Raw genomic sequence first — 265336 nt, 5'->3', positions numbered from 1 at the left:
TCGTTATATGATATGACATAAAATAAAATTAAGTGCTGTAAGATCTAATTAAAATGTGTATTACTTTATAACGAAAACAGGTAAAATTAGTATACTACGCATTTAAAAAGACAATTTAAAATAATTATCTAATATATTTTTTTTTTTTATTTACATAAAAAATTGTTACGTCGTAGAAAACCATATTTTGAGTCTAACTGATGAAGGATAATACTACAAAAAGGAGATTTGCGTAACTTTAGAGTATAACTGATAGAGGATAACATTTATGAAAATGATTGTATACTAATAAATTAGGGATAATAATTGTTTTTTGTAAAAGAGATGAATATAAATGTAATATTGTTTCCATATATTGTTTTGAGAGTTATTTTCTTAGGCGGTAAAACTTCTAAGAGTTTTTATTCTCTTAGTAGTCGAGGAAATATGTAAAAACAATATACTACGCATTTAAAATAACAATTTATAAATAATTAACTAATATTTTTTTATTTAAATAAAAATTTGCTACGTCATAGAAAACCATATTTTAAGTCTAACTGATGAAGGATAACATTTATGGGAATGATTGTATACTAATAAATTAGGGATAATAATTGTTTTTGTAAAAGAGGTAAATATAAATATAATATTGTTTCCATATATAGTTTTGAGAGTTATTTTCTTAGGCGGGAAAACTACTTAAAGTTTTTATTCTCTTAGTAGTAGGGGGGATTTGACGTAATATAATTTCATAATTTCAGTAGTAGCGGTCTTAATTCTGATGACATAATACGGTTTTTCATCATTAACGTAACTAACCAATATATAACGTACGTATAATTAAAGAAAAAACAATTTTCATCTACGACAATGGTTTTCATCATTAATGTAATTAAAATAATCGATTCAATCTATCAGTCGCTGCTTCAAACCACTATCACGAGGATATCACCCTGGTTGGGGCTCGGGGACATTGCACGTAAGTAGTCTTTTTTTTTCAAAATATGTTTTTCCAAAGTATAAGAGTTTAATATCTCCCTGGCTCACTATCACCGTCACCTCCATGGCTCCATCGTCTCTCCAACTCCCCTCAAATATTAAATAAAAATGAAAATCCGTCCACTCTCAATTTCATCTTATACCCTCATTCTCACTTGGAGGCGTCTTTCTATTCCCTTCAAGTTCCGATTGAAAAATCTCTCACATCAAATCTGCCCTCAAAACTTACTTCACACCTCATATAACGACATTTGCAGTCAATTATCGAAATTATATGTATGATACAAAAAGATCGATCTTTATGTATTTTCGACTATTGATTTCTTTAAAATCGATTTCTTTTTCTTCCATGCAGTATTGTTTTTTTTTTTTTTTTTTTTTTACAGCAGTTCACTGTTTTTCCTTTTTTTGTTTTTTTTTCACTATTCTTCAATTATTATGAATAATTATGATGTCTTTCAGACCTTTTTAAAAAAGTTATTTAAATATTGTTGTCTTTAATTATTTCTGTTTTTTTAAGTATTTTTCCATATGTTCATCTCATTCAAATTTAAAGGATTTGACTTTTAACATTAAAGCTAATTGATATAGGACCATTTTGCACTCTTTTTCCCTCTATTTTCATGCATATTCGACCCCATTTAAGGCGGTTTTGTACCCCCTTTACTCTCGATTGTAGTCCCGATTCCCTTTACTATGACACTTTGGCCCCCTTGCAGAAATTGAGGCGGGAACGGGCGAAATCAAGCTAGAAAGACGGGATTTCCAAGCTATGCATGAAAGATGAAGGAAATTATCTTTCGAGGAGTACCCCCTCAGTAGGGTAAGCCGGCAGTGGCCATTACTGGGAGTACATATTACAAGGAAATGAAGGAAGGAAGTGGAGAAGCATCCCACCGGTGGCCGGCGGTCGGTCGGCCACCTACTGGGAAGACACACATCTTTGAAGAAACGAAGAAATTGGAAGAATGTTACAGAAACTCCCAGGTCAAATGACCGTGGTGGCCGGCTAGTGGGGAGTTCCTCCAAGGCAAAAGTCAAGCTTCAAAGTCAATTTGTCCCAGCCGGTCGGGACCGCGGCCGGTCGACCGGCCGTGCACACCGATGACCTCAAAAATTGTTCACAACTTCCAGAGATCTCCCAGCCGGTCAAATGACCGCGGCCGGATTGACCGGCCGGGAGTGCATATACGTGTTTCAAAGCCCATTTCCAATTTCAGTCCTAATCCTTGTATAACCTATATATACCCCCTCTTAAACCCTTTTGTATACATAACCCTAGATCTGAAAAACTTTCCTTATTAATTGTAATCCTTTCTTAATCAAGCACTAATCTTTCAATAATTATTATTAATATTTAGCAAGAATTAGTTAGTTCTAGTAATAGTCAATTGTTTACACTTGTTTGTTGAAGTTTGTATTGGGGATTTTGAAGGGTTTTCCTTCCTATTAATCAATCAAGCTTCCACCTTTTCTTTTGTTGGTATAATTTCTCTCCTTTCTTTACTTGTTTATCATTTGTTTACATTTTCCTTGTCTTTTGATTTTGTTACAACCTTCATTATGTCTCTTCCTTGTGTTGTTTGCTTTTCTTCTATATTTAGCATAATCTCCCTTAACATGAGTGAGTAGATCCCTTCTAGGGTTTAGGGTGATTCTTTATGGGATTTATGGGGCATGATTCTTTGAATATTTTGGTCCTTGGTGAAATTGTTTAACGTTCCTATGCATTGCACTCAAGGTGTTTGTTGATTTGCTCAAGTGAAAGCTTTGGCCTTTCTTCATTTATTGCTTAATTCTCCCTTAGAATGAAAGTTTTTGGGAGTCTTGATGTATGTTAGGAGAGGAGGGATACTTAATGAAAATTAGTAGCCACCCTTAAGATACCCAAGACATTGGTTCTTCATCTTAGGTTAATCTCTCACCATTGACCCTTTTTGATCTTCATGTTTGCCCCCTAAACCATATTGATGACCCCGAAAGCCCTAGCTTTTAATTAACCGTATTCATTATCATCATCTTGTTTGTCTTTGCTCTAGTGATTATAACCAAAACCTTTACTTTTAATTTTGATTAAACTTGACTCATAATTGAACTTTGTAGCAACCCCCGCCGTCCTTGAGTTCGACCCCGACCAAATACTACGCTTTTTCGGGTTTTATAAATTGTTTTGGTATAGGAAGTAGACGACAAATTTCCTACTATCAAATGGCGCCGTTGCCGGGGATGGCGTTAGGTTATGCTTAGTTTTATTTAGAGTCTTTGCTTTAATCTTGTCTCAATTGTCATTTTTGCTTTAGTAGTTGATTGTTGTTTGTAGAGTGTGTGTGATTTTTGCCTTTCCCTAGTGTGTAAAAACACTAGGAGACTTACGATTTGTCAAGTGTATGCCTAGAAGGAATCACCAAGCTCTCCTATTCAACTCCGACCCCGAAAGGCTTTTTAGGACCTTGAGGACTAGGACTCTTGAAAGAGTGAGGAACAATTCCACCCAAGCAAACATTGATCAACCAAACTCACACATCCCACAAAATTTTGATACAACAACTACGATTCAACCAAATACCACAATTGAGACCTTAGTAGAGAACCCATTTCATAACTTCCTTAATTACAATAGTCCACCTCAAACACCACCACATCAAGAACCGAACCACCCACCACAAATGGCTCTTAGAGATCACAACCGGCCTAACCATAATGATTCATGTAATCCCATCAATTTTGGCACCTTGGCCCCAAACAACTTTGAGATGCATCCCGCCCAAGTCGGGTTAGTTGAGAAGGACTTGTTTGGAGGTCATCTTGAGGAGGATGCCCATGCTCATCTCCGGAAGTTCAAGAGGAAAGTATCAATGATGAAAAAGAATGGGGTGTCCGAAGACACCTTGAGAATGATGTTATTTCCGTTTTCATTGACGGGCAAAGCGGACCGGTGGTTGAACATTCACCCACCGGATACTTTCACTACTTGGGATGACTTAGCCCAAGCATTTATGGCTAAGTACTACCCTTCCTCAAAGACCGCAATGCTCCGCAACGAGATCCATACGTTCCAACAAGAGGATGGAGAGTCCTTAGGTGAGGCTTGGGACCGTTATCAAGATTTGATAGCAAGTTGCCCTCACCATGGAATACCGGAATGGTACATTACTCAAACATTCTTCCAAACTCTACTACCAAGAACTAAGGAGATGGTAAATGCCTCCGCGGGGGGAGGTTTTGACCACTTGAATGATGAAGAGGGCACGGCATTGATCAAAAAAATGGTAGACTCGGAGGCAAACTATGGTTCTAGAGGGAACATGCTACGAAGGAACGGGAAATATCCTAAGGAAAATGCCTCCAACTCCGAGACAAATGCCAAGCTCGACTTGCTCACAAAGCAATTTGAGAAGTTTTCAAAGAATCAAGTGAACCAAGCCGCGACCTCATATGGGCCGCCCATGGAAGAAGTTGCTCAAGTCGCGAGTTGTGAACTTTGTGGAGGAAGTGGCCATACTTATGACTTGTGTGGGAACAATTACAATGGTGCCTATGAAGAGAATACTCAAGAGGTGAACGCTTTTCAAAGCTACAACAACAATCCTAGGCCACCAAGGCCTCCTTACAACAACCCGAACACCTACAATCCAAATACCAATTTCTACCACCCCGGGTTAAGGGTTAAGGAACCACCCCAACTTTAGTTACAAAAGCACCAATGTTCAAAACCCCCAACATCTCCAACCACAAACCCAAACCAATCCACCCGGTTTTTCTCAACCAAGGGGAATTCTCCCAAACCCAAGAAATAATTTTGGAAATCAAAACCAATGGTCAAGCAACAATCCACCCCAAAACTATGGCAACCAACAACAAGGGCACCAAGAGTTTGGAGGAAACCAAAGCAACCAAGGGTTTTACCAAGGGAATCAAGTAAATCAAGCAAATCAAGGATTTGGGCAAGGGTATGTTCAAGGGTCTCAAGAACAAGGTCAAGGATCGAATTTCAACAACTATGGTCCGAGAGGTAACCTCCAAGTGGGGCAAAACAACAACCAAGGTCCCAATGCTAGATATGACTATGGGTTCCCTTTACCCATAGCCAACCAACCTCATCAAGAACCCCAAGGTGAGCTCTCTCAAGTGGAGCTTTTGAAGATGATTAAGAATATGCAACTTCAACATAGCCAAGAGATAGCTAACTTTGCAAAAGCTACTCAACAAGAACAAGCAAACTTGAGAGCTACATTTCTTAAGGACATGAGGGAAATGGAATCTAGGATGGCTTCTCATGCTATGGCTAACCCTCAAAGGCCACCCGGTGGTTTGTTGGCTCAAGGGCAAAGCTCCAAAGATGCCTCAAATAGCCACCATGCTCATGCGGTAGTGCTAAGGAGTGGTTTAGAGCTTGAGGACCCTTACAAAGACCTTGAGTTGGAAGTTGATGAAGATCCCAAGGGGAATGAGGTAGAAATGGATGATGAAGAAGAAAGCTCACCCATTGAGGCTTCGGGTAAAGCTAATGAAGACACCAAAGGAAAGAAAGCTTGTGAAGATTTGACTAGAAAAGGAATTCAAGTGGACAAGGATGTTGATGGATATGTGGAAGACCTCCCTTATGAGGAGGAAGCTATTGAAGAAATACCTTTGCAACATTCTAAAAAGGTAACAAAAAGTTCGGCTCCTCCAAAGGTATCTTCCAATTCCCAACTTGTTTCTAAAATTCCTTACCCTTCAAGAGCCATAAAGAGTAGGGAAAACCTCAAGTATGCAAAATTTTGTGATATGCTTGAGAAACTTGAGGTTACCCTACCCTTTACGGAGGTGATAATGAACATGCCAACCTACTCAAAATTTTTAAAAGACATTTTGACAAAGAAAAGAGTCTTGGGTGACCAAGAAATAGTGGCTATGGAAGAAGCATGTAGTGCTCATATCCTCAACAAATTGCCCACTAAACTTGGTGACCCGGGAAGCTTCTCCATTCCTTGTGTAGTTGGCGGTGTTCCCATCTCTAGAGCTCTTTGTGACTTGGGAGCAAGTGTTAGTGTTATTCCTTTGAAAGTTGCAAAAAGGATTGGCATTCAAAACTTGGCTCCCACTAGCATGACTCTCCAATTGGCGGATAGGTCCGTCAAGCGCCCTATGGGGGTACTTGAGGACGTGCCCGTCAAGGTTGGAAAGTTTTTGATTCCCACCGATTTTGTTGTCCTTGATATTCCGGAGGATAGCCACACTCCCATCATCCTAGGTAGGCCATTTTTGGCTACCGGAGGAGTTCTCATTGATGTGAAGAATGGGCGGCTAACCTTCCAAATTGAGGGCAACAAAATTGAATTTAACTTGCCAAATTTGATGAAAGGTCCAAGTATAGGAAGATTGAGCACAATCGAGGTAATTGATGAAGTAGTGCACGAAGTAGCCCGTGAAGAGGCAGAGATGGAAGAGGTTTTTCAAATCTCTTTGCATGATGAGGCAATGAAGGAGGATCATGAGGTTGATGAAGAGCTATTGAAGAAAGTGGAGGGCTTTCTCCCTCCAAAGGTACAACTCAAACCCTTGCCTCCCTCACTCAAATATGCTTTTCTTGATGAGGGAGAGACCTATCCGGTGATCGTTAATGCTAACCTAAGTGAGTCCCAAGAAAAGAAGCTTTTGGAAATCTTGAAAACTCATAGAGGAGCACTTGGGTATAGCATTGATGACATCAAAGGTTTAAGTCCGAGTTTGTGCATGCATAGAATAGTTTTGGAAGAGGGGAGTCAACCCAAAGTTGATGGTCTTAGGAGGATTAACCCAAAGATGGCCGAGGTGGTGAAAAATGAAGTGTTGAAACTCCTAGAGGCCGGTATCATATACCAAATTACCGATAGCAAATGGGTTAGTCCGGTCCACGTGGTACCCAAAAAGGGGGGGATACAAATGGTTGAACAAGAGGATGGCACCACCCTACCCACTAGACCCGTGACCGGGTGGCGTATGTGTATTGACTACCGCAAGCTCAATGCCGCCACCCTAAAAGACCACTTCCCAATTCCCTTCATTGACCAAATGCTAGAGAGACTCGCGGGCCATGCTTACTATTGCTTTTTAGACGGTTATTCCGGGTTTTTCCAAATTCCCATCCACCCGGATGACCAAGAGAAGACGACCTTCACTTGTCCAATAGGAGTTTATGCCTACCGTAGGATGCCATTCGGGCTTTGTAATGCGCCCGGTACCTTTCAAAGGTGCATGATGGCAATCTTTTCGGACTTTCTAGAGAAAAGCATGGAAGTCTTCATGGACGACTTTAGTGTCCATGGAGACTCATTTGATCATGGTCTAGAGAACTTGACTAGTGTGTTGAAGAGATGTGAGGAGCACAACCTCGTCCTCAATTGGGAAAAATGCCATTTTATGGTAGAGGAAGGGGTTGTACTCGGTCACATTGTCTCTAGTAGGGGTATTGAGGTTGATGGTGCCAAAGTTGCGGTCATAGAGAACTTGTCACCCCCTTCCAACGTCAAGGGAGTGAGAAGTTTTCTAGGCCATGCCGGGTTTTATCGGCGTTTCATTAAGGATTTTTCAAAAATAGCAAAGCCCCTAACCTCATTACTCCTCAAGGATTCCCCCTTTGTGTTTGATGATTCTTGTCTTGAAGCTTTCAATAGGTTGAAGAGAGCATTGGTCACGGCACCGATAATCCGGTCTCCGGATTGGAATCTTCCCTTTGAGATAATGTGTGATGCTTCGGACTTCGCGGTTGGTGCGGTGCTTGGGCAAGTTGTGGATAAGAAGCATCATGTGATATATTACACAAGCAAGACTCTTGATCAAACTCAATGTGGATATGCTACTACCGAAAAGGAAATGTTGGCGATTGTTCATGCCGTAGAGAAATTTCGGCAATACCTTGTTGGGTCTAAGGTGGTGGTCTACTCCGATCACACCGCCTTGAGACAATTGATGGTGAAGAAAGATGCGAAGCCCCGGCTCTTGAGATGGGTCCTTCTTCTTCAAGAATTTGATTTAGAGATTAAGGATAAGGCCGGTTCGGAAAATGTTGTTGCCGACCACTTATCTAGATTGACCGTTGAGGACCATGGGATACAAGACAAGAGTGGACCCATAAATGAGTGGTTGCGGGATGATGGACTCATGGAAGTTACCGCCAAGACCCCTTGGTTTGCGGATCTTGCAAACTACATTGTGAGTGGTTTCTTGCCGGATGAAATGGAACCAAGAGAGAGGCGGAAGTTGAGAAATGATGCTAGGAGATACTTTTGGAATGACCCACATTTGTTTCGCAAGTGTGGGGATGGAATGTTCCGGAGATGTGTTTCGAGAGAGGAGGGCTTAGAGATTGTGGACCGGGTTCACAATTCCGCCTATGGGGGACACTTGGCCACCTCTAGAACTATTGCCAAGATCCTCCAAGGTGGGTTTTATTGGCCCTCCATGTTCAAAGACATTCACTACTTGGTTAAATCTTGCGATGCTTGTCAAAGAGTTGGGAACATTGGGAAGAGAAGTGAGATGCCCTTGACTAACATATTGGAGATTGAGCTTTTTGATTGTTGGGGCATAGACTTCATGGGACCCTTTCCCAACTCTTGTGGAAATGAATACATCTTGGTTGCGGTGGACTATGTATCCAAATGGATTGAAGCGGTTGCCTCCCCCACCAATGATAGCAAGGTTGTAATGAAGCTTTTTAAAGGCACGATTTTTCCAAGGTTCGGAACACCAAGAGTAGTCATAAGTGATGGCGGATCTCATTTCCGCAAAAGTACCTTCAAAGCTCTACTTGAATCACATGGAGTGCGGCACAAAACCGCACTTGCCTACCACCCTCAAACTAGTGGGCAAGTGGAGGTTTCTAACCGCCAAATTAAAGCCATTTTGGAGAAAGTCACCAACAAGAGTCGGAAAGATTGGTCCCAAAAGCTCCCGGATGTCTTATGGGCATTGAGAACCGCCTTCAAGACACCACTTGGCACCACCCCGTATAAACTTGTGTACGGAAAAGCTTGCCATTTGCCGGTGGAGTTGGAGCATAAGGCTTGGTGGGCTCTTAAAGAAATGAATTTTGACTTTGATGCCGCCGGAGAAGTGCGCTTTCTCCAAATGAATGAGCTTGAGGAGTTGAGATTGGAGGCTTATGAGAGCTCCAAAATCTACAAAGACCAAACGAAGAAATGGCATGATGCCAAGATCATGAAGAAAGAGGTAAGTGTTGGAGACCTTGTTCTCCTTTTTAACTCCAAAATCAAGGTGTTTCCGGGCAAGCTCAAATCACGATGGTCCGGACCCTTTAAAGTGATGAAAGTGTTTCCTTATGGTGCTTTCGAGCTATGGAGTGAAGAAGGGGGAACTTTTAGGGTCAATGGGCAAAGAATCAAGCGATACTATGACGGTGATAGCAAAGGTCCTATTGAAGTGCTCTATCTCGGGGAACCCCTCCCCGAGGAGAAGGAAAGTTGAAAATCTCAAGAGTGATTTGGTTTGGTGGTGTTCCACAAGAACCACCATTTGTATATATCATGCATTTAGGTAGAATTCGAGAAATTTTGGATGGATACTACTTGTCAGTTTGATTGTTGTCGGCCATGAGTGTTGAAGACTTGGGGTTTTTGTTTGATGAACAAGCGTTTGACCTTTTATTGGCCTTTATCCGACGTCCCGAGTCGGGTTTGAAAGTTGAAAACGCGGAAAACGAGGCCAATAAATGATGGGAATTGGAATAAGGGGTTTATTGAAGAAATCATGATGAAAAGGAGTCCCAGCCGGGTGACCGGCGGCCGGTCCCCTGACCGGCTGGGAAGTTCCTGTAAGTTTGATGGATTTTTGAAGAAAACACAAGGAAAGTAGTCCCAGCCGGCAGGCCGGCAGCCGGTCCACCGGCTGGGAGTACGTATACAATTGAAATGTGACAAATTGGATTGAAGGAAGTCCCCCGCAGAGGCCCAGCGGTCCACCGGCTGGGAGTACGTATACAATTGAAATGTGACAAATTGGATTGAAGGGAAGTCCCAGCCGGCAGGCCGGCAGCCGGTCCACCGGCTGGGGGTACGCTTAGGAGGGATTTTCAACAAGTTTATCTTAAGAAGGAAGTCCCAGTAAGAGGCCAGCCAATGGTCCACCTACTGGGAATGCACGTATGAAGAAAATGGGCTATGGGTGTTCTCCCGGCCCGGTTGACGTGACGCCCCCCGACCGGCCGGGAGTTTTCTCGATCCTTTTTATGGAATTTCAAAAAAACACCGAACTCCCATGGTTGGGCGGCCGGTCTCCTGACCGGCTGGGAGTACTCTGATCGTGTTTTAACACCAAATTCGCCCAAATTGCCTTATTTCTTTCGACACTTTCTTCCCCTCTCTCTCACTCTAACCCTAACTCCACCTCCCTCATTCCCTTCAACAACCCCTACCACCACTTCCACCATCAACAACCACCCAACCTCCTTCCCAACCTTTAACCACCATCAAAATCACAATCATGGCCCCAAAAAAGAGAGTGAGGAGAGGAGACTTGGCTCTTCAACAGGCGGAGGCGGTAGCGGCGGCGGCGACCGACATGAGCTCCGACCCCGACTTCCCGGACATCCAATTCACCTCAATCACTATGAAAGGTAAGTTTGTCTTGTTCAAGAAACGCCCTATTGTCCCTACCCGATTCATTGATCGTCAATCCATGAGGGAACTAGGATTAGATCAAGTCACTCTTGATTTATTTGATGGGGTGGGCATGAAAATGATGTATGGAATTCATGAACGGACCTATGTTCGTCTTACTTGGGAGTTTTTGAGCTCCCTCCGTCTTGACAAACACCGCCAAACCCAAAAGGTAGCCTTTTTGCACTTTAGATTGATGAACAAGGACTACTCCTTGACCCTTCCGACCTTTGCATCCCATTTTGGGCTTGACACTAGCCCTCCTCACAAGGCACCCGAAACATTTGACCATGGGGCCTTATGGAAGGCTATTACGGGGTTAGATGATGTTAAGGGGGTCAAAAGAGCCGCCAACACAGTCCACAACGCGGCTATCCGGGTTTGGCATAGGTACATGGGTTGGACCATCTTTGGCCGAGAGGAAAATCATAATTTCAGAACGGAGGAATTGGAAATTCTCGGCTCTTACCTTCGCTCCAACCCAACCACTTTCAAAATTGACATTGCCCACCATTTGGCCCTCACATTACAGCGGCTTAGCAATTCTCCGGCCTCTAATACGGCCGTTGTCGTGGGTGGACTCATCACCCATTTGATGAAGAGGCTCAATCGGAGGGTCAACTTGGGTGGGTTGCGTTCTATGATCGGTGATACAATGTTGTTCAAAAATTACATCCACCACAACCTCGGTTGGTTGAAGACCAACCCGAATGATGGCCTAGACTATTGGCAAATTCGGGTTGATGGAGTTGATCGGAATTCTATCCCTCTTCCCAACCCCGATAAAATGAAAGTAGTACCTAACCAAGAATATTACTTGCTTGAGATTGAAAATCTCGAAGATCCCTCCATCCCCCAACAAATTAACCCTAACCTTCGGTATGCTCGTGGCCGACCCATCATCCCCGCAAGGTCTACCTTGCGGTATGCCACACCGACTTCTCCTTTTGTCCCCGGCCCCTTGCAACAAGGAGAGGGGTCCTCCTCTCAACACCAACAACAATCGCCTCCTCTCCATGCCGACCTCGTCTCCTTCATGGCGGAAATGAAGATTAATATGACAAACGCCGCACATGAGCGGCATGGGCTTCAACAAAGGCTTGACCGGATTTACTATGACCATTCTCTTGGTCAATTCCCAGTCTATGATGATTGTATGAGGAACCAATACAAACACCCCTCCGCCTTCACCCTCCTACTATTTATTCCTGGATGGTGGACATCGGAAGATGGGACCTTCAAGTACGGAGATATTAACTGCGGCCCGACTACTTTAGCGCTCCGGTTTTTCCCACCCCGCCTACCTCCCAAGGGGAGGGACATGACGCGAGGTGGTTCGGGGGTGCCCCTTCGATCTTCCAAGAGGGCGGGTCTAGTGGTGCCTTGAGGGCACCCGGAGATGTTTGTTGGTGTGAGCCAAGCCATGGAGGATTTTAGCTCGGATGTCCACTTGAACACTGACGATTTCATTCGTGGCTTGAGTTCGGGGCAATTGATGGTGATGGTGATGGTAATGAAGATGATGAAGATGACGATGACGACATGGGGTCTTAGTCCCCGAGTTGATGGTTTCGTTTATCCTCCCAATCAATCCAAATGACAAGTATGATCTTTCCCCTTTATCCAAATTTCTCATCCATATTTAAATTTTTCGCATGCATTTAGTTAATAATTCATTTAGTTGCATCATATAGGATTGCATTAGATTTCAATTTTGTAATATATTGTCACATTTAATAATTGCATTCACTTAGCGTAATTTGCATTGTCAATTCAATTTAGCATATAGAATAGAGCATGCATTGCATTTTCATACTAAAAACCAACTAAAAATTGAAAAATGACAAAAACCATAAACATGTTAATTTATTTCACTAATTTGCCCTCCCGTGTTTATAAATAAGTGTGGGGAGGGCCTAAAAAAAAAAAAAACAAAAATATGTCTTTTAATTTGTACTCCCTCCACACATTTATTTCCATTTGGAAGTAATGTAAATAAATAAGTGTGGGGAGGGAGTTTTCATATAAAAAAAAAAAAAAAAAACCAAAACCAAAAAATATGTCCTTTTAATTTTTCAAAACAAAAATCACAAAAATATGTTATTTTCTTTTCAAAAAATTGAAAACTCCAAAAATATGTTCTTTTTTTTTTTTTCTCTTATTCACTCCCTATGCTTTTGTCCATTGAGGACAATGTACATCTCAAGTGTGGGGAGGGAAATATCCACTCGTGTGAATATTTGTTTATAATTGTAAATGTTTATAAATTAAAGAAAATGACTAAAAAATTGAAAAAATTCAAAAATTCAAAAAATATTGCATTGTTTATACATGTGTTCGGCTAACAAAGTGGCAAGGTACATTGACTATCCAAGGCAAAAAGGAGACTAGAAGACCGCCTGGTATAGACGTTCTTATCTCTTTCCCTTTTTTTTTCCGTTCTTTCTCTTTTTATATTGTTGTATAATATGGAGGAGGATGGGAATTTTGTTGCTTTGGGTGTCTCCTTGGGAGACCGTTTGGAATTTTGGTGTTGATGTGCTGCTAGGTTTAGCCAATTTGTTGCATGTTTCATTTCATGTTTGTTTAAATTTCCGCATGCATTTGCTCACATGTAAATACTTGTTGCATTTCTTTCGTTTGCATTGAGTTTGTAAATAAGTTTTTAAGGAAGAACGTGGTCAAAGGAAGGGAACCAAGTACCCCCATGATGAACTTATGTGCTCAATTGTGCCTTCCCCCTCCTCGTGACTCGCACCCGTGGCCTCTTAGTTAGCCAAGGAAGGGGGAGCTTGACCAAAGAGTCTAGACCGATCTTGTGACACCTTGGGCCGTAGACTAGGCCTTTGGCTCGACCTAAACTACTCAAAAGTAAGGGTAGAGCCTCCTAGGGCGGGTACATTCATACCCCGCCCTCATCTAGGTTTGAGAGTAGGTCTCCTCGCGAGGCGTGTCACATCATTACGCATAAGTGTGTCGCATCGTCCTTAAACCATGAAATTGCATTACATTTTTGTGCATATGATTTGAAGCAAAAATCAGTTTTATGAACCTCACAAAAGCCAAATTAGCTTAGTCTCGTCCCTTGCGTTGATTTCCTTTTTGATTCACCCTCTCGAGCCTTAGCCTATTCCTTTTGGCATACCCACTAAAAGAGCTACATCCCAAAAACACCCCTCCTTAATCAAGAATGGGTCAAGATTTGTAGAAGTGTCTAGGTGGTGGAGTCGGAATTTGATGATGGACGAAGTACATGTCCATTGGGTCGAAAATTTTGTCTACATTTGGTGTTGTATATAAATAAGAGGTTTTGAAAAAAAAAAAAAAAAAAAAAAAAAAAAAAAAAAAAAAAAAAAAAAAAAAAAAGAAATGAAAAACAAGATAGAAAAGTGAAAAAGTCATGAAAAATCCAAAAAATGAGTTACTTGTGTTGTATATATTTGTTTATTGTCAAAAAAGAAAAAGGCGAGCAACACCCCTACTCATCATTTAAAGGGGTAGAAAAAGCCGTTGCTAAATAAAAAGGGGCAAATTGATGTTTTTCCAAAAATGAGTCGGGTTTGCACATTTTTTTGCATGGCTTGGGAAACCGAGTCGTTGTTACGGTGTAGACGTTACCATTTGTTGAAATAAAAGGAGTTTTATCAAATTTTTCCTACTTGAGTTGGGTTTATGCAATTTTTGCATAGTTTTGGTCATCATTGCTATGTTAGGGCATAGACGTGTCTCATGTGTTGCAATAAGAGATGGGAAGTGATGTGTCGACGATTCTTGATTTGAGCTCCACATATCCAAACGGTGCTTGCACCAATCCCGTTTCGACCTTCTCCTTAGCCCCGTTGTAACCCTTTGCTTCATATTGTATGCATTTTTATCATTGTTTGCATTTCATTGGACATAGGACGGTCTTACACATTAGATTGCGGGCACGTTTTCGCTAGTCGAGTTAGTTGAGTGGTTTTGGTTACTTTTTGTCACAAAAATCACCTTGTTCTTTCATTGAGTGACGAGTGAAAACCGTGAGGATGTCGTTGCCTTGGTCCCCTTAGTCATGGGTCCTTTGGTTGAATCTTGTGTCGGTTTTGTAATTCTCGGCGGACTTGCCCCTTCTTCCCTTTCCCCGCTCTTGAATTGGTTTCTTGAGCATTGGTCACACATGGGTTGCTTTTGTCACATTTAGGGGGTTGGCACCTCATTTGGCACTCCTGAGACGGTACTCCCGACCGAGACCATGTTTTGTTATTTGAAAAATCCGACCACTTAGATGAGGAAAGTGGATCATTTTGTTAGATGCATTCTATTTGTTGATTATGTGCTTTCATGATGAATGTGTCAAAAGTTTTGTAGCAAGACCCAACTTGCCTTGCAATAGGGCACTCTCCCCTCATGGGTGTCAAATTGTGAGTTGAAGGGGCGTTGAGTGCGCTAATACTCGATCGGCTTAAGTAGTAGTTTAGTTGAGTGATGCTTATATTGTGCATCCACTCTCCTTGTCTATCATAATAATGCTTTGTACATTTGGTTTAAGGACTTACTCGGGGACGAGTAAGGATTAAGTGTGGGGAGGTTTGATATAGGACCATTTTGCACTCTTTTTCCCTCTATTTTCATGCATATTCGACCCCATTTAAGGCGGTTTTGTACCCCCTTTACTCTCGATTGTAGTCCCGATTCCCTTTACTATGACACTTTGGCCCCCTTGCAGAAATTGAGGCGGGAACGGGCGAAATCAAGCTAGAAAGACGGGATTTCCAAGCTATGCATGAAAGATGAAGGAAATTATGCTGAGGAGTACCCTCACCAGGAGGTAAGAATGGCACAGCCTACCGGGAGTACATATTACAAGGAAATGAAGGAAGGAAGTCGGAGAAGCATCCCCGGTGGTGTGGCGGCCGGTCCGGCCTGGGAAGACACACCGCTGAAGAAACGAAGAAATTGGAAGAATGTTACAGAAACTCCCACCGGTCAAATGACCGCCACGGCTAGCTTTACTGGGAGTTCCTCCAAGGCAAAAGTCAAGCTTCAAAGTCAAGTTGTCCCCCTGGTCAGGGACCGGCGGCCGGTCGACCGGCCGTGCACACCGATGACCTCAAAAATTGTTCACAACTTCCAGAGATCTCCCACCGGTCAATGACCGGCGGCCGGTTGACCGGCCGGGAGTGCATATACGTGTTTCAAAGCCCATTTCCAATTTCAGTCCTAATCCTTGTATAACCTATATATACCCCCTCTTAAACCCTTTTGTATACATAACCCTAGATCTGAAAAAATTTCCTTATTAATTGTAATCCTTTCTTAATCAAGCACTAATCTTTCAATAATTATTATTAATATTTAGCAAGAATTAGTTAGTTCTAGTAATAGTCAATTGTTTACACTTGTTTGTTGAAGTTTGTATTGGGGATTTTGAAGGGTTTTCCTTCCTATTAATCAATCAAGCTTCCACCTTTTCTTTTGTTGGTATAATTTCTCTCCTTTCTTTACTTGTTTATCATTTGTTTACATTTTCCTTGTCTTTTGATTTTGTTACAACCTTCATTATGTCTCTTCCTTGTGTTGTTTGCTTTTCTTCTATATTTAGCATAATCTCCCTTAACATGAGTGAGTAGATCCCTTCTAGGGTTTAGGGTGATTCTTTATGGGATTTATGGGGCATGATTCTTTGAATATTTTGGTCCTTGGTGAAATTGTTTAACGTTCCTATGCATTGCACTCAAGGTGTTTGTTGATTTGCTAAGTGAAAGCTTTGGCCTTTCTTCATTTATTGCTTAATTCTCCCTTAGAATGAAAGTTTTTGGGAGTCTTGATGTATGTTAGGAGAGGAGGGATACTTAATGAAAATTAGTAGCCACCCTTAAGATACCCAAGACATTGGTTCTTCATCTTAGGTTAATCTCTCACCATTGACCCTTTTTGATCTTCATGTTTGCCCCCTAAACCATATTGATGACCCCGAAAGCCCTAGCTTTTAATTAACCGTATTCATTATCATCATCTTGTTTGTCTTTGCTCTAGTGATTATAACCAAAACCTTTACTTTTAATTTTGATTAAACTTGACTCATAATTGAACTTTGTAGCAACCCCCGCCGTCCTTGAGTTCGACCCCGACCAAATACTACGCTTTTTCGGGTTTTATAAATTGTTTTGGTATAGGAAGTAGACGACAAATTTCCTACTATCACTAATTAAAGTGAATAATCGGAAGAATTTCTTGTAAGTATGATACGAAACTTATATTTCCTCCTTTTTATATTTCTTTGCATTTATTTTAAAGTTTATATTTTTTTTGATTTGGAATGGGAACTTTTTCAAATCTACTTGTATTATTCTGGTTATGTTATATTTAGTTCTTTTTATATTTGCTTTCATTTATTTTAAAGTTTATATATTTTCGATTTGGGTTTTTTTGTCAGAAACTACCTTTTATTTAAGGTCATTTGTGAACAACTATCTTTCATTTTATTTTTGGCTTTCAACTACCTTTCATTTCTTCATTTTGTGAAAGACTACCAAAAATCCACTTCCAGTGAAAAAAAAGTCAACTTTCCGGCATTACTTATCATTTCATGTTGAATCTAACTCTTTAATTCATAACCCAAATAATCGATGATAAAGATTGATTAAACCCGACATTAATCGCCTCAATTTGTCTATCTCTTACCCGAATCAAAGTCCTAATCACCGAAACAAAATCATCATTAATATTAATCTTAACATTGTAAATAATTCTTCAACAACAATGATCTATTATGGCTTTGTTGGCAAAATTAACTCCTAGTGTTAACTATTTGAAAATAATCATGGATTTACTCTTAGGATCACTTATGTACTACTATCTCATTAGCTTTCGTATACCCATCATCTTACCATGAAGAGAGAAAGAAGGTACTTTAATATGACTTAGATGGACAGTAGGTTGATGAATAATGAGTAGCCTATAAGGTTGTTGAAATGTAAGGGCGAAGGTATAAGTGGTAGTAGAGGTGACGACGGAGATGAAGATGGAGATTGAGATGGTCGATGTGTTGATATTACTTGGAACAAACCTTTGATAAGGTGTTGGGCATCGAGAGGAGCTTTTTCGGATTTTGTTGGGTGAACAAAGGGAGAAATATGGGTTATGTATGTGAAAAAGGGAGAAAAGAGCAAGTCAACGCCGGAAAATTGACTTTTTTTCGCCGTAAGTGGATTTTTGGTAGTCTTTCGCAAAATGAAGAAATGAAAGGTAGTTAAAAGCAAAAAATAAAATGAAAGGTAGTTGTTCACAAATGACCCTAAATAAAAGGTAGTTTCTGACAAAAAACCCTTTCGATTTAAAAAAAAAAAAAAAAAAACTCTCTTACGGAGTAATCTATTTTCTACGAATTTTTTTATCTACCTCTACTATATTGTTTATGTACGAAAATTTAAAAAATGACATATCAATATATTTGATTGTTAAAATGTTAAGAAATAATATACTCTGTATTTGTGATGTTGGAATATAATAGTTATACTGATTTTTTTTTTTTACACAATGAATTTAACTACTCATTCCGGATGATTAATCAATATGCATTGTTCACATTTTATTTGTTCAGGTTAGAAGTAGGAGGACGATTATTTGAAAATTTTATTAATTTTTCGTAATTGTAATTTATTAATGTGTAATTGTATAATGTATGATTTTGTGTAAATGTAATCTTAAGTAAATAAAATTAAGATGGTAAAGAAGAGTGTAATTAATTATGTAGAGATCATGACGGTCCCCACGTCAGAAAAAAAAGAAAAAAAAAATTGTAACAGCCAATAGGAATCCTTTAAAGAACCCATCTTTTATACTATGTAGATTAGCTGAAAATGTAGCTAAACTTAAAAAGATATCTGAAAACTAAATATTAGGAGCTGAGAAGTTAACTCATTATATAAAAAAATATTTTGGCAAATTAACTGGAAAGACAGCTTATTTTGGTAAAATGTAAAAGGATATAATATAGCATTTCATTTCAGGTAACTTATTTGGACAAATAAATTACTTGCCAAACACGTGTAAAAATATGAGCTATCTGAAATTTTAGTCAAGTACGCTACTTTGACCAAAATAAGATATCTGAAATGTACTGTCAAACAGAGCCTTAGTGAGAAATTACTTCAAGTGATTTTAGTTATTTTTGGGTTTTTTCAATTAGGCCGAGTAGATTTCGTTTTAATTACATTCTATTTTCAGGATGGTTAAGACACAGTTTGGTTACTTGGTATTAAGTCATTTACGACTGATTAGTTTTGTTAAGTAAAACTAGTGTAGATCCCGCACAAATGCGTGGTAAATATCGGTATTTTAATTTTTAGTGTATTAGTTATAGATTTTAGATTTATATCTCATAAATTTTTATAAAAAATAACTAATATTAAAATTAATCAAAATAATTGGATGATTCCATGAATTGTGTTTTCTTATGAAAATTTTTAATTACATCAAATTATTTTAAAAAAAATCTTTTTTCGTCATGAAGTTAATAATAGGAGATACAGTTTTTATGTATAGATTATTTTAAATGGAAAATTAGTTTAATAAATGAAAATCTAATTTGTTTTCATACATAAGTTTGAGCACTTTGTAGGGAAAATTTTAGAGAAGTTGTATTATCTTAATATATAGGATGATTTATATACTTTTTAAATTTGCACCTCATTAATATTTATGAGTTTACTCAATTGTATTTTGATATGAAACAAAAAAATGAAATGGAAAACTAATAAAAAAAAATTAGTTAACTTGTGAATTTTTTTTAGTGAATATTTTTTGTCACGAAGCTAATAGTAAGCATGTGTCAAGTTATTCTCTACAGTAATAATTATTACATTACTGAAAAATTTAGCAATTTATACTTTATAGTTTAATATCAATTTATTTTATTTTAATGAAAAAATCATAATTACGAATTTATTTAAAAAATTAGAGTTTATTTATAAAAATATATTCATTGAAAAGATAATAATGTAATGGAAGAAAATTTTATTTATTAGATTATTTGGCTAGATGCTTTTTGGAGGAAAAATTAAGAGAATTTTTATTCTCTTAGGCCTCATTTGGTTGCCCGTTGGAATACAATTCTATCGGAATATCGAATTCATGGGATTTAAGTTCCCACATTAAATTCACGTGAATTAGCTAAATCCGTTTGGTTCCTGATGTAGGAGTTCAATTACACGGGAGATTGCAATTACCTAGGGGGGCTAGGTAATCCAACTCCTCCATTATGGAGGAGTTTGAAACTCTTTGGAAAATAGAATTCCTACATCATGGCAAAAAATGAGCAACCAAACAAGTTGCAATTTTCTAATTCATGGGATTTTAGAACTCCCATGATTTAGAAGGGGCAACCAAACGAGGCCTTAGTAGTAGAGGGATGCAATCTAAGAGGGTATATAATAGGAATATAACAATATTATTCCGTTTATATGTATAATAAAGTTAGCCATATTTGTTAAAAGAAGGAAAAAAAATAGTAATACAGAACAAGTCAAACTCAAATTCATAAAAAATGGAGATAATAAGCTTGTAAATCTATATTCAATTGTATCATAATCGGTCTTATTTACAAATTTGTTATTTAAGATATGACTTAAATTTTATTTCTACAGTTGCTCACTTGGTCTTGCTTTAGAGTTCAGACTAACTATTTAGTCTGAAGTAATAAAACAGAATTTTATAACCATTTTACAGTCAAATGTAACCACTATTGAAAAACTAATTACCATAAAACATAACACCTACAACACCATTGTGTTCAAATTTAAATCCCGTCAACATTAAAATCGTCTTTCTAACTTTTTTACATCAAAAGAAAATAAGGGTATGTTTGACTATTTAAAGTCTAAAATAAGACAATGACTTGCCCTAAAACAACAAAGTCTACCCTATGTCATAAGTCAATAAGTCATGAAGTGAAGGGTGGTATGAGAATGGCAATGTGACAAAATGTGGTTGGTCCAAGTTAAAAAGAGTGGCGCATGAGGAACGTTGTTGATGCTGCCAATAGTTTTTCCAGTTTCTACAGTTATTTATCATTTTTCTTTCTTTCTTTCTTTTCAAGTGAGTTTACCTCATAATGTTGATTATAACATTGAAATGACTATTGAGTATCACAAATTGATCCACTAAGGTCTAAGTCACGCGTTAGTCTTGCCATTTACTCAATCATTATCTTCGAACCCGAATAATTTATAGTTCAAAACATAAAATAAAATTAGAAAAACGAGTTATTGCCTTATCAAAAAAAAAAAAAAAAGATGTTAGTACTTAGTAGTGGTACACCTTACCAACGTTTTTTTTTTGTTATTCTATTTGTCTAAGAGCATGCACAAGTGATTGAAGTAAACATTGAATCGAGAAAAAAATGATGAAGTTAAAGTTTATTAGAGTATGGAGTTACTTAAACTCATTATTAATGATCTTTATTATTGTATTACAAGTAATTTAAACTATTAACAACTGTTAATGAACAACATTTGATGAATGGAGTAACCGTCATTTTATCTCATAATCATGGAGAATCTCGATATATCATTATTGTATTGTCTTGGGAGTTGGGGCTGGACTAGTTTGGACCTCCACTCTTAAGTCTTATCTCAAACATAAATAAAATCATATAATCGTATCATCATTTTGCGAGTATTAAGTAATTCTCCCTTCATTTCCTAATTAAAGTAGGTTTTATTTGATTTGTTTTAATCTTAAGACGGATATTACCCTCTGACCAACCATTGAAGAAAACCACTAATGTTTCAATGGAATAGCTATTAACAATGCACATATAAGACTTTTCCTTGGCAATTTCATCACTGGCCGACATTTATCAAAACTTTACCTTGACTCTAACCATTTATCTCAAAATTCCACCACTTAATGTAAAACTCATCAAAGAAAAACGAAAGTAAAGTATTGACCAACGCAAATAAACCAAAAGTGAAAATGAAAGAAAAAGAAAAGTGAAAATGTATATCATTAACTAAAGTTGGCGAAAATATTAAACGTAGGTCTCGAATTTTCATAACGATGATGTGAAAGAAAAACCCGATGAATTAAAGTTTAAAATCTCTGATCAATTGGACTCTTGTTTTTTTTTTTTTTTTGGTCAAAAAGAAGCGGGGTGTAGCGTTGTAGTTTCACGGCATGCAAACCCGAGTTCACCTAACCAAACTGACAGGTAACTTTTCGAACTTGAAGATACGATCATAACCCAACTTCAACTCAATTCATTTATAAAATGGGAATATAGATGTTCAACTATAGGAGATAAGGTGGCTTGCATTTTAAACCAGAAAAACGGTATATTGGCGTCTCCAGCCGCAGATGTACAATCAATCATTTAAATTGCAGAAATTCATGTAAAAGTAAACACGCAAGTACGTAACAGCATGCAAGTTAACAGATAAGGTTGTTCACAAGTCATCGGCCACTGGCTACTGAACCGACCATACACTCCGCAAAAGAAGTAGGCAGTCTAGGCACAAAGGAGCACACTAGACTTACATTCACCAGTATGCAAGTTAACACATAGCGTATGGCTCAAAAGGGTTCTTAAATTGTCAAAAGCATGCATTACAGAATTAATTCTACCAAAAAACACACTTTCTTCGGATGTAATCCCTCATCTGTCACAGCTGTGATATTTACGATACACAAATAGAGTGACGACCAAGAGTATGCCTATGCACAATACTGACACTACTGACTATGCTGAGTATCAAACGATACATTCAAAATGTTTCTGGTAACTAATAGTGCAAGGCTCTAGATATTGTGTTGTGACTTGTGTCCAATCAATACTACATTATACGGCTCGTGTTCAGTGTTTCCACTTCCACATCATAATCAAGACGATGAAAGTGAGAACCATTCCAGTATATTTGATCCATGTATCAACGCGGTTCCGCCTTTCTATCAATCTTAGTACTGAGTTGGAGAGTCCCATTGTATTCAAGACGTCAAGTAATTTCCGATGTGCACTCTGCAAAAATGCCAACATTTAGAGAATCAGCTTCACTATCCCCACCTTATTGTTGGTTACTTGTCAACAAAAGCAAAAGCAGTCAAAATAGTGTCTTTTTGCTTTATTCAACCACACAACCCACACACTTTCATATCTATCCTTGCCTCGTTAATAAACTATAGATGCAGAAAACAGCATTCTTTGTAGCACAAGCACACGTCAAGGATAGATCAGGGCAAACCTAGAAGTCGTGTCTCACTTATTGCTTGAAGTTATTTGCTGAGAAAAAAATTCTGAATTTGTTTCATTTTAGGTCATCCTGGAAATTGCCTAATCGCAAAAGTAAGGCTGCGGTATTTAACCACCCCTTACCCTAACATTCACAGAGCCCTTGAGACACTACGATAATATTGTTGTTGTCTCAAATCTCACAAGTCACAATAAAAAGAAGGCTCCAAAGTACACAACGAACTAAATAAGCAAAACTATCTAACCGTTCTCAAACTGTGTATCACCAGCCACCTTTACAATCTGATCGAGCCACAAGGTAATTATTCACAAAAGAACTACATCTTATGATTTCATTCATTTGTATGGAAAATTTCGGCTCATAAGAACTTCCAATCACAAGGTCTTGGGGGATGCCTTCTACCATGGGGGATGCCTTCTACCATGGGAAATTTACAAGTAGAACATGCTATTTTAACCTTCCTTCAAAAAGCTAAAACAAAGTATTTGACGGAACTTGGAAACGATAATCTGTAAAGCCTATAAATACCAGAGAGGGCCTAACTCCTAAGATCTAAGATGATGAATAAACATTAAACAAAGATTCAAGAGCCTACTAAAACTGAAAGTGGCATCAAACCAGTTCTGTAAAGCCTATAAATACCAGAGAGGGCCTAACTCCTACGATCTAAGATGATGAATAAACATTAAACAAAGATTCAAGAGCCTACTAAAACTGAAAGTGGCATCGAACCAGTTCTATTTAAACCGAAAAACAAAATCTACACAAATCACAGCTGTCCTCAGTTATAACATATGTGATCGATCAATCGTATAGTCGTATCAGTCTCTCGTTGTCCCAAACTGTTTGCAAGCTCTCAGCTTAGTGGGTCACAAAGTTGTGAACCACAATGTTTCAAAGCGTGCAAACAATTGTGGACAGAGAGAGGATATGCTTCATCAATTCAAAATAAGTTCCGAAATTGATACATATATGCTATAAGCTCAACAGTAACTCATGTGCATTAAAGTACAAAAACATTAATAAATGTGAGTCAACCCACCTCAATGCGGCACTTATTGTATGAATTTTATTTGGCATGCACTTAAGGTAAAGTGAACCACAAAGCGCAAGAAACATACCTTCATGCTTTCCCTTTGCTCTGAAAATTTTGAAAGGATGGCCACCCCAGTTGAGTACGCTTCTTCTAGCATTCTGGAAGAATTACGAGCTGCCTGAAGTGCTTGAGTTTCATCATCAAAGATTCTCATAACATGTGAAGATTCCCCGTTCTGGCATATTTTAAACCATGTCATCAGCCATTAAAGAAACCACAATAGAATCAAATGGGTAAAAAATATTAGTGTGAAGCTTCAGTCTACATCATAAAGAGATTACTTACTGCTCTTCCAAGCAGCTCAGATCTCTCTTTAGCTTCCTGCATCCGTCTTTGATTTCGCGTGAAGTATTTCTCTAAACTTTCTTTCAGTGAATCTGCTTCTTCAGCAATTTGCTCAACCTTTCTGCATAAACCATAAAATAGGACAGTTTGTCAGAATATCCGATAAAAGTATACAACCCGTTACTCTTCTCTTACAAACCCTAGGAGAATGACAAAAATGAGAAAGCGTTTTGTTTAAGATCCACATACACTTGAACATTAACTCCTTTCTCCTGCCTGAGTATGCGACAACAACAACTTTATCTACAAAGACAAAATATTGCTATTTTGACAAATTTCTTTAGGATGAACAGGAAAGAAGATCCCAATGACGACGCAATGGTTCACAATGGTTTGGCCTTAAGCTATGGAACATAAATGAAAGAGAATAACAGAATCGAAATGGCATCCCAAACCCCAAAAAAGTTACGTAACAAAGTTCAGGCAAACATCTAGATATGGATTTGAAGTCGATCAAATTCCTATCACACTCGTAAGGAATTCTGCCTACTTAAGCATCCGATGTACACAACATGATCTCCACATGTATCTAACTAGAAATCGACTCAATTAGAATTACACTTACTTTAATACTAGGCTTATAAAGCTATAAAGCTATAAACACCTATTTGAAATGCTAAAATACGAATCTTGTGAACCAGCACTACTTATTCAGCTCAATCTTCTACACCACAATCAACTAATCACAATAGTAGCTATTAGCTAACAACAGCCTATTTCGAAATAACGTGGTCAAAATCCCTAAAATACAACCCATTACACTTCTCTTACAAACCCTAGGAGAATGACAAAAACGAGAAAGCGTTTTGTTTAAGATCCACACACTTGAACATTAACTCCTTTCTCCTGCCTGAGTATGAGACAACAACAACTTTATCTACAAAAACAAAATATTGCTACTTTGACAAATTTCTTTAAGATGAACAGGAAAGAAGATCCCAATGACGCAATGGTTCACAATGGTTTGGCCTTAAGCCATGAAACATAAATGAAAGAGAATAACAGAATCGACATGGCATCCCAAACCCCAAAAAAGTTATGTAACAAAGTTCAGGCAAACATCTAGATATGGATTTGAAGTTGATCAAATTCCTATCACACTCGTAAGGAATTATCCCTACTTAAGCATCCGATGGCTATACAATGTACACAACATGATCTCCAGTAACTAACTATAAATCGACTCATTTTAGAATTACACTTACTTTAATACTAGGCATATAAAGCTATAAACACCTATTCGAAATCCTAAAATACAAATCTTGTCAAGCAGCACTACTTATTCAGCTCAATCTTCTACACCACAATCAACTAATCGCAACAGTAGCTAACAACAGCCTATTTAGAAATAACGCAGTCAAAATCCCTAAAATACCTCAAAAAACAAGATGCAATCGAAATTCCGAATCAAAACTCCAGTATTCTCCATATCACACAGAATTAAATCTCCAGCAACAAGAGCCTTAATCAAACACACACACACAAATCGAAAATCGATACAATCACAACACAGAAATCCTAATATCCAGCATAATCTAAATAATGCAATCACAATCACAGGCCCTAATATAACTCAACAATCAAGATACTATCACAATTCCGTATTAAGTCTCCCGTATCTCTCGTCAACAAGATCCTTAATCAAACAGAAACAAATCTAGAATCAATATATAATCACAACACAAAAAATCATAAAATCAAGCATGATCAAAATAACGCAATCATAATCACAATTGTAAGCCCTAATATTATAACTCAGAAATCAAGACGTAATCACAATTCCGCATTAAAACTCAGATTCTTAATCGAACAGCAACAAATCAAAATTCAAACTACAATCACAACATATAAACCCTAAAATCAACCAAAATCGAGAAAAAACGGATACCTTTTCCAGAGATCACGCTGTGATTTAACCGCAACGGAACGCCAAAGGCGATCCATATCAAGACAAAGAGAATGAAGCTGAGAAATGTCCTTATTAATCTCAAACCCTAATTCCGGCATAGCCGAGGCTCCGGCGGAGGTCGATGATTCAAGTCGCTCTAGTCGTTCGAGTGAGACTCTGATTTTCATTAGTAGTTTCTTCGCATTTTGGTGTAGTTCCGATAACGTCGTTCCCCCACCGCCTACGCCATGAGCGCCACCGCCGCCGCCGATTACGACGCCGTTCATTGTTTGCTGTGTCGATTTCACGAAGCAAGTGCGTGTGTTCGCTCTCTTTCGGACTCTTTTGCGGTTGATGTAGGGGTAACTTTGTCTTCTTACTAGGCGGGGCCGCGGGAGGTGAGCTCCAATATGTTTAGTTGTTATTTTAGTTTGGATTCGAGTCGGTTTAGATTATTGGTTTTATACTTTCGCTCCGTCTGAGTATCGACGATCACTATCCGTCTATATAATATGTGGCTCTCTTATAAAATTAAAGTGGGAGGCCAAGTGGAGTATTCATTTCACACCCACTTGCATACCCATTTTCAGTTGTGAGAGAGACATTATCCGTCTATAGTTATAGACATATAGTGTCCATCTGTAATGAGAATTTGTGTTTTCATTTTTATAAAGTCTTGCTTGTGAGTTGTGACGGTCTCGCGGCCTAACAGATTTTATCCGTCATCAAACTCATCACAAATGAGAGTTTATGTTATACTTGTATGTTTGTTTGGGTGTGTTTTTTCACGTACGAATTTTACTCTTTCACATACGTCTTTTTCAATTATACCCTTATCATATTTCTTTTTTTATCGTATTTCTTATGTTCTTTCAATTAAATTTTTTTTCTCTCTTATCTACCTTCACCACCAACACCACCTCCGTTCAACTGCTCCAATCAATCCAGTCATCAGGGTGACGTTGATCCGTCCGTCCTCTGAGTATTACAGTTAGCCTCTCTCACCCCCCGCACTAATTTATATTCAAAAAAAAAAAAAAAAAAACAACAATTGTTCGACAACCTTTTTCGAACGTTCGAAAAGTAAATTTGTGTTTCAACTTTTAGTATTTGGTGTAGATTATCAATAGATGTGTAGTTTGAATTTAAGTGACAACTGGTGGATTAAGTTCAAGCCACGTTTAATCACAAACCAAATTTTAACTAATAAAATTGTTGTAATTCTATCGTTTTGTCAAACACTAATTAACAATATTTTTTTTTGTGCGAATTAACAATAATAGTTATGCATAAACCTAAACTTTTTAAAAAGATGTATTAATAATTGTTAAAAGCAAAATTACTTCACTAATTGGGAAATTATAATCCATTATTCAAGTTCATTATATTCGATTTTAGGCTAAATGTGTATATATGAGTTAATTTTGATTATGTCAAGGAAGAATATGGATTGTGTTTAAGAGAAGGGTATGATATGAAAACTTTGTGGAAAAAAATGTATGTGAAAAAAGAAAAATTCGTATGTGAAAAAGTAATTTCTTGTTTAATTATTTTGTATTTATGGTTTGATTGAGGTTTTGTTATTTTTCGATGAAAATAGTTGAATTAAAGTGAATCTTATAGAACTAAACTGAATTGAATTAAATGGAACAACAATATAGGCGATATTAAGTCCATAAGAATTGGTATGAGTCGGATTAATTTCATCCTAATAAAGAAAATTAGTCTACAATCCATGAATTATATATCTTATCTACTTCTTTATCTTATGTAAAAATTATTTTTATAACTTTTATCATATAAATTATGGATATATGTTCTTTAATCTTATGTAGATTTTTTTTATAACTTTATCATATAAATTATGGATACATTTTAAAATAGATCCATAACCAAATATAACCATAAAAAAAAATTGGGTTTTTAAAACCGAATTTGGTTTCGATTTTTAAATTATGTATTTTAGGTTGTTTTGCGTCGTTCACTGTCTCATAAAGTATGTGTCAGAAATTCAGATATGATATATGTGGTTTCATGACCATAATCCTAACGCAAAATAGGTTGTCAAAATTCATCTAAACATTTTAAAACTGGCCGAACATGATCTATATATGGTTTCATAACCATAAGATCTTAACGCATATTAGTCTTAAACTTGTGAATTATCAGTTGAGGTTAAAGTCCCTGAAGGTGTTCCTAACCCAAACTAGTTTAAAACTTGTGATCGTCAATTTAAGGCTAGAGGTCAGTGCTACGGCGATGCTTCTCATGAACATTGATCAATCACGTCGTTTGTATAATATACTAGATTAACTGTGATCAACTTAGGGTATCGCGTGATTAGATATACGATTTTAACTACTAGTCACAAAGGTGATATAGTGCACGTTGCTCGAATAACACTTATTTATTCGAAATCCAAGGTCCTTGATACTTTTCAATATGAGGCAAACTTCCCATTGATGTTTGCAATGACGATAAATAAAAGTTGAGGACAATCTTTATCTCAAGTCAGCACCTATCTTTCAAAACCGTTTTTTAGTCGTGGACAACTTTATGTGGCGATTACCCAGTGACAAAGAAACCAGGCTTGAATTTTAGTTGTGATACTGATAGTAATAACTAATAAGAGCATCTCCAATGGTTCTCTATAAGGACCTGCTTGCAATTTTCGCAAAATAATAAGCATGTAGTTTACCATTGGAGATGGAAAAGTGAGATGTAGCTTACAAGCATGGTAGCTCTACCTAAGGGTGTTAATGAGATGAGACAGCTCGCGAGCAACTCGAGATTGGCTCGGCAAAAGCTCGGTCAAAGCTCGGCTCGTGCGAGATCGGCTCGAGTTCGGACTCGGCTCGAGAGCTTAACGAGTCAAGCCGAGCAAACACTGGCTCGGCTCGAAAAGCTCGTGAGCGGCTCGAACTTGTGTGATTATATAAGATATTGCTCATATTTTATAAAAATATTTTATCATGATTATATCTTTGTATCACGTATATCAAATGTCTCACTGATTTGTCAAATATTTTACATTTAACCTTCGAGCCTTGTTATTGAAAATATCGGAAGAAAAAAAATCAAAAAATTAACCATTATATATAGGCTCGATTTGAGCTCGAGTTTGGCTCGAGCTCGCGTTAAAGCTCGCAAGCTTGATATCGAGCACATTTTCTACAAGCTCGGGTAAGCTCGAGATCGGCTCGAAATCGAGTTTTAGTTCTTGAGCACAAGCCGAGCAAGGCCAAGCTCGGGCTCGACTCGGCTCGTTAGCACCCCTAGCTCTACCAAGCTACATGCTTACTTTAGGAAAAAAATAAAAGGTAAATTTTCATTGGATGAAAACAAATATGTGAGACCCATACAAGCTATATATATTGTAGTTTGCCATTAGAGCGGTACGTATTGTAACTGACCGTTGAAGATGCTCTAAGTATTATTTGACTCTAATAAATTTCCGGTTCATTAAAATTTAATAGCGGAATCAGCAAAACGGGCCGGTCCGCAGACCGCACCTGATAAGCTTTGAGGTCCAATAAAGTATACTATCTCGGAGGAAGTAGATGTTTCTGGAAGAAGTTTATAAGACACGCTCTTTGATTTAAATATAAACAGCATCATCGATTGCAATGGCGTTTGCTCTTTCTTCTTTGATTCTTTCCCTTCAGATTTCTCCAAACTTTCTTCTCTTTCCAACGATATACGATAACGTATATCAAATATCAAATTTCCTAATCTCCCACAAGGTACGTTGCTTCCCTCCCCTTTATCTCGCTTCATTTATGTTCAATTTTGTGAGGATAATGTGTTTACCATTGAGTAAACCGTATTTATGATAACGAATTAACGATTTATAAAATTCTTGTAAAATTATCGAAATAATGTTTTCATTAAGTTCAGAAATTTAAAGGTACCAGGAAGAATAAAAAAACACTAGGTATAACAGTAATGTCTCTTTTTGTTAGTAAAACAAAAAAATTTCTTTCAAAAGACCGTCTTATTCTATAATTTGTGTTTTACATTATGTTCACTGTCTTTGTTTTGTATTGTATTCAGAAAACAAAGTTTAGACATGCCTTTGAAAATGGTGTGACACAGTAGTGGGTTAGGTTGCAGAACCAGCGAACGACTCCCTCCGATTCTTAGAAATTGCGTCATTTGATTAAAATAATCCTCACAAATCTTAAAAAATGGGAAAATTCCAAAGAATTGGAGGTAGTAGCATTTTGAGAGTTTACTCTGTTAGAGTATAAAATCGATCATGGAACTTCAACCATAAGTTTAAGCTTTTGGTTGACATGGTTTCTTGACATGGTATCAGAGTCAACTCACTAAAAGAGGTCAGGGGTTCAAATCTCACCGCCCCTAATTTGGAGGCCTAATTTGGAGGCTTGTAGTTGCATCCACACTTCAAGCTCAGTGGACATTCATGTGAGGGGCGTGTTAGAGTATAAAATTGATCTGGGAACTCCAACCATAAGCTTTAAGCTTTTGGTTGAGATGGTTTCTTGACATAAACTGATTGCGTATTACTTTTCTTTTATTGGTGCTGCTATTCGGAAAAATAGGTTAAGGTGCTGAAACTTGAAATGTAAAGGTTTTTACGGTCCTAAACATTTGTCGAATAATTTCACTTGCTGTTCAGTGTGTTGTACTCTAATGTCAGTTCTTGAAAGTTGTAGGATGTCAGATTATGAGAATGTTATTGCTGGAAAGTTGCGGCTAAAGGGTAAAGCTCTTAATGTGAAGGGGAACACTAAGAAAAAGAAATATCGAAAACATTATGAACAATTATTCAACAATAATATGTCTTCAGGTTAGTCGGTTTTATATCTATATCCGCGTTAATGTACTCTTTGTCTTTGTGCTTTGATTTCCGTTTCTAGATCATCTCTTTGTTTGCTACTTATTTGTGACTTATCCTATGCTTTCTGCCTTTCATAGTTACCATTGATTCGATTTTATGTTGTCTTTTCTTTTTTTGCTCTTCATTGTTCATCTTTGTAGGCTGTATGTGTTGTACAAGCGCTGTCGTAGAAGTGTTTATCTTCTACATTGATGAGTATAGAGCAGTTATAACAGATTAACAGATAGAGGCGATTCTTAGCGCAATTTTCAATGTACGTTGTTTGAAAACAGTTTCTTCGTGTTTTTAACACAAAGGAGTAAGGCTGGGAACACCCTATGCCCTTAAACCAGAAGTGAGTCGGGTTCAAGGTGATTGCCATTATTTGAAACAATTCTAAACTGGATGAAACTTCCCATGCGGCCATGCCGTTTGCCCAAAACTAGGAGAAATGGAGATATACCCTTAAATATGTTGTCTTTTACTTGAGACTTAAATAGCGTTACCTCAATGCCTCGCTCCACTGACAGGTAAAACGGTGGACAGTATGCAATCTGAATGGTTACATATATCTAGCAGCAATAGTTAATCAATTGTCTCGTTCCTGAAATCGTTGTTAGTTACAAAGGAAATGAATGAAGGCACAGTAAAAAGTAAAAGAGGTAGGAATTAATTCCACATGCCTTGGGCTGTTGGATTGTAGTATATCACACCACCACTACCAACACGCCCGCCTGGTAAACTTTTTCTAACAATTCAACAGTGGACAGTCGTTCTCAGTTTGTCTACACAATTTGATGTTTGCTGTTTCTAAATTTGTGGAGTCAAGATAATCATTTTAATAGCATTGCTGCTATGTGAATGCCGCCATATAACACAAACACGCCCGTCTGGTAGACTTTTTTTCAATTTTTTTCCCCGCTTTTTTTATGGATATGTCTGTATGGGTTTTCCTGTTATTGCTCTCATATAATCGTGCTTTGAAATTTTGGCCTTTACGTATTTTAGCTGGCTATGTTACCCCGACACTTCACTCAACTGCCGTGTCGAGTTTCCGACACCTACCTATCCGACACCGACACGGCACTTCGACACTTTATTTTAGACCAAAAAACTGAAATTCTCACAAAATAGCGTATCCGACACTCGACACGTGTCAGACACGACACCCGTGTCCGAGAGTCAGGGTTACACAGTTAGCTGGTAAGCTCGACTAAATGCTGGATGCGTACTACTCTTCCAAATATATGTTGAATGTTTTGTTATATAGTTAGCGTTGTTGGTCTTTGCAAGTCTAACTGAACTCACGTGTATAACTTTTTTATTTTCCGACAATGGCAGATTTTATAAAGGAAAGTCATGCTGAGAATAACGTCAAGGATGGAAATGAAATGGGTAGCATCTACGATGAGCGACTCACACCAGCTGAGAGACGGTATTTGGAGCACTGGAAGCGTATAGAAGCCAAAAGGCTGCTCAGGAACTCTTGTGAATCACATCGTGATCGAGTCAACAAATTTAACGAGTATCTAGCGAACCTCAGCGAGCACTATGACATCCCTAAAGTTGGACCGGGTTAGTATGTGCATTTGCACCGTCTAAAGCGTATTGTCTGTTGATCACTGGAAGTCTGATTGTATAACTGAAATGTTTGAACATGAACTCCTGCTATGTCCAAATGGATTAATGTTTACCAATGAGCATTGCAAGTGAACTATTGTTGTTGCAGATCGTGTGATTACTGATCAGAGTAGTTTAGAATGCAAGCCGATTCTCCTTGGTGGTTTCTTTACGTATTTTTGTTGCGTTTTTCCAAATCAAACCGATTCGTAGTTTTGAGGCAAAATTTTTGAAGGTGAAAGCATTGTTTTTTTTGGCACAAGGGCTCAAATTGTTTGAATTCTCTAGTTAATATCCTTATATTTCAATTTTATTGTCTTCTATCTCCCCAAATTTATCCCAAAATTGATGTTTGTGATAAAGATAATTGTTGAGACTAGTGTCTTTCCACTGATGTTGCTGCACTGCATTCTGCAAGACACCTGCATTCTGTTGATCAGTTTCTTCTTCCCCAAGCATCTTCATTCTCCCATCAGGTTCTGGATAGTTCCTCCAGCTCAGCACTGACGATGCATTGACAGTTTGTTACAATGACAGGCTGTCATAAGGTTGTTAGAGGAAAAGTTTGTTACAGACAGTTTGTTACAATGACAGGCTGTCATAAGGTTGTTAGAGGAAAAGTTTGTTACAGATATTTCGTAACCAACACTTGTATATAAACACACAAATGTACAGTTCATAAGTTAAGTTTTTGATGAATAAAAATTCAGAACATTATTTACCTTTGGTGTTCACATTTCAAACAATCAATTGTTTACATCTGATCACATGACACACAATCTGGCTAATTTGCATAATGTTAGGCAATTAGTTAAACCATTGTCAGTCACCTTGCCTGATGGACAGGTTAAGACTGTCACCTCTGTTGATGATGTCCAACTTTCTCCTAAATTGGTCTTGCACAACGTGTTATATTTGCCTGACTTCAAGCACAATTTATTGTCACTTGGTAAATTGTTGACAACCTCTGATTTATGTGCTAATTTTCATCCTGCTGGGTGTTTCATTCAGGACAATACCACTAAAGAAGTTCTATGCTCAGGGCTGAAGTTTGCAGGCATATATCACCTACATAGCATTACTGATAATACTAAGAATAAATGTAAACCTATAATATCTAGCAATGCTCTTCTTTCTGCTCATGTTGCATCTACTGATGTGTACTTGTTACATGCTAGATTAGGACATAGTGCTCTATCAACAATGAAACATGTAAAATCCTTGAATACTTCCATTGATAATGATAAGAGTTTTCATTGTGATACTTGTTTAATGGCTAAACATCACAAGAGTCCTTTTCCCACTAGTTCATCTGTTACTCATGCCCCATTTGAACTCATTCATGTTGATTTATGGGGAGCATATCGAGTTCTTGCATTGAATGGTGCATCCTATTTTCTGACTATAGTGGATGACTATAGCAGAGTCACTTGGACCATGCTTATTAAGCATAAGGATTTAGTTTGTCAGACCATCAGTCGTTTTTTGGCCTATGTTAGGACACAATTTCAGTCATCTGTCAAAATTTTAAGGTCAGATAATGGGACTGAAATCTTACAACAGACCTGTAGTCATTTGCTTGCTGATCATGGAATTATACACCAGACTTCTATTCCTGGCAACCCTCAACAAAATGGGAGGGTTGAAAGGAAACATCGACATCTTCTTGAGGTAGCTAGGGCACTGAGACATCAGGCTGGTTTACCCAAGAAATTCTGGGGTGATATGATTTTAGCTGCCACTCATATCATTAATCTTTTACCTACTTCTGTTTTACAATGGAAAACTCCTCATGAATGTCTTTTTGGCACACCCCCTGACTATGATCACTTGAAAGTCATTGGTTGCTTATGTTATGCTGCTCGACATGTTGGGGACAAGTTTGAGGATAGGGCAATCAGGTGTATTTTTCTTGGATATCCCATGGGCAAGAAAGGGTATAGGTTATATGATCTAGCCAATAATAAAGTCATTTACAGCAGAGATGTGGTCTTCAGGGAAAATATTTTTCCATTCCTTACACCTGATGCCTCTACCTACATGAACCCTAGAATCCCTGATATTCCTTTTGTTCCTGATGAGGAGTTTTCCCATGCTACACCAGATTCTCCCTCGAATACTTCCATTGTTACTCCAGATAATACCCCCACAATCCCTGATGTTCCTACTGCTGCGAGAAAATCTACTCGAGCAAGACAGGTTTCTTCCAAACTAACTGGTTTTCTCTGCAAAGGATTGCCACCATCTATTGCAGAGGTTTCAACAGCTTCTGCTACACCTGAGTCTTCTGCATTCACTGTTAGTTTGCCCTTGGATGGCTACTCCCAACATTATCAGCAAGCCTGTCATAATGTTTTTCAGCATTATGAGCCATCTACTTATGCTCAAGCTAAAGATAATCCTCACTGGCAGGAGGCCATGGCCAAAGAAATTGCTGCTTTGGAGCAGAACAACACTTGGGAATTAACTTCTCTTCCCCCTGGCAAGAGAGCTATAGGAGCCAAATGGGTATATAAAATCAAATTTAACCCAGATGGTTCTATTGAGAGATACAAGGCCAGATTAGTGGCCAAAGGATACAGTCAAGTTGAAGGGAAAGACTACAAGCATACGTTTAGTCCAGTGGCCAAATTTACTACAGTCAGATGCATTATTGCCATAGCTGCTGCAAAGGCTTGGCCCCTTCATCAACTAGACATCAATAATGCATTTTTGCATGGATATCTTGATGATGAAGTCTACATGAAAAAACCAGAGGGCTATGATAAAGGACTAGCTACAGATGTTTGCTTCTTGAAAAGGTCTTTGTATGGCCTTAAGCAGGCATCAAGACAATGGAACCTTGAGTTATCTAAATTTCTAGTTCAGCATGGATATACACAGGCTAAGTCTGATTACTCCTTATTTACTAAGGGAACATCCTCAGGCTCTTTTGTGGTTATTGTAGTCTATGTTGATGATCTCTTGATTACTGGGGATGATCAGTCAGAGATACACCTGATTAAGGCATTATTACATCAGGCATTCACTATTAAAGACTTAGGGTTTCTTAGATATTTTCTTGGGATTGAAGTGTCTAGATCAGACTCTGGCATTTTATTGAACCAACGGAAATATATTGTTGATATCCTCAAAGACTCCCAGATGACTGCAGCCAAACCAGCCAGGTTTCCTCTTCCTACTGGTTTGAAGTTGTCTACTGTTGAAGGTAAAGTGCTGGACAAACCTGAAGTTTACAGGCGCATTATAGGGAGATTGTTGTATCTTACCCTAACTCGCCCTGATATCAGTTACAGTGTTCAGCAACTGAGCCAATTTTTGGGAGAACCTCGACAACCTCATTTCAATGCTGCCCTTCATTTGATCAGATACCTCAAAGGGACATTACATTATGGGTTGTTCTATTCAGCTCAAAGTGACCTGGTCATGCACAGTTATTGTGATGCTGATTGGGGGTCTTGTGCTTATACAGGCCGCTCTTTAACAGGCTACTGTGTTTTTCTTGGCCAATCTCTAATCTCATGGAAGACTAAAAAGCAAGCTACCATCAGTAAATCATCAGCTGAGTCTGAATACAGGAGTATGAGTCAGACGGCTAGTGAGATAGTCTGGCTCACTGAGTTGCTCAAGGAATTGAATATCATGGTTCCTACTCCTATTACATTTTATTGTGATAATAAAGCTGCCCAACATATTGCAGCAAATCCTGTTTTTCATGAGAGGACTAAACACATCAAATTGGATTGTCACTACATCAGAGAGCAAGTTACATCTGGTTTGATCAAGACATCTTATGTTTCTACTTCTCAGCAAATTGCTGACGTTTTGACCAAAGCACTTGGTGAGAAGCAACATCACTATCTTATTGGCAAGTTGGGTCTCGTTGAGGCTCCTCCTGATTCCAACTTGAAGGGGGGGTGTTGAGACTAGTGTCTTTCCACTGATGTTGCTGCACTGCATTCTGCAAGACACCTGCATTCTGTTGATCAGTTTCTTCTTCCCCAAGCATCTTCATTCTCCCATCAGGTTCTGGATAGTTCCTCCAGCTCAGCACTGACGATGCATTGACAGTTTGTTACAATGACAGGCTGTCATAAGGTTGTTAGAGGAAAAGTTTGTTACAGATATTTCGTAACCAACACTTGTATATAAACACACAAATGTACAGTTCATAAGTTAAGTTTTTGATGAATAAAAATTCAGAACATTATTTACCTTTGGTGTTCACATTTCAAACAATCAATTGTTTACATTTGATACAATTCATCAAATTCACACAATTCAACAATAATTAACTCGTACTAGTCACTAACTCATTGTTTCACAAGTAAATTAACAAGCGTTAAACAACAACTAGTTTTAAACCCGTGCAAAATTGCACGGGTATGTATTTGGGCCGGAATTAATGTTTTTGGATGTAATTTTTTTTTTTTTTTTTGCATTTCTATTGTAATTATCTAGTTGGTCTAAATCACCGATCTACATAATTAATGTTTACACTTGTTTCAAATACGTGTTCACATGCAATGGTTTAAGAGGAAATAACGTAATATACTATTGTAAATAAAATTTGCATACATAAAAAACTTTACATCCCGAAAAAAGAAATATAATTTAATAATCAACTTTAACATAGGCAAATTATTCTAAAAATTGAAAATTTTCATGATAGTGATTCTCGGGGATTTGACATTGATTGTTACGTATTTTCCGTAATCACCAAGTTTCTTAGAGATATGAACACCTATATTCGTCAAGCATAAAGGCAAAGACGAATTATTTCATTAATTTCTGTAAAATATTCACATTATTTGTTATTCAATCCCGTAAGTAAATGTAATTTATTCACGTAATTATGTAATTTTATTAGTAACTATGTAATTCAGTCCGATTATATGTAATTACTTTCATTTATTCCGATTTGTAATTCATTCCGTTTATATGCAATTTCTTTTACTTCTGCCGATTATATATAATTACTTTCATTTATTCCGATTTGTAATTTATTCCGTTTATATGCAATTTCTTTTACTTCTGCCGATTATCTATTTATTTCATTAACTATGTAATTCAGTCCGATTATATGTAATTATTTTCATTTATTTCGATTTTTAATTCATTCCGTTTATATGCAATTACTTTTACTTCTGCCGATTATCTATTTATTTCATAAAATATTTTCTATGACATAATTTGTCGCATGTTTGTCAGAGGCGATTTAAAGAAATAAACTCTTTCCACGTAAACGGGACCTACCATTTCCTGAATTTCCCCCCAAAAAAAAAAGAAAAAGAAAAATTGGGTGAATGACGTGGCGCATCCTGTGTTGAGCATTGTCTTTTGCATTAATATAGATAAAATTTAAACATTTTAATGTGTTACGAACGATGTTCGTGAAAGGTATTAAATGTTAACTAATTTTAAAAATTCGCTAGATAATGACTAAAAATAAAACTCGAACTAGTAAAATAATAGGAAAATATCAACCTAATATGAATTGAGGAGCTAAATCAAGTAAAATCTGAACCTAACCCGAAATGACATACCCGATCACGATAAGACATCTTTTGATGAAAGTTATATTGTCGGAAAAATTGGAGTCAAAGAATAGAAAAATGAAGATGGGAAAAAAAGTGAAGATAGCGCAAATGAAATACTCGTATAAGATTCCGGTTATATAGTAGTATGCAACGAATTTTATTTTTAAAGGTTTTTAAAAACCAAAAAAAAAAAAAAAAAAAACAGAAACGATATTCATAAAACACATTTTGATTAAGTGATGTACCATAACATAAAAAAAACTCTTTACCAGCTTCGAGTTGACTGGGAAAATGGATTCGAATTCGAATTGACCGACCTGAATAACCTGACCTGACAGTCTGACACCCGAATACGAGATCTAAGCTTGACTTGAAGCCGAATTAATCCAAATATAAACCAATCTGAATGTTATTATTGCACACCAATTAATGATATTATTATTTAGAAATCAATATCAATATCAATATATATATACTTAAAAAGGAACTTTTGAAGCGATTTCATTGGCTATTACTTTAGAGCGATTTCATTGGCTATTACTTTTGTTGAATAAATTATGTGTATCAATAAATAGATAAAATATATACAAAGATAAAAATATTCAATTAATCAGTATATATTTGATTAAGATAAGAATTGATGCAACATTAATTGCACTCACGTAGAAACTCCTAGGAGAGTTTTCCTTTGAAAAAACTACATTTGGTAGGAATTATAGGATGCTTAAAATAGAGACTATAAATACAATCTGGTCATGTATTAGTTTTCATGAATTAGCTTTACTTATTTTCCCCTTATTTATGATGCGATTTGCTCTTAGTTTTACGTACTTTAGTTTGTTGAATTTTATTATTGCTAGGTTTATTTTGGTGTATTAATTATTGGTACTAATGCTTTTTTTTTGTGTGTGTTCAGATCATCAAAAAGCCAACAAAGCCAACAATATCAACCCATACCATAATAAGTAAGTAGCTGGTAGCCGTCGTTCTTTCTCTTAAATAATAGTCACACTGGATATTAATGGTAGTTTAGATTATAGGTCACGATCAACAATAATGGGATCACGAAATATATAAAGAGGTACAAAAAAGTGATTTCTCAATAACTTAGTGAGAGACCGTCTTTCCCAAATTTTAGTAATATATAAAAGCCATACCCACGAACAATAGTATACTAATGAAATCCTAATAAAGCATAGTCCTACTCTACTAATAAGAATCAGCAAGTCTCATTATAGACGGGTGATATCCGTCTATAATGAGAGACGGGTCGGATCCCTTTCACAAAGCAATTGGTCTCCCTTGTGACGGGTTACCATTTGTGACGGATATTTTGTGAGATAAAATGGTAACAAAATGGGTTAGTGGAGAAAGGGGACCACATGAATAGTGTTGCAGAGAGAGAAAAAATGGGTACATTGTGAGGTAAAATGGTATCCGTCTTCAGCTTGTGACGGATATGTCATGTCTTCAATGAGAATTTGTGCTCACAAAGAGGCAAGTGGGAGGCCAAATGGTAACCCACTTGGTTTTCCACTTGCCCTCCCACTTGCCTCTTTGTGAGAGGGATCTGACCCGTCTCTTATTATAGACGGATATACCCGTCTATAATGAGAATTTGTGAATAAGAATACTTTGTTCAGTTGTGATGTGTAACTGTGACCCTATCTATGTATGCATCATTATGGTGAGTTCATCAATTTTCCTATGTTTCATTCAATTTTGTGCTTGTGTAGTGAAAAAAGGTGTGTTTTATTCAATTTTGTGCTTGTCATTGTTCTATACTAATGAATCCTGCTGAAACATCAATAATATAGACAGATATACCACGTACATGTGCCATTTTTATGTGCTTCGTAGTATTTTTATGTGTGTATATATACTTCTATTGATTTCTAAGATTTTGTTTACGATCATCCCTTTATTTATATATTTAGCTGTCCACTAAAGATCTACATCAATCTCTAGCCAGAAGATAATAGATTGGCGAATTCAATATGAGTATGAGAAACTATCCTCCTTTTAGCTTAGAAACTGAGAATATGGTGTTTTTAAATTTTAATCTCTCTTTTATTAGTAAGTTTCTCTTAAGCATATAACCGTCTCAAATAAGTATTTGTTATTTTTTACAACGTCCATCATCAACAAACATTATGTATGAAACATTGAAACTAATTAGATCTATCATCTATGTGAGAAATACGGAGTATTAAATAAAATTACAAGTCAAAACCAATTTGTATACAACTATAACACATATGAGTATATAATATAGAATTTGATAAGACAATAATCAGCAAATTTGACGGTATTTCAGAAGACTAGATAGGATTAAATTTGACGGAAGTCGTTTGATTGGGAAAAGGAAGATAATCTCCCAATGGCTTATGGTTTTTGCTCGAATTTTTATTCATGCCTTATTATTTATAAGATTATCTATAGGCAAACTAATATGGGCAAAAGAGGTATTTCGGATAGTTTAGATAAAAATGTCGACAATAGTTGATAAATTTGCCAAGCGATTGAAATTATTATATGTATATACATTATCATTATATCGTCTATGCATGTAACTCAATAAACAGTCCAACTCAATTTAAAAATACTCGAGTTATTTCAAAGTGAATTACATTGATTTCGTATCGATCATTGTGTAACCAAGTATTATAATGCTACTGTTAGACGATTAATAACTCAAGTTATCTCTTAATAAATATTATGATAAAGTGATAAACTATTGAAAGCCATTGTTACGATATTACCCGGGCAATGCCCGGGCATGAAATCTAGTATATACTTAAAAGATGAACTTTTGGAGCGATTTCATTGGCTACTGCTTTTGTTTAATAAATTAATTAGTTTATGAAATATATTATCTCTAATCAATATCTAACAAATTATAGATAAAAATTAGAATTAAAAAAGATTATAATAAAGGCAAATTCACATTAACTACTACGTATCTAACCTATTACAAGAGTTCTAAGAGGCTTTATATGTATAATTAATTGAGTTATACATTAATTCATAGAGGGACTTTTGCCTACGCAAATCATGTTACCCATTCTTTTGATTATTTTCATTTATATCAATGACTTATGTGTTATTAAATTGTTTTTATATACTTGAGTTTACATAATTTAATTATATAACTTTGTTCATTTTGTAGGATGTGGCGATCATGGAAGAATGACGAAGCATGGTTATTACGTTGCCGGAAAATAGTTATCATCTTAAGAGGTAATCTTTGCTTGATATCATTATTTATGACTGACATTACAAAGTAAGATGGGTATTGTGATGTGAATATGGTGGTAAGTCATATTAGTTAATTAGTGGTATCTTATGTAAAAACATGTCTAATATAATACCTAGATGAATGTTCCGTAATTCATGTCTAATATATTTTATTTTATTTTACCCCGCAATTTGCGGCAGCCATTGAGGCACTGGGGTAATGTTGTTGTTGTACCAGAACGATTATCTCGATCTTTACCAGAACAATTATACTATCTCAATCAACTACGTAGTGTATATGATCATTGATCATATCATGCTAAGCTCAATTTAGTCGTTTTTCCTCTCTACTTATTGGTATTATGCAAGATTCTACTACTTCGTATAGAGAAGAGTCCACCTCTTTATGAACTAACTATACAAACACTAAATTCTAAACATGAACACATTATCTTATGGAACTACCTCTGTCTGTTTATTTACTTACCTTCTATATTCTTTGTGAGATGTACCTTAATCAAAGGTAAACAAATGACTTGAACAAAGGTAGTATACAAATATGCAAGTGGGGATAATTTGAACAAAATATATGATCATATACTAAACTGTGTAAGCTTCGGAGTAAAACAAGCGATTGACTCTCTTCCTTAGAAGGTAATATATGCTGACTTAGGATTTTGCTTATGGAGGTATCTTTCTTTTACAAGTGGAATCATGTTTATGCTTACCATTGAATTTGAAATTAATTTTTTGTTAGTTATGTTATGCAGAATACGGTTATGCAGGGATTACAAACTAAAAAGGTCATAATTAGTATTGAAAAGGATTTCTAAAGATACAATAAGGTCCCGAAATATATGATCACACCGATTACGGAGTAGTATATTATTATTTTTATGAAACAGTTTAACAGAAAGATTAGTAGCAAAAGCATTTGCTTATAAAATATTTGTCTTTTCCTTTTTTATAAGCAATCAAAAAAAAAACTCCCGTATAAAATATGAAAGTATTTGTAATGAGATAAAGTTGTATTTAACTTTTCCATATAACATCATGACATGTAGAATAATGAATTTTACTAAAACACATCTACTGTAATCTATGTGTCCGCAATCACTCCCTCCCCTTGATCCCTTCATAAAAGGAGTTTATTTTGCAAATTTAATTATGTGTTCTAATATTGAGTACCCTTCTGTCCCAGTCAATAGTTTACGTTAGTTTATTGTATGAGGTGGAAATAAAGTAGGTGTATGTAAACCATTGACCGAGACGGAGGGAGTATTACATTTGATTTATGCACCTATAATTATTATGTTTACTTTAATAATTTGATTACTTTAGGGAGCTTAACATCTATGTCTATAACTAAAGATTCTTGCTCATTTATTTTCTATTTGCTTCGCAGCTACTTGCAAACTAGCAGAGCAGATCAAAGATGGTTTGGTGTAACTTTTTAGTAAAGCTTAAAACACCAAGCAATCCTATAATATCTAATTATTACTCCGTACAAGTTTACAACCTTTCCTCCTAAGTTAAACCCATGCTCAAGCTCTTAAATCTAAGACATCTAAATTTAAAGTTTACTGTAATATTTATCAATTAATTTAATTAAGTGCTTAAGGTTATCATTGACCCATAATTTCATCTTATTTCTCATCGCTCCAACTTTGGTCAGAAACACTTACAGCTACAGTAACCCAATTTTGGGTTTTTTAAAGAGTAGGGATTTTAAAGAATGCAAGGAGAATTATTGTGGATGTAATACTTTGTAAATAATTCTCAAAAGGATACATTTAAAATGTCTTGACTAATTCAGATAGTGAATTTTTACTTTTTTATTTAAGTAATTGAGAATCACATAGGTCATTAATATAGCACAGATAGAATGAAAGTCATTACTAACAGGTTGGTGCATCGCACGGGTATTAATTCTAATCAATATAACTTACTGAACACTTATAGAAAACCGTTTTATACAAAAATTGTTGAAATACTTTATACTACATGAGTACACGCCAATACTTTACTTCTATTTGACTAAAAGACTGATACTACATATCTATATATAGTACATGGAAGATAAATTTCTACGATTATCTCTATTTTCGTTTATTGTATGCTTTCGTCAACTTTATTCGTTGTAAGCTACCACTAAACAAATGCTAACGTAGAAAGTTTTAAGTAATTCATTAGCTGTATATATTCTTGACACATACTTTATTCTGATGTTTTAAGTACTATATTGAGATTGTAAGCAATAATAAATAGATATAGTTGTATAAAATGGAAACTTTAATGCATTATAATCCTCTTTTAGTGTCATTTTTTTTTAACATTTATTTTGTAGTAATTGTTAATCCGTAGTTGTTACTCTATGTAATATAGTCTCACTTCTAATCGAGTTTTACAAATTCTTATTTAATCGAGATATATTTGTCTTAAACTTAAGACAAGTCACATTGTTTGAATAAAACAAAAACAGAAAGCATAAGGAAAAGAACGAAAATTTATCTTATATGTACAAGTTGGATGATACTTAACCTGTTTTAATGTTAAGACGGATACACCCGTCTTATATATGAATGATATTTCTGTTAACAAGAAGTTGGTCTTGAATTTTTCTTGGTGACAAACTCAGATTTTTGTTTGTATGTATGTTTCACAAATGTTATGATATTATGTGAAGTATTTATTATGTATTCTGATTCAACATTAGCATAAGGATATTACCTGGGCAACGCCCGGGCATGAAATCTAGTAACTTGATAATTGTTGATCTAAAACTAACCCGAACACGAAATGACCCAATCCGATCCTAATATTTGCAAATCGAATTAACCAGCCTACTATAACCGGGCTGATTCAACCCAATTGACCTGTTTAACCGGTCTACTTTGGACTATTCGTTGGTCAACAAATTTGGTTTTGTTTGCTTGATTCTTACTTCAATTGACTCTTCGCGCTCTCAGTCTCTTCCCTCGAAAATCCAGATCAAATTACCAGCAAACCCTAGAAATTTGAAAACCCCCAAATTGAAGAATTAAACCTATATCTTGCGAGATTCCGCATTTGAAACTTCGGTATTTCCTTAATCTATCTCTTTTAACAACTTCAATCATATAACATTTCCTCTTTTTTCCTGTTTTTATCAATGTATTGTTGTTTTGTAGTATTTCAGTGCCGAAATTGTATTACCTATACGCATTCCCCAAATTCTCCCCTAAATTCATTGATTTATGCTAGTTTATTACTTAATTATTGTTGTTTAATGTTAATTAATCGAAAAATGGTGGTGTGAGGATGCGGTGAACTTTGGATTAGCTAGATGGAAAGATTTTTGAGTGATAGTGTTATTATTTTATGAAATGGGATTCAGATTGGTTATACAATTTCTTATTAGTTTATCGGTTAGTCTTGTGTAAGACGGTTGTATTCGGAGAATAGTCATTAAATCATTTATTAGATAAGACAGTGGCGGAATCAGGATTTTTTGTTAAAGAACGGGGAAAATTATTGACGGAACAAGGTAAAATAGAAAATAAGCTGAAATGTTTAACATTTTAACTTCAATTTCAAATTGCTGGTGCACAGGAAGGATGATCGTTCGTGCTAGGTCCCCTAGCTCCACCAGTGTAATAAGACGTATAACATTCGTTGTACACGCATACTAATGGTTGTATATGAGTTTTGTCTTGGTTTTTAGGGTAGATAGATTGCTGCTGCTAACCCCTGATTTTTGTTAGATGGTTCATTTTTGTAATAAAGACTGTAATCACTGAATGTGACTTCTATTAGTGTATTGCGGGCACGATGCTGATTAGATGCATACTTTTTATTTAGATCAAGCAACTCTTGTGAAGACTTTAATCTTATATGGATGAAACTTCTTCTTGGTACATATTTAATTGCGTTGTTTGGTGGAACAAGGTTTTTATTGATGAGGTGAGTTTGCCATTTTTGTAGGTATATCTAAGAGACTAGGAGACTAGGAATGAGTGGTATTCTTCTTTTTTGAAAGCAGAGATATGCAATGTAATTATTTGGACTCGGAGAAGAGTCCGGAAATGGGCCTTCCCGTGGAGGGCAATGACACAAAGTACATATCAGGGCTGAGCACTATTCTAGTGGCTTCAATCCAAGAAGCCAAAGATAGAATTTCGCAGGTGGAGTATATCTTTTGTAGTCAGCTTTACCCCAATTTTCAGAAGAACTCAAAATGTGCTGAGAAGTTGTATTCTGAAGCAAGGGCAGTTGCCGAAGACGAGTGGAAAGGACAAGTTAGTGACCTGAAGAATCAATTAAACGGCATTTTTGTTGAGAAGGAACAAGCCATTGAAGAATGCAAGGCTGCCCAAACCGAGAATGTGAAGCTACTCGAAAGAGTTGCTGTGCTGGAGGAGATGTTGGCCACAAAGACAAAAGAGGTTGATGAAGGATCGCGGTTTCATGCTAAGTTGCTTGAAGTTGTTGAGTCGAAGTCATCTGTCATTATAAGCATTGAAAAGCAGTTGAAAGAAAAAGAAGAGAAAATAAACTCCCTCCTTGAAAAGTTCAGAGAACAGGAGGAAAAGGTCATGACTCTCAGCAAAGATCTTCAAGAAAAGCATGAAGAGGTTAATAAGGGAAAAAAGTTGGAAAAGGAGTTTATTCGGAAGATTGATACACAAACGCTGACCATTTCTAACCATGAGCAAATGGTCAGTAATTTTGAGAAAGAAAAGAAACAACTTGCAGTGCAGCTAGAAAACATGGAAGCCTGTGTAAGTGGTCTAAGAAACGAGCTTAGGAGAAAAAGCATTGAATTAGAGGAGGCGACTCATTTGCAAGAACAATCAGTCGAACAAGTCAACAGAAACAAGTCTGAATTGACAAAGAAGGAACAGCTGCTGAGTGCATGTGAGAAAGAGAAGCAAGTACTTCTGTCTAGAATTACTAATTTGGAAAACAACGTTGAAGAATGTCGGGATAAGCCTAGAAACGGGACTAGCATGACGCCCAATGTTAATGTTTTGGCCAAACAGCTTGAACTTAAAAACGCTGAGTTATCAGCAGAATCTCAGAAACGAAGAGATGTTGTCGCTGCATATAAAAAGCTTAAATCCCAGCAAATTTTCCTTCTTAGGAAATTAGGTCCTACCAGTGAAGGGATGCTGCTCCAGATTAAGGAAGAAGAGGGAAGTGATCACTTAAGCAACGATAACAAAACTTCTGCACCACCTGGTAAGAGTCGCTGCAAGAAACTGTCACTGAAGTTTGAATTGCATAATTTGACTTTAATATCACTAATTATTACACATGAACATCTGACCTTTTTCATTTCCCTGCATCTGTAAAGATCGTTCAGCCAAAAAGGCGGAAACCGTCACCGAGGTTTCATGAGCGTAGTCTAACTTTCTTTTCATTTATCATTGATTATGAATTATGATGGAATTAAGGTCATTGTCTCACTAAACTGATTGCATTTCTTTTTATTGTCGAGTGGCATGCATTAATGTTCAATTCTTGACGCAAATTCTATTATGGGTCATTGAAAACAATCTCTCTAGATTGTTAACACAAAGGCAAGGCTGCGTATATCCGACCCCCCTTGCTTTCAATTTGCTGGGGACCCCTTGGGATATGGCGGTAATGTTGTTGACTTCTTGTAGTCATTAAACACCAACCATTAATATATTCCCCTTTTTTTCCCTGCATTTGCCAAGTTTATTTTGTTCATATGCAAAAGATTTCTGATTTCTTAGAAAAAAAAAACATATAGAAAATGTCTGACAATTGACCATGTAATGCAGAAATCAAAATAAAAAATCCTGTAGGTAATGTATTCGGTGCTGAACTAAGCAAAGTAAAGAAAGAAGTTGATTCCATGCAGAACTCAGACGATGAACTAAGTGGCCAACTAAATCAAATGGCTAACTCCCGCTCTCCACCTTGTTCTTCATCTCCTGTCCGAACAAATTGGACCACCAAAAAAGTTCTGAGCTCATCAGCTGGCACAAAGCGCCCTGCATCTGGCTGGAGAGAGACTCGCTCTCGTCAAAGCCCTGGTGGGGCTGACCCACATGATGATTTCCTTGATACCCCTTACGACAACATTAGAGGAAACCTAATCAAGGCAGTGCAGGACAATCAGCACAATGCTACAACCCTTAATTCCAAAGAGGCGGTTTCTGATAGCTCCGATGATGAAACACAAGACATGCGACCTAGACCTGGTCCAGATAAGCACGTACAGAAAGCACGGAAAGTTGGCCCAAAAGACTTCAAATTTGTGGAGCCTGTCAGGAAAAAAGCTGAGAGAGAGAACCTGAATGGAATAGAATGCAAACAGTGTAAAAAGTTTTATGATGCTGTGCATGGTGATGGTGAGGGCAAAGAAGGAGAAATTAACAAACATAATCTTCGATGTGAGCATCATGATGGTGTTTCACGGCACAGGTATCGGTATATTCCTCCGATGACCCCTGAGGGGTTTTGGAATATTGGATTTGACACTGAAAATTAATGTATTCATTTCAATTGTACATTGTTCTTGCAATGTTTCATTCTTCCATAATTGTATCTCTGCTGTTTATCCTGAACAATGTGATTGCGTCCAAGTTCTGAATACCTTACTTGAATAGAGATAAAATCACTCATTGCCATCTTAAAAGTTCTTACAATTATTTTCATAAAAAATCGTCTAATTATTCAACGGCATTTAATTTGGTGAAACTTAATTGTAATTATCATATACGAAGTAGTGAAATAATTAGTTTTAAGTCCATGGTCTAAGTCCGGACCACACCGAATATTCCGAGTTCGGTCTAAGACCGAAAAGATTTAGGTTTGGTCTACGAAAATTTCATTTTCGGTCTCTGGTCTAGTCTGGTCGGCTCCAATCTTGGACTGATGTTCAGCCCTAGCCCTAGTCAAGAGACCTGACAAATGGGTCATTCAGGCGGGTTCAGGTCGGGTCAAATCAGATCAGGTCATTTTCGGGTCAACAATTTATCGGGTCACTTTGGTTCTTGAGCACAAGTCGAGCAAGGCAAAACTCGAGTTCGGTTCGACTCGTTAACACCTCTATATAAGACAGTCTATATTAACAAAATGAACTCATTATTTGCGGATTTACCACCTGATGGGGGATATTCTGCACCCGCTGACCGAGTCAACACATTGAGCAAGGTCAAAGCCAAAAGACAGCAAGTCAACGTATTAGACAGCATAACCGACATAGCCTGCTTTGTCGGCTGTCACTGGGTCTCGGTCCGCAACCAGCCGCCGAGAGGCATATCCGCGTACTCACATCCAAGTCCCCTCGGCATGGAGTCAACCAGCCCGCCGCCGCTGCCATGGGTCCTCGGCCGAGGGTAAGACATCTTTCCACTGCTAGCCACTTGGCCACTTGGCCACTACGCGACAAAAGGTGAAAGTTTATAAATACTCCACTTCTCTCATTGAGAAAAGGATCCAAAGATTATCCGAAAATCACCTTAATCTGGTATAAAACTCCCTTATCTCTCTACAATATACTTTGCCAAGCTAACACACAACTTATCTCTTTAAGTTTACTGACTTGAGCGTCGGAGTGAGTACGCTCGGTACCAAGCCGAGCCCTCAGTTTGTTCATCTTTACAGGAGAGAGCGAAAGGAAGAGACAAGCAACGACGTCATTCTACAAGCTTAAGTGGTCATAATCCTGCTCCGGAATTACACCCGGAACAATTGGCGCCGTCTGTGAGAATAGACACTAAAAGCTAGTCACCTCCCTTACAAAAAAAAAAACAAACAAAAACAAAACCCACTCAGCAAGCTAAGAAGATGTCAAAGCAACAAGAAACTATGAGTGAAGGAACTGCATTCTTCCAGGATGACACGTTCCCTAATTCTGAAATCGGCCAGTCCCCCACCGGCCGAGTCATCGAACCGGCGTATGGGATGCCAAAAGAGCCAGAAACGCCGCTGCCTATCGGCCAAGTCACTGTCATGGGACATGTGGTCGATGCAGCCAAACTCAAGCTATTCCTGGACCTGATGGGTAGTACGACGGTCACCCCTGTCATGACGACGGTGACGGCAGCACACCCACAGGTGACCAGGGCCCATAAAGTGACTCCGAACAACTTGTCCGGAGCAATATAAGGAGCTGGGCATGCTAGGACGCCGGCGGAGCCCATGGTGCCGATGGGCGGACCTAAGTCCTTCCCCACTCGCGGGAGGACGGCGTCGCGCGGCAACAACGAGGCCCGCCCGAAGGAATGAAAGAAGTCCGACTCTCCAAAGTCGGACAACAAGAAGCTCTTCCCGCCGTAGGGAGAGAAGCCGGACTAAGGTTGCGAGGAGCCGATCGCCGCGTGTCATTCGACACGTGGTCGATGCCCCCTCGGTGCCTATGTCCTCGAAGTCTCGTGCCGACTAAGCTAAGCTAAAGCTGCCGCCATTATCGTACAAAGGGGATAGCGACCCAACCGACCATGCCGAGGCTTTCGAGTCGTATATGTCGGTATGGGAGCAACCTGATGAGGTATTGTGCCGAGTCTTCCCAACGACCCTGCATGGGATGGCTCAGAGTTGGTACAAGGGGCTATCTAATGGCTCGGTATACTGTTATGCCGACCTAAGAGACAATTTCATAGCCCAGTACGCTTGCAACAAGAGAAGGGTCGTGGAAACATCAGATCTCCTCACTATCCGACAGGGGGAGGACGAGTCTCTCCGGAGCTACGTGAAGAGATTCGACGCAAAAGTTCAGCAGATCCGTGAGCTGAACACCGAACTGGCGGCCTTCGCACTGATGAAAGGCCTCCCGAAAGGCGAGTTCAAAAACGAGCTGATCAAGTGCGAGGACCTCAACCTAGACACCGCCAGAAAGATGGCCGACCGAGCCGTAAAGGTGGAGGACTATCACAAGACCGGGTAGGCCGGTGGTGAAGCGGGCACCCAGAGAGGAAGAGCCGCCGGGACAACATTGATGAAGGTCGCCGTGACGTGAATAGGTCACGGCCTGAGAGATTTAATAGGAAACAGAACTCGGCGAGCGCCGAGGGGAGTTCGGGACCATACACCCAGAAGCGGTACAGTAGTCTCACCCCCCTGGTCAAATCTCCAGCCGAGGTCTTTACCCTAAGCAAGAATGAAGGGAAGAAGTGGGCAAGGCCCCTCAAGGCGAGGGGGGACGGCGACACAAGCCAGTTTTGCGAGTACCACGGCCAGACCGGCCATAAGACCGACAACTGTCGGCATCTGAGGAACGCCATCGAAGAGCTGATCCGAAAGGGGGCCCTCAGCAAGTACGTAGCTGGAGGCCCGGAAACAAGCTCCGACGGGGCGAATAGAAAATCAGTATTCCAACGAATGGGAGTGATCCAGGTTGTTACGGGGGGAACGAGAACGGTGGGTTAGCTAATGGGCACAAACAGCACCTGAATGAGTTATACCAAGCCATCAACTTTGTGCCCAAAACAGCGATCCCCGCTTCCACAATCCCCGATATAACCATCGGAAAGAAGGACTACGTAGGAGTCGTTGCCCCGCACAGCGACCCGCTTGTAGTCCACCTGGATATAGCCAACCACTTGGTCAAAAGGTGCCTGATTGACACAGGCGCCTACACGAACATCATGTTCAGGGAGTGTTTTCTTAATCTCGGCCTGAAGATTGAAGACCTGAGCCCCTGCGCTAACCCGCTATACAGCATCTCGGGGGCCGGCCCCCCAGGGTCAATCGTTGCGGTGATGTTCGCCAAGCGGACGCACTAAAAATGTTCTATCCGAGTTCGTGGTTATTGATGGTTCGTCCGCCTATAATGTTCTGATAGGCCGGGTTACTTTGAGCGAGGCCGATGCTCGATGTCCATCCGGCCCCGACATTGATGTACGTCTCGGACCGGGGAGCACAAAGCTCGTCTCAAAGGACGAAAGAGACGAAATAGTCAATGTCCAAGTATCTGCCAGGGGGTGCAACATGCAATCCCTCAAAGTGGCGAAGAAGTCAGAGAAAGAGAAGAGCCCATCCTTACAGCAGGAGGGTGATCCGATGAACACCAACGTCGGCATGGTCGAAGGAGCCGAGACCGAGGAAGTGGAAATTGACCCAGGGCGCACCGTAACTGTCGGTGTCGGCCTGGAGCCAAAATTCAGAGCCGATCTCCTAGACCTGCTGAGGAAGAACAAAGATGTCTTCGCATACTCAGCCGCCGAGATGTCAGGCGTGAGCCGGGAGGTGATCGTTCACAAGCTGAACGTACTCTCCACCGCTCGCCCTGTCAAGCAGAAGATGAGGAACTCCTCGGCCGAGAAGGATGAGGCCATCAAAGTTGAAGTAGACAAACTATTAGCGGCGGACTTTATCATGCCTTGTACTTACCCTGAGTGGCTAACAAATCTTGTAATGGTGAGGAAGTCATCAGGGGCGTGGAGGATGTGTGTAGATTTTACCAATCTTAATAAAGCGTGCCCTAAAGATTGCTATCCCTTGCCTCGAATAGATAGTTTAATTGACGCAACGGCAGGCTACACTATGCTAAGCCTGCTAGACGCCTTCTCAGGATATCATCAGGTGTTCATGGCCGAATAAGACATGCCTAAGTGCGCATTCATCACTGGTAACGGCACATACATATATAAAATGATGCCGTTCGGTTTGAAGAACGCTGGCGCAACTTACACTAGGTTAGTGGACAAAGTGTTTCAAGATCAAAAAGGGCGAAACATCGAGGCTTACGTCGACGATGCTATTGTAAAAAGCAAGTCTGACAGCGAGCACTTGGCCGATTTGAGCGAAACATTTTGTTTAATAAGGAAATTTAAGATGAAGCTTAACCCAATGAAATGCAACCGAGAACCGGTGGCAAATTCCTCGGCGTGCTTGTCGGCGCGGGGGAATTGATGCCAATCCGAGAAAGTCCAAGCAATACTAGACCTACCGGAGCCGAGAAATCGAAAAGAGGTTATGATGTTGACCGGAAGGATGGCGGCTCTCGCCCGCTTCATCTCTCGGTCGGCCGACAAGAGCACTCCTTTCTTTAAAGTGCTGAAAGGGAATAAAGACTTTAGATGGGGGGAGGAACAGAGCATAGCTTTCAGGCAACTGAAAGCTCACCTTCTGATACTACCGACCCTGTCCAGGCCGACGCTGGGGGAGACGCTATATCTATACTTAGCGATTACCTCGGCCACGGTCGATGCATCGTAATCGTCGGGGAAGAAAATAAGCAAAGAACACCCAATTTACTTTATCAGCCATACACTGCTGGCCGCCGAAAGAAATTACCCACTAATCGAAAAGGCAGCCCTCGCCGTCGTCGTTGCCGCAAGGAAACTGAAACCCTACTTCGACGCGTGACGGTCTTAACCGACCAGCCATTGGAGAAAGCGTTAGAAAAATTCGAAAAATCCGGCAGACTTATCAAATGGGCAGTGGAGCTCTCCGGCTTTGGCATTCAGTACAAGTCGAGACCTTCGATAAAGGGGCAAGCACTTGCAGACTTCCTGGCCGAGTGCACATATCAAGAAGAATCACAACCCGGCGTGTGGGAAGTGTATACCGACGGGTCCTCCACGGCGAACAACTCAGGAGCCGGCATCCTTATCACCAGCCCTAACGGAGACGAGTTTGAGTACGCCTTGAAGTTTAACTTCTCGGCCTCAAATAACGAATCCGAATATGAGGCGGTGATAACTGGAGTCGAGTTAGCTAGAGCTGTCGGGGCGGAACACATTGTGTTGAAGACAGACTCGCTCTTAGTGACTAATCAAATCCGAGGGGAGTATGAGGCTCGAGACGATGGGATGGTAAGGTATCTAGAGAGGGTGAAAGCCGACACCTCAAAATTCAAGTCTTTCCAAATATAGTGCATCCCAAGGTCTGAGAACAACCGAGCCGACGCTCTCTCAAAACTTGCCAGTTCAAGCATCAAGAATGTCAGTCGAACCGTGCTGGTGGATATCAGGAATGCTAAAAGCATCACTGAGACCGTCGGCATGGTGGGCGACATCGAAGCCGAGACGACGTGGATGACTCCGATAATGAAATACAAGCTTACAAAAAAGTTACCGGAGGACCGCAGTCTCTCTCAGAAGATAAGAAGGATCGCCGCAAGGTACTTGGTGTTCGAAGGAGAATTATACAGAAGGTCCGTGATAAGACCACTCTTTAAATGTGTCGGCCCAGCCGACGCGGAGCTTATACTGACAGAGATTCACGAAGGCATCTGTGGACATCACATGGGGGCGAGAACGCTAGCCCACAAAGCTCTCCGAGCCGGCTACTTCTGGCCTACCATGTTGAAAGATTCCAGAGCAAAGACCAAGAAGTGCAAGAATTGTCAGATGCATGCTCCGGTAATACATGCACCTTCCCGAGACCTGCAACCGGTACTTAGTCCCCTACCATTTGCACAATGGGGGATGGATTTACTAGGACCATTTCCGACGGCCTCCGGAGGAAGGAAGTACCTGATCGTCGCCGTTGACTACTTCACCAAATGGGTCGAGGCTGTCGCGGTACCTACCAAGATCACGGCGGCCGTAAGAAAGGTGATTTGGGAGAACATCATAACTCGTTTTGGGTTACCCCAAGTCATGGTATTTAGCCACGGCCGAGAGTTTTGGAGCGACATGGTGATGAATTGGCTGGAAGAGCTCGGTATCAAATTCGCATACTCCTCCGTCTGCCACCCTCAGAGCAACGGCAAAGGAGGCAGCTAATAAAACAATGCGAACGGGTTGAAAAAGAAGGTTGAAGATCTAAAAGGAAGATGGGCTGATGAACTACCCGCGTCCCCGTGGTCACTTCGAACCACGGAAAAAGAAGCAACGGTACGATCCATTCCACCTAGTCTATGGATCCGAGGCCGTCCCGCTAATTGAAGCGCGGTGCCAACATTCGTAACGCAAACCTTTGACCCAATCGAAAATGAGGAAGGCCCGAGAGCCTCCCTAGACACTGGTCGAAGAAAGTCGAGACACGGCACGGCTCAACTTGGCAGTCTATCAAAACCGAATGAGAAGAGCATACAACCGTAGGGTCCACAAAAAGGACTTAAGAGTAGGAGATCTAGTCCTAAGAAAGTCGGCCGCAACCAATAAAGGAAACATCCATGGTAAAATGACGGCCAACTGGGAAGGACCCTACAGGGTAGTTGAAGAAATGAGGTCGGGGACATACCGGTGACGACAGACATGGAGGAGTGCCTCTAATGAGCCCGGAACACAGACAACCTTAGAAAATATTTCATATAGCGGCGGAGGTGTCCGAGACCGTTTTGGGCACCCCAACGCGTGATTATATCTAATGAAGAGTGATCCAAGTTTTCCATCAAAATGAAGAGTTCCCTCCGTAGTCGTACCAAGGTAGACGCCACGGCCAAAGCCGGGCGATCCACTACAATGGCGATTGATACTCGAAAGCGACCAACATGCTTAGTAGACGCCAGCCGGGCAGTCACTACAAATGCAGTTGATACTCGCGAAAGCGACCAACATGCTTAAGAACGTATAAGTACAGTTGAGGACGCAAATATGACTACTCCGGCCAATCCGGGAGTGGCAGAGGAAGCGATCAATATGTCTATAGATACGAACGCTGTCGAGCCGTAACCTCGATTGCCTCGGCCAAAGCCGGGAGTGACGGGGAAACGACCGATACGCTAACATGTTCACAAATGTTAGTTGAGAAGCGCAAATCTGACCGCCTCGGCTAAGACCGGGAGTGGAGGAGGAAGCGACCGACATGCCAACATGTTTAAAAAACGTTTAAGTACAGTTGAGATACGCAATCTAACTGCCTCGGCCAGGCCGAAGGTAAAAACGAAAAAGCGCTCAATATGTTAAAAACGTAAGAAGACAACTCAATAGAGAATGAGATCAAAGCCTCGGCCAAACCGAAGGCAAATAAACAAACTTTATTAAAAATGTTTACAGGTGGGGCAAAACAAAGTCGACGGCCGTCCCCATAGGGATAGCCTAAATACAACCTACCAAAGTTTAACAAAAAAAGGAACAACAAAAGATTACAGACAAAAAGACTTGAAGCGCCAAAAGGATGGCAGAGAGGAAAGGCTCAATAGTTGGCCCCCGAACAGCTGAAACTATCTGAAGGGCCGGGTGAATCTGGTGACGACCGCCCGTCTCCCTATGCTTGTTGCTGCTCGCCACCGGCAGCAGTAGCAGCATCACCAACGGTGGGCGGCCCAGAGGAAAGCTTGGCAGCTTCACTTGCCTTTGCCCTCTCAGCCTCCTCTCTGGCCTCCTTCACCTTAGCATCCCGGGCCGCCTTCTCCGCAGCCTCCTAAGCGGCCTTCGCCGCCTTCGCCTTGTCCGCGACCTTGGGCTCCGCAGCAGCCGCCTTCTCATCCAGAAGCCGGTCAAAATCTTGCCACGGGAAGATGCCTTCTGGAAGGAGCTCTTTGATCGCATCCCTGGTAGCATCTTCAGCTTGGTCCCGGTACCGGGCACACATGTCAGGGATGATGACGGTTTTAAGCACCTCAATATCCTTCTCCCTCTGAGTAAGGATAGCCTTTGTGCCCTTGTGCTCCTTCGCCTCGGCCGAGTGCAGGGACTTCTATCTATCCCTCTGCTCAACCATGGTCTTATAGCCGCCTTCAAATTTGTCTTTCTCCTCCCGCAGCTTGGCGACGTCAGACAGGGCAGACTCAATCTTGGCCCTCTCGGCCAGGACCAGCTTCTCAGCTTCCTCCTTAAGCTTTCGCTCAGCGAGGAAGTCCTTCATGGCGGTCTGGAAGTCCTTCTTCGTCCTCTCGGCCTCCTTCTTGAAAGCGGCAAGCTCAAGCCTAAGCCGTTCGAGCGCAGGAGCTGCTTGAGCCATGAGCTTTTCTTGCTCAATAATATGAGCGCCGGCTAGTTCAGCCCACTTCACCAGCCTCTTGGCCAACCTCATGCCTTCCGCCCTGAGCTGAACGGGGGAAACCTTCTGGGATGAGGAGTCGACGGTGACATTTTTATCGCCCGTCTGCACAGGCTGCTTCTCCAATTGCCGTTCGGTGAGAACAACGGTGGCGACGGGCCGATCTACAAAAATCCGGACAAAGCATCTATGTCAACATTCATCGACATATCGAAAGCTGTCATCGGGAATGCCTAAGGAACCGCTAAATCCGAGCCGTGGGTTAGATCCGTACCGGTCCTAGCCTTCTTGGGCAGAGGGTCGGCTGACCCCTTTTCTTTCCCCGCCTCGGTAACAGCAGCAGCAGGCGTTGCTTCCTTCCTCTTATTTGAAGGAGGAGGACCATCCAGAACGGTGACGTCTTCGTCAACATTGACGACCACCGTCTCCTTTTGGACTGCGGGGACTGAAGATTGAGTGGGAGTTGACGTCGTAGCCGCCGTAGACGTTGTTTTTGGTCTCCGGCGCGGCACGTTACCACCAATCTCCGCTTGAGCCGCCGCCACATCCATTGCCTTCAACGCCTGGTCCATAAGTTCGTGACGGGCCGGTCTGCGATCACGTGGCGCGGCCTTAGGATGCAGCTCAACAACTCTCCCGTCCTGGTCAAGCCCCAACTTGTTTAGGATGGAGACGGGGAGATCACGGCCAAATCGATCTGCAAGAAACAAAATCAACAGTTAAGCAAAAGAAATAAACCAAGGCTCAAATACAGAAGCATAAAAGCAAGGGTGGGCCTCACACCGACCCCACTCACCCTGGCCGAGGGCCGGTATGAGGCCGACGTGACAGAGTGGCTCGTCTTGAAGGACGATATGCGTCGGAGGCATCCATCCCTTCGGCGTGCCATCCCCCTCAGCCTCGAACAGGCTCATTGCCCGCACTTCGTCCTCCTTAAGATAGACCTTCTTGGCGTCCATCTTAATCTTATTCCGGGAGACATATCTATCATGCTCCCCCTGACTCTCACACCGCAAATTGACGCGGCTCTGGAAGGACCGGGGCAGTGGATAGTCCTCCGGAACCTCAACATATACCCACCGCCCCTTCCAGTCCTTGCAAGATGTCAGCTTGGAGACGGTGACGTAACCCGGCTCGGTCAGATCGTACCACCCCGAGCCGCCTAGGGTAGTCTGCCGAAGATGGTGGAGCCGGCGGAAGAGGTTCACCGTTGGGGCCTCCCCTTTAAAAAGACATAACCATACAAAGCCAATAATAGTCCTAATGGCCAACGGATGCAGTTGTACCACGACGACATTCATGACTTTGATTATGGCGGCGACGTGTTCATTAAGAGGAAATCGGAGCCCATACTCCAGATGTCTGATGTACACGCCGATACAGCCTTCGGGAGGGCAACAGACTGCCTGATCACCCTCAGGGACAATGATTCTATACCCCCTGCCGAAGGAGTAATGGTCTTCAAAAAGATCAGGCCCGGAACAACTAGCGAACTTGTTCGTCCAAACACGATAAGGATTGATCGAGCAGGCTTCGCCGTGCCACGAATAATGCGGCCTCTCTACGTCAGAATGGGTCCTTTCCTCATCATCATCATCAATACCCTCCAAAAATTTCTCATCAATTTCAGGAGAAGGCGACAACCGCCCCCCGAACCCTATCGGGGTGACAACCAGTGGCTCCTGTTTATCAGGATGCGACGGTTCACCCCCCGGAGTAGAGGTACTAGGAAGAGCATCAGCAGCAGACATGGTGACAATAGTTAATTAACAAGTAAAAAGGTGGGGAAGAATGTGTTTGTTTACCTTGAAGAAAGTGTTACGCCGAGTAACGCTTCGAAAACTAGAGAGAAGTTTCTTCGAAAAAAACTAGAGAGAGGAAATTTTTTGATAAAATGAAGTTTGATGGCCAAAATGAGGGGCTAACTGCTCTATTTATAGAGCAAAGCCCATTCAGTGGACCAATCGGAGCAAAGCCCATGAAGCGTCCACCAATCAGCACCAGGCCACGTGTCGAGCATGCAGCCACGGAATGTCAATCGACACACAGTGACAAATCTTCTTCGACACGCTCCTTGGTATCTACTTGCCAACGGCCAGCTGATCAACCAAGCTTGGCAGCACCGGCCGGGGGCAATCAAAAGCACACGGCATCCTCAACCTTGGTCTCGGCCAGCGCCATTTTCTTTTCCACATTGGATGTCCATTACACAACCATGTGGAGGGGGATATGGTACGGCCCAACGTAACCAAGCCGAGGAAGAAGTTCAACATGCGCAGAATACGCTCAACACTCATCGAATGTCCATACCACGACATAGACTACGCTGGGGGCAAATTGATGGGGGATATTCTGCACCCGCTGACCGAGTCAACACATTGAGCAAGGTCAAAGCCAAAAGACAGCAAGTCAACGTATTAGACAAAGCCTAACCGACATAGCCTGTCGGCTGTCACTGGGTCTCGGTCTCGGCAACTAGCCGGCCGAGAGGCATATCCGCGTACTCACATCCAAGTCCCCTCGGCATGGAGTCAACCAGCCCAGCTGGCCTGCCATGGGTCCCTCGCCGAGGGTAAGACAGTCTTTCCACCTGCTAGCCACTTGGCCACTTGGCCACTACGCGACAAAAGGTGAAAGTTTATAAATACTCCACTTCTCTCATTGAGAAAAGGATCCAAAGATTATCCGAAAATCACCTTAATCTGGTATAAAACTCCCTTATCTCTCTACAATATACTTTGCCAAGCTAACACACAACTTATCTCTTTAAGTTTACTGACTTGAGCGTCGGAGTGAGTACGCTCGGTACCAAGCCGAGCCCTCAGTTTGTTCATCTTTACAGGAGAGAGCGAAAGGAAGAGACAAGCAACGACGTCATTCTACAAGCTTAAGTGGTCATAATCCTGCTCCGGAATTACACCCGGAACACCACCTATAAACAAAATGGATTCATAGTATAAACTTTAAACCAAAAAAAATGAACCGTCTCATAAATTTGATGCTGTGAGACTGTCTTGTTCTATAATTTATTTTACCTTAGGTAAGATTACTGATAGTTTTGAGACAAGATTTTGTCAAGTCTTAAGACTTTGGGTGAGTCTTGATCCCACTTTCAAAGGAAATTATCCAATGAGTGGATTTCATCATTTTTTTTTTGTTTTTTTTAGTTTGTTAAAAAAGAAGTGAAATGAAAAAGTAGGATTTCGGCTGAGTCTGACTGATAATATAGGGGTCTGAGGTAAGTTTGGGACTCTGAGATGAGTCCGAGTAATATAAAAATAATAAAAGTTAGTGAAAAGTTGAAAGGTAAGAGAGACTTTGGTGAGTTGACTGATTAATCCAATTACTCCGGAGTTAAACCCACTAGTGCCCCTAAAACCCCCAAATTCATCGATCTCAATTTCACCCCAATTCAACAAATTACAATCAATATGAGGTACCCTTTACTCTTCTTCTTACTAATTTCTGCTAAATATAGATTCATACTCTATGTTTATTGCTTAAATTTGGTTTCTTCTTGAAATTATTTCTGGGTTTCTTATCTATTTAATTTTGAAGTCATATATTCATGATATGTAATGTTTTTAATACAAAAAGATTCGAACTTTTACATCTTCTTACTTATGGAATCAACCATAAAATGATTCTTGGGTTTTAAATGCATTTTGTTGCTGGAAATTTGTTTGATGGAGTATTTGTATGATTTATGCTTTCTTTTGATGCTGTAAAATGGTTGCGCTTCTTTTTATTGTGAAGTATCGATCATTTGATGCAGTTCTAGACGCAATTTTCATCTCGAATCATCCAGAAATGACCTCTTTGTGTTGTTAGCACTAGGGTAGAGCCGCGTACATCTGTTGTTGTTGTTGTTGTTGTTGTTGTTGTTGTTGTTGTTGTTGTTGTTGCTGCCGAGACGTTATGATATTTTGAGTTGTATGCTACTCTCCCCGTCCCGCTCAATAGTTATCAATTGAATTTGGCACAAAGACCAAAAAAATGTGAGATAACTATAAGTGGAAAATGATAACTATTGACTGATACGCCTATAAATGGAAAATGATAACTATTGAACGGGATGGAGGGAGTATTGATTTGTGTCTTTATCTCATTCTTCATATGCAAACAATGCAGTAAATTCTTTTATTTATTCATTCATTCTTTTATAAAGATTGATGTGATGAATTGATGATATGGCATAAAAACTGTAAATTTCGATCTTCTATCAAACTTTCTCGACCAGTGCTTGATATAGCTTTACTAGTGGATTCTTTTTTTTGGGGGGATGGGAGGCTCGGTTTCATGCTTGATCGTGAAAACTTGTTTGATTGATGATTGTATGTGGACTAATAATAATGCACTTGGGATCTCATCTTTTGTTAGTTTTTTAGTAACATGGATGTTTAATCTTTGTTCAGTAGGTGTCCTGAGGTTCTTTGGGCTCAACGTGCTAGCAAGGTCTATTTAACTGTTTCTTTGCCTGATGCCAAAGATGTCGAAGTAAAGTGTGAGCCTGAAGGTTTGTTTAAGTTTTCAGCAACAGGGCGACAAGGAGAAAAGTATGAATGTACGCTGGAACTCTATGGTGCAATAGCGCCTGAGGTGTGTTTCCCTCTCGCAGTGAAACTCTTTTGTCTTTTGCTCTCCTGTTCAGCTGTGTTCACTGTAGAAGAAGCTGTTTATCTCTTGTATGTATTAACTATTACGGAAGCTTGTATAAAAGTTAAAGCGATTGGTTTTTGCTAATCTCTATCATGTGATTAAGAAAAATGTTTTCATTTCCAATGGAGCCTCGGACACTGGGTTTCGGTGGCCGTGTCTTTTTTATTCTAAGTTAGTCATTTGGTGAAATGGCGTCCATGTTTTTATTTAGGAACGCATAAAAGAATAACTGAAATTACATTAGTTACAATTATAAAAGTGAAACCAATGTCCATATATCTAATTAGGGTGGAGCTCCGCACATGAATTTTTGTCTATTCTTTATCTGGTGTGTTGGCAAGTGTGACGTGTGAGTAGTCTAGAATCTAGACAATGTCATATCTAATCCGGCGACTTTTTAGTTCAAGCACGCATATAGTGTTGCATTGCATTTGGCGTTGTAGGTTTAATAAACTGGCATGTGATAGTGGCCATACTGGCCAAGCTACGCATGAATGGCTGCATCGTTGGCCTTGATATTTGATATTTCTATGGTCGATTTCTGTCAGTTTGTTCCTGAATTACTTGTTCTCAGTTCAGCGTCATCTCAATGCAGGGGTGCAGAACTAAAACAGGGCTGAGAAATATACTATGCTCAATACAGAAAGAGCAGAAGGGCTGGTGGAAAAGGATTCTAAAGACAGAAGAGAAACCTGCTCCCTACTTAAAAATTGATTGGAACAAATGGTGTGATGAAGATGACGAAGAGATAGATTGTAAGTTCCTTCACTCTCTTCCTCAAAAATTGCCAACTAAATTCATTCATTTTGTTATAACAATATTACATGGTGCGCTAAAGGCTCTTGCTTAAGGTGGTGTCTGATAAAGTAGGCCTCAGAGGGGGCTTAAGCTGAATACTCAGTGAGGCACTGGCGAAAGTGCTTCAGCGCGCCTTGTAGATAACGCGCACAGAGCGAGGGTCACTACTGTACATTATCCATTTTGTTTTGTTCTAGTTCATTTACTATGCCTTTCGTTTTGCCACATTATCCGTTTCTTTTACCCTTTTACATGTCTGCCCTCTTTAAAATCCCAAAAATATTGCTGCACAAATTCTATTTTGAAAATGTAAATTTGGTTGCGAAAACAGTGGGACTCGTGTCTATAAGGTGCGCATTTCATGTCTATAAGGCATGCGCCTCATCTCCACTGGCCCTCGTCGCCTGAGTGCACTCACGCCTTCTAACTACAGGAATCTACAATGGTACAAGTTTTGTATTATATCCTACCGTTGACCCATCATTAAACATCATTGACCGAAAAATCAATTCTCCTAAAGCCGTACACAAATCTATGGACAAACGTCATACAAATTTTTGAAAGGCCACATTATGTAGTCTGTACTTTCTCTTTCCAAAATCCAAGGAAGCAACTCCTTAAGAAAGAGTGGCCAGCAATGGTTGTTTTTTTCCCAGAGAGATCCTTAATAAGGACACATTGGTGAATAACCACCAAACATTGTGGATGCAGGGTTTGTATTGTATATTTGTATGCACGGAATGTTATTTGTGGTGAGTCTGACTTGAATATATAAAATTATAAACAGCTCATTCATATCACATTCTAAGGCAGTTTGGTGAAACTCGTAGACGAAAAAAAGATTAAAAACTGCTCTTAGCTTATTGGATAAAATTGTCGGTCATAACATCTTTGAATTCTTGATTGCAAGTTTAGAACAAGATTGCTTTTTATTTTTAACCCTTAGGCGCAAAGTAACAGAAATTAGCAACTAGCAGTACTAAGTCATAATTGTCCACATCCATAGCTGCTCATCGTCCTCCCAATGAACCCTTTTACTCTTAATGTTCATAACCTTAATCTTAGGGGATTAAGAAGCATGCTGTATTAGATCTACACACGGTTTACTCTTATCACCGATCTGACCTGTAAAATGCTTGTAAGTATCAGGCGGTTCAGGCCTGCTAGGGGCCTAGGTTCTTGTGCTATGCCATCAAGACTTGTCATCTAATTCCATTTGCTCTTTCTTTTGTCAACAACATGTTAACTTCAGCAATAACAATTATAAGAATAAGGCTTAAAAACCTTGACTGGCCTTTCTTGCTGAAGACTGCTCCTAACCATCCTACTCTCTTCTATAACATTTTCGTAAACCTTTGATATATGTTTGGACATGATAGACAGAGTGATATTTTTATATGCCAGAATTATGGTTCTGCCTCTCACAATTTGCTTCCGTTGTTTTTTCTTTGTAGCCGACTTATCATCTGAAGACGGAGCTGCTTCGGTAATAGAACTTTGACGATCCATGCACTCTCTTTGTTGGGTATTACTTTCTATGTAGTTACTCAAATATGTAACTTTTCTGTACAGGAGAATGATGGGGACAGCAGTGATGATGATGGACTGCTTTGTGAGTTCTTCATCTACTTTCGTTCAGTTGATCTTATGCCTTATATTGCTCATGCCTCAGTCACACAATATCTAACATTCTTACTCTGTCGCTCATTTTTCATAACAACTACCTAGTTTTTTTTTTTTTTTTTTTTTTTTTTTTTTTTTTTTTTTTTTCTGGAAGCACCCTCTAACATAAAAAAAGAGGTTATTCTATGTGGTATCCCTCTGTTTTTTCGAATTCTACGTGATACCACTGTGTTTTTGAAAACATCACTGTACCCCTAAACTTTGAAAAATGTTCTCAAAATACCCAAACTACTAAAAATCACGTTTTTAAACTGTTAAATTTTGTAAAGAAAATATATGTACGCTTTAGAGCATTTTGGGCATTTTAAGATGTTTTCATTAAGTTTAGGGGTACCACTCATAAACTTTTGAAAAGCGAGGGGCACCACGTAGAATTCGAAAAAGTACAAGGGTACCACGTAGAAAAACCCAAAAAAAAACTAGTTATTTCGCAAGTTCACTAGCTGCGCACAACACAACTTAAAAGATTCAAGATAAACTTACATGGTTGAGAGTGATAGAGCACGATATGAGATTTCTGGGGCTTGAGGAGAGTATGGTGACGGAGAGGGCACAATGGAGGGAAAGGATACATGTGGATTTTTAGTATTTGATGTTTTTTTTTGACATATTTAGTGTTTTTTTATTTAATTTAAAGAAATTAAATTATTTATTCTTCTCTCCTTTATTACACTTTTTACCAACCACTTTCTTATAGATTTTACTTGGTTCATTCCGGATCCTTAATTCTATTTCGGTTTTTAAAAATCGTTTTAATCTTTTCTCTCGATTTAAATTTTAAGTTTTTATAAAAGAAATCCGGAATTCGATTTTAAAACCCCTAAGTTTACCTTGACTTTCCATTACATTTTCGTTCTTCCTTTTTGTTTTTCATTTTCCCTTTTTTTATTCGCATTTTGAGGCGTGCGTTCATCCATAGACGGTTCGAAAGGATGATTCATGTCAGCCGACCCCAAATCATTTTGGGATTAAGGCTCTGATGTTGATGTTGTTGTTGTTGTTGGGTACTTAGTTATCTAAACGTAAGATTCTGACAGTTTTACGGCAGTCATGTAGCTGACAAACAAATATTAGCTGCTGGTCTCCATTTTAGTCAAATATGATGTTAATGACCTTCATTTGTTTGTTGCGCAGATCTTCCGGACTTGGAGAAGGCGCGAGGAAAGTGATCGTTCTTCACTGAAATTGCATTAACTGCTTCTCCACCGACATTGGGGTGTTTCTTGTAAACCAGAATTGTAACCTAAGCTGCTGAAGTTATCCTGTTAATAGTATCATGTTGCCTTGTGGGCTTGTAGCTGAACTAGATATTGCAAGATATACCCCCAAAGACTCTTAATTGACCTTTTGGAAACAATAAAATTTCACCTCTTTAGCAATTTTATCTGCATTTATGTGGAAGAGTTTAATATAGGATCGTAGAATCGCAAGATTCTACAAACTCACTAAATATAATTTTTTATTTGGTAAAAACATATAATTGAAAACCAAAACACTTATTTATTAATATTTATTCATAAAATATTGGTAATTAATGATTTTAGTATTATTGTATGAACAACTTACACGAAATTTGGGTTTTACGGTGTTATTATATAAAAATATATATTAATTTTTTTCTTATAGAATCGGAACGTATGATCGTAAAATCGTAGGATCGTATTATGATCCCATCTCTAGAAATTTTCAAATTAATAGGATCGTAAGATTCTATAACTATGATAGAATCGTAGGATCCAGGATCGGTCAAGTATTTTTGGATCGTAAAATCGTAGAATCGTTGGATCGAATCGCGATTTTGACAACAATGCTTGCTACCCCAAAACTCGGTTGGCCTGGAAAACATAGAAAATGAGGGAGTATTTCCTAGTAATCGTAAATTATTTCTTTCATCTGCACTTGTTGAAGTCAGAAAATAAGCAAGTGAAAATATGTCCTTTTATAGGGATTAAATAAATTAAATTAATTCGCCACTACAAAGTCTAGAATATTACTGTACTATATATATGCAGGAGTACCTCCTTGTTAATGGTCAATTAGGTCGAGTTTGGGTGAGGTTAAGTTAGGTCTTGTTATATACTTATATCAGATCATTTTAGATATGAGTCGTTCGTGTCAGGTACTCGGGTCAATTTATTTTAGATACGAGTCATTTGTGTCAGGTCAGTTTAGGAACGAGTCACATGATGTCGGGTTAGTGGTTAAAAATCGATTTTACAAAAATTGCAGAACTACTTAGGGGTCGTTTGGTTGCCACTTAGAAAACATAGACATTGGAAAATTCCATGATTTTGAAAAACATGAGTTGTTTGATTGCCATAAATTTTAGAAAATGTAGGAATTAGAACTTCCCAGGAACTTCCAATGCCTACATGATGTGGGAAGTTGCTTACCTATTCCCCCTTGGTCATGTTCCTGTGGAATTTAATTCCTACATGAGCAACCATACTTTTCCGAAATTCACCCTAATTGGATGAAGCAACTTAATTCCCATGAATTGTATTTTCTTAGGAAAATTAAGTTCCTTGATCAACCAAACAACCGCTTAATACAACGGTGTTTCAAAGTAGCTATTTCAAGTCATTTCAAATTGAGTGTTTTCTTCGGGTTAGACGGTTTCGAGTCGGGTCAATTACTATTTATACAAACTCGGTTCGAGTCTCGGAAATATGGAAGGCGCGAGTCAAAAGACCGTTCTTTTGTCATTTTTTACCGCGAATCTTCAATCTTCCGCTTCCTTTCATGCTTCAGCTCAGGTTACCCTCTCTCTCTATCTCTTACTTTTTCGTTAGGGTTTCAGATTTTATTCAACTTTAATCTTTCTGATTTCGAATTTACTCTTGATTTCAATAATGTTTTATGAATCTTTTCTTTAAATTCGATTGCAGCTATATAATTTTCGGATGTTTGATTGAGATTTCTAGGGTTTATTGCTTGATTTCAATTTGTCGTCGATTATTTTTACTTAGGTTTTACGATTGATTTCTGCGATTGCTGTGTAAATTCGCGAGCGATTGGAATGTATGAGCTGAGGTTGAGATTAGATTAGATTAGATTATTTAGGGTTTATGTGAATTGGGAATTTTGATCGCTGGGGAAGTGAGTGACTAGGGGTAGCAATGTTGGAACACGATTACACGAATATTTATTGCGAGCATAGATCATGAATTGTGCTATTGCGATTGGACTTTAATTCAATCGTAAATGTTAAGGTATAAAATTGTTGTTTGAGCATAAACAACAACTAGCAATCAATTCAATTCTTCGAAACGAATTTAACAGTCTTCCTGAAATTTTGTCAGTGTTTTTGAGTGATAGCGAGAGGTTTGAAGGCAAAAGAATATTGTCATTTTATTGTACTTGAATTACCGTATTAAAGCCACATTTTCTGATGCTATACTGGCATGCGTTAGATTGGTAATAATTCCAAGTAATGTGGGAAGAACTTGTAGGTGGGTTTGTTGAATATGTCTTGAATTTACTTGTCTAGCTAGACGGCATTCCGTTAATGGAACCGAGGGGCAAGTTTTTTAGCAGATAGAAACTATAAATTCACGAGCTCTTCATTTCTGTTGACAATGACTGTTATCTAGGAGTAGACTTCTGAGTGTCCACGGTTTCTCGGCTTATGATGCTTACATATAGGTTTTGGTGTGTATGTGGATGCGGAATATAAGGTTTAGCGACATTTGGTTGATCAGCAAAGCGAAAAGGGTTTCTTTTGGAAGGTTACTCGAGTGTAATACGATTAGTAATGATGTGATGGATATTTCGCATCGAATTTTTTTATGGAGTTCTCTCCTGAATATCTATTTTTTTTTTCGAATGTCAGGTACCTTAGGTGATAGAGTCATTGCGGGGTGATTTTCATGACCTCAATTCAAAATAAAAATCAGGAAATTGCTCTTGATAACTGTCTTTCTAACCCAAAAACAATAGCTGAGTATAAGCCACAAGATATTTGGAATACTTGTTGTAGGGGCTCAACCAAACACGTCTCACCTAGAATATGAAAAAATTGTTTAGCTTTCAGAGTTTCAAATGGATAACGATTGCAAAATATTTTCGTGCTAAAACCTTAGGTATGTGTTGTTTGGTCGTGTAGTATGAGTTGGTTGCCAATAGCCCAATACTAGGTGCTAAATGGCATTATGAGCCTGTGAAGATTAATGGAGATGCAGGCTGGTTGGGCATGGAGAAACGATTGACCCTATTAATTTTTATGCAGCCATATCAAGTTAAGAAAGGTTGCATTCTTCAAGAATTCTTTCACTAGTTCTATGTTTCTGCTACTCTTTTTCCTATTTGTTGATTAGGCTTGCAACTTGCGATGTTCCGTGTCTGTTTGTATACAGGTTATGCTCATGTCCTATATCGAGTTACCGACCCTTAGAAACATGAAAAATATTGGTTGGGTGGCGCTGTGTTTTTATTTAATTTAAAAAAATTAAATTATTTGTTCTTCTCTCCTTTATTACACTTTTTTTACCAACCACTTTCTTATATATTTTACTTGGTTTACTTTTAAGGCATTCCGGATCCTTAATTCTATTTCGGTTTTCAAAATCGTTTTAATCTTTTCTCTCGATTTAAACTTTAAGTTTTTATAAAAGAAACCCGGAATTCGATTTTTAAAACCTGTAAGTTTAACTTGACTTTGCATTTCATTTTCGCTCTCCCTTTGTTTTTCATTTTCCCTTTTCTATTCGCATTTTGAGGTGTGCGTTCACACCCATGGAAGGTTCTAAAGGATGATTCATGTCAGCCGACCCCAAATCATTTTGGGATTAAGGCTCTGATGTTGTTGTTGTTGTTGTTGGCACTGTATATGTGAAGCAGTACAATAGTGATGTATTTCACCATAATATAAGACCAAGTAATTTGGAGTTTTTGGCTTCAAAATGTGAACAAGATAGCGGGGTACTAATAAATGTTCATTGTCAGCAGTGCAAAGTATTCATTTTTCGTAAGAGATGCAAGATCCAAGGATGTTGAATCAACGAAAGCAGAAATCCCGAAAAACAATCAGCACCCTTGAGCAAGTGGACTACATGAGAGGACTTCAAGAAGCCTCACCAATAATATCTTCAAAAAGCCTTTCGAAAGCGTCTAAGAAAGGTGTAAAAAATGATGCAGCAATGTATTACCGGCCCCAACAAAGATCAAGGACATCAATACAGCAGGAATCTACTGTTTCTAGCGAGTATAGAGCTCTACGACGCAAGTTCTTAGAACTCGAGGAAGAGAGTTGCAGCTTGGGAAACGAGCTAATTGAAGCCGAACATGAGATCAAGACCCTTGAGGGTGAGAAGCTTCAACTTTTAGATCAGCTGGTAGTATTAGAAGGCCTTGTCGATCCCTCAGAAGTTCACCCTTGAGATATTCTGGGTATTACTTCAATTTCGGGACTATTTAGTTCTTCAAATGTGAAGGCCTACTTATATTTGTATATGGCTTGCAATTACTGGAATTACACTTACATGGTCAGACTCAGATACATTATTACTCCTTTTGCGCTTCTTTATTACGGTTTTGTTCCCTCAACAAAGACGTAAGGATGCATATATCCAACTCGTTCTTTGCCATAGACGATATTAATTGGGGTAATTTGGTGATGGTTGTTGAACACTCGATGTTCTAATTGGGTTTCTATACTTTTCTTTTCGAGTCATTTCCTTTTCGTAGAAGATTGCGTGTAAATGTGTGTGTAACTGTGTAAATGTTTGTTGAAATTGATCAAATCTCCATTACGCAATGAAAAGGAATATATGTGGTATAAATAATATCTCCACATATACGTGAAAGGGTGTCTACTTGGCAACCATTTTTTTTTTAGATTCCTCAAACATTGATTGAATCTTCAAACTTTTGCAATTGAATATTATACTCTTAGCATTTCAATGGTGAAAATTATGTCTAACTCCGGCCGTAAGGATTGACCACAACCCTAACCAAAGATTCGAAAATTTTATTCGTTGAAAAATATATAAGAAAATACATTAGATAATTTTATCTTTATTGATAATTTACAGTTACGTATTTTCGAAGTCTGTATCATTGAACGTTGTACTTCGTATTGAACAAGAATAGGTCACAATTGCATAAATAAAGTTGCTATCATAGATCACTATCATACACGATCAAAGGACAAGTTTAGCTTATTTAGAACTACCTAATTATACTACCTAATTATATACTGCCCAAGTCAAAGTTGTTTTGCATCTCTTACAACTAATCAAATGCTTACCTACTAAATTTGACATTTGCTAAATTGTAATGTGATGAGGAGTTAAACAAATTATCTCAACAACTTATCCTAATGTCTCAAATTCTCCTATCTTGATAATGTGATTAATGTTGTTAAACTTAAGTAAACAAAAAAAAAAAAAAAAAAAAAAAAAAAAACAACAAATTATTTATGTGGTAACTTTACCTTAAGCATATAGCATGTTAGGATGTCATCCTTTTGGGCATCATTGAGATCATCATTGAAATGTGCCTTGGACCTCATTTAGCCTATAAACGAGTCGGGATGCTCTTTATTGCCTCAAAAGTTTGGATGGTCCGTTATCTTAAATAGGTTCATTTTATTATTTCTCCTACACATTACCATCCATTACTTAATATTGTGACCGTTAGATCGCTTTGGGATAATATCTAGAACTTTAGGTGATAATGGAGTGGGAAAGTAATAAAGAGGATCCAAATTGCATATAAACACAAACTTTGTAGGAAATATTTCAAACTATGATTTTTATAATTGTTCTATTTAATCCAGCTATTAACAATTCAGTTCAGTTCAGTTCAAGTCAATTCTTCTTCTAATTTTATACTTTCGTATTCATAAAAGAACTAAATGTAAGAATTGAAAGTCAAAACCTTTTCTTGTTTTTACCTTTTTTTCTTATCTATCAGATAAATACAATGATTATGAGTAATAAAACAAAAGTATGGTTTTTTTACGAATAATTAGGAATAAAATATATAAACAGTATATATAAACTAGAGCATGGATACCAGATTCGCTATGAATACGCCTATATTGATCTGAGATTTGCTCAATAGAATGTGTTATATGTATTTTCGGTAAGTGACTAAATAATCAAAAAGAGGGGTCTCAGTCTTACAGAAGTATCTTGACAATAAGTCACGAGTTTGAATCCCCCACCTTCTCACATACGTACATGAAGGAATCCGGTAAGCTTGAAGTATAGAGATCAAATAATAGAATTGAAAATAACATGAACATGGGACATGGCTACATGATCTCAATTAAAAAAGAACAAAAGTATTGTCAAGGCTGTCGATCATGGAAATGAGAAATAGTGGAAAGAAAGTTTTTAGGAGTGGCTTCCATCATCACCAACTAGTTTGCATTACCATCTAGCTAATTATTCTCTTCTTGCATTTACTTTATATTTATTATAACTAATATTATTATTATTATTATTATTATTATTATGCTTAAGGAAGATCACATGTAAAAGTAGTCCCAATCACCTGGGTATACAGTATACACCAACCTCACCTACCAACCTGTCCATTTTTTTTTTTTTTTTTTTTTTTTTTTTTTTGGCAGCAGTAAAAAAAGGTGTCCTACATTCTCATGGCCCTTTGTGCGAGGCCATGAGCAATCTTATTTAAGCCCCTTGGAACATAACTAAAACATAAACAATGAAACGATGAAAACATAAGAAAAATGTCTTCAAGGATCCCTACCAACCTGTCCATTTTTGTAATTCATTTTTTTTTCCAATTTTTGTGTTGTTTAAAAAGAGTTACCATTATCGACTTATCGTTGAGCAATAACACCTGAACTATTAAATTGTTATTACGAGTATATTTTGAATCCATAGATTATACAGAAATACGAGTAGAGCATTTATATTGTTGCTTATTACGATGTGATATACTTTATTGTGACAAGTGGAAATTAAAAGTCTAGAGTATTAGAGTATTTCTTGTTAGTAATTGGTTAAATTCTTAAATTACGTGAAATTTAACGAGTTTTGGTTCGAATTCCTGTAAGAGCAGATTTTTAAGGGTTACTTATGGCATTAGACTTATGTCTTATATTTTAGGTGGTTAATCTAGTATACATAATTTGAAGGTTATACAACGTAATATTAAAGACAGTGCTACGGTCTACGTGTTCATTCGTAGTAAAAAAAAAAAGTTGATTAGATAGTAAGTTAAACAATATAAATGGACACATCAACATTAGCAAAATATCAAGCCAACCAATTCCATGCCTATGGTATACGCAGTCTTCACATTTCACCAACCTTACCCACTTCTTCTGTCTTGTGCACTTGTGCTTATATAATACTTACTCCATTTAATTTCACTTTACCTATTTCTATTTTTTACACTATTCACAAATGCACATTTAATCTCGATTTTCTCTCAATACACAAGTGAAAATATATTCATGTGTGATCATGTTTGATTCGTCTTTACAAGTACATTAAAAATATCTATCTTTTATAATTTTTGCAAATACGTAGCTAACGATATTTACCGCGTAAAACACGCGTTGGCGAATGTGAAAAAAGCAAAGTGGTAGAGTGGAGTTAAATGGAGGAAGTACACAAATTCTCATTATAGACGGACACTATCCGTCTATACGTATAAACGGATACCACTTCCCCTCACAAAATACCCATTTGTCATAAAGTGGGAAGCACATGGGGAGTGCCCCACCTTGTCCCCTCTACCCATATTATTAGAGGTTTTTACCCGTCTATTTGCCCCACCCGTCTATACCAAGACCTATTGTATATAATATGGGGTTCCTATATTAATTTCCTTTTTTTTTTTAATAAGTTGCAAAGGTTATAAAATGGATGACTAGTGAGGGAGGTTATTTTCGTAACAATTAGTCTTGCTGAAGACGGGTCGGAGCAAGTGACGGGTAATGCCACTCACAAAATGAATAGGGGGACAAGGTGGGGGCATCCCCCATGTGTTTCCCTCTCTCCTCTATTTGGGTCATTTGTGAGAGGAAATGGTATCCGTCACTCCAAAGTGACGGATACGTGCTGTCTTCAATGAGATTTTGTGTTTTCGCAATCTAAAAATGTTTATGTAAATCTTTTTTACATAAGTATTGTCATGAATAATTGAAAAGTGATTTATCATGGATTATACAATCAGTTGTGATGGGGCATATTCTGCACCGCTGACCAAGTCAACATATTGAGCAAGGTCAAATATATCCACAGCAAGTCAACGACTTAGGCAGCCTAGCCGATGCAGCCCATCGGCCGGTCACTGGTCTCGGCATGACAACTTTGCCAGTAGGGACACATACCCGCGTACTCACATCCAAGACCCCTCGGCGGTGGGTCAACAAGGCCCGCCGGCCTGCCATAGGTCCCTCGGCCGAAGGGTAGATCAGTCTTTCCACCTGCTAGCCACTTGGCCACTTGGCCACTACGTGACAAAAGGTGAAAGCCTATAAATACTCCTCAACCTTCATTGAGGAAAGGATCCAGAAAATACACAACTAAACCTAAATACACTATTCACCTGGTAATATCTTCCTTATCTCTCTACAATATACATTCAGCCAAGTAACAACTTACCCTTTAAGTTTACTGACTTGAGCGTCGGAGTGAGTACGCTTGGCACAAAGCCAAGCCCTCAGTTCGTTCATTGTTGCAGGAGAGGCCGAGAGGAACGATTAAGACCAAAGGAGAATCCAACTCAAGACATCATTCAACAAGCCACGGGTGGTAACTATACCTGCTCTGGAATTACACCCGGAACAATTGGCGCCGTCTGTGGGGAAAGACACTAGAAGCTAGTCACATTCATTCCCAAACAACAAAAAAAAAACAAACAACAAAAACCCACCCAAAAAGCTAAGAAGATGTCAAAACAACAAGACGCAGTCGTGACCGACGAAACCGCATTCTACCACGATGATACTTTCAACAATTTCGAGTCGTGCGGCCCTCCACCGGCGGAGTAATCCAACCGGAGTTCGGGATGCCAATAATACCGGACACACGCCGCCGACCAACCAGGTCACCATCATGGGACATGTGGTTGACATAGCAAAAACCGAAAATGGTCCTGGACCTAATTAGTAATACGCCCTTTCTCACCGTCACGCCGACAAGAGCGGCGGAAATCGCCAGAGACCGGGGCCCAAAACGTGACTCGAGAAATTTGAACGGAGCACTGGGAGAAGCTGACCCAGCCAAGTCGCCGGGGGAGCCCAAAGTGGGCGTGGTAGACCTAAGTCCTTCCCGCACTCATGGGAGGACAGCGTCCCCACAACACGAACGAGGCTTACCCCAAAGGAACCAGAGGAGCCCGACTCAGCAGAGTTGGAGAAGAAGTCCGAGTCGAAGAAGAAGTCCTTCCCGCTACGAGGAGAGGAGCCGGATCAGGAATGCGAGGAGCCGATCGCCGCGTGTCGTTCGACACGTGGTCAGACAGCCCCTCAACGCCTACGTCCTAGAAGTCCAGGTGCCAACTAAGCTCAAGTTGCCACCCCTATCATACAAAGGAGATAGTGATCCGGACCACGCCGAGGCTTTCGAGTCTTACATGTCGGTATGGGAGCAGCCCGATGAGGTCAGTGCCGAGTCTTCCCAACAACTTTGCATGGGATGGCTCAAAGTTGGTACAAAGGGCTTCCCGACGGCTCGGTATACTATTACGCCGACCTAAGGGACGCCTTTCTAGCCCAGTACTCTTGCAACAAGAGAAGGGCCGTGGAGACATCGGACCTCCTAACTATCAAACATGAGGGGGGGCGAGTCTCTACGAAGCTATGTGAAGAGGTTCGACGGAAAGGTCCAGCAGATTCGAGAAATTAATCCCGAATTGGCGGCCTTCGCTTGGCGATGAAAGGCCTCCCAAGGGGAGACTTGAAAATGAGCTCATCAAGTGCGGAGGCTCGAACTTGGACGCCGCTAGGAAGATGGCCGACCAGGCCATCAAGGTAGAGGACTATCACAAGACCTGGGTAGGCCCCAGCGAGGCCGAGCACTCAGAAAATAAGAGTCACCGGGAGGACAACCCGGATGAGAGACGCCGTGACAACAACGGGTCACGGTCCGATGAAAGACGCCGTGAGAATAATAGGTCACGGTCGGACAAACCCGCCAGGAGACAGACTCGACAGCGCCGGGTGGAGTTCGGGAACGTATCACCGAGGCGGTATAGTGATAAAACCCCTCTCGTCGTATCGCCGAGGTCTTTGCCCCGAGCAAAGCGAGGGCCGAAGTGGGAGAGACCCCAAGCCAAAAAGTGACGGTGACACGAGCCAAGATCGTGGAGTACCACGGCCACACCGGCCATTTAACCAACGATCGCCGCATCTAAAGAATGCCATTGAAGAGCGATCCGGAAGGGGAGCCTCGGCAAGTACGTTGCCAAAGGCCAAAAGACGACGCCGATTCGGGTAAGAAATCCGTCTTGAACGGATAGGAGTGATCCATGTTGTCATCGGGGCAACGAGAACGGAGGGTCCGCTCACGGGCACAAACGGCACCTGAACGAACTATATCAGGCCATCAACTTTGTGCCCAACACAGCGATCCCCGCTTCCAACATCCCCAATATAACCATCGGAAGGAAGGACTACGAAGGAGTCATCGCTCCTCACAGCGACCCACTTGTAGTCAATTTGGACATATCCAACCACCTGGTCAAGAGGTGCCTGATTGACACAGGCGCGTACACGAACATCATGTTCAGGGAGTGCTTCCTCAGCCTCGGCCTGAAAGTCAAGGACTTGAGCCCCTACACCAACCCACTATACAGCTTCTCCGGGGCCTACTGGTACCACTGGGGTCGATTAGACTCCGGTGACGTTCGCGAAAAGAATGCGGTTAAGAATGTCTGGCCGAGTTCGTGGTCATCGACGGCTCGTCCGCCTACAACGTTCTCATAGGCCGAGTCACTCTGAGCGAGGCCGATGCAGTAATGTCCATCCGGGCCCTAACACTGATGTATGTCTCGGACCGGGGGGAAGCGCATAAGCTCGTCTCCAAAGACGAGAATGACGAGGTGGTCAACGTCCAGATAGCCGCAAGAGGATGCAACATGCAATCCCTCAAAGTGGCAAAGAAATCAGAGAAAGGGAAAAGTCTATCCTTACAACAGGAGGGCGACCTCATGGATGTAACTAGCGGCTGACTAGGACGTTGTGCCTTTGATAGGCCATTAGACGCCGGTAATCTCGGGAATACTCTATGTAGCGGCGGAGGTGTCCAAAAAAATTGTGGGCACCCCGACGCATGTTTTTACCAAAATGAAAAATCATCCAAGTCTTCCATCAAAATGTTCATTCTTCCCATAGTCACTAGGAAGCAGCAGACGCCGACTCACACTGTCATACCGACAAGAGCGTAGTCTTTATCGAAGCGAGATGTCGGCTCACTTTGTCATCACCGACAAGAGCGCAGTCTCATGAAGAAATAGGCGCGTCGCAGTCACCCCAAGTAGTAGACGCCACGGCGATCACCCCAAGAGGTTGGACGCCGTCGATCACCCAAGTGGTAGACGCCACGGCAGCCTCATGAAGAAATAGGCGCCGTCGCAGTCACCCCAAGTAGTAGACGCCACGGCAAGCCACCCCAAGAGGTTGGACGCCGTCGCAAATACTCCAAGTGGTAGACGCCACGGCAGCCTCAAGAAGAAATAGGCGCCGTCGCAGTCACCCCAAGTAGTAGACGCCACGGCAGTCACCCCAAGAGGTTGGACGCCGTCGCAGTCACTCCAAGTGGTAGACGCCACGGCAGTCTCATGAAGAAATAGGCGCCGTCGCAAGACACCACAAGTGGTAGACGCCACGACAGTCAATAACAAGAGCAGATGCTGGCTCACACTGTCACACACCGACAAGAGCGGCAATCACCACCAGGAAGCAGACGCCTCGATGGCAACGACCAGCGCAGGTGATACTCGCAAAGCGTTCAAAATGCCTCAGAAGCGTTAACGCGATTGAGATACGCACTCTAGACCGCCTCGGCCAAGCCAAGGCGGAAACAAAAGAGACACTCAATTAATAACGTAAGGAGACAACCCAGACGAAGACATAGACGCTAAAGTACAATTGAGACGCTCAAATGCTAGCGCAAGAAAAAGAAGTGAGGTAAAAACCTCGGCCAGGCCGGAGGCAGAAGAAACGAACTCTTATTAAAAATGTTCAACGAATTACAAGAAATTACAAGGATAAGCCAAAAGACAAAAGGCTCCAGATACCATCTCCCTATGTCCGTTGTTGCTCGCCATCAGCAGCGGCAGCGGCACCTTCTTCGATGGGCAATCCAGCAACTCCCTTAGCAGCCTCAGCTTCAGCGGCCTCAGCCTTAGCCTCGGCAGCCTCAGCTGCCCTTGCCCGATCGGCTTCCTCCCTGGCCGCTTTAGCCTTCTCAGCAAGAGCTGCCTTCTCCGCGGCCGCCTCCTTCTCTATCTTCGCCCTCACCGCCTCCTTGGCCTTCCCCGCCACGGCTTTCTCCTTGGCTTCAAGCTTGTCATCAAGCAGCTCGTCATATCTGGCCCACGGAAAGGAACCATCAAGAGGGAAGAGCTCCCCAATCACTTCCCTAGCAGCTCCTTCGGCCAAGTCCCGGAATTCAGCACACATGTTAGGGAGCATGACGGTTTGGAGCATCTCAATGTCCTTCTCCTTTTGCCTGGTGACGGCCTCTTTGCTCCGAATCACCTCCGCCTGGGCCTTAAATAGGTCCCCGGATTCGTTCTCTCTGCTGGAGGTAGAGGTCGGCGTGCCTCGAACAAGTTTACACTTCTCCAGAGCTTCAGCCGGCCGCCGCGGCCTCGGCCTTGGCTCTCTCAGAAGGACCTCCTTTTCAGTCGTCCCCGAGTTTTCTTTCACCAAGAGCGCCTTCTCCGCATCTCCCTAAGCCTCTCGCTCATTGAGAAGATCCAGCTTCGCCTTCGCGGCCACCTTCTTAGTGGCATTAAGCTCAAAAGCGGATTGAGCCACGGCTTTCTCCCCGCTCCGTGATACGAGCACCGGTAAGATCGTTCCACCTCGCCGACTCCTTGATCGGCTCCGTGCCTTCCTCTATAAGTCGGGAGACGGAAACCTTCTGCAGGATGAGGGAACAAGTGGTGACATTTTGATCACCGGCTGTAGCCGGGAGAGGGAAGCCGGGACGGGATGAAGAGACAGTGGTGACATTTTGATCACCGACCGTAGGCCGGGAGAGGAAGCCTTCCTGGGACGAAGAGTTCACGGTGACGTCTTGATCACCGCCCGCATTGAATTCCCCTCCACTTGCGCCCAACAGAGCGGCGGACGATCATACTGGTGATCTACAAAATTTAAAGTAAGCATCAGTATCAACATACACAGATAAGCCGGAGAGCCTGTCACCGGCAGTACCTAAGGAACCGGCTAAGTCTGAGCCACAGGATAGATCAATACCGTGCTTGGCCTTCTTGGCTGAAGGGCGCATTTCCTCGTCAGCGGCAGAAGCAACGGCAGCGGTAAAGGCTGTCTGCTTTCTATTACGGACAAGGGGCGACCCCTCCTCTTCATCGGAGTCATCCCCATTGGAGATGTAAACGATCTCCACCGTCTCCTTCTGAACAGGGGGGGTGGAAGGCGGAGCCGATGTCGACGCCATCACCGCCGAAGGCTTCGTTTTTCGCATGCGGCGCGGCATGTTACTTACAACCCTCGCCTGGGCCTCCACCACATTCAAGCTTTTCAGCTGCTGATCCATAAGATCATTCGGCGACGTCCTGCGGTCATGGGCTAGAGCCTTGGGATGCAAGTTGGCAACAGTTTTATCTTTGTGCAGCCCCATTCTCCGGAGGATATCCTCAGACAGGTCCGGTCCAAAGTGGCATGCGAAAGAGACAAAGCAAGAGTTAAGTAGAAGAAATAAATCAAAGTTCGAGACACAATGAGAACGGTGATGGGCCTCACACCGACCCCACTCACCCTGCGCTAGGGCCGGTATGAGGCCAACATGGCAAAGCGGCTCATCCTGAAGAATGATCGCGTTGGGGGATCCATCTTTTCGGCAGACCCACTCTTGTCCACCTCAAAAGCCTCATGACCTCTCGTCCTCCTTAAGAAGGACCCTGGCATCCATTTTAAACTTCTTCCGGCCGACCCATCCGGCATGCTCCGCCTTAGTCTCACACCGCAAATTCACTTGGTCTTTGAAAGGAGAGGGCGCGGATAGTCATCCAAGCACCTTAACATACACCCATCGGTTTCTCCGGTCTTTGCAAGAAGTAAGTTTGTCAACAGAGACATAACCTTTCTCCGTGTGCACATTGTACCAACCGACGCGGCCGAGAGATTGGTGGAGATAATGAAGCCGCGGAATAAATTTACCGTCGGGGCCTCCCCTTGAAGAGACAAAGCCACACAAAGCCGACTATCGTCCTCATGGCCAACGGATGCAGTTGGGCCACAGCGACATTCATAGCTTTAATGATGGCAACGACGTACTCATTCACGTGAAACCGGAGCCCGTACTCCAAATGTCGCATGTATACGCCGGTATGGCCCGGCGGAGGGCAACAGACGGCCTGGCCCTCCTCAGGGATAACAATCTTGTATCCCCCTGCCAAAGAAGAAATGACCCTCGAAAAATTTCTCACCAGAACAACTGGCCAACTTATGTGTCCAAGTTCGGTCAACGCGTACCTTGCAGGCGTCACCGTGATCCATAACGTACCGCCTCACCTCTTTGGGACGAGCCTCTTCAAACATCATCACCAAAATCGTGCGTCATCATCGACATCGAGTCATCCTCCCATTCCTCCAAAATTCGAGGATCGACTTCGGGAGAAGGAGACCTAGGGCCCCTGTGCCTTATCGGGAGGGCGTCCAACTTCTCCTCCTCATCAAGGCGCGACGGGAACCCCCGCGTCGGTTTGCTAGGCCCGGCATCAGCAGAAGACATGTCTACAATAATAACTTACAGAGTTAAGAAGTTGGAAAGTTTGTTTACCTTGAAGAAAAACACCACGGAGTAACAACTCGAAAATTAGAAGACAATGAAACCCTTGAAAGTTTAGAGAAAATTTTGGAGAATGAAATTGGTGGCCAATTTCGCGGGATAACTGCCCTATTTATAGGGAAAAGCCCATAAAGAAGGACCAATCAGCGAACAGCCCATGAGGCGTCAACCAATCAAAGATGCGGACACGTGTCGGGCATGCAATTTTTAATGTCAATCGTTGCAACGGTTAGACGTCAATCAATGCAACGAAGAACAAGCGTCTTCAACACGCCTATTCATATCTCCTTGCCTATTCACCTTCCTCAAACAAATTCCCAAGCATCCGTTCTCCGCCGCCACGTGGTCAACCAAGCTAAGTAGCGCGGCCGGGGCAATCAAAAACAACCGGCACACTCAATCCTGGTCTCGGCCAGCGTCACTTTCTTTTCCACATCGGATGCCCTTTACACATCCATGTGGAGGGGGATATGGTACGGCCTAAGAAAGACCAGGCCGAGGTAAAAGAAGCCGCGAGAAGAAGCCGATGCGAGAAATTTTCCGCAAAATACTTACGCAGAATATACGCTCAAACGTACATCGGAGCCCATACCACGGCATAGACTACGCCGGGGGCAAATTGATGGGGCATATTTCGCACCGCCGACAAGTCAACATATTGAGCAAGGTCAAAGATATCCACAAACAAGTCAACGACTTAGGCGGCCTTAGCCGATCCCCCATCGGCCGGTCACTGGTCTCGGCATGACAACCCGCCGGGACACATACCCGCGTACTCACATCCAAGACCCCTCGGCGGTGGGTCAACAAGGCCCGCCGGCCCGCCATAGGTCCCTCGGCCGAAGGGTAGATCGGTCTTTCCACCGCTAGCCACTTGGCCACTTGGCTACCACGTGACAAAAAGGTGAAAGCCTATAAATACTCCTCAACCTTCATTGAGGAAAGGATCCAGAAAATACACAACTAAACCTAAATACACTATTCACCTGGTAATATCTTCCTTATCTCTCTACAATATACATTCAGCCAAGTAACAACTTACCCTTTAAGTTTACTGACTTGAGCGTCGGAGTGAGTACGCTTGGCACAAAGCCAAGCCCTCAGTTCGTTCATTGTTGCAGGAGAGGCCGAGAGGAACGATTAAGACCAAAGGAGAATCCAACTCAAGACATCATTCAACAAGCCACGGGTGGTAACTATACCTGCTCTGGAATTACACCCGGAACAAGTTGTATATGTTGTACGGTTAGAATTTGAGTTTTGTACTAAAGTATCCGAACTTTATGTTAAAGAATATGTAGTTATATTAGAAAGTATTGAGCTAATCCATTTACACATTAAAAACATGAACTTTGAATTAGCCCATAAAAAATACATATAAGCTTGAATTCTTATACCTTGGTTGTACGATGCTGGATGTATATGTATCTAGGTCGATTTCATTTACACAAGTATTGTTGTTGTCTTTTATAATTATCGGCATACAACCGCGTACAATTTGGTTGTACCTTGTATCCCTCTACCAGAATTTTAGTAATTGCTCTACGTTATGATACAAAAAAAATGTCTTTACGAATTATGTATACACTATTTTAATAACGACTTTGTTAAGTTATCTTAGCTACTCAACTATGAAAGGTTAGGAGCTTTCTTTAGTCAATGAGGAGTGTCAAACCTTTATGGCTACGATGACAAAGTTTAATAGAAGCATTGATATTTATCTTTTAGTGAAAACGATATTCTCTACTAGCCTGTGTAACACCGCCATTATATCTCACAATCAATTGTATACCTTTGTTTGAAATAGTCTTTACAAATAAGAAAAGGTAAACATCATCAAAATGAAACGAAGGGTGTTTTTAGATTAGCAACGTATGCCTAATTTGTGTCCATTCATTTTCAATCACAAAATTCCTAAACTTTTCAAGTTTTGCCAATACTTTACTAAATCAATCGTTATTATGTACGACGCTTTATACACGGATTTTATAATGCAAATATCACACACATTTAAATGAAGAATTAGTTACCCATACTAAATTTATTTTACAATCATTTTGTGTAAAAACACCTTAAACAGTAATTTGTATTACTCAATTTTCTACGGTCGCAACTCGACTCCTATTTTATGGTACATTCTTGTAAAAGTTATAACTATCGGCTAGTCTTGCTATAGACGGATATATCCGTCTATAACTAAAGACGGGTCAAATAACTTGAAAGTGGTGACATTTTTTGTCCCCATCACCCCACTTGTTATTTGTCCTATTAATATTGTGATATTGTATTTGACCCGTCTTTAATTATAGATAATATGTGCTGTTTATAATGAAATTTTGTTTATAACTATAACCTCCCACAACCATAGCCGACACCATATATCTTTGTAAAGTACCAAAGTTGCGTTAGAAATTAATTGCATTAGATCACCGTTCAGTACAGAGCAGCTGTGCAGCTGTGATGGGATCCCATTTGAATATGTGTATCTCATTTAAAGAGTTTAAGATTGCACGACAAAGGGTGCATTTTGGATTTGTTTGGTTACTTTCTACGTTTTCGCCGACACTTGTTTCACATTCATTTGCTTTTGTCTTTACCTAATGTATTTACACTACTACTCCCTACAATGCCATTTAATGATAAGAGTCGGAATTTACTGTCAAAGAGTAAAAAAATTTTAACTAGATAAATGAGTTATAGTATAAGGAAAACTCAAAAAAAAGTTCATATATCTAAGTAAAACTTCTAAATTTCCAATGTAAGTCTCCACCACTAGCCACTCCAATAAGTCAATGTCAGGCCATATTAATTCCGGTCTTTTAAGCAATACAATTTTTCTTTCGTGTTAAGTTGAGTTCGATTAGGATTATCATTAGATAAGACTATCGTATCAGCTTAGGGGTGCTAACGAGCCGAGCCGAGCGCGAGCTTGGCCTTGCTCGGCTTGTGCTCAAGAACTAAAAATCGATCTCAAGCCGATCTCGAGCTTACCCGAGCTTGTAGAAAATGTGCTCGATATCAAGCTTGCGAGCTTTAACGCGAGCTCGAGCCAAACTCGAGCTCAAATCGAGCCTATATATAATGGTTAGTTTTTTGATTTTTTTTTCTTCCGATAGTTTCAATAACAAGGCTCAAAGGTTAAATGTAAAATATTTGACAAATCAGTGAGACATTTGATATACGTGATACAAAGATATAATCATGATAAAATATTTTTACAAAATATGAGCAATATCTTTTATAATCACACAAGTTCGAGCCGCTCACGAGCTTTTCGAGCCGAGCCAGCGTTTGCTCGGCTTGACTCGTTAAGCTCTCGAGACGAGTCCGAGCTCGAGCCGATCTCGCACGAGCCAAGCTTTGACCGAGCTTTTGCCGAGCCGATCTCGAGTTGCTCGCGAGCTGTCTCGTCTCATTAACACCCCTATATCAGCTGGCTAACATTACCAAGTCATGGTTCATTCCAATCTATTTTTGTTTAGATCGAGTAAAAGTAAATTAAACTATATCAATAATCATTTTCGCCTCAAATCGAATCAATCCTAGTTCAATAAATTAGGTCCACTTCTATGTTTCTATCGACTCTCTCCAAAGCACAAAACACTTGGGGAATTATACGCACCGAGCTAATTTGAGCTCGGGCTGGATTTAACATTATATACCTTTTATTTCTTACCTATTAAATCTACTGTAACTAATTTTGTTGTGATATATTGTTAAAAGAATATATATAATGCTAAAAAATTTCACATGTTAATTTTTTTTTTTAAAATTAAATAAATTTCTGATTTGAGTAATACTAAACCCGTGATCGACTCTAAATTGGTCAAACTCGACTCCATATCTTCCTAACAAATCTCTAGTCAAATTTTAACCTAAACAATTTCAACAACTCAAGTCTAACCTATCAGCCGACTCAGATCATTTACGACCCTGACCAAAACAAAAAAAATACCTAACAAAAATTGACACACACAGACGAGTCCAGATCTAGGAAATCTGAAAAGAAACACATACCACTCACTCACCAACCCCCCAAAAATGAAATAATTTAATTTAATTTCAACACTTGTATACAAGTTAGTGCATGGTCTTTCACTCCTTCCAACTCTTCTATAAATACTCTAAAAATTCCACCCTTTTTTCCTCGCCTTCATCCCTGCTATCTCTCTAATTCTGTGGTTGTATTGGAACCTTTTTCTCTTATCAGTTCCATACACCCATTTCCCTTAAGGTTCGCCCTTATTTTTTCCATTTTTAATGGCCCTAATTCTTGACTTCTAATCTTGTCGTGTATATAATTCAACCCTTTTTTGATTTTTGATTAATACCCATCATTTGTTTTGTTTATTTATTAGTGGGTTTTAAAGATCTATTGATTTGGGTGAGTGATTGAGTGTTGCGCTTATTCTTTACGTTTCATTAAAATACGTCTCCGTTGGTGTTAGTTGTGTTTTTATTGTTTGGTTGTTTAGATCTGGAATTTTGTAACGTCAATGGTTTCTATCATTCGTAATGTCATGTGGGCCCCATTTAATTATTTTTTATGTTGTTATTATGTGATCTGATATTATTGTGTTTTAGCCTTTCGGGTGTGATTATAATGCTGTTAGTGACCGTTAATCTTGACTAGGACTGATAGATCTTCGGGTTTTGTGAAACATGAGTCTTGTGTGTGATTGAAAATGTCGTAGACTAGTGGTTAAGACTGAGTTATCGTGGACAATATGATAGGTCTAGGTTCTAATCGAATCCCCTCCCTACATTGTAGAGAGACGGTAAGTTATTGAGAGACCAGTCTTCCGTACCCTTTTATTTGTATTTCATGATCCTTTTGTCGTTGATCGTGACATAGTAATTTCGTACCTATTTACATAATAAATGTACCCATTTTACCTATTTTATTACCTTTGGTACCATTTTTTCTTAAATTTGTACAATAGTCTCTCAATAAGCTTATTGAGAGGCCGTCTCTCAGGAGACCTACTCGTTAGTTATGTCTTGATGTAATATAGACGGATCTGTATGTCGCTTTCCGGGAATTTGGGAGAGACGGTCTTCCACTTTGGAGATTTTGGGAGTGTAGTATTGTGTAGATCAGTAGATATATATGGTCAACTGGCCACTAATAATCTTGGAATCTGAGTAGTATATAGAAAATAAAATTAATTACATTGGAATTGTCGGATCTGGATTCGTCTGCTAAATTGGCTTTCGACATTTGATCACATGTTGGAATTGTCGGATCTGGATTCGTTTGCTAAATTGATTTTCGACACTTAATCACATAATTAGTTTGCTTTAATTATGTTGCGCACGCTTTTTTTCAATAAAGCTGTTAGATGTCGGTGAAAAGAAGATGAAATGGTTCTAATGTTTTCGGATGATGATGTAATGTGATTAGTACTAAGTCATGTTGCTTGATCTGCAGAAAAATGGCATCACACATTGTTGGATACCCACGTATGGGCCCCAAGAGGGAGCTCAAGTTCGCTCTTGAATCTTTCTGGGATGGAAAGAGCAGTGCCGAGGATTTGAAGAAGGTGTCCGCCGATCTAAGGTCATCCATCTGGAAACAAATGTCTGATGTCGGCATTAAGTACATTCCCAGCAACACTTTTGCTTACTATGACCAGGTTCTTGACACAACTGCCATGCTCGGCGCTGTTCCCCCAAGGTACGGGTGGAGTGATGGTGAGATCGGATTTGATGTCTATTTCTCTATGGCTAGAGGTAATGCCACCATCCCCGCTATGGAGATGACCAAGTGGTTTGACACCAACTAGTAAGTGATCCTGCACTGTGTCGTCGTAAAATTTTGTATTATTAGCTGTGTTGTGTGGTAAATACGTAGTTTTTATTGACATTGTATCGTTTGTTTCAGCCACTACATTGTCCCTGAGTTGGGTCCCGACATGAAGTTTTCGTATGCCTCTCACAAGGCCGTAGAAGAGTACAAGGAGGCCAAGGCTGTATGTTTTTTGATCTCTTTCTTTATGCATTTTGCATTCTGTGGAAAATAGCAAGTAAAATACGGTTCTCATCTCAAGGTCCCTGCTTATTGTAAAAATATTTCAAATCTCAGATCTTAAGCAAAGATTCAATGATTCGGTAAACTTTTAAAATAACTGTCACCATGGCCAGGACCCGTCAGGATTCATCCACTAGTATTAAATCGCAACAACAAAATATGATCGTTTTGCTAAGGTTTTAGAGAAACGTTTTACTGAATTTTGACGTGTCCGCCACAGGCTATACTGCGATCGTGTCTGAAATTAAGATTTAATATTTCATCTATTCCAAAATTTTGCTATCATTGACCTTAACATGTGCGGTACTCAGATTTTGCGACCGTTATTGCAACCTCGACTCATAACCTTTTTTTAACATCATGCTTGTCTTGCATCTTGTTTTGCCTCATTTTGCACCTACAACTTTGTTGTTGTAAGCTGTGATGTGTCAAAATAAGAAGTGAAAGATGTAGCAGCGAAACCATTTTGAGGGTAGTGATCCAATTTCGGGTGTGCTGGATAACATGATTTAATACTAGTTTAATACTCCACGAATACGTGTTCCCTGCAATGTTTCATTCTGTTGCACATTGTCTTCATATTACGGTGCTTGGTTTTTCCTCAAATTTTTTATATGATATGATTTAACTTGTTATAATTTTGTATAACAGCTCGGAGTCGACACTGTCCCGACTCTTGTTGGACCAGTCTCATATTTGTTGATGTCCAAGCCTGCTAAGGGCGTGGACAAGTCATTCAACCTCCTTTCTCTTCTTCCCAAGATCCTAGCAATCTACAAGTGAGACTCGACAATATTGCTTATCTAATTTCCTGTATTAGACTACTGGTTGATCCATAGTCGCTCATTGAAAATTGCTCTATTTGCAGGGAAGTTGTGGGCGAACTTAAGGCCGCTGGCGCTACATGGATTCAGTTTGATGAGCCTCAATTGGTGATGGACCTTGATGCTCACAAACTCCAGGCCTTCACTGAAGCTTACTCTGAATTGGAATCTACCCTGTCTGGTCTGAACGTTGTTGTTGAGACTTACTTTGCCGATTTAACCGCTGATGCATACAAGACCCTTGTCTCTTTGAAGGGTGTTTCTGGATTTGGATTTGATTTGATCCGTGGAACAAAGACCTTGGACTTGATTAAAAGCGACTTCCCATCCGGGAAATACCTTTTTGCTGGTGTTGTTGATGGAAGAAACATCTGGGCTAATGACCTAGCTGCTTCCCTTGCAACCCTTCAAAGTCTTGAGGGAATTGTTGGAAAAGGTGGGTGATCATGCTTGCATTTTGGAACGATAAATAATTTTTTATCCCACCTCTTATTAAACTAATCTGTTTTACCTTCCTGCAGACAAGCTAGTGGTATCTACCTCTTGCTCACTTCTTCACACCGCTGTCGACATTGTTAACGAGACCAAGCTAGATGATGAAATCAAGTCATGGCTCGCATTTGCTGCACAGAAAGTTGTGGAAGTTAATGCTTTGGCCAAGGCTTTGGCTGGGCAAAAGGATGAGGTAACCCTTAATTTTAGTGCTTGAATTGACACGAAGAATTGGAGTAACATATGCTTTAGCGCTCAGTGCAATTGATGAAAAATTGCCAAGTTGATTTTTAACTCACCTATTCCATTTTTCAGGCTTTCTTCTCTACTAACGCTGCTGCTTTGGCCTCAAGAAAGTCCTCCCCAAGAGTCACAAATGAAGGTGTTCAAAAGGCTGTAAGTGATTGTGCAACATGCGAGCGTGCTTCTGTTTGAAAGCTTTCTGTAATATTTTTGGTGTGTAAACGTTACAATACTAACAAGTGCCCTTTTCTTATGTTTAGGCTGCCGCTTTGAAGGGATCAGACCACCGACGTGCCACAAATGTCAGTGCTAGACTTGATGCTCAACAGAAGAAGCTTAACCTTCCCGTCCTCCCCACAACCACCATTGGATCCTTCCCACAGACCGTGGAACTCAGGAGGGTTCGCCGTGAGTACAAGAGCAAGAAGTGAGTTACTTACTGCAGTTTTCTAAGAATGTTATTGTCCCATGTTTTCTTTCAAATTTAAAACTGACGTGCCATAATTTCTCCTTAAAGGGTTTCCGAGGAGGAATATGTTGCTGCCATCAGGGAGGAAATCAGCAAGGTTGTTAAGCTCCAGGAGGAACTTGACATTGATGTCCTTGTCCACGGAGAGCCTGAGGTTAGTTCAGGGTTATGATTGTCAATAATTAATATATACTCAAACTTGCATGTTTACTGGGAATTTCTGTACTGACGGACTTCATGTTGATTGTTGTAGAGGAACGATATGGTTGAGTACTTTGGAGAGCAGCTATCTGGTTTTGCTTTCTCTGCTAACGGTTGGGTTCAATCTTATGGATCTCGCTGTGTGAAGCCACCAATTATCTATGGTGATGTGAGCCGCCCTAAGGCAATGACCGTTTTCTGGTCATCCATGGCACAAAGCATGACCCCCCGCCCAATGAAGGGTATGCTTACCGGGCCCGTCACCATTCTTAACTGGTCCTTCGTCAGAAATGATCAACCCAGGTATGCCTTTCTTCCCTGAAAAGGATCTTCTCTCAAGACGTACATTAGTTTCATTACCACGTATAAATTGACTCAAATGCCTCCATGACCGTCTTTTCATTTTTTTTTTTTTTTTTTTTGGTGTGTAAAACAGTTTTATACGAGACTTTCTGGTGTTTACTAATGTGTGTTGTACATTCAGGCACGAGACTTGCTACCAGATTGCTCTTGCCATCAAGGACGAGGTCGAGGATCTTGAGAAGGCTGGCATTAATGTTATCCAGATTGATGAGGCTGCTTTGAGAGAAGGTTTGCCTCTCAGGAAGTCCGAGCATGACTTCTACTTGAAGTGGGCTGTCCACTCCTTCCGTATCACCAACGTTGGCGTCCAAGACACCACCCAGGTAACTACCGCTCCATATATCATTCTAATATGCTGCGAGATCAACCCATTTCATTGTAATCCTGATTCCTGACCCATATGTTTCTGTTTGTATGTGCAGATCCACACCCACATGTGCTATTCCAACTTCAACGACATCATCCACTCCATCATCGACATGGATGCTGACGTCATCACCATTGAAAACTCTCGCTCTGACGAGAAGCTGCTCTCAGTTTTCAGAGAGGGTGTCAAGTACGGAGCTGGAATTGGGCCTGGTGTCTACGACATCCACTCACCTAGGATCCCACCTACCGAGGAAATTGCTGACAGGATCAGGAAGATGCTTGCAGTGTTGGAGTCCAACGTCCTATGGGTCAACCCTGACTGTGGTCTCAAGACCCGTAAGTACGGTGAGGTCAACCCAGCCCTAACCAACATGGTTGATGCCGCCAAGTTGCTCCGCAAAGAGCTTGCCAGTGCCAAGTAGAGGGTTTTATCCTATATCGGATTCATACATGATACAGTACTCCATTAAGATTGTTTTTTCGATTCCTGAATAATTGTCGGGTTTAATTAGGAATATAGTTGTGAGTTTAGTCTATCAGTTTTTGTTTCTGTTTTTTCGGATTTTGATCTTGTATTGTTCTTTGTTTTATTTTCTTCACCATTGGGGAGTTCTGCTGCCCTGCAGCTGCTCATAGTAGAGCAGTGTTACTGTGTACCAGTTTACCTTACTAATGTGATTTTCTTTTTCACTACATAGTTAATTACTTAATGGCTGTTTATATTACTTTACTTCCATATATTCCATTGAATTGTTTTATGTTTTTCAAAGTTCTTCTCAAATATTTTAAAACCTAAACAATTCAGTGGAACAGAGGAAAATATTAATGTTCCAAATTTTCCAAGTCTGTTTTTAAGTCCTCAAGGCCTCAAGGATGAACAATGTTCCTTTTCTGTATATAAATTAATTGCAAATTTGTTGCCAAAAAAAAAATATTATTTGCAAATTTGCTTAACTTGGCCTACCATATGTGGTCTTTTCACTTATGTTTCGGGTGTTTTTGTCACTACTTGATCTCGGGGCTAGAAGACCGCCTTGGTATGAAGTACATCGGCGACAACAGTGCGGGTGGCCGCTCGTCTTGTCCCACCGGTTCAACAAATCCTCGGCCTGCTCCCATGGCTCGCCCAACCCGCCTCCGCTACCCGGGCCGGTCCGGGCTCCCTCCTCCCTTTTTGCCCAACCGCGTTGGTCTAGGGCCATCACTCACCGGTCCGTGATGTGGGCTCGGGCTCCCTTCCCACCAACCCGGCCCAGCCCGTTGCTACCTCTACCTGAGTGTGCCCTTTTAAGTTTTACCTCTACTCCCTCCAAGTAGGGTATTTATGGAGGTAAGATGGCCGATGGGTGACGCCATTAGAATGGTGTCATCGGATGACATCATGAAGGTGATGTAATTAGCATGGTCCGTCTGGGCGAATACCCGGGGTCGAGAGGCTTTCAGGTAGACCTGACAAGCGGATTGACCGGGTTGGGTTCGGCATGGGCCTGATCATTTCCGGTTCGAGTCACCTATTATTACGTTATTTATGGATAATAATCAGTTTGTAACAACAAATATTCGAGTCGGGTCAATTTTGCCAGGTCTACTTTTAGGGCGTTGAAGCGGACTATTCGGCCTCGAGATTCGTTCTAGATCGGCCGATGTATTTATACCCCGACCAAACGACCTTTCCACAGCCACCACCGACCCCCTCCCCTTGCACCCTAGCCACCTCTTCTCCATAACCCTAATTTCACTCCAATTTTTATCTAACCCTAATTTAATCATCACAAAAATTTTTACATCTTTTAATTTGATACAAAGAATGAAGTAATAAATAAAGTAAGAATCATTACTTGTTTATGAGAAATAAGATTATTAATTATTAATTGAGTAATTTGATTAAGAATTGGTTAATCTCTTAAGAGAGAATTTGTTATTTTTTGCCAACAATAGGTCTTGGTATAGACGGGTGGGGCGAACAGACGGGTAAAGACCTCTAATAAAATGGGTAGGGGACAAGGTGGGGCACCCTTCATGTGCTTCCCACTTTATGGCAAATGAGTATTTTGTGAGGGGAAATGGTATCCGTCTATACGTATAGACGGATAGTGTCCGTCTATAATGAGAATTTGTATTTTGCTAATTTGAGGAAGGGTAAGGTAGGAAAGAGTTACGCAAAAAGTTCATAAAAGGTTAAGGGGGTGTTTGGTTCGCGCGTGGGTATGGGTTTGGAATCAGGAATCATACCCGGGTGGTATGGGTTTGGAACTTGATTCCTCATACCATGTGTTTGTTTCAATTTTGGGTGGGATGAGATCGAACTTCATCAAAGTTAAAAAAAAATCTAGAATACAACATTAAAAATAATTATTTTTTATACTAAAAAATCGTGAAAATGAAGATTTGATCAAATAAATGTAAAAAAAATTCATTTAAAATATTCCATTTAAGTTTTTTTCATGTTTTTTTGTTTTATTACTTGATACCCATGGGTATCAATCTCATACCCACCTCCCCCCTTGGGTATGAGAAACCCATACCTCAAGGGTTTGAGGTATGGGTATGAAACCTCTATTTTTGCCAAACAAACACTTGGTATGGGTTTGGCTCATTCCAAACCCATACCTCATACCTTTATGAATTGAACCAAACACACCCTAAAAAAGTTTTAACGATAGGTCTTCTTTAAGATGAACATCCGAACCAAACCCGGACAATCTTTTCATAAATCAGCTAGTCTGGCTATAGACGGGTCAAATAGCTTCAAAGTGGTGACATTTTTCACCCCACCATCTCACTTGTTGCTTGTCCTATTAGGAATGTGGTATTATATTTGCCCCGTTTTAATTATAGACGGATATGTGCCGTCTATAATGAGATTTTGTGTTCATAAATTTGGCCTCAAATTACAGTTCAGAATAATCATCTAGCTACAGTGTGCATTCACCAGAAAACTGCCAACTGTGACATAAACAAAATCTAAGCTCATCAGTCATCACATCACATATTCACATTCCCTTCGATTCAATCCCCATCAACCAACCAATCTCTCCTTCCATTCAACATTTTTCATCTAACATTAATCACCCAAAACTCCAAAAATCCCCAAATTAAAACCCTAAATAACCCACAAAAAACACCCAAAAAAAAAACCCAGAAAAATGTTCAAATCAAAATTACAAGAGTATTGTCAAGCAAAAGGATGGTTATTACCAGAATATGCAACAACAAAAGAAGGATATGATCATTGTCCTCAATTCAAAGCTTCTGTTGTTGTTAATGGTGCCACATTTTGCACTCCTAATTTTTCTAAATCTTCTAAAGAAGCTCATAACACTGTTGCTCAGCTCGCTTTTGATTATCTTACTACTGGTAATAATTACTAATTTCTTTCATTTTTTTTTCTGTTTAATTTTCGCTCAAAGTTTCAATCATTTGCTGTAATTGTACTAATTACTGTTTCTGATTACTGGGTTTTGATTTTTAGTGTTGAATTTTGTTAAAGTTGTAATCTTCTGGTGTAATTATTGTTTTAAATAGCCGGGATTTGATTTTGAGTGTTAATTTCAAGTTAATTTTAGTTAAACTTTGTATCTTTTGGGTGTAATTAATATTTTTAATTACTGGGGTTTGATTTTAAGTGTTAATGATGATGTAGGTTTTAGTTGATTTCTTGGTAAATTTTAATCGGGCGTAATAATAAATTTACTATCTAACTTAAGATGGCTCTCACACCCGATTAAAATAAAGGTGAATTAGTGAATATATAAGGAGGCTACTGATACTATGGTTTGGCTGGAGTGTTTTTTAAGGTTAAATTTTTGCAATATTTTTGTATCATTGTTTAGATTATGGCTAGATTGTGAGGTTTAGGATAAGAAGATGTGAGATGTAAGTATCAGTTATTGCATGCAAAGGTAAATTATGAGGAAATGTGATACTCCTTCCGTCCCAGTCAATTGTTGTCCTTTGTTTTTGTCACAAAGACCAAGGAAGGAGAAGAGAGCCAATTACTATATGACAAGTGGACTAAATTGAATGTGAATGATCAAATTACTCATCAAGTTCATTCTTAAAATAGAAAGAACAACAATTGACTATGACACCCATAAATGGAAAAGGACAACAAATGACCGGGACAGGGACAAAGGGAGTATATAGTAATTGTGATGATATAAGTTGTGCAAAGGTAGTTCTTAGATTTTTCAATTGATTTCGCAACTAGGATTTGAAAGATTGGCAGTTTCACGTATTTTGTGGAGTTAGGATGGAGGCTGTATATGTAAAATTGGGAATATCATCACCTTCTGTTCATTTGTGGAGCAGCTAGCCAGCTAGGGTTTCTCAAGGGGTTTGTCTTGTGAGTTTTTGTTATGCAATGTGACACCCCAACACTCTCGCTTATGGCGTGGTAACTGGTAAGGGACTAAGGGGTGGGATGTACACGGCGCCACCCCTTAATTGATGACTCATAATGAAATATGTAGCAACAATTGCTCCTTTCGACTGCTACTTCATGGAGTTTCATCTTCAATGTGATTTGAAAGTTTCTGACCCCCAAACCCAATATCAACGGAACCTCTTCAAGAGTTGCTTCATTTGTTGGTGTTTTCTTTTGAAATCTGTAATTAGTTTTTTCTAGTAATATGCCTGTGCTCTATCAAGCACCATCGTTTATGTACGTGGTCACTGTATTTTTGTTCCGTGTATTTGAAATTAAATGTGTTTTCACTCGATAATCTTGGAAAGGATGAGGACAAACTTAGGAGGTTTGATGTTCTCTATCATCTGGTTTATTCCATGGATTTTGCTATTTGTTGAAATACTGCAGACCAGAGTTGGCATTATGATCATAACTAGTTACTGTGATAAGAAAGGTTCTCAAAAGCCATTGGCTTAGTGAAACAAATGTAACCGTTAATAATATGAAAGCTATGGGTCCCACATGTATTCGGAGAAAACTATGTTCTTAATGGGTCGGCTTTGATATGTTGTATACTTGTATGTGCTCTACTAGTCTACTACAACATAAAACCATTAAATATATTAGTATGGTCAGTGTATCTGCAGATGGACCCTTCAAAATTTGTAATCTGATTGACTTATAAGTCGTTATTGTTAGCATATGATTGCTCCTCAATATTTTTCAAGTGTTTTGAAGTTGTTTACGCCTTTACTTTTCGCTGAAATTCTTCCTGGTTGTCTAACATAGGTTCATCGAGTGCAAGCCCCGCACCACTTGTGTCAGCCACTTGCAGCACTGCCCAGCAATCAGAACCAAATGAAGCCTTGAGAGCTTCACCAGCAAGCATAGCGAGTCCTACAAATCGGGATGATAAGAAACTTAAAGGTGAGGCAAGATGTGTGTAGAGATGTGTACTTGACTAATGCTAAAATTATGCTCATTTGCAAATTGCAATATCAACCTTTCTGTATCAAGGCTTTAATGTAGATGCTCAATGTGGAGGGTGTGTTTGGATTGAGGGAATTGGAGGGAAAATAAAGGGAGGGAGAGTAGGAGATTTAAATCCCTTGTTTGGATAGCAAATGAGGGTGGAGGGAAATAGAGGGGGAGAGATTTGGAGGAATCCAATTTCCCTCCTAAGCCTAATCAAAATCTCTCGACAATAGACAAGTTTAGAGGGAAATTGTATCCAACACCCACACCCCATTCCCCCTCCCCCTCCCTTCTCTCCCTTTCCCTTCCCTCCTTCCCCCTCCCCTCCCCTTCCCTCCACTTTTGCTATCCACACACCCACTCCACCCTTATTTGCTATCCAAACAAAGGATTTTAAATCCCCTACTCTCCCTCCCTTTCTTTTCCCTCCAAATCCCTCAATCCAAACACACCCTAAATCTTGCCTATTGTAGAGAGATAGCAAAGGTGGTTGTTTAGATACAATTTCCCTCCAAATCTTGCCTATTGTAGAGAGATTTTGATTAGGCTTGGAGGAGGAAAACTGGATCCCTCTAAATCTCTCCCCCTCCATTTCCCCCACCCTCATTTGCTATCCAAACAAAGGATTTTAAATCCCCTACTCTCCTCCCTTTCTTTTCTCTCCAAATCCCTCAATCCAAACACACCCTCAAAGCTGATTGTATTCACTGTTCTTGAAACTTGCGACTGTCTTATGTCCTGTTTGTCTTACCTTAAATCCACAACAACTACAATACTACATTACCCAATGCCTCTAGGGGCTAGGGCTGCTGCAAAAGGCAGGCTAAAGTGGGAAAGGAGAGGTGAGGGGCGTTTACAAGACCTTACCCTTGTGTTAGTAAAACCGAAAGGCTGCTTAGGAATGACCTATAAGGCTATAACGATTATTGCATAGAGAATTGCATGAAATGATTGTTACTCACAATATACAGCTAGTCTTGCTATAGACGGATATATCCATCTATAGCTAAACACGGGTCAAATAGCTTGAAAGTGGTGACATTTTTGGCCCCCACCACCCCACTTGTTGCTTGTCCTATTAGGAATGTGGTATTGTATTTGGCCCGTCTTTAGTTATAGACGGATATGTGCCGTCTATAATGAGATTTTGTGATATAAGGCAACACAACCAATTTAGCAAGACATTTTGTGTGTTACCCATCAACCAAAAATTCTAATAGAATGGAGGAGCTAAGTTTAAGTGTACGGCTGAGAGCCTAAGAGTGTATTAGCATTAGTAGGCTTTATTGACGGTATAGGAGCTATATACCACCTGAGTATGGTTCTATAATATTTCCTCTCTACACTATTGGTACTTACAATGGTACATCCACTTTACCTTGTGCAAAAGGTATTTAAACTGACACGTATAATGTTGTATTTGTGTGAAAGTTCTTTTTATGTGACGGAAGGCTTATCTGGAAATTCATTTCTATCTTAGCACAGTCTCCGTTCCATTATTTTTGGTCTACCACAACATTATGTTTTATGGAGTATGAATGTATGATATAGTATGTTGTAAGTGATTGTCTTCATTACTAGAATTCTGCAAAGTAGGTGCTTTATACATGGAATGCTCAGATTAGATCTGAGCATATCCTTTCTAAGGCCAATTCTTGGAAAGCCGAGCTTTCATATTGCCATATCAATTATCAACTACATTAATCATGCTAAATTATTGTGAAAAGGAAATTAATGTGGTGTAAACCATTCCAATAAAATATAATATATAGGATTATCAAGTAGAATTCTAATTAATTGTGTTTTATTATAGCTGTCAATTTGACACTTTGGTCACTTTAGATTTTATCATAGCTGACTAACAGACTAAGCCCGCAGCCTTTTCTGTCATTTTCGAGTTGTTTTATTTCCATAAATTTCAAGTTCTTGATATGTTTGAAACCTTTTAATGAAAACAGTGGCTTATGTAACTTGTTTAACTGATTGAAACTTGTGCTTGTTTGGGTGATGTCTGCTTGACTGAAAGCTATTCACGGCTTCATGCTGGTTCTCCAAATCTAATGCAGATATGGCACGATTGTACAAAAACCAACTGCAAATTTATGCTCAAAAGAGAAATCTTAGTCTCCCTGTATACACCTCAGAGCGCGAAGGCCCTCCTCATGCATCTCGTTTTAAATGTAAGGTCACACTTGAGGGTAAAACATATGAATGTCAGGAATATTTTTGCACTATGAAAGATGCTGAAAATGCTGCGGCAAGAATTGCGCTAATGTCGGTATCTCCTGTGGCAATTGAAGAGGTTAATTTCAGAACCTCTCGATCATCTTGTGACAATTTGTTAAGTTTATAGTTCTCTGAATTTTTTAATGTGTTTAAGAGCTTGTGTTATTGTTCAAATGTTGCAGGAAGATTCGGGTTTCTCCAAAAATCTTCTACAAGAATTGGCGCAAAAGGAGTATTCTTGTTTGCCAGAATATAATACAATTTCGTCTGGTCCTTCTCATGCACCTGTATTTATCTCAACTGTCGAAATAAAGGATCAGTCCTTTAAAGGGCAAGAAGCTAAAACCAAGAAGTTAGCGGAAATGTATGCTGCAAAGGTTGCCTATCTTGCTTTGAAAGAACGTAAGATACACTTTCGTAGTTCGTTTCATCATTCTTTTGTGTGCGTTTTTTTTTTTTTTTTTTTTTTTTTTTTTTTTTTTTTTATGAATTTGCATACCGAGATTATTTTGCCTACACTGATGTAGACATAGAAAACTCTTGTATCATGAAGTTATAGAGGGTCGATGCATTTTGGTTATGACTCTGCCACAAACCGCCCTGTGCATTAAAGGCGTAAGGCTGTGTACATCCCACCCATTCACCTTGCCACCGGTGGGAGCCACGGGCAAATTGATACACTGTGGTAATGGTGATGATGATTGATTGATTGATACATAGAGTAATATTTCGTGTTAGTATTTTCTCGAGATGATGCTATGCTCTTTGAATACCTTTCTTCTTGGTTTGCTGTGAACACTCGTTTGGGTTGATACTTTGATGATTTATTAAGCCAAGTCAGGCAACGTAGCGGATCCAAACAATTATCTCAGTGTGGTCTATAATAATCTGTATTAATTCGATGGCTTTGTTTCTTAGAAAAATATTAATAGGTTAAGCATTTTTTTCCTCTTTGCTGTCCTTAATGTCACGTCAAATTGTGTTGGCTGAATCACCGTGGACTCGTGGAGTACCTTTCCTGCTCTATATTCCAATGAGGCTTTGTCAACATGCCATGTTTGCTCAGACTCGTTATAACGAAACTCAATAACTCATCTATGTAACTGCGTAGGATTTGTTCATAGTATATTATAGTTAGTTCGAATTGCATAAAATATTCCCGCTCCATATTTCTTCTCCTTGTTTGCTCAGACTCATCGTCTTCAAATTCCCTCTCCCCTTTGTATTGTAATATCCTTGTAAGAAAAATAACAATGACATGAGCCGCATTTCATGTTACTCAGGTGCAAATCAGAAGGCATCAGAATACAAGCATGTTGTAGTTCAACCCAAAGCCAACCCAAACACGAATGAAAATGCGTATGGAGGAAAGGTTGAGGAGTTGCCTTTCCAACGAGACCCGTCTCAGTCACCAGCATCTCCAGCCCATCCTCCCTCTAGCCCTGTCCTTATTAAAAGTAAGGAACCATGGACGAACACTCGTATTCCATCAGCTCAAAAGAAGGTCATAGTCTTCCCGCGGACTGAAAACATGCAGCTACCTCCTGGCGCTACCATCAAACATCAAGACGAGAAATACATCTGTGTCACTATGGATTCGGATACTGGCAATGCATGGGAATGATGTTATAGTTTCTCCTGTCTTTTTCTGATTATTGGTTCTGATCAAAGTTATGCCCTGTAGAACAGAATGCAAAGCAATTTGCACATTGTAGAAAAACTGAAGCCGGAGAACTTTTAGATTCGTGGCAATGCATGAATAATAAGTATAAGACTGTTCTCTGTTTGCATTACTCAAGCCGACATTCTCGCTTCTGGTTTGCCCATCACCGTCTTGTGTTAGTACTTCCCTCGAATCAGAACTCTCCCCTACCGGCCTACCGATGTGCCCATAGTGTGATCGAAAGCGACGAATTTACGTAAAAAGTAACATTACCTTTGCATTGAGAAAGTGAATTGTGTGTTTCACAATTCACTAACTTAAAGATAGTCAAGTAGCCAACTTTTGAAGACACAAAATAATCAAAAAAGGGAATCATTGCCTTTCTGATGAGGAATCTTAAAAAGCTTGCAAAAAGGCTATTTGATTCCGAATAATATGCCACTACATACTAATGAATTGTCATAATCATGCACTCTTTCTACGTCATACAATATCAGACCGTCTTACACAATAATAACTGCATTACATATCACCGAACTTTTTCCTACACACAACAAAAGAGTCCTAAACCTTCTACAGTACTATACAACAAGATTTGATCACATAATTCTTAATCATATCATAATTTCATGATAATTTTAATGACACATTAATTAAATATTAAATCGAGTAGATCATGCATTTTCAGCTAATGCTAAGATGAAATCTCTGTAATCCCCTGCAGGAATGGTCTGGTTAATTGTATCTTTAAGTTCCACTCCATATTTCTTCCTGTAGACTCTTTTAATGTCACCCATGTCTATCTCAGCTCTGTTCACCATTAATCGCGTTAGCGACCCTTTACTCGTTTCTCCGCCTTTCATGCTTCTTTGCAACATCTGCATGAATACATATATTTTAGACTGTCTGATACAAGACTCGCAACAATCTTATATTCCGTATAAACAATGTTGTAAATCTACATACCTTGGCATAGTACTTGGGTGGATCCTGAATGCACTCTACTACATTTCTGATGGCATCCTCAAACTGTGTTGAATTAGTCTTTTTGAGTTGCTAAAAATAACACATAATCAATTAGACAATCAGAGATCTTTACGTTTGATTGAAATACTCCATAATAAAAACGTAAAGAATCAGATGAGACACAACGCGTACTAATTAAACAGAATTACGAATTTACCTTAGTGAAACTGTGGCCGTAGATGCGCTTATAAGACGAAAAAGTGAGTTTAAGCTGAGGAACACTTCTTTTACTAAGTATTTCAAGAACAACAGCTTCATTAATGGATCCAGAACTTCCTTCACCAGTTTGGTAAAGCCTCATTGCATCACATTTTGCTATGTCTTGGCTCACATCAGCATGGTGTGCTTTGTGTGATGTTGACAAGGCTACCAATATCTACAAATCCATTATAATCTTTATTATTATTATCCCGTCAACAACAACATTACCCAAACGTCATAACTAAAGTAGTAAAATTAAACTTTTCCTTACGTAATGTAAGTTATTGCGTAATATTAATCACAAATTCATGTACAAGACCGTCCGACCCATCATTTACTTTAAATAGTTACAAAGTATTTATTAAATCGTCTTATATGAGACTTACTATTTTCAATTTGAACAACACAACAAACCATTTGACTACTTGACTAGTGACAAGTTGACAACCATACCACTACTTTATTTAGTGGTCATAAAGCATTTGATTTAGCTCATTATTGCATAATTAAACATTTAAACTACCCAAATATAGAAAACTTCAATTAGACAACAACCCAGACAAATCTCGGTACCACCCTTTCACACGATCATTTTAATTTAGTGGAACTTCTATAGAATGAACATGATCATTTGAAAAAGTGATACTGAAACTCGGTACCACCTGATGACACCATCTCATTTTCCGTGCACTAATATAAAAAATAAAAAACATTACAATTCATAAATTATAGATAATCAATCATACCCTTTGGTAAGGATGAGGAGGCTCTAAAGTAACAATATCTTGATCAAGTTGTCTCATAACTTTTGCATGATAAGCTTGTTTGATCATAAGAACATGACTTGATTTTCTACTAACAAACATTTCAATTAAAGCATTATAATCTGCTTCATTATTTTGCTCAATTGCATCTTTAGCAAAACAAGCATCTCTTTCCCATGTATCACATACCCAAAGATACAAAGCATCACATGCTTTTACAGAAAATTTTGAGTCACATAACTTAAGCTTCAATTTATGTAAATGGTTTGGAAGGTCTTCACCATACATGGCCTTGTAAGTCTCCTTAATTTCCCTCCTTTCGAGGACGGTTCGTGTCGCCAAGGTTCGAACCATGGTGCTTAGCCTTCCTAGTGACTCATGTATGGCCTTACACTCATTTTCACAATTTTGAGTTTTCAGGGTTTTTGGGTCATTTTTGTTTGTCATTGTAAAATGCGGGTATTAGTCTTTTCATGTAAACGTAAAGAATTGATCGGGACAGGATGCGGATATTGTGTGATACTGTGATGTGTTATGGGTTAGGAGTTAGGACTTGGGACAAGTGTGTGTATTATTTATAAAGGTTACAAAGTAAAGTACTTGGGATGCAAGGAAGGAATTTTGGCTTTTAAGAGAAAGTTGGATCCATCATAGAAGAAAGAAATGGTGAATTGTTTTTTTTTTTTGAAGTTAGACTTAGTAGACAAATAAAGTGCGACGGTCTTACGTGTGAGACTGACCTGTTGTATATATTTTTTTTTTTTGTGAGATGGATGACTTATTTATTAACTTTATTAATAATAAATGAAGGTTTCTATTTAGTTATAATTTGGACCGTTTAATATGTAAAATCGTCTTACTTTATAATTTTGGGAGAACCGGAGAAGTAAAGGTGTACCAAATTAACAGTTAGTCTTGCTTGTGACGGGCTAATCTCGTCACAAGCTTGTGACCTCTCACAAAAAGGGAGATGTGACAAAGGTGGGGCACCCCCCATGTGCTTCCCACTCACCTCTCAATGGACATTTTGTGAGAGGAAACGGTACCAGTCACAAGCTTGTGGCGGATATCGCCGTCACAAATGAGAATCTGTGCCAAATTAAAGGGTTATGTGTTTGTGATATTATTGTGTGTTGGCTTATAGTGAAAGTTATTATGTGGCTTTCCTAGTAGACATTGAGTGTACTATTATGCTTCACTTTATTGTAAATTTCTGATGAGTTGCCAGTGTACATTTCCCATGTCTAATTTGTGCTTTTCTTTTCTGCATTTTCCGAAAGTTTTTTGACTTATCTAGCTTGAGTTTGTTGTTCTTACATTGGAGGGTCAAAAGTGGAATGATGGTGGTCACAATTAGTCCTTATAAAATTGACCCGCTTTAAATAATCTGGATCTGAATAACTCGACCCGGCATTTGAAGTGAAAATCCAAACATGACCCGTAACTCTAATTGACTCGAATCAATATTGCTAAACCTGAATGTTTATTGCTGGAAACTGATCATTATCTATAAAGAACTTGATAATAATAGAACTGAACCCTAAATGACTTGGCCGAAATGACCTGACCCAATTTTGCAAATTCGAGAATGATGCAGTCGGAATTAACCTGATCCGAACCCGACCCGATTGACCTTATTGCCAGGTTTAGTCACAATAGCATTAATCCTAATAATCCTAATAACTTCAATAGTTTTTGCATACAAAAATATAAAGTTTACTTTTTAAATACTACAATATGTAAGTTGTATAAAATAAGATGTCTAAACATAACTAATTTCCATTAGGTATTCTCGAAAGAGGTAAACGATTAAGTAGAAATAAAGTTTAGTTTATTGTATTCTTGTAGACAAAGACCATCATACTAAACACACTTGATTGGAAATTTGGAAGCACATAAAACTATATTTATATAAACTTATTTTAACCAGTTTTAATATCTTATCTTTATTAATTCAGAAGACAATACTCAATCCAGGACGTGCCACCTCATTAATTCAGTTTTTTTTTTTTTTTGAAATTCATGTTAGGGTGGGACCCGTTAGTGTGCAAAGGAGTATATTTCTTCAGAATTCCGCCAATACAAATATCCTACAAATTCCGTCGTAGAACAAATGCTATGAAATAATACTATGAAATAATTTTATACATTCCGAATAAATGAAATTAATGGCATATAAGCGGTATGAATTACAAATCGGAATAAATGAAAATAATACTATGAAATAATTTTATACATTCCGAATAATTTGATAAGACTATATTTATACATATGCAATAAATTTACTGACAACGAGTCCAAAGCGATAATAGCCCAAGCTTTACACTTTGATTTTATTTGTATACGGATTGTTAATTTTATTTTAACAATTCGAAATTTTATGATAAATATGGCATCTTTGAATTTGTTAGTTAAAAATAAGAAATATTTAATTATCAAAACAAAATACGAAGTATTATTTATCGATCCATGTACTTTATTGTATATGGGCTTACTAGCACACCCTAATTTCACCAATAAATCATACGGAGTATAAGATTTGACATTCTAATGTTACACTAAGCTGTGTTAAAGTAACTTATTAAATTATATTTCTTTATTCGGGGTGTGAAGTTTTTTATGTATGCAAATTTTATTTACAATAGTATATTACGTTATTTTCTCTTAGACCATTGCATTTGAACACGTATTTGAAACAAGTGTAAACATTAATTATGTAGATCGCTGATTTAGACCAACTAGATAATTACAATAGAAATGCAAAAAAAAAAAAAAAAAAAAAAAAATCATCCAAAATCATTAATACCGGCCCAAATACATACCCGTGCAATTTTGCACGGGTTTAAAACTAGTTTTTATGAAATTGTAAAATGTAAAACTAAATTGAATTTTGGATATAAAAATGTTCTCTAAGACTCAAATCTAGCCCAATTCTATCTAACCCATGTTTCACTTTGGGTCATCCATTTAGTCCATAAATTTTCAGACTTTGTCCTTATTCTCTCGTCGACATTTTACTAAATATCGTCGACAATTAACGTAAAATTCCAAGTTTGCCCTCCATATCATGACTCCATATTGGTCTCACCAAAATGCAATTTCCGTCTCAAAACAGAAATGAAATTACCGTCTCACTAAAACACAAGTCACCGTCTCACTAAAATATTTCAAACCAAAAAAAAAAAGTCGGGTTTTGTAATTAACAACATGAACGGGAACGATTTTAACAACGATTTCAACAATGAAGATAGTAACGAGGTTAGTTTACGATTTAGTTTTGTTAAAAATTTATGTTTTATTATCGTTTGAATCCCGAATTAGGATAGATGCCATGAATGTAGACGGAATTATGATAGAATTTGTGACGGATTTATATGAAAAAGCAATTGAAAAAAAAAAAAAAAAAAAAAAAAAGAAAGAACACGGAATCGGGCCGAGACGAGGGGTTCTTCGCCCCAGTGCCCGACCCAGGCATTTAAGAACGGGTCGTCTAATGTTGGGCTTGGACGAAGGAATCCTTCGTCTGGGCTTGGTGTTGGACGAAGGATCCCTTCGTCTGGGCTTGGTCTTGGACGAAGGTTTCCTTCGTCTGGCCCATTCTCGTTACTTTTTTTTTTTTTTTTTTTTTTTTTTTTTTTTTTTTTTTGTTTCCGACTCGTTTTGTATAAAATAATTAATTTCCGTATTTGTATTAAATTTTTTTATTTTTTATAGTTTCCGACAATTCAAATAATTATAATTGATTTCCGTTATTTCCGACTCGTTGTGTACAAAATAATTAAATGCCGTTTTTGTATTATAAAACAATTGAATTAATTAATTACCGTCTTTATATGAAATTTTTATCTTTAACATTTCCGACTCGTTTTGTAAAAAATAACTTATTACCGTGTTTGTATTAATTTTATATTATTTTATATTTACTTCGACTAGTCCCGTAGCAAATAATTGAATTAATAACTAACTAACTTGTTGAAATGCGTGCGCAGGTGATTAACGATGGAGACGGTGTTGATTACTCAGATCATTTTACGACAACTAGATTTTTTGCATCTAGTACTGAAGCGTTTAATTGGGCATATGAGATCGGGCTCCGACTCGGGTTTGGTATAAAAAAATCAAGCAACAAGAAAGTTGGTCGTAACACGAATTTGAGACAACTATTTGCGGCTCCGAGTACGCCCCTTGTCACCTATGCCTCCAATAGCCCATTGTTGGGTACATGATGCAAGCGTAGATCATTATAATGGCCTGTATCGACATCAGATCCGATTATGGCGCGATTTCGCGAGGTGTTCTTAGCTTTTATTTGTCCGATTATTGTACCTTCTATTTTATATATCTGAATATTGTACCTTATATTTTTTTTTATTTAATTATCCGATTATTGTAGTTTATTATCATCTGCATCCGATTAATTGACTTAAAACGTAATTTCATTAAAACAATCCTTAAAAACATAATTAAAACATAAACCAATAAAAACATAATTAAAACATAAACCAATAAAAACATAATTAAAACATACCATACCCCAAACCCTAAACCCAAACCCTAAACCCAAACCCTAAACCCAAACCCTAAACCCAAACCCTAAACCCCAAACCCTAAACCCCAAACGCTAAACCCCAAAACATAACATAATTAAATAACTACCGAACTTAATTATCTTCCGATGAAGAAGATGACGATTCCTCATCTTCTTCATGATCTTGAATCTCAATTTCTTCAGGTTGGGTAGACATATATTGAGTCAATAAATCGGTCAGTAGAGATAAAGAATTCCTTGCCCCTAAGACTCTACCAAAGACATAAGTCCGATAGTCTTGGGTAATCAATCACGGTGAGAATGCGCTCAAAATATGTAAAGATATCACTTTTTAACCTACGAAACTCCCACATCTTCTCGTTTAGTACTTCATCAGAAACAATCTCATCTCTAATCTGGAGTTAGAACATGATCCGGTTTCCTTGTAAAATAATACAAAGGGTCCCAATTGGAGGTTCTTCAAGCATGTGCCATACAATTGTCACCGGGAACCACTGATTCAAGACGCTCAATTAGAATTGGTAAATTTTGAACAATTAAATCGATTCTTATTTGATAAACTCTGGTTTTTTGAGCATTTGTGAGAACCATTTTGGAATTAGATGTTGTGAGTTAATAATTAGTATTGTAGTGAGTGAAGATGATTTGGATGTTGTGATTGAAATTGACATAGAATGGCCTATTTATAACCTATTAATTATAACGGTTAAATTTGAATTATAACGGCTGTTTTTGAATTGTAACGGTTATTTTGAATTATAACGGTAAAAATTGAATTATAACGGCCGTTTTTGAATTGTAACGGTTATTTTGAATTATAACGGTACAATTTGAATTATAACGGTAAAATTTGAATTATAACGGCTATTTTTGAATTATAACGGCTATTTTGAATTATAACGGCTATTTTGAATTATAACGGCTATTTTTGAATTATAACGGCTATTTTGAATTATAACGGCTATTTTGAATTATAACGGCTATTTTGAATTATAACGGTCACATTTTTCCCTATATAAACATCTACAAAATGTTGTAATTTTGCACTCATCTTCAACCTTTTCTATTTTCCAATCATCTTCATCATCTTCCATTTTCTTCTTCAAATCTGTACTTATGTCAACATCATCCTCAATGTGGGGAACCCGACCAATTGAAGGCCTTGATTTTAAGAATCAAATTTGCAATCGTTGTCAAAGAAACGCTATCATCATGATTTCCGGGACAGCTACTAATCCGAAGAAAGCATTTTTTAAGTGCGTACCTTGCAATCGTTTTGTCTCGTGGTTGACTGAAGATCATTTAACAATAACAAAAAAGTTGAATATAGCATGTCAAGATGAAGGTGATGATGCATCAAGTGGAAATGTCATGAAAGAGCAAGTGATAGGTATAAAAAAGGAGATTTCGGAAATGACAAGGATGATGAAGTTTTATTTCAAGTGTATCTTGTATTTGTTTGTTTTCATTATGTTGGCCATTGTCATGAAGTAGTTACTATTTCCAGAAATGTATGAATTTGCATCATTGTTATGTATTCAAGAAATTTTTAATTTAAAACCGCTCATGTTTTTTGAAATAAACAACGTTCAAATAGTCAACTAACATAATCATCCAACATAAATAATGTCTTCAAAAACGTACAAAATAAATGAAAACAAACACAAATTAGTCTCCCACTACTGATTATCCTCTTCCTCGCTATCAGTATAAACACCATCTCGCTTCTACGCTGAACAACATCCCGGGTGTTTGACGAGGTCTCGCCGACGATGATATCCCCAGCCCTCTCAATCAATGGGTCGACGTTCTTCATCATCTTGCGGAGGAAGGCAAGTTGTTTCTTGTCATCCTTAATTTTTTGGCCTCGAAATCGAAACATTACAAAGACGTGCAGTCTGCAAATTGACAAGAACAACTAAAACATTATAAACATTATCGAGGAACAAAAGAAAGTTAAACAATAATTACAAGAACGTAAGTAATATTATTACCTCGCAGGGATATCAAAATCCTCATGTGGCGCGGGCGTCATGGTGGTCGGGATCAATGATCAACGGGTGAGAATTCCCATTATACCAAGTCTCATAATCTGGCTCCGTCTCACCCGGATAGTAATCGGTCTCGATTTACGAGAAAGCGAACCACGTGATCCTCCCAAAGAATCCCAAAGATGATCGGTCTCCGCAACCCCACCCTAACCTCGCACCCTACCCCGGCCGGGACGATGCGCCGTCAATCTCATAATGGGATTGGGTATGATCTGCACATACCCAAACCGTCGTAAACACCGATCAGGCTGGTACGGCTCCGCTATGTCCATGAAACGAATACAACCAGTATACAAAGTACGAGGATGATATCGCTCCCGACGCGCCCGTACGGATCCCACCTAATGGAAGCACAAGTAAGCCCATCTAACAACCTACGATACTCCAACAATTTCTCCGCATTTTGAGCGAAAGGACCAACGGATCTCCAAGAACACGACCGAGGCTGAGTAGGGTCAATTGCCGAAGGTGGACCGGGTCCGAACATAGGAAAATACTCATAGATCCACGATTGCAACAAGGTCAAGCAACCACCAATAGTCTTCACACCAAAGACGTGAAGCCACCCCCAACCGTCGGTACATGAAGGCAAGTACACCGCTCCCCAAGCGTAGTGGTGTACATCATCAAGATCATACACTAAAGGAAACAACCGAGGACGTAACCTATCACCGATTTGTCGACAAAAAGTGTCGACCCCAACACCACAAACCAAAAACCCCGAGCAAAAACAACATCACAATTAGCTCTCGCCGTTTCACAAACTGCATCTACCAATATACCCCCACTCTTGTAAATAGGGACCTTCTTAGTAGAGTTTAACGGCAACCTCAATCGCCCGATGAAATCCCAAAGAAGCCACATACATACATAAGGGGATCCGCCAACGTCCCGTCTTTACTCTCCACCTTACAACAAGCACAAGAACCCGAATGCCTAAGATCTCGCGCAACATCGTGAAGGAGTATGGACATCTCCCCAAAAGGCATGTGAAATCGTTGGTGTCGGGTTGCCATCTCTCAACAAAAGCGAAATAAGGGGCATGTTATAATTCTCGCCATGGAATCTAATAGGTGAGAAAGACCAAGACGTCATAAATAGTCTTAACGCCCGGAGGGAGTCGCCAACAACTCAACAACACCGTCTTACCAAACCGGTGGTAACCGTCAAAACCGGTCGACCAACCTCATTAGAGTCGCCCATATGGTGTTGGCAATGTGGCCCCGGCTAGGAATCACGTGGGGAAAGTCGGACCACCAGGAACACGATGATCGATCAACCAAGAGACGTCCTTACCCGACTTCTTCTTCGGAGCCACCACACTACTAGAACTACCATCCGACCTCCGCAGGAAACGGCCCTCCTCATTCCGTCTACGTGGCACCCTACGCACTCGCTCATAACCCGACCCCTCCTCACCTATCACATCACCTGACCGAACCAGCTCCTCCTCCAACCGCTCATCAGTCCACGAATCGGTACTACCATCTCCAACCTCAGACTCGAACTGGAGCCCCTTTCGAGCTCGAACTTGACGGTCATTTCCTCCACCGGCCATCTATTCCAAAAAATAAAACAAACAATTTATAAATATAAGTTTAAGTAAATTAAAAATTTAAAAAAAAAAACAAAATAACCCGGAACGGGGTTTATTAATAATAATTAATTAATATTTTACGTAAACTAAACGAGACGCAACAAAAATTATTTTACAACAACTTGATTACTTAAATTAATAAAACAAAGACGGAAATAATATAAGTTTATTAGTAATAATTATATTTATATTTATAAATATAAGTTTAAGTTAATTAAAAAATAATAAAAAAAAAATATCCCCATAAGGTGTTTATTAGTAATAATTAATTAATATTTCACGTCGACAAAACGAGACGGAAATAATATATATTTACAACGACTTCGGCACGGACGATAATTATTATTAATAATTTATTACTTTATAACGATAACAAAATAAGACGGAAAAAAATTTATTAAAAAAAAAAAAAAAAAAGTATCGAGAAATTATAAAACAAAAAAAAAAAAAAAAAAAAAAAAAAAAAAAAAAACGTGTAAACTGGGCCAGACGAAGGATTTCTTCGTCCAAAGCCCATCACGGACGAGAGAATCCTTCGTCCATAGCCCATAACAGACGTGAGGGTTCTTCGTCTGGGCCTGGTGTTGGACGAAGAACTCCCTCGTCCCGGCCCAGATTGCTGCGTTTTCCTTTTTTTTTTTTTTTTTTTTTTTTTCTCGATTAATTGATACGATAATTGCGTTTGATAGTAATCACATACGATAACGACTAAATCCGATTGAGATCATAGCAACTATCCTAATTCCGTCACTAATTTGGCATCTATCCTAATTCCGTCACAAATTTACAACATTAACAAAATACTACAAAAAATTTTGAATACTAATCACATACCTTGTTGAATGCTTGAATTCGTGACGGAAATTATGCGGTCGATACGTTTTTTTGTTGAAATTTGAGTCGGTTTTTTTTTTCCTTCAAAATTTCGAATTTTAAAGGTTGTTATTGAATAAAAAGGAAAATATAAGGGGGAGTGTGAGGGAGGGGCAAAATTGGAAGTTCATTAAAATTGTCGACGATATTTAGTAATTTGTCGACGACCTTTAGCAGCCAGGTAATTCAAATACGAAGTAGTTTTCAGCAACCCAAACCACCATTCTAACGTGTAAGCCTGTTAATGAATCGCTTTATTGTTGTCAAAAAAAAAAAAAGTACTATGGGCTCTATGGCCTATGTTTTCAACGAGTTTATTTTTTTTTTATTTTTTTTGCAGAAGTTAATTTTTGAATATTCCCTTGAAGTAAAATTTCGAATATTTCGAAAAAAATATAGTATTAGTTTATGTAAGTTGTCGTAGTGTTTGAGTAGGCATATTAAGTCGATAAAAATATTTCATTTGTAGAAAAGCAAATACTAAGTATAAGTATAACCCGAAAACATAACATACAAGATTTTATTCTTAAGGAACTACATAATAGCCAACTCCACAAAATAATATTAATTGATACTCCTTACAGAATTAGGACTTAATTTCATAATCAATACAGTATCATATACGAAAAATTTAAAATCAACAGAACTTGTTAACAAGGACTAACATATTTATTGAATGATATTTGTTACGATATTGTGACGATATTATTACGATACTCGGTATATAATAATACACGATTTTCGAGATTCCAGGATCCCGGAACAAAATTCTATTGAAATCACACAGAAAGTTCCTCGGATCATGTAAAGCGGATATACAAAATTTGAGGAGCAAATGAGGACATTTGGAAATGCCGATATGCGATAAACCAGCATTCATCGAACCTCGGATAATCGTGGAAAATGGATTAATACTCGTTTATTTGGGGCTAAAATCGAATAGGTTTACTCCTGCAATTACCCCGAACATGTGGTAGAAAAACTGGGATAAAAAGAAACGTGGTCTGTTACGACCTCCCGAACGGCTCAAAATAAAGTGTATATAATACTCCCTCCTATTCAGGGTATTCTTCCTTATTTCCATATTCGGTTATTCGGGTTTTCTTCCCTATTTCCTTTTTTGGGTTGAATTGTGTGGTCCAAATTCAATGGCATGTGGGGTAGTGTGTTTTGTGTGGTCCAAATTGATTTCCTTATTTCTTGGGTAAAAATTAAAGGGGAAGAATATAGTGAATATGTGGGAGTACATGGTTTTTGAGATTCCAGGGTCCCGAAAACAAATTCTCTGGAAATCACACAAAAAGTTTCTCGGATCAGGTAAAGTGACTACACAAAATTCGAGGAGCAAATGAGGACATTTGGAAGTGCCGGTATGCGATAAACCAGCATTCGTCGAAACTCGCATAATCGTTAAAAATGAGTTAATATATACTCGTTATTTGGGGCTGAAATCGAATCGGTTTATTCTTGCAAAGATCTCGGACACGTGGTTGAAAAACCGGGAGTAAAAGAAACGTGGTTCGGTACGACCTCCCGAACGGCTCAAAATGAAATGTATAATTTACGGTTTTCGAGATTACAGGGTTTTAGATCAAAATTTTCTAGAAATCACACAGAAAGTTTCTTAGATCAGATAAAGCGGCCGCACAAAATTTGAGGAAAAAAGGAGGACATTTGGGAGTTCCGTTGTAACACCCTGGCCCAAACCTAGGGTCGGGAGCGGTCACTCATGGTAGCTTGCCAGGCCGTGTACATGGCCCACATATCAACACGGGTCCTTTCCAGCGCATTTTGTCCTCACTCATGCGCATCCCGGGAACCTTTCCAGGAGGTCATCCATCCTAAGAGTCTAAGACTACTCTTAGCCCAGCACGCTTAACCGTGGAGTTCTTTCGCATGGATAACCAGAAAAGAAAGTGCACTTTGTTGATATGAGCAGGACTTTCAATCCCTTTAAATACTAGTCAGATTTTAAGCCAATCAATGGACCTCTTCAAGGGGTTACTCCACCCGAATAACATCTTCGGTTCAGTGGAGTATTACACACCCCCACTTGAAGAACGCAACGTACTCGTTGCGCCTGGCAGCATCTGACCGCAGCCGAGCCAAAGCCAGAATCCTCCCCCGCTAGGTTGGTGATCCGGGTACTCCAGACCACAGGCTCACCAGACGGTCGCAGGGTTGCTTTGATACCACTTGTTAGAGCTGAGCAAAAAAGTCCGAACCGTATTTTTAAACCGAAACCGAACCGAAAACCGAATTGTGGAGTCCGAATATTCGTTTTTTTTTCCGGTGCGGTAACCGAACCGGATTTTTTACTATAAAAGCGGAGCGGATTCGGTTGTAGAAAATTCAAAACCGGGGACCGGTTTTTAACCGGTTTCTTTATTTTTATTTTTTTTGAAACCAACTGGTTTCGTTTTTAGAAACTAAAAGTCAAAAATAATGTAAATTCAAAACCGGAGACCGGTTTTTAAACCGGTAACCTAATTTTTCTATGTGTTTCTATGCATTTAATTGTGGATCTTTCTTGAAACCGGTTATAAAAACCAGAGCGGGTAAACCGGTTTACGGATCCGGTTTTTAAATTCCGAAAAAACCGGTTAACCGGATTAATCCGGAGCGGATTCGGTTTAGAAAAAAAACCATTTTTTAAAACCGGTTTGCAAAACCGGAGCGGATAACCGGTTTTGCTCAGCCCTACCACTTGTAACACCCCGACCCAAACCTAGGGTCGGGAGCGGTCACTCACGGTAGCTTGCCAGGCCGTGTACATGGCCCACAGATCAACACGGGTCTTTTCCAGCGCATTTTGTCCTCACTCATGCGCATCCCGGGAAGCAGGAGGTCACCCATCCTAAGACTACTCTCAGCCAAGCACGCTTAACCGTGAAGTTCTTTCGCATGGATAACCAGAAAAGAAAGTGCACTTTGTTGATATGAGTATTACTTTCAATCCCTTTAAGCACTAGTCAGATTTTAAGCCAATCAATGGACCTCTCTTCAAGGGGTTCTTCCACCCGAATAACGTCTTCGGTTCAGTGGAGTATATTACATCCAGTATGCGATAAACCAGCATTAGTCGAACCTCGAATAATCGTGAAAAATGGATTAATACTCGTTATTTGGGGCTGAAATCGAATAGGTTGAATCTTACAATGACCCCGGGCACGTGATTGAAAAACCGGGTGAAAAAGAAACATGGTCCGGTACGACCTCTCGAACGGCTCAAAATGAAGTGTATAATACACGGTTTTCGAAATTTTCCAGGGTCCCAAAACAAAATACTATGGAAATCACACAGAAAGTTCCTAGGATTAGATAAAGCGGCCACACAAAATTTGAGAAGCAAAGGAGGACATTTGGGAGTGCCGGTATGCGATAAACCAGCATTCGTCGAACCTCGCATAATCGTTAAAAATGAGTTCATACTCGTTATTTGGGGCTGAAATCGAATCGGTTTATTCCTGCAAAGTTCTCGGACACATGGTTGAAAAAACGGTATTAAAAGAAACGTGGTTCATTACGACCTCCCGAACGACTCAAAATTAAGTTTATAATACACGGTTTTCGAGATTCCAGGATCGCAGAACAAAATTCTCTAGAAATCATAAAGAAAGTTCCTCGGATCAGGTAAAGCGGCCACACAAAATTTGAGGAGCAAAGGAGGACATTTGGGAGTGCCGGTATGCGATAAACCAGCATTCGTCGGACCTCGCATAATCGTAAAAAATGGATTAATACTCGTTATTTGGGGCTAAAATTGAATAGATTTACTCCTGCAATGACCTCGGACACGTGGTAGAAAAACCGAGAGAAAAAGAAACGTGGTCCGGTACGACGTACCGAACAGCTCAAAATGAAGTGTGGAATACACAGTTTTCGAGATTCCAGGATCCCGTAACAAAGCTCTCTTGAAATCATACAAAAAGTTTCTCGGATTAGGTAAAGCGGCCACACAAAATTTTAGGAGCAAAGGAGGACGTTTTGGATGCCAGTTTGCGATAAACCAGCATTCGTCGAACCTCGGATAATCGTGGAAAATGGATTAGTACTCGTTTATTTTGGGCTGAAATTGAATAGGTTTACTACTGCAATGACCTCGGACACGTGGTAGAAAAATTGGGAGAAAAAGAAATGTGGTCCGGTACGACCTTACAAACGGCTCATGAAGAATAAAAATACACGGAATTCGAGATTTCAGGATCTCGGAACAAAATTCTCTTAAAATCAGGCAGAAAGTCAATTATACCACAATAAGTTCAATAACATACGACTATACTCACACGACCTTTAAATCTAGTATTTTTTCGTATAGTAAATTAAAATAGAGCAAATGGCAAGTAATGTTGTTGGTTGGGACAAGGTGGAGAAAGCAACGCAATCACACGATTGAGAGTCAACGTTTGTAACATGTAACGCAATCGCATGATTCGCATCTCACGTCTTATTGTCTCAATATTTCACATGCCTAACTCTTCTCTACTATTTATACTCTTTACATCATTTTGTAACACCATAATAACTTAAACATACCAACATTGTAGATCTCATTTTCGTCTCATCTTTCTTCCACTTTTCTTCCATTTTTTTCGGTACGTTTCTTTCCTCTCGTTCCCTTATTTTCATGTTTTTATTAGTGTGACGGAACCAATATTTGTCGTTAGGACGAACTTTTAAGGGGCTAAACAGATATTAACTAGCTTAATTGGTAAGGAAGTGGAACTCTTAAGTCATAACCTAAATTCGAATTCCGTCTGCATTAAAATAGGAAAGTTATGAGTCAAATTTTAAAATCGTTCAAATATATAGATAAGACAAAAACAAAATGCTAAGGGATTAGCAAAAATCTTGTCTCCTCTATCTAAGTGGTGTACAGTTTGACACAATTTAAGCTGTCCGTCTTAAAAAAGACCAACTGTTATATTTTTTGTTGTTGTTGATCGCCCTTGCTAGTCTCTTAGTTCCGCCAATGTTGTATTTATAATGCTTGCATTGTTATTAAATTTATTTTAGTTTTGGTATGTTTAATTTTGTTTTGGTGTCATTTGATTATTGGTTTCGATTAGATTAATAACTTGATTGATTATGGTTTTGAGTTTAGTGATGAATTTGATTGAATACAAGAAGAGGATTTTTATAAGTGTAGAGTTTGTAAGCAATGTGAGCAATGATCGATGGTTTTCCCAATTTAGGTTTAAATTTGGGGAGAATATCTTGCCTTTTCCCCTAAATATTTGTATAAAACCGCTTTACACAAGTAATCGTGGTTTAGATTAAAGTGATTTGGAGCGAGATTACGATGCAATTTGCTTTTTGTGAATGGATTCATTTTTCACTCCTACATGGCAAATCAAAATCCTTCAATCGTACTAACTTTATGTTAGTTTCGCTTTATATGAATGAATGAATGATCATTTTGTCGATAATTTCAGAAACATGGCGAGTGAGATGAACGGAGTTGAAGTTCCACCAAAGCCCGTGAACCGCTCTGTTCCAAGGTTAAACCAGAGGATCCTATCGACGATGTCTAGGAGATCTGTTGCTGCACATCCTTGGCACGACCTTGAGATCGGTACAATTACCATTCTAGTCTTGTATATCCTTAATGTTCGTCTTTCAGATTGCTGTATAGTGAGTGCATACAACTCGACTTAATCCGTTTCTCTAATTGTATTGGCAGGACCAAATGCTCCTCAAATTAACAACTGTGTATGAAATCATGTCCATCCAATCCGGCTAACTCGAGATATTAAACCGTACTTATCTGTTAATGTTCTTTCACAGGTTGTTGAAATTTCTAAGGGGAGCAAAGTCAAATATGAACTTGACAAGAAAACTGGGCTAATTGTGGTAAGCGTCTAAGCAACGAGGCGGAGATTGCTAATATGTCCATGCTTAATGCCGTAAATTGATATACTGGTGTACATATCATTACTCGGTTTTTTACAGGTTGATCGCATATTGTACTCATCTGTGGTCTATCCTCACAACTATGGTTTTATTCCCCGAACATTGTGTGAAGACGGTGATCCCATGGATGTCTTAGTCCTTATGCAGGTAAAAGCATTGATGCTTGAGTTGAAACGAAAATCGCAAAAGTGGTGATTAGACCCTTAACTTTGGTTAATTGTGAAATTAAGCCCATAAGTTATAAATGTAGTAATTAGGTCCCATAACTTTGACAAAAAGTAAAATCCAACTTAATTTCTCTTTTAAACTTAATAAATCATATCATTAAATCATTTTATATATAAGTTCATTGTACACTAAATAATTATTAACATTTTAAAAGTATTTATTTAATTTATTAACATAATTTTTAAAATATTTTTAATACTTTTTTACTAATTTTATTATAATTCACATACATATGAGAGTACATTTACAAGTTTTCAATTTTATTTAATTCATTCAAATACTAGTTGAAAAGCCCGTGCGATGCACGGGGCTCCCATTAGAATCATCTGTATAAATATATTCTATAGTTGATAAAAAAGGTTCTATTATGTTTAAATCATTGGTAAAATAAAAGTTCGTGATTGGTGTAGTTGAACATCAATGAACTATTAGTGCTTTTATCATAGAAGTTTTGTCATTTAGTAGTTATCATTTCAGTTGTAAAACATCAAGTAAGATTGTAAGAGTATGTAGTTGGTTTTTTCGTTATTGTTATAGGCATAACTGGTTTTTAATTAAATACAAAACGTTAGCTTACCAAATGAACCGCCCTTAATAATTGAGACAGACCTTTATGAGTTTTACAAATTATTTTAACCTATAACAACTACGTAAAACTAAATGGTGTTACGTAAAGCAACGTGTATCATAATTATCTATATTTAGTGTGTTTAGAGAAAATGTTAGATATCTTATAGTATAAGTTTACCTTGACTATCTACAATTCAGAGTGTTTTGGTTTATATACTTATCGTAAAATCAAATCCATATTGAATTCCAATAAAATTAGTAGTCTCTAAACAACAGTACAAAAATATATGTGATTCTATTACATAGAATGCATGAGGCTTCCATTAGGATCATCTTTTACAATATGCATGCTGAATGTTCTAAGAATTTGTTGCCAATAATAGATTGCAAACGTTGGTTTATTTTACATTGTCATGGTTTTGTAGTAAAGTTCTATTAAGTTGATAAAAAAATGGCCTAACTATGTTGAAAATCGGAACACACGAAACTATTGGGTTGATTTAGTTGATTATTAATGGATCATCGGTCCATTTAACATAAAAGCTACTCTTTTTTGTTTACGTTAATTATATTATGTAGTTACCTATTTTTATTGTTGTACGCACCACTGATTTTAGTCAATTTAAAACGTCATTCCCAAAAATGTGGTTTAATTCTTTAAAATGAACACGTGATAACTCAGACTGACTTTTATAAGATTCACAAATTAGATTAACTTACAACATCTACCAATATATATATTCCATTTTGTAAACATCTACCAATATATTCCATTTTGTAAGCATACGACAGTGTAAAGGTTGAATGGTGGTACACAAAACAACAGGTATCTCAATTATATATGTAAACTGTTTGGAGGATTTTTGTTAGATCTCTAAACAATAAATTTGTTTTTGACTATCTACCATTAAGACTGGTTGTTCCTTATGAACTCCATGCGAAATATATAATACGACATCTAATTTTGTAGATTTGTGATATATTTTTGAGTGAATTAATGATCAACTTTTCAATGTCTGACCTCCAAAAAGCAAATGAAGAGTTTTGTGTGGATTGGAGGGAGTAGGAATGTAGGATATTAGGATACAACTATTAATCTCGATTAGTTTTAGATTAATTTTATTAAAATTATAACTTATTTTTGTTTATTTGAAATTTTGCCTATCAAAAAAATCAAGTATCATTATCTTACATTATTATTCTACTCTTTATTTATAATAAAAAAAATGAACAAATTTTCAAAAAGGAGTTTCAATTTTAAGAAAATGGCTTCAAATTACTAATTATATATGTACAATTGTTTCACTTCATATCCAATATTTATGCAATTAGTTGTCTTTATTTTAACTTAATCTATTACACTAAGCAGTACCTTATATTCAACTAAACTCATATGTGATACCTCACAGTTAACCATTAACAAAAAAAGGAATTTTTTTTCAAAACTCGGGTTACCAAAGTGGAAAGTAGTCAAAACCTCAGGACACAAAAGTGGAATTATGCAAACCTCAGGGCACCAAAATGAAATTTTCCAAAAAAAAAAAATTATGAAAAGCTACTGCAAAAATTATTGCACTTGTAAATATACAATCAGTGCATGACATAGTAATAACCAGCCATACACAAACCGCGGTAAATAATTAAGTGAATAAAAACACATAGATATATGAATTGGAATTTAGAAAGTAAAAATTGATGTAACCGAATAATTTTGTATATTTGGCAGTTCGATACAATTTTAACGTCTATTATGGATTTGATATGAATATGAAACCAGTTTGAAGAAGAAATTCGGTGATATAATAACAGATTATATACAGTCCACACACTTTTTCTATATATTTATCATTCATTCATAAAATTATAGTTAGTTGGTTCTTGGATTATTAGTCCCGTATAAAATTGTAATTCTTGACTTTGTTCATTTGTATTTAAATTTTTGGCTTGACAAAATCGATATGAGACTTATTTGATATTTTTTAATGATAGCTCAATTTTTTTTAATCTTAAGTGAATATTATTGGTAATCTAATCATATCCAGAATTAAAACTATTTCATGCCACCGTTGAGGTTGTTTATTTCTAATATTGTCATTATAAAAAAAATTTCTCCTCCCGCCGCCATTGTAAAAGCCAAATGCTAAGTAAATGTCATTCCATACTTCTTTTTCCTATTATGACATGTTACTTTTTCTGGAGTATGTTTTTTTTTTTTTTAAATAAAAATCAGCTTTTTCTCATGGTTTTTGGAAGATACTTAGGGGTTTGGTTATAACTAACAACTCGAATATTTTGTAAATCTTTTAAATATTAAAAAAAGTTTTAAAATAAAATTATCTTTATTATTACTCGGGTTTCACTAAGTAGTTAACGTCTAACAACTTAGATTTTGGAGAATATTTTATATTTGTAAAAAATTAGGATCTCTTTTGTTTTTTTCTGACAATTGTAATTATTGTATGTTTATAAAATATGCAATTTAACACTTTTATACGTTTATTATATCGCCTTTTTTTACGTTATAAGTATTTTTAAAATAAATATTTTTTAGGGTAAATTGATAACTTATACTCAGTATAACATCAATTTTCAAAACTTATACCTAATATAACTTTTATTTAAAACTTAAACCTAAAATCCCATTTTTCTCCAAATTTAATACAAAATCTCAAAAAACAACATGCCTTGGCCATTTTACCCTTATTACTTACTTCACCCACCCTTTCTCCACCACTGTGACCCATTAACACCCAACCCAACCCCACCTTAACCAACACCACGAATTGCCTCATTCCTCACTGGCACCACCGCTTGTGCCACCGTTAGCGCCTCACCATTGTCCTCCCTCTAGCGACGCTGTCTAGCTCTACCTTTAATGCGTCGAACACCCACAAACCCTAACCCAAACCAAACCCCTTCGATCCCAGCGCACCCCATGCTGAACACGGTGCACCCAGAATCCCCCAAACTTTAACCTATATCCAACCCAAAACATCCCATCTCCCACGAATCTAGTGGTGGCAATAACGATGGAGAAGTGATGACAAATCGGTGCTAAATTGATTTCTTTTGAGAGAAGGAAGAAAAAGTAAAAGAAGAGTTTAATAGGGGTTAGGAATTGGGGCTTTTGGCTGTTCGACTGATTGACGGTGGTACTAAGGGGGTCGGCCGTGGGAAGAGATCCGTGGAATGGCAGCGCCGACATTAGTGGTGGTGTCAATCAGGGAGGAAGTGGTTGTGGGGATGGTTATAGGTTTAATAGGGCGGACAAAAGGTGGTGAACTTTAAATAGCAAGGGTAAAATGGTCCAATCACATCATTTTTTGAGATTTGGTAGGAAGTATGGAAAAAAATGGGATTTTAGTATAAGTTTTAAAAAAAAAGTTATCTTAGGTATAAGTTTTGAAAACTGATGTTATATTAGGTATAAGTTATCAACCTATCCTATTTTTTATAAAGTTATTTTCCTATTATTATTTTAGTAAAGAATAATAGATAAATTATTAGATCCACTTCTATTAGTATTATTTTTCTCATAAATAATTGATCTACTTCTGGTAGGATTATTTTCTCATAAATTATTAAGATCTACTTCGATTGGGATAATTTTCTAATAAATTATTAAGAGAAAAAAGTTAGATCTACACTTATTAGGATAATGATAATAATTTTATATAAAAATTATTTTATATATAGGAATTCTAAAAAAGTTGGACTCTCTAATATCGCTCGAAAAGTTTCTGCTTTATATATATGTATTGATTTATTTCCAACGATGTCTAATAAATTACACACACAATTTTATATTTTTAATAAGTTTTATTGTGTACTTGTAAATTGTATTGATGAATGAAATTGAATTTTTTGGTGTAATTTTGGTTGAAAATAAAAAACTGTGTTGAATTTCACTTTTTATCAAAGTTATGGAGCCTAATTACTACATTTCTAAATTATGGGGCTTAATCTCACAATTGGCTAAAGTTATGGGGCTTATCATCACTTTCATGAAAATCTCAAATATATGTACATTGATTTTCCGTGTTTCTCAGGAGCCAGTAATCCCGGGTTGTTTTCTCCGAGCACGGGCCATTGGTCTGATGCCTATGATCGATCAGGGTGAGAAAGACGATAAGATCATAGCGGTTTGTGCTGACGACCCTGAAGTTATGCACTATACTGATATCAACCAACTTCCTCCGCACCGTCTGGCTGAGATCAGGCGCTTTTTCGAGGACTGTATCCAATAACTATGCATTTATCTTTCAAATAAATTCATATCTCAAGTTTTGCAGTAGATTACACGAAAATTTTCTTAACTTATATGCTGTCAGATAAGAAAAACGAGAACAAAGAAGTCGCAGTGGACGAATTTCTGCCAGCCAAGACTGCTCATCAAGCCATCCAACATTCAATGTAAGCATATTAAATTGTCTCGCTCTGATACCTAATCTTTTCTTTGTTTCGATCTTGTTTAATTTGCTGTTGAATTTTCAGGGATCTTTACGCAGAATATATCCTTCAGACGTTGAGGAGATAGGTGATGCAAGAAACTCTCACCGGCAATTCTTCTCAGTTGGTTTATGTGGTGGAGTCGGACATGTTTCTCAGAGTTACTCGTTGAAGATTCAACGTCGTCTCGTCTCATTCTCTTTTTATGTACTGTATTTTTTTTTCTTGTCTTTGGGTAACAAAAATCATTATGGGTCATCCGAAAATACTCTGGCCACATTCGGGAGCCAGTCGAGCACTAGGGAAGTGATGTTTTTGGTAACAAGATTCATATACAATTTTTTGTTTGATTTTATAAAAAAAAAACCTCGTTTGATTACTCTCAAGTCTGCAATTCTGTATCCAGAATTCTAAACCAAATATAATTTCTTGATAATTGTGTGTGAATGATCAAATTGCTCATCAAGTTTATTTAGAAAGGACAACAATTGACTGAGACACCCAAAAATGGAATAGGACAATAAATGTCTGGGACGGCGGGACAGAGGGAGTAATCAAATGCTAAAACCTCGTACGATCCCAGGCCACTCAGTCGTTGATGATGTCGATAACTCCATCTACGGCGTGCCATCTTTTAGTCCGACCCAAAAGTTTCCGAAGCATATCATAACAAGGAATAATCATCCTTCACTATGTGATCGCCTTCCGAGGAACCCAAACTCATCGTACAATAGATTACAACATTATATTTGGAAACTATTTTATGAAAAAGACATTAGATTCCTTAGATTACAGTACAATATTTGGAAACTCAATCGAAATTAAAATCCTAGCAACGATCACTTTTCATAAATGACCAATATAAGAAACCAGTAAGGATCATCTGTCCCACTTTTGTGTCCCATTATGTGTGCCACTCCATTTACCTATTGACATATCACTTGTTGCAAAATAAAATATTGCAATAATTATATTAATTTGTTGATGTGTTAGAAGGTGATTGGAGTGGCACACACATTGGGACACCAAATGGGACAGGGGATCCCCACTCATAAGAAACGATCACTAAAAAAACTTTATTATAATGCTTAGAAACTATAGAACTGGTGGTAGTACATTAGATGTATAATCCACATCCTCAAGTTGTTGCAATTTAGTTAAGGAGCAACCTCCTGGAATCGCAACGAGGCTTGCAATACAAAGCATGTATAATCCTATGTCCCTCGGCATTGTCTCTGATAGTTTAAATGGTGTCCTTGTGTTATCTCGTTGATCATACCAAAACAGTTCAATTCTGTCACTGTTATAGACTTGAAACAGTAAACTATGACACCCGGAATGAGCAATTGGACATCGCCCCCGTAAAACTATAGGAAGATGAAACATCTTCTTCCATGAACCATCTTCTTCCATCATCCAAATGTCACCTAAACTACAACCAAAATTATCAGCAGCAAGTATATATAACCATCCATCCAACTTTCCAATTTGTACGACATTATTCACTTGAACCGGTAAAGTAAGGTCGTCTTTCCATTTCTCAGAAACGATATCAAAACGAGCAATTCGCTTTAATGTTAAGCCTTGTGTGTCATGTGAAACAAGGTAGTATAGAATATTGTTACTATATTTCGGTGCGTTTATGATTTTACCATATCTCCCGATTGAACCGCCATTAGGAAGGTAGGACCAGCTCCACAAACCAGTCTTCAAGCTGTATACACACAAATGTCTACTGTCATTCTCCGTCCAAATATCACTAGTTGCTACGATCTTATAGTCATCGTGTTCAATATCGTAACCAAACCCATATGATAAGTAACCCTCCATCCATTTCGTCTCTGAGCAACCCAGGATTGATATGAAATTGCGCGTTGTAGGGTTGCATATAAGGAAGCACCTAACTGTAGGGTTAGCATCATTCCAACAACGAACGTTGTAACAAACCAAGCCATTGCAAGAGCCTACAACACGTATGGTCTCGCCGTGTCTTATGGTATCCTTAGGCCAATTCAATTTGATCCATTTCAAGGGATCATATAGATCATCAACAATACTAATTATACCAAGTGCAACATCACATATAAGGATACGATTGTGTCGTGAGTCGGGTTTGAGGGATTTGTTAAGTTGAAGTTTAGCGAAGAGAGGGGTGTTTATAAGATCGTACCACTCTTTGCATACGCACTTGAAGCGTAGGGCGGATTTAGCCGGTAACCAAACCAGTATCTCTAGGATCACATCTAATGGTACTCGACGGTCTACCATTACGAGCCAATAGTAAGGAAATTATGTTTATACTAATTCGTAATGACACCCTAAATCTCAAAGAATATATATATGCATACACAGAAAGTATAGTATATTGAGTTTAGGAAAGTGATTGTTGCTAGGATTCTAATTTCGATTGCGTTTCCAAATATCTTGCTAATGTGATATTTATATATCACTTTCCAAATGGAATATGAGACAACGCCACATGTGTTACTCAAATCCAGTAACACCCGGGATAAAATTGTAATTTAATTAACTATTTTGAATTTCAAACAAAATACTAGTAAAGGGTAATTTAGGGACTTTAACTAATATTATTAAATTACACAATAATCAAAGATTTTGTCTAACAAATAACTAAGAAAATGTATGTTGTCATCACCCAATTTGCAATTCATTATACTCCATTATCGTTTAAGCTGGGCAGTTGATTTTTTAATAATCAAGTTTGCAATGATACCCTTACCCCATTATTCAATGAAGATTGTCAAAATCTGGGGTATCTAGGCCAAATTGTAAGCAATTACACGCCAAATTATTTAATGAAGATCATCAAAACCAAAATTCATAATAAATGAAGAAGAAGATGATGCACTTTGCCGTCGCATCTGTCTCACAAAGACAGAGAAAGCGATTATTCAAAAGCCATGGCGTCATTCCCTCATCATAAAAATGTTTGACAAAAACATTGGATATCTATCGCTCATGAGAAAGTTAAATGCAAAATGGTCGATTAATGGTAAGCTAACCCTGACAGACCTTACCAATTCTTCTTATTAGATAGTGATAGGGCGCCACCGGGTGACGCCCAAATTGGGTGCCACCCTCTCACAACAATTCTTTATTGAAGGGGTCCCCACTCACCCCATGTGAGAGGGTGGCGCCCAAATTGGGTGTCACCCGGTGACGCCCTTTCATTTTCCTTCTTATTATGTGGCTCGTTTTACTTCCAAACAAGAATACGATTTCGTCTTGACTCAAGGTCCTTGAATGATCGATGACCATTATCTAACAATTAGAAAATGGATACCGAATTTTGTCCCCTCGGAAGACAATATCACGAAACTAACAGCATGGGTCAGAATTCCAAAATCTACCGGTGAAATACTTTAATGCAATTGAATTTTTCGGTGTAATTTTGGTTGAAAATAAAAAACTGGGTTGAATTTCACATTTTATGCACTATACTTTAATGCCTATGATCGATCAGGGTGAGAAAGACGATAAGATCATAGCGGTTTGTGCTGACGACCCTGAAGTTATGCACTATACTGATATCAACCAACTTCCTCCGCACCGTCTGGCTGAGATCAGGCGCTTTTTCGAGGACTGTATCCAATAACTAACTATGCATTTATCTTTCAAATAAATTCATATCTCAAGTTTCTCAGGTTACACGAAAATTTTCTTAACTTATATGGTGTCAGATAAGAAAAATGAGAACAAAGAAGTCGCAGTGGACGAATTTCTGCCAGCCAAGACTGCTCATCAAGCCATCCAACATTCAATGTAAGCTTATTAAATTGTCTCGAACTTGTTTAATAATGTCTGATATCCAATCTTTTCTTTGTTTCGATCTTGTTCAATTTTCAGGGATCTTTACGCGGAATATATCCTTCAGACGTTGAGGAGATAGGTGATGCAAGAAACTCTCACCGGCCATTCTTCTCCGTTGGTTTATGTGGTGAAGTCGGACTTGTTTCTCAGAGTTACTCGTTGAAGATCCATCGTCTTCTCGTCTCATTCTCTTTTTATGTATTTTAATTTTTTTTTTCCGTCAAAACTCAAATTTAACTAAACTTATATGTAATTGTTTTTGAGTTTTATTGTAACTTTTTAAAGTTTAATGTTTAAGTGAATAAATTCATAAAACTTTATACTAGTAAAACTCATAATTTTTAAAACAAAACTCAAAAACTTTATTATAATGCTCAGAAACTATAGAACTGAGGTTAGTACATCAAATGTATAATCGACATACGACATTAATAAGCACCTTTCTCAAGTTGTTGCAATTCTGTTAAGGAGCAACCTCCTGGAATCGCAACGAGGCTTGCAATACAAAGCTTGTATAATCCAGACCTTCCCGATCTCTTTAGTTTGAATGGTATCCTTGTGTTATCTCGTTGATCATACCAAAAGAGTTCAACTGTGTTATCGTAATCATCGTGAATAAATAAACGATGGGATCCGTCTTTTGAAAGAGCAATTGGCAATAGTTTGTATACAGCTTTAGGAAGATGAAACATCTTGTTCCATGAACCATATTCTTCCATCATCCAAATGTCACTTGATTTAATAAGATATTCACCAACATGTAAGTATAACCGTCCATCCAAATTTCCAACTCCTACATAACCATTCACTTGAACCGGTAACCTTAGATCGTCTCTCCATTTCTCAGAAACAACATCAAAGCGAGCAATTTTATATTCATTGATGCGGCCTTCTGTCACAAGGGAAACAAGATAATGTAGCATTTCGTTTACTAATATTGCTACGCTTTTGATGTTTGTCCAACATCGTCTCTCGGTTGAAACGTGAGTAAAGGGGGTAGGGGAGCTCCATAAATCAGTCTTCAGGCTGTATATAAACACATGCCTTTCTCCGTCATCAACCCTCCAACAACTTCTAGTCCCTACAATCTTGTAGTCATTGTGTTTGCTATCGTAACCAAAACCATATGATATACGATCATTCGTCCATTTCGTCTCTGAGCAAGGAAGGATTGATTTGAAAGTACGCGTTGTAGGGTTGCATATAAGGAAGCACCTAACTTTATTATGAAACCTAGTGGTATCGTTAGTCCAATTCTGTCTTATTGTAACTTCAAAGCAAACCAAGCCATTGCAAGAGCCTACAATATATATGATGTCCAACTTGTTTGTTATGGTATCCTTAGGCCAATTCAATTTGATCCATTTCAAGGGATCATAAAGATCATCAACAATACTAATACTAAAATTAGCATCACATAAAAGGATACGATTGTGTCGTGAGTCGGGTTTGAGGGATTTGTTAACATGCAGTATAGCGAAGAGAGGGGTGTTTATAAGATTGTACCACTCTTTGCATACACACTTGAAGCGTAGGGCGGATTTAGCCGGTAACCAAACCAGTATTTCGAGAATAACATCTAATGGCATTCGATAGGTCCCCTTTAGACATCTCATATTTCAAAATCTTGTGACGGTTTCCCTTGGAAATAGTAAGGAAATTGTGTTTACCCTAAATCTCAAAACTTATGTATACAAGAGAAAGTGTGTTGAGTTTAGGAAAGTGATTTTTGCTAGGATTCTAATTCAATTGATCTAGTTTCCAAATATCATGCTGTAATCTAACAAAAATTCTACTGTCTTCCCGGAGGATGGTACTCCTCACACACAAACACAATCCACCCAAGTGGAATATTATAATAATGGCTTGTGTGTGAGGAGTACCGTACTCCGGGAGGACGGTAGAATTACTCGTAATCTTATGTGTTTGCCCAGCTTTCGGTAGAAATACTCCTGATCAAGACAAAATAAAATAAAATATTAAATACTATAAGAGAAGGAACGATATTGAGGATTAATTGTATGTATTGAATAATTATGCAAGGATATTACATGAGTTTATATACTAAACTTAAAGCTAGAAAATAGGAAAGAAAATAACTAATTACAATATTTGTGCAACTAATAACAAACTATGGAAATACAAAAGATTGTATGAATTATATATTGCTTGGAGAAGGAGTAATAAGATTCGTTTCCTTAACATTCCCCCGCAAGACGGACTGTCCAGTGAAAAGTCCGATCTTGGAGATAAGCGAGTCAAAACGAGGACGAGGTAAAGCTTTGGTTAAGGCATCAGCCAGTTGATCATCGCCACTAATGTGGGTAACACGCAGAGAGCCATTTTGAACCTGTTCACGGACGAAATGAAAAGCAAGCGCAACGTGTTTCATGCGCGAGTGAAAAACAGGATTCGCCGAGTAGTGTATGGCGCTTAAGTTGTCACAGTAAACCACTGGAGAGTCTTTAAATGTGAGGCCGAGCTCCAAAAGAAGAGACTTTACCCAAATGAGCTCGGCAGTGGTATCAGCTACAGCTCGAAACTCAGCTTCAGTGGAAGAAAGAGCGATAGCTTTTTGTTTCTTAGAGGCCCAAGCAATCGGATTTTTACCAAGATAAACCAAGTAGCCAGACGTCGAAACAAACTTATCTTTGTCACCACCCCAGTCCGCATCACAGAAGGCATGAAGTTGGAGTGGATTATGTCGATGCAATTGAAGACCAAGGTGCATAGTTCCATGTAAATAACGGAGCAAACGTTTAAGAGCAGCCCAATGAATAGAAGTAGGATGTTGCATAAATTGAGCCAAGCGATTAACAGAGAACGATATATCAGGGCGCGTAAGAGAAAGGTATTGTAGACTACCAACAGTAGAACGATAAGCAGAAACATCACAAGCAGGAGAGTCAGTAGCCGTAGTAAGAGGCGGGTAAGGAAGCATTGGCGTAGTGGATGGTTTGCAGTCTAGCATAGCACATCGTTGTAGTAGATCAAAAACATATTTGGTCTGGGATAACAGGAGACCCTTCGAATTGGGAGTCACCTCCACACCAAGGAAGTAAGATAGAGAGCCAAGATCTTTTAACGAAAACCGAGTTGCAAATTGAGTTATAAATTCAGTAAGGAGAGGCGTGGAAGAGCCTGTAACTACGATGTCGTCGACGTAGACAAGAACATAAAGCACACGAGAATCCCTTTTGTAGATGAAGAGTGAGGGATCAGCGAGAGAAGCACAAAAACCAAATGTGAGAAGATAATTCTTGAGTTCAGTGTACCAAGCCCGAGGGGCCTGTTTGAGACCATAAATTGCTTTCTTCAAACAACACACATGAGAAGGATGAACAGTACTGATAAAACCTGGTGGTTGGGACATAAATACGGTTTCATGAAGCGAACCTTGAAGAAACGCATTATTTATGTCAAATTGTCGAAGGGGCCAGCCGTGAGCAAGAGCAAGAGAGAGTAGCAAGCGAATGGTAACCGGTTTAACGACCGGACTAAACGTGTCAGAGTAGTCAATGCCATGGCGTTGATGGAAACCTTTGGCGACTAAACGAGCTTTGTACTTTTGTATAGAGTTGTCGGGATTGTATTTAACACGAAATACCCATTTACAGCCGACAATATTTTGAGCGGTATTAGCAGGGACAAGGGACCAGGTATCATTGCGAATGAGGGCATTGTATTCCTCGAGCATGGCGGCATGCCAGTGTGGGGAGGATACGGCTTGTTTGGTTGTTGTGGGAAGCGAGTGTGGGGAGGATGTAATTGCTAATTGAGCATAGCGAGGGTTAGGTTTTCTGATGTTATTAGACAGCCTGGTGACCACACGGGGTGGAGGGGGTGGCGGTGGAGGTGGAGGAGATGGACTGGGAGAGGGAGTAGGGGAAGGGGAGGCAGCCTGTGTTGTCGAGGGAGGGGACGACGGGGAGGCAGGTGTAGAGGATGAGGGGGCAGAGGTGTCGGGCAGAGGAGGAGAGGTAGGTTCAGGAGAGGCAGGAGTGGGGTTGTGCGTGGTGGTAGCTGGTTGGGAAGGCGGTAAAAAGATGACAGGAGGATCGCACCAATCCGTGAGGGATGGTGCAGGGTCAGCTTGAGCACGAGAGGTGAGACGAAGAAACGGGAATTCATGTTCAACGAAGGTGACATGACGGGAAGTATAAATACGATTGGTGGTGGGATCGAGACAATGATATGCACTCTGAGTGGAAGAATAGCCGAGGAAGACACAAGCAATTGATTTGGGATCAAGTTTGTGGGAAGTATAGGGGCGTAACCATGGATAACATAGGCAACCAAAGGCACGAAGTTTTTGATAGTTAGGAGGTTTATGAAAGAGGCGAGAGTAAGGAGAGTCATGTTGGAGTGTGAGCGTAGGTAGACGATTGATGAGATAGACTGCTGTGGCAAAGGCTTCTGGCCAAAAAGAAGTAGGAAGTTGTGCGTGAGACAAGAGGGCAAGGCCCGTTTCTACAATATGACGGTGACGGCGTTCCGCATAACCATTGTGTTCGGGGTGTGAGGTGGGAAATGCCGTGCTGAAGAAGGGAGGGCGTAATTTTGATGTACTCGCCTCCATTGTCGGAAAACATTTGAATAATTGGCCTATTGAAATATTTTTCGACAAGGAGACGGAATTGTTGGAAAACAGTGATCGTGTCTGACTTCTTTTTGAGAGGATAAAGCCAAGTGTATTTAGTAAAGTGATCAACGAAGATAACGTAGTATTTAAAATTGTCATGAGAAAGAATAGGCGAAGACCAAACATCAGAGAAAATCAATTCAAGGGGAGCGTGAGACGTAAGAGAAGAAACGGAGAATGGTAACTTGTGACTTTTATTAATTTTGCAAGAATGACAAAAATCGAAACTAGAACTAGTAATAGGTGAATGAAATTTCTGTTTGAGAAAACTAAAGACATGAGACGATGGGTGGCCGAGCCTATGGTGCCATAGGAGTGTTGAAGATGTTGAGGTTGCAGTGAGAGCTTGACAGGAGGACGGGTTCCAGGTGTATATCCCACGATCAATTGGTCCGTGGAGTAGGATCCGGCCCGTTGTGATATCCTTAAAGACGAAACGAGAGTGTGAGAATTCAATAGAAGCATTATTATCCGTGCAAAATTGAGAGACAGATAATATGTTACGAGCAATTAAGGGAACATGAAGAACATTACGAAAATTAAGAGAAGAAGAATTAGAAGAAATTGTAAAAGAACCTATATTGGATATGGGAAGTGAGGAACCGTCGCCGATGATAACATCATCGGGACCATCATAAGGGGCATGAAGAGCAAGAGTATTGAGGTCGTTGGTGATGTGGTGGGTTGCACCACTATCAACGAGCCATGAGTCTGGTGTAGAGGAGGTGGCAGTGGCAGTGTGCACTTGGGGCCGAGTAGAGGAAGGGCGAGGAGGACGCACATAGGGTGTCATGGTGAAGAAAGGGTGATTTTTCTTGAAGTTTCGGCAGTTGAGGAGGGTGTGGCCTTTGTAGCCACAGTATTGGCAAATGGAGACGTCGGTTGAGGGTGTGGGTAGGATGGGGACGGACGGTTGTCAACCTTGACAGTAGCAGGTGGGCACTTAAGAGAGCCGTCTACATACTGGAAGAGTTCAAGGCCTTGGAGAAAGGATTGGATTTGGAAGGACCATTGTGTGTAGTTTGTAGTGGTAAGGGTTTTGCATTGAGAAAGGTTAACAAAGATGATGGGTGTGGCGGGTTCATTGGCATTGGGAAGGATGAGAGCATGACTGGCCATGGTCGAGGAAGGCAATGTCAAGGATCGAAGGCGGTTGATACCATATAAGAGAAGGAACGATATTGAGGATTAATTGTATGTATTGAATAATTATGCAAGGATATTACATGAGTTTATATACTAAACTTAAAGCTAGAAAATAGGAAAGAAAATAACTAATTACAATATTTGTGCAACTAATAACAAACTATGGAAATACAAAAGATTGTATGAATTATACATTGCTTGGAGAAGGAGTAATAAGATTCGTTTCCTTAACAAATACTTCTTAAATTAAACGAGTGGTTGACAATAAGTTGTTGTCTTTCGATAAGTCGAAGAAACATCTCTTTCCTTGGAGCATTGATCTGCCTTGGAGGCTAGGAGCTAGTGAGCTACTTCGATTGATGCGCGGATTAGACTAGAATAATGTCCCGTGTAATAAAAGAGATTACGGCTATGTTTGGCAAGACATTTCAGGTACCTGATTTGGTCAAATTAGCTTATTTGACCAAAATTTCAGGTACTTTATTTTTTGTAAGCGTCTACCTAGAGTAGCATTTGAGATTTCAGGTACCTCATTTGGTTTGATTTTCCGTTTTACCATTTAAATCTATACTATTAAATAATTATCTTATCCTTTTACGTCATTTCATCAAAATTAGTTACCTTTTCAGTTAGTTTGCCAAACATTTTTTTATATAATCAGCTTCCTTATCCATTCCTAGTTTTTAACTACCTTATCAGTTACCTTTTTAAGCTTTTCAGTTAGTTTTACCAAACATAGCCTACGTATGTGATTCCCAAGCTATGATCTGCCAAAGAGGCTAGGAGCTTTGTATATGAAACTTGTTAACGACAACATCACAATCCTCGATAGTCCATAATAATAAGGGAGGTCGGATGTACAAATTAGTGTTTCTTCGTTAAATTTTTTAATTTTACATTCTTGTGTTTCTTTGTTTAATTTTTTTCTTATCCGAAACAAATTCTCAGCATCTGTCACTGTTGCGGTCTAATCTTGCTAAATGCAAGAAGAAAGCAATCATTATTCCAAAGTTGATCACATACATAGTTTTAAATATCGGCTGAGATATAATGTGGCCGCATACATAAATCATTAATGAGTCGACATTGGCTGCAATAGCGAAACAACTGAGATCAAACCGTGACAGCGAATTCCAAGATCATCAAGCAGCAAGTCCCAAACCAAAATCTAATTTTATCACCATAAATTACTTACTTTTTAAGAAAAGAAAACATTTATTCTGGGATAAAAATATACTCCTTTCGTCTCAATCATTTGTAAAAGTTAACAAATAAGCGAGACGAAAAGCGTACAAGGTAAACGAGTGACCACATGATTTTTATGAGAAAACAAAATTCAAATTATATTAAGCTCCATCCTCAAGTTGTTGCAATTTAGTTAAGGAGCAACCTCCTGGAATCGCAACGAGGCTTGCAATACAAAGCTTGTATAATCCTATGTCCTTCGGCATTGTCTCTGCTAGTTTAAATGGTGTCCTTGTGTTATCTCGTTGATCATACCAAAACAGTAGAGTTCTTTCACTGTGAAAATACTGTATCAGTAGAAGACGGTGCCCATCCTTTGAACGAGCAATTAGATGATGCAGGTATAAGTCTCCAGGAATAGTAAACATCTTCTTCCATGAACCATCATGTTCCTCCATCATCCAAAACTCATTTGATCTAACACGAACATCAGCAACATGTAAGTATAACAATCCATTCAACTTCTCAAGTTGTACAAAATGATGAAACTTAGAAACTTGAACCGGCGGTATACTTAGGTCATCTCTCCATTTCTCAGAAACGACATCATAACGAGCAATTCGATAATCATCACTGGCGAGGTCTTCTATCTCAGAAGAAACAACAAGATAATTTAGCATATTATTGTTTCCGTATATTGCTTCGCTATTATTGATTGTCCAATTTCTTCCGGTTGGAACGCGGGTAGGGGTGGAGGAACAGCTCCATAAATCAGTGTTTAAGCTGTATGTAAACACATATTTGTTAGTCACTCCCAAACTACAACTAGTAACTACGATCTTATAGTCGTCGTGTACACTATCGTAACCAAAACCACATGATATGATATTGTGCGTCCATTTCATCTCCATTGCAGGAAGGATTGATTTGAACGTACGAATTGTAGGGTTGCATATAAGGAATCTCCTAATCCCGTAATCCGGGAATTCACGACCCCTAATAATTTTGAAGCAAACCAAGCCATTGCAAGAGCCTACAAAATATACAGAATCACCATCGTTTACGGTATCCTTAGGCCAATTCAATTTTGTCTCTTTATCAGGCTGATAAAGATCATCAACGCCACAAAGGGTACTACTAGTAATCCAGAGAAGCATACAATCGTGTTGCGAGTTGGGTTTGAGGGACTTGTTAAGATGGAGTTTAATGAAGGTGGGGCTGTTGATAAGATTGTACCACTCTTTGCATATGCACTTGAAGCGTAGGGCGGATTTAGCCGGTAACCAAACCAGTATTTCAAAAATAACATCTAATGGCATTTGATAGGTCGTCTTTAGACACCTCATGTCTCAAAATTTTGTGACGGTTTCTCTTGGAAATAGTAAGGAAATTGTGTTTATGATTCTTAATGACACCCTAAATCTCAAAAGATATGTATACAAGAGAAAGTGTATTGGGTTTAGGAAAGTGATTGTTGCTAGGATTCTAATTTCAATTGAGTTTCCAAATATCTTGTTGCACAGCTGTCGTCGGTAGGGATACTTGATCAGACCAAAAAAATAAAATATTAGATACTCCGTACTTCTTAAATTAAACGAGTGGTTGACTATAACTTATAGTCTTTCCATAAGTGGAAACATCACTTTCCTTGGACCATATAGTTGATTTTAGAGAAGCATTGATCTGCCTTTGTTAAACAATGTGGTAAATAGAATAAGATTGTGGTAATATTGAGATCATTAGCTTAATAATAGAGTTGGAATTGTGTCTAATTACATTGTGTATGCTAGCTATATATACAAAGGAATAAGCTAAACTAGGAAGGAAAATATATAGACAATTATGTGCATAATTAGGGTGATTTGTTTGGCTGAATATGAGGAGAGCCAACGGCTCTTTCCTTGGCAGCTAACGGCTCTTTGGAGCTGCTTATCATCCCCCCGCAAGTTGGCGTGTGGAGATTCGAGACACCCAACTTGGACAGAAGATCTTCAAAGGAAGCACGGCCGAGAGCCTTGGTTAAAATATCTGCTAATTGTGCCTTTGTATGAACGTAAGTAGGAGCGATAACTCCTTTTTGAATTTCATCCCGAATAAAGTGGCAGTCAACTTCAATGTGCTTAGTACGCTCGTGAAAAACCGGATTCCGAGCTATGTGAAGTGCGGATTTGTTGTCGCATTGAAGTTGAATAACAGTAGGGTGCGAGATACCGAGACTTTGGAGTAGGCCTTTGAGCCATTTTAGTTCACAAACTGTAAATGCGATGGCTCGGTATTCGGCTTCGGCGGAGGACTTGGAGACGGTTGCTTGTTTCTTAGTCTTCCAAGATATAGGAGATGAGCCCAGGAAGACGATATATGCGGAGAGGGACCTACGGCTAGTAGGACATGTTGCATAGTCCGCATCGCAATAAGCGTTGAGTCGTAAATCGCAATCAGAGCGTAGAAGGATACCTTGGCCCGGAGAATTCTTTATATAGCGAACAACATTTAAGGCTGCGGCCCAATGCTCGGTGGTTGGAGCATTCATGAATTGTGGAAGAATATGGACAAAGTATGTCAATTCGGGTCTCGTTATAGTAAGATAGACAAGGCGTCCAACGAGACGTCGGTATGGCTGTGGATCGTGCATAAGGTCGGCCTTAGCTTTGATAGGGCAAGGCGATGATTTTGTTCCATAGGAGTAGGTGTCGGTTTTGTACCAAGTAGCCCGGTTTCATTTAAGATGTCGAGAGCATATTTTCGTTGAGACACAAATAAACCGGTTGGGTTGTGGGCAATTTCAAGACCAAGGAAGTATTTGAGATGGCCGAGATCTTTCATGTGAAAACAGTGACTTAAGTAGGTCTTAAATTTGACGATAAAGTCAGTGTTGTTACCACAAATAACCAAGTCATCAACATAGACTAAGACATGTACCTCAGTGTCGGACCGGGAGATGGAAAAGAGCGAGTGATCGTAAGGACATTGTGAAAACCCATATTTAAGGAGAGCGGAAGCAAGCTTTGCATACCAACATCGAGGTGCTTGTCGGAGACCATATAAAGATTTTCGAAGGCGACAAACTTTTCCTTTGGCCGAGTGAGGAAAACCCGGGGGCGGTTTCATATACACTTCTTCATCGAGGTCTCCGTGAAGGAAGGCGTTATGGACATCCATTTGATGGAGGACCCATTGTTTTGCAGCGGCAATAGCCAGAAGAGTACGAACCGTGACGAGCTTGACAGTTGGGGCAAAAGTTTCATTATAATCGACCCCTTCAATTTGGCGATTACCCATAATGACTAGACGAGCTTTATAGCGCTCTATTGATCCGTATGCATTGTACTTAATTTTATAGACCCATTTGGACCCAATAGCCTTTTTGTTGGGAGGTAAATCTTCGAGAGTCCAAGTATTGTTCTTCTCAAGGGCATCGAGTTCATGTCTCATGGCCTCGCGCCATTCTGGAACCTGCACAACATCTTTAAAGAAACTAGGCTCGTGATTTTTGGTCACGGCCGACAAGAAGACTTTATGGTTAGGTGAAAACTTTGCATAATTAAGATAATGAGAGATTGGAAAAGCCGTACCAGAAGACGATGATGTGGTGGTGAGAGCATGTAACGAGGGGCGCGGTTTAGATACGATGAAATCGTTGAGATTGGTATTTGGAATTTTAAGACGATGACCGCGTCCAAGAATAGGAGGTGCCGTGAGGTCAGGGGCACTAGTAGTGTCGATGGTCGGGGTAGGGTCCACGGTTGTGGGTGGCGGTTCGGTGGTTTGAGGGGGTGATTTGTCACCGTGAGATGAGGGCGGTGGGGATATCGTGGAGGGTTCTTGGGTGGTGTTTTGTATAGATGGCGTTGAGGGTGAGATGAGGAGAGTAGTGTCGATGTTGTTGTTGGGCTCCTGTAGAAAAGAAGAGTCAGGGGTATCATGGATATGTAGGTGTTGAAAAGGGAATTCGGTCTCAACAAAAATTACGTCTCGTGACTCGAAGTATGACCCGGAATCTAAATCATAAAGGCGCCACCCTTTCTTATCAAACGGATAGCCAATAAAAATACATTTCCGGGTTTTGGAAGCGAATTTATCATGAGACCGGTTCAAGGACTTGGCGTAAGCCAAACAACCAAAATTTTTTATGTTTTCAAAAGGAGGAGGTTTGTTAAAGAGAGCTTCATAAGGAGTTTTACCGTGTAGGAGACGTGTCGGAGTGCGATTTATTAGGTAAACGGCACTCAAAACGCATTCTCCCCAAAAATATAAGGGTAGATGAGCTTGAAAAAGGAGAGCGCGAGCAACATTTAAAATATGGCGATGTTTACGTTCGACGCGCCCGTTTTGTTGGGGCGTGTCAACGTTGGAATGTTGGAAAAGAATGCCTTGGGTTTTGAAAAAAAGGTATTAGGGGACGGAATTCGGTACCATTGTCGGTACGTAAAATTTTGATTTTCTTTTCAAATTGTCTTTCGATCATGGAAAAAAAATTTAATATTGTTTGTGTTGTATCGCTTTTATTGCGTAAAAGATAGACCCAGGTAGAGCGTGAAAAATCGTCTACTATAGTTAAAAAATGCCGTGATCCACAAGAGGCGTTTTCGGAATATGGGCCCCAAAGGTCACAATGTATAATATCAAAAGGAGAAGTAGCATGACTGTTACTTAAATGAAAATGTTCGCGAGTTTGTTTCGCGCGTAAACAAATATCACAAGTTTTGCTATGAAAAGTTTTATTAGTTTTAGATGCATGAAAAAAAGGTAAAAAACGAGAGATGTCGAAAGAAGGATGCCCCAACCGTCGGTGCCAAAGTTCCATGGGATTTCCCGTGCCAACCATGTATGCATGTGCCTTATCATCGCGGACACCTTTAAGGTAGTAGAGCCCCTCGTGTTGCTCACCCGCACCAATCACAGTCTTCGAGGTACGGTCCTGAATAAGACACAAGTTATAAGAAAATTGAATCGTGAGACTAGTATCAATTAATAGACTAGAAACAGAGAGGAGATTACAGTGTAGATTGGCGGCGTATAAAACATTACGTAAAATTAGACGAGATGAAAGACGAATGTCACCACTTTGTGTAGCAACCGTAAGATCCCCATTCGGGAGTCCAACAGACAAGGGAGAGATTATTTTAAGATTCGAAAAATGTGAGAGGCATCCCGACATGTGGTGGGATGCACCCGTGTCGATAATCCAAGTAAAAGGAGAAGAAAAATTACCATTAAGCCGGGCTGTTTCCATATCGTTTTTGCGGGCCTGAAGTAACTTACCTAATTCTTCCAGTGCACTTGGTGTAAGAGCATTCAAGTCAAGTTTGTCAAACTGTGAGAGAGGCTGCTGAGATGATGACGGCACGGAAGCACCCGCGGCAGCCGTAACAGGAGGTTGGGAAGGGGTAGAAACTATGTGTGCCTTGGGTGATGAGACTGAAGTCCCCTGTTTTGTGCGAGTAGAAGAACCCGCAGTTCGTGGGTCGGGAACGAAGACTGCATTACTCAGGTCAGTAGCATTGGGATCAACATAGATACGGGGACGGGGACGATCACCCCACCATTCGGGATAATTTCCCGTCACTTGGAAACAAAACTTCAAGCTATGGCCGGATTTCTTACAAGCTATGCAATAATATTTAGAGGGTTCATTGCGACGGTCACGCCCCCCACCCCCGGACTGCCGTGGTCCCTGGTTAACACGGGCAGCATACGCCATTACATCAGGCGTGTTGTCGGTTTTAGTAATTGATAAATTTCGAACCCCTTCATCTTGCAATAAATGATTGTAAATAAGATCTAAAGAGGGAAGAGGATTGATACCGATAATTTGTGATCTAGCATTCGAAAAACGTTCATCAAGACCCATCAAGAAATCACGTACTCGTTTTCGTTCCCTGCGAGCAGCGATGATGGTGAGCCAATTGCAATTACACGGATTGCAAGCACAGGACGGAAGAGTGTCATGCTCGAGAATCGCGTCCCATATAGTTGTCATCCTGCCATAATATTCCATAAGCGATTCATTCGCGCCTTGAGGACAAGCCAACAACTCGGCCTGCAACTGATAAATTCGTGCTTCGTTAGTCTGACAAAACCGATTTTTGATGTCGGTCCAAACTAATTTTGCCTCAGGTCGTAAAGATATTTGTCTGCGTAAGTCGGGTGTAAGTGTATTGTAAATCCACATAGTCACGAGTGCGTTAGAGGAGCACCATGACCCGTGATCGCTGGAAGTTTCAGACGGTTTCGAGATTGAGCCGTCAATATATCCCAGTTTTCCCTTCGCCATAAGTGCGAGTTGGAAAGTCCGAGACCATTCATCATAGTTTCTGCCATTAAACGTAATCGGGGTAATACTCGCGCCTGTGTGTTCCACATGGACCATAGAGTAAGATTGAGATTTGGATTGATCAAGAATTTGAGATGAAAGAACGTCGTCAGACGTAGACGAGGCTGTGTTTGTCATTTGAACGAGGGTTTTGTTTTTTTTTTTTTTTTCGAAAAAGACAGAGAATATGGCAAAAAAATAAAAATTACACTGATACCATGTTAAACAATGTGGTAAATAGAATAAGATTGTGGTAATATTGAGATCATTAGCTTAATAATAGAGTTGGAATTGTGTCTAATTACATTGTGTATGCTAGCTATATATACAAAGGAATAAGCTAAACTAGGAAGGAAAATATATAGACAATTATGTGCATAATTAGGGTGATTTGTTTGGCTGAATATGAGGAGAGCCAACGGCTCTTTCCTTGGCAGCTAACGGCTCTTTGGAGCTGCTTATCAGCCTTGGACGCTAGGCGCTAGTGAGCTACTTTGATTGATGCGCGGATTAGACTAGGAGCTTTCAAATCGTACTGAAAGATAACACTGAAGATGGAGTTATCGACATTATCAACAAGTGAGTGTGCCGTGCCTGCAGGAATCTCTCTTTTCTTGTTTTTAACTTTCAATCTCGACATCTCGTGCTAGAATCTGTAGAGTTTTTAGCATATGTTCATTATTTTTTAACTTAGCTAAGAGTATGAGATACAAAATTAATGGCATAGGAAACTCAAATTCACTATAGTATGACTTATGAGGCTTTGTATATGAAACTTGTTAACGACAACATCACAATCCTCGATAGTCGATAATATGGGAGGTCGGATGTACAAATCTAGTGTTTCTTCGTTAAATTTTTTTCTTATCTGAAAAAAATTCTCAGCATCCGTCACTGTTGCGGTCTAATCTTGCTAAATGCAAGAACAAAGCAGTCATTATTCCAAACTTGTTCACATACATAGTTTTAAATATCGGCTGAAATATAATGTGGCCGAATACATAAATCATTAATGAGTCGACATTGGCTGCAATAGCGAAACAACTGAGATGAAACGCAAACAAGTCCCAAACTGAGAACAAAGCAATCATTATTCCAAACTTGTTCACATACATAGTTTACTTTTTAAGAGAAGAAAACATTTATTCTTGGATAAAAATATACTCCTTTCGTCTCATTCATTTGTAAAAGTTAACAAACAAGTGAGACGGAAAGCGTACAAGGTAAACGAGTGACCACATGATTTTTATGAGAAAACAAAATTGAAATTATATTAAGCTCCATCCTCAAGTTGTTGCAATTTAGTTAAGGAGCAACCTCCTGGAATCGCAACGAGGCTTGCAATACAAAGCTCGTATGATTCTCTGTCCCTCGGCATTGTCTCTGCTAGTTTAAATGGTGTCCTTGTGTTATCTCGTTGATCATACCAAAACAGTTGAGGTCTTTTGCTGCGAAAATATTTAATAAGTAGAAGACGGTGTCCATCCTTTGAACGAGCAATTAGATGACGCATGTATAAGTCTCTAGGAATAGTAAACATCTTGTTCCACGAACCATGTTCCTCCATCATCCAAAACTCATTTGATCTAACACGAATATCACCAATATGTAAGTATAACAATCCATTCAACTTCTCAAGTTGTACAATATAATGAAACTTAGAAAGTTGAACCGGCGGTATACTTAGGTCATCTCTCCATTTCTCAGAAACGACATCATAACGAGCAATTCGATAATCTTTGGTGAGGTCTCCTATCTCTGAAGAAACAACAAGATAATGTAGCATATTATTGTTTCCGTATATTGCTTCGCTATTGATTGTCCAATTTCTTCCGGTTGGAACACGGGTAGGGGTGGAGGAACCGCTCCATAAATCAGTGTTTAAGCTGTATGTACACACATATTTGTTAGTCACTCCCAAACTACGACTAGTAACTACGATCTTATAGTCGTCGTGTACACTATCGTAACCAAAACCACATGATAAACTTTGCGTCCATTTCTTCTCCATTGAAGGAAGGATTGATTTGAACGTACGAGTTGTAGGGTTGCATATAAGGAATCTGCTAAACCCGTAATTGGCATATTCACTATTCCACCTAATTTTGAAGCAAACCAAGCCATTGCAAGAGCCTACAAAATATACAGAATCACCATCGTCTACGGTATCCATAGGCCAATTAAATTTTGTCGCTTTAACAGGCTGATAAAGATCATCAACGCCATAAAGGGTATTACCAGTAATCCAGAGAAGCATACAATCGTGTTGCGAGTTGGGTTCGAGGGACTTGTTAAGATGGAGTTTAATGAAGGTGGGGCTGTTGATAAGATTGTACCACTCTTTGCATACGCACTTGAACTGTAGGATGGATATAGTCGGTAACCAGACAAGTATCTCGAAAATCAGGTCTAATGGTATTCGAGGGGCTGCCATTACAACTGTATAGGGTTATTAAATTTTGAGATTCTTAATTAAACACAAGCTGTAGCAGTAGAAATTTTATTTAATTTAGGAAGGTGATTGATTGATGTTAGGATTCTAATTATATTTATGGTAGACGAGAGGTTAACAAAAGTTTATTGTCTTTCCATAACTCCATAAGCAGTGGCGTATCTAGAAATTGTAGACCAGAATGCAAAAATTCAACAAAACTTATAGCATCGAGTTAGTGCCGGCTTTTAGATTGCGATAAGGAAAGAGTCTACGTATAAAAAATTGACTAGAATTAAATGTGTCCAATGGGCACGTGATAAAGACTTATCTAAATCTAAAATATTTGTCCTAATTAATATATTCTCTCTCTTAGAAATTAGAATACTTCCTCGCCCAATCAGAGGAAAATAAGGAAGGGATGATCGTAATTAAGACAATTTAGGAAATTTGAAAAACTTAATGAAATAATTAAGATTAACCTATGCCTAAACTATTTATTATCATGTGCCTATTGGACACATTTTTAGAAAAATCCATAAATTTATATACTCATTTAGAAGAGTCATTATTTTAACCACTGACCCAAAAAATTTAAAGCCGAATTTTGGTGTTGTTTGGCCCGACTTTTAGAAGTGCTTTTCTACCTAATAAGCACAAGCTAGACCAAACAATCAATTTTGAAGAAGTTAAAATAACTTCTTTTAAGTCCAAAAGTCAATTTTGAGAGCCAGAGGTAGAAACACAATTCATGGACTATACAACCAGTTGTATATGTTGTACGGTGTAGAATCTGAGCTTTGTGATAAAGTATCTGAGCTTTATGTTAAGGAATATGAGCTTTATTAGAAAATATTGAACTCATCCATTTACACATTAAAAACATGAATTTTGAATTAGCTCAGAAAGAATACATATAAGCTCGAATTCTTATACCTTGGTTGTACAATGTTTATGGTACAACTGGATGTATAATCCTATTTGTGGTAGAAACACCAATTTGGTGCTTCTAGCTTTATTTTTATTTTTATTTTAAAGATTTTTAATGCATAAATGACAAATTGTATGTTGTAAACATGTAAAAATAAAATAAAATTAATACTTATTAATTCATATTTTTCATTCTCTATAAATTGAGACCCATCTTGATATACTTTTCAACAAAAAATTTCATTTTTCATCCGCTTATGTAAAAAGTTTTTGTTGAGAAATCTATTTTTATAAAATGTTAGGGCAAACACCAACAATTTTATCAAGAAATAGCTTATTAAAAAAACTCATATCTAAAAGTAAAAACAGTTTTCCCCAAACATGCCTTATATATTACCTGTTACAAATAGTTATATTGAATGCAAATAGGCCCGCAATTATACAAAACAACTAATAGTCGACTATGATGGTTGATTTTGAGATGAACTGACAAAATAAAATTTAGAGTCAATTAATAATTACACCCTTATATAAACCACTTTTCTAAACTTACTAGCTACCTTATAAAAAAAGTTCAAAAATTACTACCTTACAAAGCATATCATATATCATATCCTATTCATTAAAAGAACAACCACAGTGCTGAGTTGTCAGCACGTGGTTGTTCGTTGACTTTTCAAAGCAAATTTAACTCCCTCATTTTCAGGAGCCACTAACTATTCCTCATTTAGTTAGAGTCTTTTGATTTAATTTATGTAACTAGTTTTAAACCCGTGCAAAATTGCACGGGTATGTATTTGGGCCGGTATTTTTTTTTTTTTTGATGACGAGGGGGTTGAGTCCCCCCCGGGCCCATGCATTCCCGCACCACCACATGGACCATGTAAGCCACCCCCTTCGGGGGCTGCAGTGGCCAAGTGATCATCGCCCCAGCTGGTAGTCGAACCTGAGACCTCTCAACTCCTGCATTTCTGCAAGCTTCAAGGTTTAACCCAGCTACCACTGGACTAACACCACTTGGTTATTTGGGCCGGTATTAATGTTTTTGGATGTATTTTTTTTTTTTTTTTTTGCATTTCTATTGTACTTATCTAGTTGGTCTGAATCAACGATCTACATAATTAATGTTTAAATTAGTTACAAATACGTGTTCACATGCAATGGTTTAAGAGGAAATAACAAATGATATTTAAAAAAAAAAAATATATCGTACTATCTAGTATTATTTCATAGTATTTTTTCTAAGACGGAATTTGTCGCATGTTTGTATACCCGGAATTCTGGAGAAATAAATACATTGCACACTAATGGGTCCCACCATAACATGTATTTAAAAAAAAAACTGAATTAATGACGTGGCACGCCCTGGATTGAGTATTGTCTTCTTAATTAATAAAGATAAGATTAGGTAATTATGTAATATACATCGTTTACAAATACAAAAATAAAAATAACAATTTACATATAATAAAAATTACAGCAGTATTATTAAATATTATTACAATTACAAATTACAAATTCGTAACCATTCAGAATAAATACATAATTTCGTATTCTAATTTCGGCATACATCATCCAAAAAACATCTCAGCCGTATGTTCCATGTTTATAAATTTGAAAATAATTTAAGGTCAAACTTATAAAATATTATATACTAAGCCTTAAATTTTAGTATGCAATATAATTTAAGTCATTACTTACATTATTTACATTAAATTCCAATAATCTCAATATAATATATATAATAAATAATAATAATAATAATATAAAATTACATATTATAATAATAAAATAATAAAATAAATATCCCTCAGATCTGGATAGAGAGCCAATCATCATCGGGAAATACTTGGAGCAAAAAATACGGCAACTACCATCAAAACAACAACCCGTTTTCGAACTTATAAAATATTATATACTATGGTTTTATTCCTCGAACATTGTGTGAAGACGATGATCCCATGGATGTCTTAGGGTAAGATTATTGGTAGTCTTGAGATAAGACTTTGGTAAGTCTTAAGACAAGGCTCACTCAAGACTACCAATAATCTATAAAAGTCTTAACAAAGTCTTAAGTTGAGTCTTGGAAATCCAAGACTCAACTTAAAACTTTGTGTGAGTCTTGACCCCACATTCCAAAGAAATTATCCAATAAATGGATCACATGTGTCATTTCTTTTTGTTATTTTTTGTTTTTACGTTGTAAAAAAAAGAAGTGAAATAGAAAAGTAGAGTCTGAGGTGAGTCTGACTGATAATGTATAAAATCTGAGATGAGTTTGAGATGAGTCTGAGCAATAAAAAAATAATAAAAATTGGTGGAAAGTTGATGTGGCAGAGTCTTAAGACTTTGGTGAGTCTGACTGATAATCTCACCCTTAGTCCTTATGCAGGTATAAGCATTGATGCTTGAGTTCTGTGGTAGCCTGTCTTTAAAAGAAGCATTGAAACGAAAATCACAAAAGTTGTGATTAGACTCCTTAACTTTTGTCAGTTGTGAAATTAAGCCATAAGTTATAAATGTAGTAATTAGATCCTATAACTTTGAGAAAAGGTAAAATCCAACTCAATTTCTCTTTTAAACTTAAATCATATCATTAAATCATTTTATATATAAGTTCATTGAACACTAAATAACTATTAACATTTTAAAAGTATTTATTTAATTATTAACATAATTTTTAGAATATTTTTAATATTTTTTACTAATTTTATTATAATTCACATACATATGAGAGTACATTTACAAGTTTTCAATTTTATTTAATTCATTCAAAATATTTGTTTCCAACAATGTGTAATAAATTACATACACAATTTCATATTTTTAATAAGTTTTATTGTGTACTTGTAAATTGTATTGATGAATGAAATTAATTTTTTTGATGTAATTTTGGTTGAAAATAAAAAACTGGGTGGAATTTCACTTTTTATCAAAGTTACGGGGCCTAATTACTAAATTTGTAAGTTATGGGGCTTAATCTCACAATTGGCTAAAGTTATGGGGGCTAATCACCACTTTCGGGAAACTAAAATATATGTACATTGATTTTTCGGGTTTCTCAGGAGCCAGTAATCCCGGGTTGTTTTCTCCGAGCACGGGCCATTGGTCTGATGCCTATGATCGATCAGGGTGAGAAAGACGAAAAGATCATTGCGGTTTGTGCTAACGACCCTGAAGTTATGCACTATACTGATATCAACCAACTTCCACCCCACCGTCTGGCTGAGATCAGGCGCTTTTTCGAGGACTGTATCCAATAACTACGCATTTATCTTTCAAATAAATTCATATCTCAAGTTTCGCAGTAGGTTACTCGAAAATTTTCTTAACTTATATGCTGTTAGATAAGAAAAATGAGAACAAAGAAGTCGCTATGGACGAATTTCTGCCAGCCAAGACTGCTCATGAAGCCATCCAACATTCAATGTAAGCTTATTAAATTGTCTCGACGATCTTGTTTAATAATGTTTGATATCTAATCTTTTCTTTGTTTCGATGTTGTTGAATTTTCAGGGATCTTTACGCGGAATATATCCTTCAGACGTTGAGGAGATAGGTGATGCAAGAAACTCTCACCGGTCATTCTTCTCCGTTGGTTTATGTGGTGGAGTCGGACATGTTTCTCAGAGTTGTTCGTTGAAGATTCAATGTCGTCTCATTCTCTTTTTATGTATTTTTTTCTCTGTTTTCTGGTAACAAAAATCATTATGGGTCATCCGAAAATACTCTGGCACAAGCGGGAGCCAGTCGAGCACCAGGGAAGTGATGTTTTTGGTAACAAGATTTGTATACAATTTTTTGTTTGATTTTATAAAAAAACCTCGTTTGATTACTCTCCAGTCTGCAATTCCGTGTCTAGAGTTCTAAACCAAATATAATTTTAATGCAAGAAGAATATGAGCTTCACAAAAAAAGCTTATTTTTAGAGCAAGCAAAAATGAAATTTCTTCAACAAAAAGCAAAGGCTCATTGGCTAACTGAGGGGGATACTAATTCTGCATATTTCCATGGCATCATCAAAGCTAGGAGATGCAAGAATTCTATACATCAGATCAAAGATCACAAGAATAAGGTGCATACTGAGGAGATGGGTATCCAGCAGGCCTTTTTAGAATATTATCAAATGCTCTTGGGTACCAGGACTAAAACTACCAGAATGAAACAGGCAGTGGTACTCAAGGGGAAAATCTGCAATGATGTGCACTCCCAGCACCTGCTAGCTCCTATCACCCATGCTGAAATTAAAGAGGTTTTACATCACATTCCTAATGATAAAGCCCCAGGTCCTGATGGCTACTCAAGTCAGGTTTTCAAGGATGCTTGGGACACAGTTGGGGAGGAGGTATGTCATGCTATTGCTGATTTTTTCCAGACTGGTAAACTCCTCAAACAACTCAATGCCACTAATATTACTCTCATACCCAAAGTGGATAGGCCTACTACAGTGTTGGAATATAGACCCATTGCCTGTTGTCATGTAATTTACAAATGCATATCCAAATTACTTTGCAATAGGTTGGCTCTAGTTTTACCTGATCTTATCTCTCAGAATCAGGGGGGCTTTATACAGGGCAGGAGTATAATGGAGAACATTCTCATATGTCAAGATATTGTCAGAATGTATGAGAAACATGTTGTATCCCCTAGATGTTTGATCAAGATGGATCTACAGAAGGCCTATGATACCATAGAGTGGGACTTCCTGGATCAGATGCTTTCTTTCCTTAATTTCCCTGAAGTCTTCAGAGGATGGATTATGACATGTGTCACTACTGCTACCTATTCTCTAAGTCTTAATGTAAATATGTTTGGTTTTTTTAAGGGCCAAAGAGGACTCAGGCAGGGGGATCCCCTATCCCCTCTCTTATTCACTATATGGATGGAATACTTGTCCAGATTGCTTAGTTGTTCAACTGAGAGCATGCAATTTAAGTTTCATCCTTTGTGCAAACCTATGAAGCTATCACACCTAATGTTTGCAGATGACCTACTTCTCTTTAGTAAAGGAGATGCCCCTTCTATGATCACCATCCTAAGGACCTTCTCTACTTTCTCAGCTGCTTCAGGTCTCAAAATGAGTAAAGGGAAGTCTAATGTTTATTTTAATGGAGTCCAGCAATCCCTAAAGCAAGATATCCTCCAAATATCTGGCCTAGTGGAGGGAGCCCTACCTTTTAGGTATTTAGGGGTGCCTATTAAAACTTCTAGGCTCACAGCCAAGGATTGAAGGCCTCTGGTTGATAAAATAATCAATAGAATCAGAGTTCTGGGGGCACAAAAATTGTCCTATGCTGGGAGATTGGTACTGGTAAGGGCAGTTTTTAAGACTCTTCATTGCTATTGGGCACAAATGTTTATTCTACCAAATGGGGTCATCCACAGAATTGAACAAGTGTGCAGGAATTTCTTGTGGGATGGGGGGTTGATTTTATGAGGTCACCTCCTGTGTCATGGGATAAAGTGTGTAGGCCAAAGAAAGAAGGGGGCTTAAGGCTCAAAAATGATGTTATTTGGAACAAGGCAGCAGTGGGGAAGCTAGTTTGGTGGCTTAATTCTAAGCCTGACTCTTTATGGGTCAGATGGGTTGGTCATATTTATCTGAAAGGTGCTAACTGGCAGGACTACTACCCTAAGGCTAATACATCGTGGTACTGGAGGAAGGTCTGGCAGGTCAAACTAGAGCTACAATAGGCATATCAACAGCAGTTATGGACAAATCAACATCATATGGGGTACACTGTAAGTAAGGGCTATAATTTCCTAAGAAACAGGGAAGCTGAAGTACAGTGGCATACTCTGGTGTGGAATAAATGGACTATACCGAAGCATAGCTTTATAGCATGGGTTCATCATCATGGAAACATGAATACAAAAGAAAAACTCTTCAAATTAGGGATAAATGATGATAGTACCAACTGCATCTGCGGGGGAGCTGTTGAAAACTTGGAGCATTTATTCTTTGCTTGCCCCTATAGCAAAATCGTCATTGATGCTGTCGGAAAGTGGGTTGGGACTCCCTGTCCCGAATTTAATTGGATCAATTGGCGGCTTGCGAAAACGGGTAATTATCTACATTTAGAGGTCATGGATGCAACAATCAACTTCTGTCTCTATACCATTTGGCAGCAGAGAAACAAGAGCAGGCACGGATTTACCCTTACTCGACCTATTCACACTGCCCGATTCATTGTGGATGACCTAAAAATGCGATTTCGAGGTCTGGGCAAAGGGGTTTTGGTTAGAAGAGAAGCTATGTGGCTTAAGGGGCTGCTAGGGAGAGGCGTTTAACTGAGTTGCAGGAGATCTCAGGAGAAGGATGAGGAAAGAGTGACGGGGATAGGGTTTGGACAACAAAATCTGATGTTTTGATCTGATTTTGTTGTATGTTTGCTTTTTGATGATGTTAGTCTTTGTTGGGCCGTCTTGTATGGGCTCACTGGTTGCTTTGTGACATGGGTTGATCTATAAAACCCGTGTCATTGTATGGTTACGCTTTCTTTTGATATAATACTTACATTTTATCAAAAAAAAAAAATATATATATAATTTCTTGATAATTGTGTGTGTATGATCAAACTGCTCATCAAGTTTATTTAGAAAGGACAATAATTGACATAGACAAGGATGGCGGGACAGAGGGAGTAATTGATAGATGAACCATCTCAACCAAAACCTTAAGGTGATGGTTGAAGCCCAACTATTATAAATATTCCTATTACGCTCCCTCACTCAAATGCCCGTTGGGCTTGAAGAGTGGTTAGTTGTGCACCGGCTCCCCCGTACCGTGTGCTGGGTTTCCACTTCGAGTTTTTGAGGAGTTTTGAGGTTGCCAGGATTCGAACCCGTGACCTTCGGTCACTCTAGCTCATATACCATCATAGATGAACCATCTCAACCAAAATCTTAAGGTGATGGTTGAGGCCCAACTATTATAAACGTTCCTATTAGTAATAAAATGCTAAAACCTCGTACGATCCCCGACCCTAAGGTTTCCGAAGCATATCATAACAAGGGAATCATCCTTCACCATGTGATCGCCGTCTGAGGAACCCAAACTCATCGTACACTAGATTACAACATTATATTTGGAAACTATTTTATGAAATTATAACGACGATCATCTTTCTTAAATGACCCAACCCAACTACCTCCATTTTTTTTTTGAGCATATATATATATTTTTTGACCTTATTGTTATATTTTATTTTTTTTCGTCAAAATTCAAATTTAACTAAACATATATTTAATGTTTTTGAGTTTTATTGTAATTTTTTAGAGTTTAATGTTGATACGGAAATAATGCTGGAAGTGATCAAAATGAACAGTTTGAGTGACTGTTCAATAGAACGTCCAGAAGAAGTACTGGTTTACGCTTTACTTGGCACCCAAGGAAGTGGTGTCGAGATTTATTGCCTAAAAGAAATCATATCCTAGTAAATTAGTCTTATTTTTCAGAATATTATTTCCAAGTAATTAATTTAATTATTTACAAATTAGTTTATTTCCTAGTTTTAGAATAACAGAATAAAGGAATTATTTTAGCTTTAGGAAAGTCGAGTTTAGGTAAGATTGTGATGCCAATTTCAGCATGTGTTTAGGGCATTAGGTCGGTTTCATAGCTAGTATAAATATGGTCGTTGTAATGTTCTCTAGATTATTGAATGTTGAATTGAAATAAGAAAAACCCTAGTATTTGCCGTGTGCAATTGCTGAATCGGATTGACGCGTTTGATCCAAAATTGTTCTTGCTTGACGCGTTCGGGCATTAACACGATTGCTATTCAATAGGTCTTGAATAACAATCACCATTGAACGATCTATAGGTCTAGATCGGTCAAATATCTCTTTTGTTTTGTTGTTTTGTTACAATATCAAAAACACATAAAAACCTGTTACGAATTCTCAATCAGACACTCTCAGAACCGTTCAAATCGTACCAATTCGTAAATCGGACAGTTCTCAGCACTGTTCAGTTTCGTTAATTCCGCTGCAAACTCACGAGTTCTATTCTTTGAGTAGAATTCGTATCAAATGTTTAAATGAATAAATTCATAAACTTGATAGTAAAATTTTTAAAACAAAACTCACAAATTTTATTATAATGCTCAGAAACTATAGAACTGATGGTAGTACATGAGATGTATAATCCACATACGGCATTAATAAGCACCATTGAATAAGTAGAAGACGGTGTCAACTGAGAAAACAACGGCATTGATCATACATGGGAAATTACAACTTTAAGAGTACAAGACAAATGCATACAAACATACATAATGATTCAACAATGTCTGCAATAGCGAAACAACTGAGAAAACAATGGCATTGATCATAGGCGTCAGACCAATAGCATGTGCTCGGATAAAACAACATCAGAAGTTTTAAGATTGTATCGAAAGAAGGCACCAAAGATGGAGTTATATTTCGACATCATCAACATGGGAGTGTGCTAGTAATCTCTAACAATTGTTGGATTTTTAAAATTGGAATATTTTATAAGCCCTTCAAAAATAAGCAGTAGTTTCATCATGTTAGGCTTAAATAGTGAGAGTATTGAATGGGGCTTTATATAAAAATGAAACAACATTTTGATAAATCAACAAAACAGAATAGCTAAAGACAATACTAAACTTGTTGCAATTTAGTTAAGGAGCAACCTCCTGGAATCGCAACGAGGCTTGCTATACAAAGCTCGTATGATTCTCTGTGCCTCGGCATTGTCTCTGATAGTTTAAATGGTGTCCTTGTGTTATGTCGTTGATCATACCAAAACAGTTCAGTTCTTTCACTGTAAAAATATGGAATCAGTAGAAGACGGTGTCCATCCTTAGAACGAGCAATTAGACGATGCATGTATAAGTCTCCAGAAATATCAAACATCTTGTTCCATGAACCATCATGTTCCTCCATCATCCAAAACTCACTTGAACTGACACGAAGATCAGCAACATGTAGGTATGACCATCCATTCAACTTCTCAAGTCGTACACAATGACGAAACTCTGAAACTTGAACCGGTATACTTAGGTCATCTCTCCATTTCTCAGAAACGACATCATAACGAGCAATTCGATAATCAGTAGGGAGGTCTCCTATATCAGAAGAAAGAACCAAATAATTTAGCATATTATTGTTTCCGTATATTGCTCTGCTATTGATTGTCCAATTTCTCCCGGTTGGGGTTGGAACACGGGTAGGGGTGGAGGAACCGCTCCATAAATCAGTGTTTAAGCTGTATGTAAACACATATTTGTTAGTCACTCCAAAACTACGACTAGTAACTACGATCTTATAGTCGTCGTGTACACTATCGTAACCAAAACCACATGATATGGAATTGTGCGTCCATTTCTTCTCCATTGAAGGAAGGATTGATTTGAACGTACGAGTTGTAGGGTTGTATATAAGGAAGCTGCTAACCCCGTAATTGGAATATTCACGACTCCTACTAATTTTGAAGCAAACCAAGCCATTGCAAGAGCCTACAAAATATACAGAATCACCATCGTTTACGGTATCCTTAGGCCAATTCAATTTTGTCGCTTTAACAGGCTGATAAAGATCATCAACGCCATAAAGGGTATTACTAGTAATCCAGAGAAGCATACAATCGTGTTGCGAGTTGGGTTCGAGGGACTTGTTAAGATGGAGTTTAATGAAGGTGGGACTGTTGATAAGATTGTACCAATCTTTGCATACGCACTTGAACCGTAGGATGAATACAGTCGGTAACCAGACCAGTATCTCGAAAATCAGGTCTAATGGTATTCGAGGGGCTGCCATTACAACTGTATAGGGTTATTAAAGTTTGAGATTCTTAATTAAAGACAAGCTGTAGCAGTAGAAATTTTATTTAATTTAGGAAGGTGATTGATTGATGTTAGGATTCTAATTATATTTATGGTAGACGAGAGGTTAACAAAAGTTTATTGTCTTTCCATAACTCAATAAGCAGTGGCGTATCTAGAAATTGTAGACGGGGATGCAAAAATTCAACAAAACATAAAGCATCGAGTTAGTACCAGCTTTTAGATTGCGAAAAGGAAAGAGTGTATGTATAAAAAATCGACTAGAATTAAATTTTATATACTCATTTAGAAGAGTCATTATTTTAACGACTGACCCAAAAAATTTGAAGCCGAATTTTGGTGTTGTTTGGCCCGGCTTTTAGAGGTGCTTTTCCACCTGATAAGCAAAAGTTAGGCCAAATAATCAATTTTGAAGAAGTTAAAACAACTTTTTTACGTCCAAAAGTCAATTTTGAGAGCTAGAGCCTAGAAGTAGAAACACCAATTTGGTGCTTCTAGCTTTTATTTTAATTTTTATTTTAAAGATTTTTAATGCATAAATGACAAATTGTATGTTGTAAACATGTAAAAATAAAATAAAATTAATACTTATTAATTCATATTTTTTCATCCCCCTTAAACTAAAAGAATAAGAGACCTCTAAGTTTTCCCGCCTAAATGAATTAGGCTATAAATGGGCTTCATAACATCATATATATACAACTGGGTCATCCTGATTAATTTTGACTTATGCTATAAATGGGCTTCATAATATCATATCTACAAGTGCACCATACCGATTAATTTCATACATAAATAATTCTATACCATTTTAAAAAGGGGATAATATTTTTTTTTAATTTGTATAGATATATTAATATGATATTCTTATTTTATTACATACATGAAATTGCACTAATTATATGTACAATGTGGTAGAAATATTTTTACTATTATTATTTTTAAAACTAAACATTACGGCCAAGAACATGTTTTTAGGAAATATTTTTTAATTAATTCTATTTTTCTATCTTTTGATACAAACGTACAGGTTGAGAGTATTCATAAATTGTTATGCCTTCTAAAAAGAAAAACTTATGACATATTTTTTCTTACCCTTTAACTTAATATATATCTTTGCTCCATACTATATGAAAACTTAAATTTTGGTTAATGTTTTTTAATTGTTTATATAACGGCTTTAGTAGATATAATGATATAATTAAAAACAATATTTTTTTAAAACAAAGTTAATAAAACAATTTCGGTTTCGACAATCTTATACGGAGTAAAAGTGTTGAATAATCTTTTTTCTAGCTCTTAATACAAAATATTATTAATAGTAAATTTTATAATTAAATTTCAAATGCAGTTAAATACCAATATTATAATTGTTAAATTCTCAAATATTCCTATCTAAAAAACCGCGCATTTGCGCGGAATCTCTACTAGTTATCTATAAATTGAGACCCATCTTGATATACTTTTCAACAAAAAATTTCATTTTTCATCCGCTTACATAAAAAGTTTTGTTGAGAAATCCATTTTTGTAAAATGTTAGGGCAAACACTCATTTCTAAAAGTAAAAACAGTTTTCCGCCAAACATGCCTTATATATTACCCGTTACAAATAGTTATATTGAATGCAAATAGGCCCGCAATTATGGGATGAACTGACAAAATAAAATTTAATACCATGACCACATTATTAAAAAAAAAAAATCTATGAAAGGTAAAGACAAGATTAAGGTCCATCCTCAACTTGTTGCAATTTAGTTAAGGAACAACCTCCTGGAATCGCAACAAGGCTTGCAATACAAAGCTTGAATGATCCTCCATTCCCCGGCAATAATGTATTTAGTGTGAATGGTATCCTTGTGTTATCTCGTTGATCATACCAAAAGAATTGAGGACCGTAATTGTAATAGTCGCGAATAAATAAACGATGGGATCCGTCTTTTGAAAGAGCAATTGGCAATAGTTTGTGTACAGCTTTAGGAAGATGAAACATCTTCTTCCATGAACCATACTCTTCCATCATCCAAATCTCACTTGATTCAATATCGTATTCACCAACATGTAAGTATAACCGTCCATCCAACTCTCCAAGTTCTACATCACCATTCACTTTAACCGGTAACCTTAGATCGTCTCTCCATTTCTCAGTAACAACATCAAAGCGAGCAATTTTATATTCATTGATGCGGCCTTCTGTCACAAGGGAAACAAGATAATGTAGCATATTGTTTACTAATATTGCTACGCTTTTGATGTTTGTCCAACATCGTCTCTCGGTTGAAACGCGAGTAAAGGGGGTAGGAGAGCTCCATAAACCAGTCTTCAGGCTGTATATAAACACATGCCTCTTGCCGTCATCATCCCACCAGTAACTTCTAGTCCCTACAATCTTGTAGTCGTCGTGTTCGCTATCGTAACCAAAACCATATGATGATAAATAATCAATCGTCCATTTCATCTCCGAGCTAGGAAGGATTGATTTGAAAGTACGCGTTGTAGGGTTGCATATAAGAAAGCACCTAAATTTATTATAAAACCTAGTGGTATCGTTAGGCCAATTCTGTCTTCTTGAAACTTTGAAACAAACCAAGCCATTGCAAGAGCCTATAGTACTTAGGATGTCCTCGTCTGTTACGGTATCCTTAGGCCAATTCAATTTGATCCATTTCAAGGGATCATAAATATCATCAACAATACTAATACTACGATTAGCATTACATAAAAGGATACGATTGTGTCGTGAGTCAGGTTTGAGGGATTTATTAACATGCAATATAGCGAAGAGAGGGGTGTTTATAAGATTGTACCACTCTTTGCATACGCACTTGAAGCGTAGGGCGGATTTAGCCGGTAACCAAACTAGTATTTCGAGGATAACATCTAATGGCCTACAATGAGTCGTCTTTAGACACCTCATATTTCAAAATCTTGTGTGTTTATGATTCTTAATGACACCCTAAATCTCAAAACATATGTATACAAGAGAAAGTGTAGTGAGTTTAGGAAACTGATTTTTGCTAGGATTCTAATTTCAATTGATCGAGTTTCCAAATATCATGCCGTAATCTAATGTGTTTGCCCAGCTGTTGGTAGATGATACTTCTAATCAAGACCAAAATAAAATAAAATATTAAATACTTCTTAAATTAAACGAGTGGTTGAAAATAAGTTGTTGTCTTTCCATAAGTCGAAACATCACTTTCCTTGGAGCATTCATCTGCCTTGGAGGCTAGGAGCTAGTGAGCTACTTCGATTACACCAGAATAATGTCCCGTGTACTATGATCTGCCAAAGAGGCTAGGAGGTTTGTATATGAAACTTGTTAACGATAACATCACAATCCTCGATAGTCGATAATAATAAGGGAGGTCGGATGTATAAATCTAGTGTTTCTTCGTTAAATTTTTTTTCTTATCCGAAACAAATTCTCAGCATCCTTCACTGTTGTGGTCAAACTTGCTAAATGCAAGAACAAAGCAATCATTATTCCAAAGTTGATCACATAGTAGTTTTAAATATCGGCTGAAATATAATGTGGCCGCATACATAAATCATTAATGAGTCGACATTGGCTGCAATAGCGAAACAACTGAGATCAAACCGTGACAGCCAATTCCAAGATCATCAAGCAGCAAGTCCCAAACCAAAATCTAATTTTATCACCATAAATTACTTACTTTTTAAGAAAAGAAAACATTTATTCTTGGATAAAAATATACTCCTTTCGTCTCAATCATTTGTAAAAGTTAACAAACAAGTGAGACGGAAAGCGTACAAGGTAAACGAGTGACCACATGATTTTTGTGAGAAAACAAAATTATATTAAGCTCCAGCCTCAACTTGTTGCATTTTAGTTAAAGAGCAACCTCCTGGAATCGCAACGAGGCTTGCAATACAAAGCATGTATGATCCAGTCCTTCTCGATCTCTCTAGTTTGAATGGTATCCTTGTGTTATCTCGTTGATCATACCAAAAGAATTCAGCTTTGTCATCCCACTCGTCGCGAATAAGTAAACGATGACATCCGTCCTTGGAACGAGCAATTGGACATCGCCCGAATAAATCAAGAGAAAAATGAAACATCTTCTTCCATGAACCATATTCTTCCATCATCCAAACGTCACTCGAATTAATATCATATTCACCAACATTTAAGTATAACCGTCCATCCAAATTTCCAAGTTGTACATAACCAGATACTTGAACCGGTAAACTTAGGTCGTCTTTCCATTTCTCAGAAACGATATCAAAACGAGCAATTTTATAATATTTGTGCTTATGGGTAACAAGATAGTGTAGCATATTGTTTACATATATTGCTTCGCTTTTGGTTCTCCAATTACATCTTCTGGTTGAAACGCTGGTAGGAAGGTCGGTCCAGCTCCATAAACCAGTCTTCAAGCTGTATACACACACATGTCTACTGTCATTCTCGGGCCAAATATCACTAGTTGCTACGATCTTATAGTCATCGTGTTCAATATCGTAACCAAAGCCATATGGTAAGTAAGCATCCATTCATTTCGTCTCTGATCAACCAAGTATTGATTTGAAATTGCGCGTTGTAGGGTTGCATATAAAGAAGCACCTAACTGTAAAAGACCTAGGGTTAACATCATTCCAACAACGAACGTTGAAACAAACCAAGCCATTGCAAGAGCCTACGACACGTATGATATCGCCGTGTCTTGTGGTATCCTTAGGCCAATTCAATTTGATCCATTTCAAGGGATCATAAATATCTTCAACACTAATTATACCAAGTGCATCATCACATACAAGGATACGATTGTGTCGTGAGTCGGGTTTGAGGGATTTGTTAAGTTGAAGTTTAGCGAAGAGGGGGGTGTTTATAAGATCATACCACTCTTTGCCTACGCACTTGAACCGTAGGGCGGATTTAGCCGGTAACCAGACCAGTATCTCTATGATCAGATCTAATGGTACTCGACGGTCTAACATTGCTATTCAATAGTAAGGAAATTATGTTTATACTAATTCTTAATGACACCCTAAATCTCAAAGCATATATGTATACCACAGAAAGTATAGGAAGGTGATTGTTGCTAGGATTCTAATTTCGATTGCATTTCCAAATATCATCCTATTAATCTAACTAGTATTGGTGCCCGGCTCCGCTCGGGCTACCTCTACTTACCATTAATTTTTTTTTTCATTAAATAAAATTACTTAAAGTTGAATAACTTATAAATTTATCATTAATATATTTTTTTATAACATATCCTAAAATTACGATGAAATAAATTTTGAAACAAATTCACTACTCCCGCTATTAATATTTTACTCATTAATGAAACAATAGTAATAACATTTTCCTACTTACCCGTAATAATCATTGTTACTTTCACTATTCCCGCCGTAATTATTGTTACTGTCACTACTGCTGCATTAATATTGATAATTTCACTACTCCCGCCGTAATTATTGTTACTTTCACTATTGCCGCATTAATATTGATTATTTCACTAAAACCGTTGTAGTTTCTACCACTCTCACTAATCTCGTTGATAATATTGTTACTTTTACTATTCAAATGAGTGATTACTATCATATAATTATATCCAATGTTACTACAATTCTTTTCTTTACTGACGAAATTACTTTTACTACTTAGGCATGCAATTTTAAGAGGATTATATAAATATAAATATATTACATATATGCATTAAATCAAATCAAAAGAATTATGCAATATTATATATTATGAAATCTAACTTGAATTATTTATAACCTACTTATTATATTTTTGTATGTTAAATAATTAACATCTCTATACATTCTACATCTAATAAACTATAAAGTTTAATAAAATTGCATAGATTTTAAATTTAATATATAATTTTATGATGATAATAATTAGTACCATAAGTGTGCATGTTTATACTAATTAATTATTTTATTTTAAAGAAATTGACCATCTTCTAGTATAAATATTTAGGGAAATTAAAAGGCATATTTTTTCTTTTAGTCTCCTCGAAATTGACCATATTAATAGAAATTGACCATCTTAATTAATTATTTTATTTTAAGTAAATTGACCATGTTTAGGAAAATTACCGAGCTTCTATATAATTTAATTTTAACTCAAACTATATAATATTTGCATTGAGATCCCTTAATCGGGTCCATCACACGGTGCTATTGATTTAAAACTATACAATATAATTAATTTGTATAACTTTCTTTAATTATATTGAAGTCCCTTGGTTTATGGAATTAATATATAATATTGATCGATGTGATATTTATATAACACTTTCCAAATATAATGCTGTAAAAACCCTGTAATCTAGTGTACGATGAGTTAGGCCGAGGTGGCAATCGGATTAGTTGGGTCGGGTTCGGGTCGTTATCGGGTCAGGTTATTTCGGGTCAAGTGATGTATCGGGTTTGGATCGGGTCATTATCGAGCCCTGTTCTTACGTCACTTTTTGACCATTAAATTTAGTTTTTAACCATTATTTGGTTTAGTAAATTCATTATTAAGTCAAACGTATAAATCACTATTATTTTGATAAATATTAAGTTTAATAATTGTCGAGTCATCAATTTAATTAATGAGGTCAATATCGGGTCGGGTCTAGGTCGGGTTCAGTTCATTGATTATCGAGTCGTCATCGGGTTTGGTCGGATCGGTTTCAGGTTGCAAAATTCTTATAGGTCAAATAGGGTCAGGTCAGATTTGCCGTTCTAAGTTAGGGTTCTCCCTAAGGCGATCACAGAGTGAAGGATTCTCTTATTGTTATGATACGCCTCAGAAACATTTGGATCGGACTGAAAGATGGCCCAAGCCCAATGCAGTAAGGATCATCTATCCCACTTATTGCAAAATTACATACATTGGGACACCAAATGGGACAGAGGATCCCCACTCGCCCAATGCAGATGGAGTTATCGACATCATCAAGGACTGAGCGGGCCTAGGATCACTTGTTTGTTCAAGTTTTACTAAAATGCCTTTTACAATGAATATAAAAGGTAAAAAAATAACAGAGGCCGTAAGAGTACAAAATAAACGAGTAAACGACAACACTGATGAACTCCTTAATTCTTCATTTCCTGCAACTTTGTTAAGGAGCATCCTGGAATCGGAATTAGACTTGCAATAGAGAGCATAATTGCAGATCTATCTTTAGGCGGTGGCTTTAGTTTTAAGGGTATCCTTTTGTTATTTTGTTGATCATACCATTGGAGAACATCCCCATGACCATTATAATCTTGAAGCAATAAATGTTGTCGTCCGTCCTTCGAACAAGCAATTAGATGATGCAATTGAAAAACTTTAGGAAGATGAAACATCTTGTTCCATGAACCATATTCTTCCATCATCCAAATGTCACTTGATTCAACACCATATTCAACAACATGTAAGTATAACCGTCCATCCAATTCTCCAACTCCTACATCTACATCACCATTCACTTTAACCGGTAAACTTAGATTGTCTCTCCATTTCTCATAAACAACATCAAAGCGAATAATTTTATATTCTTTGATGGGGCCTAATGTCAGAAGGGAAACAAGATAGTATAGCATATTGTTTACATATATTGCTTCGCTTTTGATTATCCAATTACATCTTCCGATTGAAACGCTGGTAGGAAGATCGGTCCAGCTCCATAAACCTGTCTTCAAGCTGTATATACACACGGGTCTGTCATCCTCCCCAAAAACAAATTTAGTCACCACGATCTTATAGTCGTCGTGTTCAATATCATAGCCAAAACCATATGATAAGAAACTGAAGTCCGTCCATTTCCTCTCCGAGCAAGGAAGGATTGATTTGAAAGTTCGCGTTGTAGGGTTGCATATAAGGAAGCATCTATCCATATAATCACGATTACCGCTGGTACCAATAATCATCTGACTAACTTTGACTAAAATCAAGCCATTGCAAAAGCCTACAGGATGTTTCGTATCGGGGTAAAGTAGAGTACCCTTAGGCCAATTCAATTGGATCCATTTCAAGGGATTATACATATCATCAACAATACTAATACTAATACTATGTGTATCAGTACATACAAAGATACGATTGTGTTGTGAGTCGGATATGAGGGATTTGTTAAGATGTAGTTTTGCGAATAGAGGACTGTTGATAAGATTGTACCAGTCTTTGCATACGCACTTGAACCGTAGGGCGGATTTAGCCGGTAACCAGACCAGTATCTCTATGATCAGATCTAATGGTACTCGACGGTCTACCATTCCGAAGCAATAGTAAGGAAATTATGTTTATACTAATTCTTAATGACAATCTAAATCTCAAAGCATATAACACCCAGAGTACCCAATTTTAGTTGGTATATCAACGACCAAATATAATGGTATTCGATGTGCTACAATTCCATGAGTACTTTTCGACATCGCCTTTACACACCCTCTACTGAATCTCAATGTCAAGTGGAGTATATATACAGCAGGATGTATTTTGGGTTTAGGGAAGTCACTGATTTTAGGATTCTAATTGGAACTGAGTTTCCAAATAACACCCAGATTACCCAATTTTAGTTGCTATTCCTATTTTAGTTGGTATTCCTAATCAGGTACTAATTTTAGCTCATGGTTATCGTCTTCGAGTTGAGATCACCTGTCGCGCTTTTGTTTCCCATCTCATGTCCCTTTGCTTTTATCTTGCGACATATCATCATTCAAATAATAAAAACTAGTTTTCTTGCCCGTGCGTTGCACGGATTTTAAAATAATGTGTGATAAATTTCACAATAATATGGAATATAGACATATAGTACATCGTTCATGTCTAAGTTTTTATGTATGCCGCATGGCCAACAAATAATTCCCGTTAACATAATATTGACATAAGAATAAAAGAGTGTTTGATTAATAAAATACTTTTTTTTAGGAAAATAAAACCAATATGAAGTTTATATATATATATATATATATATATATATATATATATATATATATATATATATATATATATATATATATATATATATATATATATATATATATATATATATATATATATATATATAGATAGATTTGGGATCCTATGAGAACCGCTAATATAATGAGAACCTTGAGAACTAGTCACAGCCGTCTGAGATTAAGTCAACAAAACTTAACCCCCTGAACCTTGTTGCCCCGTCATTTTACAAATTTCCCAATCTCACTCCTCTTTTTTCTCACACCGATATCATTCTCTTTATCTCCTTTCGATCTTCACAATTGAACTCATTCATCAAAATTCGACAACCAACAATTTCGCTCCTCATAATCGCTTCAATCGCCATAACCGAGTCTTATTCATGCAAATTCAGGTAATATTTTTATCAAATTAATAACAATTGCAGTCCATTTTTTCCCTAATTTGTCCATGCTTGTAATTATTTCGGATATATTGTGCGCTTAACCCTAATTTGTAGTAGTTTCTTTAATTTAAGCTAATTGAATTGATTGTTACTTTATAAAATCCAGTATGTGGGGGTTTTTACTAATTCCTTGCTATGCTGTTGTGTGGGTGCCAAAGAATCAAGACAGACTTGGTTTTTGAGTATAACTACCTTGAAGATGAGTTTGATTGTATAAATGTACGGTCACGGCATTTAATACTGATTTTAGACTTAATGTCAAAATATGTTCTCGTAATAAATGTGTCTGGTACCGTCTCAAATCTCATTGCTGTAGACTTCAGAACCTTGAATATTTGATCACAAGATGTTTTTTCTGCTTATATTTAATAGCAGCAGCATCAGTATTTCTGATAACCAGGTATAAAATGTTGTGGAAGTACTTAATGTATGTTTGCTTTAGTTTGTTCAGTCAAAAGAATTGAACCCTCTTATTTATTCTTAAGTTGTATCAATTGGGATATGATCCTGTTTTGATCAGGTCAATTCCGAATATTCAATCATGTTCGACTGTTTGTTGAGCTTATTAGTGACAACTATTTGAATGCTGCAGGGACTCAAGCATTATTTGCTTATGTTAGACACTTTTCTGTAAGGTCTATCCAAATAAGTATGTTCTCAGTCGTATACCCTGCGCTTATGCTAACTTACTTTGGACAAGTGTTTTTCCTCTGGTTGCACCAAGATGACGTCGCCCATACTTTTTACAAGGCTATACCAGGTTGATACTAGCTAGATACTGTTGTCCTGTTTACTATCTGCTCAAAATGCATTTTTGTGGTTTACTCCATGCTCAATCGACTCTTGTTTCGACAGGTCCATTGTACCGGCCGATGTTTGTGATAGTAGTTCTCGCAACAATTATAGCGAGCCAAGCTATGATTTCCGGTACTTTCTCCATCATTCAACAGCCACTGGCACTCGGATGCTTCCCTCGGGTCAGTATCGTCCACACTTTAGTCAAATTTGAAGGCCATGTTTATATCCCGGAAGTGAACCAAGTCATCATGATTGCTAGTGTTCTCGTCAGTCTGGCTTTTAGAACTACAGAAAAGAAGGGAAAAGCATACTGTAAGCTCCTTGATTTCGCTTCACAAGCAGGATCTTTTCAGCCATAAAAAAGGCACAGCTGCAATTTCAATGCAACCGGTTTTGATTGCTGGTCACGGGTCAGATGTTCTTCCAAATCAATTTGATGAATGAATTTGATAGGATTGCTAGTTTATATGATTAGGCGACACAGGCCACCTAGTCCAACCCCGAACCCTTTCCTGTCCTAAAAGAATGGCAAAAAGTTTGGGTGCAATAGCCTTATCAGTGTATGAAGTAGCCTTATAGATGCATGAAAAAGCAATATACGTGCATCAAATAACCTTGTACATGCATGAAATAAGGATGAAATAAGCAATATATGTTCATTTTACAACTTTGGCTTTATTTAATCACAATTATCTCCAAATTTACAATTAACTGGATTCCCCCTTGTATGATCCATTCCCCTTGGAAAAGGTTCACTCTGCCCTCTAGCGTGACTTTTGGTCTTGAGGCGTTCGAATGACTTTTCAGTAAAAGGGTTTAGGGTAGGATTAGGCTAATCCTACCCTAATCCAACCCTAAACCTTTTCCCTTCCTAAAAGAATGGCAAGAATTTTGAGTGCAATAGCCTTATCAATGCATGCATGAAATAGCCTTGTAGATGCATGAAAAGACAATATATGTGCATTAAACAACCGTGTAAATGCATGAAATACGGTTCTATGTGCATGAAATAAGTGTTAAGTGTGCATAAAATAAGGTTCTATGTGCATGAAATAAGGCCCTATGTGCATGAAATAAGGTTCTATGTGCATTAAAAAGTTCTTCAATAGCAACAGTTGGTTAACTTGTGATACTAATTACTGTTGGTTAAGTACATTAACTTTAATTCTATGTGCATGAAATAAGGTTATATGTGCATGAAATAGGGTTCTATATGCATGAAATAAGGTTCTATGTGCATTAAACCCGTTCCAATAATAAGGGAAAGGGTTTAGTTTTTAGGGGTGAAGTTAGTTAGTTAGTTAGTTGTATTACTGTATAATTGGGGTACAAGTTGGTCTTTGTTTTTGTCACTAAATCTATGATAGGCAAACGATTAAGCAACAATCAAGATAGGGGGACCTGATGTTCCTGCAAGTGTGAAGGTAGCGTATATTACATTTGTTTGTTATTCCCCCCGTCAATCATTTGTTTACCTTGGTTATAATACCAATCACAAGGAATAAAAACGGTAAATAAATGATTGGACGTAGGGAGTACGTACGAATAAGCTATTTTTTTATTTATTTTTTACATTCTGTAAATCCAGGGAAAAAAGTGTTGTTCAAATGATCGAGTCGAGAAGCGCTAGGTCTACCAAGTTCAGATTGAGATTTACGAATTGATGGCCTGAGCACAGAAGACCAAAATGCTATTTTGGATTTATAGAATGTAAAACGCGAGTTTTCTTGGCGTCATTATGTCGTGCATGTACAAGCTTATTTCATGCACATATAATGCTATTTAGTGCATATATCACGGCCAGGTTTCACGGTATTACACGCTTATCTACTGATGCACTTGATTTACGCCACCACTTGTCGATTTTGGCATTTCACCGCCGCACTTTACCTCTTATAATCTGAGACAAAGCTTTTTATTAATTTTGCAATGTTGTAGGGGTTTGGTATAAAAGGGCTAATGTTATAAAAGAGAATTTGCTTTGTTCAATAAACATATGATACGCCCGTTATTTGATACTCGTATTTTAAAGGCTATTAGCTCAATGGTAGAGCAATGTGCAAATTTTGCACAAAGGTATGGGTTCGAGTCCCATATAGCCTATTAGATGCATGAAAAAGCAACATATGTGCATTAAACAACCCTGTACATGCATGAAATAAGTGTCCAATTTCCTCATCTTTTTTGTCTTTAGGTCCGTGATAAGAACTGGAAATAGGATTATCAATTACACTATTTCATTCTTAGAATAAAAGAAAGATTTGGTATTTCATAGCCAATATAGGAGTCGAACCCACATCTTGTGCATTGCACAATGCTCTCCCATTTGAGCTAATTGGCTTTCAAAATAAGTAACACGCCGAAGAAAGAAGAGCTTAAGCTTGAGTTAGAGGACTATTTCATCAGCGCATGTATTTTACTCGAAAAGCAGCTAGCTCATAGCTACTACCAAGGAAACGGAGACAGCAAAATATTTTGGATTCCCTGAAACTATTTAAGAAGCTAAAAATCATTAATCAGATAATGAAAAGAGTAGCTTCTCTAAGATAAAATATGTCGGCTTTGATAATATAGCTGCTACGTGGTGATTACATATGAGTACCAAGCAATCAAATCTTAAGAGTGTTCTGTACTCTGCAATCGCAATAACTTCCCAAACTAAATACTGTACCCCCTCCCCATCCCCTCCCCTTCCCTACCGAGGACTTTACCACAGGCAAGAGTCTTTGGGAAAACATTCGGGATACAAGCTATATGTGCGGTGTGCCTCTAAAAACAGTTCTGGTTGCGTAAAACAACCAAAAGAACCATCAATGTACATACACCTAACTAGCTTCGTCGATCCCCATTTCACTTTCCTCGGCTCACCTACGTATCTGCACGTTTCCAAACAGTCAGTCTCGTAGTATACGGTCACATATAAGTTTCTGAATGACACAAAACCAGTGACTAGAGAAATTTTGCTTACTCTTGTTTAACTGACAGTTCAGGGAATTTCTGCGTATAATACGCGGCAATATCAGCAGAAGAAACAAAATCACTGGCGCATAAGAATCGTCCATTAATCGAATCTTTCTCAATGCAAAATATATGAGCATCACATGTATCTTCAATGTGTATAACTGGAATCTTCCCACAGATTTCCTCTGTGAATCTCAACTGCCCAAACGCTATCGACTCCTCGTCTTTAAGCTGAGATACACAGACTGCCAACGAAACTGGAACATAAGGCAGTAACGTCTCCCCTCCGACTACTCCACACACAAGACTCACAACCTCCAAATTTCCGCTTTCTCCAAATTTCAATACTTCTCTTTCTGATGCTGTTTTCGACAGTGCGTATGCCTTTTCAAATTCGTGGGCAAAACTTAGTGGCATATCAGGAGAAGTCCAGCAACTTTCATCCATGAATTCTGCTAAGCTAGTACTGTCAATGTTGAAAGTTGAAGCAGATACGCAACTGGCGGTGTAGATTAGTCGTTTTACGGTGCCTGATTTAATACAGGACATGGCAATGCTCTTCACCCCTGCAACTGCTGCTTCAGTTGTGTCCTTAAACTGTATAATAATACAAACAGCTACAGCTTTCAGGTACAATGGCCTCACAGTTAGGATATAGTGTACCTGAATAAATCTATGAGTTTGTTCACCATACAAATGATCATACACCTCCAATCTCCCTGTGATACTTCTGATGCCGTATTGAAGTCTCATAAGATATCAAGAATTAATAGGGCTGCTTCATGATCCCAGGCTTGCAAAATACAGTGGCCTGGATTATCAATACGACAAAGAATTAACAAATAGAGCTTGGTTGGAGAACCCTTCAGTTATCCATCTATGCATCATAAAAAACAATCAACCACCAGTTCTAGCTTATTCTAAACGGCCAAAATTACACACTCTCAGCATTCAATAGCTTTAACCTGCAAGCATATAACCTTAATGGACTATCCGGCACTCCGTCAATTAAAAGTTTTCTTTGACCAATGTGAACTAATGCTTATATAGAAGCAAGTATAGATCACCGGGAAATTACTTAACTGCAACATCATACCCTTAAGTGATAGTCCACAGTAAACTCGAGCAATGATCTGCTTTCAACTTTCGTACTTCTTATCAATTGCAACACCATACCCACTAACTGATAGTCCAAAGTAAACTCGAGCAATGATAGACTTTCAAAATTCATTTTTACCCCGCAATTTGCAAGACCCCTTAGGCACTACTAGGGTCAACAACATTGCTTATTTTAATTCATCAACTCAAATTCTACAAACAATTACTACCCACAAGATATCTTGGAAAAAATCAAATACCCAGTTTAAGCTTTTTGCAGTTTAGGTATTAAAAAATTCTTAACTTGGCAAATTGAAAACTGGGGGATAATTTTATCAAGTATGTTAGAAATCAGAAATCAATAATAATAATTGAGGAGGTAAAAGAAATAATACCACAGGAGTGGCAAGGAACAATCAATTGCCTCAATTTGGGTAAAAATTGAATCAATCATATAAATTTTACATAAAATCATCATGCTATTGTTATAACACGGAAATGATATCTTCAAATTACAAAATTGAATAAATTTAAACAGGAAACTTACCTTTGTCAATGGTGGTGAAGGAGGAGTGCGGCGGTGCTCGATGACTGTGAAGAAGGAGAAATGCGCTGGTCGGCGATGGAGAATCCGGTGATGTGCGGTGGTCGGCGACGGATAATCTGGGGATATGCGGTGGTCGGCGATGGAGAATTTGGTGATGTGCGGTTATGGAATGAGGAGGCAGAGAGGGAGAAGAGATAAAAACGTTTGGTTTGTGATACAGTCGTCCGTATTATTATTATATCCAATAGTGGTTCTCATGGTTCTCATTATACTAGTGGTTCTCACCGGATCCCGACCCTATATATATATATATATATATATATATATATATATATATATATATATATATATATATATATATGATACTTGTACTAATAGTTTTTATAGTTTGTTCATTAATACCTGTTTATTTTTCAATTCGTCAAGGAAAACAATAATATCTACTTTGCATAATAAACTCAATGATAAATCTCCTTCTTTAGAATAACAATCATAATTTAATCATTGTTGGGTCAAATGGTAGTTACGTAAAAACATTTACATGTAGTTAAATGTTATATTTTCCGGTCAAACTATAGACGTACCTTTGAATGTGAACCAAATTCCAACGCAATACTACATGGTTGGGGCTGCTTATGACACCCCCCTATAACAGTAGTCTTGCCCCCCATCTGCTCATTTGAAACAAAATCCTTCACGCAGACCCCTATTTTTCTTCTCTATTCACACACATGATCTAAAACAATCTCATCCCTTGAAAGATCGATCCTTGTCTTCAAAACTTCTCTCAAATTTATCCAACCAAGTGAAAAACTAAACCTCTACTTCAAGAAAAATCCACAATCCAATGGAAACTAACCCTTGCTCTCGACAATGTTCTTAGAATTAAGATTTTACTTTAATTTGGATTGATGGGGTCAAGATTAAGTTTATCAGTATGACCTTTTGAGATTTCTTGTTATTATTCATGTTACCTATATGTTTTAATGCAAGCGATATTTTGCTGATAAATAACCTTATTTATTATCACTATCCTCATTAAACTCATCACCCTCCACAAATGCACCCTCCCTCCACCCCACTAATTTACCCGCAAACTAAAACATCAGCCACTGTGATTAGTTCTTACTATTACTTGAAACAACCTCCAATCCACTACCACTATCACTACCTTTCTGCCACGTTTTACATCTAAGAAGTCATAAATCACATTCACCTCCATGAAACACCAATCTTTACTCTAGATGATATGGATCCCCGTCTCCCTTATCGAAGACAATTTATTTCTCCTTTAACAAAAAGAAGTTTAAGAAGCAATCTTCCCTTTTATCTCTCTCTCTCTCTCTTTCCCTTCCTAGTCTTTTTCTCGTCCCCTCCCCTACCTCCATTCCAGATACTCAAACAAAGTGTTTGGGTACTATGTTTGTAAACTGAATAAGTTTGAATATTATATATATACACGAACTTTGCTATTTATTTCATTTTGCATAAATAAATCTTACTACTTCCATCTCATTTTTATTGTCCTTTTTTTCTTCAAATTTTATTATCTCATAATTATTATCCCCTTTCTAGATCTAGTAAGGAAAAACTTTAGTCAACCAACTCGTCGCAATCAACCTCATTCCCACTCAAAACAACCTTTAGTCCACTATTTAATCCCTTCGGTTCACACATAAAACGGTCTAAAATACAAAGTTTTCATGTCTCTCTTAGAAAGTTCATCTAACTAACAGAAAACTAACCGCTACTATCTAAACTTCATCATTTTTACATCCCGTAAAGATTAAGTTGAATATGACAAAAAAAATGCAGAAACTTAGGTTTTGTTTGTTAACGACAGATTGAACATTTTTTTTAGCATTTTGAGAGTTTTTACACTATTTAAATAACAAATGTGCTATTTTGAGTGTTGATCATCGACATATTGAAATAGTAGATTGTGGTGTAATTTCATGGTTTACATTATGACCTTAAATTAGTATATTATAAGAAAATAAAAATTGAGTTTTTTTTATCTCTGAGGAAATTAAAGATCAAACTTTATCTTTTTCATATTTATAATTAATATTCTTCACTTAAAATATATAAATTTAAGCAAGTTCAAATAAGTTAACTAAAAGTTATAAATCATAAATTGTACGAAGCACTATAATCATTTTTTTTATTAATATGAAATAAATGTCATAAACTTCATGAGAATATTAATGAGGTAGAGAACTATAGAAGAGTTGGCAAGTACATGACCCCCTTTTAGGTTTAAATTTTTTCATTTATTTTTATATTTTTGCTAAAGATGGTTAAAGCATCGTATTATGCATGACGAATATGTCTCACCCTTCCCCAATTCGTATCTCTCCCTAAATTATAGTGATGATGTGCTCAATTTACAAAAAAAAAAAAAAAATTATAGCATCAACAATAATTAGTTGCTCCATATAATTGAATAGTATCGTTTTTTATGCATGTAAATTTGTCAGAAGAACAGCTTGAGAGAGACGGTCTTCACTATGTTAGGGAAAGACTACTTTTACCCTTTTATGTGTTTTTCATGACTTTTTTTTAATGTTGATCGTTGCTTGAATTGAATCTTAACCTTATACATATTTCTATAATAAGTGTATCTAATTTACCTTCAAGCCTCATTCAAATATATTTTATTACTCGTGGTACCATTTTTACTTTAAATTGTAAACCAATCGCACAATAAAGTTTTTCAAAACATTTACTCATTTGTCATAATATGATATTTCGATTCGCAAATTAGCAGCAACTTTCTTTATCTTTTAATACTCCTTGAAAAATAGATAACAAACTTTGTACTTATCAATAATTTATGAATATCTTATTTAAATTTTGATTAATATACTTTTATATAATGACAAATGAATGTAAATAATATAATAATAAATTATCAATAGAAGTTGAAGTGTATTGTGAGGGAAATAACTTTAAAATTAGTAGGAGAAATACATATGACATTTGAAAAATAAACTTCGTATTATGTATAATTAAATATGACATTAGCAATAACAAAAAACGTAGAGGCATATATTTCAGCGTTCATTTTACTCTTTACATGAGTAAATTCCATGTTGTACATATTATGCATGTACATTTGTCACAACCCAGTTCGGCCTAGGGCCTTTTAGCCTCATAATACCTCATTTTTTTAATCGGAAGTTGTTATAAAATTGGATATTATAAATATATCAAATATTTTTTTTTCCTTCTAATTTAATAAAAAGTGACCAAATACTACTGAATAATTTTTTAATATTAATAAATTGTAGATAATTAATTTATTTCCTGTTTCTAATAATAAATTATAAAATAATTAATTAATTCTCATTTCTAATAGGAAAATAATATTCGTAATTATAATAGAAAAATTTTAAATAATTATTATCTCCTAATTCTAATAGTATAATTAGGAAAAAAAATCTTAATAAATTGTTAATTTATCTCCTATTTCTAATAGGAAAATTGTAAAATAATTAATTAATTCTCATTTTTAATAGAAAAATTATATTCCTAATTATAATAGAAAAATTGTAAATAATTAATTATCTCCTAATTCTAATAGTATAATTAGGAAAAAAAAGCCTTAATAAATTGTTAATTTATCTCCTATTTCTAATAGGAAAATTGTAAAATAATTAATTAATCCTCATTTCTAATAGAAAAATTGTATTCCTAATTATAATAGAAAAATTGTAAATAATTAATTATCTCCTAATTCTAATACTGATAGTATAATTAGAAAAAAAAGCCTCCTTTAGTTATATACTAGATTTAATGCCCGTGCGATGCACGGGCCAATTTGTATTGGGCTCCAATTAAAGCATAACTAAAAAATTATACACACATATATATAAGGCTCTGTTAATTCGGCCGAAAAGAGCATAGCTAAACTGAATGAAGTTGAACTGAACTGGAAAAAGAGATGAACTGAATTGAAATTAATGAAGCTGAAATTGAACTGAATAGAGCTTAACTGAATTGAAATAAGTGAAATTAAGTTCAAAAGAACAGAGCCAATTGGCTCAGTTTAATTTGGTTTTGACATAAGTTCAATTAGATTTATAATTGTATGATATTGTTATACATTCGGATGTATAATCTTTTTGCCTGTTACGGCGTATGACTTACCTGGGTTTTGATAGATTTGATTCTTAACTCATTGTTAACATTTTTTCCACCGACTTTTAAGTCGACTTCTTTATATTCTTTGAAATACTGAGTAATAGTGTAATACACCTTTTCTCCTTCAAAATAAAAAGGTGCATAGAATATAAAGTATCCGGTGATATTTATACTAACTTAATTTGCAACATAAGTGTCATCAAACTAATTGTATACTTCCGCCCTTTCTTTCTCGAGTGATTATAAGGAATCAAACTTTTCAAGTACGTTTTTGAGCGATCTGAGAGATTCCAAATTTGAAAAAAATACTGGAAATAATAGACTAACGTAGTTTTAATTCACAAATTCCCATTTGTGACGGATGTTAAGCACTTTACTTTTTGTCTTATCAATCCATCTGGGTGATACTTGACTCGTCAAGAGAGACTTATTGTTTTAAATTTGACTAAAAGATGATATAGTAATTAAATATCATTTTTTTCTATGAAGTTTCCAACTAAAGGATACGATTGTGTCGTGAGTCGGGTTTGAGAGATTTGTTAAGTTGAAGTTTAGCGAAGAGAGGGGTGTTTATAAGATCGTACCACTCTTTGCATATGCACTTGAAGCATAGGGCGGATTTAGCCGGTAACCAAATCAGTATCTCTAGGATCACATCTAATGGTACTCGACGGGCTACCATTCCGAAGCAATGGTAAGGAAATTATGTTTATACTAATTCTTAATGACAACCTAAATCTCAAAGCATATAACACCCAGATTACCCTATTTTAGTTGGTATATCAACGACCAAATCTAATGGTATTCGATGTGCTACAATTCCATGAGTACTTTTCGACAACGCCTTTACACACCCTCTACTGAATCTCAATGTCAAGTATATATACGGCAGGAAGTATTTTGGGTTTAGGGAAGTGACTGATTTTAGGATTCTAATTGGAATTGAGTTTCCAAATAACACCCAATTTTAGTTGGTATTCCTATTTTAGTTGGTATTCCTAATCAGGTACTAATTTTAGCTCATGGTTATCGTCTTCGAGTTGAGATCACATGTCCCGCTTTTGTTTCCCATCTCATGTCCCATTGCTTTTATCTTGCGACACATCATCATTCAAATTCAAATAATAAAAGTTAATAGCAATTTCTCTTAAGTTAATAATGTGTCACAAGAAGAGTATAGTGGGACACGAGATGGAATAGAAAATGGAACATGGAATCCGATCTCATCGTCTTCTACCCTTTAAATTTTGGTGTTTTATTTTGTGAAATCGTGATTTTTAACTAAAGCACCGGTGGAGCGAGGCGTTAGATATATATAGGACAGTCGTCCCATAAGCAGTGAAGAATATGTATATCTACAAATTAATTTAATCAAAGGTAAACAGATAACCGAGACAAAGGAAGTATTATTACACATTATTCTTCCACTAATTTTATAATCATATTTAGTACATACAAATCTCAGCGTCAGACACGCTAACAGTAGCAATAGCGAAACAACTGAGAAAACAATGGCATTGATCATAGGCGTCAGACCAATGGCATGTGCTCGGATAAAACAACCTCAGAAGTTTTCAGATTGTATCGAAAGAAAGCACCAAAGATGGAGTTACCGACATCATCGTTGGATTTTTTTAAAATTGGAATATGTTTCATCATCTTAGGCTTAAATAGAGGTCGGAGGTACACAACCTTACTGATAAATTGGTACTTTGATATTTGGTTTAAGTTTTTGTTATGTTATTTCATCAATAATAAAGCACCTTATATAGGTGTATATCGTAGCTAGTTCGGTACAAATAGAATTCCGAGAGATATAGTTTAGCTATTACATAAATATCTATTGTTGATAGGAATTACTATTTCGACATCCACTAGACATCGATTCCGTCTCAATAACTAGCTAGTAGTAGTATTAGGACTCCGCTTCATAGTAGGACTCAAGTCGGTGAGCTCGGATGTGGGTGTATATCGTCATACCCCCCCTCAAGTGGGGCGTAGAGATTTCGGATGCCCAACTTGGACAAGAGAGTTAAAAATGGAGCCTTGCCTAAGGCCTTAGTGAAGATATCCGCCAATTGAGTAGTAGTAGGGACATAGGACGGACGAATTAAGCCATTTTTTATAGCAGCGCGAACAAAGTGGCAGTCGATTTCGATGTGCTTAGTTCGCTAATGGAAAACCGGATTTTTAGCAATGTGAAGAGCGGATTGATTGTCACAAGAAACAGCCATACCATTTGGATGATCAACGCCCAAGTCACTCAACAAAGCGCGAAGCCAAATGAGCTCACACGTGAGAGCAGCAAGAGAACGATACTCGGCTTCAGATGAGGAGCGTGCAACAGTCGGTTGTTTCTTTGTTTTCCAAGAAATGGGGGAAGAGCCGAGTTGAATAAACCAACCGGTTAAAGAGCGACGAGAAGCAGGACATGTAGCATAGTCCGAGTCACACCAACCATGTAGCTGCAAGACATTATTCTTAGGAAGAAAAATGCCTTGACCGGGACATCCCTTTAGATAACGAACAACACGAAGTGCAGAGGTCCAATGATCAAGACGAGGAGAATGCATAAACTGAGATAAAATATGTACGGAGTAAGTAAGATCAGGCCGAGTAACGGCAAGGTAAATGAGGCGCCCAATAAGGCGTCGATACTTCTCTGGATTGTCTAATAGAGGGCTAGTAGAGAGAGCAAGCTGATGATTTTGTTCGATCGGAAAAGCAGCAGGCTTACAGCCCAAAAGACCGGCTTCATCAATAATTTCCAATGCATATTTCCGTTGACATAAAACAAGACCATCAGAAGTGCGGGTGACCTCGATGCCAAGGAAATATTTCAACTCACCGAGATCCTTCATGTGGAAACATTTGCCTAAGTAAAGCTTGAATGTCGTTAAGGCCTCCATTGTATTACTTCAGAGAATTAAGTCGTCCACATAAATTAAAACATGCATTCGCGTTCCGGCTTTAGCATAAGTAAATAAAGACGGATCGGCGTGAGACTGGCGAAACCCATAACGTAGCAGAGCTTCGGAAAGCTTGGCAAACCAACATCGAGGGGCCTGTTTAAGGCCATAGAGAGACTTCTTAAGACGACAAACAAGATTAGAATTAGAGTGACGAAACCCATGAGGGAGCTTCATATATACAACCTCATCAAGATCGCCATGTAAAAAGGCATTGTGAACATCCATTTGATGTACATGCCATCCACGAGCCACCGCTACAGCTAAGAAAGAACGGACCGTCGTCATCTTGGCGACAGGGGCGAATGTCTCGTCATAATCGAGACCTTCGACCTGATGATTACCAAGAATAACTAGCCGAGCCTTTAGTCGTTCGATCGAGCCATTAGCATTATACTTGATACGATAAACCCATTTATTTCCCAAGGCTCGTTTATTTGGGGGTAATTCTTCCAAAACCCAAGTGTTATTTAATTCCAAAGCATCTATCTCGCGAATCATCGCATCACGCCAACCCGGGTGATTAATAGCTTCCTTAAAATGACGAGGTTCGTGACCTGCAGTTAAGGCGGCAACAAAGTTCCGATATTTGGTGGAACAACCATTATAATTAACATAATTAGATATAGGATAGCGAGTACCTGGAGGCGATGAAGCGGGAGGGGCAGCGAGAATGGGACTCAAAGTGTGAACCGTGTGTGTGCCAGTGACAAAACCTTTCAGCCGCGATGAAGGTATCTTAGGTCGATAACCACGACCCATAGGTGCGGGAGTAGCCACCGGTTCAGGAGGGGACTCGTTATCTTGAGTTTTGGCAGGGGAATTAGGGATAGGAGCAGAGGACACTAATGGGTCAGTGTCTTGTTGAGATGCGACCAACGGAACTGATTTATCAATAGGGCTAGTGTCCGTAGGACTAGCAGCCTCTCCTGGTGAGGAGGAATTAGTAGGGCCAGGAGGAGGTGTCGGTGTGGGAGTGGTGGCGGGTATAGGGTCATCATCATCAAAGATGACAGGTGAGGAAGACGGCAAAACAGAGGGGCTCGGCTTAAAAAAAGGAAATTCGTCTTCAAAAAATTTAACATCTCGAGAAACAAAGTGTTCATTAGTCTCAATATCGAAGACTTTCCATCCTTTCTTTCCGAAAGGGTAGCCCAAAAATACACAGCGCCGACTTCGACTAGCAAATTTATTACCCTTGTGTCGCTGATCGTGAGCGTAACATAAGCAACCAAAAACCCGTAAGGAATCATAGGAAGGTAATTTTCCAAATAAAAACTCGAATGGAGTTTTATTATTAATTATGGGCGATGGAGTCCTATTAATGAGATGACACGCAGCCATAACGGCTTCGCCCCAAAATTCGATTGGTAAAGATCCTTCGAATAGTAATGCTCGAGCAATATTTAGAATGTGCCGATGTTTACGCTCCACTCTACCATTTTGTTGGGGAGTTCCGACACAAGAAGTTTCAAAAATTATTCCATGCTTTGCAAAGTAAGGTTTAAGGGGAAAGAACTCCGTACCATTGTCGCTTCGGATAGTTTTAATGTCCTTATTAAATTGCCGTTTGACCATGGCAATAAATTCTAAAAATAACCGAGGAACTTCATCCTTAGAACGCATGAGATAGACCCAAACACCGCGAGAATGATCATCGACAAGGGTTAAAAAATAATGAGCACCGGTAGAAGACGGAGTACGATATGGTCCCCATAAATCACAATGAAGTAAATCAAAAATAGAATTGGCTTTATTAATGCTTCGACTAAAACTAAAACGAGTTTGTTTAGCCCGTAAACATACATCACAGGATTTATTTTGTAACTTCTTAGTAAAACTAAAACTAGGGAGTTTATAGAGGACTTCGCTGGAAGGATGTCCCAGACGCTTATGCCATAATTCTATAGAAGGAGAGCGATCAACGTTGAAGACGGTTGCACGTGACACACCACGGTAGAAGTAGAGTCCATTCTCGCGCTTACCCGCTCCAATCAGCCTCCTCGTCTGTCGGTCCTGAAGAACACAAAAGGAATTAGTGCATTGAATGATACAGTCGATCTCATCAATGAGTTGTAATACCGAAATTAAATTGCAAGTGAGTCCAGGAACATAGAGAACATTAGAAATAACAAGGCCTCCATCAAGAGAAACACGGCCTTGATAGGAAGCGGAAGTGGTGACGCCATTAGGTAGACTAACGGGACAAGAGTTAATTTTGGTGATATTAGAAAGATTAGAAAAAGTTCCTGTAACATGATTTGTTGCGCCGGTGTCAAGTATCCAAGCATTCTTACCATGGAGATGATCCTTAGATTTAGGAATATTTAAAAGATCAAGAAGTTGTTGCCATTGTTCAGTTGTTAAACCGGCAACAGCCGAGGAATTCGGAGCTGAACGGGAAGTGCTAGCATTACCATTAGTATATGTGGTATTAATTTGAGCAGAACCGCCGCGACCTCGACCTGGGTTAGAGCCGCCTCTGCCACGACCTCCTCGTGTCCCATTCCCACGGCCAGAAGAGCGAGGACCACGTGGTCGATCACCCCACCAATCAGGATACCCATGAATAAGGAAACACATACTCTCGTCATGACCGTCACGATTGCAGTGAGTGCAGTGCTTAGTAGAATTATCCACGTATTTTCCTTTAGCTTTAAGATCAGTCTGGATTTTGAAAGCTAGAACACTATCCGTGTCATCAGTAGCAGAAGACGACGGGATAGCGCGCATACGTTCTTCCTGAATAGCAGCCTGATAGGCACGATTAACGGAGGGAAGAACGGCTGTAGAAAGAAGGTTAGAACGAAGATTAGCATAGAGGGTATTATCGAGGCCAGAGAGAAACTTGTGAAGACGTTTGTTTTCTTGGAACACGCCAAATTTTGAGGCAAGATTGCAACTACATTCGCCGCATTCGCAACCAGGTAATTGCTCATAATTGGCAATGTCGTCCCAAAGATGCTTCAAACGACCATAGTAATGTACCACGGTTTCCGTTTTGCTTTGCTTACAATCAGCTAAGGCTGTTTCCAGTTGTTGAACACGGATCCCATTGACCACACAAAACCGGTCCTGGAGGTCTTTCCAAAGGAGAGCGGCATCTTCGTAATAAGAGATGGTGGTGCGAAGGGAGGGTTCAATGGTATTCATGATCCATGAAACAATCATGGAATGGACGGTATGCCAGTCGTCAAGGTTGGAGGTTGGCTTGATGATGGTGCCGTCAATAAAACCAAACTTTCGACGTGCTTTTAAAGCTAGTCGAATGGAACGAGCCCATTCGTCATAATTTTCGCCGCGTAATTGGACATTGGTAATTAAATTTCCGGGATTGTCTTGACTACCAAGATAAAAGGGAGAAGCACTAGGAGGAGGTGGCGGAGGAGGTGGCGGAGGAGAATCGTCACCGATTGCCATTGAGAGTTATTGAAAAAAAAACGAGATTTTTAGAAGAGGAACCTGGTAACTGATACCATGATAAATTGGTACTTTGATATTTGGTTTAAGTTTTTGTTATGTTATTTCATCAATAATAAAGCACCTTATATAGGTGTATATCGTAGCTAGTTCGGTACAAATAGAATTCCGAGAGATATAGTTTAGCTATTACATAAATATCTATTGTTGATAGGAATTACTATTTCGACATCCACTAGACATCGATTCCGTCTCAATAACTAGCTAGTAGTAGTATTAGGACTCCGCTTCATAGTAGGACTCAAGTCGGTGAGCTCGGATGTGGGTGTATATCGTCATACTTACGCACGCTATTATTAAATAAATGACTAGAAGGAAAAGAAAGACACTACATTGATAAATCAACGAAACAGAATAGCTAAAGACAACACTAAGCTCCATCCTCAAGTTGTTGCAATTTAGTTAAGGAGCGCAACCTCCTGGAATCGCAACGAGGCTTGCAATACAAAGCTCGTATGATTCTCTGTGCCTCGGCATTGTCTCTGATAGTTTAAATGGTGTCCTTGTGTTATCTCGTTGATCATACCAAAACAGTTCAGTTCTTTCACTGTAAAAATATGGAATCAGTAGAAGACGGTGTCCATCCTTAGAACGAGCAATTAGACGATGCATGTATAAGTCTCCAAAAATATCAAACATCTTGTTCCATGAACCATCATGGTCCTCCATCATCCAAAACTCACTTGAACTAACACGAAGATCAGCAACATGTAGGTATGACCATCCATTCAACTTCTCAAGTCGTACACAATGACGAAACTCTGAAACTTGAACCGGCATACTTAGGTCATCTCTCCATTTCTCAGAAACGACATCATAACGAGCAATTCGATAATCAGTAGGGAGGTCTCCTATATCAGAAGAAAGAACCAAATAATTTAGCATATTATTGTTTCCGTATATTGCTCTGCTATTGATTGTCCAATTTCTCCCGGTTGGGGTTGGAACACGGGTAGGGGTGGAGGAACAGCTCCATAAATCAGTGTTTAAGCTGTATGTACACACATATTTGTTAGTCACTCCCAAACTACAACTAGTAACTACGATCTTATAGTCGTCGTGTACACTATCGTAACCAAAACCACATGATATGGAATTGTGCGTCCATTTCTTCTCCATTGAAGGAAGGATTGATTTGAACGTACGAATTGTAGGGTTGTATATAAGGAAGCTGCTAACCCCGTAATTGGAATATTCACGACTCCTACTAATTTTGAAGCAAACCAAGCCATTGCAAGAGCCTACAAAATATACAGAATCACCATCGTTTACGGTATCCTTAGGCCAATTAAATTTTGTCGCTTTAACAGGCTGATAAAGATCATCAACGCCATAAAGGGTATTTCTAGTAATCCAGAGAAGCATACAATCGTGTTGCGAGTTGGGTTCGAGGGACTTGTTAAGATGGAGTTTAATGAAGGTGGGGCTGTTGATAAGATTGTACCACTCTTTGCATACGCACTTGAACCGTAGGATGGATATAGTCGGTAACCAGACAAGTATCTCGAAGATCAGGTCTAATGGTATTCCACAGGCTGCCATTACAACTGTATATGGTTATTAAATTTTGAGATTCTTAATTAAAGACAAGCTGTAGCACCAGATATTTTATTTAATTTAGGAGGGTGATTGATTGATGTTAGGATTCTAATTATATTTATGGTAGATGAGAGGTTAACAAAAGTTTATTGTCTTTCCATAACTCCATAAGCAGTGGCGTATCTAGAAATTGTAGACGGGGATGCAAAAATTCAACAAAATATAAAGCATCGAGTTAGTACCGGCTTTTAGATTACGATAAGGAAAGAGTGTACGTATAAAAAATTGACTAGAATTAAATTTAGGGTTATATACTCATTTAGAAGAGTCACTATTTTAGCGACATTGTCTCTTATAAAAAATCGCAACGGGGCTTGCAATACAAAGCTCGTATGATCCTCTGTCCCTCGGCATTGTCTCTGCTAGTTTAAATGGTGTCTTTGTGTTATCTTGTTGATCATACCAAAACAGTTCAGCTGTGTTATCCAGGGTGCAAGCCTCTTTGCGATTCCAGGGTGCTCCTTAACAAAAATGCAACAAGTTGAGGATGGAGCTTAGTGTTGTCTTTAACTATTCTGTTTCGTTGATTTATCAATGTTGTGTCTTTCAATACTCTCTATTTAAGCCTAAGATGATGAAACTTGTTATTCTATACTTAAGTATTGTTATACTTAAGTATGTTATGGGCTTAAGTATATTATGGGCCATATCTTGTAAACTATATATACCTCCTATGTCTAATAATAATACAAGGATTTTACCCTTGATATGGTATCAGGCCTTATCTATCAATAAAATTCCTAACCCTAAATCTCTACCAAGACAAAACCATGTCTGGCGACCAAATTGCTGGTCCTCCGCCGCCGCCGAAATTGGATCCGTCCTCCCCTTTCTACCTCGGTAACCACGACCGTCCCGGAGATTTCATTACCCCTCTCCGTCTTAAACTTGATAATTTCGCTGACTGGGCCCACGCTATTGAAGTTGCGCTTCGTTCTCGGCGGAAATTCGGATTCCTTGATGGTTCAATCACAACCCCTGCTCCTCCGGCTACCAAGGGCGATTTGGATACCGTTAATTGTATGCTAGTTTCCTGGCTCACGAACATGATCGATGCCGAGGTAAAATCGTTGCTTCCCAATTATCTTAATCCCCAACGCTTATGGTCTGATCTTACTGAGCGATTTAGTATGGTTAATGGCCCTATGATACAACAACTTAAATCTGATCTTAATGACTGCAAGCAATCTGAATCCATGTCGGTCGTCGTATATTATGGGAAACTTAGCGCGCTTTGGGATGAATTGGACAGACACGAACCCATAATTTCGTGCACCTGTGCCAAATGTGTATGTAATGTCGGTAAACAACATGTCACTCGCCGTGAAACTGATCGTTTACATAAGTTTCTTTGTGGATTATTGCCTGCCAAGTTTGGTTCTGTACGTTCTATTTTACTGACCCAGGACCCGCTGCCTACTCTCAATCGCGCTTTTCAAGCCATCTCGCAGGAGGAGCGTGTTCGGGGCATGGATAATAAATCACTTGATACTGGTGTTGAGGTGGCTGGATTCGCTGTCCGTTTTACACCACCCTCCACACCGAGTTTAATATCCACACCGTATCTTTCGAAGGAAGAGAAGCGTAAGCTTATATGTGCTCATTGCAAAAAATCGGGTCATGACATATCTATGTGCTTTGACTTACTTGATCAAATTCCGGAATGGTGGTACGAATTAAAGGGCACGAAGCCATCCAAGTCTACTGGTCGGTATTTTTTGACATTGGTTGACGATTATTCAAGAGCTGTATGGATTTATATGCTTAATGCTAAGAGTGACGTTTTTGCCAAGTTTATGGACTTTATTGCTATGATCAAAAATCAGTTTTCTGCAACTCTTAAGGTTGTCCGTAGTGATAATGGCACCGAATTTAATTGTCTTCGGTATTATTTTCGGGACCATGGCATTCTTTTCCAAACATCGTGTGTAGGTACCCCGCAACAAAACGGTAGGGTTGAGCGCAAGCACCAACATATTCCTAACGTTGCTCGCGCCTTACGTTTTCATGCAGGTTTACCCATTGCATTTTGGGGTGAATGTATTCTTACCGCTGCACATCTTATTAATCGGACTCCTTCCGTCCTTCTTAAAGACAAAACTCCTTATGAACAATTATTTGGCATGTTACCGTCCTTTGCTGAGTTACGAGTGTTCGGATGCTTATGCTTTGCCCATAATCAACGTGCTAAAGGTGACAAGTTTGCTAGTCGATCTCGGAAATGCATTTTCTTGGGTTACCCTAATGGAAAAAGGGGTGGTATTTATTCGACCTCGAGCGTGAATAATTTTTCGTGTCTCGCGATGTGAAATTTTATGAAGCCATTTACCCCTACCTTGATCCAGAAGTTGCTAACATTACTCCTCCTTTGGCGGGTCCTACTAATGGGCGGGATGATATATTTATTGACTCGGATGATATATGTGATAATGCTGTAGGTACTAACACGCCTACGTTGGATACTCCTTTAGTTACCGAACCCCCTACTACTGAGATACCTGTTACTGAGATCCCCACTTCCGTGCCTACTAACACGCCTACCCCTGCTACTGAGATCCCTTCTACTGAGGTTACTGAGGTTTTTGGCCGTGGCAAGCGTCCCAAGGTTCCGTCTACGTCTCTTAAGGATTATGTGGTCTACCTGCCTGGACGTGGTAATAGCGAAAGCCCATCTAGCTCGGACACTGTCACTACGGCCTCACTTCTTTCAGGTACGACCCCGTATCCCATTGCCCATTATGTAACATGTGATAAATTTGTTGCGGCTCATCGTCAATTTCTGGCCGTTCTTAATTTTAATACTACTCCCAAAAATTTCAAAGACGCTGTACAGGATGCAGGTTGGCGTGCTGCTATGGACGCTGAAATGCATGCTCTTGAGACCAATGGCACTTGGTCTTTGGAGCCTCTCCCTCCGGGTAAGAAAGCTCTTGGCAGTCAATGGCTATATAAGATCAAATATAAGTCTGACTCCACTGTTGAACGGTTCAAAGCGCGTTTAGTTGTCTTTGGCAATCATCAAACTGAAGGTCTTGACTATGACGAGACGTTTGCTCCTGTTGCTAAAATGACTACTGTTCGCACTTTTCTTGCTATTTCCGCTGCTAAAAACTGGATGCTTCACCAAATGGACGTACACAATGCCTTTCTCCATGGTGATTTGGAGGAGGAAGTGTATATGCGCCTCCCACCTCGTTTTTCTTCAAACATACCGGGTATGGTATGTCGTCTAAAGAAAGCTTTGTATGGGCTTAAACAAGCTCCCCGATGTTGGTTTGCTAAACTTGTCTCGGCTTTAAAACAATATGGTTTCTTACAATCTTACTCAGACTACTCATTATTTACCTATTCTAAGGGTACAGTTCAATTAAATATATTGGTTTATGTGGACGATTTACTTATTTCTGGCAATGATATGGCGGCATTGACCTCCTTTAAGGAGTATTTGCACTCTTGCTTTCATATGAAAGATCTTGGCGTCCTAAAGTATTTACTTGGTATTGAGATTGCTCGTAATCCCGAGGGTTTATTCTTGTGTCAACGGAAGTATGTGCTTGATATTTTATCTGATGTGGGATTTCTAGGTTGCAAGCCGGTTTCCACACCAATGGAATCAAATCATCACCTTGGCTCTTCGTCTAGTCCATTGCTTGCTGACCCTGAGCCTTATCGTCGTCTTGTTGGGAAACTACTATATCTTGCTGTTACCCGGCCCGATTTATCTTATGGAGTACATGTTCTGTCCCAGTTTATTCATGCCCCTCGACAGGATCACTGGACGGCAGCACTTCGTGTTATTCGTTACTTGAAAGGTTCTCCTGGCCAAGGCATATTTCTACGGTCTGATTGCGATCTTTACTGCTTATTTTTTAAGGCTTATAAAATATTCCAATTTTAAAAATCGAACAATTGTTAGAGATTACTAGCACACTCCGTGTTAAATTCAACAACGGGCCTGGGTCGCACCCAAACGGAGGAGAAAGAGTCCACAACTTAGGCCCAAGAGGGTTCCACTCTAAAACCAATTGGCAGTAGAGGGAGTAGCCCCTTGCCTTATAAAGTGGTAATTCTTCTCCCCTTTTATCAATGTGGGACAACCCTCACATGTGGGACTTTGGGTTTCTTCACACTCCCCCTCACATGTGAGGCCCACTTTTCACACAGACTAGACAAATTCAACAGAGCAACTTTGCTCGTCCAGCTGTAAAATTGGCCCAGTATTAACTCAGACCGGACAAATTCAACTGGGCAACTTTGCTCGTCCGTTGCAAACTTTGGCCCATGAAACCCAGGTCTTTAGCCATGGGCTCTGATACCATAATAAACACGAGATGGGTAAGGCTTGTGAGTTAGACTTCTCTCCTCCACCGCGGGTAAGGCCAGACACATCTCGTGTTTATTACTCCGTTGTTGATGATGTCGATATATAACTCCATCTTTAGTGCCTTCTTTCGATACAATCTTAAAACTTCTGATGTTGTTTTCTCTGAGCACATGCCATTGGTCTGACGCCTATGATCAATGCCATTGTTTTCTCAGTTGTTTCGCGCTATTGCAGACATTGTTGAATCATTATGTACTCCGTATATAATTATGTATGCATGTGTCTTGTACTCTTTCCGACTCAATTATTGTCAACTCATTTCCTAGTACTCTATCCGAGTCATTATGTATGCGGCTTCATTTCAACCGATATTTAAAACCTTGGGTATGTCATGGAACTCCGCACTTTTGAAATTAAAGGCCTATCTGAGAGCGGATTCCCTGTTCCATTTTCTGTTCCATTTCGTGTCCCACTATACTCTTCTTTTGAAATTAAAGGCCTATCTAATAGTTTTGGAATATCAACTCAATTGTGAGAATATTGTGATGTATTTTTCCGTTCAATTTAATTCTTGCTCAGTGTACAAAGTATACAATTATAGATACATGAAGAAGATATTGCGATATTTACAGAAAATAGTAATGATTTGCAAGATAATAAGATGTCGTTGCTCTATTATAAATGGAACCATCACATCTCATCTAATCTTATGAAAAAAAATTGATGATAGTAATAGCAGCACTACTTTCGCTATAAGCTTACATTGAACAGTCTTTGCAGCTGGAAATTCATCCACAACGACTTCTCTGTTCTCATTTTTCTTATCTAACATAACAAATTGGTTATTATAGAGAATAATCGAGTAATAATTTACTGCGAAACTTAAGATATGAATTTGTTTTTGGACAATAAGCGAATAGTTATCGTACTTATCAAGCTACCTCGAAACAATATAGAAAGATCATGAGTTTAGCGAGAAAACATAACATCTATTCAACGATAAAAACCTATGCATGCTAAAGACAACATTAAACTCCATCGTCGACTTGTTGCAATTTGGTTAAGGGGGACCCTGGAATCGTAACGAGACTTGCAATACAAAGAATGACTGATCGGCAATACCTCTGCAATGGCTCTGGTTTGAATGGTATCCTTTTCTTATCTCGTTGATCATACCAAAACAGTTCAGTTCTATCACTTTGATAATGTTGAAGCAGTGAACTATGACTCCCGGAATGAGCAATTGGATATCGCCCGCGTAAATCTTGAGGAAGACGAAACATCTTCTTCCATGAACCATCTTCTTCCATCTTCCAAATCTCACTTGATTCACCAACATGTAAATTTAACCGTCCATCCAAATTTCCAAATTGTACATAACCATTCACTTCCGGTAAACTTAGATCGTCTCTCCATTTCTCAGAAACGATATCAAAGCGAGCAATTTTATATTCATTGGTGGGGCCTTGTGTCACAAAGGAAAGAAGATAGTGTAGCATATCGTTTACTAATATTGCTCCGCTGTTGATTATTGTCCAACATCGTCTCTCGGTTGAAACGAGATTAAGGGGAGTAGGAGAGCTCCATAAATCAGTCTTCAGGCTGTATATAAACACATGCCTGTCTCCGTCATCATCCCTCCAGTAACTTCTAGTCCCTACAATCTTGTAGTCGTCGTGTTCACTATCATAACCAAAACCATTTGATATCAAATCATTCGTCAATTTCATCTCTGAGCAAGGAAGGATTAATTTGAAAGTACGCGTTGTAGGATTGCATATAAGGAAGCACCTAACTTTATAATAAAACCTAGTGGTATCATTAGGCCAATTCTCTTTTATTACAACTTCAAAGCAAACCAAGCCATTGCAAGAGCCTACAATACCTATGATGTCCTCGCCTGTTACGGTATCCTCAGGCCAATTCAATTGGATCCATTTCAAGGGATCATAAAGATCATCAACAATACTAATACTAAAATTAGCATTACATAAAAGGATACGATTGTGTCGTGAGTCGGGTTTGAGGGATTTGTTAAGTTGAAGTTTAGCGAAGAGAGGGGTGTTTATAAGATTGTACCACTCTTTGCATACGCACTTGAAGCGTAGGGCAGATTTAGCCGGTAACCAAACCAGTATTTCGAGGATAACATCTAATGGCATACAGTGAGTCGTCTTTAGACACTTCATATTTCAAAACTTGTGACGGTTTCTCTTGGAAATAGTAAGGAAATTGTGTTTATGATTCTTAATGACACCCTAATCTCAAAACATATGTATACAAGAGAAAGTGTATTGAGTTTAGGAAAGTGATTGTTGCTAGGATTCTAATTTCAATTGATCGAGTTTCCAAATATCATACCGTAATCTAATGTGTTTGCCCAGCTCTCGGTAGAGGATACTTCTAATCAAGACCAAAATAAAATAAAATATTAAATACTTTTTAAATTAAACGAGTGGCTGAAAATGAGTTGTTGTCTTTCCATAAGTCGAAACATCACTTTCCTTGGAGCATTGATCTGCCTTGGAGGCTAGGAGCTAGTGAGCTACTTCGATTGATGCGCGGGTTAGACTAGAATAATGTCCCGTGTAGTAAAGAAGATTACGGCTACGTTTGGTAAGGCATTTCAGATACCTAATTTGGTCAAATTAGCTTATTTGACCAAACTTTCAGATACCTTATTTTTTGTAAGCGTTTGACAAGTAGCTTATTTAGCCAAATAAGCTACCTGGAATGAAATGCTACCTAGAGTAGCATTTGAGATTTCAGGTACCTGTTTAGTGGGATTATTAGTGTACGTATAGTTTATGTAAGCCTATATAAAGGCCGTTAGTTTATGTTTAATAATTGAGCAAGTTTACGATTAACTTCTCCCTTTTTCTCTCTAATTATATTCCCTTTAAAAATTCTACATCCCCATCGTCTGGCTGAGATCAGGCGCTTTTTCGAGGACTGTATCCTTCTATATTTCTTTAAGACAGTCCAATAACTGTGCTTTTTCGAGAATTTTCTTAACTTATACGAGTAGTATGATGTTAGATAAGAAAAATGAGAACAAAGAAGTCGCAGTGGACGAATTTCTGCCAGCCAAGACTGCTCATCAAGCCATCCAACATTCAATGTAAGCTTATTAAATTGTTTCGAACTTGTTTAATAATGTCTGATATCTAATCTTTTCTTTGTTTCGATGTTGTTGAATTTTCAGGGATCTTTACGCGGAATATATCCTTCAGACGTTGAGGAGATAGGTGATGCAAGAAACTCTCACCGGCCATTCTTCTCCGTTGGTTTATGTGGTGAAGTCGGACATGTTTGTTTCTCAGAGTTGCTCGTTGAAGATTCAACGTCGTCTCATTCTCTTTTTATGTATTTTTTTTCCTCGTCTTCTGGTAACAAAAATCATTATGGGTCATCCGAAAATACTCTGGCCACAAGCGGGAGTCAGTCGAGCACACCAGGGAACGAAGTTATGTTTTTGCTAACAAGATTCATATACAATTTTTTGTTTGATTTTATTAAAAAAACCTCGTTTGATTACTCTCAAGTCTGCAATCCCGTATCTAGAATTCTTAACCAAATATAATTTCTTGATAATTTTGTGTGAATGATCAAATTGCTCATCAAGTTCATTTAGAAAGAATGATAACTGACTGAGACACCCAAAAAATGGAATAAGACAATAAATAACTGGGACGGCGAGACAGAGGGAGTAATCAAATGCTAAAACCTCGTACGATCCCAGGCCACTCAGTCGTTGATGATGTCGATAACTCCATCTACGGCGTGCCATCTTTTAGTCCGACCCAAAAGTTTCCGAAGCATATCAAATCATAACAAGGGAATCATCCTTTATAGTGATCGGCTTTCGAGGAACCCAAACTTATCGCACAAATAACATTATACCTCCAGTGGTACAATAGCATCATACAACCAAGTTATATCTTATCGAGCTTATGTGTAATTTTTTTTAGCTTTCTTAAAGTTAATTTTTTTTATGTTTAAGTGGGTGAGTTCAGAAATTTTATGGTATAGCTCGCGTTCTAGAGCATACAACTAGGTACAACTGGTTGTATGATCTATTAACTGAACTTATCTTACACTAGATTACAACATTATTTTTGGAAACTATTTTATGAAAAACACATTAGATTCCTTAGATTACAGTACACTATTTGGAAACTCAATCGAAATTAGAATCTTAGCAACGATCACCTTTCCTAAATGACCCAACCCAAACGTACTACCTCCAATTTTTTTTTTTTTTGACCTTAAACTTTATTTATTTTTGAGCTATGTGTATTTTTTTTTTGAGCTTATTAAAGTTTATAAGTTATATTTTAATTTAATTTTATTTCGTCAAAACTCAAATTTAACTAAACTTATATGTAATTGTTTTTGAGTTTTATTGTAATTTTTTAGAGTTTATTGTTTAAGTGAATAAATTCATAAACTTTATACTAGTAAAACTCGAAAACATTATTATATAGTTCGGGTTCTAGAGCATACAACTAGGTACAACTGGTTGTATGATCTATTAACTGAACTTATCTTACACTAGATTACAACATTATTTTTGGAAACTATTTTATGAAAAACACATTAGATTCCTTAGATTACAGTACACTATTTGGAAACTCAATCGAAATTAGAATCTTAGCAACGATCACCTTTCCTAAATGACCCAACCCAATCTTAGCAACGATCACCTTTACGCAGAATATATCCTTCAGACGTTGAGGAGATAGGTGATGCAAGAAACTCTCACCGGCCATTCTTCTCCGTTGGTTTATGTGGTGAAGTCGGACATGTTTCTCAGAGTTGCTCGTTGAAGATTCAATTATGTCGTCTCGTTCTCTTTTTATGTATTTTTTTTCTCGTCTTTGGGTAACAAAAATTATTATGGGTCATCCGAAAATACTCTGGCCACATTCTGGAGCCAGTCGAGCACTAGGGAAGTGATGTTTTTGGTAACAAGATTCATATACAATGTACTCCGTACTAAGCAATGGGAACTTGAGTTTCCTGTGCCATTTTTTGTTTGATTTTATAAAAAAAACCTCGTTTGATTACTCTCAAGTCTGCAATTCCGTATCTAGAATTCTAAACCAAATAGCATAATGTGGCCGCATACCATAAATCATAATGAGTCGACATTGGCTGCAATAGCGAAACAACTGAGATCAAACCGTGACAGCCAATTCCAAGATTATCAAACAAGTCCCAAACCAAAATCTAATTTTATCACCATAAATTACTTTTTAAGCGAAGAAAACATTTATTCTTGGATAAAAATATACTCCTTTTCGTCTCAATCATTTGTAAAAGTTAACAAACAAGTGAGACGGAAAGCGTACAAAGTAAACGACTGACCACATGATTTTTATGAGAAAACAAAATTCAAATTATATTAAGCTCCATCCTCAAGTTGTTGCAATTTTGTTAAGGAGCAACCTCCTGGAATCGCAACGAGGCTTGCAATACAAAGCTCGTATAATCCAGTCCTTCCCGATCTCTCTAGTTTGAATGGTATCCTTGTGTTATCTCGTTGATCATACCAAAAAAATTCAGCTGTGTCATCCCCTTCATCGCGAATAAGTAAACGATGATCACATCCGTCCTTGGAACGAGCAATTGGACATCGCCCGAATAAATCAAGAGAAAAATGAAACATCTTCTTCCATGAACCATATTCTTCCATCATCCAAACGTCACTCGAAACAATTTTATATTCACCAACATTTAAGAACAACCGTCCATCCAAATTTCCAAATTGTACATAACCACTCACTTGAACCGGTAAATTTAGGTCGTCTCTCCATTTCTCAGAAACGATATCAAAACGAGCAATTTTAAAATATTTGTATTCATGGGTAACAAGATAGTGTAGCATATTGTTTACATATATTGCTTCTCCTATGATTGTCCAATTACATCTTCCGGTTGAAACGCTGGTAGGAAGGTCGGTCCAGCTCCATAAACCTGTTTTCAAGCTGTATATACACACGGGTCTGTCATCCTCCGCGAAAACAAATTTAGTCACTATGATCTTATAGTCATCGTGTTCAATATCGTAACCAAAACCATATAATAAACCGGAGTCCGTCCATTTCCTCTCCGAGCAAGGAAGGATTGATTTGAAAGTTCGCGTTGTAGGGTTGCATATAAGGAAGCATCTAACGTTATAATCAGGCTTAGCGCCGGGATGAAAAATCATCTGACTAACTTCGAATAAAATCAAGCCATTGCAAAAGCCTACAGGATGTTTGTATCGGGGTAAATTAGAGTACCCTTAGGCCAATTCAATTGGATCCATTTCAAGGGATTATACATATCATCAACAATACTAATACTATGTGTATCAATACATACAAAGATACGATTGTGTTGTGAGTTTATTAGAAAACGAGAAGGGGAATTGCATAGAAATAATTGTCGTATTATTGATAATCGTTCGTGGTTCTACCAATACAATAAGATGTCGTATATATAGTAGACTTAGGATCTCCTATTAACGGAAACGCTATAAAATATAAATCAATATTATTCTCTACGATATATTACGATACCCTATTTCCTAAATATGAATATGTCGATATCTCGACATATACCGATATCTCGTAACAGAGTTGGATATGAGGGATTTGTTAAGATGGAGTTTAGCGAATAGAGGACTGTTGATAAGATTGTACCACTCTTTGCATACGCACCTCAAGCGTAAGACGGTTTTAGCCGGTAACCAAACCAGTATCTCTTGGATCACATCTAATGGTACTCGACAGATTAACATTGCGATCCTATAGTGTAAGGAAATTATGTTTACGATTCTTAATTACATCCTAAAAATCTCAGAGTATATATATAAACAATAGGAAGCATCTTTAATTTAGGAAAGTGATTGTTGCTAGGATTCTAATTTCCATTGGGTTTCCAAATATAATCGGGTTTTTCTGGGTTTCAACTCTAACTTGTCATGATATATTCTCAACAAAATTTCCCTAATTAGCTTATTATCACATGTTAGAACTTAGAAAACCCTTCATAAAATAATACTCCATACGTCTTAAATTAATCAAGTGGCTGATAATAAATAAGTTTTTATTTAATAAGAAACCGTCTCTTTTAAGGATTTGTGTTTACAGAAACATGCTCAACTTCACTAAATAAATTAGCATGCATGGAGGAATAATCGGTGCAAGTTTCTTATATCACCTATCTCTGAAGAATATATTATGGGCAAGGACTAAGGATCGGCTAAATTCAACAGTATACAAGCGAGAAAAGTCGATAATAGAAATGTATAGGTAGAGGTGGCATTCGGCTCATTCGGGCCGGGTTTGGGTCAGCTCAAGTCGGGCTAGGTCATTTCGGGTCAGCCTGCCCTTCCGGGCCGGGTAAGATTCAGGTCGTTATCGGGTTGGTTTATTTCAGGTCAAATGATGTATTGGGTCGGATCGGGTTTTGGTCGGGTCATTATCGAGTCCGGTTATTTTATCGCATTATTTCAATTTTTAATCATTAAATATAGTTTTTAACCATTATTTGGTTTAGTTACTTCATGAATAGGCCAAACATATCAATCTAAACACTCAATCACTTTCATTTTGATCAGTATTAAGCTTAATAATTGTCAGGTCGGGTCATTGATTATCCGGTTGTGTCAGGTTACGGGTCGTCATCGGGTCGAGTTGGTTTCGGGTCGCAAAATTCTCGGGTTTTAACGGGTCGGGTTTGCTCAGGTTCGAGACGGATTACTCGGGCCGGGTCATACTTGCCAGCTCTACATACAAGTGAGATAAGTTTATAAAAAAAAGGATGCCCACTTACGCCTGAGTACAAAGCGATCCAGGAGAGCGGATTCTCTGTCCTATTTTATATCCCATCTTGTGTCGCACTATACTCACCTTGTGACACATCATTAGTTTAAAAGAATTTAATTTGCTATCAATCTTATCGTGTGAATAATGATGTGTCGTAAGATAAAGACAATGGGACTGGAGATGAGACACAAAAGTGGGACATGTGATCTTGGATTAACATGAACCTACACCCGAGCTAATATAAATTCAAGTCATTTGTTTATCTTGGATTAAAATATCCTTCACAATGCATTAAAAAAGGTAAACAATAATTGAGACGGAAAGAATACAAAGTAAAAGACAACACTAAGCTACTTACTCCTTCAATTCCTGCAACTTTGTTAAGGAGCATCCTGGAATCTCAACTAAGCTTGCAATACAATGCATAATTGCAAATCGGTCTTTAGGAAATGGTTCTACCTCGAAGGTTTTAATTGTATTATCTCGTCGATCATACCATTTGAGAGCATCCTTATTATTAGATGAATAATCTTGAAATAATAAACGATGGCTTTCGTCAAACATAACGAGTCCTTACAATCTTATATTCTTACAGTTGTCGTGTTCACTATCTTAACCGAAACCACAACATATAAGGAAGGATTGATTTAAAAGTACGTGTTGTAGGGTTGCATATAAGGAAGTATTTAATCCCGTAATAAGCCTCCCCGGTACCAAAAATCGTCCCAGCAAGTTTGAAGCAAGCCAAACCATTGCAAGAGCCTACGGTATTTGTCTAATCATCAGTCATCACTTATGGTATCCTTAGGCCAATTCAATAGCTTCCGTTTAACGGGCTGATAAAGATCATCGACGACACAAAGGTAATTGCTAGTCCAGAAAAGGATACAATAATCGTTTTGCGAGTTTGGTTCGAGGGATTTGTTAATTAATATGGAATTTAATGAAGAAGGGGCTTTTGATAAGATTGTACCACTCTTTGCATACACATTTGAAACTAAGATGGATTTAGCCGGTAACAAACTCAGTATCTCTAGAATCAGATCTAATTGTACTCGACGGACTAACATTGCAATTTATGTTTATGATTCTTAATTACATCCTAAATCTCAAAAGTATATATATTAATATATAAACAATAGGAAGTATCTTTAATTTAGGAAAGTGATTGTTGCTAGGATTCTAATTTCCATTGAATTTCCAAGTATCATGCTGTAATCTAATGTGTTTTTCTAACATGTGCTCTAAATAGGGCACATGTTAAACATACATTAGATTACGACATGCTATTAATTAGAATCCTAGCAACAATCGCTTTCCTAAACTGAATATACTTCCTCTTGTATACATATGCGTTGAGATTAGGGTGTCATTAAGAGTCATAAACATAATTTCCTTACTGTTGGATCGGAAGATCTGATCCTAGAGATACGATACTGGTTTGGTTACCGTCACAAAATTTTGAGACATGAAGTGTCTAAAGACGACTCATTGTGTGCCATTAGATGTTATCCTCGAAATATTAGTTTGGTTACCAGTTAAATCTGCCCTACGCTTCAAGTGCGTAAGCAAAGAGTGGTACAATCTTATAAACACCCCTTTCTTCGCTAAACTTCAACTTAACAAATCCCTCAAACCCGACTCACGACACAATCGTATCCTTTTATGTAATGCTAATCGTAGCATTAGTATTGTTGATGATATTTATGATCCCTTGAAATGGATCAAATTGAATTGGCCTAAGGATACCGTAACAGGCGAGGACATCATATGTATTGTAGGCTCCTGCAATGGTTTGGTTTGCTTCAAAGTAATAAGACAGAATTGGCCTAACGATAACACTAAGTTTTATTATAAAGCTAGGTGCTTTCTTATATGCAACCCTACAACGCGTACTTTCAAATCAATCCTTCCTTGCTCGGAGACGAAATGGACGAATAATTTTATATCATATGGTTTTGGATACGATAGTGAACACGACGACTACAAGATTGTAGGGACTAGAAGTCGTTGGAGGGTTGATGACGGAGAAAGGCATGTGTTTATATACAGCCTGAAGACTGATTTATGGAGCTCTCCTACCCCTCTTACTCTCGTTTCAACCGAGAGACGATGTTTGACAATAATCCAAAGGCCAGCAATATTAGTAAACGATATGCTACACTATCTTGTTTCCTTTGTGACACAAGGCCCCATCAATGAATATAAAATAGCTCGGTTTGATGTTGTTTATGAGAAATGGAGAGACGATCTAAGGTTACCGGTTAAAGTGAATGGTCATGTACGAGTTGGAGAGTTGGATGGACGGTTATACTTACATGTTGGTGAATATGGTATTGAATCAAGTGAGATTTGGATGATGGAAGAGTATGGTTCATGGAAGAAGATGTTTCATCTTCCTAAAGAAGTATACAAAATATTGCCAATTGCTCTTTCAAAAGACGGATCCCATCGTTTATTTATTCGTGACTATTACAATTACAGTCCTCGACTCTTTTGGTATGATCAACGAGATAACACTAGGACATCATCATTCACACTAAATACATTATTGCCGGGGAATGGAGGATCATTCAAGCTTTGTATTGCAAGCCTCGTTGCCATTCCTGGGTGCTCCTTAACTAAATTGCAACAACTTGAGGATGGTGCTTAATGTTGTCTTTACCTTTCATAGATTTTTTTAATAATGTGATCATGCTATTAAATTTTATTTTGTCTGTTCATTTCTAAATCAACCGTAACAGACGGCTATTTGTAGTTTTTGCTATATTTGCGGCTAATTTCGACTCAATTTTATCATAATGATTGATTTGTTCACCTTATAGTAATATTGCAGCATTTGGACATGTTTCTGAAAGCTACTTGTTTGTTTTGCTGTCTGAACTTAGTTGTTTCGTGATAGATTAACCATATCAACCAAAACGTTAAATGATGGTTGAGGCACAACTATTATATTTATTCTTAATACGCTCCTTACTCGAGTGCCCATTGGGCTCGAAGAGTGGTTAGTGCGCAGACCCCTCATGCCATGTGCTTAATTTTCATTTCGTGAGTTATTATAGGCTGCCAGGATTTGAACCCGTGACCACTTGGTCACACTGGCCCTGATACTATGATAGATGAACCATATTAACCAAAACCTTAAGGCGATGATTTAGGCCCAACTATTATATTTAATCTTAATATTTCGCTATAAATGTGGCCATTATAATAAACTCATACTGCAGGGCACTAAACTAAAAAAAATCATGATAACTAGGTCGAAACCAATGGCAATGGTTAACCCAATATATCATCTTTACACTAATGATTGTGTTTTATTCATGCATTTAGAGTGTTTAGATGGCTACAATGACCGAATCCGATAAAGTACCATCTCGTCAATATACTATTTCATTTTAAGCAAAAGGGTCGGGTCATTTAATTTCAAGTCAATCCGCTTGCTCCCAAGTTGAAACTGACTCTTCTAAACCAAGTATATAAATTTAAGGGTTATTTCATGAGAGTAATCTAAATTATGTCTCCTATTCTCATATTAATCCATGCTCTATTTCATTTTAAGCAAAAGGGTGCTCCTTAACAAAATTGCAACAAGTTGAGGATGGTGCTTAATGTTGTCTTTACCTTTCTTAGATTTTTTTAAGAGTATACTATTTCATTTTAAGCAAAAGGGTCGTGTCATTTTATTTCAATAAGTCAATCCGCTTGCTCCCAAGTCGCTACTGAGAAATTTCATCAATATATTATTTGCATTCAATATAACTATAAGTACAACTCTACACGTGTTAGGAATTTCTGCCTTGAATTTGTGTCGAAGACGGATTAAACTAAAGGCGAGACGAAGAAGGCATGTCCATAACTTCCGTGAGTCTCGTGTTTAACTGACTTCAAACTTTGTGTTTGATATTCTTCGGCTAAGTTTCTACATGCTGACTTGCTGGGACTTTGGTTTTGGAATTTAAGTGGGCCTTCCCACTTTCCAAGTTTGGACGTGATATTTCAGCGACTTAAGGAAATTATTTACTTAATTTCTTATTAGTCTATATTTCTTTATTAGCTTCTATAGAAGAAAACTCAGTTTGTTTCGGGCTTTATTATTGGTGTTCGTCTGTCTTTGAAGATCGGAGGAGTTTGTTCAGATCTTGGTAGGCCTCAAGATTATAATTCGGCTTCAATTTTTTTGGGTCAGTCGTTGAAAAAACGACTCCTCTAATCCGAGTATATAAATTTAATTCTATCATTTTTTATGCGTACACTCTCTCTCCTTACCGCAATCTAAAAGCCGGTACTAACTCGATGCTTTAAGTTCTGTTGAATTTAATTTTTGCATCCCCCGTCTACAATTTCTAGATATGCCACTGCTTGCTTATGGAGTTATGGAAAGACAATAAACTTTTGTTAACCTCTCGTCTACCATAAATATAATTAGAATCCTAACATCAATCAAACACCTTCCTAGATTAAATAAAATTTCTGCTGCTACAGCTTGTCTTATCTTTGATTAAGAATCTAAAAATTTAATAACCCTATACAGTTGTAATGGCAGCCCCTCGAATACCATTAGACCTGATTTTCGAGATACTGGTCTGGTTACCGACTGTATTCATCCTACGGTTCAAGTGCGTATGCAAAGATTGGTACAATCTTATCAACAGTCCCACCTTCATTAAACTCCATCTTAACAAGTCCCTCGAACCCAACTCGCAACACGATTGTATGCTTCTCTGGATTACTAGTAATACCCTTTGTGGCGTTGATGATCTTTATCAGCCTGTTAAAGCGATAAAATTGAATTGGCCTAAGGATACCGTAAACGATGGTGATTCTGTATATTTTGTAGGCTCTTGCAATGGTTTGGTTTGCTTCAAAATTATTAGGAGTCGTGAATATACCAATTACGGGCTTAGCAGATTCCTTATATGCAACCCTACAACTCGTACGTTCAAATCGATCCTTCCTTCAATGGAGAAGAAATGGACGCAAAGTTTCATATCATGTGGTTTTGGTTACGATAGTGTACACGACGACTATAAGATCGTAGTTACTAGTTGTAGTTTGGGAGTGACTAACAAATATGTGTGTACATACAGCTTAAACACTGATTTATGGAGCGGTTCCTCCACCCCTACCCGCGTTCCAACCGGAAGAAATTGGACAATCAATAGCGAAGCAATATACGGAAACAATAATATGCTATATTATCTTGTTCTTTATTCTGAGATAGAAGACCTCACCAGTGATGATTATCGAATTGCTCGTTATGATGTCGTTTCTGAGAAATGGAGAGATGACCTAAGTATACCGCCGGTTCAACTTTTTAAGTTTCATCATTTTGTACAACTTGAGAAGTTGAATGGATTGTTATACTTACATGTTGCTGATCATCGTGTTAGATCGAGTGAGTTTTGGATGATGGAGGAACATGATGGTTCATGGAAAAAGATGTTTGATATTTCTGGAGACTTATACATGCATCATCTAATTGCTCGTTCAAAGGATGGACACCGTCTTCTACTTATTCAATATTTTCACAGTGAAGGAACTCAACTCTTTTGGTATGATCAACGAGATAACACAAAGACACCATTTAAACTAGCAGAGACAATGCCGAGGAACAGAGAATCATACGAGCTTTGTATTGCAAGCCTCGTTGCGATTCCAGGAGGTTGTTCCTTAACTAAATTGCAACAACTTGAGGAAGGCGCTTAGTGTTGTCTTTCTTTTCCTTCTCGTCTTCCAGGTCATTTAATTAATAATAGCCTGCGTAAGGTTGTGTACCTCTGACCTCCTTAACGGGCCCATCATTTTTATATAAAGCCACATTCAATAATCTCTATTTAAGCCTAAGATGATGAAACTACTGCTTATATATATTTGAAGGGCTTATAAAATATTCCAATTTTAAAAATCCAACAATTGTTAGAGATTACTAGCACACTCCCTTGTTGATGATGTCGAAATATAACTCCATCTTTGGTGCCTTCTTTCGATACAATCTTAAAACTTCTGATGTTGTTTTATCCGAGCACATGCCATTGGTCTGACGCCTATGATCAATGCCATTGTTTTCTCAGTTGTCTCGCTATTGCAGACAATGTTCAAAATAATAGAGATTTATACGTTTGACTTAATAATGATTAATGAAGTTACTACGCCATATAATGGTTAAAAACTAAATTTAATTGTCAAAAAGTGACATAATACAATGAAGTAACCGGGCTCGATATTGACCCGGTCCAAACCGATACATCACTTGACCCGAAATAAATTGACCCGATAACGGTCCGAACCCGACCCGACCCGACCCGAAAGGGTGGCTGACCCGAACTCGACTTGGCTGATCCGATTGCCACCTCGGCCTAACTCATCGTACACTAGATTACATGGTTACTACAGCATTATATTTGGAAAGTGCACCAATCGTTGGTTGGCGCAGTGGTAGCATGGGGCTGCGCTTGGTAGGGAGGTCTGCGGATCGATCCCCCACAACTGCGATTGGGAGGGGCTTAAATACCGTAATCCTTGGACACGCCCCGAAATCCGGATTAGTCGGCCCAATGTGGTTCGGATTACCGGATGGTTTAGACCCAAAAAAAAATATTTGGAAAGTGTGATATAAATATCACATTAAATTTAATAGCAAGATATTTGGAAACGCAATTGAAATTAGAGTCCTAGCAACAATCACCTTCCTAAACTCAATAATATACCAAACTTTCGGTGGTATACATATATGCTTTGAGATTTAGGGTATCATTAAGAATTAGTATAAACATAATTTCCTAACTATTGGTTCGGAATGGTAGACCGTCGAGTACCATTAGATGTGATCCTAGAGATACTGGTTTGGTTACCAGCTAAATCCGCCCTACGGTTCAAGTGCGTATGCAAAGAGTGGTACGATCTTATAAACACCCCCTTCTTCGTAAACTTCAACTTAACAAATCTCTCAAACCCGACTCACGACACAATTGTATCCTTATAGGTGACGATACACTAGGTATAATTAGTATTGTTGATCTTTATGATCCCTTGAAATGGATCAAATCGAAATGGCCTAAGGATACCGTAACAAACGAGGACATCATAAGTAAGGTAGGCTCCTGCAATGGCTTGGTTTGTTTCAAAGTTGCACTAAGTCAGAATTGGCCTAACGAAACCACTAGGTCTTTTAATAATGTTAGGTGCTTCCTTATATGCAACCCTACAACGCGTACCTTCAAATCAATCCTTCCTTGCTCAGAGACGAAATGGACGAAGGATTGTATATCATATGGTTTTGGTTACGATAGCAAACACAACGACTACAAGATTGTAGGGACTAGAAGTTGTTGGAGGGTTGATGACGGAGACAGGCATGTGTTTATATACAACCTGAAGACTGAGTTATGGAGCTCTCCTACCCCTCTTACTCTCGTTTCAACCGAGAGACGATGTTTGACAATAATCAAAAGCCCAGCAATATTAGTAAACGAAATGCTACACTATCTTGTGACAGAAGGCCGCATCAATGAATATAAAATTGCTCGGTTTGATGTTGTTTATGAGAAATGGAGAGATGATTTAAGGTTACCGGTTAAAGTGAATGGTGATGTAGAACTTGGAGAGTTGGATGGACGGTTATGCTTACATGTTGGTGAATATGATATTGAATCAAGTGAGATTTGGATGATGGAAGAATATGGTTCATGGACGAAAATGTTGCACCTTCCTAAAGCTGTATACAAAGTATTGCTAATTGCTCTTTCAAAAGACGAATCCAATCGTTTATTTATTTACGACTATTACACTGTTTACGATAACACAGCTGAACTCTATTGGTATGATCAACGAGATAACACAAGGATACCATTCAAACTAGAGAGACCGGGAAGGACTGGATCATACATGCTTTGTATTGCAAGCCTCGTTGCGATTCCAGGAGGTTGCTCTTTAACTAAATTGCAACAACTTGAGGATGGACCTTAATGTTGTCTTTACCTTTCTTAGATTTTTTTAATAATGTGATCATGCTATTAAATTTTATTTTGTTCGTTCATTTCAAAATCAGCCGTCACAAGCGGCTATTAGTTGTTTTTGCTATAATTGCGGGCCTATTTTTGAGGCTAATTTCGACTCAATTTTATCATAATGTTTGATTTAATTTGTTCACCTTATAGTAATACTGCAGCATTTGGACATGTTTCTGAAACCTACTTGTTTGTTTCGCTGTCTGAACTTGGTTGTTTCGCTATAAATCCGATAAAAGTACCCTCTCGTCAATCTGGTTGCTCTCAAGTCGCTACTGAGAAATCTCATCAATATATACGGGTATATTTTTTTGTATTAGTTGTTTTTGCTATAACTAGTTGTTGCTCCGCGCCCTACCGGGCGCGGTGCCCCAATTCGGTCAATCGTATAAACGATATAGCTATGAAATATCGTTGATGGAGTGAAAGACGGAATTAACGTTCACAACTAATAGCGTAGAAAGCGATCAACACTATTTTTGTGCCCCATACAATTTATAAACCGAGGAATAAATAGTCAGCTTAATCTGTATAATTCAAAGTTTTTAGCTGAACACGTTATTATTGCTTTATTACCAATAGTTAGTCTACAAATTGAACGTATAATTATATGTACACAATTAGCGACGGATGACATAGCCTGTGTATGCAAACCGATCATATAAATACTTTTATAGGCGTTGGCGTTAACAATTTAACATCTATTCTTCTGTGTAATCGTCCTGTCTTACGGTCTCTGATGTCCTTAGTTTTCTGTACATGCTGTAGCATTTGTGTGTGTCTCATTTAAAGTATGTCGTAGCATTTGTGTGTCTGATTAAAAGTAGATGCGACTTTACGATGGCGCGGATAATATGAGAATGTTTATAATTTATCTCCTTCCAGGGCACAAATATCAGTAAACCGATTGATCAGCATATAGCAATCCCCAAATTTCTGACCGTTCACGTTATCGTTAACGGAAAGGAAGGTACAGTGTACACACCTTCTAACGTCTACCGTAGTTGTAAATACGCACATACATTTGTATTCAAAGCAAATGTGGTGGCAGATGATGTGAGATGTCTTGCCCGACACCATTTTATAAACAACTGCTATTAATATGTGGAAGTGCAGCGCCTAGATCCGGTCTGTTTAATTTAGTATTGGCAGTATCTTGTATAATATATGTAATATCTAACTGACAAGACGACGTATCGTACGCTAGCGAGTAGGGCGCAAGGCATAACAATAAAGGAAGTTAGCAATTTGTAAAGGCTGGAAATACAACTACTTCTAATTACCTTGAAACACTTCATACTTGCATCAGGATACATAGGTGACCAATAGAGGCATCGCACTTGCGAGCGTAGTGGCAAGATTAACAAACACACAACGACAAACAACAATTTACACCTACAAAATACAAAGAACAAACTAACTGTTCGACAATTTTATTTAACAATGGAGCTGGTATAACAAAGCTTGACTTTATACGTCTATCCAGTGTAACGCCTTGCTTGGTCAATGAAGTTGAAGACTGAGAAAATACGATTGCGAATGCTAAACTTGTAGCCCAAATTGGAAGCAACTCAAGTATGGCCTTTGCTTCTTCAACTTTGCTTGTGCTGCAAGAAGCTTCTTCTAATTCCGACAACTCAGGCCTAAGAAGAGCTTTATCAAGAAACCTAGTAATATAGAGATGAAGCAAATCAGCTCATACATACCTCTATTATCTGACATTATAGGATTTTCAATTCTCTTTTCAACTGTTAAACCACTTAATAACCTTAATCCTTAAACAAGAAATTCAAAGGCGAGTATAATGAGAGTGCGGAATAATTTCAATCACCTTGCCCCCAAGGTCCAGTAAATAAAGACATTAAAGAAATAGCACACCTTTTCAACTTACTTGGCCAACAATCATAGTAATATTAATGACAATCCTATGCTACTTATCCAGAAAGTAATGTCATTTACCTTGATTGTTCAGATACATGATTAGTCAAGATTCTTCGAGTCTTGTTTGATTCCGCGAGAACAAAATGCCTGGCATTCCAATATCTTGCTGCAATTTTAACGAACGGACTTCATCCTTCCCATTTCTCAATGAAGCGGTATGTCAAAGTTTCAAGGAAAAAAATGAATAGCGCACGGGATTCCAAATCCAAGGCACCAACTAAGGTTTTCCTGGACATAGTTTAAGACTCCAATGCCTAGCAAACCACCAGTCCACACCCCAACATATCACCAATTAAAGAATGAGCTTTTGGTTTGCTCTGCATAGGATCGTCTCCATCGAACTGATCAGCCCCAAAAGACTGAACACAAGGCTCGTACCCACCTTGCGCAATACCGACCAGATAAAGAGCAAAAAAGAATGTAATTATTGTTTGAATATCATGTGAACATCCAAGGATGTCCTTTGTGCTGCTTTCACAGCTAAGGGAAGGCAGCATTGCAAACATAGTTAACAATTTCAGGCCCTATTAATTATTGCATATCATCAAAAACTTTAGTAACGTACCAATATTATAGCCTTAATAGTTCTCCTTCCATTTAACTTAAATAGCAAATAAAGACTTCCTAGTAGTTACTCAAGAAAAGACACTAATAAAGGTAAAATAAATTTACTAAAATATCACAAAATATTTATCCATGTTTCGCCATAAGCTTAAAGTCTAACACCAATATTTTCGTAAATACTTCTTCAAGAAAAGAAAATACACTAACTGTTTTCTAAATTTCTACAGAATTAGCTAAATATACACACATTTAGGTTCAAACTAAGATTCGATACCATGGTTCTATACCAGTTACTAACACTCGAAAAAAACACCAGCACCTATATCGCAAATGGTCAACACTCATGACTAAACAGCAAATTATTTCATGTTCACCATCTCCAGTTTGCAGCCGTGAAGATCAGGAGTTCAATTGTTCGGCTACGGTTTTGCAATCCTAGATATCAAAAAGTTCTCTAATTTGGACACGGTTCGTCATATCTGAGTTTCAGTCAACACTATTTATAGCATGACATCAACCTCTAATTAAAGAAATACATCAACCTCTAATTAAATAAATACTGACACTCCATAACACCTCTCCACATTCAAAATCAAAATCAAAATCCATTTTCTTCCTCCAAGGCAAATAAAAATCCCTCCAGAACACCACTGCACAACAGCCCTCCTATTTTGCTAGCCAAACACGTCGTTAAGTGTTATTTGCATTCAAGCATATATGATTGATTTTCATTTATGAGTCACTTAGAGAGGTTCTGTAGCAACGGCCAGAAACGTTGACCTCTGGAGATCCCTTTTGCAAGAGCCGAGCAGAAATTAGCATATGTGCATACGAGTGATGTTGGAGAAGATTTAAAAAAAAGTGAAAATAATTAATACAGTATAAAACATGGACAATTGAAAAGCTCTTGCCAATAATTAAAACCATAGATAATATACCTATTATTGTCCCTACCACCATAACCAGCATCATTACTGCCTTTATAGCCTCCTATAAGGGTGTAAACCATGGAGGATTGAAAAGCTCTCCCCAATAATAAAACCATGGATAATATGAGGAACTATCTACTCTAGGGTGTAAACAAGACATACATGCTAGACGAGATCGATTTGGTCAATCTCGCTTTGAGTTTGTTAAACCGAAAATGAGATCGTGCTTGACCAAATCCAAGTTGAGACTGGGCTTAGTAAGCCTTTCATAAGAAAAGCTCTTCCCGGTTCATTATCACCTTTCTATTCAAATTTTGTACATTATAATATAACCGTCATCAATTGCTCCCTCAATTTCAGACAATAAGCCTCATTTATCCTTTTTCAATTAGGAGAATTATAAACGGAGTTTGATTTAATTTAAAAGCTTGAAAAAATGAATTCGGCTAAGTGTGCCTTTGTCTGAGTAGAGCTTGAGCTCAAATTTCTAAGATGAACTTGAGCTTCATATAAGCTCGATTACACCACTAAAGCACTAATCGATTAAACCTTTCCAAAAGCAGTCGAACTGTAAAAATTCCATTCATTATCTAGCTAAAAGAAATTGCTCTTGCCCGGATGATCTAACCAAAAGCATTAGCTCCTACCAACCAGATTTGGACACTTTCTCTAAAACAATTTCAAAACACCAAATCTCGAGTTAACACACTTAACTCATATAAGTATGGTGGTACCAACTCCGTACCACTAACTTATATTCCTAAACGAACCGAGAACATTATTCCCAAAATGATTCGACATCGACTAAAATAGACTTTTACCTGACCATCAACAAGAGGTTTAGCAAACTGCACCAAAAAAAGAAACAAGAGGTTTAGCAAAATTAACACCTTTCGAGGTCGTAAACGCATCAAAATCACCCTCAAATTTCTGCTTCGACACCTCTACATCAAAATCAAATATCTGCATCACCAAAATCTGCAAATAGCCAAGTAGTGTTATTTTCTAATTGGAATGATTTAAATAAATTAGTTTTTGGGTCATGCTTGGATGTTCAGTTGTTCACTTGGGGTCTGAGATCAGGTTTACCAAGTCTTGCAACAAAACCAAAATATCATTTTCAAAATAACATACTGAAACTTGTTTTTTTTTAAGGAATCACACCAGAGATATATGACGCCTTAGGCCATACAAAATGTATATTGGAGGCATGGTGTTATATCTGAAAACATTAGCATAACATTTTTTTTAACAAACAATAGTAATAATGCAAGGATGTGAAGTGCAATGAGTCAATGAGGAATCATGGTGACATGGAGCGAAGTGAAAGAGCACGTCTCATGAACAGGAGGAGAAGACACATCATTTTTGCAAACGACACTTTATTTTCAAAATACAGAATACCTTGCTTTAAATTTTAAAGAGTTCTTAGATAAAAGGTATGGATAAAGACACGATAAAGGTATGAGAAGCTCAAAATATGAAATTTGCACAACGGTACCGCCGACGCATTATTCGAAGCTGCCAAGATAAAATAGGCACTTCCTTTCAACGGGGACTGTGGTGATCATTATCTGTCAGCGCAGTCCAGGTAAAATTGTCCATAAGGCTAACTTACGCAAACAATTTACATTAGGTTCGAAAGAAATCACGTGTAAAAGCTTACTATTCAACATTAGCAAATGCATTGGCACCGCGCATTTACGAGCACCACTACAGCAGTAGTTGCCTATCGGTAGAGCAACGTAAACAAATTAGTATCAAATGAGAGAAAAAACAGCACATTTAAGGCTAACTAAACAAGTACCTGAGTTCCGGAACATCTAAATAGCAATACCACTGGTGTAGAGCGGATTCTATTACCGCTAGGCGCCTACCCTGGTAGTAGCAAACAATTGACTCCTCTTTGAGTAATCCCAAACCGCAATAGCACCATCCTCGATGCCAACCTAGGAAAGATGAGATATAAACTGTAAGCAAACGAAGCTGTATGGAAGCACAAGGCACAGATACTGCATTAGGCTGCTAACCAACTTGGGGAGCTCGACCTAGTAACCCGCATACTGACACCAGCACAGCAATTGTCGCTAGTTAGCGGTGGAACAATGTAAACAGATTAGTAGGCGCAAAACCAGTAAACGCTGCGCGCAGGTTAGCAAAACCAGGTGTGTGATCTTGTGAGGACGGGACGAGCGCAAAACTTAAATGTGTTGTGAAGAGCAAATAGTTGTTCCGCCTCAGCATTGTCGTAATTGCACCGATAGCTGTGAATGCATCCCTGCAAAGCTAATCTCGAAGTAATTAACAGTAGGACAAATAGGAGAAAAGTCACAATCAATTGACGCAGAACACATTATTACCGGTTCATAGTCCTTACCAGCAACAATTACTTGCCTCGGTACCACGCATGGACAGGGCACAACCACAGTAAAAGAAATCACAAAACGTGAAGCTACAAAGGTAGATCATTTTCTATGGTAGGTAGATCATTTTCTATGGTGGGCAGAATCAGTATCTATCCACCCAGAGAGGCCATTCCCCAAGTGTTGGCACAACCAGTGAGGGCGTCAGCTCTAAACGCGTTGCCAGGATCAAATAGGCACCCCCTCATGCAGCGCTGGACCGCGATAATCACCAACTGCAAGCACAAACCAAGGATACCTATCAAAAAGAGAACATTCACGAATGATTTACATTAGTTAAGCACGAAATCACGTGTTAAAGCTTACCATTCAACAGCAGCAAATGCATCGGCACTACGCATTCATGCGTCACCACTGCAGCATAATACATCTGCCATTAGAGGAACGTAAACAGCTTAGAATACACCGAGAAAGATAAACCAGCAGTATTCAGGCTAACTAAACCAGGTCTTGAGTTTCAAATACCAGTCACGTTTGCCAATCTAATCTGGTTTCCTAGATAGTGTGGGCTTCCGGCAAATATACCAGGGATGCAACAGTATTCAGCTGAAAACAGACATCTAGATAGCTGAGATATAGGAAATAGACAATTATACTGTAAGAGAAGAGAGAGCAACAAACGAAATCGGTACCGAGCTCCATGGCGTACAACACCGTTGCCATCCCTAACCTTGTTGCCAGGATAAAACAAGGAACCCCCAGGAGCGCCAATTCTTCAGTGGCAATTAGCTGTCAACATACACCTACAAAACCGAGTACAAGGTAATAGACAAGCAAACTAAAGGAAAACATAGAATAAAAATCTCCAACCCAGACGGTCAGCGTTTAGAATACACCACAGGTAAGTCGACGCTTAGAGTGAATACACCACGAGTACCTGAACGCGCACAAAAAAAATAGACGAACGCTGAACAGCAGGTTAAAACCCTATGATTGCGTTGTGAGCTAAAATGCTCAGTATCATATCAGCTACCCCAAGGGGCAACATTCAATGAATAAACAACGACCAAATATTTGCCCCTGAAATTGCAATCTACGTTAACACGGTGGCCAGTTCCAGGGCTAAACCACCCATCCATCCAATGATAATATAAAGTTATAGTTTCAAAGATATCAAAAACTCTCTTTGCGTTAGACTTGTTGTAGAATAGTAAGATGGCCAACAAACACCCACAAAAAGAACAGCACAAAGGACTCGATAACACACAGCAGCAATGTCACCAAAGAAAGTGCGGTAAACGAGGTCCTAAACACTAAAATGAAGCGATACAAACTTAAAGACAACATACCCAAGTATTAGTCTGTGTGAAGGCATGACAACACCTACATAGGAGGACAATGATGGAGATTAAAGGAATGATAAGTGAAAGAAATGGAATTAGAAGATATACCTTGAAAGACCGGGTGCTCGTAAACCCTAAACATAAACAAAGAAATCGGCAGATTAAGGAGCCGATACAAGGAACAACTATTTTTCAACACAAAAAATCATTACAATACCTTAACAATAACAAAATCAAACCGAAACATGGACAAAAATCGAACGCAGAAATAATAAAGGTTAAAGAGTTAATACCTTTGGAGATCTTCCTCACCAATTATTAAGAGTGTGAATTAACATTAAAATCAGGAAAATTGATCATCAACAAGAGATACGAATAGTAAACACCTTTGAGTTTCGACATACGACTGGCGCCAACCAGCAGCTCCGATTGTCCCGCAACAAAACCTTACAACACCAGCAGCTCCGAATTGGTCCGCAACAAAACCTTATAATCTGATTAACAATCCAAAACAATCGAAATACCGATCAATATTCACATTGGTAAACACACAACAAATCACTCAAAATGGTAGATATTCTAAAATTCAACAGGGCACCATTGGAAAAAAAAAAAACAAGGAAAGCCTAAAGGAAAGACACTGAAAACAGAAAAAACCCTAAAATTCAACAGGACAACCTAATATATGAGCAAAGAACCTATGATCAAATTCAAAGTTCTAAACCAAAAAAAACCAGAAATGTCGGAAATAATGAACAATGAAAAGAAGAAAGACTATGTAACCTTAAAACGTTGCTATCGCGATCATCGGGGTTATACCGCCGTCGTCGACTCATCATCAGCACGGTCTTCATCACCAAATCATCCTCAATGTGGTGTGATATTGAAGGGGGGAAAGTTGTTATTAAACGTGCGTTGGATTGAATGGAACACTGAGATGAATCTATGGAGTAAAAGTATTGCGGAGGGCTTTTTTAGAGGGAGAGAGAAATAAGCGGATGAGAATTGGAAAGTGATACAGAAGACGATCTAAAGTTGTGGATGAGAGTATAGTGGGAATGGAAGACAGAGATCTCATATGGAAATCCAACGGATGAGGGGGACTTTGGGTGGTACTATTCATTGCTACAGTACACCCAAGTCCCCTCTTTTTAAAGAGTAAGGAGTAAAAGTATTGCGGAGGGCTTTTTTAGAGGGAGAGAGAAATAAGCGGATGAGAATTGGAAAGTGATACAGAAGACGATCTAAAGTTGTGGATGAGAGTATAGTGGGAATGGAAGACAGAGATCTCATATGGAAATCCAACGGATGAGGGGGACTTTGGGTGGTACTATTCATTGCTACAGTACACCCAAGTCCCCTCTTTTTAAAGAGTAAAGTATTGCGGAGGGCTTTTTTAGAGGGAGAGAGAAATAAGCGGATGAGAATTGGAAAGTGATACAGAAGACGATCTAAAGTTGTGGATGAGAGTATAGTGGGAATGGAAGACAGAGATCTCATATGGAAATCCAACGGATGAGGGGGACTTTGGGTGGTACTATTCATTGCTACAGTACACCCAAGTCCCCTCTTTTTAAAGAGTAAGGATTGCGGGCCTATTTGCATTCAATATTAGAAGTACAACTCTGGCTTCAAATTTTTTGGGTCAGTCGTTAAAAAAACGACTCCTCTAATCCGAGTATATAAATTTAGAGTAGGTCTCCTGAGAGACGGTCTCTTAATAAGCTTTATTGAGAGACTATTGTACGCTTTATTGAGAGACTATTGTACAATTTTAAGAAAAAGTGGTTCTAAAGGTAATAAAATAGGTACAAATCATGATTAATGATAAAATGGGTACATTTATTATGTAAATAGGTACGAAAGTACTATGATACAATCAACAACAAAAGGGGTACGAAATATAAATAAAAGAGTACGAAATGTTGGTCTCTCAATAACTTAGTGAGAGACCGTCTCTCCAAAGTTTTAGTGATAAATTTAATTCTATCATTTTTTTATGCGTACACTCTCTCTCTTTCTCGTAATCTAAAAGCCGGTACTAACTCGATGCGGGGAAGTGGTAAACTAGCCCTTAAGTTTGCATCAATGTGAGAATAACCCCCTTAACTTTATTTTGGTGTAAACAACCCCATAACTTTGTAATAAAGTGAAATCAAGCCCTTTTCACTTTTCTGGTCAAAATCTCGCCGGGATTGTTAATTTCTCACCAATATTACATATAATTGCTCATAATTTAACACTGAGTTTTGGGTGCAACTTTTACAAAATTAAATTGCTACGTCCGTAAACAACTGACTCGGAGAAAACAAGGAAACCTTAGATTGTTATCGCCTCTTTGAGAATAGAATGTCATGATATCATTTAGTTTAAATCTCTGAATCATCGTCAACAATGAAACTCTCCTCGCTCGCTTCTTTAAGAATAAATTTATTTATTTGGCAAAGTTGAGAAAAGGAAAAAAGAAGTGATAATGTTGGTGTTGAGTGTTCTGGGTGATAGACAAGACGCCAGGGAGAGAGAAAGTCAGAGGTAGGAGTGGTAGGACATATGAATTGTTGGAAAATGTGCTAAAATAAGGTGTATAAATCTTGCGGATACATGAATTTGTTTAATATATAGAGTAGAAAGGGTGAAAATTAGGCAAATGGTGGAAGCAAGAAAATTTATAATATGGGTTTGCACTTAATTTATGGAATGATGATTTGCATATTTACTTAATACATGCGTTTCAATGAAGTTTGAGCCACGTAAGGATTGATAACTATGTAAACTTGACGCTTTAGATTGACCTTTTTCCAAATTTCTCATTTCATTCACCGTAAACAATAAATCTATATACCCTCACCAAAAATATGGGTAATAATGAATTTTAGTTTTAAGTAAAGTTCTATTAGGTAAATGGTGGAAGCAAGAAAATCTATAATAACAGATAAGGTTAGCAAAATATACTTAACAAGGTTTACTATAAAATTATTCACCAATCCCCTATTTACTAAAAGAATAGGCGGATCTCCAAATTTTCCCGCCTAAAATTTTAGCATCTAGAATTGGGATTACTATTGTAGCCTATTCTATAGGTATATCTTAAACTATAAATGGATATAATATTTTAATTGGATATATTCATAAAATTGAAATGCTTAGAATCTGCACAAATTTGATATGCAAAAGATTTTTCTCCACAATTTTTAAGATAAAAAATTCATTGATGTTCTATGAAATAAGAAATTGTGGATCAGAATCTCCTATATACTAAAAGATTAACAGAACTTTAAACCCTCATGTTTAAATTTCCCGCCTAGGTAATATTCTACTGATTTCCTAATTAATTAGTGTTCACTATCAATATTTACTAAACAATATTTATCTCTTAATTATTTTCATAACATCAATCATTTTTAACTTTTACATAAATAAGGCTAATAAAATATCATCTTGGAATACATATGCAAATTTTCTACCTTTTTCAAAATAGAGGTAAACTGTATTAGTTTAATTAATTGTCAAATTCTGTAATATCTATATCTAAAATACCGTGCATTTGCACGGGAGCTACACTAGTTATGATACCAATTATATATCAATTTGATCTGCATGTTAGGACTTAAGAGTATTATAAATGTTGAATTTCAATTCAATATTGTACTTTAATTTGAATGTGGAAAATGTTGTACATTTATACTATAATATTGAATGATATTATAATTATTAATTTTAAAAGACTACTTATATATTTTTTTTATTCATGCCCGTGCAATTTTGCACGGGTTCTAAACTAGTGTAGAACATATGAGATAATGGTGAGAAATTGGCAATCTGGCGAGATTTTGGCCGGAAAAGTAGAAAGGGGCTTGATTTCACTTTAGAGCAAAATTATGGGGGTTATTTACACCAAAATAAAGTTAAGGGGGTTATTCTCACATTGATGCAAACTTAAGGGGCTAGTTTACCACTTCCCCGTAACTCGATGCTTTATGTTCTGTTGAATTTAATTTTTGCATCCCACGTCTACAATTTCTAGATACGCCACGGCTTGATTATGGAGTTATGGAAAGAATAAACTTTTGTTAACGTCTTGTCTAACATAAATATAATTAGAATCCTAACATCAATCAATCACCTTCCTAAACTCAATAAAATTTCTGGTGCTACAGCTTGTAAGAATCTCAAAATTTAATAACCCTATTATACAGTTGTAATGGCAGCCCGTCGAATACCATTAGACCTGATCTTCGAGATACTTGTCTGGTTACCGACTATATTCATCCTACGGTTCAAGTGCGTATGCAAAGAATGGTACAATCTTATCAACAGTCCCACCTTCATTAAACTCCATCTTAACAAGTCCCTCGAACCCAACTCACAACACGATTGTATGCTTCTCTGGATTACTAGTAATACCCTTTGTGGCGTTGATGATCTTTATCAGCCTGTTAAAGCGATAAAATTGAATTGGCCTAAGGATACCGTAAACGATGGTGATTCTGTATATTTTGTAGGCTCTTGCAATGGCTTGGTTTGCTTCAAAATTAGGAGGAGTCGTGAATACCCGGATTACGGGATTAGGAGATTCCTTATATGCAACCCTACAACTCGTACGTTCAAATCAATCCTTCCTGCAATGGAGATGAAATGGACGCACAATTCCCTATCATGTGGTTTTGGTTACGATAGTGTACACGACGACTATAAGATCGTAGTTACTAGTTGTAGTTTGGGAGTGACTAACAAATATGTGTTTACATACAGCTTAAACACTGATTTATGGAGTGGTTCCTCCACCCCTACCCGCGTTCCAACCGGAAGAAATTGGACAATCAATAGCGGAGCAATATACGGAAACAATAATATGCTAAATTATCTTGTTCTTTCTTCTGCTGAGATAGGAGACCTGATCACCAGTGATGATTATCGAATTGCTCGTTATGATGTCGTTTCTGAGAAATGGAGAGATGACCTAAGTATACCGGTTCAAGTTTCAGAGTTTCGTCATTTTGTACGACTTGAGAAGTTGGATGGATTGTTATACCTACATGTTGGTGATCTTCGTGATAGATCAACTGAGTTTTGGATGATGGAGGAACATGATGGTTCATGGAAGAAGATGTTTGATATTTCTGGAGACTTATACATGCATCATCTAATTGCTCGTTCTAAGGATGGACACCGTCTTCTACTGATTCCATATTTTTACAGTGAAATAACTGAACTGTTTTGGTATGATCAACGAGATAACACAAGGACACCATTTAAACTATCAGAGACAATGCCGAGGCACAGAGAATCATACGAGCTTTGTATTGCAAGCCTCGTTGCGATTCCAGGAGGTTGCTCCTTAACTAAATTGCAACAACTTGGTTGATTTAATTAATAATAGCTTGCGTAATGTTGTGTACCTCCGACCTCTATTTAAGCCTAAGTTGATGAAACTACTGCTTATTTTTGAAGGCTTATAAAATATTCCAATTTTAAAAATCCAACGACTCTTAGAGATTACTAGCACACTTCCTTGTTGATGATGTCGAAATATAACTCCATCTTTGGCGCCTTGTTTCGATACTGATAGTTGAACCATCTCAGCCAAAACCTTAAGGTGATGTTGAGGCCCAACTATTATAAATATTCCTATTAGATAAAATCTGAAAACTTCTGAGGTTGTTTTCTCCGAGCACATGCCATTGGTCTGACGCCTATGATCTTTTTTTTTTTTTGGACGGAAAGAACATATTAGATTAAAGACAAAGGGAATTCAAGTACATCACGGGGGAGGGTCGGGGCTTAGTGTCGTACAAGCCGAAATAAAATCCGAATTACAATAATCAATTACAAAAAAAGGGGCATGATCCCAAACAAAGGCTCCATTTCGAGAGCTAGTGTCTTTAAGAGCAAACTTAGCCATAGCATCCGCTACTTTGTTGGCGCTTCTTTTCTCAAATACAAGCTTCAAATGGGATGAGTCTTTTAATTTTTCCCTACACTCAATCAAAATGTTAGTAAAGGGACCACAAGGCGAATGGAGACTCGTAATGGCATTGACCGCATTAAGACAATCCGAGGCAATCACAAATTTACTTGTTGACTGAGACGCAAAACGCAACCCTTCTCTAATCGCAAGCACCTCGCAAATAAAGGGAGAAGGGGCAGCCAATCTAATGGTCCAACCTCTAACCCAAGCCTATGATCAATGCCATTGTTTTCGCAGTTGTTTCGCTATTCGCAGACATTGTTGAATGATTATGTACTCCGTATATAATTATGTATGCATGTGTCTTGTACTCTTTCCGACTCAATTATTGTCGACTCATTACCTTGTACTCTATCCGAGTCATTATGTATGCGGCTTCATTTCAACCGATATTTAAAACCTTGTGTATGTCATGGAACTCCGCGCTTTTGCTACTGTTAGCGTGTCTGACGCTGAGATTTGTATGTACTAAATATGATTATAAAATTAGTGGAAGAATAATGTGTAATAATACTTCCTTTGTCTCGGTTATCTGTTTACCTTTGATTAAATTAATTTGTAGATATACATATTCTTCACTGCTTATGGGACGACTGTCCTATATATATCTAACGCCTCGCTCCACCGGTGCTTTAGTTAAAAATCACGATTTCACAAAATAAAACACCAAAATTTAAAGGGTAGAAGACGATGAGAGCGGATTCCCTGTTCCATTTTCTATTCCATCTCGTGTCCCACTATACTCTTCTTGTGACACATTACTAACTTAAGAGAAATTGCTATTAATTTTTATTATTTGAATGATGATGTGTTGCAAGATAAAAGCAATGGGACATGAGATGGGAAACAAAAGCGCGACAGGTGATCTCAACTCGAAGACGATAACCATGAGCTAAAATTAGTACCTGATTAGGAATACCAACCAAAATAGGAATACCAACTAAAATTGGGTAATCTGGGTGTTATTTGGAAACTCAATTCCAGTTAGAATCCTAAAATCAGTCACTTCCCTAAACCCAAAATACTTCCTGCTGTATATATACGGAGTACTTGACGTTGAGATTCAGTAGAGGGTGTGTAAAGGCGATGTCGAAAAGTACTCATGGAATTGTTGCACATCGAATACCATTAGATTTGGTCGTTGATATACCAACTAAAATTGGGTAATCTGGGTGTTATATGCTTTGAGATTTAGGTTGTCATTAAGAATTAGTATAAACATAATTTCCTTACTATTGGTTCGGAATGGTAGACCGTCGAGTACCATTAGATCTGATTCTAGAGATACTGAGTTTGTTACCGGCTAAATCTGTGTTACGTTTCAAATGTGTATGCAAAGAGTGGTACAATGTTATCCCCTCTTCACTCACCTCCATCTTAATAAATCCCTCGAACCCGACTCACGACACAATCGTATCCTTATCTCTGATGATACACTTGGTATAATTAGTATTGTTGATGATCTTTATGATCCCTTGAAATGGATCAAATTGAATTGGCCTAAGGATACCACAAGACACGGCGATACCATACGTGTCATAGGCTCTTGCAATGGCTTGGTTTGTTACAACGTTCGTTGGTGGAATGATGCTTAGGGGTGTAAACGGCGATCCGAGCTCGAGCTCGGGTGGGCTCGGGCTCGGCTCGAATTTTTTAGCTCGAGCTCGGGCTCGGCTCAAGCTCGCTCGTCGAGCTTAAAAATTGAAGCTCGAGCTCGGCTCAGAAAAAGCTCGAGATCGGCTCGAGTTCGAATCGAGCTCGTTTTGTCTTTATATTATTTTCACTTTCTAACTTTTTTTAATCTAACTAAATATAAATATTTTTAAATAATAAATAAGATTATAAAATTCTAAAAATTATTATAATATAATATAATTGTTAGAACACTTTTGTTGATGATGACATGCCTATGTTTAACCATGTTTTAAGATGTTCCATTTCAGGATTTAGTCCTCTTCCCCAATCAAGAATTAATCAATGTTCAAGGTCAAGAAGTGTTGATGAAGCTATCCAAGAATTGTGTTGTAATTAAGAGTCACTTATGTAAGGGTAAGAGAGTATAGTACTAAGGCAACAATAAGCAAGACTGTTGTTGAACAACAACCTGCTTACTAAGGCAACAGTCAGCAAGACCGTTGCTTCAACTCGTGTCACTTGGAAGAAGTCTTCATTTTCAAAATATTCATATTTCGAAAATACTAACTTCTATTTTGAAATACAAATTTCTGATATTTGAATCTTGTAAAAGGTTATTGTTTAAGAAAATGATATTCTATTGGCATCTTTCAAAAGGTCTTAACTCAAAGTGGCAATATTTTTTATCATGGCTTTTAGAAAGAAGAACTTGTTTCTTTCCAAATTTGTTCCTCTAAAATGTCCTCACTTGATTGTCCATCTTACCTTGACTGATTTTCAAAGGCCCTTTCAAGATAGTAACAAAGCTCCTTTTCTTCTTTAACCTTTGGAAGAATGCTCCATTTTGTGCAAACTTGGGCAAGTCAAAATTATTTGTTTTCTACCTCATGTCTTGACCTCTAAACCCTAGTTTGCTTCCCTATAAAAGGAGCACTCTTCTCCTTCATTTTTCTTAAGACTTTCCAGATAATTTTCAAAGTGTTTTGCAAACTTGTTTTTAAGAACTCAAAGCTTTTTACTTCATTTGCAAAATATTTCTAAGTCTTCCGGTGTGGCAATGATCTTCACTACCGTTGCCTTAAGTATTACATTCTCTTGCCTAGAATCGATTGATCTATAAGTTGTCCTTATCAATTCTTTCATAGAATCAGTTTGAGGAAACTTGATCTTTGTAATAATTCTGTAAGAGTCTTAAGTTTCTAGACGGAGTAGTCTTGAGACTTGTGTCGCAACCGGAGTAGGTTGTTGGTCCTTTTATTTGTAAGTGTCTAAGTAGTCGGAGTAGATCACTTAAACTTATTAATAAAAGAAGATTGGACGTAGGCCTTTAGAAGTTGGCCGAACCAATTCAAAAGCATCGTGTTAATCTTTGTTATTTTATTTCCGCTGCATTTTTACTACTCGATTGTTAATCCACGTTTTATTTAACAACGATCAATCATCGTTGCTTTTGGTGATAGCCTTCTCTTATGAGCTAAGACATACAAGCAACAAATCGGATCAACCATTGCCTTACTGCAATCTTCTTAAACATCGTGATACACTCTTAATGAATCAATATTACTTGATGTATCCATTTGTTCTTCACATTATCAATCAACTTGCTTTAATTCAATAAAGACTAAGTTGAAATTTTTAAAATAGTACCTAATTCACCCCCTCCCCCTCTTAGGTACTTGAATCCTAAACTCTTCAATAATTATACATGACTAAATAACATATAATTTATAATAAAATTAATATTAAAAGTATAAATATTGTACAAAAAAACTATAAACGAGCCTAAACGAGCTTCCGAGCCGAGCCTGGCTGAGCTCGGGCTCGGCTCGTATTTAACCAAGCTCGGCTCGAGTTCGAGCTCGAGCTCGTTTTGACCGAGCTCGAGCCGATTCCGAGGGCTTGTCGAGCCGATTCCGAGGTGCTTCCTTGTATGCAACCCTACAACGCGCAATTTCAAATCAATACTTGGTTGCTCAGAGACGAAATGGATGGATGCTTACTTATCATATGGCTTTGGTTACGATATTGAACACGATGACTATAAGATCGTAGCAACTAGTGATATTTGGACGGAGAATGACAGTAGACATGTGTGTGTATACAACTTGAAGACTGGTTTATGGAGCTGGTCCTACCCTCCTAATAGCGGTTTAATCGGGAAATATGATGAAATCATAAGTGAACCGGTATTTAGTAACAATATTCTATACTACCTTGTTTCACATGACACACAAGGCTTAACAGTAAATCGAATTGCTCGTTTTGATATCGTTTCTGAGAAATGGAGAGACGACCTAAGTTTACCGGTTCAAGTGAATAATCTCGTACAACTTGGAAAGTTAGATGGATGATCTTGGTATTGATTCAAGTGACATTTGGATGATGGAAGAAGATGGTTCATGGATGAAGATGTTTCAACTTCCTAAAGATTTTCACTTGCATCATCTAATTGCTTGCTCCAAGGACGGATGACAACGTTTATTGCTTCAAGATTATAATGGTCATGGGGATAGTGTTCTCAAATGGTATGATAAAAAAAGTAACAAATGGATACCCTTAGCTTAAAACTAAAGCCACGGCCTAATTCCGATTCCAGGATGCTCCTTAACAAAGTTGCAGGAAATGAACAAGTAAGGAGTTCATCAGTGTTGTCGTTTACTCGTTTACTTTGTACTCTTATGGCCTCTGTTATTTTTTTACCTCGTAGATCCTAGGCCCCCTTTTCAATTGCTAAAAAAATAAAATCAAATGCTAAAACCTCGTAGATCCTAGGCCCACTCAGTCCTTGATGGTGTCGATAACTCCATCTGCATTGGGCGAGTGGGGATCCTTTGTCCCATTTGGTGTCCCAATGTATGTACCACTCCAATTACCTTCTAACATATCAACAAATTAATATAATTATTACAATATTTTATTTTGTAATAAGTGATGTGTCAAAAGGTGAGTGGAGTGACACATACAATGGTACACAAAAGTGGGACAGATGATCCATACTGGCATTGGGCATGGGCCATCTTTCAGTCCGATCCAAATGTTTTCGAGGTGTATCATAACAATAAGGGAATCCTTCACTCTGTGATCGCCTTAGGGAGAACTTTAACTTAGAACGGCAAATCTGACCTGACCCTATTTGACCTATAAGAATTTTGCAACCTGAAACCGATCCGACCAAACCCGATGACGACTCGATAATCAATGAACTGAACCCGACCTAGACCCGACCCGATATTTACCTCATTAATTAAATTGATGACTCGACAATTATTAAACTTAATATTTATCAAAATAATAGTGATTTATACGTTTGACTTAATAATGAAGTTACTAAACCAAATAATGGTTAAAAACTAAATTTAATGGTCAAAAAGTGACATAAGAACCGGGCTCGATAATGACCCGATCCAAACCCGATACATCACTTGACCAGAAATAACCTGACCCGATAACGGCCCGAACCCGACCCAGCTAATCCGATTGCCACCTCGGCCTAACTCATCGTACACTAGATTACAGGGTTTTTACAGCATTATATTTGGAAAGTGTTATATAAATATCACATTAGATTAATAGCATGATATTTGGAAACGCAATCGAAATTAGAATCCTAGCAACAATCACCTTCCTAAACTCAATATAATATACTTTCTGTGGTATACATATATGCTTTGAGATTTAGGGTATCATTAAGAATTAGTATAAACATAATTTCCTTACTATTGAATAGCAATGTTAGACCGTCGAGTACCATTAGATCTGATCATAGAGATACTGGTCTGGTTACCGGCTAAATCCGCCCTACGGTTCAAGTGCGTATGCAAAGAGTGGTACGATCTTATAAACACCCCCTTCTTCGCTAAACTTCAACTTAACAAATCCCTCAAACCCGATTCACGACACAATCGTATCCTTATATCTTATGATACACTTGGTATAATTAGTATTGTTGATGATCTTTATGATCCCTTGAAATGGATCAAATTAAATTGGCCTAAGGATACAACAAGACACGGCGATACCATACGTGTCGTAGGCTCTTGCAATGGCTTGGTTTGTTTCAACGTTCGTTGTCGTAATAATGCTACCCCTAGGTCTTTTACAGTTAGCTGCTTCCTTATATGCAACCCTACAACGCGCAATTTCAAATCAATCCTTCCTTGTTCAGAGACAAAATGGATTCATGGTTACTTATCATATGGCTTTGGTTACGATATGGAACACGATGACTATAAGATCGTAGCAACTAGTGATGTTTGGATGGAGAATGACAGTAGACATGTGTGTGTATACAGCTTGAAAACTGGTTTATGGAGCTGGACCGACCTTCCTACCAGCGTTTCAACCGGAAGATGTAATTGGATAATCAAAAGCGAAGCAATATATGTAAACAATATGCTACACTATCTTGGTTCCCTTGTGACAGAAGGCTCCATCAATGAATATAAAATTGCTCGCTTTGATATCGTTTCTGAGAAATGGAGAGACGATCTAAGTTTACCGGAAGTGAATGGTTATGTACAATTTGGAAATTTGGATGGATGGTTATACATACATGTTGATAATCTTAGTATTGATTCAAGTGAGATTTGGAAGATGGAAGAAGATGGTTCATGGAAGAAGATGTTTCGTCTTCCTAAAGATTTATGCGGACGATGTCCAATTGCTCATTCCGGGTGTCATAGTTTACTGCTTCATCAAGATTATCGCTTTGAGAGAACTGAACTGTTTTGGTATGATCAACGAGATAACAAAAGGATACCATTCAAACCAGAGCCATCGCAGAGGTATTGCCGATCAGTCATTCTTGTTATTGCAAGTCTCGTTACGATTCCAGGGTCCCCCTTAACAAAATTACAGCAAGTCGACGATGGAGTTTAATGTTGTCTTTACCTTTGCATAGGTTTTTTTATCGTTGAATAGATGTTATGTTTTCTCGCTAAACTCATGATCTTTCTATACTGTTTCGAGGTAGCTTGATAAGTACGATAACTATTTGCTTATTGTCCAAAAACAAATTCATATCTTCAGTTTCGCAGTAAATTATTACTCGATTATTCTCTATAATAACCAATTTGTTAGATAAGAAAAATGAGAACAGAGAAGTCGTTGTGGATGAATTTCCGTCTGCAAAGACTGTTCAATGTAAGCTTATAGCGAAAGTAGTGCTGCTATTACTATCGCCAATTATTTTTCGCGAAAGAGGCGATTAGCCCCCATAACTTCGAGCAATTGTGAGATTAATCCTCATAAGTTACAAATATAGCAATTAGGCCCCGTAACTTTGACAAAATGTGAAATCTAACCTTGTTCTTAATTTTAACATTAAATATACTTCGTATTTCTTTCATAAGATTAGATGAGATGTGATGGTTCCATTTATAATAGAGCAACAACATCTTATTATCTTGCAAATCAATACTATTTTCTGTAAATATCGCAATATCTTCAGGTATCTATAATTGTATACTTTGTACAATTAGCAACAATTAAATTGAATGGAAAAATACATCACAATATTCTCACAATTTACCCTGCTTCACGTTTTTCTCATATTAATTGACGTTGTTCAGTAGCGACTTGCGATGCTGCTTTTACGAAATTATATCCAGGAAAGTGAAAGTAATAAGACTTATGGAAAGACAAGAACCACTTGCCTAAGGCGAACACTAAGTAATCGTACACGGGTCACTGAGTCTCATCTGTGCGACTGCGCATCATACGACGTAGTTCACTGAATTCAGTCATTAATGCATGAAGATCCTTTGTCAATTAAATGTGGTAATCGTACACGGGTCATTGATGTGTCAAAATGTTTATGGGGTGGGACACGGGATGGAACACAAAAGTGGGACAGAGGATATTAATAAGTTAATTAGAAAACCCTTTTACGAAAAACACATTAGATTAGATTAGAGCATAATATTTGGAAACCTAATCGAAATTAGAATCCTAGCAACAATCACTTTCCTAAATTCAAGATACTTCTTCTATATTGTTTATATATATACTTTGAGATTTAGGGTGTAATTAAGAATCATAAACATAATTTCCTTACTATTGAATAGCAATGTTAGACCGTCGAGTACCATTAGATCTGATTCTAGAGATACTGAGTTTGTTACCGGCTAAATCCATCTTACGTTTCAAATGTATATGCAAAGAGTGGTACAATCTTATCGACAGTCCCCTCTTCACTAACCTCCATCTTAATAAATCCCTCGAACCCAACTCACGACACAATCGTGCTCTTTTCTGTACTAGTTCCCTTCGTATTGTTTACGACATTAATCACCCTCTTAAGTCTACCAAATTGTATTGGCCAAGTGATATGATACTATATTACCGCAATACGGATGTTGTAGGCTCTTGCAATGGCTTAGTTTGCTTCAAAGTTTGTTTGCATGGCGGTAAGGCCAGGCGTGACCATAACCAACCGGTTTTCTGCTTTCTTATTTGCAACCTTGCAACGCGTACTTTCAAATCAATCCTTCTCCCCTCGGAGAAGACATGGATGAATCATAGCTTATCATATGGTTTTGGTTATGATAATGAACAAGACGACTACAAGATCGTAGTGACTAGTAGTGTTTGGATGGAAAGTGACAGAGATGTGCGTATATTCAGCTTGAAGGCTGATTCATGGAGCTATCCTACTCCGACTAGAACTTCATCCGAAAGAATATGGGAAAACCGAAAAAATGTAATATTCAGAGACAAGATGCTACACTATCTTGTTTCAGCAAATGATGGAATGTTTGGAGTCTCGAAACTTTACAAAATCGCTCGTTTTGATGTTGTTTCAGAGAAATGGGCAGACGATCTTAGTTTCCCGAGTCAACTAAGAAAGGATTTGGTAGAATTGGGAGAATTGGACGGACAGTTATACCTACGTGTTAGTTCTTTCTCGACTCACGACATTTGGATGCTGGAAGAAGACGGTTCATGGAAGAAGATGTTTCAGCTTCCTAGAGATCTTTTATGGCATCGTCTTATTGCTCGTTCAAAGGACGGGCATAATCGTTTACTGCTTGAAGATTATAATGATCACGGGGAACTGAAATGGTATGATGAAGGAGATAACAGAAGGATACCCTTCAAGGAAAAGCAATTGCCAAAGTATGAATCAGTCATGATTTATATTCCAAGCCTCGTTAAGATTCCCGGGTGCTCCTTAACTAAATTGTTAGGGTAACCAGTTTAATGTTTTTCATCTAGTTCAGGATTTCGGAACTTGAGTTTGCTATACCAAGTTTATGTTTGATTTTATAAAGCTTCGTTCAGTTCCTCTTTTTAAGTCTGCAATTCCGAATTGAGTCACCTCTCTGAACCATTCGACATAGTTCAGTCGTTGATGCTTCTCCGATGGGAACTATTGATAATATACTCCAGTAATGCGAGGTTGTTTCGGGCTATCACTCCGATGCCTATGATCATTCAGGTGCTACGAATGTTATACTCTGTAGCATACAAAGGTTGTAACTTTACCACAACTTATTTACCCTATGTATAAACTTATCTTGTGTTTTCTTTACAAATAAAATAAATTAATTAATCAAACATTGATTTATTTCATATAAGAGCATTTTTAATGGTAAGCTACATAATATTGTAGGTTGACATATCATATAGTTATTTTCAGCAATATTGCTCTGAAGCTATATATTTTTCCAATGGTAGGCTACTATATCTTATAGCTTGAATATGGTCACTTCACATTAACCGACCAATAAAAATCAAGCAACAAAAAGCAAGCATGTAGCTTTGGTAGAGCGGGTATGACTTTCAAGCGGGTCATAATTTTCCGTCTCAAATGGTGAGCAACCTGCTTGAAATTTTTACAAAATTGCAAGCAGGTCCATTTTTTGTAGAGCATCTACAGTGGCTAGTAACAATACATTATAGTTTGAGTTGTCATCTCAATATTTTAAGCAACCCTGCTCTTTGGCTACATACCACTTTAGTGGTAGGCTACAATGGTTTGTAGCTTGCACGAGTCCACATTATTGTTTTCATCCAATAAGAAAATTTTCTTTTTTATTTTTGCAAAACAAACTACATTGCTTGGTAGAGTTACAATGCTCACAAGCTACGTCCATTTATTCCTTCTCCAATGACAAGCTACATGCTTAAAATTTTATAAAATTTGCAACCAAGTACCTAACAAGAACCATTGGAGAGGCTCTAAAAATTATATTAACGTGAGTTATTTATGGTCATGAGGTGTACAAAATTCTTAGACATGCACTATATATCATATTCCATCATATAGTGAAATTTATCCCACATTATTTTAGAATTCGTGTAACGCACGGCATGAAAATTAAGGATGCGTCTCCGCGTAAAGCTATGTACATCCGACCCCGTTATTTGGCCTTATACGGAACCATTTTTTATTTTTTTATCTTTTAAAAAAAGCCCATTCAATTGAATTCCTCTAATTTAGTCTACGGTCTGTATCACTGTATGGATGGACTATCATGTTGCTGAAACTTGTACAAATCTTCGATGCAATTAGAATCCTTACAGAAATCACGTTTCCTAATCTCAGTATAGTTCCTGCTATATGGAGTATATATAATTATATAACTTCACAATCGTTAATTTTTCTCGTTGTGAGAGCCTGGGAGGTAATTTAATCAAAAGCGTAAAGATGATTGAGAATTCTCGACTCTTTGAAGAAGGAATAGTAACCCGTCGAATACCAGCTAAATCGGTCCTAAGCTTCAAGTGCTTAGTGCGTTTGCAAAGAGTGGTACAATCTTATCAATAATCCCCTTTTCCCTGAACTCCATCTTAACAAATCCCTCGAACTCAACTCGCAACACAATTGTATCCTTTACTGGACTAATACTACCCTTTATATCATTGATGATCTTTATCATCATCCTGTTAAAGTCACAAAATTGAATTGGCCTAAGGATACCATAAGAGACCGCGACCGTAAATATCATGTAGGCTCTTGCAATGGCTTGGTTTGCTTTAAAGTTATTAGGAAGATTGATACGTGTTTCCTTATATGCAACCCTTTAACGCGTACTTTCAAATCAATCCTTCTTCCCTTGGAGACGATATGGAAGGACTTAAAATTATCTTATGGTTTTGGTTACGATAGTGAACACAACGACTACAACATTGTAGGGACGAGAACTAATTGGCGGGATGATGACGAAGACAGGCATGTATTTATATATAGCCTGAAGACCGATTTATGGAGCTCTCCTACCCCCCTTACTCGCGTTTCAACCGGGATATGTTTGACAACCATACGGGGTGTAATATTCGACAACAATATGCTACACTATCTTCTTTCACCTGTGATTGAAGGCCCCATTGATTCTTATAAAATTGCTCGTTTTGATGTCGTTTTAGATAAATGGAGAGACGACTTAAGTTTGTTGGAAATAGAGGCTTTGAGAGCCTTTTTTCTTAGTTTCCATTTGTCCCACATTGGTGAGGAAGTGGGTGTTTTATGGGTTTATATAACACCCCTTCCCTTACCTTATCACTAGTGGTCATGGGGAGTCTTTTGTAGAGACTTTGCGAGGTGCTTAATTCAGCTCGCACACGCGCGCCCGTGCCCGAGCCCGGACCGGCATTCGGGATTTGGGATTTGGCAATCGCCTGCGGCGGGCTGGGCCACATCTGAGTTTTGTTTTGGGCTGTGTTGTTGAGTTGAATCAGTCAGTCCAACTGACTGTCAACATGAGGGTCATGCTCCACGTTTGTAGCCCTTGACTGCAACATCTTAGGAGTCGGTTTTGCTGCTTCTGTTGCTTCGGTTTGGCTATAAATAAGAGCCCGACTTCTCTATCAAAACACACAAAACATAAACTCTCTTCTCCATCTCTTCCCTGCTTTCTCTATAAATTTCTGGGTGAAGTAAAATCGTTCCAGGTCTTACAAACTCGAGTGGGCGAGTTTGTCAGGCAGCAGTAGTGTAATCCTTGGGGACTACCGGTCGTTGCTGATCGCCACCACGGTCGCACCGGAGAAATAGTTTTTTAAGGCAGCGGTTCCGCACCGCGTCACTACCAATATCCTCTTCATTGGACTTAACATCTTTAGAGGGAGGAGGGGTAGTCTCAGCATCAGACGGAACAATAGGTTTTGGCGGGTCATTAAACAAAACATAATCAATTTCCAACTGCTCAAAAAACATCAACAGTTTCTGGGACCAACGCTTATAATTCTGACCATCTAATTGCTCAATTTTCGAAATATCAGGTACAATTTTCGAAATCACAGACATGGCTACTGCACTTAAATCAATAGTTTTTTAAATTGTAGTTCGTAAAATCTGTAGCAGTAAGAATTACGAAAGGGAAAGAATGCAGTAGAGGTGGTGAGTATAAATCCAGTTATTTAGCGGATTTTTGTGCTGCAAACGGTTTAATACATGAGACTAGTCCACCTTACTTACCCCAATCCAATGGTGTAGCTGAACGTAAAAATAGAACTTTAAAAGAGATGATGAATGCTATGCTTTTAAGTTCTGGCCTGTCTGACGATATGTGGGGAAGCAATACTTTCTCGCTTGTCACATTCTTAACCGTGTACCTCATAAGAAAATTGACAAGACACCCTACGAGATTTGGAAGGGCTATCCTCCTAACCTGAGTTATCTTAGAGTGTGGGGGTGTTTGGCTAAAGTGGGTTTACCTGACTTTAGGAGACCTACCGTTGGACCTAAGACCTATGATTGTGTTTTTATAGGTTATGCTCAAAATAGCTCTGCCTATAGATTTATGTCTTTAAGTGACCGTTCTATATCTGAGGCTAGAGATGCCGAATTTTTTGAGCATGTTTTCCCTTTTCAGAAAAATGTTGTTTCATCTACTTCATTACCTGTTGCATCTATTGATATGTCTTCACATGCTAGTTGTAGTAGCACTCCTATTGATCATGCTGTTGAACCTAGGAGGAGTAAAAGACCTAGATGTCCAAAGGATTATAGTGATTATGTTACAACACATTTATCTGAATATGGATACTCTGTTTGTGCAAGTGATGAGTTTGTTTCAGCGTTTTTAATAGAGGATGACCCAAAAACCTATAGTGAGGCAATGAAATCCATTGATGCTAATTTTTGGAAAGATGCTATTAAAAGTGAACTTGATTCTATTGTTTCTAATCAGACTTGGGAGTTGACTGATTTACCTAAAGGTAGTAAACCCATTACGAGTAAATGGATCTTTAAAAAGAAAATGAGACCATAAAGTGACTTGTTCAGTTTACACACTTTATTCTCTTGACCCTTAATCACAAACCCTTCAGGTTGCGACATATAGATCTTTTCCTTTAGCTCACCATTCAAGAAAGCAGTTTTAACATCCATCTGATGTATAATAAGGTTATGAATAGCAGCTAAAGCGACAAGAGTTCTTATAGTCGAAATTTTGGTCACAGGAGAATAGGTATCAAAGTAATCAATGCCCTTCTTTTGTGTAAATCCTCTAACTACAAGTCTAGCTTTGAACCTTTCTATTGTACCGTCAGGTCTCATTTTCTTTTTTGGTGACGAGAGAACCGCAGCCGCTACCTTCGGTGCGCCAGGTAAGTCACCCGAGGGTGACAGTCTCGAAGTCTATTAGGCATGGACTCGAACCTGGATCTCCTAGGAATCTCACACAAGTTTTAACCACTAGACTCCACCCTTGCGGGCTATAAATTTCTTTTTAACAATAAACGAATTTTGAATTATCAAGCTACCTCAAAAAAATATAGAAAAATCATGAGTTTAGTGAGAAAACATAACATTTATTCTCCGATAAAAACCTATGCATGGTAAAGACAACATTAAACTCCATCGTCGACTTGTTGCAATTTTGTTAGAGGGGCCCTGGAATTGTGTCGAGACTTGCAATACAAAGAATGAATGATCGGGAATACCTCTGCAATGGCTCTGGTTTGAATGGTATCCTTTTCTTATCTCGTTCATCATACCAAAACAGTTCGATTCATCAAAGCGACAATCTTGAAGCAAGAACTATGACACTCGGAATGAGCAATTATTCGACATCGCCCCTGTATATCTTTAGGAAGATGAAAAAACTTCTTCCATGAACCATCTTTTTCCATCTTCCAAATGTCACTTGAATAAATACCAAGATTATCAACATGTATGTATAACCATCCATCCAACTTTCCAAGATGTACGTCATTATTCACTTGAACCGGTAAACTAAGGTCGTCTCTCCATTTCTCAGAAACAACATCAAAGCGAGGAATTTTATATTCATTGATGGAGCCTTCTGTCATAAGGTAAACAAGATAGTGTAGCATATCGTTTACTAATAATGCTACGCTTTCGATTTTTGTCCAACATCGTTTCTCAGTTGAAACACGAGTAAGGGGGGTAAGAGAGCTCCATAAATCAGTCTTCAGGCTGTATATAAACACATGCCTGTCTCTGTCATCAACCCTCCAACAATTTCTAGTCCATACAATCTTGTAGTCGTCGTGTTCGCTATCGTAACCAAAACCATATGATGATAAATAAGCAATCGCCCATTTCATCTCCGAGCAAGGAAGGATTGATTTGAAAGTACGCGTTGTAGGGTTGCATATAATGAAGCACCTAAATTTATAATAAGACCTAGTGGTATCGTTAGGCCAATTCTGTCTTATTGAAACTTTGAAGCAAACCAAGCCATTGCAAGAGCCTACAATACTTACGATGTCCTCGTCTGTTACGGTATCCTTAGGCCAATTCAATTTGATCCATTTCAAGGGATCATAAAGATCAACAATACTAATTATACCAAGTGCATCATCACATATAAGGATACGATTGTGTCGTGAATCGGGTTTGAGGGATTTGTTAAGTTGAAGTTTAGCGAAGAAGGAGGTGTTTATAAGTGATAGATGAACCATTTCAACCAAAACCTTAAGGTGATGGTTGAGGCCCAATTAACAGTATATCTCACAATATACCACCAACCTCTCAAACATAGCAAGATATTATTGTGTAATCATCATCCCACTAATTCAGCAATCAGTTTTGTAAATATAGCAATAGATAATCCTGTCAATCAATTAGTATAATTGTATAGGCTCCTGTCCTAATTTAGGTCTACAATCTCATTATAAATAGTGTACCATATTTTAGAAATTAATCAAGAAAACATTCATCACAAACCTCTTGTTTTATAATAAGATCGTACCACTCTTTGCATACGCACTTGAACCGTAGGGCGGATTTAGCCGGTAACCAAAGCAGTATCTCTAGGATCACATCTAATGGTACTCGACGGTCTACCATTCTGAACCAATAGTAAGGAAATTATGTTTTTACCATTCTTAATTAATGACACCCTAAATCTCAAACCATATAATATATGTATATATAAGAAAGTATAGTATATTGAGTTTAGGAAGGTGATTGTTGCTAGGATTCTAATTTCGATTGCGTTTCCAAATATCTTGATATTTATATAACACTTTCCAAATAATGCTGTAAAAACCTGTAATCCAGTGTACGATGAGTTAGGCCGGGGTGGCAATCGGATCAGCTGGGTCGAGTTCGGGTCGGGTTCGGGCCATTATCGGGTCATGTTATTTCGGGTCAAGCGATGTATCAGGTTTGGATCGGGTCATTATCGAGCCCGGTTACTTCATCGTATTATGTCACTTTTTGACAATTAAATTTAGTTTTTAACCATTATTTGGTTTAGTAACTTCATTAATCATTATTAAGTCAAACTATAAATCACTATTATTTTGATCAATATTAAGCTTAATAATTGTCGAGTCATCAATTTAATGTGGTCAATATCAGGTCGAGTCTGGGTCGGTTTCGATTCATTGATTATCGGGTTGTCATCGGGTTTGGTCGGATCGATTTCAGGTTGCAAAACTCTTATAGGTTAAATCGGATCAGGTCAGACTTGCCAGTTCTAAGTTAGGGTTCTCCTAAACACGATCACAGAGTGAAGGATTCCCTTATTGTTATGATACGCCTCGGACACATTTGGATCGGACTGAAAGATGGCCCAACCCAGATGGAGTTATCGACATCATCAACGACCGAGTGGGCCTAGGATCGTACGAGAATTTAGCATTTGATTTTATTTTTTTAGAAATTGAAAAGGTTGGAAGTCCAACAGCTCTCAAAACCTTGGAATTTTTGAAGCAAACAGTTTTATTATAGTATTATCAGGTAATTGAACGAGATTTCTAATACAGTCAAGTAGTCTTTTGATATCCTGTGCGACATCAAAATCCGCCGACTGCTCGGGTCATTATTTTACTGATCGAAGCCTAATACTGAGTCGAAATTTGTCGCATTTATAGCTAAAAATACTCCTTTGTCCGGTCATTTGTTGTCCTTTTCCTTTTTGGGTGTCTCGGTTAATTGTTGTTCTTTCTATTTTAAGAATGAACTTGATGAACAATTTGATTATTCTCAATCAATTTGTTCCACTTGTCTTTTAATCATTGGCCCCTCCTCCTCCTCCTTGGTCTTTGTGTCAAAACCAAAGGACAACAATTAACCAGGACTCCTTGCGTCTCAATCACTTGCTTGTTCACGTTTTACTAAAATGCCTCTCACAATGAATATAAAAGGTAAAAAAATAATCGAGACAGAAAGAGTACAAAGTAAACGAAAACACTGATGAACTCCTTACTTGTTCATTTCCTGCAACTTTGTTAAGGAGCATCTTGGAATCCGAATTAGGCTTGCAATACAGAGCATAACTGCATATCTATCTTTAGGCGGTGGCTTTAGGTTTAAGGGTATCCTTTTGTTATTTTGTTGATCATACCATTTGAGAACATCCCCAGGACCATCATAATCTTGAAGCAATAAATGTTGTCGTCGTCCGTCCTTGGAACAAGCAATTAGATGCTGCGAGTGTAATTCTTTAGGAAGTTGAAACATCTTCTTCCATGAACCATCTTCTTCCATCATCCAAATAATTGTTGACGAGTAATAATTGTTAAGAGCATGTACGTATAAACGTCCATCTAAGTTTCCAAGCCGTACAATACTCTTCACTTGATTTGGTAAACTTAGATCGTCTGTCCATTTCTCATCAGCGACATCAAAACGAGCAATTCTATAGTCTTCGATGAAGCCTTTTATCGTTTCAACAAGATAGTGTAGCATATTGTGTCCGAATATTGCTTGGCATATGTTTGACAAACGTCCCTCGGTTGAAATTCGAGTAAGGGGGGAATAAGAAGAGGTCCATAAGTTAGTCTTCAAGCTGTATATAAATATACGGCTGTCTCGGTTATCTTCCGTCCACAAAGATCTAGTCACTACGATCTTATAGTCGTCGTGTTCACTATCATAACCAAAACTATATAATACACTATCGGCCCCCCGTTGGCTCCATATTTTCTCCGAGGGAGGAAAGATTGATTTGAAAGTACGCGTTGTAAGGTTGCATAAAAGGAAACTCCTAATCTTATAATAGGGCAGGGTGGAAACATCAAAGCAAATCAAGCCATTGCAAGAATCTACTTGACGAATACAGTCGTCGTCTTCAATGGTAATAGGCCAATTCAATTCGGTCACTTTGATAGGATGATCATAAAGATTATCGACGACACAAAGGATACTTGTAGTCCAGTATAGGATACAGTTGTTGTGTTGCGAGTTGGGTTCGAGGGATTTGTTAAGATGGAGTTTATGTAAAAGGGGGCTGTTGATAAGATTGTACCACTCTTTACATACACACTTGAACTGTAAGACAGATTTAGCCGGTAAGCAAACCAGTATATCAACCACCAAATCTAATGGTATTCGATGTGCTACAATTCCACGAGCACGTTTCGACATCGTCTTTAGACACTCCCTGAATCTCAATCTCAATCTCAATCTCAATTATATATACAGCAGGAAGTATTTTGGGTTTAGGAAAGTCACTGATTTTAGGATTCTAATTGGAATTGAGTTTCCAAATAAAAAATTGAAAGTGACTAAAACAAAATGAGTGTATATTACCTAATATTCATATCTTATATATTAGCTCAACGAGGCGAGAAACAAAGCGAGTATCATCCCCGTGTGTGTTCATATTGATCCTCAATTAGATACTTTACTCCGACTATTTATAACGTCATGATATTGAATCTTATTTATATACTCCTATATTTAATAATAACACCCGTTGTTACAATCCGTGCATTTTTTATACGGGTTTAAACCTAGTTAGCAGCTAAAAAGTTAAGGGCGTTGAGAATGGACTTAAGTCGGGCAAGGCTAGTGTACCTTTGTACACTGCCCATCAAATTGTATCATATCATGTGTGCCTTGTTTTTTTTTCTCATTTTGTGTGAGAAGTACTTAGTATTTATCAAACTTGATACAAGTATATTATTAAAACAAATCCTATACAAATCAAATAATACTCGACGGTCTCTGACGGATTTTAATATTATACAATCTATCTACATAGTATAAAAGCTGATTTTTTCTTGTTTTCTGATTGGCTGCTGAGTTTTTACATGTGGGTCCCCCATGTTTTCTTATTCTATTTAATTACTCTCTGCTCAAGACAATTCTTATTCTTATTTTAATTACTTATGCTAAAATATAAGTTAAAATGTCACAATTTACATAAAAATGTGCAATTTACATACATTCAACGAGTCTAACATGTCAAATCCCTTTAATATAATTCTACTAAAATACGGTTGTATATTATCTAATATTCAAATTTAATATTTATCAAATATTCGAAGATTCAAATATGGATTATTTATATTGTCACGGTATTGAACACTTAATCATGCTCATAGCGCCTACTATTACGACGCGTGCATAAAACTAGTTAATTTGTACTTTTGTGAACTTTTCCATATATTTAGGGGGACCAGGCCAGCCCTTGTCCACCTAAACTGAAATCAGCCACTGGTTTATAGAAGGAAGGATAACAGGAAAAGGAATAACCAAACAGTTATAGAAAACAGAGATGGCGGGGGAAATTAAATGCATAACCCCGCTCATTCATCCATCTTATCGTAAACCGATTCCGCCAATTAGTATCGGATGGTCCAACCCAAACTTACAAATCGTTACGAATATCGAAACGAGGCCGCAACGACAACGCCTTGTTCCGACTTCAGTGTCATTCAATCCACAAGGCAGCTATGACTTCTCTCTCTTAGATGATGATAATTTTGATGACCAAGGTTAGTACTTATGTCTCTTTGTATTACTCATTCCATTCAAATTGTTACTCCCTCTGTCCCGGTCATTTGTTGTCCTTTTTCATTTGAGAGTGTCTCAGTCATTTGGTATTCTTTCTATTTTAAGAATTGATTTGACATGTAATTTGATCATTTACACTCAATTTATTCTACTTGTCATTTGATAATTGGCCGTCTCCCTTTTCCTTGGTCTTTGTGCCAAAACCAAAGGACAACAAATAAACGGGACAGAGGGAGTATTTCATTAACTCAAAACCTGAATTACTTGACTTACCCGGTCCCATCCTAATCATGAATTTACTCGTAAGCTATGTTGCTCCGGTTATTCTAATTTTAGTACATCCGTCTAATGTGAATAATTCATAAAAAATAAATCACCATAAAAAAAACAGATTATATAAATGATTTAATTCAATAACTGATAACATCCTAATATAGTAATATTATTGCAATTAAACAGAGAAAAAAAAAACAAAAATGTACGACCATCAAATGTTCAAAGGTCCATCGACGGCGGCTGACGGTTGGAACGGCGACGGTGAGGGTGAGGTGAAAGGGTTTGAGAGGATAAGAAAAGAGATAGAGAGATAAGGCGAGGACAAAATGAGAGATTGAGAAATAGATAAGGTGAGGGTTGTAAATTACGTGAATTACGTTTTTATTGTCTACAATTCTCATTTTCATATCTCATCTTGTGTCCTATTACCTCTTCATTCGACATATAAGTATTGACCATTGTTAGAAGATAAAAGATAGTGGGCCATAGGATAGACACAAAAATAGGACAGTTAATCCGATCTCGTTTTTATTTGTTTTAAGTTAGGCAGTTTTCTAAAGAGTTCCACCTTATTGGTTTGATTCAGTGAATCGTAACCGAACCGGTTCTTGGATAAATGAACCGGTTCATTCCACTGTACCGACAAATTATTTCGGTTTTTCTGGTTCGGTTAACAATGAACACCCCTTTCTCAACGAGTATAAGCAACATAGCTTACTTATAAATATTTTGTCATGGACCCCCTAGCGACTTTTTTTTTTGAAAGCCCCAACGAGGGATTTAAATTTGCATACTTGAAAATTCGGAAATACACGGAAGGCAACTTTCCCACACTTTCCTACCTATTACAGAATTAGAGAAATGAGCTAAATCATGAGCTACTCGAGTATCCTTACGGTTTACATAAACGCCAAATAACACAATCAAAACCGCCACACACTTGTCGTATGTCTTCAATGAGCAAAAATAGAAAACTTCGTCCCTTCAGTCCGTCCTTCAAAATGTCAATGACGGATTTGCAGTCACTCTCCAGCACAATTCTTCTTGCCCCTCTCCTAGCTGCCTCCTTAACTCCCTCCAAAATTGCTAAGGCCTCGACCTCTCCTACCTCCGCCATACCTCGTCTCCTCTCCATCAGAGCCCACTGCACTACCTCCTTGTGATCCCAACACACCACTCCTAACCCAATACCCCATCCCTCTTTCACACCCGCGTCACACATGATACGCACCCATCCTTCCTCAATCCTCCTGTCACCCTGCTCCCTTCTCCCATTACTGCCGCGCACTCCCTCCTTATTACACCCTCCCCTGCCATCACCCACATTCCCTCTGCTTCTACTTAGGACCCATGTCTCCACCTCCATTAACAGCTCCTCCACTCTCCCCCTCGTGTTACCAGCATTCATCCTTCGTTCCTCAAACACCCAGCTGTTCCTAGCTTCCCATATCGCCCCACACCCCATCATAAGCTTCCCTCGCTCCTCTGCCCCCATCTCCCTCCACAAGTCCTCCACCCACTCCCTCACTCTCTCATGCCCGACTTCCATCTTCGGCTCCAAACCCAACCCATCTTAAAGCCCTCCCACCCAACCACAACCCTTTACGAGATGGAGACACGTCTCCACCTCACGCTTACTTATAAGTATTCTGTCATGGACCCCCTAGAGACTTTCTAATCTCATGCTTCCTAGTAATTTATATGGAATTTTTACATTAAATCTGAATTATTTATGGCTGGCTGATTAGTTTTGAACTTGAAGCAAACGAGACGGGAGTGCCATTACCCCCTAAAGAAGGAAGATTTGAAGTTGTCATCGACACTGATACCATTCGCCGTCTTGACCTGTATCCCTTTCAATCTGTCACATCCATTTCTTCTCCTTCCGCGGGTAAATTAAATTAATTACTGTTATTAACCAAAGGCTACTTGAGTACTTGTAAATAAAGCGTTATTCTGATTTGAGTTAATGTTTGTACAGCTGAACCAAAGGCGTTCCTAGAGCGCACGATTGGGTTTACAATAAACTACACAAGAGATGATCCTTACGATAACCGAGAATTGTCAGAATTCCCAGATGTAAGACTTTGGTTTGTAAGGCTTGATGCCACTTATCCCTGGCTTCCGGTTTTGTTAGACTGGCGTGCTGGTGAACTTGCTCGTTATGCGGCCATGCTAGTTCCTCACCAGGTACTTTTAACTTGGCTGCTGTAACTGCATTGTTGTACTCGTAATAGAGACCAGGTGCAATAAATGCACGGTATATATAGAATTTTTATTTTTAATAAATTACTTTTATTAATTGTTCATATTTCTCGTTTTTGTATTTTGCTTTGAGAAAAAAAAAATTATAGCTGGCAATTACTTAAGAAAATTGGGTAATTGTTTTTTTTTTGTTACAAGAAAATTGAGTAATTGTGTCGAAACGTATTTTAAATAAAATATTATTTTTATACCATAAAGCTAATGATTTTAATTTTAAATTCTCTTAATTTTTTTTTTCAAGAAATTAATATTAACCATTTATAGTTTTATTTTATTCGTAGTATGGATTTTTCATTCTCAAATAATAGCATCTATAAAAGAGTTAACGATTTAGAGTTTTATATAAGCTTAATTTATATTTTAATTAAGAGATTATAGTATAAACTTTAATGAAAATAATAGGAGGGAGTAATTATTAGTTTCCTTATTTAGTAAATGCAATTAATTGTAATTAATTTCCTTATTTAAGAAAATATTTTTTGAAGGGAAAAATTGTGAGATTACCTATTCTTTTAGTAGATAGGGGATGTCGAGTCTATTTTAATCCGTCAACATATTTGACAGATGAGTATGAGAATGGGAGTGGTATTCAACCCGGAGGCACTGGAATTGTTCATAATGAACAAAGTATTTATCGTATATTCTTGGTTGTTGCAACATGGAGTACCCCAACCGAAAGCTAGATCAAAGACGAGTGACATGGCTCGGATGCTTGGATTCGGAATTGGGGATGATTTATTCAACTTGATTGATAACCAACCTGTTAGAACACATTAGATTGATGATGCCAAGTCCCCTTGTTATTTGATTGTTTACTCTTAGTTGAACTACTTAGTGAATGAAGCAATCAAATGGACTTTCAACAATGATTCAAGATGATCAAGTCATTCAAGGAAGTCAAGACAATGATACTTTCCAAAGCCCTAGTCGATATATGTAAGAGTAAGTGTAACATTCTCATTTAAGTCAAGTAATGGCAAAACCATGCAACGGTACACTGTACCGTGGTTTCTGGTACTATCATACGGAGGAGTTTTCGTCCAAATGTTTTTAAGTGTCAAAACTTTGCAAACTTTAAACCTTAAACATTTGAATTTTCAGAAACTTGAAAACAATCTGAAATTTTGGAGTCAAGCCCACTTGACTAAGCCTCAGATTTGTGCAAACACCTTTTACCAAAATGGCAAAAAGACTTGTCAAACTTCTAAAGTAAGAAAGGCTTTTGCCATTTGATAAATTGTCACATGTTGAGTGTAGAAGCTTAAGTTTTACGATTTCTTTCAAGCCTATAAGTCTAACACTTACCATCACTCAAAGCTATTATTTATATATTGGATTTAATTCTTCAATGTGTACTTACCTAAGACTAAATCCACTATAAATAGAGTGTCTTAGTCACATTTATTTCTCAAGACTTCCAAAGCATTTATTGTAAAAACCTTGCAAATCATTTGTGCATTAAAAGCTTTATTCTTCAAGCATTTGCAAAACGTTTTTACGGTTTTAAGTCTTCAAAATTGTTTTCGAAAAAAGTTTGTAAAACCTCCAAGTATCGGTTCATTTGTCTTGTGACATGATGAGTTTGTTCCATGATTCTCGTGTTAGATCTTCATTGTAATCTCCATGTTCATTTAAGTGAACTCTTGAGATTCAAGATTCTGTAACACCTTGAGATAGAACCCATAAACTCTTGAAGCGGAGTAGCTTTAAGTTTGAGTGCAACCGGAGTAGGTTGGCGAGTTATTTTCATTGTAAGGGGTTTAGTAAGTTTGAGTAAATTTCTAAACAAGCAATAAAATAACGGTTGGACGTAAGCCTCGGAGTAGAGGCTGAACCAATTTTAAAATGTCGTTTGTTTGTTCATTTACTTTTACGTTCTTCCACTTTGCTATTTCTCGCATGTACCTAATCAAGTTCTGTGTCACAGTCACCTATACCGTGACATAGAACTGCTGTATCTTCTTGTGAACTTACCTTCAATTAAGTTTCTCAAGTCTTGTACTTCTTTATTCTTAGCTTAAAATAGTTAATTAACTAAGTTAAGAATAAAATTTTTAAAAAAGGTACACCTAATTCACCCCTCCCTCCTCTTAGGTGTTAATCGTTCTTAACTCTTCAATTGGTATCAGAGCCTTGTGCTCTTGATATTGGTTAAATCCAAAGAGTTGATCCTATAGTTATGGACGATTCAAAACACACTAAGTATCCCATTTTCAAGGGAGAAAACTATGCCTGGTGGAAACATCGCATGGAGCACTATGTCAAAAGTGCGGACTATGAATGTTGGTTAATCATTCAAAAGGGTCCCCTCAAAATCGAAGTGACTAATGCTGATGGCACTAGCTCCTTGAAAAGTGAGGATAAGTATGTTGAGGCCGACTATAAGAAAATCGAGAAAAACTCTAAGGCCATGTCCATTCTTCAATATGGAATCGGTGACCAAGAGATTAATCGTATATCTGGATGTGCCTCGGCCAAAGAGATTTGGGACACCCTAAACCTTGCTTATGAGGGAACGTCACAAGTCAAAAAATATCGTATTGATCTTCTCATGCAACAATATGAGATGTTCAATATGGACCGAGATGAGTCAATTAATAGTTTGTCTTCACGTTTTTCTAGTATTGTCAATGACCTTAAGAGTTTAGGTAGGAGTTTTCAATCTGAGGATTTAGTCCGTAAAATCCTTCGTAGCCTAACTGAAAAGTGGCAACCGAAGGTTACGGCTATTGAGGAAGCTAAGGACCTTTCATTGCTCACCCTTGATGAACTTATGGGCTCACTTATGGCTCATGAGTTAACTCTCATGAAGCGTTCTAGTGAAAGCTCTAAAGGGAAAGGACTCGCTCTTAATGCTCTCTCAAGTGATGAGGAGGATGAAGATGATGAGTTTGCAATGTTCACTAAAAACATTGTTGGCATGATCAATGGTTGAAACTCTCAAAGGTATAGCAACAACTCTAGTAAACGCCGTTTTCCTAAGAGAAGATCTAACTCCATTGTTGGTTGCTTTAAATGTGGTGACAAAGGTCACCAAATCAAAGAATGCCCAAAGTGGAACGATATCAAATCTAAGGAAAACGTGACTTTGCAAAACGTGATTACAAAAACAAGGTAATGACCGCTATTTGGGGCATGTCTCGATTACGAAGAGGACGATGTCCTTGAGGATGAATTAGACGCCAAACTTAGCATCTCGTCTAGTTCCTCAAAACATACTTCCAAATCATCAAAGAAAGAAGACATCAAGTGTCTTATGGCTCACTCCGTGGATTGGACTACGATTGGACCATGAGGTAATTAAGCTCAAGAAAAAGGTTCGATCTTTCTCTAAAGACAAAGTTTGTCTCCTCCTAGATCAATTCATAGATAAGTGTCGTGTCCAAACTAATAAGTTGGAAGCTATGCAAATCGAAATTGAGGACATAGCTGAGGAAAATGTAGTCCTTAAAGAAAGTCTAAATGAGAATGATCAACCTAGTTCCATGTTGGGTCTTGAAAAAGAAATAAAAAAACTTCGAAAACAAAACTTGTTTTTAGCCAACAAAATTGATGAAACGATTACAACAGATCCTGACCTTTGTTGCATCCGATTCTAAAGGAAATGTGTCGTCACTAACACAAGAACGTGACCAACTTTTGATTGACTTAGCTACTTGTCACAACGAAAAAGATGATCTTGTTAAGATTCTTTGAAATGTTAAATGATGAGTCGAGTCATGTCAAATGTGCCTTAGAACGAGCTCAAAAACTAAATGATGACCTTCTTGCTCAAAATGAGATGTTAAAGAAAAGTGAAGGACTCATGCCACGAGAGGTTTCTCTTGTGGCATCCGATTCAAGAAAAGAAATAGATACTCTCACGGAATTAGTGTCTTCTTTAACTAAGGAACGTGACACTCTTCTAGCTGACCTCAAATTATGTCAAAGAGATAATAAACAATTGGAACAAATTGGGATGTTACTTAGTGATGAAGCAAGACTTGCAAAACAAGCGTTTGACAATTTAGGTAAATTGAATCTTAATCATCTTGCTAAAATTGAAACATTAACTAAAGAGCTAGATGAGGCTAAGATGTTTTACTTAAAATGGGAAGGAAGTCAGAATGTTTTGGAGTTTCTCTTGAAACAATCACAAGAGTACGAAAAATTTGCAAAGAATCTTGGACTTGGTTTCAAATGCAAATAAAGATGCACACATCTTTGTTGCACTCGAAACCAGGATCAAGTCAAACCGACTTAGAAGAAGAAAGTATCTTGGTCTTCTGAGTACATCATTTGTAACTATTGTGGCAAAACAAAGTCAGTCATGAGTTTAATGGTTGTGACAAAAGAGTCCGTGACTTAGAAAGAAACACTAAGAATGCTAAACAAGTGTGGATAAAGAAAGAAGAAGTCAAAAAGGTCGTTGTCAAGAAGGAGCCCAAACTTGTTTGGGTTCCTAAACTAAATGTTTGATTTCTTATAGGCATTAGTGAGGGGCAGCAGCAATTGGTACTTAGACAGTGGATGCTCTCGTCACATGACGGGAGATGAAAACCAATTCCTCTCGCTAGAAGCCTACGATGGTGGCATGGTGACTTTTGGCGACAACAAGAAAGGTGAAATCATTGGTATTGGAAAGGTTGGTAAGTCAAAGTCATTATGCGTGGACAAAGTGTTGCTTGTCAAAGGTTTGAAACACAATCTCTTGAGCATTTCACAACTTTGTGATCGAGGTAATATTGTTGAATTTCTTGCTAGTGAATGTAGAATCATCAATGGTAAAACTAGAGAACTCATACTTGAAGGTAAACGTGTTAAAGACGTCTATATGACTAACTTGTATGCATTGTCGGGTCAATCACTATCATGCATGAGTGTTCAAAAGAACGACCCTTGGCTTTGGCACAAACGACTTGGTCATGTAAATGCTAAGACACTTAACACTCTTAAGAGACTTGATCTAGTTGACGACATTCCTAACATTAAATTTGAATTTAAATCACTTTGCGATGATTGTGTTAAAGGAAAACAAGTTAAATGCTCTTTTAAATCCAAAAAGGTTGTTAGCACTTCCTTACCTCTTGAACTCATTCATATTGATTTATGTGGTCCCATGCGAGTTGTGAGTAGAGGTGGAAGTCGCTTTATTTGTGTCATTATAGATGACTTTACAAGATTTGTTTGGCTTCTTTTCTTAAGTTCTAAAGATCAAACATTTGATGAGTTCCTAATTTGGGTCAAAAAGGTTCAAAACAAATTTGGATACAAACTTGTCTCATTAAGATCTGACCATGGAACCGAATTTGAGAACTCGTCATTTGAGTCTTATTGTAATGAGTACGGTGTTAGTCATAACTTTTCAAGTCGCAAGAACCCCACAACAAAATGGGGTTGTGGAGCGAATGAATCGAACTCTTGAAAATATGGCTAGGACCATGCTCATTAGCTCTAAAGTTCCTAAGAATTTTTGGGCCAAAGCCGTAAACACATCTTGTTATATTTACAACCGTGTCATGATTAGAAAAATCATTGAGAAAACTCCTATGAACTACTACGAGGAAGAAAACCTAATCTTTCACACTTAAAATGCTTTGGTAGTAAATGCTTTGTGCACAACAATGGAAAAGACAACCTTGGCAAATTTGATGCTCGTAGTGATGAAGGAGTTTTTGTTGGTTATTCTGATCATAGTAAAGCCTATAAAGTTTATAACAAAAGGACCATGAAAATGGAAGAAAGCGTTCATGTAATATTTGACGAATCTAGTCTTTTTGTGTCAAACACACAGGTTGATGATGAGGATGATGAATATGATGATGATTTTGAGATTGGTATGATACGACATGAAATGGATCAAGTGGTAGAAGAAGGCGAGCAACGATTGGAACCCATTTGCATGAGGAGGATGCGCAAAATTTAGGGGAACTAATCGTCCTCCTACACAAGATGATGCTACCTCATCCAGGGGAACAAGGATGGTGAAGAACAGCCCAACCTAATCATAAACGAACCACAATCACCTCCTTCAAACATTTCTCATGCAACAGTCCCCTCTCTTTGTTACGGCATTTAACAACCCGAATCTTCTAACTCACTTATTCCCAAGAAATGGAAACACCAAAGCTCACATCCATTATCAAACTTAACCGGTGACCTAACCTGGAATAAAAACCAGATCATCGCTTCAAAATTTACTGTGCACACAATGCCTTCATCTCAAAAATCGAACGGACCATGTCACAGAGCCTTGGCGATGAATCTTTGGATGATTGCAATGCAAGAGGAATTGGAGCAATTTGAAAGGAACAAGGTATGGCATCTTGTCCCTAGGCCCTCTCAACGTACTGTAATTGGTACACGGTGGGTCTTTCGCAATAAGCTAGATGATGTTGGAGAAATCGTAAGAAATAAAGCTAGACTAGTGGTGCAAGGTTTTAACCAACAAGAAGGAATTGATTACGATGAAACCTTTGCACTGGTAGCTAGGCTTGAAGCCATACGAATGCTTGTAGCTTTTGCGTCTTTTCAAGGTATAAAGCTTTTTCAAATGGATGTCAAAGCGCATTTTAAATGGATACCTTGATGAAGAAGTGTTCGTTGAACAACCTCCGGGCTTTATAAACAACGAGTTTCCCAACCACGTTTTTAAACTAGATAAAGCACTCTATGGTTTAAAACAGGCTCCTAGGGCTTGGTATGATAGGCTTTCAAAGTTTCTATTGGAAAATGGTTTCATACGTGGGTCCGTGGATAAAACGTTGTTTATCAAGTCACAAGGAAATGAATCGTTGCTTGTGCAAGTATATGTCGATGACATTATTTTTGGTGCAACTAACAATGTTCTTTATAAGTACTTTTCTGATTTGATGACTTCGGAATTTGAAATGAGTATGATGGGAGAACTTGGATTCTTTCTTGGTCTTCAAATCAAACAATGTGAAAATGGAACGATGATTCATCAACAAAAGTACTTAAAGGAAATGCTAAGTAAGTTTGGGTTGACTAACTCTAATCCTATGCCTACACCAATGGTGTCTAAAGTCAAGCTTGACAAAGACGAAAACGGTAAGAGCATTAGTGAAAAGGTATATCGAGGTATGATCGGTTCCTTACTTTACTTAACCGCTAGTCGACCCGACATACAATTTAGTGTGTGTGCTTGTGCCCGTTTCCAATCAAATCCTAAAGAATCTCATTTCAAAGCCGTCAAACGGATTTTTAGGTATTTGATTGGAACACAAGGACTATATCTTTGGTACCCAACTCACTACGAACTTGATCTTGTAGGTTTTTCGGATGCGGACTATGCCGGTGATACATTGGATAGGAAAAGCACTTCGGGCATTGCTACTTTCCTAGGACCATGTCTCATTTCATGGGCTTCGAAGAAACAAAACACCGTTGCATTGTCCACTACGGCGAATATGTGAGTGCCGCTCTATGTTGTGCACAAATTCTTTGGGTACGTCAACAATTGCATGATTATGGCCTTACTTTCGAGACTACCCCTATTTTTTGTGACAACACTAGTGCAATTAATATATCAAAGAATCCTATACAACACTCACGAACTAAACACATCGACATACGACATCATTTTCTACGTGATCAAGTTGAGAAAGGTCATATTTGTCTAAGCTTTTGTAAAACGGAAAATCAAATTGCGGACATTCTTACAAAACCGTTAGAAAGAGAACAATTCGAAAGACTTCGGTCGGAAATTGGTTTATTAGGTGACATACCGCTAAATTAAAATACGTTTTCCAATGATTGATTAGAAGGAGGATTTACATGAAATTAAATGTTAGTTAACATGGTATAATACATGCAAATGTCGACCAAATGAAATTGACAGCCGAATGAGTGCACTTGAGTTGTTTTTGCATTGAGCTTCCAAAAATCACTTTATGTCCCATCACTTAAAAGCCTACACCCTAGCCTCACATTATCAACACTCAACCGTCCCTCACCTAGAATAACTACACCATCCCCTCATTTACTTCCATGTTTCCACTAAGCACATCCTATTACCCACTAAATAAACAACCAACTCTCACTTTTTCGGATTCCCAAAAACCGTCAAAGCCATTTCCTCTTCCACTCTCTTCAAAATGCCTCCAAAACTTTCCAAAGAATTACTTCAACTCAGAAATTCCTTTAATCCAAAATACATTGCCAAGAAAAAGATGGCTCCCAAAACCGCTGCAAAACTAGATGAAATCACCTCTGCCACTGCCAAACCAACCGTTGCACGAAAGAAGACTACCGCCAAAAGGGGCGGTGGTCGTGGCAGAGGAGGAAGAAGTAGGAATCCTCCTATTTCTCTCCAATTAGATGCGGAGGTGGACATTAACACCGATGAAGAAGACTCCGGTTCTAAGGGAACCAAAACGAATGAAGACGTTGAAAAATCAAGTGATGTTGTCAAAACAAGTGAAAAGGGAAATCACTCAAGTGAGATGAAAGAGGGGGAACTTGAAGGAGAGAAATCAAAAGAGGGAAACAAAGAAAAAGAAAGTGAGGAAAAATCAGAGAAATCAAAAGAAAGTGAGGAAAAATCAAAAGAAAGTAAAGAAAAATTAGAGGAAAAAGAAAAGGAAAGTGAGGAAAAATCAAAAGAAAATCAAGGGGATTCAAAAGAAAAAGAAAAGAAGGAGAAGAGTGACGATGAGAAAGATGTTGTTGAAAAGAATGATGATGATGTACTATTGAAAGATTTGGTGAGTGAAACTTTAGAGAAGGATAAGAGGAGTGAGAGTGATGCAACGGAGGCCTCCTTTGTTGAAAGGGAAATCGGTTCAATGCTTTGAAAAAATCGATTATGAAGTTGTTGATGTTGAAGATCGTGATGATACCACAATGGTGTTTGATGATGGGCTTAACCCATTGTTCTCAAAACCTGCATCACGAACCCGGTCCAAGAGAAAGATGCTTGAAATATTTGGTGATGATGACGAGGATGTGACCCCGGAGGCATCCCCTCCAAAACCCAAGGTTACTCAAAGAAAAAGGGGATCCGGGTCAAGAACCAAAGCAACCAAAAGGGCTCGTTATCATCGGGATTTGCCGAGCATAGATGAAAATGAGATCATTGAGGAGAAAGTTCCTCTCAACACTTGCATGGATCTTGTCATTGCTCCCTTTGCCGAATCATTCAAGAATGACATCTTCAACCATCTTAATTCTCTTGATCTCCCGGAGGAGATCTTCAAGATATGTCACGGTATCTTTGATTTGTTGCTTCCACGATGGAAGGCGCTATAAGAAATCCTGGTATGACACATCTCTTGCTTTCAAATACTTCAAAGAGGCCATGTATGCACAGGGTTGGGTGAATCTGTTGGACAAATATAGTCCCATGTATTTGTCAAAAGTCATCCAATTCTATGCACAATCAAGGTGGATGTTGAATGCGGAACTCTCTCGGCCTTTATCAATCGAAACCCTTTGTCCTAACCATTGACCAACTTGCTACTCATCTTGATATCTGTAATGTCGGGCTTACTTCTTTCCCAAAACGTGATTGGGGTGAAATTGATGAGGTTACATCTACCCAGGTCATGAAGGTTCTTCGACCTCATGATGATGATGGCCCTACCAACATATATGCCTTTGAATTAACCGCACCCATTCGGTTCATCTTTAACCTGGTTTTTCGTAACCTTGTCCCTTCCAACAATAGCCGTGGGAGATGTTCTCTTCTTGACATGCTCCTCATTCATCACATTGTTAAGCACAAACCCATTAACCTTCCTCGCCTTATGTTTCACCGAATACTTGAGATGTCCACTGAGTTCCAAAGCGGCAACTTTGACAAAAATGCCGTAGTTCCTTATGGTATGTGGCTCTCGATAATTTTTATGAGGGAAGGGTTGGTGTTGAAGGAAGCCCCTGCTATTGAGAAATTAAGTGATGAGATGACACCGGGCCTTCTTTCTCGGATGAATTTGGAGATCAAGAATGGCAAATTGGAAAGAAAAAATCAGTCGGGTTCTACAGTGGGTTCTACCGTTGAAATGGGTGTGGTCCTTGCCAAGTTGGATGAGCTCCTTGGGATTGTGAACCGGCTGGTCAAAGAACAGGGCAAGTTGAGGGATGAAGTTGGTGATCTTCGCACCATGAATGAAGATCTCCTTGAACGTTTTCAGAATGCCTCCTAAACTCATGCCTCTTTAACCCGTCTCTCCTTTTGAACTTTGGCTCTTTGTTTCGTTTTCAGACACTCTCTTGCACCTTCGGTTGTTTGTTTTTATCTTGCTTGAACTATTTACGTGTGTTTTAATCGTGTTGCTTGCCTTTTGGACATGTTTTCTCCTCCTTTGACGATGTCAAGAGGGGGAAGTAGTTTAAATTATGCTATGTGTGATCTTCTAACTCTTAGGCTAACGTTCACCTTAATTATGTCTTAGCTTCCATGATTAGATGTTTTACTTTGGCCAAGCATGTTGCACCTTTCGAATACCTTGATCATGTTTATTAATTATGTTTATGTTGAAATTGACCAAAGACCGACTAACCATGGGCTAAGGGGGAATATCACACATGTTTGGACTTGTCATCATCAAAGGGGGAATTTGTTAGAACACATTAGATTGATGATGCCAAGTCCCCTTGTTATTTGATTGTTTACTCTTAGTTGAACTACTTAGTGAATGAAGCAATCAAATGGACTTTCAACAATGATTCAAGATGATCAAGTCATTCAAGGAAGTCAAGACAATGATACTTTCCAAAGCCCTAGTCGATATATGTAAGAGTAAGTGTAACATTCTCATTTAAGTCAAGTAATGGCAAAACCATGCAACGGTACATCGCATCGTGGTTTCGGTACTATCATACGGAGGAGTTTTCGTCAAATGTTTTTAAGTGTCAAAACTTTGCAAACTTTAAACCTTAAACATTTGAATTTTCAGAAACTTGAAAACAATCTGAAATTTTGGAGTCACAAGCCCACTTGACTAAGCCTCTAGATTTGTGCAAACACCTTTTACCAAAATGGCAAAAAAGACTTGTCAAACTTCTAAAGTAAGAAAGGCTTTTTGCCATTTCGGTAAATTGTCACATGTTGAGTGTAGAAGCTTAAGTTTTCTGATTTCTTAAGCCCCAAGCCTATAAGTCTAACACTTACCATCACTCAAAGCTATTATTTATATATTGGATTTAATTCTTCAATGTGTACTTACCTAAGACTAAATCCACTATAAATAGAGTGTCTTAGTCACATTTATTTCTCAAGACTTCCAAAGCATTTATTGTAAAAACCTTGCAAATCATTTGTGCATTAAAAGCTTTATTCTTCAAGCATTTGCAAAACGTTTTTCTGGTTTTAAGTCTTCAAAATTGTTTTCGAAAAAAAGCTGTAAAACCTCCAAGTATCAGTTCGCTGTACTGTGACATGATGAGTTTGTTCCATGATTCTCGTGTTAGATCTTCATTGTAATCTCCATGTTCATTTAAGTGAACTCTTGAGATTCAAGATTCTGTAACACCTTGAGATAGAACCCATAAACTCTTGAAGCGGAGTAGCTTTAAGTTTGAGTGCAACCGGAGTAGGTTGGCGAGTTATTTTCATTGTAAGGGGTTTAGTAAGTTTGAGTAAATTTCTAAACAAGCAATAAAATAACGGTTGGACGTAGGCCTCGGAGTAGAGGCTGAACCAATTTTTAAAATGTCGTTTGTTTGTTCATTTACTTTTACGTTCTTCCACTTTGCTATTTCTCGCATGTACCTAATCAAGTTCTGTGTCACAGTCACCTACACCGTGACATAGAACTGCTGTATCTTCTTGTGAACTTACCTTCAATTAAGTTTCTCAAGTCTTGTACTTCTTTATTCTTAGCTTAAAATAGTTAATTAACTAAGTTAAGAATAAAATTTTTAAAAAAGGTACACCTAATTCACCCCCTCCCCCTCTTAGGTGTTAATCGTTCTTAACTCTTCACAACCAGCTAATAATGCAACTGAGGTGCCCAAATCGACTGTTCTTTGAAATGGCGCACGCATGCATGTGTGATGTTTGTAATCTAAAATTAATTGTCTAGATTTATAGGAAAATCTTGAGTATACGTGCTTAAATATTTTGCGATCATTTGACGTGGTTCACTAGACCTGGGCATACTGGTACTTTAACTCGAACGGCCTGAGTTGTCCGGAGTAGGGGTGTTAATGAGACGAGACAGCTCGCAAGCAACTCGAGATCGGCTCGGCAAAAGCTCGGTCAAAGCTCGGCTCGTGCGAGATCGGCTCGAGCTCGGACTCGGCTCGAGAGCTTAACGAGTCAAGCCGAGCAAACGATGGCTCGGCTCGAAAAGCTCGTGAGCGGCTCGAACTTGTGTGATTATATAAGATATTGCTCATATTTTATAAAAATATTTTATCATGATTATATCTTTGTATCACATATATCAAATGTCTCACTGATTTGTCAAATATTTTACATTTAACTTTCGAGCCTTGTTATTGAAAATATCGGAAGAAAAAAAAATCAAAAAATTAACCATTATATATAGGCTCGATTTGAGCTCGAGTTTGGCTCGAGCTCGCGTTAAAGCTCGCAAGCTTGATATCGAGCACATTTTCTACAAGCTCGGGTAAGCTCGAGATCGGCTCGAGATCGAGTTTTAGTTTTTGAGCACAAGCCGAGAAAGGCCAAGCTCGGGCTCGGCTCGGCTCGTTAGCACCCCTAGTCCGGAGGGAAGGAGTATAATATAATGAATGGGCACATTTTATGGAAACCATTTAATCAAATGATTGAGACGGAGATAGTTTTCATTCCGTTATTTGGTGGTAATGTTATATTGCCATATTGGCAATTGTGTTGCCTATGTAGTTCCTAGAGTTCTTGGTAGGACGGTTTGGACGGATTGCTTGCCTTCAGTCTTGTCAAACGGGTCGGGTCATACGGGTCTAGAAATCATTTCGAACGACTTTTTTTATTGATTTTTTTAATCAAAAAAATATTTTTTTAAAATTGCAAAATATATTTAAAATTAATGTTTTAATCATATTCAAGATTTACATTAATAATATTGATATAATTATTAAAATAAAGTTTTTTGTAATAGTTATTTTATTATTAAATATTTTAAAAGTTATATAAAATTGACTTTTTAATTGTGCTTGTAATTTTAAATAATAAAAATAAGGAGTAATTTTTTAACTAAATTTTCAAATATAAAATATTAATATTTTAATAAATTTTTAATTTATCTTTGACCCAACGGGTCGACCCGTTCAGGTCGGGTCTCGAATAACGGGTTGCTTCTGGTTTGGGTCAAACGGGTTGTCGAGTCGAAATTTTCGTGTCTTGACCCTCAAAAACTGGTCAGGTCGGGTCAGAATTTGACAGGTCTATTTGCCTCCGTTGTTGAACAGTGCTTCACTTTTTTATTTATCGTTATTGAAGTAATGCCTTCGTGATTTCTTTTCAAAAAAAAAAAAAAAAAAAAGGATTGAGACAGAAGGAGGGCTTATCTAAGACGTATTACATTCAGATTACAACGTGATATTTTTTGTCAAATAGAATCCTAACAACAATCAACTTCCTAATCTCAATAACATTCCTGCTTTAAAATTTGAGAGTTGTTGTTCTCTGTCACAAGATTATCAGATATGGGATATCTCACTACAAGAAACAAGTGCAATCCAAAGACGACCCATCAAATGCCTTTAGATGTGATCCTTGAAATACTAATTTTGTTACCGGCTAAATCGGTCCTACGCTTTAAGTGCGTATGCAAAGAGTGGTACAATCTTATCAACAACCCCCTCTTCGCTAAACTCCATCTTAACAAATCCCTCCAATCCGACTCAAGACACAATCATGCCCTTTTATGTGAAATTACCCTTCGTGTCGTAGACGATATGTATCGCCCCTCGAGATGGACCAAATTGAATTGGCCTAAGCAAATCAAAAGAATTATTGATGAAGGCTATACCGATGTTATAGGCTCGTGTAATGGCTTGGTTTGCTTCAAAATTTATGTATCGAATTCTGGTACTGCAACACATTTGCCTAATTACCCGGTTTCGTGCTTCTTTATATGTAACCCTACAACACGTACTTACAAATTAATCCTTCCTTCTTCGGACAAGATATGGTCGAGCCATGACTTATCATATGGTTTTGGTTACGATAGTGAACACGATGACTACAAGATTGTAGTGACTAGTAGGGTTTGGATGGAAAGTGACCGAGATGTGCGTATATTCAGCTTAAAAGCCGATTTATGGAGCTATCCTCCTCCTCCTACTCGAGTTTCTTCCGGAAGACAATGGGAAACCCATCAAAAGGCGATATATAGAAATAAGATGCTACACTATCTTGTTTCTGCTAGGATAGTAGATGATGGAAGTTATGGAGTCTATAAAGATTATAGAATTGCTCGATTTGATGTTGTTACGGAGAAATGGAGAGACGATCTTAGTATACCTCAAATAAAGGATGTACTTGCAATATACTTGAGAGAGTTGGATGGACGGTTATACCTACGTGTCGGTCATTTTTCGAGTGACATTTGGATAATGGAAGAAGATGGTTCATGGAAGAAAATGTTTCATATTCCAACAGCATTCGACGACCATCGTCTTATTGCGTTTTCAGAGGACGGAAGCCGTCGTTTACTGTTTCAAAATCAACAATATAATAATTGTAAAGTCAAGTGGTATGATCACCAAGATGGCACAATTGTACCCTTCACTCTAAAGCTGCCATCATCAAGGTATAGCTTACTCATGCTTTATATTGCAAGCCTCGTTACGATTCCAGGGTGCTCCGTGCAGAAGTGGCCTGAAATCAAAGAAAAAAGACCGATGCGACGTCTATTATATTGTATAGGCCGCTTATCTTAGAATACTCCGTATAATTTTAGTATAATTTTTGATTTGTTCAGATTCTTTCACTTTGTAGACAAAATGATTATGTGAGATTAACCTCCTTATTAATCAACCCCCTTCTATTTTTCCGATTAAAATCTTACCGGATTTTTCAATTTCTCACCAATTTCTTGATATTACATAATACATAACCATGTATAAGTATTAATCATTGATTTCTATATAAACAAATTATGTCTTGTAGTGTATACATATAATTAGACCTATTTAATTTGAGTATGATGAATTGAGAATGCAAATCTACGAGTTAGCATAAATCATGAATCATCAGAGCAATGAGCAACGTCATCCGTTCACCATATACATTCAAAAAAAAACTCTCTATTAAATGCCTAAATCTCATTAATTTACTAGGTTGTTAATAGAGAAGAAGAGGAAGAGTTATTCATGATTAGATATTTTTTGTATCTCTTACAAAGACCCACATTTTAACGACAAATACAGTACCTCTATTCGGCTATTCCCCAACTAATCTCATATTATTATTATTATTATTATTATTATTATTTTTTTTTTTTGTTATTATTATTATTATTATTATTATTATTATTATTATTATTATTATTATTATTATTATTATTATTATTATGTTCAATCTCATAATTTTTATCCTACTTTATCGTCTGCAATGTTTCCAAATCAAAATCTGTTTTATACAAGTAGTATTAACAGAAAAAGAAAATTTGTATAGGAGCCATGATTTTTCACGGTTTCAAAAACTAGTTATTATCTAAAATGCCTCGATCAATTCCTCTTATTACGTATGCAACTTTGTATCTCATACTTTCAGCATCTTATCTTATCTTATTTAATTATAATGGAATGGCCATATTTTATGGAAACCCTTGAATCAAACGATTGAGACTGAGGAAATGCTTATCTAAGACGTACTAGATATTTTGTTAACACAATCTCGATTAGAATCCTAATGACAATCAAATTCCTAGTCTCAATATAATTTCTGCTTTAAAATCTGAGATCAAAATCTGTTGTTGTTCTCTGTCACAAGATTTCCAGAAATGGGATGTCTCACTACAATAAACAAGTGCAATCTAAAGACGACCCGTCGATTGCTTTTAGATATGATCCTTGAAATACTTATTTTGTTACCGGCTAAATCGGTCCTACGCTTCAAGTGCGTATGCAAAGAGTGGTGCAATCTTATCAAAAATCCCCTCTTCGCTAAACTCCATCTTAACAAATCCCTCCAATCCGACTCAAAACACAATCGTGCCCTTTTTACAACTGCCTTTCATTTCATCGATGATTTATATCACCCCTCTAGATGGATCAAATTGAATTGGCCTAAGGATATAATAAGAACTAATAGTACCTGTACCGAAGTTGTAGGCTCCTGTAATGGCTTGGTTTGCTTGAAAATTACGCGTGGGCCCGATTACACGGTTAAGTGCTTCGTTATATGCAACCCTACAACGGGTACTTTCAAATTAATCCTTCCTTCCTCCGACAAGAATTGGAGAGACTATAAATCATATGGTTTTGGTTACGATAGTGAACACGATGACTACAAGATTGTAGTGACTAATAGGGTTTGGACGGAGAATGACATTGATGTGCGTGTATACAGCGTGAAGGCTGATTTATGGAGCTACCCTACCCCTCCTCCTACTCGAGTTTCATCCGGAAAAAGATGGCTAAACGATCAAATAAATGTAATATACCGAAACAAGATGCCACACTATCTTCTTGTTTCAGTTAAGATACTAGGCGCTAAAGATTATAGAATTGCTCGATTTGATGTTGTTACAGAGAAATGGATAGACGATCTTAATTTACCTCAACTAAGAAGTCAAGTATATTTGGAAGAGTTGGATGGATTGTTATATCTACGCGGTGGTAATTTATCAAGAGAAATTTGGATGATAGAAGAAGATGGTTCATGGAAGAAGATGTTTCGTGTTCCTAGAAAATTTCAAGATAATCATCGTCTTATTGCTCGTTCAAAGGATGGACGTCATCGTTTACTGGTTCAAGGTAATTGGAATCTCAAATGGTATGATCACCAACATAATAAAACGGTACCCTTCGCTCTAAAGGTATCGTCAATGTTTTATAGCTCCGTCATGTTTTGTATTGCAAGCCTCGTTACAATTCCAGGGTGCTCCTCGGAAAAGTTGCATGATATCAAGGAAAAACGAGCTAAGCGTCGTCTTTTACGTTGTATAGGCTTATCTTAGAATACACGTTCTGTTTTCCAACAAATATTATGTTTGTGTTCATAGTACGGTTTAAAACTTGATATCGAATGTCATGCTTTAGTGTTGCAAATTGAAATCAATATTTAAAACTTTAGAGCACCGGAAAACATTAACTGATGTGCTTATTACAATAACCGTATGCGCAGTCATATTATAGCTCGAATCGCTTCACTGAAAAATATTAGCAGCGCAGCTAGCACTAGACCAAGCCCACCAAGGCATAGCGGTACTTTAACGCAAGGAGTATTAAAATCAAAGAAAGTTCGTTTAAGTATTTAAAATCAAAGAGAGTAATTTAAATTCGGCAACAATAAGTCGCTACAATAGCTATTCAAACGATCATAATTGACTGGTATGAGTGGTAAGGGCTCTCATATTTTAAATAAGTGCTCATCAGGGTTCGATTCATGACTCTTGCGAATGAAAAAGCCAAACTTGGGAGAGTTCAACCCATTAAATTGCCTTCAGTACCCCGAAGAAGGTTGCCCCAGCTGTAACAGAAATCATATCGCAAATTAAGGACAGTTTCGACATCAAGTTTGAAACCGTACTATGAAGATAAGCCTACACAACCTAAAAGACGAAGCTTAGCTCGTTTTTCCTTGATATCATGCAACTTTTCCGAGGAGCACCCAGGAATCGTAACGAGGCTAGCAATACAAAGGTGGACTAAGCTATACCATGCTGGTACCTTTAAAGTGAAGGGTACCATTTTGTCATTTTGGTGATCATACCATTTGAGATCCCCACAATATTCTAGATATTGAAGCAGTAAACGATGACGTCCGTCCTTTGAAAGAGCAATAAGCTGATACCGCCGGTCAAAATTTGTAGGAAGATGAAACATCTTATTCCATGAACCATCTTCCTCCATTATCCATACTTCACTTGAATAACTACCACCGCGTAGATATAACAATCCATCCAACTCTCCTAATTGTACCGGATTCTTTACTTGAGGTAAACTAAGGTCGTCTCTCCATTTCTCCGTAACAACATCAAATCGAGCAATTCTATAATCGCCTACATCTGAAACAAGATAGTGTAGCATCTTATATTTGAATACTGCATTTTGCCAGCTTTTATTTTCCCATCTTCTTCCGGATGAAACTCGAGTAGGCGGCGGAGGAGTAGGATAGCTCCATGAATCAGCATTCAAGCTATATATACGCACTTCTCGGTCACTCTCCGTCCAAACTCTACTAGTCACTACAATCTTATAATCGTCATGTTCACTATCGTAACCAAAACCATATGATAAGTTATCGTCCCACCATGTCATCCCTATGGAAGGAAAAATCAATTTGAAAGAACGCGTTGTAGGGTTGCATATACGGAAACACTTAACCGTGAAATAAAACCTATGCACGACGGTATAAATTTTGCAGCAAACCAAGCCATTACAGGAGCCTATAACATTGCTATAGGCTTCGTTAAGACTTGTGATATCCTGAGGCAATTTCAATTTGATCCATCTAGAGGGACGATAAAAATCATCGACGATACGAAAGGTAGTTGTACAAAAAAGGGAGTATTTGTGTCTTGAGTCGGATTGGAGCAGTTTGTTAAGATGGAGTTTCGCGAAGAATTGGGTGTTGATAAGATCGCACCACTCTTTGCATACGCATTTGAAGCGTAGGGCAGATTTAGCCGGTAACCAAGATAGTATTTCAAGTATCACATCTAACGGTATTCGATGGTTCGTCTTTCGATTGCATCTGTTTCTTGTAGTGAGACACCACATTTCTCAAAATCTTGTGATGGAGAACAACTCCCGGATCTTAGTATTTAAAGAAGGAATTATATTGAGATTAGGAAGGTGATTGTTGTTAGGATTCTCGTCGCGATTAAATTGTAGTAGTACGTTTTAGATAAGTAGTTTGGATTTTAATCGCGATTATGTTTAACAAAAATCAATACATCAATCAATCAATCAATACATATATATAAAGCAGAAACTTTTCGAGCAATATTAGAGAGTCCAACTTTTTTAGAAATCCTAACAAGAGTAGATTTCGAAAAAAAATTAAATAAATAAAATTATCATAATAAAAGTAGATTTCTTAGTATTTAAAACAAATTTTAATAAAATTATCCTAATATAAGTAGATCAAAAATATTTTAATAAAATTATCATAATATAAGTAGATTAAAATTATCAAATAGATAATAGAAATTCAAAATTATCCTAATATAAGTAAATTCATAATTATCAAAATTCAAGAAGTTGGTGGATAAAAGATGAATTTATTTTATTAAATAGTTATGTTAAGATGATGTAGTGTAATCTTACATAGTTACACGAAGTATAAATTACGATTTCATCAAAATGTAATCACTAAATAATCATTGAAGTGTGTATAGAAATCATAAACATAAATGCCTCCATATACATTCAAGTTATCAATACATAAAACATTTCACTAATCTATATATATGTTACTATTTTTGTTTAACTAATTTACTTTCTATAAGAATGTGGAGATCATTAGATGGAGGAATGAAACCGAAAAAAAGCGAAGTAGAATTCCTATATATAAAATAAATTTTATATAAAATTATTATCATTATCCTAATAAGTGTAGATCTAGCTTTTTTTCTTAATAATTTATGAGAAAATATAATATCCTAATCGAAGTAGATCTAATAATATGAGAAAATAATTCTAATAGAGGCAGATCTAATAATTTATGAGAAAATATCCTAATCGAAGAAGATCTAATAATATGAGAAAATAATCCTAATAGAAGTAGATCTAATAATTTATGAGAAAAAAAATAATACTAATAGAAGTGAATTTAATAATTTATCGATTATTCTTTACTAAAATAATAATAGAAAAACAACTTTTAAAGAATATTTATTTTAGAAATATTTATAACGCGAAATGTCATATAATAAACATATAAAAGTGTTAAAATTGTATATTTTATAAACATACAATTACTCTTTGTGAAAAAAAAAAGATCCTATTTTTTGACAAATATAAAATATTGTCAAAAATCTAACTTCTTCGATTTTAGCTTCTTAGTGAAATTCGTGTAGTAACAAAGATAATTTTATTTTAAAACTTTTTTGAATATTTAAAGATTTAAAAAAGATTTGAGTTGTTAATTATAACCAGACCTGTAATTATCTTTTACAAAAACGTTAAGAAAATGCCGATTTTTATTTTTTAAAAAAATAGTTCAGGAAAAAGTAACATGTCATATTAGGAAAAAAATGTAAGGAATGACATTTACTTGGCATTTGGCTTTTACAATGGCAGTGGAAGGAGACAAATTTCTATGATGACAATATTAGAAATAAACAACTTCAACGATGACATGAACAGTTTTAACTCTGACTTTCTATAACTTATCAAATGTGTATGATTGGATTACCAATAACATTCACATAAGATTAAAAAAAATTGAGCTATCATTTAATAGTAAACTTTAATTTTAATTAATTACATTTTGGTGACCTAAAATATTTAATTTTCAACTTTAATCTTAATTAATTACATTTTTCAGTAAAATAAACTACATACAAAATAGAATAATCAACATAATATTGAAAAAAAAAAATGCTTGATTTGTTATGTTCAAATTTTTTTTAGTATTCTTTATAAAATGCTAAGAATGTATGTATACGTCACTTAAGTGGAAAATAGTCAAAACCTCAAGGCACTAAAGTGGAATTAGGCTAAACCTCTTGGCACCAATGTTGAAAAAAATCTTTTTTTGTTAATGGTTAACCATGAGGTATCCCATATGGTTTTACTTGAATATAAGGTACTCCTTAGTGTAATAAATTAGGTTAAATTAATTGCATATATATTGGTTAAGAAGTGAAACGATTGTACATATATATTTAGTCATTTGAAGCCATTTTCTTGAAATTGAAACTCTTTTATGAGAATTTGTTCATTTTGTTATTATAAATAAAGAGTAGAATGTAAGATGATGAGACTTGATTTGTTAATAGATAACATTTCAAATAAACAAAAATGAGTTATAATTCTAATAAAATTAATCTAAAACTAATCGAGTTTAAGAGATGTATCCTAATATCCTACTCCCTCCAATCCACACAAAACTCCTCATTTGATTTTTGAGGGTCAAACTTTGAAAAGTTTGACCGTTAATTCACTCAAAAATTAGATGTCGTATTATATTTCGCTTGAAATTCATAGGGAACAATCAGTATTAATGGTAGATAGTGAAAACAAATTTATTGTTTAGAGATTTTAAAAAAAAATACTCCAAACAAGCTACATATATAATTGAGATACATGTTGTTTTGCATACCACCATTCAACATTTACAATATCGTATGCTTACAAAATGGAAACGATGTTGTAAGTTAATCTAATTTGTGAATCTTATAAAAGACAGTCTCAGTTATCACGTATTCATTTTAAGACATTAAATCACATTATTTTTGGGAATGACGTTTCAAATTAACTAAAATCGGTGGTGCGTACAACAATAAAAATAGGTAACTATATAATACAATTGTGTTTTCGGATGTTATACAACTGATATACTTAATACCAAAAATAGTAGCTTTTATGTTAAAGGACTGATGATCCATTAATAATCAACAAAATCAACCCAAAAGTTTTGTGTGTTCCGAATTTCAACATAGTTGGACTTTTTTTTATCAACTTAATTAACTTCTACTACCAAACTATAACAATGTAAACCAATATTTGCAATCTATTGTTCAACAAATTCTTAGAACATTCAATATGTATATTGTTAAAGATGATCCTAATGGGAATCTCATGCATTCTATGTAATTGAATCACAAATGTTTTTGTATTGTTGTTTAGAGACTACTAATAATCATTGAAATGTGTAGATATTTATCATAAATGTCTCCATATACATTCAAGCGATCAAGACATATAAAACAATTCACCGATCTATGTTACTATTTTTGTTTCATTAATTTACTCTATTTTTATAAGAATAGGAGATCATAAGGAGGAGGAACGATACTGAGAAGAACAGAAGTAGAATTTAGCGGTTTGGACAACTTAAAACTTTTGTGTAACAACAGAGCAACTAATAGTATTATTCATATCTGACTATCAGTTCAAGACTCACGCATTAGCCTAAATTTTGAATAAGTGTAAGTTTGAAAGAGTCTTAATAATTTAGACCATTAATTACTCAAGCCCTCAAGCTCTCAATGGTGTACATGTGTTATGATCATTAATTAATTGAACTAAAGAAACGCACATTATATTTTTAATCGAACATAATCTTTCTTATGCATTGATATAGAACCATTTTGCACTCTTTTTCCCTCTATTTTCATGCATATTCGACCCCATTTGAGGCGGTTTTGTACCCCCTTTACTCTCGTTTCTTGTCCCGATTCCCTTTACTATGACACTGTGGCCCCCTTGCAGAAATTGAGGCGGGAACGGGCGAAACGAAGCTAGAAAGACGGGATTTCTAAGCTATGCATGAAAGATGAAGGGAATGATGCTGAGGAGTATCCTCAGCCGGTAGGCCGGCAGCCGGCTAGCCGGCTGGGAATACATATATATGGAAATGAAGGAAGAAGTATGGAAGAAGCATCCCCAGCCGGTGGCCCGGCGGCCGGCTAGCCGGCTGGGAAGACATATGAGCTTAAGAAATACGAGAAATGAAGAAAGTTACAGGAATCTCCCAGCCGGTCAAATGACCGGCAGCCGGCTAGCCGGCTGGGAGTCCCTCCAAAAGCCAAAAGTCAAGTTTAAAGTCAAAGGTGTCCCAGCCGGTCAGGGACCGGCAGCCGGTTGACCGGCCAAGCATACCTGACAACTTCAAAACGTTAATTCAAAATCCAGGAAACTCCCAGCCGGTCAAAGGACCGGCAGCCGGTTGACCGGCCGGGATTGCGAGTACGTGTTTCAGAAACCCATTCCAAATTCTATCCTAATCCTTGCGGAACCTATAAATACCCTCTCTTAAACCCCTTTGTACACACAACCCTAGATCTGAGAATATTTCCCTTTCAAGTTTAAAACTTTGCTAATCCTTTTGCTAATCATTCCTTAATTAGACTAGTAATTCAATCAATTTGTGATTGAATTCGGGTTGTAAGAAGAAGATTGAAAGTTTATACTTATTTATTCTATCATAATTCCTTTCTTGCTTCTTGATTGGTATTATTTCTCTCCTTATTTTCATTTGTTTACATTTTGTTCTTCCTTCAAGTTTATTTTGATTGTTTATGTTAAAATCGTTGTTGTTGTTTGTTTGTTGTTGTTGATTTCATCATTGTTCATCTTTTCATTGTTCCTCTTTGCTTTGATTCTCTTTTATTTGTTCATCCTTGGATAGTTGTCCTCAAAGACTTAATCTTTGAGTTGATTTGGTTAAAGATTGTGCCTTTTAGATTAGTTAACCTTGTTATTAGAAATAATCTCTTCTTCTCTTAATTATTGTTGATTTGTTGCATGTTTAGTAGTAAGATTCATCTCCTCACCATGTTTGTGACCAAAGTTTCCATCTTTATTGTTTATTTTTCAATTAGGACGATGATTAGTGAGTAGTCTCCTTCTAGGACTCGGTTTGACTTGATATGGTAATTTCACTCACTAATTGTCACTAAGGCTAATTTGTGGGGAAAATTGGTTAGGGTAGTCTAGGGGAATTTTCATGCTTAAGGTTTGGTTTTCGGGTAGTGTCGGCTTTTGACCCTTGTCCACCAACGGAAGTTGGTTAGGTTGTTAGTCGAATATTTGGGGACCGACCCTTGTCACCAACTAAGGTTGAGACCGGAAGGGAGAACCGAGGGAGGGTGCCTCTAGGCTAGCGTTTGAAATCGACCTCCGGAAGGGGGAGTGGGATGACCCGGAATATGATGAGGGCTTAATGACCTTGACCATTCACTTGACCTCCTTGGGAAAATGCATGTTCTTGGGGGCGTCGGGTTTTGAGTTGGGGATACCGTCTTTCGAACCCGGGAGGGGGGTTAGTCGGAGTAGCTAGTGTCCTAGTGCGAGACCGGAAGGGAGGTTCTAGGCGAATTAGAGCCATCTCCCCCTTACCTTTCTACCCCTTTTGATTAGCCGAGACGATTAGTATGCGGAATTACTCATGTTTATGGTCGGACGGAGTTCTAGTCCTTCTCTTTATTTGATCCATCCTTTATCTTTAGCTTGTTTTTACCTTATCTTGTTGTTTGTCTTTAAATTTGATAGTTTAGCGCTAGTTTGTTACTACCCTCTTTGTTATTTATCGACTTAGCTAAACCGGTGAATTAGAACGATTAGTACTCCACCTACTCCTTGTGGGATCGACCCTTTTAAGTGTACAACGATAAAATCGTGCACTTGCGAGGTTTAACTTGAGACCATCAAGTTTTTGGCGCCGTTGCCGGGGAGTACGGCTTGATATTAATCGTTTTTGTTCTAGTTTAGACTAAGTCCTTTGTTACTAATCCTTTCTTTCAAGTGCTTAGGTCTTTTGCATGAGTAGGCGACGAAGACGAGGTCAACCGATATATCAACTTGACCGCACAAATTGAAGCCACGGCAAGAAGACTTAATTCTCTAAGAAGAAGGGGTTTACTTGATATTCCACCGATTGAAGAAGTTAATCACCAAGAAGCTACCGAAGTGTTTGAAAATCCTTTTGGGGTTTTAGAAGAAGAGCCTAACACCATGGTTGAGCCGGTTCCGATAAGAGACACTATGGCTCCTAAGCACATAGTCAATCCAAGCATCCAAAGGCCACGAATTCAAGCTAATAACTTTGAGATTAAAAATGTCTTGCTCAACCTTGTTCAAGACAACCAATTTGGAGGAGGTCCCTTGGAGAACCCAAATAATCATCTAAATGATTTCCTTGAAAATTGTGATATGTACAAATCAAATGGGGTTTCCGATGACGCGGTTCGCCTTAGGTTGTTCCCCCGTTCTCTTAGGGGTTCGGCCAAGGATTGGTTGAAGAATTGTGACCCGGATTCCTTCAAGACATGGGATGAGTTGGCTTCGGCATTTTTGAACAAATATTTCCCACCCTCAAGAACGGCCAAAGTCAAGAGTGAATTACAAAGCTTTACTCAAGAAGAGGATGAGACCTTATATGAGGCATGGGAACGGTACAAGAAGCTCCAACGGTTATGCCCACATCATGGCATCTCCGAGGCCGAGCTAGTGAACAATTTCTACAAAGGGTTGACTCAAGACCTTAGGCTTTCATTGGATGCGGGATCGGGGAAAGGTGCCTTAGACATCTTGGGGCATAAAGCGGCAAAGGAACTAATTGAGGAGATGGCCTCAAGAACTATGGAATGGGGAAGTGATAGGCAAATGAGGAAGGGCAAGAGCAAGGATTCTAATTCGGTTTTGAATGTGGAGGTTTTGAATGTGGAGGTTAAGGGTATGCTAGATGAACTCACCCAACAAGTTGCTTTGCTAAATTCAAAACCTAAAGGCTCCGATATGAGGCAAGTCTTGTCTTGTGAGTTGTGTGGTGAACAAGGGCATACTCCCATTGGGTGTCCCTTGATTGCACCCCTAGGTGAGGAATGCTATGAGCAAGTAAATGGGATTTGGGAGTCCACAAGTGCAAGACAAGGGTTCAACAAATAATAACAACAACCAATTTGTCAATGGAAAAAGAACTCACCCTTTCTTGTCTTATGCTTCACAAAACATTCAAAATCCCACCACTTCCCAACCTCAACAACAACCAAGGTTCAATCAAGACTCTCAATTCCAAAGACAAATTCCACCCGGTTTCCAAGGGAAACAATTCATCACCCAAAACCAACAACCATTTGGGGGTTTCATGGAGCAAAATTTCAATCAACAACAAACCCAAAATTTCCAACCACAAAACCAAATCTTCCAAACCCCTCAAAAACCATCTTGGGAACAAGCTTTTGAACAATTGGTTATTGCAAATCAAAAAGTCGACTCAAAGCTTGACAACCACATTGCCTCACAAAGCCGGGTTAATGATGAAATAAGAGCATCCCAAAAAGCAACGGAAACTCATGTAGCCCAAATTTCACAACAATTGAGTCAATTGGCTCAAAATCCGGGGAAGTTTCCGGGTAATACGGTTAACCCAAGGGAGATGAATGCGGTGTTTTTTAGGAGTGGTAAGCAATTGGAGAAGGTTGAGAAATCTCCTAAGTGGAAGAGGAAGAGGGTGTCAAGTGAAGTAGTGAAAGAGCACCCGGTTGAAGTTGTGCAAGAAGATGAGATTATGGTGGAGAAGTCTAAGGAGGTGGAGATGGTTGACCCTCCAAAGCAGGATGAGCCTATTGCAACTAAGGCCAAAGAATGTACTCCACCACCAAGGGAGCATGTAGCACCGGTACCCTTTCCACAAAGGCTTGCAAGGCCTAGAATTGAAAAGAAATATGAGAAGTTCGTGGAGATCTTGAAGGGAATGAATGTCACGATTCCTTTTCTTGACATGATCACCGAAATCCCTAACTATGGAAAGTTTCTAAAGGAGCTTGTCACTATGAAGAGAAAGAGTGAAGGGGTACGATCCGTTAACCTCTCTAGGGAATGTAGTGCAATCCTCACTAGCAAACTTCCTAGCAAACTTGAAGACCCGGGAAGTTTTTCTATTCCTTGTTCTATCCAAGGAGTGAAGATAAAGAGAGCATTGTGTGATTTGGGAGCAAGTGTTAGCTTAATGCCTCTTTCATTGTTCAAGAAGCTACAATTTGAAGATTTGAAGCCTTCAAGGATTTCTCTACAATTAGCCGATCGTTCGGTCAAGTATCCCTTGGGGGTGATTGAGGATGTTCCTTTGATGGTAGGGAAACTTGTGATTCCATGCGACTTCTATGTCATGGACATGCCCGAAGATAACAATGTACCTATTATTTTGGGGCGACCTTGTCTAGCTACCGGTGGAGCAATGATTGATGTGAAGAGTGGGAAGTTATCTTTGCAAGTGGGTGAAGACAAGGTTGAATTTGAACTTGCCAAGTCTATGGAAGCTCCATCTCTAAGCAACTCTTGTTGTAGGGTGTATATGGTGGAAGATAACTTGGATAAACCTAATTTAGGGCCTTCATTTTTTGATCCATTAGAAGCTTTCCCAAAAAATGAAAAAGGAAAAGAAGAGTTGAAGCTTGAGTGTGGAGGGGATCACCCCAATGTGATCCCTCCCAAATTTGATTCTAGCACTAATACCCCTTCAAAAATGAAGCCAAGGGTTGAGAAGAAGAAACCAAAAAAATGGAGAAAGAAAGTGAAAAGAAAAGGGAAATGTGAACCAAGCCTCGAAAATGAAGAAATTCTTGTCCATGACAAGAAGAAGCTTGAAGAAGAAATTGCCCGAAAATGGTCGGAAGTGCACCACGCCATAAGCGGTGTACATAAAATGTTGTCAAAACTTGGAAGCTCTTACTCCATGGGAAAATTTGAAGTTGTTAAAGGGATAGCGGGATTCCAAGAGGGGGATCCCGGTTGATTGAAGACTCTTTGATGAAGAGGTTTGGTGGAGTTACTTAACAACCACCACAATGTATATATTCTCCTTCTCTTTAATTAAGTTTTTATCGCATTTTACATTTAGTGACATGACCCAAATAGGAGTTAATCTAAATTAGCTCTCTATGCATTCATGTAGTATAGTTTGCATTTTCCTTCCAATTATTGCATATAGTATAGAGCATGCATTGCATTCTTATTTTTAAAATCACAAAAAAAAAAATTGAAAAATGACAAAAAACCAACAAAAACATGTTCTTTTATTTCTCTAAATGCCCTCTCATGTTTATAAATAAGTGTGGGGAGGGCCTAAAAAAACACCAAAAACATGTCCTTTCCATTTTCAAAAAAAAAAAAAAAAAAAAAAAAAAAAGCAAAATTACCAAAAACATGTTATTTTCTTTTCAAAAATTGAAAAATACAAAAATATGTTCCTTCCTTTTTCTTATTCACTCCCTATGCTTTTGTCCATTGAGGACAATGTACATTTCAAGTGTGGGGAGGGAAATATCCACTCTTGTGAATATTTGTTTATAATTGTAAATGTTTATAAATTAGAGAAAATGCCTAAAAATTGAAAAATTTCTGAAAAATTCAAAAAAAATTTCATTGTATATATATGTTTTGTCTAACCTTTTGTTGGGAAATGTGTCCTCAACAATAGTGCGATCACATGATTTAATATCATAATTAAATCTCAAATTAAGAATACGTGAGGGATGATTCTTTATACAGTCGACTGACCGTCATTAATCGGTAATGATTGGCTAACTAGAGTTTGACATCACTGTCGTGTGACGGTGGTGGTCAGTTGATCCCTTTAGGTCACACCTATAGGATGAGGCCCAAATAGTTATTTAATTAATTGTACGCGATACAGATTAATTAATTCCTTAATTATGGGAGTGCAATTTTGCGTCTTATTTTAATGTGATTAAATAAAGATTAAATTTGGTAATTAAGTGTTATATTACTAAATTAGTTGAGGTATTAATATAAGTTTTGAGGTAGAGGTAATTAGTTATTTAAAGTTACAAGAAGTTGTAATTTTAACTAACTAGTAATTATGGGACCCATTATATGATGATATAATGGTAGTATACTACTCAAAAAGTGGAGTGTATATTAAATTATTATTTGTAATATTTAAGTGTTAAATGATTACATTAATAATTAAATATGTAAGATCGTTAAACATATGACTTATAAGCATTTGTGGGACAAATGACAAAAGGCAAAAATGGTCCATAAAAGGACCAATATTTCGGCCAAAGACAAGAGCAAAAGATGCTCTAGTTTGTCTTGTTCATTTGTTATAACAATGTATGATAGTGACTTGTGCATGGCATATCTTACAAAGATAAAATCCTACACACTACCTACGCAAACCAAGAGCAAAAAACAAAAGACAAAAGATTCCTCTTTTGTCCCAAAGCCACCGGTTTTGGCTTGATAAAATGGGCATTTGGTTGCTCATTTTATCACTTGTTGTTTTTGCTTGAAAATTGATATATCTCTCTAGCTTTCTCACATGCAAAATTCATAAAAGCTCTCAATAAATACTAATACACAAGATCTATTACTAGAAGTAGTAATATAAGAATATTAGTATTATTAAGGTATTATTTCTACTACATATCTAGTTAATATTAGTAGAGATTTTTGGGATTCATCTTGGGTGCAATTTATTGGAGTGGCTTCTAAACTTGGAGTTTTAGGAGGATCATCCATCATTATAAGCTCAAGAACAAGTGAAGGAAGGTGACCTTACTTGTGCCCAAATTTTCGAACCAACTAACAATGTAAGGAACATTGTTTTTCTTATAAATCTTTCATTTTGTGATGCATGCACTAGATCTTAAGAACAAATAATTAATAAGTTAATTAGTTCACTATTAGAGGAGTCTAATAATAGGTATATGAACCTAACACCTTTGGCATGGCACATTGACCACTTGAGGCAAAAAGGAGCTAGAAGACCGCTTGGTATAATCCTTCCTATCTCTTGCTCCTTTTACTATTCTTTCTTTTTGGTATCTTGGATATTTTGAAGGAGAATGGGAATTTTGTTGCTTTGGGTGTCTCCTTGGGAGACCGTTTGGATTTTTGGTGTTGATGTGCTGCTAGGTTTAGCCAATTTGTTGCAAGTTTCATTTCATGTTTGTTCAAATTTCCGCATGCATTATTCACATGTAAATACTTGTTGCACTTCTTTCTTTTTGCATTGAGTTTGTAAATAAGTTTTTAAGGAAGAACTTGGTCAAGGGAAGGGAACCAAGTACCCCCATGATGAACTAATGTGCCCAATTGTGCCTTTCCCCTCCTCGTGACTCGCGCCCGTGGCCTCTTAGTTAGCCGAGGAAGGAGGGCTTAACCAATGAGTTTAGACCGATCTTGTGAGACCTAGGGCCGTAGACTAGACCTTTGGCTCGACTTAGCTACTCAAAGGTAAGGGTAGAGCCTCCTAGGGTGGGTACATTCATACCCCGCCCTCATCTAGGTTCGATAGTAGGTCTCATCGCTAGGCGTGTCACATCACTACGCATAAGTGTGTCACATCGTCCTTAGATCATGAAATTGCATTACATTTTTGTGCACATGATATGAAGCATAAATCAGTTTTTATGAACCTCACAATAGCCAAATAGCCATGTTTCCTCCCCTACATCGTTTCCCTTTTTGATTCACCCCCTTTGAGCTTAGCCTTTTCATTTGGCAAACCCACTTAAAATAGCTACATTCCCATAACCACCCTTCCTTAATCAAGAATTGGTCGGTTTTTGTAGTTGTGTTGTAGGAGGTGATTTGGGTCGTAATGGTGGATGGCTAGCACGTCCACTTGGGTCGGATTTCAATGTGAAATTGGTTTTGTATAAAAAAATAATAAGAGGTTGTAAATTGTAATGAAAAAGCAAAATAGAAAAGTGAAAATGTCGTGAAAAATCAAAAATAGTAGGTCAAGTTGTATATACGTTATAAAGAAAAGAAAAAGGCAAAGCAACACCCCTCCTCATCAATAAATGGGGTAGAAAAAGCCGTTGCTAAATAAAAAGGGGCAAATTGATGTTTTTCCAAAGATGAGTCGGGTTTACACATTTTTTGCATGGCTTGGGAAACCGAGTCGTTGTTACGGTGTAGACGTTACCATTTGTTGAAATAAAAGGAGTTTTATCAAATTTTTCCTACTTGAGTTGGGTTTATGCAATTTTTGCATAGTTTTGGTCATCAATGCTATGTTAGGGCATAGACGTGTCTCATGTGTTGCAATAAGAGATGGAATGTGATGTGTCGACGATTCTTGATTTGAGCCCCACATGTCCAAACGGTGCTTGCACCAATCCCGTTTTGACCTTCTCCTTAGCCCCGTTTTAACCCTTGCTTCATCTTGTGTGCATTCTACCTTTGCTTGCATTTCATTGGTCGTAGGACGGTCTTACACATTAGATTGCGGGCACGTTTTCGCTAGTCGAGTTAGTTGAGTGATTTTGGTTACTTTTTGTCACAAAAATCACCTTGTTCTTTCATTGAGTGACGAGTGAAAACCGTGAGGATGTCGTTGCCTTGGTCTCCTTAGTCATGGGTCATTTGGTTGAATCTTGTGTCGGTTTTGTAATTCTCGGCGGCCTTGCCCTTTTTCCCCTTACCCCGCTCTTGAATCTGTTTCTTGAGCATTGGTCACACAAGGGTTGCTTTTGTCACAATTAGGGGGTTGGCACCTCAATTGGCACTTCTGAGACGGTGCTCCCGACCAAGACCGTGTTTAGTTATTTGAAAAATTCGGCCACTTAGATGAGGAAAGTGGATCATTTTGTTAGATGCATTCTATTTGTTGATTACGTGCTTTCATGATGAATGTGTCAAAAGTTTTGTAACAAGACCCAACTTGCCTTGCAATAGGGCACTCTCCCCTCATGGGTGTCAAATTGTGAGTTGAAGGGGCGTTGAGTGCGCTAATACTCGATCGGCTTAAGTAGTAGTTTAGTTGAGTGATGCTTATATTGTGCATCCACTCTCCATATCTATCATAATAATGCTTTGTGCAATTGGTTGAGGACTTACTCGGGGACGAGTAAGGTTCAAGTGTGGGGAGGTTTGATATAGGACCATTTTGCACTCTTTTTCCCTCTATTTTCATGCATATTCGACCCCATTTGAGGCGGTTTTGTACCCCCTTTACTCTCGTTTCTTGTCCCGATTCCCTTTACTATGACACTGTGGCCCCCTTGCAGAAATTGATGCGGGAACGGGCGAAACGAAGCTAGAAAGACGGGATTTCTAAGCTATGCATAAAAGATGAAGGGAATGATGCTGAGGAGTATCCTCAGCCGGCTAGCCGGCTGGGAGTACATATACATGGAAATGAAGGAAGAAGTATGGAAGAAGCATCCCCAGCCAGTGGCCCGGCGGCCGGCTAGCCGGCTGGGAAGACATATGAGCTTAAGAAATACGAGAAATGAAGAAAGTTACTGGGAATCTCCCGGCCGGTCAAATGCCGTGAGAACTGCCTAAGCCGGTCGGGAGTCCCTCCAAAAGCCAAAAGTCAAGTTTAAAGTCAAAGGTGTCCCAGCCGGTCAGGGACCGGCAGCCGGTTGACCGGCCAAGCATACCTGACAACTTCAAAACGTTAATTCAAAATCCAGAAACTCGGCGGTCAAAGGGCCGTGAATGGGACTGGCCGGGAGTGCGAGTACGTGTTTCAGAAACCCATTCCAAATTCTATCCTAATCCTTGTGGAACCTATAAATACTCTCTCTTAAACCCCTTTGTACACACAACCCTAGATCTGAGAATATTTCCCTTTCAAGTTTAAAACTTTGCTAATCCTTTTGCTAATCATTCCTTAATTAGACTAGTAATTCAATCAATTTGTGATTGAATTCGGGTTGTAAGAAGAAGATTGAAAGTTTATACTTATTTATTCTATCATAATTCCTTTCTTGCTTCTTGATTGGTATTATTTCTCTCCTTATTTTCATTTGTTTACATTTTGTTCTTCCTTCAAGTTTATTTTGATTGTTTATGTTAAAATCGTTGTTGTTGTTTGTTTGTTGTTGTTGATTTCATCATTGTTCATCTTTTCATTGTTCCTCTTTGCTTTGATTCTCTTTCATTTGTTCATCCTTGGATAGTTGTCCTCAAAGACTTAATCTTTGAGTTGATTTGGTTAAATATTGTGCCTTTTAGATTAGTTAACCTTGTTATTAGAAATAATCTCTTCTTCTCTTAATTATTGTTGATTTGTTGCATGTTTAGTAGTAAGATTCATCTCCTCACCATGTTTGTGACCAAAGTTTCCATATTTATTGTTTATTTTGCAATTAGGACGATGATTAGTGAGTAGTCTCCTTCTAGGACTCAGTTTGACCCGATATGGTAATTTCACTCACTAATTGTCACTAAGGCTAATTTGTGGGGAAAATTGGTTAGGGTAGTCTAGGGGAATTTTCATGCTTAAGGTTTGGTTTCCGGGTAGTGTCGGCTTTTGACCCTTGTCCACCAACGGAAGTTGGTTAGGTTGTTAGTCGAATATTTGGGGACCGACCCTTGTCACCAACTAAGGTTGAGACCGGAAGGGAGAACCGAGGGAGGGTGCCTCTAGGCTAGCGTTTGAAATCGACCTCTGGAAGGGGGAGTGGGATGACCCGGAATATGATGAGGGCTTAATGACCTTGACCATTCACTTGACCTCCTTGGGAAAATGCATGTTCTTGGGGGCGTCGGGTTTTGAGTTGGGGATACCGTCTTTCGAACCCGGGAGGGGGGTTAGTCGGAGTAGCTAGTGTCCTAGTGCGAGACCGGAAGGGAGGTTCTAGGCGAATTAGAGCCATCTCCCCCTTACCTTTCTACCCCTTTTGATTAGCCAAGACGATTAGTATGCGGAATTACTCATGTTTATGGTCGGACGGAGTTCTAGGCCTTCTCTTTATTTGATCCATCCTTTATCTTTAGCTTGTTTTTACCTTATCTTGTTGTTTGTCTTTAAATTTGATAGTTTAGCGCTAGTTTGTTACTACCCTCTTTGTTATTTATCGACTTAGCTAAACCGGTGAATTAGAACGATTAGTACTCCACCTACTCCTTGTGGGA

General features: G+C 38.0%; 30 protein-coding genes, 5 long non-coding RNA genes and 2 other non-coding genes across 45 annotated transcripts; 16 read left to right on the top strand and 21 right to left on the bottom strand.

Moving 5' to 3' along the window:
- Nucleotides 1-4010: 4010 nt before the first annotated feature.
- Nucleotides 4011-4117, bottom strand: LOC141619572 (small nucleolar RNA R71). Its single transcript, XR_012531741.1, has one exon. It is a non-coding gene; the product is annotated as a small nucleolar RNA R71 (small nucleolar RNA).
- Nucleotides 4118-22171: 18054 nt separating this feature from the next.
- Nucleotides 22172-26679, bottom strand: LOC141594964 (membrin-11-like). Its single transcript, XM_074414945.1, has 4 exons — nucleotides 26179-26679; nucleotides 24231-24351; nucleotides 23971-24120; nucleotides 22172-22617 (listed from the first exon to the last, which is right to left on the bottom strand). Exons 1-4 carry the CDS (start codon nucleotides 26463-26465, stop codon nucleotides 22456-22458), a joined length of 720 nt encoding a protein of 239 aa, XP_074271046.1. The 5' UTR covers nucleotides 26466-26679; the 3' UTR covers nucleotides 22172-22455.
- A 3067-nt stretch (nucleotides 26680-29746) lies between these two features.
- On the top strand, nucleotides 29747-32856 carry LOC141647392 (uncharacterized). The gene is made up of 3 exons (XM_074455580.1): nucleotides 29747-29921; nucleotides 30858-30991; nucleotides 32363-32856. The coding sequence occupies exons 2-3, from the start codon at nucleotides 30859-30861 to the stop codon at nucleotides 32599-32601; spliced, it is 372 nt and encodes a 123-aa protein (XP_074311681.1). The 5' UTR covers nucleotides 29747-29921; nucleotide 30858; the 3' UTR covers nucleotides 32602-32856.
- Nucleotides 32857-44390: 11534 nt separating this feature from the next.
- On the top strand, nucleotides 44391-47992 carry LOC141594936 (protein gamma response 1). The gene is made up of 3 exons (XM_074414918.1): nucleotides 44391-44498; nucleotides 45382-46638; nucleotides 47208-47992. Exons 2-3 carry the CDS (start codon nucleotides 45444-45446, stop codon nucleotides 47918-47920), a joined length of 1908 nt encoding a protein of 635 aa, XP_074271019.1. The 5' UTR covers nucleotides 44391-44498; nucleotides 45382-45443; the 3' UTR covers nucleotides 47921-47992.
- Nucleotides 47993-59578: 11586 nt separating this feature from the next.
- LOC141594930 (co-chaperone protein p23-2) lies at nucleotides 59579-64787 on the top strand. Of its 2 annotated transcripts, none has more exons than XM_074414914.1 (6): nucleotides 59579-59704; nucleotides 60687-60867; nucleotides 61523-61682; nucleotides 63180-63211; nucleotides 63298-63337; nucleotides 64543-64787. In XM_074414914.1, the coding sequence occupies exons 1-6, from the start codon at nucleotides 59700-59702 to the stop codon at nucleotides 64575-64577; spliced, it is 453 nt and encodes a 150-aa protein (XP_074271015.1). In that variant the 5' UTR covers nucleotides 59579-59699; the 3' UTR covers nucleotides 64578-64787. The 2 variants fall into 2 exon arrangements, with proteins under 2 accessions (XP_074271015.1, XP_074271010.1); XM_074414909.1 differs by having other exon boundaries at nucleotides 60684-60867.
- Nucleotides 64788-66027: 1240 nt separating this feature from the next.
- On the top strand, nucleotides 66028-69073 carry LOC141594927 (uncharacterized). Its single transcript, XR_012522250.1, has 3 exons — nucleotides 66028-66164; nucleotides 67514-67655; nucleotides 68356-69073. It is a non-coding gene; the product is annotated as an uncharacterized LOC141594927 (long non-coding RNA).
- Nucleotides 69074-83294: 14221 nt separating this feature from the next.
- LOC141594920 (5-methyltetrahydropteroyltriglutamate--homocysteine methyltransferase) lies at nucleotides 83295-89061 on the top strand. The gene is made up of 12 exons (XM_074414903.1): nucleotides 83295-83610; nucleotides 84808-85161; nucleotides 85261-85348; nucleotides 86059-86186; nucleotides 86276-86667; nucleotides 86753-86916; nucleotides 87039-87119; nucleotides 87227-87393; nucleotides 87484-87589; nucleotides 87689-87939; nucleotides 88121-88322; nucleotides 88422-89061. Exons 2-12 carry the CDS (start codon nucleotides 84812-84814, stop codon nucleotides 88788-88790), a joined length of 2298 nt encoding a protein of 765 aa, XP_074271004.1. The 5' UTR covers nucleotides 83295-83610; nucleotides 84808-84811; the 3' UTR covers nucleotides 88791-89061.
- A 2220-nt stretch (nucleotides 89062-91281) lies between these two features.
- Nucleotides 91282-97770, top strand: LOC141594908 (double-stranded RNA-binding protein 1-like). The gene is made up of 5 exons (XM_074414892.1): nucleotides 91282-91725; nucleotides 93566-93703; nucleotides 95818-96053; nucleotides 96160-96379; nucleotides 97261-97770. The coding sequence occupies exons 1-5, from the start codon at nucleotides 91515-91517 to the stop codon at nucleotides 97599-97601; spliced, it is 1146 nt and encodes a 381-aa protein (XP_074270993.1). The 5' UTR covers nucleotides 91282-91514; the 3' UTR covers nucleotides 97602-97770.
- A 271-nt stretch (nucleotides 97771-98041) lies between these two features.
- On the bottom strand, nucleotides 98042-100179 carry LOC141594914 (annexin-like protein RJ4). Its single transcript, XM_074414897.1, has 4 exons — nucleotides 99614-100179; nucleotides 98824-99042; nucleotides 98607-98696; nucleotides 98042-98518 (listed from the first exon to the last, which is right to left on the bottom strand). Exons 1-4 carry the CDS (start codon nucleotides 100076-100078, stop codon nucleotides 98315-98317), a joined length of 978 nt encoding a protein of 325 aa, XP_074270998.1. The 5' UTR covers nucleotides 100079-100179; the 3' UTR covers nucleotides 98042-98314.
- Nucleotides 100180-113082: 12903 nt separating this feature from the next.
- LOC141647306 (soluble inorganic pyrophosphatase 1-like) lies at nucleotides 113083-120280 on the top strand. The gene is made up of 8 exons (XM_074455472.1): nucleotides 113083-113296; nucleotides 114137-114276; nucleotides 114385-114413; nucleotides 114489-114554; nucleotides 114654-114761; nucleotides 119462-119648; nucleotides 119744-119825; nucleotides 119907-120280. The coding sequence occupies exons 2-8, from the start codon at nucleotides 114141-114143 to the stop codon at nucleotides 119947-119949; spliced, it is 651 nt and encodes a 216-aa protein (XP_074311573.1). The 5' UTR covers nucleotides 113083-113296; nucleotides 114137-114140; the 3' UTR covers nucleotides 119950-120280.
- A 676-nt stretch (nucleotides 120281-120956) lies between these two features.
- LOC141631048 (F-box/kelch-repeat protein At3g23880-like) lies at nucleotides 120957-122129 on the bottom strand. Its single transcript, XM_074443791.1, has one exon. It carries the CDS (start codon nucleotides 122127-122129, stop codon nucleotides 120957-120959), a length of 1173 nt encoding a protein of 390 aa, XP_074299892.1.
- A 1208-nt stretch (nucleotides 122130-123337) lies between these two features.
- LOC141647251 (uncharacterized) lies at nucleotides 123338-123891 on the top strand. Its single transcript, XR_012545702.1, has 3 exons — nucleotides 123338-123466; nucleotides 123563-123644; nucleotides 123729-123891. It is a non-coding gene; the product is annotated as an uncharacterized LOC141647251 (long non-coding RNA).
- Nucleotides 123892-124120: 229 nt separating this feature from the next.
- On the bottom strand, nucleotides 124121-125281 carry LOC141630980 (F-box/kelch-repeat protein At3g23880-like). The gene has a single exon (XM_074443726.1). The coding sequence runs from the start codon at nucleotides 125279-125281 to the stop codon at nucleotides 124121-124123; it is 1161 nt and encodes a 386-aa protein (XP_074299827.1).
- Nucleotides 125282-130826: 5545 nt separating this feature from the next.
- On the bottom strand, nucleotides 130827-131984 carry LOC141630853 (F-box/kelch-repeat protein At3g23880-like). The gene has a single exon (XM_074443622.1). It carries the CDS (start codon nucleotides 131982-131984, stop codon nucleotides 130827-130829), a length of 1158 nt encoding a protein of 385 aa, XP_074299723.1.
- Nucleotides 131985-133239: 1255 nt separating this feature from the next.
- Nucleotides 133240-137116, bottom strand: LOC141630800 (uncharacterized). The gene is made up of 2 exons (XM_074443567.1): nucleotides 135488-137116; nucleotides 133240-134559 (listed from the first exon to the last, which is right to left on the bottom strand). Exons 1-2 carry the CDS (start codon nucleotides 137114-137116, stop codon nucleotides 133240-133242), a joined length of 2949 nt encoding a protein of 982 aa, XP_074299668.1.
- A 1135-nt stretch (nucleotides 137117-138251) lies between these two features.
- Nucleotides 138252-139412, bottom strand: LOC141630743 (F-box/kelch-repeat protein At3g23880-like). Its single transcript, XM_074443518.1, has one exon. The coding sequence runs from the start codon at nucleotides 139410-139412 to the stop codon at nucleotides 138252-138254; it is 1161 nt and encodes a 386-aa protein (XP_074299619.1).
- Nucleotides 139413-142255: 2843 nt separating this feature from the next.
- On the top strand, nucleotides 142256-143965 carry LOC141630672 (soluble inorganic pyrophosphatase PPA1-like; the record flags this gene model as incomplete). Its single annotated transcript, XM_074443467.1, has 5 exons — nucleotides 142256-142314; nucleotides 142398-142407; nucleotides 143405-143591; nucleotides 143687-143768; nucleotides 143856-143965. Coding segments are annotated over 5 exons (381 nt in total), but the record flags the coding sequence as incomplete, so codon positions are not given.
- A 5002-nt stretch (nucleotides 143966-148967) lies between these two features.
- LOC141630531 (F-box/kelch-repeat protein At3g23880-like) lies at nucleotides 148968-150125 on the bottom strand. The gene has a single exon (XM_074443353.1). The coding sequence runs from the start codon at nucleotides 150123-150125 to the stop codon at nucleotides 148968-148970; it is 1158 nt and encodes a 385-aa protein (XP_074299454.1).
- A 1749-nt stretch (nucleotides 150126-151874) lies between these two features.
- On the bottom strand, nucleotides 151875-152606 carry LOC141630473 (F-box protein CPR1-like). Its single transcript, XM_074443299.1, has one exon. The coding sequence runs from the start codon at nucleotides 152604-152606 to the stop codon at nucleotides 151875-151877; it is 732 nt and encodes a 243-aa protein (XP_074299400.1).
- Nucleotides 152607-153970: 1364 nt separating this feature from the next.
- Nucleotides 153971-154666, bottom strand: LOC141630409 (F-box/kelch-repeat protein At3g06240-like). Its single transcript, XM_074443250.1, has one exon. It carries the CDS (start codon nucleotides 154664-154666, stop codon nucleotides 153971-153973), a length of 696 nt encoding a protein of 231 aa, XP_074299351.1.
- A 2547-nt stretch (nucleotides 154667-157213) lies between these two features.
- Nucleotides 157214-158377, bottom strand: LOC141630346 (F-box/kelch-repeat protein At3g23880-like). The gene has a single exon (XM_074443201.1). The coding sequence runs from the start codon at nucleotides 158375-158377 to the stop codon at nucleotides 157214-157216; it is 1164 nt and encodes a 387-aa protein (XP_074299302.1).
- A 4892-nt stretch (nucleotides 158378-163269) lies between these two features.
- Nucleotides 163270-164019, bottom strand: LOC141630280 (NADPH HC-toxin reductase 1-like). The gene has a single exon (XM_074443142.1). It carries the CDS (start codon nucleotides 164017-164019, stop codon nucleotides 163270-163272), a length of 750 nt encoding a protein of 249 aa, XP_074299243.1.
- Nucleotides 164020-175908: 11889 nt separating this feature from the next.
- Nucleotides 175909-177048, bottom strand: LOC141630103 (F-box/kelch-repeat protein At3g23880-like). The gene has a single exon (XM_074442991.1). The coding sequence runs from the start codon at nucleotides 177046-177048 to the stop codon at nucleotides 175909-175911; it is 1140 nt and encodes a 379-aa protein (XP_074299092.1).
- Nucleotides 177049-182457: 5409 nt separating this feature from the next.
- Nucleotides 182458-183618, bottom strand: LOC141629993 (F-box/kelch-repeat protein At3g23880-like). The gene has a single exon (XM_074442907.1). The coding sequence runs from the start codon at nucleotides 183616-183618 to the stop codon at nucleotides 182458-182460; it is 1161 nt and encodes a 386-aa protein (XP_074299008.1).
- A 725-nt stretch (nucleotides 183619-184343) lies between these two features.
- Nucleotides 184344-184873, top strand: LOC141647196 (uncharacterized). Its single transcript, XR_012545689.1, has 3 exons — nucleotides 184344-184383; nucleotides 184469-184550; nucleotides 184635-184873. It is a non-coding gene; the product is annotated as an uncharacterized LOC141647196 (long non-coding RNA).
- Nucleotides 184874-186836: 1963 nt separating this feature from the next.
- Nucleotides 186837-187643, bottom strand: LOC141629937 (F-box/kelch-repeat protein At3g06240-like). Its single transcript, XM_074442868.1, has one exon. It carries the CDS (start codon nucleotides 187641-187643, stop codon nucleotides 186837-186839), a length of 807 nt encoding a protein of 268 aa, XP_074298969.1.
- A 3004-nt stretch (nucleotides 187644-190647) lies between these two features.
- LOC141629865 (F-box/kelch-repeat protein At3g23880-like) lies at nucleotides 190648-191899 on the top strand. The gene has a single exon (XM_074442811.1). It carries the CDS (start codon nucleotides 190715-190717, stop codon nucleotides 191897-191899), a length of 1185 nt encoding a protein of 394 aa, XP_074298912.1. The 5' UTR covers nucleotides 190648-190714.
- Nucleotides 191900-193785: 1886 nt separating this feature from the next.
- LOC141629807 (F-box/kelch-repeat protein At3g23880-like) lies at nucleotides 193786-194955 on the top strand. The gene has a single exon (XM_074442762.1). The coding sequence runs from the start codon at nucleotides 193786-193788 to the stop codon at nucleotides 194953-194955; it is 1170 nt and encodes a 389-aa protein (XP_074298863.1).
- A 3525-nt stretch (nucleotides 194956-198480) lies between these two features.
- On the bottom strand, nucleotides 198481-203662 carry LOC141594900 (uncharacterized). Of its 4 annotated transcripts, XR_012522248.1 has the most exons (9): nucleotides 203578-203662; nucleotides 203419-203482; nucleotides 203050-203327; nucleotides 202720-202967; nucleotides 202497-202638; nucleotides 202356-202418; nucleotides 201580-201667; nucleotides 199215-200552; nucleotides 198481-198922 (listed from the first exon to the last, which is right to left on the bottom strand). It is a non-coding gene; the product is annotated as an uncharacterized LOC141594900 (long non-coding RNA). The 4 variants fall into 4 exon arrangements; XR_012522246.1 differs by having other exon boundaries at nucleotides 202356-202638; XR_012522247.1 differs by having other exon boundaries at nucleotides 201580-202418.
- Nucleotides 203663-203749: 87 nt separating this feature from the next.
- Nucleotides 203750-205437, bottom strand: LOC141647152 (uncharacterized). Its single transcript, XR_012545677.1, has 3 exons — nucleotides 205179-205437; nucleotides 204782-204889; nucleotides 203750-204435 (listed from the first exon to the last, which is right to left on the bottom strand). It is a non-coding gene; the product is annotated as an uncharacterized LOC141647152 (long non-coding RNA).
- A 3159-nt stretch (nucleotides 205438-208596) lies between these two features.
- Nucleotides 208597-209760, top strand: LOC141629761 (F-box/kelch-repeat protein At3g23880-like). The gene has a single exon (XM_074442724.1). It carries the CDS (start codon nucleotides 208597-208599, stop codon nucleotides 209758-209760), a length of 1164 nt encoding a protein of 387 aa, XP_074298825.1.
- Nucleotides 209761-215727: 5967 nt separating this feature from the next.
- LOC141629710 (F-box/kelch-repeat protein At3g23880-like) lies at nucleotides 215728-216876 on the top strand. The gene has a single exon (XM_074442682.1). The coding sequence runs from the start codon at nucleotides 215728-215730 to the stop codon at nucleotides 216874-216876; it is 1149 nt and encodes a 382-aa protein (XP_074298783.1).
- Nucleotides 216877-218065: 1189 nt separating this feature from the next.
- On the top strand, nucleotides 218066-219190 carry LOC141629662 (F-box protein CPR1-like). The gene has a single exon (XM_074442652.1). The coding sequence runs from the start codon at nucleotides 218066-218068 to the stop codon at nucleotides 219188-219190; it is 1125 nt and encodes a 374-aa protein (XP_074298753.1).
- Nucleotides 219191-226621: 7431 nt separating this feature from the next.
- Nucleotides 226622-227785, bottom strand: LOC141629597 (F-box protein CPR1-like). The gene has a single exon (XM_074442599.1). The coding sequence runs from the start codon at nucleotides 227783-227785 to the stop codon at nucleotides 226622-226624; it is 1164 nt and encodes a 387-aa protein (XP_074298700.1).
- Nucleotides 227786-228843: 1058 nt separating this feature from the next.
- On the top strand, nucleotides 228844-244419 carry LOC141594885 (protein CHLORORESPIRATORY REDUCTION 6, chloroplastic-like). Of its 5 annotated transcripts, none has more exons than XR_012522240.1 (6): nucleotides 228844-229140; nucleotides 231198-231326; nucleotides 231417-231625; nucleotides 232265-232462; nucleotides 243634-243838; nucleotides 244379-244419. XR_012522240.1 is itself a non-coding variant. In XM_074414879.1 (4 exons), exons 1-4 carry the CDS (start codon nucleotides 228921-228923, stop codon nucleotides 232475-232477), a joined length of 771 nt encoding a protein of 256 aa, XP_074270980.1. In that variant the 5' UTR covers nucleotides 228844-228920; the 3' UTR covers nucleotides 232478-232720. The 5 variants fall into 5 exon arrangements, 2 of the variants coding, with proteins under 2 accessions (XP_074270980.1, XP_074270982.1); XR_012522243.1 differs by having other exon boundaries at nucleotides 228853-229140; nucleotides 243634-243831; nucleotides 244372-244419; XR_012522241.1 differs by having other exon boundaries at nucleotides 228853-229140; nucleotides 244372-244419.
- Nucleotides 244420-249349: 4930 nt separating this feature from the next.
- Nucleotides 249350-250081, bottom strand: LOC141629536 (F-box/kelch-repeat protein At3g23880-like). Its single transcript, XM_074442538.1, has one exon. The coding sequence runs from the start codon at nucleotides 250079-250081 to the stop codon at nucleotides 249350-249352; it is 732 nt and encodes a 243-aa protein (XP_074298639.1).
- Nucleotides 250082-256819: 6738 nt separating this feature from the next.
- LOC141619335 (small nucleolar RNA R71) lies at nucleotides 256820-256926 on the bottom strand. The gene has a single exon (XR_012531666.1). It is a non-coding gene; the product is annotated as a small nucleolar RNA R71 (small nucleolar RNA).
- Nucleotides 256927-265336: the final 8410 nt, after the last annotated feature.

Source organism: Silene latifolia, chromosome 1, assembly GCF_048544455.1.
Source record: "Silene latifolia isolate original U9 population chromosome 1, ASM4854445v1, whole genome shotgun sequence".
In the NCBI taxonomy this organism is placed as follows: Eukaryota; Viridiplantae; Streptophyta; class Magnoliopsida; order Caryophyllales; family Caryophyllaceae; genus Silene; species Silene latifolia.
The sequence above is the reverse complement of the archived record's forward strand: the minus strand, read 5'-3'. Positions and strand labels throughout refer to the sequence as shown.

Excerpts from the sequence above, each read along its gene's own strand:
- LOC141594964 (XM_074414945.1), bottom strand. The coding sequence starts at position 26,465 with ATGAACGGCGTCGTAATCGGCGGCGGCGGTGGCGCTCATGGCGTAGGC. Across the intron at positions 24,352-26,178 it reads CAGCGTGATCTCTGGAAAAG|AAAGGTTGAGCAAATTGCTG; the intron begins GTATCCGTTTTT and ends TGGTTTATGCAG. Across the intron at positions 24,121-24,230 it reads CTGAGCTGCTTGGAAGAGCA|AACGGGGAATCTTCACATGT; the intron begins GTAAGTAATCTC and ends AAAATATGCCAG.
- LOC141647392 (XM_074455580.1), top strand. The coding sequence starts at position 30,859 with ATGTCAGATTATGAGAATGTTATTGCTGGAAAGTTGCGGCTAAAGGGT. Across the intron at positions 30,992-32,362 it reads CAACAATAATATGTCTTCAG|ATTTTATAAAGGAAAGTCAT; the intron begins GTTAGTCGGTTT and ends CGACAATGGCAG.
- LOC141594936 (XM_074414918.1), top strand. The coding sequence starts at position 45,444 with ATGCAATGTAATTATTTGGACTCGGAGAAGAGTCCGGAAATGGGCCTT. Across the intron at positions 46,639-47,207 it reads CAAAACTTCTGCACCACCTG|AAATCAAAATAAAAAATCCT; the intron begins GTAAGAGTCGCT and ends CATGTAATGCAG.
- LOC141594930 (XM_074414909.1), top strand. Across the intron at positions 60,868-61,522 it reads ATGGTGCAATAGCGCCTGAG|GGGTGCAGAACTAAAACAGG; the intron begins GTGTGTTTCCCT and ends ATCTCAATGCAG. Across the intron at positions 63,212-63,297 it reads CTGAAGACGGAGCTGCTTCG|GAGAATGATGGGGACAGCAG; the intron begins GTAATAGAACTT and ends TTTTCTGTACAG.
- LOC141594920 (XM_074414903.1), top strand. The coding sequence starts at position 84,812 with ATGGCATCACACATTGTTGGATACCCACGTATGGGCCCCAAGAGGGAG. Across the intron at positions 87,394-87,483 it reads CGTGAGTACAAGAGCAAGAA|GGTTTCCGAGGAGGAATATG; the intron begins GTGAGTTACTTA and ends TTCTCCTTAAAG. Across the intron at positions 88,323-88,421 it reads GCGTCCAAGACACCACCCAG|ATCCACACCCACATGTGCTA; the intron begins GTAACTACCGCT and ends TTGTATGTGCAG.
- LOC141594908 (XM_074414892.1), top strand. The coding sequence starts at position 91,515 with ATGTTCAAATCAAAATTACAAGAGTATTGTCAAGCAAAAGGATGGTTA. Across the intron at positions 93,704-95,817 it reads GGATGATAAGAAACTTAAAG|ATATGGCACGATTGTACAAA; the intron begins GTGAGGCAAGAT and ends AATCTAATGCAG. Across the intron at positions 96,380-97,260 it reads CTATCTTGCTTTGAAAGAAC|GTGCAAATCAGAAGGCATCA; the intron begins GTAAGATACACT and ends CATGTTACTCAG.
- LOC141594914 (XM_074414897.1), bottom strand. The coding sequence starts at position 100,078 with ATGACAAACAAAAATGACCCAAAAACCCTGAAAACTCAAAATTGTGAA. Across the intron at positions 99,043-99,613 it reads CTCCTCATCCTTACCAAAGG|ATATTGGTAGCCTTGTCAAC; the intron begins GTATGATTGATT and ends ATGGATTTGTAG. Across the intron at positions 98,519-98,606 it reads CACCCAAGTACTATGCCAAG|ATGTTGCAAAGAAGCATGAA; the intron begins GTATGTAGATTT and ends GTATTCATGCAG.
- LOC141647306 (XM_074455472.1), top strand. The coding sequence starts at position 114,141 with ATGGCGAGTGAGATGAACGGAGTTGAAGTTCCACCAAAGCCCGTGAAC. Across the intron at positions 119,649-119,743 it reads CAGGCGCTTTTTCGAGGACT|ATAAGAAAAACGAGAACAAA; the intron begins GTATCCAATAAC and ends ATATGCTGTCAG. Across the intron at positions 119,826-119,906 it reads CAAGCCATCCAACATTCAAT|GGATCTTTACGCAGAATATA; the intron begins GTAAGCATATTA and ends TTGAATTTTCAG.
- LOC141631048 (XM_074443791.1), bottom strand. The coding sequence starts at position 122,129 with ATGGTAGACCGTCGAGTACCATTAGATGTGATCCTAGAGATACTGGTT.
- LOC141630980 (XM_074443726.1), bottom strand. The coding sequence starts at position 125,281 with ATGCCATTAGATGTTATTCTCGAAATACTGGTTTGGTTACCGGCTAAA.
- LOC141630853 (XM_074443622.1), bottom strand. The coding sequence starts at position 131,984 with ATGCCATTAGATGTTATTTTTGAAATACTGGTTTGGTTACCGGCTAAA.
- LOC141630800 (XM_074443567.1), bottom strand. The coding sequence starts at position 137,116 with ATGACAAACACAGCCTCGTCTACGTCTGACGACGTTCTTTCATCTCAA. Across the intron at positions 134,560-135,487 it reads ATAAGGCACATGCATACATG|GAGCCCAACAACAACATCGA; the intron begins GTTGGCACGGGA and ends TCTTTTCTACAG.
- LOC141630743 (XM_074443518.1), bottom strand. The coding sequence starts at position 139,412 with ATGGCAGCCCCTCGAATACCATTAGACCTGATTTTCGAGATACTTGTC.
- LOC141630531 (XM_074443353.1), bottom strand. The coding sequence starts at position 150,125 with ATGGCAGCCCCTCGAATACCATTAGACCTGATTTTCGAGATACTGGTC.
- LOC141630473 (XM_074443299.1), bottom strand. The coding sequence starts at position 152,606 with ATGAAATGGACGATTGATTATTTATCATCATATGGTTTTGGTTACGAT.
- LOC141630409 (XM_074443250.1), bottom strand. The coding sequence starts at position 154,666 with ATGGATGCTTACTTACCATATGGCTTTGGTTACGATATTGAACACGAT.
- LOC141630346 (XM_074443201.1), bottom strand. The coding sequence starts at position 158,377 with ATGGTAGACCGTCGAGTACCATTAGATCTGATCATAGAGATACTGGTC.
- LOC141630280 (XM_074443142.1), bottom strand. The coding sequence starts at position 164,019 with ATGAGACTTCAATACGGCATCAGAAGTATCACAGGGAGATTGGAGGTG.
- LOC141630103 (XM_074442991.1), bottom strand. The coding sequence starts at position 177,048 with ATGGCAGCCTGTGGAATACCATTAGACCTGATCTTCGAGATACTTGTC.
- LOC141629993 (XM_074442907.1), bottom strand. The coding sequence starts at position 183,618 with ATGAAGTGTCTAAAGACGACTCACTGTATGCCATTAGATGTTATCCTC.
- LOC141629937 (XM_074442868.1), bottom strand. The coding sequence starts at position 187,643 with ATGATTTTTCATCCCGGCGCTAAGCCTGATTATAACGTTAGATGCTTC.
- LOC141629865 (XM_074442811.1), top strand. The coding sequence starts at position 190,715 with ATGAAGTGTCTAAAGACGACTCATTGTGTGCCATTAGATGTTATCCTC.
- LOC141629807 (XM_074442762.1), top strand. The coding sequence starts at position 193,786 with ATGGCAGCCCCTCGAATACCATTAGACCTGATTTTCGAGATACTGGTC.
- LOC141629761 (XM_074442724.1), top strand. The coding sequence starts at position 208,597 with ATGGCAGCCCGTCGAATACCATTAGACCTGATCTTCGAGATACTTGTC.
- LOC141629710 (XM_074442682.1), top strand. The coding sequence starts at position 215,728 with ATGTTAGACCGTCGAGTACCATTAGATCTGATCATAGAGATACTGGTC.
- LOC141629662 (XM_074442652.1), top strand. The coding sequence starts at position 218,066 with ATGTTAGACCGTCGAGTACCATTAGATCTGATTCTAGAGATACTGAGT.
- LOC141629597 (XM_074442599.1), bottom strand. The coding sequence starts at position 227,785 with ATGTCGAAACGTGCTCGTGGAATTGTAGCACATCGAATACCATTAGAT.
- LOC141594885 (XM_074414879.1), top strand. The coding sequence starts at position 228,921 with ATGGCGGGGGAAATTAAATGCATAACCCCGCTCATTCATCCATCTTAT. Across the intron at positions 229,141-231,197 it reads TGATAATTTTGATGACCAAG|CAAACGAGACGGGAGTGCCA; the intron begins GTTAGTACTTAT and ends TTGAACTTGAAG. Across the intron at positions 231,626-232,264 it reads CCATGCTAGTTCCTCACCAG|ATGAGTATGAGAATGGGAGT; the intron begins GTACTTTTAACT and ends CATATTTGACAG.
- LOC141629536 (XM_074442538.1), bottom strand. The coding sequence starts at position 250,081 with ATGACATGGTGGGACGATAACTTATCATATGGTTTTGGTTACGATAGT.